The sequence below is a fragment of the Loxodonta africana genome, chromosome 11 (assembly GCF_030014295.1).
Source record: "Loxodonta africana isolate mLoxAfr1 chromosome 11, mLoxAfr1.hap2, whole genome shotgun sequence".
Classification (NCBI taxonomy): Eukaryota; Metazoa; Chordata; class Mammalia; order Proboscidea; family Elephantidae; genus Loxodonta; species Loxodonta africana.
This window is the reverse complement of record NC_087352.1, coordinates 71,769,512-72,021,765: the sequence shown is the minus strand read 5'-3', so window position 1 is coordinate 72,021,765 and position 252,254 is coordinate 71,769,512. Positions and strand designations below refer to the sequence as shown.

At 42.9% G+C, this 252,254-nt stretch overlaps 1 protein-coding gene across 1 annotated transcript; it reads left to right on the top strand.

Moving 5' to 3' along the window:
* The first annotated feature begins 12,192 nt into the window (after positions 1–12,192).
* On the top strand, positions 12,193–248,252 carry LOC135232859 (FH1/FH2 domain-containing protein 3-like). Its single transcript, XM_064294596.1, has 5 exons — positions 12,193–12,381; positions 86,158–86,264; positions 99,056–99,120; positions 237,505–237,572; positions 247,352–248,252. The coding sequence occupies exons 1-5, from the start codon at positions 12,217–12,219 to the stop codon at positions 247,466–247,468; spliced, it is 522 nt and encodes a 173-aa protein (XP_064150666.1). The 5' UTR covers positions 12,193–12,216; the 3' UTR covers positions 247,469–248,252.
* The last annotated feature ends 4,002 nt before the right edge of the window (positions 248,253–252,254 follow it).

Below are 252,254 nucleotides of genomic sequence, written 5' to 3'. Positions count from 1 at the left end.
GGATGGCTTTAACAAAGAGAAATTTATTTCCTCACAGTAAACGTAGGCTAAAAGTCCAAATTCAGGACATCGGCTCCAAGGGAAGGCTTTCTTTCTGTTGGCTATGGAGGAAGGTCTTTCTCATCAATCTTCCCCTGGACCAGGAGGTTCTCCACACAAGAACCCTGGGTCCAAAGGACACACTTTGCTCCTGGCACTCCTTTCTTGGTAGTTTGGGGCCCCCTCGTCTCTCAGCTCTCTTCTCTGTTTTGTATCCTAAAAGAAACCAGCTCAAGACACAATCCAATCCTACAGATTGAGTCCTGCCTCATGAACACAACTGCTGCCCATCCCTCCTCATTAACATCAAAGAGGCAGGATTTACAACACACAGGAAAATCACATCAGATGAGAAAAATGGTGGACAATCACAATGCTAGGAATCATGGCCCAGCCAAATTGATACACACATTTTTGGGGGACACAATTTAACCCATGACAGTAACCAATGTCATAAAACAATATGTGTACTAATTGTTTAATGAGAAGCTGATTTGTTCTGTAAACCTTCATCTAAAGTACAAATATATATATATATATATATATATGGGTTAAAAAACATAACAAAACAAAACAAAAAAAACAGACCTACTAGACTAAAAATATATATATATATATATATATATATTTTTTACTAGACTGGTTGAGACTGGAAGACTCCCCAAAAATATTCTTCAGACCTTGAACTGAAACTAACCCCTGAGGTCACCTTGTAGCTAAATAACAAATTGCCTCAAAAAATAATGAATATCACCCTTAAGTACTATGCTCCTTTAAAAAAATCACCTATATGAGACCAAAGAGTTAACAATTAAAACAAAGATAAGAATGTGAGGAATCAGGAAAACCAGATTAATGAAACAGAACAACCAGAATGGAAATAATAAGAATGTTCACACATCGTGAAGAATGTAACCAATGTCACTGAACAACTTGTGCAGAGATAGCTAAGTGGGAACCTAAACTGCCGTGTACACCTTCACTGAAAACACAATAAAATATTATTTTAAAAATTATGGGAATTGTTCAGTGACATATTTATGTTTTGCTAATTTATAGAGATTGATTAATGTTACATTCCATTATCATAGAATGCAGGTGCACAGCCCAGTTTGGGGAAGTTATTTATGACTTACTTCACATACTTCTACTACCCATCTCAAAGGTTAGAACAACTTTTTAATGACTTACAGTTAATGGTCGCAGAGTATCATAGAAATATAGATGTTTCTAAGTTCAGAAATTCTCTTTTTTTTAAGAAGCATTATAAAAATATCATGACAGTATAAAAAGGATCATAGATGCATACATAATAGTGAAGTAACTTGAAAACATCGCGAAAGCACATTTAATAGCACAATTGCTTATTTAAGAATTGCTTTGATTTTTTTATGAAGTCTAATTTATCTCTTTTTTTCTTCTGTTGCTCGTGCTTTTGTGGTCATATATAAGAATACATTACCAAGCCCAAAGTCATGAAGATTTACTCCAGTGTTCTTTTCTAAGAGTTTTACGGTTTTAACTTCTCTATTTAGGTCATCGATTCATTTTGAGTTAATTTTTGTATATGGTATGAGGTAGAGGTCCAATTTCATTTTTTTGCCTGTGGATATCCAGTTGCCCAAACAGCATTTGTTGCAGGACTGCTTTGCCTTCGATCCAAGTAAAAATGTTATAAAGTTAGCATGTCTAAGTCATTCATTCGTGGTCTACGTAGGCTGTTGTGTGCTTTGCATTACACTGGATAGTGATCATGAGAAAAAGAAAAGTCATGGTTGCTGTATTCAGTGAGCTTAGTGGCTCCAATCAGATGATCATAAGACCATGGCGATTTGAGAGAGGTACAGAGGCAGGGTTTGCCTGAGGTGGGGAGGAGAGGAAAAGCCCCACAAAGATGGTCAGAGCTGTGTCATCGCCTTTGGGTTCTAGACAGAAAGCTGTCCAAGCTGAAGTTGCCATGCCCACTCCCACCCACAACTCTCTCTGGCCTCCAGGTCTATGGCAGAGAAGGAGGTGAACAGCCTTTTTAGAACACGCCCCAACCCACCAGCTGGGGTGAGAGAAGCTGGGAACAGGAAGGCAGCTCCAGTAGTGGCATTTTCTCTTTAGGGGACCCTACCCTGATCAGGGGAAGCCATTGGGACCAGCTGTGCCCTATCTTTCTCAGCTTTCCTTTATCGGTAAGGAAGGTGGTGAGCTGCTGGGGAAAGCAGATCATGAAGATCCAGCGGATCCAGAGATCCAGTGCTGGAACTGAATGCTGACTAACAGTTAGGTATGTCCTGATACCAAGGGTTCACCAGGGACCCGGGCTGTAGCAGTATTCTGAGCACCCAGTATCTCTGAGAACAGCTGAGGCTTTTCTCAACAGGGAGAGAGTTCAGGGCAACCCAGGAGTGGAAGGAAAGCTAGGACCCATCTGGCAAACACTTCCAGCCTTTCTCCAATTTCCCCCTCTTGTGCTGGTAGAGCTAGCTGCTACACATCTCACCTTATAAACCCCAAAATCAGAATTGTGACAAACAAGATCCTATACGAGCAACCTACTGAAAATCTCTAAGCCTCCTCTGAAAAGTGAGGAAAATGATGGTACCTACCTTATAAAGTTGTTTAAAAATTAAACGAGACAATTCGTATTCAGTGTTATGCCTAAAAACAATGCCTGAATGGATAAGTGCTTGGCTGCTAACTGAAAGGTCAGCAGTTCAAACCCACCAGTGGCTCTGTAGGAGAAAAGACTTGGCAAGCTGCTCCCTTAAAGATTATCACCTAGAAAACCCTATTGGAAAGTTCTACTTTGTCTATAGAGTCACCGTAAGTCGGAATTGACTGGACAGCACCTAACAACAACAAGCCACATCTACCACCTGATGGCAGTATTAGGTAACTGCAGATTTTTTCCCTACTCGAGGAGCCAAAAACTTGTTCGAATTGGGCCAGCAAATCCTAAACAGAAGATAGCAAACATTATGGCTCCTCTGTCTCTCTGCCTGCCTTCTTTCATGGACCAGATTTGAGGAAAGTTTCATTACGATGTTGAAGTCTTTCACAAGTTAGTCTCTGAATTATCTCTTGGTCAGATTATTTTTCAACCTACATTGTAAAACCATTGTGGAAACCCTATGTTTCTTACCACCATCTATCTCATCTGTCAGTTTGTTGTACTATGATGACTTGTGCGTTGCTATGATGCTGGAAGCTATGCCACCAGTATTTCAAATACCATAGTAGACAGGTCTCGGCTGAGCTCTTAGACTAAGGCAGACTAAGAAGAAAGGACCAGTAATCTACTTCCAAAAATCAGCCAATGAAAACCTTATGGATCACAACAGAACACTGTCCAATTTGATTGCTTTGAACATGTCATCAGAGAGATCAACTGCTAGAGGACATCTTGTTTGGTAGAGGGCCAATGAGAGTGAAGGAGATCCTTGGTGAGATGGATTGGCACTGTAGGCATAAAAATGGACTTGAATGATGCAGGACAGGGCAACAGTTCCTTCTGTTGTATAGAGGTCACCATGAGTTGGAGTTAATTCAACAGCAGCTATCTGTCAATCTATGTGTCTTAGGATTTTGTTTTAAGGATGCAGCTTTGAACTGGCTCTTTTTGTCAGGAAGAAACAGAAGTAGAAACAGAAAGAGAGAGAGAGGATTAGTTTTAATATACAGTACCATTTTTCAGCAGCAGATCCAGGCTGTGTGAGCCTGATGATTGTACAATTTTAAATCCATTTTTAAGGAAAAGAATACATAATTACAAAATAGAAATTAGGTACAAAAATGAATGTTTATTTGCAATGGAAAAGAGGGGGCTATAGAAGGGATCTGTGCAAATGAGGGGCCCTAAGCTTTGTTAGTTTTGCAGTGAATCCACCTTTGCCTGATTTTCTTGCTGTTCTCCTTCCCTGATGCTTCTAAGCATGGCTCAACCTTTCATAGGATACTTTGTTCCTGCTTTTTGCAGTTTTACAGAATGAACTACTTTTGTTCACTTTCTAAAGTAAACATCCACATGAAGATCTGTTCTGGTCTTCTCTCTCCCACCTGTGGATGCAGCCTAATTGTTTCATCATCACTCTGAGATAGTAACTCACCTGGACAAGGCTTGCTGCAGTCAGGACAGAGTCCACCACTGACCTGGGGGTTTCCTTCCCACATGGGTGTCACAGTTCGCTGTGTAGTTATCCAAAATTCTTACTCTCTCATCTTCTCCAGGGGTACAAGGAAACATTATGACATTATGTTTATCCACAGTTTGGTAAATTATGGGTTTCTTTTAGCTAACTAGATCACTAGCTAAAGCTTTTGAAGTAGAAAAGGTGATGCCACCTCACGAAAATGATTGAAAAGTGGACACTCAAGACCCTTCTACCCCCACACAATGTCTTTCCAGAGGCTGAAGTCAATGTTCACTGAGTATTCTGTGTTTCACTCTATAAACATTTTGCATACTTCAACATGGTTTTCATGAATACACTTTAATGGATGCATAGTTGCATTTATTTTATATAAGTAATGAAAATATACTCGTATTGACAGACATACGCGTTCCTAGTTTTTCATTTTATAAGTAGCCCTGCAATAAGCTTTGTTATTTGTTTTTACTTTTGCTAAATTATTTCCTAAGACCATTAATGGGATTCTGGGATAATCATTGTGAAGATATTGCTAGGTATAGCCATAATGATTTCCAAAGAAATGTACCAATTTAAAACATGCAGTGTCTCAATAGCATGCAGACCCAGCCAAATCAGATTCCCTGGGTGGGCCTCCCAGGCATGGCATAAGGATAATTCACTCTTCCTCTGTGTAGCTATATCCGAGCCTTTTGAGCCTTTTGTGTTTATAGCACCTTTTTATTCCTGTGGAGCCCTGGTGGCTAAGTAGCTAAGAGCTCAGGTGGCTAATCAAAAGGTGGGCAGTTTGAATCCACCAGTCGCTCCTTGGAAACACTATGGGACTGTTCTATTCTGTCCTACAGGGTGGCTGTGAGTTGGAATCGACTCCACCGGCACACAACAACATTCCCATGGAGGCAGCTAAAAATAGCTTCAGGGTTTAGCGAAGGTAGAAGTGTGCAGAGTGAACAGAGCAACCCCACTCCTTTCTCCATCCAGTTCTAGAATGCTTGACTTAAGGCTAGGAGGCTGAAAGATACAGGCCACTGTGAGGTCCACGTGCCCTATGTCTATTGAAAACTGGAAAAATGGATACCTGTGTTATACAGTAGTAAAACTGGCAAGACAATTAACTGCAGTATCTTGAAAGATAGAAGTGTATCTAATGAAATTATAGACTTGGCTAAGGAGATCTCTAGATAGTATATTGAAAATATCAGTTGGGTGCTTCAAGCTGTATATAATAAGGTATCTGTTTGCAATCAGAATTTAGAGGAAATACAGAGGATCTAAGACTTGCTATGTTAGAAAACTGCCTCCAGTCTGTCCAGCCAACAAAGGATTATTGAAGTAAGAAACAACCTTGGTAAAGATAAATTTTAAAATATGGCAGTACCACACAAAAGCATCACAAGAATAAAAACTACAGACCAATATGTTTTATGAATATAGATGCAAAAATCTTCAACAAAATACTAGCAAACTCAATCCAACACCATATTATATAAAATTTTTCAAAAAATTGACAAGAAATTTGCTAGAGCTAATAAATGATTTCAGCAAAGTGACAGGGTACAAGACCAACACACAAGAATCAACATTTTTTTTTTTAAATCATTTGTGTTTCTATATACCATCGAAGAACAATTTGAAAAGGAAATCAAGAAAATAATTCTACTTACAACAGCACCGAAAAGAATAGCAATTTTCTTCCCACTTTTCCTAGGCTAGACCTGTTTTTTTTTACCTAGTGTTCTTAGGGCAGCAATTCAATAGGGTGAGAGCAGACACTGTAAGGCCTCTTGAGGCCTAGTTTCAGAAGCCACAGAATGTCATTTCCACCATATCTACTGGTCAAAGCCAGTCACAAATTAACCCCAATTCAAGGGGTAGGGGCATAGACTCCAACTTGTTTTTTTCTTTTTAATTTTGGTGTTGTTGTAGAGAATATACACAGCAAAACATACATCAATTCAACAGTTTCTACATGTACAATGCAGTGACATCTTCAAGTTGTGCAACTGTTCTCATCCTGATTTTCTGAGGTGTTCCTCCTCCATTAACATACACTCACCACCCCCTAAGGTTTGTATCTAATCTTTACTCCACCTTTTGATGGGAGGTTTGGCAAAGTCATAATGTAAAATCGTGGGAATACAAGAGATGGGAGGAACATTGTGGCCACCTTTGCCAACAAAAGTACCACACCAAGGCAAGTGTGAGGATAGAATAAAGATTCTTTAAACATTACTCGATGTCACTGGGTACTGGGTTAGACATTAAAGCTTTAAAAAAAATTACCCTTTCTCAGGAAGCTGCTGGGATATGTGCTTACAAAACTGAAGTGTAAACCAAGAAAGACAAGTGACCTGGGAACTAGAGGCTTCCAAAAAGAGAGAAGCTAAGGAAACTTCCAAGAGGATAAAGCTGAGAGAAACACATTCCAAATTGGAGCAAGAGGATGGAGAACTCCAAGAGAGATGTCTCTAGGAAGGATGTCTTGGGGAAAAATATAGAACTGATAGATTATTCAACAGTACTGAGGGGCATTTTCAGAGTTGTTGAAGGATATGAGAATATTTAGCCAGCTGTTCAAGAAAAATATAAGTAAATGAAAAAAATAAAAAGAGGCAAGTATGAACTCCAGGAAAAACAAAGAGCTATATAAGAAAGGCCATGTAATCATGTACACTACTTGGAATAATTTTTGAATCACTGAATAAGAATAATTAAAATTGTGATAAACTGTATTGGGAGGATGAAGAAAGAGAAGTAGAGTATAAAGATGCTAACATTCTTATGTAGCATGAAAGAAAGTTATTGTATTGATACATTGATTAAAATTTCATAGACCAAGGTATAGCTGTATACTCACATTATTTAGAAATGAGTGTCTCTGGGAAGTGGGGTTGCGGGGGTGGAGGTTGTAAAATAGGGACCTGGTTTTATGTTCAAACTTTTTATTACTCTCTGACCTTTTAAACTAAGAGAAAGTATTGCATTACAAAAAAAGAGTCACTTAAAAATAGATTGAGAAAAAAACATTGGCTGTTAATCAGAGGAAAAATTATTACTAACAGCAGTCTCAAAGGAGTTGTCAGGGCAAAAACCTTTATAAGATTGAACAATAGCCTATATAATTAAACATTTTAAAGGTTTCATTTTAGGTGCCAGTCATTGTTTGAAATTTTAAGATTAAAATTGAGTAAGACAAACTCCTGTCCTGAAAGTCTTTTGGTTTAGGGGGTTAGGCATATAGGTAGGTATATATTTACAATGCAATGTGAAAAGTGCTACAAAACAGGCATGTATAAATTTACTTGAGATCACAGAGGATAGACAGTCCTTGTCTGGGATGGAGTTGGAGATAGCTTTCCAGAAGAAGTGACCTTAGAAATGAGTGTTAAAGATAAGTGGGTTTAGTTGGCCAACTAGATAGCTGCCATTGAGTTGATTCCGACTCATGATGCCACATGTGTGTCAGAGCAGAACTGTGCTGCATAGGGTTTTCAGTGGCTGATTTTTCAGAATTAGACCAACAGGACTTTCCTCTGAGGCAACGCTGGGTGGACTCCAACCTCCAACCTTTCTGTTAGCAGTCAAGCACATTAACCGTTGGCACCACCCAGGACCTCTGGCCAGCTAGATAGGAAGGACAATCGAGGTTGAGGTGCCCACTGTGAAACAGCTTGACATGTTATGGGAAAGGTAAGAAGTTTAGTGTGGCTTGCAATAGGGTGTGACATGGGAAATGGCCAGTGATGGGTCTGAAGCAGTGGGCTGGAACAGGTCTTAGAGGGCCTTGTGAATCATGCTGAGGGGTTTGGTGTATAAGAATTTTACTTTATGGTACAACATGTCAAATTCACATTTTGGAAAGATCACGGGCTCTGGGGGAGCCAGGGGAAGATCACATTCAGAGCACAAGACTAGAGAAGGGAGACTCATTAGAAGACTAGCATTGGGTGTGAAGGCTAGAGAAGAGCAAAGAATTGAGGAATATTTCAGAGGCAGATTTTGTGGCCTGTCAGAGTGATCAGTTGCAAGATATAGGAGTCAAAGATGACTCCGATGTTCACTCATTCATCAGGCACTTACTATGTGCCTTCTCTGTGCTAGGTGCTCTGATAGCACTGGGGGTATGGAACTGAAAACCGCGTGGTTCCTGCCTGAAAGGAGCTTTCAGTTTAGTGGGAGCACAGAGAATCAATGAATAGTAAGTGACACTGTGATGTTCTATGCTCTGAGGGCTCTGACAGCATCGGAACCAGCAGGCTGGCAGGCAAAGCAGCCAGGCAGGTATCAGCCTTGCCGAGGAGGTTCTGGATAGGCAGCCTGTTTGGGTGTGGGGTTGAGGGTGTCATTTACTGTAGTGTGGTAACCAGGGTGAGGATGCTGTGAGTTGCCCAGTGAAAAACAGGGCCTCAAGGTGAGGACAGTGTATCTCTCTGTGGGTGTAGAGTTTAACACCATATGCAGGCAGGCTGGGGAGTATTGGATTCCTCAGGGGAATGGAAAGGAAACTGAAGAGGGCCAAAAGGAGAACAGAACCCACAAGGACTTGAGAAAAAGCTGCCAAAGAGAGAGAAGGAGAACCCAGAGTGGAAAGAGCTATTGTGGCTGGAGGGAAGAGAATTTGGGAAAAGAGTGGTCCAGGGTGACAGATGCTGCCATGAAAGTGGGTAGTGGGGTTGAGGTATTCCTTGGATGGGGTAGTTAGGATGGCACCAGATGCTGTGGAGCAAAGAGGCTGTGAGGATGCTGAGAAATGAACCTGGCTGTCTTTCAGAAGTTGATTAGGAAGTGAAGAAGAAATAAGTCAGTGAGCTGAGAGTGAGCAGTGGGTTTCATAAAGCATAGAGATAGAGCTTTCAGGATGGAAAGCACTTGAATAAATGTTTATTCTCATCCAGAGTGGCTATATAACTTGTGAGGCCCAGTATAAAATGAATATGAGGGGCCTCTTGTTAAAAAAGTATGAAGCATTTGCCAGTGGCAACAGCAGAGTGTGACACCAGCATGGGGCCCTTCTATGGGCAGGGCCCGGTGTGATGGCAGAGACGCATGGCCACGAAGCTGGAAGGGAGGAGGAAGGTAGCTGGGTGAGTGACAGAGCTCATCCCAGAGCAAGTGGCGAGGAAGAGACCCAGGGCCCAGGTGGAGGTAGAGCATTGAACAGGAGGACAAACAGGGCTTTGGTCATCCCCTGAGATGAAAGATGGTGCTGGTAGTGGAGTTCACACTGGAGAGATTATTTCTTTACTGAAGAATCTGTCGGTGGAGGAGAGTGGCAGAAGTTTGGGCAGCAGCATGAGGAGGCTGGGAGGCCACACTGAACAGTGCTGAGGGGCCCTGGAAATGGTGACTGAGTGGCCCCAAGACCTGCAGGGACTCACAGGGCACATGAAGCCTGGAGAGAGGTGTGGTGATAGACCAGGACCCAAGTTGGTGTGGTGGCCAGAAGGTCTGGAGGGCTCTCTCAGTGAGAAGGCGGTTGGGCAGTGAAGGCAGAAGGGTAGGAGGCCTAGGTGTCAAAGGAGTAGATTTTGCAGATTTAGTATTCTGGCCATGAGGAGCTGGTGGAGCTGGTATAAGGCGGGTCTAGAGAACTCATTCAAAGAATTAAGTAGTAAAAGTAAGGACAGCTGAAAGTTCTACTGGAATGAGCAGAAGTGTCACAAAATTATTTTAAGACTACATAAATGTACATGTATGTATCGCAGGGAAAAGGAGCGCTGGTGGCGCCATGGTTAGCTGCTCAGATGTTAACCCAAAAGGCTGGTGGTTCGAACCCATCCACTGGCTCTGTTGGTGAGCTGCTCTCATAAAGATTATAGCCTAGAAAACCCTATGGGGCAGTTGTACTGCGTCACATACGGTCACTATGGGTCACAAATCCACTCTATGGCTCCTAGCAATAACATGGCAGGGTAAGAGTCCATGGAGAGGAAGAGGTTAAAGATGCAGATGAAGTGGCTAAGTATGGGACAAGGTTTTCTTTTCCACTGACACCAGAGAAAATGGAAAGAGGTGGGTTATAGAGTTGCCTTGTAAAGATGAGGCTGTTGAGAGCCATTGTGAATTATCGGTGTGACCTATATGAGATATGAGGAATCTGGGACTTTCTGTGGCCTGGGAATGGAGAGGACTGAGAGTTTTTTTTTTAAATAACTTATTTTCCTTCTTGTTGTTAAAAACATACACAGCAGAACCTATACCAATTCAACAATTTGTACATGTAGAATTCAGTGACATTGATTACATTTTTCAAGATGTGCAACCATTCTCATTCCCTTTTTCGGAATTGTTCCTCCCCCATTAATATAAATTCACTGCCTCCCAAGTTTTCTATCTAACCGTTCATGTTGCTGTTGTCAGGTTGATCCTATACAGACAGTTCTTTAAAAGAGTACAATGCTCAAGGCAGACATCTTAACTAACCTAAACCATTGTTTGGTTTAAAGAAGACTTCAGGGGATATTTTTGGTTTAAGGTTTAAAAATTATCTCAGGGCAATAGTTTTAGAGGTTCATCCAGCCTCAATGGCCCCAGAAAGTCTGGATTCCATGAGGATTCTGAATTCTGTTCCACATTTTCCTCCCTTTTCATCGGGATTCTTCTATAGAATCTTTGATCAAAATATTCGGTTATGGTAGCCAGGTACCCTCAAGTTCTCCTGGTCTCATGCAAAGGAACCAGTTGTTCATAGAGGCAATTGGCCATGTATTCCATTTCCTCCTCCTACTCCTGACTCTCTTTCCTCCTCCCTTGCTCCAGGCAAATAGAGACCAATTATTGTACCCTGGATGGCCACTTGCAAGCTTTTAAGACTTCAGGTACTACACAATGAACTAGAAGGTAAAATATAAGCACCAAACACAATAAGGCCAATTAACCAGGGTGTCCCATTAAACCATGACCCTAAACTTCCAAACCAAAGAACCAAATCCCGTGAGGTGTTTGGTTGTACATAAACAGCCTCAGCAGCTGTTTTTTTTTTTGTAAAAATACACATCACACAACATTTGCCAATTAAACTTTTTACAGGTGTACAACTTACTGACATCAATTACATTAATTAGCTGAGCAACTATTACCCTTAATCAATGCTAATTTTCATCACCATAAACAAACTCAGTGCTCCAGAGGACCGTGAGTTCTTATTGCAAACAAACGGAGGGGGTCGCCCGTGAGCAGCCTGGAGAGGGGTGGGAGAGGCAGCGCCGACTCAGGCTCCGTCATGGCATTGGCCGGCCGGCTGCAAACCTTCCCTCTAAGACCCTTGGTTATGAGCCGAGGCCCCTGGCTTGCCGCTGCCCCTCTGCTATTCAGTGACCTCGCTAGAAGCGCCTCGGGGCCCCACAGGTTTAGCTGGGGCTTTTGGAGACCTAATTCTGGTGAGAGAAGCAATGCAGAGGTGCTGATTAGCATCCGCCGGGCGCCCCCAGGTTCTCTTGCTTGGCGCCCCTTAGGCTTGTCTTTTGAGAAAGAGCTGCCTAGGCCCTCGGCTCTCCCTTTTCCGTGGTCCCTGCCACACTCCTACTTGCTACCGGAGGCTGGCTCTCTCGTTTCCAGGTGCCCAGGTTTTCAGAATCTGAGCAGCACAAGTCCGGCCGCCACCGCCTTCATCTGGGGATTTCCACCTGGGTTAAGTCATTTCCCAGGTGGGGAAGAACTAGGAGGGGTGGCCTTGCCCTCCGTTAGCCAGTGCTCTGAGGGGCGCACGTGCAGCCAGCGTCCGCGGGGCTCAGGCTTGGCGCCTGGTGCCAGCGCCACGCGAACCCGGCTTTCTCTTCTGGGCAACCGGTCGCGGCGGTCAGGGCAGCAGCGCCAGGAGCGTGGGGGGCGGCGGAGGGGCGGAGCCGGAGGGAAGGAGGGAGCCCCGCCCCGCCCCGCCCCCCGCGGCCGGAGCAGTGGCTGCAGCCGGCGCGCCCAAGCTTTCCAGCCCGCAAGCCAGTGAGCGGCTGCCGCGGCCTCCCCCAGGCGCAGCACCACAGCGGCCCGGCCCGCGGCCCCGCTAACCCCGGGGCCCGCGCCCCCGCGGCAGGGATGCATCATGGCCACGTTGGCTTGCCGGGTGCAGTTCTTGGACGACACAGACCCTTTCAACAGCACCAACTTCCCCGAGCCCAGCCGGCCGCCGCTTTTCACGTTCCGGGAAGACCTCGCGCTCGGCACCCAGCTGGCCGGGGTCCACCGGCTGCTGCGGGCGCCACACAAGGTACGGCCCGAGGGGCGGGCGAGCCCCCTGGTCGCAGTCCCTGCCGCGGTGGGCGCTGGGGTGAGGGCACCGCAGGGCGCGGCCCCGGGAGAGGAGCGCAAGGGCAGATCCCCCCTCTCCCACTCGCTGGCGCGGGACCCTCCGGGCCGGCCGGGAGGACAACCCGCGCTCCGGCCCAGAACCGGGGGCGGGTGCCACCGAGCAGGTGCCGCGCCGGCCAGAGGCGGGATGGAGAAGGTTCCCCGGCGCCGCGCCGTTAGCTCGGCCGGGTGGGCGGGGTGGAGCTCGGACGCCGGTAGCCGGCTCGGGCGGGCGCTCAGCGGCGCGCGGAAAGAACCAGCTCCCTGTGGGACTGGAGACCCTCGGAGGAGACCCCCGAGCGGGGCCCGGGAGAAAGCCTCTCTCAGGCCTCTGGGGCCGCTGCGGTCGGGCGCGCGACCCTAGCGACAAAGCACGCTTCCCGGAGACACCTCCCTCCCTCCCCAGGGAGGAGGGAGCACCGCCGAGGACGCCTACCGCGCGCTACGCCGGCCCTTGGGGTAGCCCCTTTTTCTTCTAAGGAGAAGCAGGTGGCCTTGGGAACCTTGGAGGAACGGTCGCTGTGGGAGGAGGGGCGGGGGCGCGGAGGGGCGGCGCGCGCACAAAGCTTCAGCCTTGCAGCCCGAAATGAGAGTGCCCTGGGAAGAATGGCTTCTCAGTCCACTAGATTGAGAGGTTGAGTTCTTTTCTTCTTTTTTTAACCCTTTGCGGGAGGACAGGCATCTTGCAAAGTGTTTGTTGCAAGGAGCTGGGCATTGAAACCTAATCGTTTCGTTACCCAGGAGAACCTTTCCTCCCACTTAAACAGATTGTCTGCACCTTGAATAATTACCTCCCTGGTGCATTTTCTGCTTAGGGTGCATATCAGAGCTTTGAAGTGATTTATTCCTTGAGGATCAACATTGACAAATATTTGGAAAAGATAACCCTTGATGCCGAAAAGAACCAAACTGATTTTTAAAAATTCTTCAGATTTCTGTATGATGTACACCTGCCATGGAAGTAGAGGGACAGATTGTTAGAGGTTGTGGACTTTGGTAGTGGTGTTTTTCTCCTTTTATTAGTGTATCAGAGCTCTTTTTCTTTTCTACTTAATTGGTAGCTCGTCCTTAGGAATGAGGAATGGGGCAGTTCCATCTCCTTATGACTTTGTACTGGAACAAGATGGAGACTGTATGTGAAATCTCTTTGGCCATAACAAGTGTGTGGATTGGGCGATAGAGGGACAGAATGACCTGTTATGGATTGAGCTTATCAGAACCACTTTTATAAATTAATTTGGTTCTTCTCAATTGGTGGATTCAGTTCGAAGTTTTTGAAGGGCTTCCTCCACATCATTCCATTCATTATGGACTCTGATTACAGTGATCTTTTGTTGAAACCACTGAAGACTCCTAATTGTGGCCTTGTAGCTTTGAAGTGGTTTTCTTGGCTTTCAAGCCCTATAGACATGGGTTGACCTTTCAAGCTGGGAGCTAAAGTAGATTTTATAGTTCCATGGAATAGCCCAGTGGTCTTTCTGGGGTATCTCTGGTCTTCTGGGAGGAAGGCCTGAATCTCCAGTACTGCCCTGTGCCTACCCCCAACCAGAAACCACAGCACAGCAGTTGCACTGGCTCACAGAACTTTCTGAGATGTCCCCTGTGGCATAAACAGAACCAGAAGATGTCCCACAGAGACCTTGACCTCTAGCTCTAGCAACCAGCCACCCTCCGTCCCCGAGTCTTTCACCCACATACCCCTACAGTAATACTTGGATGTTTGGCAGTAGTTTTTCACATCTAGAGTCGAGTGAGTGGCTGATTGGATTAATGAGGGGTTTGTAAAGAGAGTTCAGGGCATGTATGGAGCCCTGGTGGTGCAGTGGCTGAGGGCTGGGCTGCTAACCAAAATGTCAGCAGTTCAAATTCACCAGCTGCTCCTTGGAAACCCTGTGGGCGGGGGGCAGTTCTACTCTGTCCTATAGGGTCCCTATGAGTAGGAATCAACTCGACAGCAATGGGTTTGGTTTTGGTATGTGCCTAGGTGCAGGAGCCTTGGTGGCATGGTGGTTAAGCGCTTGGCTGCTAACTGAGGGGTTGGCAGTTCAAACCCACCCAGCGGCTGGCTCCACAGGAGAAAGACCTGGTGATATGCTCCCATAAAGGTTGTAGCCAAGAAAACCTAATGGGGCAGTTCTTCTCTGACACAGGGGGCACTATGAGTTGGAATCCACTTGATGGCACCTAACAGCAACAACATGTGCCTAGGTGCACATTCATATTTTTAAAATGGCGGTTAATTTCCAGCAGGGAATCTCAGAATTGGACAACCCACCTGTGGTAGAAATAACTAGTGATTTTTGAGCACTTGGTATGTAGGGTGTGCTCTGTCAAGGCTCAGTGGGTTCCCTCATTTAATACTACACGGCTCCATGAGGTGGAGACTTTTTTCTTGGTATTCTTTTTAATTTTATTGTGGTAAATTGTATATAAAAAATTTTTGACATTTAAACCGTTGAAGTAGGCATTTAAGGAAACTGAGGCAGAGAGCAGTTAAATAACCTGATTTCTCAGCTAGTAGTAAGGAGCTGAGATTCAAACCGGCTTGTGGACCTCGAGACTCCAGTGCTATTCTCATTCCTTGAACCAGCTATGTGGCTGGGGCAGGCAGACGCTGTACCTCCTGGGGCTTCCTCCTGGAGTTTACCAGATCACCTTCTTGTGCCAGACACTTCTTGGCCTGGGGGCTGGTGAATGTTTCACGCATGAGTAAGGGCCTTGAGGCAGAATTCCGGGCCTGGTAGAGTTTGTAGTCAGAAGTGGGAACAGTTGCCAACCCTGCTGTGAGTTAGCTAACCGAGGTGTCCCCGACGAGCTGTTGCCTCAGGCCCCTGCCATGGGTGAAGTCTCTTGGGCCACAGGGAATGCTTCCCCATTGAGCTCAGCCTTAACAAGACAGAAAGTTCCTTGGAAGGGCACATGGAGACGCTCTCACTCAGTCCTCCTGCACATTCTAGGCCCTGGGGGAGTAAACTTTCGATTGAAGTAGACAACACATGCAGAAAAGTGTATGGGTCATCAGTGTGCTGCTGAACGAATTTCACTAAGTGAACACACCCATGTAGCCAGCCCCTAGAAGAACCCTTCAGAAGGTTCTAATTTTTAAAGTTCTCCTAGGGATACTCCTGTGCTGAGAGCCTGAGCTGGAAAATCTCTAAGGCCCTTCCTGGCCAAATGTGAATCTGTGCATCTTTTCTTCACCTAATTGGTGTACTAATTTTGTTCATATCTGCTGACTCTATTAGATGTTGTTCAGTGTTACGGATTGCATTGTGTCCCCCCAAAATATATGTTGGAAATCTTGATCTCTGTGCCTGTGGAGGAGCCCTGGTGGCACAGTGGTTAAGAGATTGGCTGCTAACCAAAAGTTTGGTAGTTCAAATCCACCAGCCACTCCTTGGAAAACCCTATGGGGCAGTTCTACTCTGTCCTAATGGGTAACTATGAGTCTGAATTGACTCCATGGCCTGTGGTTACAATCCCATTTGGGAATGGGTTGTCTTTGTTATGTTAATGAGACAGAATTAGTGTAGGGTATGTCTTGAGTCAATCTCTTTTGAAATATAAAAGAGGTTAAACAAGCATTTGAAAAGCAGCGATGGGGGAAGAGAGATGCCAAGCCACATGAAGATTGCCAGGAGCAGAAGCTCAGAAGAGACAAGAACCTTTCTCCAGAGCCAACAGAGAGAGAAAGCCTTCCCCTGGAGCTGGTGCCTGAGTTTGAACTTCTAGCCTACTGGACTGTGAGAGAATAAACTTCTGTTCATTAAAGCCATCCACTTGTGGTGTTTCTGTTATAGCACCACTAAGATGACTAAGACAGACTTCTAGCCTCCTAAACTGTGAGCAAATAAACTTCTGTTTGTTAAAGCCATCCTCTTGTGGTGTTTCCATTATAAAAAAAATCAGACCAAATCTGTTGCCTTTGAGTCAGTTACGACTCATAGTGACCCTACAGGACAGAGTAGAACTGCCTCATAGGGCTTCCAAGGAGCGTCTGGTGGATTTGAACTGCCGACCTTTTGGTTAGCAGCCAAATGCTTAACCACTGTGCCACCAGGGCCCCATTTCTGTTATAGCAGCACTAAATAATTAAGACAATCAGTTAACATAACTATTGTCTTGGACAAAAATGAATATACTGTGTTTATTTCTATTAACCACCTCCCCCCCCCAAAAAAACTAAATTGGTAGATTAAAAAACCAAAACACAGAACAGCTTGGTGGTTATATGTTTTGGCTGGACTAGGTGAGGCCTTGTTTTCAAATCCTTCGCAAGTAGGTGTTTGTTTCTGGTTTAATGTTTTACAAGAAAAACAGTCATTATAGGACTCTAATTTAGAAAAAACTTTACAGCAGAATTACTAGACTCAGAGAACTTTTAAAATTTAAAATGTGTTTGGATTAATTGATGGTAAAGGCATTTAAAGCTCAAAAGAGTCTTTTTTTTTGCCTTTGATAGACAAAACTGGAACTGTAGAACATTTAAAAAAACTAGCATACATGTCAAATGGCAATTATGACTTGGTAAATTTTTTTTTAATTTAGTTCAGGAAGTGTTTCAGTTCCCACTGTGAGCTAGACAGCTGTCGTTGGATGTCCTCAAGATGATTCCTACTCATAGCGACACCATGTGACAGAGCTGAACTGTCCCATAGGGTTTTCTAGGCTATAATCTTCATGGGAACAGATTGCCAAGACTTTCTCCTAGGGAGCCACTGACTGAGTTCAGACTGCCAAGGAGTTAACCACTGGGCCACCTGTAGACAGTACAGTAATAATTGCTACCATGTCCTAGGTGCTTGCCTGAGCTGAGTATTATCCTAGACAGGCATCACCTTATAAAGCCTACCCCCCATCTCCCCCAGTGATCCAGGTATGATACTGTTGACTCTTACAGTACAACAGACCAGAAGCTGAAGGAAGTCACCTGGTCACACAGGTGGGAAGCTCCAGACTTGGCATTTGATACCAGATGTGAGCTCTTAGCAACTCTTCTTTTTTTAAATAACTCATTATTGTTTCTTTAAATATTTTATCATCTCCACTTTTGTGTCTTAAATGTCCTCCTTCCGGGCAGCATGTCCACGTTCCAGCAGGTATCCTATCATTAGATCAGGCTCGGCCCCTCTTTAGCCCTGCCTGTGCTGCGCTCATTCCTTTCTCACTGCCTCTGAGGTTACCTGGTTGCCTCAGCTATCCCCCACCTGTTAAATAGCCAATTGGAGTGAGGATTAGAACCTTGCTACTCAAAGTGTGGGCCGTGGACCATCAGCATCCGCTGGCTCTTATGAGAAATGCACACTCTCCGGCCTGCTGACCAGAATGTGCGTTTTAGTGTGATACCTGGTGATTTGTGTGTACACTACAGCCTGAGCAGCATGGATTAGATGATCTGGGCCAGTCTCTCAGTACATGGGAGCTCTTAAACTGTCTCTGCCTGTTCGCAGATAACTTCCTTGAGGGTGAAGATCTGGCTGCCCAGTTCTTCAGTGTTCCCCTGAAGCTGAGGAGTGCTAGGATGAGTGTGCATTAAGTTCATTGATGGGTGTACATATAGAACACAAATCCACTGGTATTATTGCTCTAGTGAGTTTCCACATTAAGCCTTTTAAGGGATACATCTGTTTGTTACATTAATATTTTTAAAAGGTGAGCTCATTAGCAAAGTTGGTAGACGTATTGTGTCATAGCATCTTAGGACAACACTGTTAAGAATGTTGTATGAACTGGAGGGAGTAGTTGAATCTGCGAACAGTTGAATCTGATTCTACCATGATTAGCTCAGCTGGTTGGAGCTGCACTGTTGAGATCAGGATCATGGGATTGAACCCTGTATGGGTCAGTTGGCTTTGCTTCATGCATGGCCACAGATTGCATCAGTAACCCAGCCAGACATCCAGCAGGTGCTGCCGTGGCTGCCTGCAAGAATCCAGGTTGGAACAGACAGGCAGAAGTCTTTGGGGGGCAAGGGGCTAATATGTACTGAGCTTGTGCCAGGCACGGCACTGTAGGCTCCCATGCATAACCTCATTGTATCCTCACCACAACCCTAGCAGGCAAATAATGAGGTCCCTCAATTACAGATGAGGAAACTGAGGCACAGGGAGGTTAAGCAGATTGTCTGTGGCCACACTGCTTGTAAGTGGAGGAGCTGCAATTTAAGGTCAAGGTTTTCTTTTTTTTTTTTTTTTAACTCCAAAGCCTGTAGCCAACTGTGTCCCATTATTAGAAAACCAGCAGAGCACATGCTGTCTGGGGGCCGTGGGCGACTGCATTGCTTGTCACAGGGCTGTAACTTAAATGGTTGTGCTCTGCTAAGTTCCTTCCAGTGCTGACGCTCTGTGAGTCTGTCCTTTTGTCCTCGGAGTCCAACCCGCGTCCCTCTGGAAAACAACAGGACTGCCTTCGGCCTTCCCCTCTGGACTCTGAAATACTAGTTCTTAGGGTGGCAGATTTAAAACTGATTAACATGCTGAGTCCAACTAAGGAACACCCTTCCCCCAGCCCTCATTCTTTTTTTTTTTTTTTTATTGTTGTAAAAATATAGGTAAAAACATTTGCCAATTTAGCATTTTTTACATGTACAATTCCATGACACCAGTTACATCAATCATGTGTGCTACCATCACCAGCATCCATTGCCATATTTTCTATTCCTATAAACAGAACTCAGTGCTAACAAACATTCCCCTCTTTTCCCCTCCCTCCCGCCCCTGGTAACTACTGTTAAACTCTGATCTCTGCGTGTTTCTGGCCCTCATTTGTCTCCGTGGCTTATTTCTTTCTAATGTTTTGAACACTTGGGATCTTTTCTGTCCTCAGATGGAGGACAGTCACCAGCCTTGACCTCTGTGCTTCATCTCACAGTGATGTTCCTGTTGCCTGTGGCTGGCTTGGGAATGTCCCAGAAGCCTTTCAATTGGCTTTCTAATCAGCATAGCTGGTTCCACTTCTATAAGACAGCTTCAGTGATAGCATCTTGGGTTTGTCAGCATTCTGCTTCTTTGCAGAGACTACCAGGCTGTTTTTAGCTCTTTTATTGCAAAGTGTTTCTGAACCAAGTAAGACAGACTGGGGAAAATTAAGTTACAGTGAATGTTAAGCTTCACAGGAATGCAATCAGAAACAAAAAACAAAAAACCAAGTGCTGTCGAGTCGGTTCCGACTCATAGCGACCCTACAGGACAGAGTAGAACTGCCCCATAGAGTTTCCAAGGAGCGCCTGGCGGCCAATGTCTAAATTGTGGGAAATTACAGTTTCTCCAACAGTACCTTGCAAAGAAAAAAAAAAAAAAAAGATGAAAAGAAACCTTAAGTTAAAAGAGATTTAAGAGCTATACCAACCAATTGCTGTGTACAGCTTGAATACTGATTCAGACAAATAACTTTGCAAATAAGTATTTGAGATAATTGGGAAACTCAAGCAGTGACTAGTATAAAAAATTAATTTTAAAGTGTGATAATAGTATTGTGGCTACATTTAAATAAGAGTCTGTATCTTTCAGAGATACATACTAAAATATTTATAAATGAAATTACAGGATGTCTGGAATTTACTTCAAAATAATCCAGGGTGAGGGGCAAGTAGATAGGTGGGTGTATAGAAGGACCAAGATAGGCCATGAGTTTAAGCTGGTTTATGGGTCTGCGGGTTTTTTTTTTCCATACTACTCTCTACTTTTGCATATGTTGAAACATTTAATAAAAGAGCTTAAAAAATTGGGTTACAAATTACAGTGTTCCTTCTGTGATCAGAGTTCTTATTAAATGTCACTGTGTGTCCTGAGCATGTTTGCTATGGCTGAGGCAGCTGACCATTAACCATTTTTTTGTTGTGCCTGCATTGATATTTCTTTTCCCACCCTATAACTCATAGTGACCCTACAGGACAGAGTAGAACTGCCCCATAGGGTTTCCAAGGAGTGACTGGTGGATTCATACTTCTGGTTAGCAGACAGTCTCTTAACCACTGTTGCACCAGGGCTCCCTATGACTGTGTCCTCCCTAGGATCTTAGAAAAAAGAGTGTAGGACATCAGGTTTATGTTCAGAATTTCTTTCTAGACTCAGCCAGTTTTTATGATGAAGTCAGCAATGATCAGTACATAAAATGTTAGTTTAGTAAGGGAAATATTTGTTGATAGCTGCTGTTGAGTTGGCCCCTGACTCATGTTGACCTCATGTACAATGAAACAAAACTCTGCCCAGTCCTGCACCATCCCATGATCAGTTGCAGATTGTGCTGTGGTGATTCACAGGTTTATACTGACTGATTTTTAGAAGGAGATCACCAGGCCTTTCTTCCTAGTCTGTCTTAAGCTCCACTGAAACCTTTCGACATCATAACAACACAAGCCTCCATTGACAGATGGGTGGTGGCCGTGCATGAGATGTATTGGCTCAGAATCAAACCTGGATCTCCTGCACGGAAGGTGAGATATTCTATCACTGAACCACCAACGTAGGGAAATGCTGAGCTAGAGATATTATATGTGTGGCTTTAGTATATGCACCTAGGCTTTTAATCACTAAACTGAGATGTTGCTAAGGCTGGAATAAATGACACCAGTATAAAAGCACTCAGCTTCCCAATGGCCATTGCAGCCCATGACATAATGCAGGACCACACCACGGTCTTGCCTAATTCCTAGTGAGCCAGCTCTGCCTCCACCTTTGGTACACCTCAGGAGGGCATCTTGGAATGTAGTGAATGGTAGTGATGTTTTAATTATGAAAATATAAGTGGATTTCTAAGTGTATGAATTTGTAAGTGTAATTTATATGAAAATGTAAGTGGATATTACTTACTATTACAGTCAACATTTGATTTTGTATGGGCAGATTAACCTGTTTGTGGATTAACTATTGGACAGGAGAAGATAGCTCATTTCTTTAAAAAAAAAAAAAATTACTATGAATCAGCAAAAATATCTGTATACCAGAAGTTTGTCTGTTTTTAGAGCCATATAGTAACAAAAGAAATATACATTGTATCTATTTGCAGCTTGGGCACACACCTCCTTTTCACCAGTTAGATTTGTAACCTATACGTTAAAACGTTGGACTTTGTGGGAAAATGTTAGAAAAATCATCTTAAAATGATTGAACAAGTTGAAAAAAGGGAAAATGTTAAAGGACTTATAGTTCAGTATAGAACAGTACTCCTAGGATTGGCAAGAGGGAAATGGACAGTTTCTTGAGCACCTCATTGAATATTTTTAGCATTCTTGAAAAGAAAACCAAGAAGGCGGGTTCTTTGTTATTGATAAGGATACACTGGCACAATGTCTACTGGTTTTTTTTTTTTGGCAAGGGACGAAGTGCCAGTGTCTTAATAAGAGTGCACAGAACAAGCCAAAGATGTTTTTTGAAGTTCTTAGACTAGAAGAAAACTGAGGCACTTTCTGGCTGTTTTATCCAACTGAAAGAGTGGCTTGGGGTTTAAGGCAATGAATTGATGGATAAACACCTAGTGAGTGGCTAGATGCTGACATGTTTAAAGCAGGTTGGAGACTCTGAGCTGTGGGTCCTTGGAAAAGAGAATGAGGAAGGTTCTTCCGGCAAAAAACCGGGGTTACATAATATGCTGCAGCCGTTCGCTGTGGCTGCCTAGTACTGGCCACAATTTTGACTAAAGAAGTTTATAATAATTACATTCTGTACCACTTTAGCACCAGTTTTGTTTTATCTGTGATTTGAGGTCACCCTTCCTATCCCTCCCATAGTTGTAATTATTCATCCAGTGCTGATAGGAACATGCCACACACAGAGTGTCTCGTGTTGCTGGGGTTGAAACAACTGGTTTGAACGATGCTTTTTCCTTCCTATTTCTCTTTCGTTTTATTAAATGAAAGCATAATTATTTTCAAGGGTGCTGTCTTAGTCATCTAGTGCTGCTGTAACAGAAATACCACAGGTGGATGGCTTTAACAAACAGAAGTTTATTCTATCACAAAGTCCAAATACAGCGTGTGAGCTCCAGGAGAATGCTTTCTCTGTCAGCTCTGGAGGAAGGTTCTTGTCATCAATCTTCCCCTGGACTAGGAGCTTCTCAGTGTAGGAATTCCAGGTCCAAAGGACACACTCTGCTCCTGGTGCTGCTTTCTTGGTAATGTCAAGTCCTCTTGTCGCTTTGCTTGCTTCTTTTATACCTCAAGAGAGATTGGCTCAAGACACAATCCAATCTTGTAGATTGAGTTCTGTCTCATTAACGTAACTGGTATTTACCACACACGGGAAAATCACATCAGATGACAAAATGTTAGACAGTCACACAATACTGGGAATCATGGACTAGCCAAATTGATATACATATTTTTGGGGGACACAGTTCAGTCCATGACAAGTGCTTTGGCATGAAAGCCTTGTGAACAATCAAGAAGGAGCACGCTGCTGCAGCTCATACGCAGGGGCACTGAAGCCCTAGGGAAGGAGCAGGCTGAAGGACTGCAGCTGGAGGTAGGGTGTGTGTAGGGCTGGGAGCATGGTCTTTGGTTCTGTCTCTGACCTGCATCACTTCCACACCCAGGGTTGTATTTCTGGGCTTTCTGCTCCATTGTCTTTTTATATGTTCTTGTGCTAGCACTATGCTCTTAATCACTGTAGTTTTACAGTCAGCCTTGATGTCTGGTGGGGCGGATGTTCTCTCCTTGCCTTAGAACATAACCATTGATGGGGGGAGGAAGGTTAGAGAAGACCAAATATGGCGCATCCAGTGGATTTTAATGTGAAGGAGTAGCCTAGGAAACAGGACTTGAGTGATCAGCTAAAGAGGATCAGGTCCTGTCACTCCTCTGCTGAAAGCCTCCCTTGGCCCGCCCTGTCATTCTGAGTGAACTACGAAGTCCTTAAGTGGCCAGCCCACAGCTCCATGGGGGTGGGGTCTTTTTGTCTGTTTTGTTTACTGCTGTAGCCCCAGACTCTAGAACAGTGCCTGGCACATAATTGGGTTCACAGTATTTTTTGCATGAGTAAATTATCATAAAAGTTAGATTTGGAGAGGAGAAAGGATAGTCTCCTTGTCCAAGCCATGTCCTTCGAGAAGTCCTTTCTGTAAAGTATCAGTAAAGCACCTTCCAGCTGCTTCTCCACGTAACATAATGACCGGTTGCCCCCTATCTTCAGGGGCAGCTTTCCCAGTTTTGAACTTTAGAACCGTTAGAAGACCATTCCTCCCTAACTTTTACTTGGAGAGGAGAATCCTCATTTCCCCACAGATGCGGATGGCGGGGGGCCTGGATGGTTAGTAGGTTGGCTGGGCCCAAGAGGATGGAAATAGGGTGGTTGACAGTAGGTGGTGCCTAGAGGGGGTTTTTAGAGGTATGAAACCTGGGAAGTAACCTGTGGTGGTGGAAGTGAAAAGCCCATGTTTTCCTATGTTAAAGCTGAGTAATATGGACTGTTTTTGTCACTGAAATCGGTGTGTGTGTGTATATGTATGTCTCATACCCTAAAACATCTTCACACTGCAGTTCCTTTTAGCTGTAAACTAAAGCTGTGTTTGCGTCATCAGGGTGACATTGCTGTGAGGGGTTATCAGTGACAAAGCTAGACTCAATGAGGGAAAGACCAAGAGGCAATGATTCCTCCCTTAAATCACAGACAAAGCATCTGTTGTCATCACACAATGAGCGCGTGTATAAATTTCGAGATTGCAGAAAGCACCATGACCCCAGAATTTTGGTAAAAGGTGAAGAAAACAAATCACTTTTTTTCACTGCCTAAAGGGAGCCAGTCTTAACATCTTTTGTGTTGTACCAGAACTTTCTATGCATATTAAAATATAATATCTTGAATACTTTTCCAAGTCATTAAATATTCCTGGAACACACCCACCTTTAATGACTGTGTGGTAATCTTGTCTACGGCTGTATATAATCCATGTAACCATTGCTCCCTGTGCCAGGTTCTTCGCGAGAAAGGGCTGTGTTTTCTTCAGTGTTTATTTCCTCAGTGCATGGCACTTAAATTTTTTTTAAATGAATAGTGAATGCCTGTATGAATGAATGTTTAGTTTCCAATAAAAAAAAAAAATTGGTAATGCGGTTTTATATGTACTCGTAGAAAAAAAAATCTTTGTGCTCATCTCTGATTATTTCCTTAAAATTGAATTCCTATGTGTGTAATTTCTGAGTTGACTGGTAAAGGTTTCATTTTAGATGGGAGCAGTTTACCCCATTTTAAGCACTGGAGGTGGTTGGAAATCAGTGTTGGGTGAGTGAATTGCTGGGCCAGGTTATGAAGCCCAGCCCCAGCCTGATCCTTCTTTTGAATGCAGTTGGTATCCCAGTATCACTGCTGAGAGTGACATTTGAATTCTGAGAATGCCACTAGGTATTCAGAAATGATTGTTAAAACCCTGAACAAATTATGTGTAGGTATCTCCTTGCGTCCCCCACTTCTGAAGGATAAAATCATGATTCTGTTGTTATGCACTCAGCTACTAGTCGAAAGGTTGGCAGTTAGAACTCACCCACAGGTGCCTCAGACGACAGGCCTGGCAATCTGCTTCTGAAAGGTCACGGTCTTGAAAACTGTATGGAACAGTTTTTCTCTGCACATATGGGGTTGCCGTAAGTAGGAGTTAACTTGGAACTGACTTGAGGGCAGCTCACAACAACATTCTTTAAAAGTCAGTGTTTAAAGTTGAAACTATTATATTTCATGTATACAAGATTATACTGGTAAAAAGATACATCTCAATAGTTGTTAATGCTTTGTCAAGACACAGCTGCTTATATGCTCCAGATGAAGTCGTCAGTGATTCCACCTCTTTCTGAAGACCTTTGGCAATGCATACCAAGTCAAAAAAGGATTGAAACAAATTTTTTATTGTGATTTTGGTGAAAGTTTACATAGCAAATTAGGTTCCCATTCAACAATTTCTACACAGATTGTTCAGTGACATTGGTTATATTCTTCACAATGTGTCAGCATTCTCATTATTTCAGTTCTGGTCGTTCTGTTTCCAGTAGTCTACTTTCCCTATCTCCTTACCTTCTCATCTTTGCTTTAAAGCAATTGTTGACCACTTGATCTCATATAGATGATTTTTTAAAGGAGATAATACTCATGGGTGCTATTCTTTGTTTGGTGAGCTCATCTGTTATTTAGCTAAAAGGTAACCTCAGAGGCTAGCTTTGCCCAAGGTTTGAAGAGTATCTAAGGGCAGTAGTCTCGGGAGTCCTCTAGTCTTAAATGGTCCAGTAAGTCTGGACGTTTTAAGAGTCTGAGTTCTGTTCAATATTTTTCTCCCATTCTATCAAGATTCAGCTATTGTGGCCCTGATCAGAGCCATCTAGTTCTTCTGGTTTTAGGGTAGATGAGGCCATGACTTGTGTAGACAGTTCTGTAGACTGGTTTCTTCTTTGAATTTTGGGTTTTTTTTCTTTCTCTTTTGCTCTGGACAAGTAAAGATGAATAGTTGTATCAAAAACGGCTGCTTGCAAGCTTTTAAGACCCTAGACTGTACTCACCAAACTGGGATATGGAACGTAAACTTTATGAACTATATTATGCCAGTTGACCAAGTTGTCCCATGAGACTGTGGTTCTAAGCCTTCGCACCCAGAAAACCAGTCCTATGAGGTGTTTGATTGTATCTGTAATTGTGCCTCCTATGTGCTTTATTATCTATATGACATATGTGCAGGCATACACATATATACATATATAAGCATATATATCTATACGGGAAACTGGTGGCGTAGTAGTTAAGGGCTACGGTTGCTAACCGAGGGTTGGCAGTTTGAATCTGCCAGGTGCTTCTTGGAAGCTCTATGGGGCAGTTCTACTCGGTCTGATAGGGTCGCTATGAGTCGGAATCGACTCGATGGCACTGGGTTTTGGTTTTATACCTATATGTACATACATATATACCCACATATACATACCTATACACATACATGCATATATCTCCACACATATATTTTTTGGTTGTTGCAAAATTATATGTCATAGCATTTGCCAAAGTATCCTTTTTTCTTGTGTACATCTTAGTGACATGTTTTACCTTGGTCAGGCTGTGCTTCCCTCACCCATGTTTGGTGTTACTTTTCCCATCACCAAAAAGATCAAGTGTCTACTATCTAGAGAGTGATCCCTGCACACTTCCCACCCATCCTTGGTAACCAGCAATGAGTGCTGGACTCTGTATATATATCCATTCTTGTCTTATTATAAAAGTAAGATCATAAAATAGTTTTCCTTTTGTGATTGATTTATTTCGCTCAGGAGAATGTCCTCCAGACTCATCAACATTACGTTTCGAGCACCTGTCATTCTTTATGGCTGCATAGTATTCCACGCATGTACCACATTTTGTTTATCCATTCATTTGTTGATGGGCACTTAGATTGTTTTAATCTTTTTGTCATTGTGAATAGTGCTGCAGTGAACACAAGTGTGCATATGTCTGTTTGTGTCACTTTTATTAGGTCTCTAGGGTATATACCTAGAAGTGGAATTGCTGGATCATAAGGTAGTTCTATTTCTAGTTTTTTGAAAAGGTACCATACTGTTTTGCACAGTCTTAGTACCATTTTACAATCCCACCAGCAGTGGATAAGGGTTTTAATCTCCTCACATCCTTTCCAGCATTTGTTTTCTATTATAAAAATGATTTTTGATCTAGTGATTCCACTTAGAGTAATTTATTTGAAGAATTAAATCAAAATGATAAAACACTGTGTATATAAAGATGTTTGAGAATTATTTTAATAGTATAAAGCTGAAAAAACTCAGTGTCCAACAAAGAGAAATGTTAAGTATATTATATTTTAGTATGATAGAATGTAGGGTAGCTATTAAAATAATACATGTGAATCATAAAACATACACTGGAGATGAATATAAGAAATGTCAAAATGGAAGGCCATCTAGAAGGAATAATTTCCTTCTCCCAGACTTGCTCCCCATCCCCTCTTCTGCACCTTACTTATCGGAAACACCATGAGAACTGTGAGTCAGCCTTGACATCTTTTTTTTTTTTTTTTAACTTTTATTGAGCTTCAAGTGAACGTTTACAAATCAAGTCAGACTGTCACATATAAGTTTATATACACCTTACTCCGTACTCCCACTTGCTCTCCCCCTAATGAGTCAGCCCTTCCAGTCTCTCCTTTCGTGACAATTTTGCCAGCTTCCAGCTCTCTCTATCCTCCCATCCCCTCTCCAGACAGGAGATGCCAACACAGTCTCAAGTGACCACTTGATATAATTAGCTCACTCTTCATCAGCATCTCTCACCTACCCACTGTCCAGTCCATTTCATGTCTGATGAGTTGTCTTTGGGGATGGTTCCTGTCCTGTGCCAACAGAAGGTTTGGGGACCATGACCGCCGGGATTCCTCTAGTCTCAGTCAGACCATTAAGTATGGTCTTTTTATTTGAATTTGGGGTCTGCATCCCACTGATCTCCTGCTCCCTCAGGGATTCTCTGTTGTGCTCCCTGTCAGGGCAGTCCTCGATTGTGGCCGGGCACCAACTAGTTCTTCTGGTCTCAGGATGATGTAGGTCTCTGGTTCATGTGGCCCATTCTGTCTCTTGGGCTCTTAGTTGTCGTGTGACCTTGGTGTTCTTCATTCTCCTTTGCTCCAGGTGGGTTGAGACCAATTGATGCATCTTAGATGGCCGCTTGTTAGCATTTAAGACCCCAGACACCACATTTCAAAGTGGGATGCAGAATGTTTTCATAATAGAGTTAGTTTGCCAATTGACTTAGAAGTCCCCTTAAACCTTGGTCCCCAAACCCCCATCCTTGCTCCGCTGACCTTTGAAGCATTCATTTTATCCCGGAAACTTCTTTGCTTTTGGTCCAGTCCGCTTGAGCTGACCTTCCATGTATTGAGTATTGAGCCTTGACATCTTTTTACCCATTTAATTTTCAAACCCTGTGGAACTGACCTGGTTAATATGTTCATAGCTGTCTCCTTCCCAAGCTTCTCGGCTCTCGTTTGGTCTCCTTGCTCTAGATTATAGCCATTCGACCAGTCCCCCTCCCTGCTTGTTACTCACTGCTTTTCCTTTCTAAAAGTTGCTGTTAATTCCAACTCATAGCGACCCCATGTGTGCTCCACAGAATTTTCAGCAGATTGCCAGGTTTTTCTTCTGAGGCAGCTCTAGGAATAAAAGCCATTGCTGTTGAGTTGATTCTGACTCAGAGATCCTATAGGACAGAGTAGAACTGCTCCATAGAGTGTCCGAGGAGTGGCTAGTGAACTCAAACTACTGACCTTTTGGTTAGCAGCCAAGTGAGCTCTTAACCACTCTGAGTTGGAATAGACTTGACAGCAACAGATCCTCTGGAAATAACTATTTGAAAGATGTTAAGTGGAAAAAGTACAGTATATATATACATGATGATTGCAACAGTGGGAGAGTGCTGATGCGGTAGGCCCTTAGCCTTCAAGAGGTTATGTCTTCAGACCTTTGTCAGATCCCTCATCTGTAAACGTGATATGTATATTATAATTTCCCCCCACAAACTGTATGTGCGGGTGGTAGAACTGACTCTTCAGTGTATCAAAAACTTGTTTTCTGGCCTTCTCCACACTAAGTCTTTGATAGACCCTCAGGCAGGAAATATAGCTTGTAAGGAAGCTTCAGGTTGGCAAGAAAGGGTGCTCAGTCCTATTAGTGTCATTTCATTGAATTTGGGTGGGCATAGCCATGCCTAGGGGCTCTCCTGGATGGTGGATAGGGAGGTCTCCTCTGTTGAGGGAGACCCTGGACCAGACTTGAGGCCTGCTGCCCAAGCTAGGGAAGTAACACTTGTGAGCCAGTGCTCCTCACTTCCATTGTTTTTAAGAGCCTTCTGGATAGCCTCCTTTAGTGTTCCCAGCCATGCTCAGCCACGGAGAAGGAGGTAAGAGTTGTGGGAGTTTGTGTGAAGGGCAGAATTCCTGAGGCCAGGGCACCACAGCAGCTGTGATTAGTGGGAAATTCTGAGAGGAAAGTGGATCTGGGGAGACAAGAGCAATGGGTACAGTATCCAGCTGTCTCTTTCCACACGTGGAGATCTGCCAATCTTGCAGGCTCTGGGTAGGATTTTATTTCAGGTGATGGCACTCGCATTAGAGGTATGTATTCCTGCTCTGCCATATCAGATCACAGCTTCAGCCGCGAGAGTTCTCGGGCAGGCTCCTGATCGCAGCAGCTTCCGTAAATCACCAACCTCTGGCTTCCACAGGCCCCGGGGGCAGGAGATGGTATCCAGTCTTCTAGCAGTCCTTTATTCAAACTAAGCATTGCTCGCCATGTGGTGGATGAGGGAAGGGAAAGAAGAACTATCAGGCAGTCCTGTCCAAAACAATAGTCAGGGATACGAGTGGTTTTTTGTTCCCAGAACTGTGTGCATTTTTGTGGACAGTGAATCATCACTGAATATGCCAGTAATAGAACCACGGCATGTCTGTGCAGTTTACAAGGCACTGGGACAGAGGCTAGCCTGGCTGATGCTTGCACAACCCTGAAAGGCCCCTATGCCAAAGACGAGAAAACTGACATCAGGTTGGTTTCATCACTGGTGCAGGGGAAGAGACCCACGAAGGGTGGCGGAAGGGAACTCAGGCACACACCTTCTGACCTCTGTGCCCAGCCCTGTCCTGTGGTGGCTCAGTGTCTCTGTGAGAGATGAGTTTGAGGATTGTATGTGACACCAAGAGAAGTTGGTAGAGCAAATTGTTGTTAGATGCTGTTCAGCCGGCTCCGACTCATAGCAACCCTGCATATAACAATGAAGCATTGCCTGGTTCTATGCCATCCTCACAATAGTAGGTATGTGTGAGCCCATTGTTGCCGCAACTGTGTTGTTTCATCTTGTTGAGGGTCTTCCTCTTTTTCACTCATCCTCTACTTTACCACGCATGATGTCCTTTTTCAGGAATTGGTCACTCCTGATAACTTGTCCAAAGTAAATGAGATGAAGTCTTGCCATTCTTGCTTCTAAGGAGCATTCTGGCTGTACTTCTTCCAAGACAGATTTGTTCATTCTCTTGACAGTCCATGGTATATTAAACATTCTTTGCTGACACCATGATTCAGAGGCATCAATTCTTTGGTCTTTCTTATTCATTGTCCAGCTTTCACATGCATATGAGGTGATGGAAAACACCATGGCTTGAGTCAGGAGCACTTTAGTCATCAAAGTGACATCCTTGCTTAGAGTGAATACAATTGGAAAATTTTTAAACTGAGTTCATAATGACATTATATGTAACCCTTTGGTGATTATTTTTATAGGGCCTGGGGGGTAGATCATGGCTAAGTGGGGGCTTTACTTCCATCAGTGCCACTGATGTCAGGAATGTGGCATTACCTCATTTATTATTATTGGTTGGGGTAATAAGCCATAAACATAAAAAGTGAAATAACTGAAGGCAGCACCTGACTCATTCAAAGAATGACATGGACAACCAGGGTGAGGAAAATGGCAGAAACGGGAAAGATCGGTGAGGATTGCATGCGCAGAAAGCCGCCTGGAAGAAGACGGTGGGGTTCCAGTAGGTGAAAGGAAGAGTGAAGGGTATTCCTGCAGGCCAGAAGCAGAACAGGATATGAGAGTCAGGGAGGAGCTTGGAGGGCCCCAGGAGAGTGAGGCCCAGCCAGCCTGGAGGTGGGATACAAGGTAGTGGGGCTGGGCTGGTATGTGAGCTTGACCTGGGAGCTTGACTGTCTTCGCTGAACACAACACTGCTTAAAAAGTGACTTCCATTTCAAATAATAACTAAGGAAAAAGGAGAGAAAAACTGAAAGATGGGAAGGAAAGGATTACAAAGAAAAGGTGAGGGAAAGAGAAATGGGGAAAGAAAGGCGAGCTGGATGGACGGGCTGTTGCTGAAAAGCCAGGTATGAAGACGACGTCAGAGCAGGAAAAGAACCAGGGACAAGTACCAGCCTGGGCCCTGGCCTAGCAGGGAGGGCAGCATCCCCACTGTCCACGGGCCCTGCCACCCCTAATTCCTGGTGATCCGATTATTCAGGTATTAGCCAAAGAGGGCTTAAGATGTGACCCTTTCCATGTGCTTTGTCTCCTGCCACCCTTTTGCAGATGTTTAGGGGTGTCTGCTTAGTGTCACACTGTTAGGCCCAGAGCAGTAACAAAAATAAATGAGACTAAGGGTTGACGAAGTGCTGGTGGGCCCCGTTCAAACAGGCCTGGCTCCAGCTCGGCCCATGCACCCCACATTCATTCCCTCGCCTCAGATCTTTGCACACTAGCACCGACCTCATGGTGCTGTTGAGGACAAAACCTAGAAAGGATCCCACTGTTGGATGTCATGGGGATATGCCACCCCCAGCTGCCTGGGAGGCACCTGCAGGCTGTGTTCCTGTTTCCCAGCTGGCGTTGTCCTTCTCCAGAGCAGTAGTGTCAGCCCTCCTGTCTTCTGCCCACACCTCTGCTGCTGCCAGCAGTGTCCCTACCCCCACGGCAGGTCCTTGATGACAGAGACAAAGCAGAACCTTCGGTGCAACCCCTTCAATCTCTTAGCCTGCTCCCCTACCTGTTTACGGGCACCCATGTACCCTGATAGGTCAGCCCCCTTTCCACTGTATCTTCAACCTCTGCTTCCTCATGGGATCCTGCCTTTATCATTTAGATGGCTGCAGCCTCTTTATCCAGAAAACCCCTCCTCCCTTGCCCTAGGTTCCACCCTCTTTCCTCTGCCCTTCATCTCAGAGTGTTTAGACCTTGTATAAGCTGTTCTCTACTCTCCCAGCCTGGCTCTTGTTCCCACCATTGCAATGGAACTACTTTGCTAAGGCACTTGTCTTCAAATCCAGTAGACCCATTTCCATCTTTATCTTCTGTAATCTAATTTCTCTGCAGTACTTGATATTTCTTTTTCCTTTTTAGGGATGCTTGCTGTTCTAAGTTAGGTGTTGTGACACTCACCTTCCCTCTCTGTTTCTTCTTAGTCTCTTTTTGTCTCTTCCTGCCCTTTGAATGTTGGCCTTCCTCAGGGCTCTACCCAAGATAATGCCTCCTCACAGCTGATCTGCTCTTCCAGGGTGTGCTCACTATCTCCTAGTTTACATCTCTGGCCCAGGCCTCCCTGGGGGCCCTGAAGTCAAATATCCAGCTGCCCACTGGACAGCTCCTCTTAGATGTCTCACAAACATTGGATACTCATTGTATCTAGAGTGGATCTTGTTATCTTCCCTGTAGATCCAAGCTGCCTCAGTGAGCAGCATTACCCTCTAGCCAGTTGCCTAAACCAAGAACTTCTCTCTGGCCCTGACCCCCCATCCGTCAGCCACCATATTCTATTGACTCTCTGCCTCTTGTCCATTTCTTCCCTCATTCTGTGTCCAGCCTTTGGCATGTAGGAAGTTCTCTATAAATGTTTACTGAATGAATGAATGAAAAATAAAGCAGGATATTCATGAAAGTGCCAGTTATATGGAAATAGCTAAAGAAAAAAAAATGAGTATCTCTTGCTACATTAGTTATATGTAACTGTGAATGCATCACCCCAAAACTTAGTGGCTTGAAACAACAGTCATTTTTATTATCCCTCACAGTTTCCTTGGGCCACAAATTTGGGATCAGCTCACCAGGTGGTTCTGACTCGTGATCTCTCATGAGGTTGCAGTCACATCATGGCTGGAGCCAGCATCATCTCATAGGTACTTCACTCATATGGGTGGGGCCTGGGCTGGGCAGATGGAAACAGCTGAGAGCCCATTAGGCATCTCTCTTTATCTCTGTGTAGTCTCTCTTCAAGGTCTCTCTGGCATGGTGGCTTCTTACATGGCAACTCAGGACTCCAAAGGAGGGTGAGCCAGGTGGATGCTGTAGTAGCTTTTCAAACCCAGCCTTGGAAGTCACGTAGCACCCCTCCCCCCCCCCTTTTTTTTTTTACTGTACTTCAGATGAAGGTTTACAGAGCAAACTAGGTTCTCATTAAACAATATACTTACTGTTTTGTGACATTGGTTGCCAACCCCACGACCTATGAACACTATCTCCTTTTTGACCTTGGGTTCCCCATTACCAGCTTTCCTGTCCCCACTTGCCTTCTCATCCTTGCCCCTGGGCTGGTGTGTCCATTTAGTCTCATTTTTTTTTTTTTTATAATTTTTATTGTGCTTTAAGTGAAAGTTTACAAATCAACTCAGTCTCTCACGCAAAAACTTGTATACACCTTGCTACATACTCCCAATTACTCTCCCCATAATGAGACAGCCCGCTCTCTTCCTCCACTCTCTCCTTTCATGTCCATTTCACCAGCTTCTAACCCCCTCTGCTCTCTCACATCCCCTCCAGGCAGGAGATGCCAGCATAGTCTCAAGTGTCCACCTGATCCAAGAAGCTCACTCCTCACCAGCATCCCTCTCAACCCATTGTCTAGTCCAATCCATGTCTGAAGAGTTGGCTTTGGGAATGGTTCCTGTCCTGGGCCAACAGAAGGTCTGGGGGCCATGACCACCAGGGTCCATCTAGTCTCAGCCAGTCTTATAAGTCTGCTCTTATAAGAGTTTGGGGTCTGCATCCCACTACTCTCCTGCTCCCTCAGGGGTTCTCTGTTGTGTTCCCTGTCAGGGCAGTCATCAGTTGTAGCTGGGCACCGTCTAGTTCTTCTGGTCTCAGAATGATGTAGTCTCTGGTTCATGTGGTCCTTTCTGTCTCTTGGCCTCATAATTACCATGAGTCCTTGGTGTCCTTCATTCTGCTTTGATCCAGGTGGATTGAGACCAATTGATGGCTGCTTGCTAGCCTTTAAAACCCCAGACACCACTCTTCAAAGTGGGGTGCAGAATGTTTTCTTAATAGATTTTATTATGCTCATTGACTTAGATGTCCCTTGAAACCATGGTCCCCAAATCCCTGCCCCTGCTACACTGGCCTTCGAAGCATTCAGTTTATTCAGGAAACTTCCTTGCTTTTGGTTTAGTCCAATTGTGCTGACCTCCCCTGTATTGTGTGTTGTCTTTCCCTTCACCTAAATAGTTCTTGTCTACTAACTAGTGAATACCCCTCTCCTACCCACCCTCCCTCCCCCCTCTCATAACCACAAAAGAATGTTTTCTTCTCAGTTTAAACTATTTCTCAAGTTCTTATAATAGTGGTCTTATACAATATTTGTCCTTTTGCAACTGACTAATTTCGCTCAGCATAATGCCTTCCAGGTTCCTCCATGTTATGAAAGGTTTCACAGATTCCTCACTGTTCTTTATCGATGCATAGTGTTCCATTGTGTGAATATACCATAATTTATCCATTCATCCGTTGATGGGCACCTTGGTTGCTTCCATCTTTTTGCTATTGTAAACTGTGCTGCAGTAAACATGGGTGTGCATATATCTCTCCGTGTAAAGGCTCTTATTTTCTCTAGGATATATTCCGAGGAGTGGGATTGCTGGATCATTTGGTAGTTCTATTTCTATCTTCTTAAGGAAGCGCCAGATCTATTTCCAAAGTGGTTGTACCATTTTACATTCCCATCAGCAGTGTATAAGTGTTCCAATCTCTTCACAGCCTCTCCAACATTTATTATTTTCTGTTTTTTGGATTAATGCCAGCCTTGCTAGAGTGAGATCAAAAATCTCATTGTAGTTTTGATCTGCATTTCTCTAATGGCTAATGATCGTAAATATTTCCTCACGTATCTGTTAGCTACCTGAATGTCTCTTCTTTAGTGAAGTGTCTATTCATGTCTTTTGCCCATTTTTTAATTGGATTATTTGTCTTTTTGTAGTTGAGTTTTTGCAGTATCATGTAGATTTTAGAGATCAGGTGCTGATTGGAAATGTCATAGCTAAAAACTTTTTCCCAGTCTGTAGGTAATCTTTTTACTCTTTTGGTGAAGTCTTTGGATGAGCATAGATGTTTGATTTTTAGGAGCTACCAGTTATCTAATTTTTCTTCTACATTCTTAATGTTTTAACTGTTTATGCCATGTATTAGGGCTACTAACATTGTCCCTATTTTTTTTTCCACCATCTTTATCGTTTTAGATTTTATATTTAGGTCTTTGATCCATTTTGAGCTTGTTTTTGTGCATGGAGTGAGGTATGGGTCTTGTTTCATTTTTTTGCAGATGAATATCCAGTTATGCCAGCACCATTTGTTAAAAAGACTGTCTTTTCCCCATTTAACTGTTTTGGGGCCTTTGTCAAATACCAACTGCTCATATGTGGATGGATTTATGTCTGGATTCTTAGTTCTGTTCCATTGGTCCATGTATCTGTTGTTGTACCACTACCAGGCTGTTTTGAGTACTGTGGCGGTATAATAGGTTCTAAAATCAGGTAAAGTAAGGCCTCCCACTTTGTTCTCCTTTTTCAGTAATGCCTTATTTATCCGGGGCCTCTTTCCCTTCCATATGAAGTTGGTGATTTGTTTCTCCATCTCATTAAAGAATGTCATTGGGATTTGGATCGGAATTGCATTAAATGTATAGATCGCTTTTGGTAGAATAGACATTTTCATAATGTTAAGTCTTCCTATCCATGAGCAAGGTATGTTTCCCACTTACGTAAGTCTCTTTTGGCTTCTTGCGGAAGTGTACTGTAGTTTTCTTTGTATCAGTGTTTTACATCTCTGGTAAGAATTATTCCTAAGTATTTTATCTTCTTGGGGGCTACTGTAAATGGCATTGATTTGGTGATTTCTTCTTCAATGTTCTTTTTGTTGGTGTAGAGGAATCCAACTGTTTTTTGTATGTTTATCTCGTATCCCCATACTCTGGTGAACTCTTCTATTAGTTTCACCAGTTTTCTGGAGGATTCCTTAGGGTTTTCTGTGTATAACATCATGTCATCTGCAAAGAGAGATGCTTTTACTTCTTCCTTGCCAATCTGGATGCTCTTTATTTCTTTATCTAGCCTAATTGCTCTGGCTGGGACCTCCAACACAATGTTGAATAAGAGTGGTGATAAAGGGCATGCTTGTCTGGTTCCCGATCTCAATGGGAATGTTTTTAGGCTCTTTCCATTTAGGGTGATGTTGGCTGTTGGCTTTGTACAAATGCCCTTTATTATGTTGAGGGATTTTCCTTGTATTCCTATTTTGCTGAGGTTTTTTTTTTTTTTTTATATCATGAATGGTTGTTGAACTTTGTCAAATGCCTTTTCTGCATCAATTCATAAAATCATGTGATTCTTTTGTTTTATTTATGTGGTGGATTACATTAATTGCTTTTCTAATGTTGAACCATCCCTGCATACCTGGTATGAATCCCACTTGGTCATGGTGAATTATTTTTTTGATATGTTGTTGAATTCTATTGGCTAGAATTTTGTTGAGGAATTTTACATCTACATTCATGAGGGATATAGGTCTATAATTTTCTTGTGGTGTCTTTACCTGGTTTTGGCATCAGGGATATGGTGGATTCATAGAATGAGTTTGGTAGTATTCCGTCCTTTTCTGTGCTCTGAAATACCTTTAGTAGTAGTGGTAGTAACTATTCTCTGAAAGTTTGGTAGAACTCCGCTGTGAAGCGGCCTGCACCAGGGCTTTTTTTTTTGTTGGGAGTTTTTTGATTACCTTTTCAATCTCTTCTTTTATTATGGGTCTATTTAGTTGTTCTACCTCTGTTTGTGTTAGTTTAGGTAGGTAGGGTGTTTCTAGGAATTCATCCATTTCTTCTAGGTTTTCAAATTTGTTAGAGTACAATTTCTCGTAGTAATCTGATACGATTCTTTTAATTTCAGTTGGGTCTGTTGTAATATCGCCCATGTCATTTCTTATTTGGGTTATTTGCTTCCTCTCCTGTTTTTCTTTTGTCAGTTTGGCCAGTGGTTTGTCAATTTTGTTGATTAAAAAAAAAACCAGCTTTTGGTCTTGTCAATTCTTTCAATTGTTTTTCTGTTTTCTGTTTCTTTTAGTTCAGCTCTAATTTGTATTATTTGTTTTGTTCTGGTGCCTGTGGGTTTCTTTTGTTGCTCTTTCTGTTTGTTTAAGTTGTAGGGATAATTCTTTGATTTTGGCCCTTTCTTCTTTTTGTATGTGTGCATTTATCGATATAAATTGGCCTCTGAGCACCACTTTTGCTGTGTCCCAAAGGTTCTGATAAGAAGTGTTTTCATTCTCACTGGATTCTCTGAATTTCTTTATTCCATCCTTAATGTCTTCTATAATCCAGTCTTTTTTGAGCAGGGTATCGTTCAGTTTCCAAGTGTTTGATTTCTTTTTCTGTTATTGATTTCCACTTTTATGGCCTTTTGTCAGAGAAGATGCTTTGTAATATCTCATTGTTTTGCATTCTGCTAAGGCTTGCTTTATGACCTAATATGTGGTCTATTCTAGAGAGTGTTCCATGTGCACTAGAAAAGAAAGTATATTTGGTTGCTGTTGGGTGGAGTATTCTGTACATGTCTGTGAGGTCAAGTTGGCTGATTGTGGCATTGAGATCTTCCGTGTCTTTATTGGGCTTCTTTCTGGATGTCCTGTCCTTCACCTAAGTGGTGTGTTGAAGTCTAGTATTATTGTGGAGCTGTCTATCTCAGTTTTCAATGCTGATAGAGTTTGTTTTATGTATCTTGCAGCTCTGTCATTGGGTACATAAATATTTAATATGGTAATATCTTCTTGGTGTGTTGTCCGTTTAATCATTATACAGTGTCCTTCCATATCCTTTATGATGGATTTAACTTTAAAGTCTGTTTGGCCAGAAATTAATATTGCCACTCCTGCTCTTTTTTGATTGTTGTTTGCTTGATATATTTTTTCTATCCTTTGAGTTTTAGTTTGTGTCTCTAAGTCTAAGGTGTGTCTCTTGTAGGCAGCATATAGACGGATCTTGTTTTTTAATCCATTCTGCCACTCTCTGTCTCTTTATTGGTGCATTTACTCCATTTACATTCAGGGTAATTATGCATAGGTAAGAATTTAGTGCTATCATTTTGATGTCTTTTTTTTGTGTGTTGTTGACAGTTTCTTTTTCCCACTTAGTTTTATGTGCTGAGTAGGTTTTCTTTACATATTGTCCTTTCCTTTTATTTGTTGTTGTTGATTTTGTTTCTGCTGAGTCTCTATTTTTTTCTTGCATTTTATTTTGATGAGTAGGATAGTTTGTCTCCTTTGTGGTTACCTTATTATTTACCCCTATTTTTCTGAATATAATCCAGCTTTTATTTCTTTGTATCGCCGTATCTTCCTCTCCATATGGAAGGTGTATGATTACATTTCTTAGTCCCTCTTTATTATTTTAATGTTGTCTTCTTTTATATAATAACATTGCTGTTACCCTGTTTTGAGCTTTTTTTTTTTAAATAATCTTGCTTTGTTTTTTTGGGTTTCCCTGTCTGGGTTGTCTTCTGGTTGCTCTGCCCAGTGTTCTAGTCTTGGGTTGATATCTGATATTACTGATTTTCTAACCAAAGAATTTCCTTTAGTATTTCTTGTAGTTTTGGTTTGGTTTTTATGAATTCCCTAAACTTGTGTTTATCTGGAAATGTCTTAATTTCACCTTCATATTTAAGAGACAGTTTTGCTGAATATATGACTCTTGGCAGGCAATTTTTTTCCTTCAATTTTTTAAATATGTCATCCCATTGCCTTCTTGCCTGCATAGTTTCTGCCTAGTAGTCCGAGTTTATTCTTATTGGTTCTCCTTTGTAGGTGACTTTTTGTTTATCCCTCACTGCTCTTATAATTGTCTCTTTATCTTTGGTTTTGGCAAGTTAGATTATAATATGTCTTGGTGACTTTCTTTTAACATCTACCTTATGTGGAGTTCGATGAGCATCTTGGATAGATACCTTCTCTTTCACAATATCAGGGAAGTTTTTTGCCAACAAATCTTCAACAATTCTCTCTGTATTTTCTGTTATCCCTCCTTGTTCTTGTACTCCAGTCACTTGTAGGTTATTTCTCTTTATCGAGACCCACATGATTCTTAAGCTTTCTTCATTTTTTAAAATTCTTTTATCTGATTTTTCTTCAAATATGTTAGTGCCAAGTGATTTATCTTCGAGTTCAGAAATTCTAGCTTCTACTTGCTCAGTTCTGCTCCTCTGACTTTCTATTGAGTTGTCTACTTCGGTAATTTTATTGTTAACCTTCTGAATTTCTGATTGCTATCTGTCTGTGGATTTTTCCAGCTTATTAAACTTTTCATTATGTTCCTGAATAATCTTTCTAATTTATTTAGTTGCTTTATCTGTGTGTTCCTTGGCTTGTTCTGCATATTGCCTCATTTCCTTCCTGATGTCTTGAAGGTTTTGTATAGTAAACTTTTGTATTCTGTCTCTGGTAATTCCAGGAATGCACTTTCATCTAGAAGATCCCTGGATTCTTTGTTCTGAGAGCCTGTTGAGGTGATCATGGTCTGTTTCTTTATGTGACTTGGTATTGACTGTTGTCTCTGAGCCATCTCTAAGTTATTGTATTAATTTATGCTTGCTTACTGTGTCGTAGCTTCTTGCTTTGTTTTGTCTTGGTATACCCGTATGTGTTGTGTGAGTGAGCTAGCTTGTTTATTTTCACCTCTGGAGCTCTGATTTTCTGTCCCCAGATGGCTAGAGCTGTTATCAGGTATATCAGTCTAGGAGTCCATTCAGTTTTCTTGTATGAATTCAGCTCAGGTTTCCAGGTAACTGATCATCAAGTGTGTGGTACAGGCTCTGCCCTACACTCTTAGAGGGGCAGGGGTGGTTGGCGTATACCGGTATCTGACCGCAGCAGGGGGTCACACTCTGAACAAGGCAGGGGGCTGAGAACCGACCCCCATGAGTCTCTGAGGAAAGCATGTCCCTTGTCCCTAGAGCATGCTGGTGGGTGGGCTCTGCAGAGGGACCATGGGCACCCAAAGTTTTTGGTTGTAAGAACTAGGAGGTACCAGTTATCTTTGGATAACTGGATAACGTGGGTGCCTGGGTGATCTGAGTGGAACTACCAGCCCTTAGGTCCCTGATGTGGGTAGGTGAGGACCTTGTTTAATAGGCAAAGCATTGTCAAATATCAAACACCCACCTGTCCACCACACAGCTGAAATGGTTGGAGTCTGCCAACAAGGGCCTGTTCTCCCAAAATAGGCCCACACAGGTCCATGCTGAAGGGAAAGGTGCTTAAAGCCCATGGATGGTTTATGCCTGGACAGGAGCCGCTTCTGGGTTAGTGGATCTAGGAAATTATCTTTTCCCCCAGTTGCAAATTTTTTCCTTCCCCAAGGCTGGGAGGGTGGCCTCAGCAGTGCCTATCTCAGGCCCAGGGAATTCAGCTGCTGAAGCTGGCTTTGGGGGCGGGGGCGGGGGCGGGGAGGCATGGTAAAATATACGCAAGCGCTTAGCTTTTGCCGAGAGTGCTGTTCTTCTCAGGTTCTGGAGGTATGAGTAGGCAGTATGGCTGGCTGCTTCTCCCTGAGGAAACTGTGGCCAAACACTAGTACGAGCTCGCTATCACCACTCCGGTAATGGTGCCTGAGGGCTCCCCAGGATTCAGGTCTGGTAACTCCTCTCCGCTTCTGAACGGTCTCTTCTTCCACCTGCCCCGCAGTTCGTTTTCTAAGCTTACCTCTGAAGCTCAGGGCTCCCAGCTTGTCACAAATATACTCGTTTCACTTGTTTTTTCGGGTCTTTGTTGTAAAGAGGGCCCACCAGAAGCGTCTGTCTATTCCGTCATCTTGGCCCCGCCTCCCAGTCTCATTTTGTTTTATGGGTCTGTCTAATCTTCGATTGAAGGGTGAACCTCAGGAGTGACTTCATTACTGAGCTAAAAGGGTATCCGGAGGCCATACTCTCAGGGTTTCTACATAGCACCCTGTGGCTACACTGCTTATTAGATGCAAATCCCAAGGCTGGCCCATATCCGAGAGGAGGGGAATTGGACACCATTGTCTTATGGAAGGAGTGTCAAAGAGTTTGTGGAATTAAAAAATATTTATATATAGTAAAATTCACTTATTTCTGATATACAGTCCTATGAGTTTTAACACATGCTTAGATTCTTGTAGCCACTACCACCACTAACAGGATCCAGAATAATTCCAGCAACCCAAACACTTCCATAGAGCTATCCCTTTGTAGCCAGACCCTCCCCCTCCCCTAATGTCTGGAACAGAACCACTGTTATGTTTTCTGCCCTATAGTTTTCCTTTTTTCCAGCGTGTCATATAAATAGAATCATTTACTGTATAATGTCCTTGAGAGCCATCTAAGATGTTACATGTATTAATAGTTTGTATCTTTTTATTGGTGAGTGGTACAGTATTCCATTGTATGGCTCTACCCCAGTGTGTTTATTACTCATTGAAGGATATTTGGGTTGTTTCCAATTTTTGGTGTTAAGAATAATGCTACTATAGAAAAAGATACTGGTGAGGAGTGTGCTTCTTAGCTCAAGTAGACACATGAGACTATGCGGGTAGCTCCTGTCTGGATGTGAGATGAGAAGGCAGGGGTGACAGGAGCTGGTTGAGTGGACACAGGAAATACAGGGTGGAGAGAAGGAGTGTGCTGTTACATTGTAGGGAGAGCAACTAGGGTCACATAACAATGTATGTGTAAGTTTTTGTATGAGAAACTGACTTGAAATGTAAACTTTCACTTAAAGACAAAAAAAAAAAAAAAGAATAAAGCTACTATAAACATTTGTGTACAAGTTTTTCTTTCTCTAGCATCAGTACCTAAAAGTGGGGTTGCTTTTGGGTGGGGAATTACCTGGCTCCCTCCTTAGCTGGACTCTCAGGAGGTTTCTACTTATTAGGCAAAGTACACTTTGCCAGAGAATTTGTCATTGGCATCTTTGGGCTTTAGAGTCTGAGTACCTTTTAAAACACTGCCTGCAGAAAGGACCATTCATTTCAAAATGTCCTTTGTAGTTATTTGAGTGCTCTTTATTTGCAAGCTTTCTAGGGCCCCGCTGTGGCTGGCTTGCAAGGAGAAGCCCCCGCGAGGGGTCTCTCCTTGCCTGGTCACCCTGAGCACTGACGTCACCCAGCCCTCACTCTGTACTCTCATTCCACAGCTTTACAAAGGGACATTGCCTCTGTCAGAGCCATGCGGGAATCATTCTTCCAACCACACAGATCACAGATCACCAGACATTCTAAAAATCAATTGGCAGAATACCATAAATGAATGAAGCAGCACTGGAGAATGTTAGGAATGAAAAATGCACTTTGATCATTGATCATATAGATGAAGCAAGCATCAGTAGAGGTTTCTGTGGCTCAAAGGATTGGTTTCTCCTTCTGTCAAGGCAGAGAATCAATCTGAAATGAAGGAGGCAGTTGTGGGAACAATGGAGGGGTGAAATATTTAAGAAATTCAGACACTAGAATATTCAAGGTCTGAATTTTGAATGAGTTTCAACTTTTCTTAACTAAGCGGAAGCCAAGCATCCAAAAGGTTGCAAAGGCTTCAAGGTGGCCCCTGTGGAAGCCTTCTTTGTCAGGGCTTCCTGAATATTCCATTTGTTTTTGGATGAAGGTAACTCTCAGCCAGGGAACTTAACCTGAGATGCAAAACCAGAGCCCACATTTTAGCTCCGATTCTCTGCTGCACATGTATCTAGATATGCTTGCTTTCCTTAGGATATTATAGCACATAAATTAGGTTAAGGGCTCAACGACAAGGAGTGCAGTGCAGGTCCTCCAGATGCTTTTAAAAACTAAGGATATGGGCACATGCATCTCTAAGGATACAGGAAGTTAGGTGTGAGAGCATGCCTGACCTGACCAGGAGTCTTTCGTCTACTCTACGCACATTTGGGTTCTTACTCTTATGTCAGGTTGTCTGCAAGGCATTTGGAAATCCAAAGATGAGTAAAGCATGGGCCTTGCCACCAAGAACTCATAGGCTGTGATGGTGACAGGTCAGCCTGATATCCTACCCATAGGTATCACTTTATTTCTATGAAAAAATGCATTTAGAGTCCAAACTGTTAAGTCATAGCGAATTTTTGGCATGCCACCCATGTGTAGGTTGGGGACCGTGCTTATGCAGGAAATAGTTACTGGCTTATATTTACTTGAGTTTCATAAGAGCCTTTGTCTTTTTCAAGATGCTTAGGTCAGTGCCCCTTAGCTACCTCCCTGATAAGACTGTACCATTTCCTCTGTCTCTCTTTCTTGGCTGTTCCTGACCTTAGCCTACTTCTTCAGCTTTATATTCCGGATTCTGCTAATGTGACTGAGGTCTTTCTGATACCTCAACCTAACCCTGAGGCTCTTGGCTCTCTTGTTCACCCAGTGTGTAAAAGCTTTCACCAGGGTTCCCTTATAGATGAAAGTCAGGGGACACTCGCAGAGGGATGTGGGGGTTAAGGTAGGGCTAGGGGGACCCCAGACTTCCTGAGATTTTGAACTTTGCTTGTAAGTTTGTGAAGAATCCTTTGGTGAAGGGCCCGGCCTCATGTCAGCAGCAGGGAGGACGAAGATGAAAGCCCAGAACCTGTCTGTGCTACCACGTGCACCTCATTAGTTTTTCTCTACAGCCTAACCTGCACCCCAGCCTGGAGAGAGGCCCTGCCTGATCTGTGCTGTCCCGGTGAGCAACCACAGCACTCAGCCAGGCAAACCCATTCTTTCTGCCGTCAGCTCATACTTTTGAAAACATGATTTTGGTTTCTTGATTTGGGCTGTGTGTGTGTATCTCCCTGTCTCCTTTTTGGTGAGCTGCTCCCTGATGCTGTGATCCCCCAGGCCTTGAAATGGCAGCTCACTGCCTGCTGTTGCTGCTTATGCGTCCGTGGGTGAGACTGCCACCAGCAAGACAAGAGCTAATCCCAGGCTGAGGAGCTGGAAGGCAGTGGGAGGGGCTGCGCCCTTGGCCTGAGATCCCTTTGTGTCTCGGGGCTCTGCTATCTCTAAGCCTCTTTTCTTCCCCCACTCTATTGGAGAGCTGTGGCTCTCATTTCTAAAAAGTTCTTTTGGCCTGCCTGGACCCTAAAGCAGAACACGCCAGCTCCATTAAATTAACGTCTGCAGTTCTGCAAAGTCTAAACAGTTTAAATTTCATGATTCTGGGTAGTGTTTGTCTGGTGACTAGCATTTGCCAAGGCGGGAGGGGATCCACAAGGGGCAAAGAGAGGTTTTCCCCTCTGCACCCCAGGACTGTGTGCTTTGCTTCTGCCTTCCAGAGTGTGTAGGGAGAGAGCTCAGTTCCCCAAGAGGGGTTTCCTGTGTTTCAGTTTCTCACCAGCAAGAGTGGGGTTGCTCTAACTCTATTGCGTGAGTCCCTGGGGCCACAAATCTGTCAGGTGGGGAAAAGGATCAACTCTTTGGATGTGTGATGCAGTCTGTACATACTCAAGGTGTGTTTTGTTCACGTTGACCAGTCATTGTTGATTGAAGGGCCTTAGGTGTCATTAATCTTGTAATAAGTCCGGTCAGTGTATATACGGCTCAGAATGATAAGGCAAATTGCTCTTCCCTTTCCTGACCACCTATTAATCAGCGGCACTGTTTCTTTTAGGGTATAAGCTTGGCTTTTTAGGTTAACCAGTAAAACGAGCTGCCGCTGAGTCAGTTCCAACTCATGGCCACCCCCATGTGCATCACAGAAGGAACTGTATTTGATAGGGTTTTCAGTGGTTGATTTTTTTGGATATAGATTGCCAAGTCTTTCTTCGGAGGCATTTCTATGTGGACTTGAACAACCAACCTTTCAGTTAGCCGCTGAGTGTGTTAACCATTTGCACCACCAAGTTAGTCCTTTTTAAGTTATTAGTTTATCCTTCTGGAATCAATAATTGGAAATGTGTTGGGAAGCAGTAAAATGTCCTCAAGAACTTTGCTCATGAACCTGGGTAATTAGCTGTGTTACCGTTTATTCAGTCACTCAGCACATTTTTGTTGAGTGCCTGCTATGTTCCAGGCACTGTTCTATGCACTGGAGATCAACGGTGAACAAAACAAGCAAAAACCTTAGCCTTCATGGAGCTGATATTGTAGCGGGAGAGGTGCAGACGAGATAATAAAACAAACTAGCAAGTTATACTGGATGTTAGGTGATCTGTGCCAGTCTCCTCAAGCCTCAGTTTCTTCATCTGTAGAACGAGGAGAAGACCAGGCCATACCTTCAGTGTCCCTTCCCTCCAGCTCTTCTCTAGATTTCCTTCTGAAATTTTATACCACCTCCTTAGGAAATCTAGTAGTCTTTCTTATATGCAGATATTCTTAGTAAGAACAGAGAAGTGTTGTGGCTCTAGGTTGTCGTTCTTTTCCGTGAGTGGTGTATATGTCTCCAGGTAGACGGTGGATGTGGGTGTGACTCTAGTCTATGCAGAAAGAAGCCAGAACCTGTCCCTGCTGTGTGGGCTTTGCTGAGCCCAGCACTCCCTCATGCAGGCCACAGGTGGCAGTCAGGTAGGCATAGGAGTGGATGCCCTCCTCTCTGTGGTATGGTGTGTGTGGGGGGCAGGAGAGGCTGAGTGGGGACCGAGGGGCCCAGTTCTTGGGAAGCAGCTCAGCCTCCATAGCTTCTGGACAGTGGGACTGTGGAGTGATCACTTTGTCTTCCCCTCCTAGCTCATGGCTTTCTGAGGATGGAACTGCTGTTTACCTTCATTTTAATATATATTGCACTTTTGGAATATAGAGAGCTGTTGCTTTCTCCTCAGCTTAAATTAGACAGCTATGAGTGCCCACCACATGCCATTACTGGACCAGGTGTGGGGGACATGAGGGCAGGGGAGTGCTGGACACTCCTTTGGGGAAACTTGCAGGTGGCTGCTTGGGAGCACTCGCAGTCCACTCGTTGAGGGACACCTGGTGACCAGGAGAAGTGACCAGGGCGCTGTCGGCGATGTCTGCGGCAGCTGGAGAACCAGGCAGTGAATAGCAAGGAGGGGCAGCATCACAGCCGCAGAGCAAGGACTTGGCTCTTTCCTGAGTCAACTCTGCCATTTGCCCACGAGCCCTGAGGAGGGCCATGGAGCTGCAGGTGGTGCTGTGTGTTCTCTGTGCCTCTTCCAGTTGGAGTACCAGTGACACAGCGGAGCCTTGCTCTTTGTGACGACTGCCAGCGACAGCTCCTCCCACCTCTGTGACACTGTCTCTCCAGGACTTTTGAGTATGAACTTGTCAACTGTCTCGATGTGAGTTTGTGTGGTTGGTAGATGAGACTTAGTGGGAGTGTGGCTCATCCCACTTCCTTTTCTTGCTGAGAAATGGGGTGTTGGCAGTTGGGGGGGGCATGGAGGGGTGGGGCCTTCTAAGATGTCTGGAGAACTCTGAGTGGGGGGAAGGTTGTAAGCAGATGCCAGGATCCTGAGGTCAGGAGTGAGGAGGAACGGTGGCACAAGCCTCGAAGGTGAAAGAACAGTGGGTGGTCTGGACACTGCCTACTTCCCACCTTGGCCCTCTGGTGTGCCAGGCCAGGAGAACACGCTGTTTCCTCTTGAGAGGGTTTGATGGGAAGGACATGCTTGAGGAATCTCCAGGAGATCAGGAATATATAGAATTTTTTTCACTGCTGAATCCCAGGCAGGGCACTACCTGTAGCTGGATGGGGATGGATGAAGGTGTTGGAGCCGTGCTAGAGCCATGGACCCAAAAGGGAGAGTGAGTTTTATGGGGGAGCTGGTGGGTTCAGTGTTGGGCACCAACTGAGTTGGAGCTGAGGAGTCCAGCCACCACTCCCCTGATGCTGCTGTTCATCACCTACAGCCAGAAGCCTAAGCACCTTAAGGCATTGTCAGTCTTCTGTGACCTGGCCAGGTCCTGCCTTTTTGGTGTCGTCCCCTCCCATACTGCACATTTTATGCTTCAGCAACTCGATTGCCTTAGTTCCTCACATTCTTTGCTGCTGCTTGCTTTGGTGGTACAGTGGTTAAGAGCTTGGTGGCTAACCAAAAGGTCGACAGGTCGAATCTACCAGCTGCTGCTTGGAAACCCTGTGGGGCAGTTCTACTCTGTCCTGTAGGGTTGCTATGAGTCAGAATTGACTTGACAGCAACAGGTTTGGCTTTGTTTTTGTCCCCTCTGCCACCTCTCCTCTCCTTCCCCTGACTGGGTCATCCTCATCTTCTTAAAGCCAGATATGGCATTAACCCACTCAGTCATTCATTCCACAGACATTTTCTGCTGCCTGGTAAGTGGTAAACACTGTGCCTGGTGTGACTGCTGGGCACTGCCACCCCCCAGGCTGCTTGGGTGCCCCTCCTGGGTATTGCTTTGGCTTCTTGTTCAGTGGAGTCCCACGGCCATGCTTTCAGTCTCTCTGAGCTTCAATTTCTGCATCTGTAACATGGAAATAATAATGTCTTCCTCAAAGGGTGGTTGCAAATCTTAAACGAAATGACATCTGGAAAGCATTTAGCACAGTGCTTGGCCCATTCAGAACGGAAGGCGCCCTATTCTGCTTCTCATCCTGGGATTATCTCAGGGATTGGGATTCTCTGGGTTTCTCTTCCTGTGGGAGTCAGTCTGATGTTATCAGGGGTGGCTTTAAGAAGGAAGTAGAATTAGGCCAAGCCTTGAAATAAGAGGTGAGTTTAGATGGGTGGAAAAGGAGAGAGTAGGTTAGAGGCTTGGAGAAGGGGAGTGAGATGAGTTGAGGCCAGTGTTTGAAAGGTCTTGGGTACCAGGCCAAGGTGTTTGGCTTTTCTAACCAGGGTTTGGTCCACCCATAATAAGCCCTGGATTTACGATTAGTGGATCTGGGGCCAAGTTCCAGGGCTCTCAAGCAATTTTAGAAATGCATCCAATATATTTTTAGTGTCAAATGTGGACTAAATGTCCAGGGAGGTGTTAGACACAGCACTTGTCTGCCAGTTATTCACAATCTAGAAAGACAGTGAACCAGCGGTTAGGACCCTGTGTGATATAGGCTATGACTGAGGGGTAGAAGTGTGTGGGGAGAAATAACTTCAGCACCTGCAGAATGCTCCTCTGAGAGGGCTGCTGTGGGTCTCTCCTCATTCTGAAAGGATGCAGAAATAGGATGAAGGCAGAGGGTGGGGCAACCTTAGTGAAGCAGGTACTCAGGCTGGTGGTGTGAGCTGGGGCCAGGCGTTTTACTTCCTCTGGCTACAACGAAACTCCCGGGATGCCTGGAGGGGTGGCTAGAGGCTATGACCTCCAGACTGGCACTGCAGCATCCCAGAAAAGGTGTTTGCATTTTGTGAGAAAAACATGCTATTTCCAGTCTCTTCATTATCTATCTGCAATCTAGCCTCACAGATAATCCCATCCAGTAAAGCCTCTTAAAAAAGAAAAGTATCTACTGCCATGGTATTAAGTGAAGAAATTTGACAGGGTGGCCCATTTCTGGCCTTGGTGTCCCAAGCTTTCCTTATCATCTACTTCTGTTCCTGTTGCCACTCCCTGCCTTTTGTGGCCCGAAGCAGATTGTACCCATGAGGGAATTGTGTTGAGCTCAATTGAGAGAAGAAAGTGGTCTAGTTAGAAGAGCTTTACTTTACTTTGGACTCTGTAGCCAAAGGCCTGAGTAGGTGCCAAAACCCCAAAACCAATTCTGTTGCTATTGAGTCAATTATGACTCATAGAGATCCTATAGGACAGGGTAGAACTGTCCCATAGGGTTTCCAAGGCTGTAATCTTAAGGAAGCAGATTGCCACATCTTTTTCCCACAGAGCGGCTGGTGGGTTCAAACCATCAACCTTTCAGTTAGCAGCTGAGCTCTTAACCACTGCACCACCAGAGCTCTTTAAGCAGTGCCAGCCTCCTTAATTTGATAATCACGGCCCTCCACAACCAGAGTCCAGCCCGCCTTCCATTCCACTTTTCCTGGACACATTGATCCACTAGATGTTCTCTGAGTAAGCTGCATTCATTCTGTGCCCCAGCCCCACACGTTTACTCAGTTATTTCCCTTCCCTGAAATCCTCTCCATATTCAGGTCTGGCTCAGATACCATAGCTTCCATGAAGCCTGACCCTGGCCAGAAGTAGCCTTCCTTCTGCTCACCTTTCCAGTGATGCGTCTCTGCGTCCTCAGATTTTCCATCCCATTAGGTTGTGTGGCACAAGCAGTTAAGTGCTTGACTACTAACTGAAAGGTTGGTGGTTTGAACCCACCCAGAGGCACTCCAGAAGACAGGCCTGGTGATCTGCTTCCGAAAGGTCACAGCCTTGAAAATTGTGTGGAGTATAGTTTTACTATTCAACACATGGGATTGCCAGGAGCCAGAGTCGACTTGATGGCAACTGGTTTGGTTTGGTTTTTGCTTAGGTCCCAATAATATGTTTGGATTCCTTTTCTTCCAGGAGAGGAGGAATGCTTATTGCACAGGATTCTGCTCTCAGCCATCTTTATATCCCCTGGAGTGTTTGCCACTGCCCCCTCCATATTTTCTCAGCCATTTTCCTGTTCTTTGCTTCAGGTTGACAGTATTAAAATATTTTGATGAGTTCCTGTCCTTCTTCCAAGTTTCTAATGTGTGTTTTAGAAAGTGACCCAAAGATTAAAACCGTAAGTGACACAGCACAAATGTAATTAATTCTGCATATGGTATTGTCTAGTCTCTAAGGATTCCCGCCTCAAAAATCCTCCTCTCCAGTGCCCCTCTTTTCTATATCTAATTGTTCTATATGACACTATAAGGGGGGAGACCCCTGTCAGTAAACAGAGGGCGTCTATTCTGGGACATTATGTTCTAGTGTGTCTAAAGGAAGTTCAGGGATCCGTGAAGTTACTTGGTATCAGGAAGCTACACACACTCTCTCCAAGCAAACTTTGATTTATAGATACATATTATAGGGTGGATTTGCTAATTATAGAGAAGAGGTTGGCAGACTTTCTCTCTAACGGGCCAGGTAAATATTTGCAGCTCAGCTGCAACTACTCTGCTGTTGTAACGTGAAAGCAGCCATAGAGAATATGGAAACAAATGGGATTGGGCAGATTTGGCCAACCCCTGTTCTAGAGGATAACAACCTGAAGAATCTAACAAATAATCTTTCACACAACAAAGAAAATAGGGTAGAAAAATTTTCATTTGTCACTGAAAAGCAAAGATTTAAACATAATGGGACCTTTTGGGATGATGGAAATATTCTATACTATGATTGTGGTGGTGGTTACCTGGGTGTATACATTTGTCAAAATTTATCAAACTATATAGTTAAAAGCTGTTAATTTTTTTGAATATAAAATATACCTTGATAAAGTTGACAACAAAAGACTTCAGCTTGTCTGAAGTATTAGCTTATGGTAGACCAATACTCCACTGAAAACAACTAGAAAAAGCTGAGTAAACTATAAAAAACATGTAAGAAGGCATTGAAGCAGCCAGAATTTACAGAGTCAAGACCCTGAAAAGAAGAGGAAGGTTAATCTAGGTGACAACATTCTATGATTTTCCTTTTGAGGTATTTGTTGATTTGTAAGCAGTGCAGGCTGAGAGGCTGAAAGTGTGAGAAGAGCTATAAACAGTATCATGGCGCTAAGGAGATAAAAATTGGAGTTCAGGACTTGCAAAGATGGGGATATTCTGGTAAACACCCCCAAGATATCAACTGGGAATCCTGAAGGACTGGACTCTGGGATAAATGGCTTACTAGAAATATAGACCAACTTTATAAAGACAAAAATCCAATATCAAATTAGCTAACTGGAAACAGACCAAGTTTATGAAGACTGAAACTAAGCCTCGAGCAGCTCAACACCTGATTGGATTGAGATGATTTGTTTGTACTCTAGTTGCTTGCAATAAACTAAAGAAAATCAGAAAATCATCTAAATCCTTTGTTGTTTTTTAAAAAATTCATGCACATGATGTCCATCATTCAGTTAAAAAATACCAGCCATATGAAGAAACAGAATTAAGAGAAGAAAAAGACATTTAAAACAGACTCACAAGTGATACAGATACTACAATGATCAAATGTGGGATTTAAAATATTAAAGATTAATAGATTCAGGAAAGTAGACGATGAATTTCACCAGGGAACTGGAACCTATAAAAAAGATTGAAATTCTAGAACTGAAATAGAATCAATGACATTAAGTACACAGTAGATGGGTTTAACACCAGCTTACACACACAACTGAAGAGAGAGTTAGTGATGTGGTAAATAGGTCAGTAGAAAATGTTCTGCCCAAAACATGGAGAGAAAAAAAAATGAAAAATCTGGGAGCGGGGGGTGGGGGTGGGGAAGTACTGTAGACATATCGTAACAATGAAAAGGTCTAACACATGTATAATTGGAATCTTATCAAGAGAATGGGCAAAACAGTATTTCAAAAGATACTAACAGAGAAATTTTCTAAAATTGATGAAAGATATCAAGTCAAAGATTAAAGAAGTACTATAAAATCCCAAAAGGAGCCCTGGTGGCCCAGTGATTAACCACTCAGCTGCTAATCAAAAGATCAGTGGGTTTAAACCTACCATCTGCTCCACAGGAGAAAGATGTGGCAGTCGTCTTCTGTAAAGATTCAGCCTTGGACACCCTATGGAGCAGTTCTACCCTGTCCCATAGGGTTGCAGTGAGTTGGAATCTATAGTAATAGGTGTGTGGTTTGGTTTTATAAACCCCAAAAGGGATAAATGTAGACAAAAACACACTTGTAAAGAGAATGTAAGGGAAAACACATTTAGGCACATGCAAATAAAAGTATGAATACGAAGACTGAAAGAAAATCTTAAAACAGCTTAAGAAAAAGACTTTCTAAGAAGCAACAGTAAGACCTTAACGGCTGAGTTCTCAACTGAAATGGTGAGGCTTTGTATCATGTACTTTGAACATGCTATCTGGAGGGACTCCCTGGAGAAGGACATCATGCTTGGTAAAGTAGAGGATCAGCAAAAAAGAGGAAGACCCTCAATGAGATGGATTGACACAGTGGCTGAAAAAATGGGCTCAAACATAGCAAGGATTGTGAGAATGGCACAGGACTGGGCAGTGTTTTGTTCTGTTGTATGTAGGGTCACTATGAGTTGGAACTAATTTGATGGCACCTAACAACAGAGAATTTTACTTTGGGATTTATTTCTCTTCAACACTTTAAGGATGTATTTCATTATCTTGTGGCTTAACATCACTTCAGTTGAGAACTCAGCTACAAGTCTTACTGTTGCTTTTTTGAAGATAATATATCAACACAAAGTGTAAGGATTTGAAAGAAAGAAAGAAAACTGTCATTGCAGACATCGTGATTGCATACAAAGATTACTCAGAATAATCTATAGATAATTAGAAGTAACAAATGTAGTTAGTAAAACTACTAGATAAAAGATCAATATGCAAAAATCAATTTCATTTCCATATTATAGCAACAAAAATTAGAAAATAAAAATTATACAAAATGAGATATCTAGGAATACATTTATCTGAAGATATTTAAGACCTCTACATAGAAAATTATTGAGAGAAATTTAAAAGAAATTAAATGGAGGAATATACAATGTTCACGCATGTGGAGACTCAATAATGCAAAGATATTATTTGTTACCTCCTTTCTTTTTTTCGCTGACCCTCTACCAAGCATAATGTCCTCCAGAGACTGGTCCCTTCTGATAACATGTCCAAAGTGCGTGAGACAAAGTCTCACCATCCTTGCTTCTAAGGAGCATTCTGGTTATACTTCTTCAAGACAGATCTGTTTGTTCTTCTGGCAGTCCGTGGTGTATTCAATATTCTTCACCAATACCATAATTCAAAGGCATCAGTTCTTCAGTCTTATTCATTCTCTAGCTTTCGTGTGCATATGAGGTGATTGAAAATGCCCTGGTTTGTATCAGGTGCACCTTAGTCCTCAAAATGACATCTTTGTTTTTTAGCACTTTGAAGAGGCCTTTTGCAGCAGAGTTGCCCTATGCGATACATTGTTTGATTTCTTAACTGCTGCTTCCGTGGGTGTTGACTGAGAATCCAAGTAAAACAAAATCCTTGACAACTTCAATCTTTTCTCTGTTTATCATGATGTTGCTTATTGGTCCACTTGTTAGGATTTTTGTGTTCTTTATGTTGAGGTGTAATCCATACTGAAGGCTGTAGTCTTTAATCTTCATCAGTGAGTGCTTTAAGTCCTCTTCACTTCCAGCAAGCAAGGTTGTGTCATCTGCATGTTGCAGGTTGTTAATGAGTCTTCCTCCAATTCCTGATGCTGTGATCGTCTTCATATAGTCCAGCTTCTGGATTATTTGCTCAGCATACAGATTGAATAAGTATAATAAAAGGATACAACACTGATGCACACCTTTTCTGATTTTAAACCACTTAGTGTCCCCTTGTTCTATTCTCACTACTGCCTCTTGGTTTATGTACAGATTCCCCATGAGCACAATTAAGTGTTCTGGAATTCCCATTCTTTGCAGTGTTGGCCGTAATTTGTTATGATCCATACAGCACTGGAAATGAATGTATTGCTATATCCATGTAACAACATGGATGAATCTCACTGACATATGCATGAAAAGAAGCTAGACACAAGGGTACATAATGCACATTTATATCAAGTTCATGTACACGGAAAACTAATCTACGATTTTAAAAGTTAAGATAGTTACCTTTGGTGAGGGAGGTTGCAGTGACTGGCTGGGAGTGATGGGGGCCTTTGGGGAGGTGATAATGTACTACTTCCTTGTCTCAATGGTGGTTACATGGATGTGTTAAATGTGAAAATTGCTTTGTACGCTTTTTTAAATATGTTATATTTAAATAAAAAGAAGTTTACTTAAACCAGGATGGAAAAAGCTGGTATAGGATCCCTTGACTTTTACCATCTGGGAATTGGTTTTCTGGGAAAGGGGAGGTGATTAAAGTCCTAGAAGTTTTTCAGATACTCTAACTTCAAGATAGTACTGTGGCAGATTTCTCCCCATTCCAGATGGAATGACACTTTAGCACCGTGGTCTCTGATGGACCCTAGAACCAGGAAACTGTGAAGGAGCAGCTTCTGTGGCCTCTCTCTCCTCTGAGACACTAGCACTCCGTTATTTGCTTTATCCATAGTGAGTGATGCTGGTCGTGCTGTAGGTGGAAGGAAGGAAACCAAAGGCTTCTTTTCCTTTCTCTTCCTCCCTCTCCCTCCTCCTCCTCTTTTCTTACTCTGTTGCAAAGAGTTGGGATTCTTTCTATGGAGCCTGCACCCACAGATTAAAAAGACAGAAGAACACTATTAAAAGGGCAGATATAAATTCGCATTTTTTAAACTGAGATCACAAATGCTGAGGTTTCAGAATGTGAGACTGAGACTCAGTGGGCAGCCGAGAGGGCTTCTTTGAGCAGACAAGAATTCCGTGTTTGAAAGCTGAATGAAAAGATGTTTTGAAAACTTTGGATGTGTCTTTTTTCAGGGAAATAAAACTTGATTTGATTTAACGGCATCGAGTCCTGCGTGTCAGGGCATGGTTGCTTCCTGAGAGTATTTATCTGTGGAGGGGTATTGTCTGGATCACTCAGCAGAGTTCATCCTCTCATGGTGTCCAGTCAAGATAGAAAATGCCCTTCGTAATTACCATCTTGGTAATGGGATAGTCAAAGAAGGAAATGAGAAACACTTGAGTTTATGGGAACTGAAAGATTCAAAAAAGTACGTGTGACAGAGGCATACTTAGGTTGACTTCGAAGCAGGGCTTTGAATTGCTTCATTCTGATCTGACCCCCTGCTGAGAATTTTCATTTCCAGCCAGATATACTGAATCAGAGTCTACAGTTTAATAAGATCCCTAGATTATCACCTGGGTCAAAAAAAATTTTTTTTCTTGTTAAAAAATGGAGATTTTTTTACATAAGAATCACTTGGGGGATCTTGTTAAACTATAGATTCTGATTCAGTATATCTGGGATGGAAATGAAAATTCTCAGCAGGTGGTTGAACTGGAATGAACCAGTTCAAAGCCCTTCTTTGAAGTCAGATTTCCGTTTAAAGTTCTGCTTGTTTTTAATCTAACCAAATAAGTTAAAAGCCTTATTTATTCCTAAAAATAGTTGTCATAAAAATAATTTGCTCTTGGTTCTTAATTAGCGCTGCCTTTGAAGTATTAAGTCAGATCTGAAATTCTGTTCACCGACATCACAGACAATATGTTTAAATGGATAGAATTTTTTCCACATGTTTGCACGCTAATAAAGTAGTTCAAATTGCCACATTCTTGAGAAAACAATACTGAATTATTTGGTTTGTGGAAGAGTCAGAAGAATGTCACTGGCTTAGAAAGCAGGAACTTAGCTGAGAACAGGTGGTCAGCCAAGTCTGCTCTCCCTGTACTTCCTCAGCTCTGGCTTTTGGCATTTTTAATCCAGTGACTCAAGAGTTTTGCCCCTGCAGGGACCAGTTATCTTCCAACCAGCCAAAAATAGTCATAAAACCCGTTGCTTCTAGTGGTATCTCTGCAAAGTGTGTCACGAGGTTTCTTTGAATTCAGAGATTTTCCTGCTAATTTGGGAAGCAGCTGAACAGGCTGACTAGAGGTCCTGATGGCAGCTCATATGTTTCCCTGGTTATCCACGAGTCAATCCTTTCCCCCAAGAATGCTGAAACCATTGACTTTAATGCCTTCATTATGTTTTTAAGGAGCCCTGGTGGTACAGTGGTTAAGCTCTTGCCTGTTAACTGAAAGGTCGGTGGTTCTAACCCACCAGCTGCTCTGTTGGAGAGAGATGTGGCAGTCTGCTCCCCTAAAGATTAACCAATAAAACCAAATGCAGTGCTGTCGAGTTGATTTCGACTCGTAGCGACCCTATAGGACGGAGTAGAACTGCCCCATAGAGTTTCCAAGGAGCGCCTGGTGGGGCCAAACTGCCAACCCTTTGGTTAGCAGCCGTAGCTCTTAACCACTACGCCACCAGGGTTTCCCCCTCAAAGATTAACCAAAAAACCAAACACAGTGCTGTTGATTCGATTCTGACTCATGGCGACCCTATAGGACAGAGCAGAACTGCCCCATAGAGTTTCCAAGGAGCGCCTGGTGGATTCGAACTGCCGGCCCTTTGGTTAGCAGCTGTAGCACTTAACCACTGTGCCACCAGGATTTCCCCCTAAAGATTATAGCCTTGGAAATCCTATGGGGCAGTTCTGCTCTATCCTGTACAGTCGTTACGAGTTGAATCACTCGATGGCAATGGGTTTGTTTGTTTTTTGTATCATGTTTTTAAAAATTGTATTCATCAAAGGTAATTAAAATCCACTGGAGTTCTGGCACAACTCCATTAGAGTTTTTGTGAGGATTGTTGTTGTTAGCTGCCATCGAGTCAGACCCTGACTCATGGTGACTCCGTATACAACGGAATGGAACTCTGCTCGGTCCTATGCCAGTTGGCCCATTGTGATCCATAGGGTTTTCATTAGCTGGTTTTCAGAAGTAGATTGCCAGACCTTTCTTCCTAGTCTGACTTAGCCTGGAAGCTCTGCTGAAACCTGTTCAGCATCCTAGCAACACACAAATCTCCACTGATAATGGTGGCTGTGCATGAGGTACATTGGCTGGGAATTGAACCCAGGACTACTACATGGAAGGTGAGAATAGTATCACTGAATCACCAATGTCTCACTTGTGAGGATTAGAGGAGTTAATACATGTATAGGATCTAGATCATGCCTGGTATACAGTAAATTCTCAAAATATGGTTAGTTGTGTAGCTAGTTGTGAACTTTGCCTACAAAGTGTCAAATCCTCATAATATTCTGGAAGCCAGTTGGAGGTATTTTCATTTTACTGATAAGGAAGAAGAGCCTCAGAGAAGTTAAATAATTTGCTTAAGGTCACACAGCTGGTGAATGGCAGAGCTGGAGACTGAACCCAAGTCTTTCCTCTTTACCACCACCATATTCTGTTTCTCAAACTGGGGTCTTGAGACTACTGGAAGGTTTGTAGAAAAGTCTTTTGGGGAAAGGGGCCCAAAAATTTTATAGTTTGAGTAATACTGCTTAATGCCAGAGGTTGGCAAACATTTTCTCTAAAGGGCCAGATAGTATTTTAGTCTTTGTGGGCCGTACAGCCTATGTTGTCACTACTCTGCTCTGGTAGTGTAAAAGCACCATAGATAATACATAAATAAATGTATGTGTCTGTGTTTCAGTAAAACTTTATTTACAAAAACATGTGGTAGGCTGGATTTGGTCTGCGGGCCATAGTTTGCTCACCCCTCTTTCATCTGCGTTGCCTTCTGTTCTCTCCAAGCCCCCACCTTCTTTGGTGTTCCTGCTTCTCTGTTATTGGCATCACTGTCCTCTTGGAAGCCTCCCTTTATCTGTTCAGTTGCCAAAGTAACACATTCTGCTGATGTTTGAGTGGCTGTCTTGTGCTGCGCACTGGGGATGGGGAAGCGACTAGAACAAAGTTCCTGACCTCATGGAACTGACATTTCGAGTCAGGGAGACAGACAGGTGTGTACCAGGTGGTGAAGAGTAAGAATAGGGCAAGGAGCCAGGGAGGGGCAGGTTACTGTTTTATATGGGATCTATCACTTCTCTGAGGAGATGACATTATAGTGGAGACCTGTAGGGAGGGAGTAAATCATGTGGCTTTCTGGAAAAGTGTGTTCCAGGCAGAGAAAACAGCAAACGCAAAGGCCTGAGGCAGGAGCGTGCTTGGCATGTTTGAGAAACATCTAGGAATACCAGAGTGGCTGGCATGTAACAAGTGAGGGTAATAGTGGTGAGAGAGAGGTCAGCCAGACAAAAGGACAGGTCACATAGGGCTTTGTGGGTTACTGTAAGGACTTTACAGTGAGCAGCCACTGGGGGTTTTTGATCAACAGAGTGTCACGATCTGACTCAGTATGTAAAGGACCCCTTGGTCTGCTGGGTGGAGAGAGTCTGTGGGGTAAAGGGGGCTGGTGGTGCCAGTAGCCTCATTAGGAGGAAGGTAAATGGAGAGAAGCTTGAGGGATTTTGAATAGATTATAAAGTCAAAGCCACATGCTTTCCCAATGGATTGCAGTAGGATGTGAGAGGAAGAGAGGGGTCAAGGCTGACTTTTAGTTTTGGCCTGAGCAGCTCAAGGGACAGAATTGCCTTTTGCTGAGATGGCAAGTGTGTAGGAGAGCAGGTTTATGGGGAAGATGAAGAGCTCAGTTGTGGTTGTCAGTTGGACATGCAAGTGGAGATGTTGAACAGGCAGTGGATTTTCAAGTTAGGAGTTCTGATCGGGGCTCTGTAGTGGGACCTCGGCAAGATTTAGATGGCCTTTACAGCCAGGGGCTGGCTGGGATTGCCCAGGGAGTGAGTGCAGAGAAAGAGTGGACGAGGTTAGAGGCCGTTATCCCCTTCTAGCCCCCATTCTCCTGCTCCTGCTGATTTCAGGCCTCAGGTTCTTACCTGAACCACTTCAGTAGCTTCCTTTCCAGTCTTTTAGCCACAAAGCTACCAGGGAATCCTGGAACTCAGCACTAGCCATGCCCCTCCCTGGAACCTTTGCTGGGCCTGCATGGTCTGCAGACTCTATACATGATCTGCCCTGTCGGGTTTTCCAGCCACTCCGGTGTCCTACTGTTCACCTTCACTCTGCCTCTGATTGAAGCAAAATGAAGTTCTTTTGCCCTTTATATCTGCCCTGAGTTTCCATGGTTCTTTCCACCTGGAATCCACTCTCTTTCCTACCAGACATTGTAGCCACCATGTTAAAGACTTGAAAAGATTCTAGAGAGATATAAGTCATAGTAGTGTAAAGATGCATGTCTTTAAAAACTATTCTCTTAAGATGATGAAGAAAGTGTTAGAGCTGTGACCAGAGACACGCTGCAGCTTTTGCAGTCTGGAGGCTGCTGTGATGAGAAAATGTTCAGTAATGCAGGCTCACACTCAGGAGATGCAGAAAGAGGAAGCAAAGGAGGAGAACAGGACTGGAGAACCAATGAAGCTAGCTGGTATGGCAGCTCTGCCCAGTGGTGAGCAGGTTCGCAGCAGTGCTACACATGTCTTGGGAATATCTACATGGATGCAAGATCCCTGACTTCCCCACAGGAGAGGAAATACAGGGAAGAACTTAAGCAGGGTGCCCAGGGCACTGTTGGGGGGCACTCCCAGCAGCCTGATACTAAGAATGACAATAGCTTTCGCTTGCAAATGCCAACTAAAATCAACTGAGGATGCTTGTCTGGGGTGATGTGGGAGGTCAACTCTCTGGAGAAAGAATGTGATGATTGGTTCGTTATGTCTCTGAGAGTGTTGTGGGGACGAATATTTGCCAATCACAATCAGGAGGGTGTTTCTGAACTGACTTAGAGTCGTCTCCCAATGACAGGAATGCTTGTGAAGTTTTTCTATACACCGGTGGGGAATTGTGCTTTGTGAACCAGACATCCATGAACTTAGATTTGGCTTGAAATTAATCAAATTAACCAAATATATTAGTTTTTTCAAAATTGGTATAAAGCAAGGTCACAGATTTTCTCCTCATGCTTTGGAGATGATGACCTTTTCTGTTGTTGCCGTTAGTTGCCATGGAGTTGGTTCCAACTCATGGCGACCTTGTGTACAACAAAACGAAATGTTGCCGGGTCCTGTGCCATCTTCATGATCTTTCCAACCTAAGGGGTTCATCTTCCAGCGCTATATTGGACAATATTCTGTTGTGATCCAGAAGGTTTTCATTGGCTGATTTTTGGAAGTGGATCCCCAGTAGTCTGTCTTAGTCTGGAAGCTCTGCTGAAACCTGTCTACAATGGGTGACCCTACTGGTATTTGAAATACTGGTGGTATAACTTCTAGCTTCACAGCAACATGCAAGCCATCACACTAAGACAAACTGACAGACAGGTGGCTGGAGGTGACCCTTACATGTCCCATATTTTTTCATCACGGAGTGAATTACATAGGAGCCGCTAAAGAAGGGAAAAAAAACATCTGAGAGAAAGAAATATCCAAATGAGCAGATTGCTTCCACCAAAATGAAATACTGTTGGTGAAAGTATTTTGAAAGCTGTAGAGTACTATATAAATGTAAGTGCTTATTATTACTTATTACTTGAGGAAACACCAGCTCAGCTATAATGTTAACACTACAGAATAGACTCCTAATTCCTTTTCCTTTGAGGAGAACCTCTGAGAATGAGCTGTGCCTGAACTGGATAAAGTCTGAGCTGGTGAGGACTAGTGAGAGGCAGGGAGACGTGTCCTCACAGGGCAAATGAACGAGTGTTTGGATGGCCAGTTTATCCAGCAGGTGTATGGCTACCAAAAGTTCGCTATGGTCTCTTGCACATGTGTGAGTTGGCTTCCTATCAGGAGGGCGACGTGGGTAACTGAAAAGGTCTTTGCCTGCTGTTTATAGAGGATGTGGGCACATTTTCCTCCTAGCAGGGAGGCCTCCCTGGGAAACCACCTCCAGGTCAGGAGGGTCTTGGTGAGCCCTGCATCAGGGCAGACACCTCTTTCCATCTATGTTGATGGGATGCACAGTACCTGGCTGGTGAGCAAGTGAGGAGTGAATGTGGAATGGGAGCAGTGAGGTGGCACACAGGCAGAGCAGGACTGGGTAAGCTGGGGCATTGGCCTGCCCTGCCCTTGCCATGGGGAGAGGCAACTCTGTTGCCTCAGAGTTCCTCCCAGCAGCCCTTCCAGTTCTGTTCCATCCAGATCACAGCTGTTTCTGAATATTCATCTCTTCTTAGAGGTTTTATTTCTGATTTCCTCCAAAGAGGCGTGGTCTGTGTCCAAATATTTCGTATTTTCTTTTGTAAATAGATGAAAAATTATAAATAATAAGCCACAAATGATTTCCCTGCTAGTGTTTGACAGAAACAGACAATGAAATACTCATTGTTAGTCATCATTCAAAAAACTTTTGTATTGACTGATAATTTAAAAGTATTCAAGAGAAGGGTTTGAGTCACTGGTCTTGGCATCTCCATATACTCACTTGACAAAGGATTGGGACTGATCATCACAAATTACAGTAGAAGTTAGTCTTCTACTTTATGTGAGGCCTCTGAGCAGATTGATGTCAGCAGACAGTCAATGAAGGGTTAGCTGGCTTGGGTGCCCACCCCCTGTAACTCTTCGGCTGCTGTGGGGTGATGTCAGGGAGGGGCTGTTCTTCTGGAGAAGCAGTCTGGATCCAATTAGGAGACAGAACCCACACAGATTTGAACAGGGGAAGTTTAGTATAAAGAATTATGAAATGATGATAAAAGAAGGCATAAGAAAACTTTATATGGTACCCTAGAGCTGAGGAAAAGTACCAAGGAAGGGGACTCCTACCCAAAGCTGAGGTTCAGACGTCATTGGAGAAGGTATAATGGAACCCATTGGGTAATAGAGTAGTTCACTGGTTTGCTGTGCCTTGCAGGGCAAACAGGAAGCAACCCATTCAGAGCTCAGGCAGGGCAGGAAAGCCTTGGCTGGGGCTGGTAAATGGTTGTGCAGAGGGAGTGGGGACGCTGATGCAGGCAGGGGGCCTGAGGGCAGAGTGCCTCTCTCAGGAAGGCCGTGAGGTCAGGAGAACTGTGGGAGACAACCCAGGGTCGGGGGTGAGTGAGCAGAGGGATTTGGAGCCAGAGGGGGCAGGAAACCTGGAGTGTCAATGTCTGCATTGAGAGGGTTGCGGGAAGGGGAGCACCAGGCTGTGCAGGGGCTGACGGGTTGCTGAGAAGTAGCATGTTCTGGGTGCATGGCTGGGGCAGGGCCCCATGGGACATCCCTACTCATCACCACCGACCCCCATGCTGCAGCTCCTTCCTCCACCAACATCCCTCTAGCACCCTCACTGAGAAAACCTAACATCGTGCTCGCTGTAGAGGAGAAATGCTTGAAAGAGTTCTGTCTCTTGTTGCAGACCATGTGTTGAAGGGTGATATGCTGATAACTGGCAGACCTGGGTTGTCCTTTCCTGCAGCACCAGTGGCCCCAGGGTGCCTGTGAGGATGTAGGGTGCCACCTTCCTCCAGGCTGCCCTGAGAGCTTCTCCAGACTGGGCTGGCTGTCTTATAAGACCACAGTTTCTCCTAAGGCCGGAAGCCTAGACAGGGCCGTGGTCCTCTCACAGGTCAGTCACACAGTGTGAGGTGAGAGGATTTGTGTGTCAGGAACTGAGCTGGGGCAGGCCAGCACTCCCGCCAGAGATGTCTGCTTTATGAGTTTAACTGGAACCATTGTGGTTTAGGCAGCAGCAACTGTGACGGCTCCCATAGAGTGACTCTCTCTCTCACTCTCTTCAGCCCTACTGCAGGTGTGCAAAACACTAGAGGGACTTTTGTTTCTGCAGTCGTGGGCTACTGCCCAGGCCACAGCTCGGGGTATTCTTTTATCGGCTCACTTTTGGCATAAGGGTAGGTTCTGTGCCTGTTACTGTGAAGGTTGCACCCAGCTCTTCAACTCAGGTTGGTGTGCGTCGGCGTGTCTGTAGAGGTAGGTTCGGTGCCCAGTTTAGTTTTGGAAAGGCTTAGGAGTCCCTGGGTAGCACGAACGGCTAAGTGCTTGACTACTAGGCAAAAGGTTGGCAGTTTGAACACACCCTGGTGACCTGCTTCTGAAAGGTGACAGACTTGAAAACTCTGTGGAGAAGTTTTACTCTGTGCACATGCGGTTGCCACGAGTCGGAATCAACTTGATGGCAGCCACCACCACCAAGAATAAGGCTTTTAGTATCTCTCTGCCTGGGTCCCAGCCAGCATCAGGGGTTCTGATTTAATTGAACTAGTGGGACCTGAGCTAAATGTATGTTGCTTGGATGGTGAAAGTTATGCCACCAGTATTTCAAATACCAGCAGGGTCACCCATGGTGGACAGGCTTCAGCAGAACTTCCAGACTAAGACTGGCTAGGAAGAAGGGCCTGGTGATCTACTTCTGAAAATTAGCCAAAGAAAACCCCATGCATCACAACAGAAAATTGTCTGTTACAGTGTTGCAAGATGAGTCCCCTAGGCTGGAAGACACTCAAAATACACAGTGGTTGCAACAGTGGACTGGAGCATGCCAGTGATCTTGAAGATGGCACAGGGCTGGGCAGTGTTTCAGTCTGTTGCACACAGGGTCACCATGAGTTGTCGCCGACATGATGGCAACTAACAACAAGTGGGACTCTGGCATTGTAAGTCTTTAATAGCACCCGCCACCCTGCCACATGATCTTAAAGTATAGCCAAGGTTGAGAACTCTGGTTTGAGCCAACTGTCCCCTCAGCTGGACCGCCTCTTGGCTTGTGCTATCATGTGTTTACTTACTGTTCATGTGCCCCACTCTACTGCTGACTGAAATTTTGAAGGCAGAGATTGTTCTCATCCTCTTTGTGTATCTGTCCCTCACACAGTCCTTGGCAAACGGCAGCCTCCCCATCATCTGCGGTGCAGTGGCCAGCCCACCATGTTGTAGGAACCAGGGTCCCAGCGTCAGTGGAGCTGATGGTGCCCCTAGGTTTATCTCAGATCTGGCCTAAGAGTGTACTGTCTTCATCTGTGATATCTGACTTTCTAGGCTTTATCAGGGTCTGGTTTTTATTTGCTAAGGCAAGAAACAAGGAAAATTACTTTTAGAATGAGTGGCTGTGGCGTAAAGATACCTGCCACTGGCTAACTTTGTCCTGGAACATGTCACCTGCTGACAGGGTAGGGGTGGTTGTTTTATCACCTTGAATTCTTCTCTATTTTAGTTTTTCAAACTAAAAGAATTTCATGTAGTCATCACCTAATTCTGTGGAACGGATTCAAACCATTGCAGAGCTAATCCAAAGGAAAGTATGATTTTGCCCCTTTGGGTTTATAACTATTTTAACTTGGCAGGATCTAACGTAAGCTGTCATGGCCATTTCCAGATGTAAAGAGTTCATCTTGTTTAGACAATCCAGTTGTCTTTCCTAGAATTTAATGGGGCTGGAGTGGGCTGGGGTAGAGTCCTCTGTCTTTGACAAATCCTGCCCTAGCAGTTCTCAAAGCGTCGTCCCAGAACCAGCAGCTTCAGCATCACCTAGTTCAAAGTCAGTTTCAATCCTAATAGACCTTCATCAGTACCCTTGCCCGTCAGCACGTGGTCCCCTGCAGCAATATTACATCACTAGGTACTTATTAGAAATGCCCTGACCCACCTACTGAATCAGAAAATGCATTTAACAAACTCTGCAGGTGATTCCTTTTCACTCTAAAGGTTAGGAAGCATTGATCTAAACTACTGTTATTGCAGTGAAAGAAATCAGTTTTTAAACTGATTACATTATTAATAATATCTATTCATTAGAAAAAAAATTGAGAAATACAAAAAAGAAGCACAAGCACCCAAGGTAAGGAGAAGTAGCACATTCCTTTGATGCTGATGTGAGCAGGAAGTCTGGGAGTCCTTATTAATCTACCTGTCCCACCATTGTTCCAGAAGGAGGTATATTCAGATAACCTACTTTTGGGACAGAAGCCACGTCTTGCATAGAGCAGGTGTTCAATAAATAAGGACACAAAAGAGGGGATTTAGAAATTCTCTGCTACTATAAAGGGATTGTCTTCTTTCAGGAAGTTGGAGTCCTCAAAATATTAATGTGGCAGATCACTGTTGTTTTTGACTAAGCTTTTCATGGCTGCCAAATCTTAGTGAGGTGACCAAAGTGTCTCAGCCTGGAACCTCCATGGTTGGCTTTTCCTGAGGGATGGTGAAGCTTGGTGAAAAACTACTGCATGTTGCCTTTGCTCATGGCCAAGACTGTTCTCAACCAAGAAACCCACTTTCTGTGAAAGCTATAACTGGTAGCCTGATTTGTATGTTTCACTAGAATTCTCCAATGTGAATGGGAGGGGACTTGGGGAGTGAGGGACTCATCCAGCCTGCCACTCTGGCTCAGAGCCTGGGGACTAATTTAATTAATCTTGGGAGGAGCCTGGCAGCTCGTGAGAGACATTCTGAAGCATTCCAGAGTCCACCTTCAGCCCAGCATTCCTGGGTCTGTGCCTCTGTCTTTCAGCAAGTGTGCCTGAGGCATATCCCATGCCCCCCTTGGCTTCCAAAGCTGCAAGTCTCTGGGGCTTAGGCTTGGGCCCATGGATGTATATAGTGTCACCTAGTAGAAACAGCTGTGATCCTGGAATCATACAGTCAAGGTTCTTAACCTATCCAGGGTTTTTCAGCTGTGTCCCCTTCGTCCAGCTTTGCTAGAGCTGTTTTCTCATTGGTAAGAGCCAGTGAAGCTGGAAGTGCTCACTTGTCTATGCCAAGAAATTTGGAAGACAGCTACCTGGCCAACCAACCAGAAGAGGTCCCTATACATGCCCATTCCAAGGAAAAGTGATCCAACAGAATGTGGAAATTATTGAACAATATCGTCGTTAGTATCACATACAAGTAAAATTTGCTGAAGATAATTCAAAAACAGTTGCAGCGGTACATTGATGGGAACTGCCAGAAATTCAGGCCAGATTCAGAAGAGGACGTGGAACCAGGGATATCATTGCTGATATCAGATGGATGAAAGCAGAGAATACCAGAAAGATGTTTATTGGTTTTTTATTGACTATGCAATGGCATTTGACTGTGTAGATCGTAACAAATGATGGATAATATTGTGAAGAGTGGGAATTCCAAAACACTTAATTGTGCTCATGAGGAAGCTGTACGTAGACCAAGAGGCAGTTGTTTGAACAGAACAAGGGAATACTGTGTGATTTAAAATCAGAAAAGGTGTGTGTCATGGTTGTCGCCTTTCACCGTACTTATTCAATCTGTATGCTGAGGAAACAATCTGAGAAACTGGACTATATGAAAAAGAATGTGGCGTCAGGATTGGGACATTGTAGTCATGCACATGACTTTGTGGGCGTCTGCACAGGACGTAGGACCTGTTCATACACGAGGCACATCCGTGCTGCAACGTGGTTTCAGCTGGAGCATTTCTGTTAAACATCTGGGAATGATTACTCTGCCTAAGACCAAACCCCATGGCAGCCTTAAGAAACTCCACCTTTGGGCAAATTAAAGCAATAAGCAGGTAATTGTGCTCACATGAGCTCCTCCGTAAAGATGGCAGGTATGAATTCTTTTCCATAAACACTCCACATCCCTCACCACTGAGTGCCGAGCCAGAAAGGTGCCATTGCCTGCAATGGAAGCCACTTGAATCATTTCTGGAACCTGAAGTAGTTTGATTTTGACTCTTTTTTTTTTTTTTTTCAGCCAACATTATAATACGCTTTTTAGCTGTCAAGTATCTCCAGATCTCAATACGATGATGTCTGATGATGGAGCTGAACCTTACAGATGATAATCCATAAATTTAAAATTTCACAGTGGATTTTCTCTCACCAGAAAACGTACTATGCTTAAAATGTACCTTGATTCCAACAATTTGATCCTCCGTAATCTTAGATTGAAAGTTGTTTTGTATTAAAGGTCAAATCCTCCAGACTCTCAAATTAGCTAACTCAGAACATTCCTAGAGTCACGGATTGATCGTTTTATTTTTGGTCACAGAAACGCATGTCCTGCATGGTGAATGTGATCCCCAAATACTCTGGATGTGGTCACAGTGGTAGCCTTACTTGGGGCTGGTGGGTAACGTGAACAGCCCCAGAAGACGCATAGACTTTTTCTCTCCAAACATCTCTCGACACTAATTAAATATGACAATATGTTTGGGTTTTTTTTTTTTAGGGAATATTTATTTGGAGCATATGGCATTACAGATGTAAGTTGTTCACTTCTGCTTTTTCCCTGCATACGGCTCTTTGGAAGGGCCGGAGGTCCCAGAGAGATCTGAGAGACGTGTGGTCTGCTTGTGAGCAAGGGTGGGGTTTTTATTTTATTATTTTTTTCTTTCAATTAAAAACATACAAGTTGTAATTTAGAAATACATGGGTGCCTGTGGATTTTTAAATTGGGTTTAAAAAATTGTGGCAAGGAGTACAGGGACCAGTCTTTAATTACAACTCTAACCAGCCCTATATTTTGCCGTGCTGCATGGGTAGAGGCAACGCCACCTAACAGGCCTCTCGGAACCAGGGGCGTCAGGCATCTCATGATGACCTTCGTGTTTGCTGTGGATTTGGAGAGGAAGAGACAGAGTGAAGATGGTGGATGTGGACTCGGGTGCCTGGGACTGTAAGGATCTTAAAGGCAACACAGGCCTCATTGAGCTATGAAAGAATGGAGGCTTTTTGTTGTGGGATTTCAACTGATCACTCAACTAGGGCAGTCTGGTAATATATTTGATGAATTACTAAGGGACAGGAGTAGATTAAAACTCACAGCTGATTTTACACTGCTGATTTTTAGATTCTCTGGTTATTGAGGTGTTAGGCAGAGAACACTGCTGTTCTATGAGGTTGAAACTAAATAAAGAAATTGCACACTTAATCATAGAGTATTTGAGGGTAAAAGATCTTTGAGTTACCTGAGCCAGGGTCCACGCACCTGATGAAAATGTTCCAGGTGAGTAGGGGATCCCGAGGACCCAGAGAACACCCTGCCCCTGAAGATTGGGTGCTTGCTGTTCAGCCTGGCCTTTCTGGGCCCAGAGTTTGTGGGTTTCCCATTTTTGAAGAGAAGCTGGAAACCTGGATTTTGATATGAAGCCTTATTACTTTTAAATATTGGCAACTGGCCAATCTGAGCGTGGCCATGGGCTTCCAGTTTGCACCTGATGTCTGCCACCTCCATCATCCTACAGATGTGGTAATGGGCTGGCCCAGGGTTCTGCCATGCTGGAGCTGGAGTGCAAGACTCTCGTCTCTGAGGCTGATTTCTTTTCTTCCCCAATGGCTGTGTTCTGGGGAACCTCTGGAATGACAAGTGTGTGTGGGGTTTTCCTGGCGAGCAGGCAGCATCTCCTCTAACATCCTTGAGTGCTCTTCCTAGAAGTCTAAAGCACAGCCAGCTGGACTTCCCCTGAGGTGTGGCTTGTGCTCCTGGGCATTCATGCCATAGATGCTAGGAGGAGCTAGATTCTTGGCCTGTTTGTGTGTTTTCCAAGGATATCAGTGGATGTTCTCTGAGACGTCAGGTTAATACCCATACACGTGGACACTGAGATGGACTCAGTCAGCGTGAAGAGCACTGCACAGACAAATGCTCTGAGCAGGAAGGAAGAGCTGGGGACTAGGTGAAGAGGCAAATATTCTGAGAGATCGGGCCCCTAAGTTTCTGCCCTTGGTCCTCAGCCTCAGCCTGAGACTTATGCCCTCCAGCAGGGGAGCTGAGTGGTATCCCTGGCAATCTTTCTCAGAGTGGGGCTCTGTATCAGATCACCTGGGGATGGCAGGACATAAGTAGTGTCCTGGGCCCACCCACCTAGACCAGAGGAAATAGCCTTGGGCGTGACCCAGGAATCTCCATTTTAAACATGCCCTCAGGAGAGTATCGTGTGCAGACTGAAGTTTGAGAACCACTGGTCTAGGCATGGTAGAGGCAGTAGTCAATAATAGGGTCTTGTGATTCCAAGTCATGTTCCTTAGGCCCCAAGATGCAGGAATGCAAGCAGATCAGAGGAGCAGGTGGTCAGTTGGAGAGTTCTGGCTCATATCCCTGAAGCCAACAGGCAGTGTTAAGTGGTCGCCCCAGGGCTGGCTTCATCGGATGTGATCAGTGCTGTCTGCACAGGCCTCCACACTCAGAAGGGGACCCAGTTCTTGGGATTTAATACTCTGCAGTCACAGTCTTGAATTCCTAATAATTTTATCTTAAATTTGTGTTTGTTTAAAGTGAAGGCTGTTGGGATAATGCAGCATGTGCTGAGGGCTGGGAACCTCTGCCTCTGCTGGCTTCTGCCTCTTGCTCCCCTGCCCTGTGACTGCAACCACCCCTGCCTCTGTGGTGGGGTCAGACATGTCCCCCATGTCTGAGCCGTAGGATAGGGCTGTGGCTGCCCGTGAGGGTCTACACTTACCTGTTACCAAGGAAGCGCGACAGCAGTAGCAAATAAAAAAACACCTTGATGGGTAGAAGAGAGAGAGACTGAGGACAAAAGAGAAAGTTTTTTTTTTTTTGTATCTTTTGCATTTTGAACTTGGAGCTCCACATTTTCATTTTGCACTGGGACTCACAAATTATGTAGCTGGCCCTGGGGTTGGCCATATTCATAAATCTTATTCTTGATGGATCTGTCTTATTACTGGCTTATACTATGAAGATAACTTGCTGCTTTCTCCTAGATCTTGTCTTTGTCCTGATTTTACTGACTGTTCTGCTGATCATTTCCAAAGTCTTCCATATGTTTATAAGTTGCTTTATATTATACATCCCAGTAGTTTTCTTTGAATGAATGGTAATAGCAGAGATTTTGGAAGAAGAAAGCAATGGTATATGAAAAGTTGCATTTTTAAATTTTATGCAGGTGTTTTGAAGATTTTAAAGAGAATCAGTGAGAGCTATCATAGTTGTATGGCTTCTCCAATAATTAAATGTTCCATTTTAACAGCGTGAATTTGGTTTTCTAGTATATGTGTCTGGGAGTGTTTTGAGCTGCCTCACCATGGCAAGCAAAATAAGTAAGATATACTTGGAAGATAGTGTGTGCTCACTGAATGTTTACAGAAGGATGAAGAAGGACTGCAGAAGGACTGGCTGTGCCCTGTGTCTTGGAGAGGATTTTTAGTCTTATTGTTTGAAACAGGGCCTTGTACTGGTTCTGCCTGGTTCAGTCATGGCCGAGGAATCGTCGCCGGAACAGATCTGAATTTTAAAAACTTTGGTGATTTGCCATGGTACTTGGAGTGGAAAAAGTTATGAATTTAAACCCAGCTAGAAACTAAAAAAAAAAAAAAAAAAAAATTTTTTTTTAGAAACTTAATCTCTCTCTTAGAAAACAAGGGCAGCATATGTGTTGCATAGCAACAAAATCTCTTGGCCTCGATTTTGAGCAGATTTGGAAATAGTTTCGTCACACTCAAAGTTGGCGACACTCTGCTCAAAGATGGTGGTGCCGCATTCAAAGATGGTGGTTCCACATTCAAAGATGGCGGCTGACCACCTTCCAATAATCCAATCTCATGCATCAGGCTCCTGAAAGGGCTTACTATGCCTATTTCGAGTCCCCCATTCCAGGGCTTTGGCCTGTAATTTTTCCAGTTCCAGGTACTGTGGCAGATCACCCGAATTGTAGAACTTCGGGTCTGTTCCTGCATCATCGGCCATGACTGAACCGGTTTGAACCAATTTGAACCGATTTGAAGAGATGAGCAGCTGCTAATACCAGTCCAATTATTTTTTTCCAAATGAAAATTGTTATAGTTTGTGTCTCACTTTTTCCTCTCATCATTTGTCAGTTGATTGTATTCTTTTTGAAATACTCTTGTCCCTTGGATTTTTGTTGTTGTGGTACACATATATATATATGTAACAAATTATTTGCCTTTTCAACATTCTTCACATGTACAATTCAGTGACATTAGTTATGTTTACCATTTTGTTCAACCATTACCATTATCCATTTCCAAAATTTCCCATCACGCTTAACAGAAGCTCAGTGTCTCCTAAGCAATGATTGTCCCTTTTCCCTTCCCTCTCACCCATTCCTGATAACTACTAATAAACTTCTATCCTGGATATTTTGTATAGGTGGAATCATGCAATATTTGTCCCTTTGTGACTGACTCATTCCACTCAGCATAATGTTTTCGAGGTTCATCTGTGTTATAGCATGTATTAGGTCTTCCATTGGCTTTTATGACAACCTTCTTCTGGTTTTTCTCTTATCATTTTGGCTGTTCCTTCTCGGTCTCCTTTCTGTGATCCAGTCTCTAAATGTCAGACTTCCTGAGGGCTTACTCCTGTGTTTTTTTTTCTTCCTCATTCTGTAGTCTGTTTTGTGGTGGCTAACAACACAGTCTCAGGAGCCACATTGTCTGGGTTCGGTTGCCCTTAATTGTGGCAGTCTTGGGCAAGTTATTGGGAAGTTTACAGCATATGCTCCATAATTTTATATGAACTATAAGATGAGAATAACAATAGTACCTTCCTCATAAACTTGTGTGAGGACTAAATAATTCGTGTTAATCCATATCAAGTATTTAGCTTTTAAAAATTAGATGTTTGGGCTTCTACTTCTGGCTATAATGAACTAGCTTATAGCAGACAAATCTTTATACCCAGAACAACTAGAAAGCTAGACAAAGGATCAAAAGATTTGTTTGAAGGTATCAGTGAGCCACCAAGGCAGCCAAGACTTGAGAGGCCAAATTCCCAGGTAGAGAGAGGTGGCTCATTGAGGTTAAACTCATTAGTTCTGACATTGTAAGTTGTTTTTCACCTTGATACATTTACCAGTTCATTACTGGCAGGTGCGGAGATGATGAAGATGATCAAAAAGTGTGAGTAGGCTGAGAAGTTCAGCAGAGCTATCAGCAGTTTCATGGTGCTGGGGAGAAAAAGAAATGGAGATCAGGGATTGCCAGGGTAGATGAATTCTAATAAACACCCCAGGCGTTCAGCTGGGACCACCACAGGATTATGCTCTAGAAGTAAGGGCTAACTGAAAATAGGCTAGGCCTTACAAAGACTGAAGCCCAGTTTTGCAGAAGTTCAGTTCTTGATTGCATTAAGATGATCTGTACAGCTTGTCAGAAGCTAATGAAAATTCTTTCTGGAGGAAGATATGATCCAGAGCCTCTAAAATTTTTTGTAAATAATGATTGAATTCAATAAAAATTTACCTGGTCTATCCAGAGACATAACCAAGGAGGGAAAAACATCATAGAAACAGCCATAGGTGATCTAGATACTAGAATCATCAGACATGATCTGTAAAACAATTGTTATAAATACATTCAAGAAAATGGGAAAGATGGAGAATTTTAACAAAACAAAAAATAGATATATAGGATATAAATTTGCTGTTGTTAACAGAATGAAATGTTGCCCAATCCTGTGTCATCTTCATAATATAAAGTGGACATTGTAGAAATGAAAAAAAAAAAAAATTAGAGTAGATGGGTTCAACAGAAAATTAAAGATGATGAGAAAATTAATGATCTGGAAGACAGGTCCGTGGAAGATATTAAGACCAATGTATGGACAGCAAAATGCAGAAAAGAGTGTGAGAGGCATGTGGGACATGGGTCTAAAATATATGTACAGTGAAACTGTGTGAGCTGGAACTCAGTGGGACTGTCTTGTTTTTCCAGGTCTTGAAAGTTTTCCACCTTTGACAAGGTGCAGGGTACCAGTTATCACTCTCTATTAGTGAAAAATACTTGAGTTTTCCTTCTCTGACAGATTTCTGTCTTACATAGGTCCTAGCTTTCACAAGTTTTACTGTATTAGTCTCAGAATGGAAGAAGAAGCATAATGGGCATATGAAGAGCTAATGGTCAAGATATTCCAAAACCAATAAATGACATCAAGCCATAGGTTCAAGAAGTATTATAAAGCCCAAGCAGAATAATTCAAAGTAAATCACACATAAGAACACCATAGTGAAACTGATGAAACTCAAAGACAAAATATTAAAAGTGGCCAGAAAAAAATAGATCATCTTCAAATAAGCAACAATAAGACTGACAGCTGTTTAACTGAAATGATGTAAGCCAGAAGACAGTAGAATGACAGTTTTATAGTGCTTCAGGAAAATATGTGCCAATTTAGAATTCTGTATTTAGCAAAACTATTAAAAGGAAACTCTGGTGGCGTAGTGGTTAAGTGCTACAGCTGCTAACCAAAAGGTCGGCAGTTCAAATCCACCAGGTGCTCCTTGGAAACCCTATGGGGCAGTCCTACTCTGTCCTATAGGGTTGCTATGAGTCAGAACCAACTCGACGGCAAGGGTTTGGTTTGGTTTGGGATCCTTTAAAAGGGAAGGTGATAATGATGTCAAAAGCACAATCAACAGAAGAAAAAAGGTAATTGGACTTTATTAAGAGTAAAAACTTGTGTATTTCAAAGAACACCATTAAGAAAGTGAAAAGGCAACTCACAGAATGGGAGGAAATTTTTGGCAACTGTTTATCTGGTAGGGATTTGTGTCTAGAATAAAGAACTATTACAATTCAACAATTAGAAGACAAATCACCCAATTAAAAAATGGACAAAAGATCTGAATAGACATTTCTCCTAAGAAGATATACAAATGGCTGGCAAGCACATTAAAAGAAGCTAAAAATCATTAGCTGCTAGGCAAATGCAAATCAAAATCACAATGAGATACCACTTTACACCCACTAGGACGGATACAATAAAAAAGATAATAAGTGTGGATGAAGTTGTCAAGATACTTGAATCTTTATAAATTGATGATGGGAATGCAAAATGGTACAGCCACTGTGAAAGAGTCTAGCAGTTCCTCAAAGGTAAACATAGAGTTACCATATGATGCAGCAATTCCATTCCTAAGTATATACCCAAGAAATGGTTGTAACATATACCCACACAACATTCATAGCAGCATTATTCATAGTAGCCAAAAAGTGGAAACAACCTAAATGACCATCAACTGATGAATAAATAAAATGTCATATATCCATACAGTGTATTATTATTTAGCCATAAAAAGGAACAAAATACTGATACATACTATGACATGGATAAACTTTGAAAACATTATGCTAAGTGAAAGAAACCAGTCACAAAAGACCATGTATTATTCCATTTTTAAGAAATGTCCAGGTAGGCAAGTTTATAGAGACATAAAGTAGATTAATGGTAGCCTAGGGCTATAAAGGGTGATGGGACATGACTGCTAATGGTTTCTTTTTGGGGTAATGAAAGTTCTCACGTTGACTGGGGTGATGTACACGCAACTCTGAATATACTAATAACGAACTGTACACTTCAAATGGGTGAATTGTATGGAGTGTAAATTGTATCTCAATTAAGCTGTTACAAGAGATGAAGATGATTCTAGGAAGCAGAAACTGAAAAAATCTGTTGCCAAAGGATCCTTACTAAAGAGAATTCTCAGGCAGAAAGAAATTATCACAGATAGAAGCACAAGAAAGATGAAATGCAATAGAAAAGGTATAAGTGTGGGTAAATCTAAATTAATGTTAATTGCCCCAAATAACACTTTCTTATGGGGGTTTAAAATGTGGTAGGTAGGTTTTCCAGTGTCTCAAAAGGTGGTATTAAAGTAGCCTAATACCCTTAAATTGTCTAGGAAATGGTAACACTAATTTATAGTAGGCTCTGCTGAATCAAGAAGGCCTGTTATCTATAGGCCTTTCTTTTAGTAATTAATATAGGATTATTAATTAAAGAATGCATAACTAGGAAGGTAATAGAAGAGAAAATGGAATAATAAAGAATACTGGATTAACCCAAAAGATGTCAAGAAAGGAGGAAGAAGGAAAGTAGAACAGGTAGGTAATTACTAAACATGTAGATTTGAGCTCAACCATATCAGCGGTCACTTTAGGTTAATAGACTTTGATTAAATACTTTTATTGAAAGACTAAGGTTGTCAGACTGGATTAAAAAAACTGTATTTAAAAGATACATATCTTAAATATATAGATGCAAAATGTTATAAGTAAAAGGACAGAAGATAAACCATGAAACACTAACCTAAAGAAAGTGGCATAGCTATAATGATACCAGACGATACAGTCCTTAAGGCTAGAAACATTACTAGTGATAAGGAGGAAGTCTCATAGAGCTAAAAGAGTCAGTCAGCTGGGAAGATACAACAGTTCTTAAATTTGTGTGCATCTAATAACTGGAATAAATAAATAATGACAGAACTGAAAAGAAAAACCCACAGTTGTAGCGGGAGATTGATACACCTCTCTATAGGACAAACAGGTAAAAAGCAGGATACAGAAGGTGTGAGCATCACACTTAACAAAAACTGCAGCTGTTGAGTACATAGCCTTTCCACGTACTGGGCTATAAAATAAGCATCAAGGAATATCAAAGAATTGAAATTATGCAGATTATATTATTTTCTGACTTTAGTGAAATGAAGTTATAAACCTATCATAGAAAATATACTAATAAATTCCTAAATATTTGAAAATTATGTAATGTACTTCTAAATAACCTATGGGTTAAAGAAGAAATCCCGGTGAAATTTAGAAAATATTCTGAACCAAAGATAATGAAAATGTGGCATATCAAAACCTGTGGGCTATAACTAAACCTTACTTAGAAATTATAGTGTTAAATGTATACAATTAGAAAGAAAAAAACTAAAATTGTTAAGATTTTAGAACCCCCTCCCCCACTAGCATATTAAGCACAAAGAATGTGGAGGGAAGGAAATAGCAAAGAACAGAAATTAATGAGCTAGAAAACAAAGTTAAAATAGATGAAAAGCAATGCAAAGAAAAGCTGATTCTTTATGAAGACTAATAAAACTGATAAAGGATCTCTCCTAAACTGTTAGAGAAGAAAAATGAGAAAACACAAATTACCAATATCAGGAATGAAAAAGGGGATACCACTATAGAGCTTCAAGACACTAGAGTTACCTGTTATCTTTGGGCATGCTAATGTACTTCTGGGATTCCAACCACCACATTTTTAGTCAAGTTCAAGCCCAAATAGCCAGTTCTCTACTCTATATCTCTATTTGTCTTAGATAAGTAACATGCTTAAAATCAAAATCCCAATTTTTATCCTATCTTGCAGCCCCCAAATGGCTTTTTAGCTAATGTTTCCCATGTGGGTAATGGTACAGTACCACCATTTATTAACTTGCTCAAGCAAGAAGCCCAAGATTTATCTTTGATACCTCTCTCTGCTGAGTGTTGTGACATCTGATCACTCACCAACTCCAACTGGTTTTTCCTTCCTTCCCGCACCCCTTCTTTGCCTGCATGAACTTTCTCCCTTGCCGTCACGGCCCTCTATTTCCACCGCTCCCATCATTGTCCAATCACCTTCAAATTCAGATTCGCTTCAGATTCCTATACCAGCCTCTTTACTTGTCTTCCCCTTCCATCCTCAACGCTGCCAATCTAGTCCTGGCCTCATCTGTTCACACCATTTCACGGTTTCTCACAGCCCTAGAATCAAGTCTAAAATCTGCTGTGGCCAGGAAGGCTCCTCCTCCAGAGCCCGTGGTCTTCCTTCTTTGAGTGCTTTGACAACTCATGCTCCTTTGTGTCAGGGCTTTTGCACCGATCATGCTTCTTTTCCTTCCCAATGAAAACAGAAAACAGCAGAGGTGGCTGACTCATCATCCTCATCTATTCCCTGAGCTCCAGCTAGCTGTTTGGTGCTCAGTCTCCCTACAACCCTGCGTGTTCCTTCCGACCTGGTGTATCTTGCTCATGGTTGTCTCCCCAGGACACAGCCCAGTGGCTGGCCCAGAGGAGGAGCACAGGGAAGCATTATAATTTTTTTAAAAATAATTTTTATTGTGCTTTAAGTGAAAGTTTACAAGTCAAGTCAGTCTCTCACATAAAAACCCATATATACCTTTCTACACACTCTTTTTTTTTTTTTAATGAGACAGCCTGCTGTCTCCTTCCACTCTCTCTTTTCGTGTCCATAGGGAAGCATTATTAATCAGAATAAAGGAATAAATGAACAATAATCCATAATATTCCTGAAACATAGGGCTGATGATATTTTCAACTTCAGTGAAGTGAAAGAGAAAATGAAAAAAGTACCAGCAAACATAAGTAAATATATTCCAGCCTTTTCAGGAGAAATTAATGTATTTTTGGTTATTTAATGATAAGGTGTTTTAAAATAATTGAAATATGTTTAAATATTTACCAGATTATTCTGAACCAAATCTGTTGTTGTAGAGTCGATTCCAACTCATAGCGATCCTATAGGACAGAGTAGAACTGTCCCCATAGGGTTTCCAAGGAGCAGGTGGTGCATTCGAACTGCCAACCTGTTGGTTAGCTGCCGAGCTCTTAACCCCTGTGCCACCAGGACACCAGATTATTACTCCCACTAAATTTAAGCTCTTAGTGGGAGAATCCTTGCCTTTATCTTTCTTGTGGAAATGGGCAGAGGCTTTTGCCTTTGTTTGGTGAACTGTGCAATTTTGTTGACTTAAATAGAAATCTGGGGCTTGGTTTGGAAACTGCCTAAATCAGCTTTCAAGACGTTTGCTTCTTTTGCTGAGGTTGGTGGCCACAGATAAAATAACTTATTAAAGGTTTCTGGAGAAGTAAAATCCAACCACTTCCAAAGTAAATATATTCATATTATTTCATAACCCAGCATATAGCTGGATCTTCAAAAATGTCTTATGCTTCATCTTAAAGCATTTATTAAAGTACCTGGGATATTCTCGTTCTACCAAAGAGGCCAAGTGGGCCACTAAAGCGGTTGCCATCCAGTTGATTCTGACTCATAGTGATCATATAGGACAGAGTAGAATTGCCCCATAGGGTTTCCAAGGCTATAATCTTTATGGAAGCAGACTGCCACATGTTTCTCCCACGGAGCAGCTGGTGGGTTTGAACTGCCTACCTTTGGGTTAGCAGCGAAATGCTTAACCACTGTGGCACCAGGGCTCCAGAAATGCGCCACTAGGCACTAAAAAGTTTAAATAGAATATGCTGGGATTGTCCCGGGGTGTTGAAAATAGCTTACACTTGACTGCTAACCTAAAGATTGAAGGTTCAAACTCACCCAGTGATGCCATGGAAGAAGGGCCTGGTGGTCTGCTTCTATAAAGATTACAGCAAAGAAAACCCTATGGGGCAGCTCTACTCTGTAACGCATAGGGTTTCCATGAGTTGGAATAGACTTGATGGCAATTTTTTTTTTTTTTTTTTTATTCTGGAGTTAACCAGCAGGGCCTCTTTTCTTCTGATGTTATGTATATCAGTTCCATTTGATCTTTCCCTTAAGAAAACTGACCAAGTATTGCATTTTTTTTAATGTGTAAACTTAATTTATCTGTATATGCAACTAATCACTTTGGAGTATAAAATACATCATACAAACAAAAGAATGTACATGAGGGGTATGCATAGTTTGGAGAATAATGCGGTGACTAGCCATGTCCTCACCACCCAGCCTAGGATATGGCAGAGGACAACCATGGCATGTGTGCCCTCCACCCTGCCCCCTCTCAGGGATTGTGTGGATTATGGGGAGCCCTAGTCCACAGAAGTCGTTCAACAACTAAGCCAGGGTTTGTGTTGGTTTTATTAAGAATTGTGAAAGGGGCACATGGCACTGCTTTTTGGAAGGCTCTTTCCTAACATTTTTTGCTTGTCATCTAAGTCCAGTTTCTTGTCTCTGTGGCCTTTAGAAGGAACCTAGAGTTTGAGGAAGCCACAAGCTTGGTGGCTGCCTAGAAACAGAAGCAGCATTTGAGGGGGAAGCGAGCATAGCTGTTTAAGGATTGACCACCTGAGACATGCTGACTGCCTTTGTCTGAGAGCTGTGAAGAGCCTCTAGTGGACACTCAGAGCCCACAGCGAACCTGGCTCTGGGGAGAGACGGGGCCCACAGCAAGTCTTAATTTCTGAGCCGGGAACAGGGGTGGCTTCATGGGCGTATGACCACCGCGGTTGCATAGGTCTCTGTGCTCAGGGGGCTCTATGCTTGCAGCTGCTGTCTTGTAGTTCTTTATACTTTTCTTTGAATTTACGTTTTGTGAGTGAAATGTGATAGATTATGAAGTATGCGGTGGAACATGTACCAGGGCTTGGGAGTTTCGACTCATGTACACTTAGGTCCACCTTCTGCTGCCTCCTCACCTCCCTGGGAGGGTTCTTGACTGACTGCTTCCCATTCCCTGGCACCCCAGGCCGCCTCCTGCCTGCTCCCACCCAGCAAAGAGTTCAGGGATGGTTAGTGTCAGGGCCCAGTGTGTGTGTTTTGTGGTGGGGTGTGATGGTGGCTATCCTTGCCTTGAGCTGGTAATGTCATGGTGTGTTGTGGGGGTGCACCTCTCACCCACCACGAATCTAGACTCCAAGCTCTTCTGAGGGTGGAAGTTGTAGTCCTTGGAGGCTTGCTTGTCTGCTGTGGGTTGGAGAAGCTGGGTGTGGGAAGAGGACACCTAAAGCAACAACCATTTTATTGTTGCTCACAAGTCTCTGGGTCTAGTAGATGGCTCTGGTTTGGGCCAGTTTGACTGATTTCTGCTGGCCTCTCTCATGTGTCTGTTGTCAGCTGGCAGGTCATCTGGAGGCTCGATGATCTAGGTTGGCCTCACTCAGAGGTGGCAGTTGGCAGGCTATTGGCAGGGGCAGCAGGAACAACCAGGCCACGCGTCCCATCCTCCAGCAGGCTAGCCTGGGCTTCTTCACGTGGTGGTAGGGTTCTAAGAGCAGCAAGAGAGGACAACTCTGTGAACAAGTGCTTTTCAAGTCTCTGCTAGGTTACATTTGCTACTGTCGCATTGACCAAAGCAATACACAAGGCCAGCCCAGATCCCAGGAGGAGAGAAAGAACTCACCTCCTGGTGGGAGGCATTACAAAGTCACATGGTAAGGCTGTGGATGCAGGGACGGGAGGAATTTGTGGCCATTTTTGCAATTTATCTTGCCAATTAAAGGGCAAAAGCAGACAACACTTATTCTAGCTTTTCTTTTTTTTAACTCAGCATATATTTCCCCACTTCTGAAATATTACCAAAATTAGTTTAAAGCCTAGCCCTAGTATATATTTATAGAATGGTTGCATGCAAATCTATTTCAGGGTTACACAGAAATTTTATTGCTTAGACTAAGCATCACTGTGGACCTGCTACCAAAACCCAGATAATCATTAAACCACCCTGGTAACACACCACTTCACTGGATTAAGGAAAGAAAAGAATATATAAATCAAGAGACGTGACATCAGCCTTGTTTTAGATGTTTGGTTTAGTTTTTCAGGATGGTGAGAGATTTGATTTTTTCTTCGGATACACTTTCTCTTTGAATGGACTGTCTTTGTAGGGGGAGTTAAAAGAACCTCTGAGTGACATTGTGCAGCCTTCTTGCAAGGAGTGAAAGGCTCTTTCTCTGTCTCCAAAGAATGAGGGCCCATTTTAATGATTTGTTTAGACCTGGGATGGGCAGCAGGAAATCTCAGGGTACTTGGAAGCACCCTTCATGAGATCTTGCCTGACTTCCTCCCGAGCACCCTATTCCCTCCAGAATCCTGGCCATGGGTGTACAGCCTCCACTGTTGGAGCCTGCAACCTGATCCAAAGCCTTCCTGGTGCACGCTGTCCCGCCCCTACACTTCCCTAATCCATCGCACTTCTATAATAGCTCTGTAATGTTATCTGCCCACGTGGCTCCTGGCTTTGTCTTATGTCCTGAACTGCCCGCAGTGTCCTGGCTACCAAACCTAGAGCCAAGAAAGGAGTGCAGGGGCCAAGCTGCCAGGGAATCAGGGTTGACACGAAAATTGTTGGAGTCAGGAAATTCCAGGGCCCTTAAGTCAAATGGGAAGACGTTTGACATGAGAGGCCAAGGGAGGGATCAAGTTGCCTTGGTGTCAGTGTGTCCAGAACCGAGGTTCCCTGTTGGGGATGGGCTTGGCAGGGAGGTGTGTGGGTCCCTCACTCTGTAGGGAAGGCTTGGATATGTCTGTCTAAATCTTTATAGTAACCAAATTGGAATTAACTTCCTTTGCTGCCTATTCATATTTGTTTTTGCTTTCTTTTGGAACTGGATAACAGTTACTTAGCTTTCACTGACAAGATTGAAGAATTTATTTCATATACCTATCAATTAGTGTATAAAAATGATACACAGAGGTACAGAGGTGACCCATGTCCTCTGAAATGCTTAGAGGATTTTACTGTTTCAATGTGTCAAGCCAGCAAAGAAGCCCTTTATTCTTTCTCCTTGGCTCATGTGATGGTTTAAACATTAATCTCATGTGTCTCGGGTATAATGATGAGGCAGGGCTTGTGCTGTGGGATGGAGGTGCAGTATGTGTTGACCAGTTTGGCATGTTCACTGGCTGCCCGTTTTGTTAGGACCCCTGAGTACCCTGTCCTGTCTCCCTAAGGGTGGCTAATACCCGACTTTGCCCCATTCCATGGCCCTAGTGTGAATACTCCATGTAGTTCCTGAGGGATTTTGTTGTTGTTAGTTGCCATCAAGTTGATTCCGACTCATGGCAACCCCGTGTGAGCAGAATAGAACTGTTCCACAGGGCTTTCAAGGCTGTGACTTTTGGAAGCAGATCGCCAGACCTGTCTTCTGAGGATAGGTTGGAATCGCCAGTCTTTCTGTTAGGAGTCCAGCGCTTAACCATCTATTCCACCCAGGAACTCCTAGAGACATATTCTCTTTTCTGTTTTAGTTGAGGGACTTGCTAAAACAAATGGGGGAGAGGCTCGCTCAACCATTAATTAGGGGGAGGCAGAGTCAGGACACCTGGCTTAGGAAGTATTGGCAACTTTGAAAGGAGGACTTGGGCAGTTTTGTGAGGGCATGTAGGTCTCTGCAGCCTGTGACTGCTAATTCCTTTTACAGCAGAAGGGGTGTGTCTTAGGCTGGGTTCTCTGGAAAACGAAAACCAGTAAAGCATATAAATACGTATATATAGAGAGATTTATATCAAGGAAGTGCTTCACGCAATTGTAGACGCTGAAACGTCCCACGTCTGTGGGTCAGAATAGAGGCTTCTCCTGATGGTACTGGGACCGGAGAACCCAAGATTGGCAGGTTGGAGAGCAGGGCTCTTGCCCACAGGCTGTGAAGATCAACGAAGATTGGCAGGCAAGACCACAGGTAAGCTGCTAGCTCAAGTCCCAAGAACCAGAAATCAGATGAACAGGAGCCAGCTGCAGGATCCAAAACTAACAAAAGCCTACAAGCCTTGCCAGAATATCCCGTTACATTCGACTCAGGCAACACGCCCAAGGAAACTCCCTTTCAACTGATTGGCTACTCACAGCAGATCCTATCATGGAGGTGATCACATAATATCAAATCTCATCATGGAAGTGATCACATCATCACTCCAGAAAACGACTATCAAATCACTGAGAATCACAACCCAGCCAAGTTGACAACCTTAACCATCACAGGATGTAACTGAGGATAAACATCTACACCCTTTCACAGTTGGTTTAAAAGGTTTTTCATTGCATTCTATTCGTGTGTCATACTTAAAATGAAGATCTCTTGGAGGGAAGGAAGCTTGTTTGTGCTCCTTGTTGCCAAGCCTGCCTCTGACATATAATTTTGCTAAAATTAAGCTATGGAAATGGTAGCAGTTAACGAGGCCGTGAATGTGAGGAGAGGAATGGTGAGAACAGACTGTTAGGCTAAGGTTTTGAGATTCTGTTGTTAGAAGCTGGGGAGATTGTAGGGCTTCATGTTGTGATTTGGGGCTGGCCGGGAGAATGTTGAGGCAGATAGATGGCCAGCCAGGGTGAGTGTCCAGAAAAACAGGATATATGCTCCAGGCGGCTGGGGATAAAATTGGGAGGTGCAGGGCAGAGATGATGTGCAAAATAGCCAATTTGCCATTAAAGATAGGGCTACACCTGCCAACTACCAGTAGATCCCCACCTCTGCCCCTGACTAAGGAGTAGAGCATAGGGTTTCGGTGGGTATGGTGAGGGCTAAAAGCCCAAGACAGGATCTCCTAGCCTTCTCATCGACTTCCTGCTATCTCCACTTCAGATGCTTCAAATTAATGACCTAGAAGGGCCAGAAGAGTGTGTACTGGAGCTGCCCTGGGCGGTGCACAAAGGCCAATTGTTAAGGTCTCAGAAATTTTGTGTCAGTTGTTAAACAAAGCCATTACTAAAAATTAAATTATATAAATGTGCAATTAAACAAATTCTGTTAAATACAAAACACATCACTTCCTAGTTATTTTACTACATGTTACTGCTTCTTTGCTCTTCAGGTTATGTATATCTATTATATCTGCATGGTGTGTGTGTACACACACACAATATATGTTGTTGTTAGGTGCCATCGAGTCAATTTTTGATTTATAGGGTCCCAGCAGAACTGGCCCATAGGGCTTTCTAGGCTGTAATCTTGACAGAGGAGCCCTGCTGACACAGTGATTAAGAGCTTGGCTGTTAACCAGAGGGTTGGCAGTTTGAATCCATCAGTAGCTCCTTGGAAACCCTATGGGGGCAGTTCTGCTCTGTCCTGTAGTGTCGCTATGAGTCAGAATTGACTCAATGGCAATGGGTTTGGTTTTTGGTTAATCTTTAGAGGAGCAGATCGTCAGATCTTTCTCCTGTGGAGTCAACTGAGGGGGTTCGAACTGCCAACCTTTTGTTTAGTAGCTGAGTGCTTAACAGTTGTGCCGCCAAGGCTCCTTCATACTATATATATACTATAAGTGTGTGTGTGTGTGTATATATATATATATATATATGATGAAATACTATATACTGCTATCTATTGCATATCTCTTTCCAACTTTGTGCTCAGCGACTTCATGCTAGTAGCTTGCAGTCGGCTGTGGTGGGAGTGTTTATAACCCTCCCCCCAACACACATGTTCACATTTTGAGTGTGTCTCCGCAGCAGAGTGGCACTTTCTCTCCTACCCGTTTCTCTCCCTCTGGACTGAGCGTGGCCCACAGCCTCAATGACTCAAGCTCCGTTGAGTCGAAGCAGAAACCCTTTATCCTGAGCTCATACATTTCCAGGGGCTGAGGGAAAAAGAGTTTGTTTGGATTAAAGGGCTTCCATTATTTTCATCCTCTAGTCTGTTGATTATATGTGGAATTAAAAATAAGCAACAGCATTGATACTGTCAACAGAAGGCACTAAGTAAGCTTTATTAGTTAACAATGGCAGTGGAAGTTCAAAGCACGAGTGAGCTGGCATTGATTACAACTATACATGTGGTCCAGTGTACACGTTAGTAGATAGAGCTTCTAATGGAATTTTCCACCCAGTAACCATGGAGCCTGACTTCAGTCCACAGGAGACTCTTGGGCCAGGAGACACCTTCTGCAAGAAACTCTTCCCTAGGCTGGGGTAGGTGTGCCTCTGTGTGTTTCCACAACCCTGGGTACAGTGACTTTAGCCAATTTGATCCTTATATTGAAATGCAGTCTCAGATGAGATGATCCAATCTACAAGAAGTCATGCAAGAGCGCAGAAACTTACCAGCATGCCTTTAGTTAGTAGTCATAAGGAGCAGTTTTTATTAGAGAAATAAAACAGGTGAATCAAATAGGATTAACCCCTTCAAATGATTTAACTAGGTATTTTCTCTCAAATCATAAAGAACAAATTCCTTTCATTCTGTTGAGGATAACAAGAAACAGGGAACCCTGTGGGGTCTCTATAAGAATTAACAGCCTGTTATAGATGCCCATTCTAAACAAGATCACAGTCTACATTTTTTTTGTTGGGGATAATAAGCAAAGCTTTTCTATCAAAAGAGGCTAATTCCTTGTTTGATGTTGCACGTATAGGGTGAGGATTATCAGGCATTTACCTGGACGTTTTTAAGTAGCCACATATTTGTCTCCACGTTTCACAAATCTCCTGTAATTCTGTGATGAGAGCCTTAATCACCATGTAGATGAATAATACAGGTCACCCTTATAGCCTGAGAAACCGAACAGGAAGTTATAAATTTGGATTTTCTCATAATGTGAATCTCAGTCTTCTTTAGTAAAATTATCTTCCTGTGTTTCTAAATGTAATGGTAGCTGCTGTAACAACCTCAAAATCTCAGGGACTTAGCACTCACCCCAAACCCACTGCCATAGAGTCAGTTTTGACTCATAGTGACCCCATAGGGTTTCCAAGGCTGTAACATTTTTACAGAAGCAGAGTGCCACATCCTTCTCCCACAGAGCAGCTGGTGGGTTCAAACCACCCACTTTTGGTTAGTAGCCAAACACTTTAACCACTGCGCCACCAGGGCTCCTTAGGGACTTAGCAAAGCACTGGCTTATTTCTAGCTCATGTCATGGTGCAGGATGGGTCAGCGAAGGCTGGGCAGCAATATGTTCTCTTTCCACACAGTGATTCAGGAACCCAAATTCCTTCCACCTGGGCTCTGCTGTTTTCTAGGCTTCAGAGCCTCTGGCTTGTCTCCGTTTGGCTGTAGGCAAGGGACAAAAGGTGGAAAATTGCACAGGAGTTGTTATATCCAGGGCTACTGGGGGCCTGCTTCACTTTTACTCATAACCCACTGGATGGTACTCACTTATGTGGCTGTACTCCAACTAGAAGCATGCTGGGCTATGTGGTCTACATGCCCAGGAGGAGAAGGGAATGGATTGATGAGCAAGTGGCATTGCTGTAGCCATACCAGAACGCTTAGATGACACACCTGTGTTTGGCAAGCATGTTTTCAAGTCCTGTGTAGGCTGGGGCTATAGACAGGATACAGCGTGTAGTGATTGATAGCACAACCTAGAAACAACCTGCCAGCATCCAAATCCCAGCTCCACCATTCACCAGATGATGACATTGGGCAAGTAACTTTATTCTCTCTGTGCCTCAGTTCTGTGCCTCAGTTTCCCCATCTATAAAAGGGGGATAACAGTAGAACTTGTAGGGTTCTTGTGAGAATCGAAAGACAGAATGTGTAAGATGCATAGAGCAGTGCTGGGAACATGACACTGTGTGTTTGTTAAATAAATTAAAAAAAAAAGACTAATAACAGATTTAGTTTCCTCCTTGATATGTTGTAATTTGGATATGTTGCCATTCAGGTGGAGGATGTTTCCTTCAGCTCGGTTGTGAAACTGTTAATTGTAATGTGCCAGGTTATGATGGTAGAATCTACTGAAGCAAAGGAAATCACATATTTTCCCCACCAAGTTTGTCTTTAAATTCTAACTTTCAGCCTATGGGCACATCAGAATTGGGATCTCGGTTCCAGTTACCCAAATCTATGGTTTCTCCTGGGCTCCTCAGAGTGGGAAGTGTCACCCACGGGCTCCTTCTCTTCCCGATCCACTTCTGTTGGGCTCTGTTAATGCCACTTAACAGACATCATATCTGCCCCTCCGGAATGTGGCTTGCTCCTAATCTGCACTAACACGCTACCTTTTCCAGTTCTGATCCAAATTTCAGAATAATTCTTGATTTTAAGAAACATATGATGGTAACATGAATTGATTTCTCCATACAGAGTCCGTGTCTCAGGAGCTGGCTGGGCTAACCAGAGGCTCTTTCTCTTGCAGCTCGATGACTGTACACTGCAGCTCTCCCACAATGGCGCCTACCTGGATTTGGAAGCAACGCTGGCAGAACAGCGGGATGAGCTAGAAGGCTTCCAGGATGACGCTGGGTAAGAGCAGCAATCGTCCCCGCTGACTGGCCCCCACCTACCAGGAACTGGGCCTCTATGAGGCCTTAACATAGTACAGACAAACCACCATGGCTCTTACCTTCACTTTGCTCATAGTCACACAGAAAGAAGGGAGATGCCAATGACCCGCTAGTGGTGACTGCAAACCCTTTTCCATTTTGAGTAACTTCTCTTGGCAAGCCCACTCGGGTGTATCCTGCCCTGGGAAAATTTCTGGAATAGTTTAATCAAGCATATGGTATTTACATTCTAAGTTTTTTGTTTTTAAACGAGATATCACCATTAAATTGACATTTCCCAGATTTTAGTGATTGGCAACTATTTTAACGATTGTTTTCAATGATAATTTGCCAGATGTTTAGTTTTCTTGGCAGATGCCCTGGTATGTATAATCTTTTAAACTCATTACAGTGGAGAAAATAATTATTAATTATGTTAACAGCGTATTATTTTTAGTCTGTGTCCAGAATGACTTCGTACTTCTTTTTGCTGTTGAGTTTGAAGAAAGCAGTCCACATATAAAAAGTCAGAGATACATATAGACAGTAGAATCTCTATATGAATATATCCATGTGTAAATACACTTGGGGGCAGTGTCTGGCCTCCTCCAACCCCACAAAGTGGAAGGAGAACCAAGATCAGCAGCCCAAGGCTGATTCCTATGAGGCAGGGGTCAGACATGCCTCCTCTCTCTGCCATGTTTACCAGTTCTGACACCAGCTATCCCTCCCATAGCACTCTCTACTTCTCTGCTGGATTCAGTAATTTATTGCAGTGGCCACACAGGACTCACAGACCATACACACCATTATGGCGTTTATTAGGGAAGTAACAGTTACAATTCAGGCTCAGAAATACTCAGGATACAGCTTTTTCAATGGGACAGCCTCTTCCCAACCATGCTCACAGACACACTTCTCCCTGGCCCTAGGCTGATCCCCGAAGGTACTCAGCTTTCTCTCTGGGCCGTCTCCTGCTGCCAGGTCTCTCCTTTTCCTTGGTAGTGATGGGCTGCTCCCCTCTGCTCTGGAATTGGTTCTCTTTTAAGGCAAAACTGGCCATTCCTCTTGGTAGGCCACAATTGCCCTATCACACAATCAGCTGGGCGGGAGTTAAAACACTGTGGCTCGAAAGGCCACACACAAAAATAATTAATCACACCGCACCATGCCATCAGCCATTTCTAAATATTACTAGACTATTGAAACAGCCTTCTGTGGGACCCCTGCCTGTCTTTCTACTTCTTATCCTTCTTGAACCAAGCATATCTCTGATCTTATCACCCTCTTCCTTAGAAACCTTCAGAGGCTCCCTGTTGCTTTCCAGACAGTGCACAACTACTTTAATCTTGTGTTCAGGGAACCTCCTAGAAATTCTTTGAAACTGCCTTGACTGAGGGAAAAAAATACTACAGTCAGCTGAATACTATCTGAGAGTACTGAAATTTCATGAATGGCTCAAAGAATGGGGAAAAATTGGAACCTTCTTTTTTTTTTTTTTAGGGTTAGTTCCATGTAGCTCCCTAATTCCTGTGTGTTTCTGTAGGTTCCTAGGCTTCCCCTGTTTTACCACTGGTCACAATTTATGGTCATTGTTCTTATAATTGTCCCTTTCTACTGCTGCTGAAGCTCCAGTAGGTCTGAATGCCCAGTACCTAGTATTTTTTTTAGTACTTAGTGAAGATTGGTGGCCAGGTGAATGGCAGGATCCCAGAGTGGATTCCCGTATGGTGTGGCTGTGAGCACCGAGAAGACCCTTGGAAGCCACCCTAAGTGTATACGCGTGAGGGGGTGTCATTATTAGGTCAAATCAGATTCTGCTTATCATCTTTTTTTGTTTGTTTTTTTAATTAAAATTTTTAAACTGATAAACTTAGGGAAATGCCATTGCTGTTATTTTTACCAGGTATTTGACAATGACATAACTTCTATTCAAGATGTCAAAATGCAGGCTGGATGACAGTCTAATTGGATGACTTCATGGCTCATTGATCAGACAGACCCCAGGAGTAGATCATTGTCAACTTGAAAAATGTGTCCAGTGGTGTTATGGTTGAAGACCTTGTCCTGTCTGACTTTTTTCTTTCTTACAAAAACTTGGGTGATTTGGAGATGGCATCTTGGGGGTGGGGCGGGGGGGGAAGCTAATATGTTAGACAACAGTATTAAGAGTAAAAAATGGAGAAGAAAAAACATTTATGAAGCCCCTACTATGCCAAGCACAATACCAGGCACCTTATTCACAGTATCTTATTAGTTAATTCTCATAACAGTCATGTTATTGGATATTATTGTCTCCATTTTTTACTTGAGACAACTGAGGGTCAGGAGTTAATTATACATCCAGTAGGACAGAGCCAGTAAATGGGGGAACACAGGTGTGACTGATTCCCAAGCCTGCCTTCCTCCACTGTCCCAGCCACCTCCCAGGAGCTTCTGAGCAGAGGTACTTCTGGTTCTACTTAACATGTACCTTGGCACCTTTGGTGACTTGAGGTTGATTCATGCAAGGACATCAGTCGCAGGCTATAACACTGCTCCCAGTTGAAACAGCACCCAGCCATACTTCAGAGTGGCCCTAGGGAAGATGCCGTTACTGCCACCATTGCACTGATACTACAGCTTGCACTGGTAACATCAATGTCCAGACGCCAGAAGCTTCTTCACAGCTGTTCCTTAGAAGCCAGGGTATCCTGCTGCATACTCCCCAGAGTAGTTCTGCTGCTTACTTCATTACTTTGTTTCCTTCTGAGTCACCACGTTGCCATGGGTCCATCTGGTAGGTGGAGCTATGTCAGATTTCTGCATCCTAAGAGCAACAGATGCTGGGAAAATGAATTATGGCAACACTGAGAAGGTGGGGCTCAAGATGTGGAAAACGACAAACAGAGGAAGGCAGTCCAAAAGACGTTGGGTAGCTGCAAATTTGACTCTATGCCCCAGACTCACCTCAGAGTGGGATCTTATATCTTTGAAATAGGCTTGGTGAATGGTGACCCACCCCTTGTCCTTTGAAGTGCTACTAAGAATGATACCCTCTTCTTTATCCTGAAGAGTGAAAGAACCACCTTGACTGATCTCCTTGGTGGGAAGGTCTGTCTGCCTCTCATGGTCTGAATTTTAGAAGACATGCCAGGTTGGTGCTGTCATGGAACTGCCACGTCAACCCAGGTTTATCCCCAGTTTTACTTAAAACCACAGAAAGCATGTGGGCAAGTTACTTGGAACTGGTCTGTAGCCAGCCTTGAGGCTTAGGCTTCCCCCACACAGGTAGGGCTGTGTTCTGGGCACGTGTGCAGTGCTGTTTCACAGAGGGTACCTCCTAGCTTCCTTCCAAGTATGGCATTTGGCAAAGCCTGTGTGCCTGAGCACTCATGTCTCCCAAGAATGGGAGTTAAGGTATATATATTTTTTCTAGTTAAGAATTGCCCTTTTGAGACATGAAGAAGACAAATACCATTTTAAAATCTTTTCCCTAGATTTCTTTGTGTAAATGATAGTGAAATACCTGCTAATCTTATGGCTCTCCAGGGACGATGTATGGTCGGCTGTGTGAAAATACAGATTTTTTTGTGCAATGTATTCTGGGTGAGTTTTCCTGGCCAGAGGAGTTTGTTTCTTTGTTCTTGTCCATTACCCTTCCCCTTTATGCCAAGACTAAAGATTAACTCAACTCGTTGTTTGGAATTATCACTCAAGCTATGGCTAATCAGAGAAGAGGAGAAAGACCTTCAAAAGCGGAAGGACAAGGTAATTATTATGCTAGCAAGTTAGAGCCAGGTCTGTTCAAGGCTAGGGAAATCAGCAGCCACAGCATGGTGCTGGGGAAACAGAAGCCAGAAGCCTCTCTCTTACTGTCCCTGACCTTGCCATTGTTTGACCTTGGGCAAGCCACTTTACCTCTGGTAGGAATTGCATGTCTAAAATGAGGACAACATTGCCCATTCTCATTTCTCCCCAGGGGTTCTGACAGGGTCTGTCGCACCTGCAGAGAGCAGATAGGAAAGTGATTAGGACCATGGGCTTTCCGGTTAGGCCATGGCTGTGTGGGGGACAGAGAACTTGGTTTGACCCTTTGACTGATTTCTGAAAATAACTGGAGCAATCAAGATGCCTTTGTTTTCCAAAATAGCTGGGCAAGTAGGGGCTACATGGGCCCCACACCTGGACTAACTTCAGGAAGCAGGGGGCTAATGCAGTCATGTGTATTCATTGATTGGATCAATCATAACTATGCATTAAGGCCCAAGTCATGAATATTCATTGAGGTCCCAATGACTAGGGGACGTAGGATCTTGGAGTGCTCTCTTTGGGGCCTCTTATGTTGGTGAGAACATCTTTGCATGAGAGAAGAGGGAGCGTCGTGTCCCTGGGGACAATGGAGGCCCTGTACTGGGAGCCATTCCAGACCTTGTCTGATGTGTCTGTTTGTATCCTTTCTGGTTATGATAAATGGGTAACTGTAAGTATAAACCTTGGTGGCATAGTGGTTAAAAGCTATGGCTACTAACCAAAAGGTTGGCAGTTTGAATCTACCAGGCGCTCCCTGGAAGCCCTATGGGACAGTTCTACTCTGTCCTAAAGGGTCACTATGAGTTGGAATCGACTCGACGGCAACAGGTTTTTGTTTTTTGGCTTTTTTTTGGTAGGTATAGGCAGTAGTTTCTGTAAGTTCTGTAAGTCATTCTAGTGAGTTATCAGTGAGAACCAACAGAGAGGCTGGCATTTGCCTATTTGCAGGAGTCCGAAGGACAGAGTCCTAACTCGAGGAGACCCAACTCTAGGTGTTTAGGGTCAGAGAGAGAAAGTGCCACATGGGTGTCTGATGTCAGAATGATCAAGTGGGAAAATGGAGGTATCATCACAGTTTGGAAATTAGCCTTATGTCAGCTATTAATACATTGTGTTTTCATGGGGGATATTATTTCACCTCTCTGAACCTCAGTTTCCTGGTAAATGAGGATAATATAATTGTAATATTGCTTCTTAAGGGAGTCACTAGGTGGTGCAAACGGTTAATGTGCTTGGCCGCTAACTAAAAGGTTGGGGGCTTGAGTCCACTCAGAGGTGCCTTGAAAGAAAGGCCTGGTGATCTATTACTGAAAAAAGTCAGATATTGAAAACCCTGTGGAGCACAGTTCTACTCTGACACACAGAGGGTTGCTATGAGTCAGAATCAAGTCAACGGCAACCTGTTTAATGACTTCTTAGGGTTGTTGTGAGGTGAATGAGATGATGGGTCTAAAACATTTAGCTAGTCTCTGGCACATAATACACACCTAACATTAAAAGCCCTTACTATAATCATACTCAGAATTTGGTATGTTGACATGGGAATCACTGGATTTTAGTTCTGGAAGAGTCTATGCAGGTCTTCCACTCTGAGATCCCATTTTCCAGTTAAGAAAAGCAAGACGGGAGCCTTGTCTGCAGGGCAGAGCTGGATCCTGAACCCCCATCAGTTTTGCCCATCACTGCCCCCAACACCTCTGAAAGGAAACCAGTGCCAGCCAAGGTCCAGAGGGAGACTTCAGGTTACCTGTGAAGGGAAAATAGTGACTTGGAGAGGTAGAGGGGCTAGGAGGTAGAGGCATGGCTGGAGCCAGAGTGGGTCTGAGAAACCCAGTGTTTCAGGGATGCTGTGAGGACCAGTCTGGTTGTCGGACTGGATGTCGGCATCCCCAGGTGCTCTTTGTCTGAGTACCTTGGGGTACCCACATTTTCCTCAGCTGACTCCCCTCTGAAGATGGTGCTGATGCTGCTTACTAGAGGTGAGGCTATTCACCTTCTCTGTTTCCTCATCTTCCATAAAAAAATCATCTTCCATAAAAAAGGCTGGTAATTCCTGCTTCTGCCCCACAGGGTTGTCATGGTTGGATGGCAACGTGTGGGGGAGGTGGGCCTGAGAGTGCATGGCTTGTATAGTGGCCGTTCAGAAATGATGATCTGAGGCCTGGAAGGGCCATGAGGAAGACTGTCTGCTGGGGGAATAGGGGGGGAAGGGTTGGCCCAGCCAGCTTTGCAGTGGATGTGCTTGTAGGGACATGGACATTTGGAGACGGTTCTCGTTTGGCTCTTAGACACCCAACTTCTTAGCCCTGTGGTCCACGGGTGCCAAGGGCCTATAGTGGACTTGTGTGTGTGTGGGTGGGGGGGGGGGTTGTTCATGAACCCCTAAGGTATCTGGACAGTTTGTGGGAGCTTTTGTTGGGGTGAAGTTTCACAGCCTTCATCATATTCTCAGAGGAGTCTTTGTTTCCCATGACGTCAGATTTGCAGGAGTAAGAAGCAGTAGTTCCCCATTGTCCCATCTGATACAGAAGTTAACTTCATCCAGGCACGTCTCTGTCTGGGTTTCCTCTGTACCTAGAACTGGCAGAATGGGAAATCATCTGAAATATCCTTTGAACCTAAATCTAAAAACCTGCTGAACCTGAAAAACCAAACGACACCAACCCACAAAAAGCCCTAAACAAGTCAAAAGAGAGATTTTGGTTACGGTGCGGATAGAAAGAAATGAAAGCATTTTCTCCTCATTTCCTCTTAAGCCAGTGATTTTCAGTTAAGGGTTCAGGTGTGTTGTTGTCTGAGGCTTTTCTGGCAAATCAGTGAAGAAGTATTACGTGCCCCCTGTCTTCTCAGACTTAAAGTGCAGGCCACAAAGTCCTACCCATGGTCGTGGTGGGGAGAGAAAACTGGCCCATGACAGACAAAAGCAGCTGTTAGGGTGAGTTCAGTGCTGAGCTGAGTGGGGTAGCCCAGAGCTCCCTGCCCACCAGCGCGGAGCCAGGCTGGACCGGCCACTTCAGAAGACCGTGCGCCACTGGTGCTTAGAAATGCTGACTTCCAAGTTCCTGCTTCCGGAGATCTTGAGTTGGGCCTGGGAACTTAGCTTTTTAAAACGCTCCCCAGGTGATCAGATGGTAGCTTCTCAATCTTGGAGATTATTGGAACCACCTGAGGAATTGTAAAACCTCCCTTCCCACACCCTGCCCCGTACCAGTGAAATCAGAACTTGCAGGTGGGCCTGGGGCACAGTGATTTTTAAGGCCTCCCAGTTGTTTCCAGTGTGCAGTCAAGTTTGAGAACCACCCGTGAAGGAGATAGCATTCCTGCAAGTACTATAAATCAGAATGAATTAGCTCCTGTGCCAACTGGATAGTTGAATCTGAAAGGCTATAAATACTTTCAGATGCCACCAGATTGTGCAGCTGGACGGGATGGCATCAGGTGGGAGCACAGGCTTGAGCTGGGCTTTTGAGTTATGAGCAAATTAATCTTCATCTTTCTGGTTTACTAGCTTGTGACTAGTTCAGACCCTTCATCTTCTCTTTATCCCTAAGCCAGAGTACTGTGTTGAGTCTCAAAGTTCCAGAGGTTTACTAAGAGGAAATATTCCTGGGTGACTACCAAGGGGGCCCTAGTCTCCCGCTTCTGCTGCTTGTGTCCAAACAGATGTTTTTCACCCTTGAATGAAAATGATAGTTTAGTTTCGAGTCGAGGAATATTTGGGGAGGGGGGCTTAATTCTACTGTTGGTTGCAAGAAAAAGTCATCACGCTTTTGATTTTATAAACCAGTTGCTGTTGAGTCGATTCCAGCTCATGGTGAACCTGAAAAACCAAACCAACCCATAAAAAACCCTAAACAAGATAAAAGAGAGATTTTCAAATGTCACCAGAAATCCCATGTATGTCAGAGTAGAACTGTGCTCCATATGTTTTAAAATGACTTATTTTTCAGTAAGTAGATCTTCAGGACTTTCTTCTGAGGTGCCTCTGGGTGGACTTGAACCTGCAACCTTTTAGTTAGCAGCCAAGAATGTTAACCATTTGCACCATCCAGGGATTCCTTTTGGTTCTATACCTCTCAATAAAATAATGCAAACACTTGTTTTTATAGTCACAAAAGACCCTTATATATTAAATTCTTATAAAAATATTCTCTTGACAGGGACAGAGCTGAAACACATGGGTTTACCTGAGACTTTTATGTTTAAAGCGGGTTTTTCCCCAAGTGATAAATATTATTGTAGGGAAAATGTATATCCTCAGACAAACAGGAAGTTTTGGAAGGCTCCCTTAGCAGTGCCATCACACCCCTGGCACGTGTGCCTCGTTTAGTGTCACCTTGAACCGACTGTCTATTTTAGGTGGTTCCCTTATCATTAGGGTAGCACTGGCCTTGGGAGTGGGCAGCCGATTGGCTGTGGCTTCCAATTCGGAAGGGTGGCTGGACTCAGAAGCTGGTGATGTTTCCCTGGCAGTGGCTGTGCTGATAGGATTGGAATCTGACTCTCCCTGGAGACTTTGACGTCAGGCTGAACCACCTTTGCTTTTCTGGATCACCGGATTCGAGTACTTGATACATTCCCATATCACTCTGCTGCAAAAAGGTGGACTCAGGAGCAGCAGATACAAACCTGACAAAAAATGCCAGTACCAGGGTGGAAAGGATCATTAACATGCTGACGGTGAATTCACATTGAAGCCCACAGATACCATTTTTGGAACGTGGCAGCTCCATGAAGGCAGCTCCTCAGATGCTTTGTGCACCTCACATAGAACCAGGCACATAGTAGGCACCTTTAAGCACCACGTGTTGAGTGAGGGAATCAATGAGGGAACACCCACCTATGAGGCAGGTGTGGGGTCACACTGCCTGGGTTGAGTCGGAGCTATGTCACTTTCTGCCTATGTGACTTGAGCCATATTACTTAACCCTTCTGGGCCTCAGTTTCCTCAACTTTAAAATGGCTATAATGTCATCTACCTCATAGGAATATGGAAAAGATGAAGTGAGTGAATCTGTACAAAGTGCTCAGAACTTCACCTGTCACATAATAAACATTCCATAAATGTTAGTGTCTATTATTTCCAAACCAAAACTGACATAGTATCCCATGGGTGTGGGGGGAGATATACCCATGATTATTTAATTTTCCTTTGAAAGTTCTAGCAATGACACAGAAGAAAAAGGCATATGTAGGTAGGGAATAAAATGATTATTTCTTAAACACATGATGTGATTACTTCCGTGAAAGAAGCCCAAAGAATCAGTCAAAAGCCTCTTAGAATCAATAATAGCAGTGAAATGGCCAGATGTAAAAGAAATACTTAAAAATCAACTTCTCTGCAATATGCCAGCAGTAACCAATTAGGAAATACAGTGGTGGAGGGAAAAGCTACCAAATTTAAAAGGACCTTATGGTGGATGCCTTCTGTCCAAGTTATGTGATATATGTAATACTGGACTTCCTATTTTAAGGAATCCTTAGAATAAACCTTATTTGGCCTGTTATATTATTTTCACATATTACATAATTTGTTTTGCTAATATTTGCTTAGATTTTTGCATCTTAAGTTTCTTTGTTGTGTGTGTCCTTTCTGTTAGGTTTTAATGTTGAGGTTATACCAGTTTTGTAAAAAAGCCAGGACTCCTTGGATCTGTTGTAAGTCCTGGAGGAGGTTGTATAGTGAGGTAATTGTCCAGCAGAAGGCAGGATGGTGCAGGCGGCTATGGAGTTAGATACTTTGCTTTCAGCCCTGGGTCTGTCTCCACCAGCTATGTGACTGTGCAGATTACATCATTTCTCCATGCTTTGTGTTCCTTATCTGCAAAGTGGGTACAGTAATAGCATACACCTCCAAGGTGGGTAGGAGCAGGGATGAAAGGTGGTGGACACCCTTCTGCTGACCTGACCGAACCCTGGCCACTCTTGCTGCCCCCTTGCCTGCACCTTGGCCAGCCCTTTCCTTTGGCCTGAACACCTATGATCTGGGCCTTATCTCTGTCAGCCTGCTTCAACAGCCCTTGGCTCCCATTTCCACTCAGGTTTCCTTAATTGTAGGGTTTTGTATATAGAACCTGGCAGGAGGAAGGAAGAGGTAGAATGTTGAGGCAGAAGAATAATAAGTGATTAAATTAATAAAGAAAATAGGTTTACTGGGAACTCCCAAAACAAATGTCTAGAAATAATCTTTAAATCTTGAACTGAAACTATCCCATGAATCCATCGTTAAACTAAACAACAGTTTAGCCCAATTAATAAAGAATATCTGCCTTGAGTGTAGCTCTTATAAAGAATTATCTCTTTGAGCTTAATCTAACAACATTTAATCTAAAGCAAAGATGAGAACTTTAAGAGGCAGAGAGCTTAAATTAATAGTGATGAAACAATATGGGTAGAGGTAGTGAGAATGGTGACACTATAATTGTGTTATTGAACTATTCAGGTAGAAATTGTGAATGACTGTGTATTTGGTTGTGTGTATTGCAACCAAAATAAATAAAATATTAAAAAATAGGCTTACTAAATTACTGAAAAATTCAGTTTACCAAAAGATTCAAGAAAATTTAATATGTGAAGTCCAATATTATATATATGTCATGTAACAGAATACAAAGACACCTACCATATGGTTCCTTTTTGATTCTACGCCGACTTAAATTTCACGTGGGTTCAGTTTAACCAAACCAGTTGCGTAGTTGCTCAGAGCACAAGTGCAGAGAAGGTGAATCTGCAGATGACAGGCCTGTGTGGCTTCCTTGGGAAGACCAGCCTACTTCTCACACAGGTGTCTGGAATCCTGCACGCTCACTGCCTGTGGAACTAGAGCACTCTGGGAAAACAAGTGCTTACTCTGAATAAAACTTTGCAGTTGTTTGGAGATGATGGTAGGGGCTATGGAGGGGCTGTTTCTGCAATTCTCCAGAACTTGGGGTGTTCTGAAGACTTTTCCTGGTCATTTGTGTTTTCCTGCCCTGGGCAACTAAACCATGTACTTTGTCTACCATTCATTTGGCATTTGTCATTGACTCCTTATGGCTGGTAATGTGAGTTAGAGAACAGCCTCCAGATCTGGGGATTTAGGGTTTGCTGTTTCTAATAGTTAGGGGCTGGCACCATGAGAGGTTCACTGATTTTCTGCTCCTGGCTTGACCCCTGTCCAGCTCAGGGTGAGAACACACACCTCCTGAATGCTGCTGCCACCCGAAAACATCGTTCTTGGCAGATCAGACAGAAGACTGTTCAAGAAAGCTGCTCAGTAATTAAGTTCAGTGCACTTAATCGAAACTTTCTTCCTGGCATGACCCCAGGCGTTGAAGGTGCATCAACATCATGATTGTTGAAAGAGAAAAGGTTTTTCATCAGGAGCAAAGTTTTGAGGAAATTTGCGTTATAGAACTCCGGAATCTGTCTTTTGAAGATGAGTCAAGTGTTGCATGTTTGTTGTACACTCTTTGAGGCTAATGCCTTCCTCAAAACAAATGTAAAACAAAACAAAAATAAAATAGAAAAGAGAGGCTTATCGGGACTTGAATGGATTGTGAATGTAGATTCTCTACCTACAAGCAGCTGCTGGGATGGAGGCTACTTTAGGCTTTTGTAGGATATGCAACTGGTTTTCCATTCTCCTTTAAAAGAATACCAGAAAATCAAACCCACTGCCATTGAGTTGATTCTGACTCATAGCGACCCTATGGGACAGAGTAGAGCTGGAAACTGGGTTTCGAAGGCTATAAATCTTTATAGAAGCTAACAGCCACTTCTTTCTCCTGCAGAGCAGATGGTAGATTTGAACTGCTGACCTTTTGGTTAGCTGAGAGTTTAAATACTGCATCACCAGGGCTCCTTTTAAAACTATAAAAAATGATTAATTAATATGAACCACTCCTTGCCCTCTTATTTGGTCTTGCGAATTAAAAAATACAAGTGTTTCAGTCACTTCTGTAAATTCATACTCAGAATATCATCAGTATGCCCTGGTGAGATCTGTGCCCCGCCTTCTCCAACACAACCACAAAACCAGAAAGCAGGAAAGCACTGCCAGAATCTGTTATAAATGAGGCCCTGATGGCGAGAGATGAGAGCTGCCAAAAGGCCAGAAGAAAGGGGGGAGAGGAATCCAGCCAAAGATAGACCCAGCATGTTACCTGCTGCCATGTTGGTTGGCTGGCTGCGTTTCCGCCTTTCTTTACGGGCTTCTCCTTCTCTCCAGATCTCAAAGTCCAGGTTTTGTTACCCCAGGCAGCCAGGATTCAGATTTTCTCCTATTTACTGTCTTCTATCAACTTCTCTATGCTTTAGTCCTTCTCTGCATAAAGCAAGATGAGCGCTAGTTGGAGTAGAACTGGGAGAGGTCCACCCTTTTTTCTTCCTTAGGAGAAATGAAGTGAGAAGGAAATAGAAGTGAGACAAGGTGGGAGGTAAGTTGGTATTTCTGATAATAAGTATCATTTGGTGGACTTCTATCTTCCTATAAGAGTGAAGTTAAGAGAGAAAAGCCCTACCAGTCTTGAATTGATGCACAGCAAAATGGCTCTTTCTGATTACCCCGCAGCGTGTTCTCTTTTCCAGTTTTCTAAAACTGTAAAATTAGCCATGTCAATGATAAGCAGATTTGTGTTGTTACATTCCGGGGATTTCACTTCATGGGCACAAAATTAAAAAATTTCCCAACATGGTCAAACATGACTACGTGCAAACCCTGTGAATGGAATGAGTTGATGGAATTTGGCAATAAAATGTGTGTGCTATTCCAACAAAGTCAATCTTTAGTGTTTTATTTTTCTTAAAGCGCTGTGACATCACGTTATTCCAGGACAGATTCCTGTTCAGTTTAGCATTGCTGCTTATCCGGAGCATGTTTCAGGTGGTTATCTCAAAACCTTCAAGTTCAGGAAGAACACTTGATGGACAGCATTGGAGTGAGGTGTTCTCTTTGGCTGACTCCTCTGATGCCCACATTTTGTCTCCTGTCTCCTTTAGGAGGGTCAAGAAGCACAGCATCATCCTGAGGACACAGCTGTCAGTGAGGGTCCATGCTTGCATCGGTGAGTGACATCTGCAGAGGGGATGTTTGTCTTCTGTCCTCAGTGATTCAACACGTGTTGAGAAATGGCCACTTATGGGAATAAAGTAAAATATTTACGGTTATGCTGTCTCCTCGGGTTAACCCCATCATAGATTGTTTGAGTTTCTGGTGAAGCAATTTATAGCAGTAATTTTTGAAGCCCGGTTTCATTCTGATTTCCTTAGCTGTTTGGTTAGTGCATAAAGCTTGAGGTAAGATGGATTGTTGAATGAGGTTTTGTATGTGAGGTGAGGAGAGGTAAGCTGTGCCAGCATCAGCCACTAGCCCTAAGGGTGGGAGGCTGGGCTGCTTATGTCCTCTGAGCCCTCCCTAGAAGTGAAGTGAAGGTTTGAAGTGAGCCCCTTGCGTGCCTTCTGGTGGCTCCTGAAGCTTTCTTGTGGAGAAGTGGATGCAGAGGCTCCAGGCTGTGATCAGATGATTGAACGGGAAGCCTTGGGTCTGTGTGGGGGTAGAGGGCACACATAGTACAAAAACGTGTTCAGTGAGCAAAGATATTTGTGGTTCAGGGTGGTTTGCCCATGGCTGCTCAGGAACCCCACTGGGGCCATTCTTGTAGCCATTGATTTTCCTGGGCCTGTTGATCCCTCTGCCTATAGACATGGGTTGTGTGGCAGTGAAACCAATGATTTGTGCTAAGTAGACAGCCTCTATGTGAATAGCCTCTAAAGCTGTGGCCAGGTTTCCTTCTGGCTTTGGGCTCAGTCAAAGAAACTGTAATATCATAAAAGGAGAAAAAAAAAAGTAAATAAGATTCACTTTGTGCATGGAAGTTCCTTATATCTGTGTCATTTTGCTATTACTTAATATGCATCATAGCCCTGATTCAGGGCTGTAATTAGGAATAGCTATCATTTTTTTTTATCATAAAAATTAGAGTACAAATCATCCTGTTGCATCCCAGCCTGCAACCCTAGCGCGGTATTCGTTGGTGGGGTAGAAAGGATTGTTTCTAGCCTTTCCTCCTTCTCCCCGCTTCCCTGCTGGAGTTGGGGCTCAGGGGACAGGGGAGTGGCTGGACATGGAAGATAGTCTGTAATTTTACTTCATTTGGTGTTAAGTGTGGTTAGGCTGCAGGTGCCTCACAGTGACAGCCTTTGTCTGACTCTCACTAGAGAGGGATTGGGTGGCCGACTGGTACACCTCACAGGTGGCAGGTCAGGCACAGGAAGGGTTCATAATTTTGTGGGAAATGAATTAAGATTTTTCAGACCTTCAGCCATTATTGACCGTTCTGCTCCTCAACTGCCTGTAGCATGGAGTGACTGTGGAATATAACTGGGCACTGGATTATATTTAATCAGTTATGTTTTTATTACCTGCTTCACATCTTCCCAGTTATTTCATATGTGTAAATCATATCTACTTAAAGAAAAGGCCTGTAACCTGTGACTTTGACTATGCTTCTCCCAGCCCGCATCCTGGACCTAGATCAAATCCAGGCACATAGCATGTGCTGAATCCTGTGGAAGTTAAATATTGGTTGAAATAATAGAGGTAATGGTTGCACAACGTAATGAATGTAATTAATGTCACTAAATTGTACATGCAAAAAATGTTGAAATGGCAAATGTTTGTTTTATATGTATATATGTGCATAATTTTTTTTTTTACCACAATTAAAAGAAAAAAGTGATATAACTGGTAACCACTGGAGATGTGTGGCATGAATTGGTGTTTCTCAGGAATAGTAAGACAGTGAAAAGCAAACTTACACTAAAATGGATTAGATCAAAATGCGAATGAGAGTGTCCTTTTGAGAAAATCCACCCTTTTGAAGTGTGTGCTTAAGTATTTCAAGTACAGAAGTTTTTCTAACTTTGCTGTTACTGACTTGGTGCATTAATTTAGGTAGTAGTCAGCAGCCACCATGTAATACATGTAAAACACACCTCTTAGCCCCATGGCATGCTGAGCACTGATGGCCATTCAGCCCCACTCTACAAGGACACATCTTCCTGCTCCCAGTCACTGAACTGTGTGCTTACAAAGCGAGTGTGTTTCTTCCCAGACCTCCTTATGCCACTAACATTTGTTGGAATTGTATAATTGACTGGAAAAGTATGGAAATATTTTATAAACTGATTAAATAGGAGCATTAAAAGTCACTGCTTCTTTGAAAATATGTTGAATATTTTATGAAGATTCAAAGTTGGTCACTAAAAAAAGCATGCCTATCAAAGTAAGTTGTTGTGACAGCTGTACAAAGTGGGGGAAAATTATAAAAATCTAGGATTCTATGCTCAGGTTGCTTCACAAGTGTCTTCAATTCTTGCTTGATTTCAAAGAAACTGAAATTGGAGTCACAGACCACGTTATTGGAGTGGTTTATAAAAGTAGGTCCACATGGAATTCCAGTTAATAGACCCTTACTCAAAAATAGATTGTGGCCTGCAGTGGACTGAAGGCCAGTCTCCTTATACGCTGTAAGCTGGTGACCAACAGTCCTCATCTCAGGCAAACTGGGGTGATCGGTCACCAAACCTGTAAGTTAAAGCTTTAAGGCATGCATTTTTTTTTTTTTTTTTAAAGGCTTCTCTGCTTTAACTAGCTTTTATCGTTAATTGACTTAGGCCTGATTATGTTGGATGAGAGGGGCTTACTCTATAAATTAACTTCAGTACCCAAGAAGGCAAACTTTTTTCTTTTTATTGAGAACTCTCTCATTCCATTTCCTATTATTGGCAAGATCTGGAATAGATTTATTATAATAGCACTAAATATTATCCTTTGGTTATGTATATACAATGGAATGTATGCATCTATTTATGAAGTACCCCCCCCCCCATTGTGACATGTTCTTACTCTTTCCAAATGGCAATATTAAAAGGGTTTCTTTGGGATGGAAAAAAACCAAACCTGGAACAATCTCCAGTTAAAATGACAAAGGAGAAAATGACAAGGGAAAAAACAAACTTTTTCACATCAGTTGTTTAAGGCCTTGTTTCCTTTCAAGATCATTTTCCATCTTCTCCATGTAAGAAACAGATGAATGATTACAGGCGTTGGATGCAATGGCCACCATCTTAGACCTCATACCATATCCGACACCCCAAAGACCTTCCTTCCTACCCCAGGATTGGACTATAAGGACCCAGGATCAGCTTTTGTCTCATGGGTTTAAAACGCTTTCAAGTAAATTTCTATGAAATAATGTTTTCCTCACCCTAAATTCTCCCCCCTTCATTCCTGCTTTTATGAAGTATAGGAATGTTTAGAATCCAGGACTGTGTGTTGACGAATTGGAGGTGACATGTCTTTGGAATTCTCCAGTGTTAACTTTGGAACCCCTGCGCCTGTTGGGATGAGAGTGGAGTGGAGCCTTCATGGTTAGCAACAGAGCAAGCCTCATGAAAAATGAAGACCGAGGGGGCTCTGCTTTGATGCTCCCAGCAAGCAGCAGAGACAGGTCTTTTCTGATAGTCCAGCAATACTGAAGCATTTGGCAGGAGCTTGGAATGAGATTTTGGTACAGAGAAAGGCCCCAGGCTTTTTACCTCTATGCTCATCTCCACTGTAATTTTTATTTCTTTGCACATTTTTAATTTGACCACATGAGGTAACATATTGTAGCAAAACATTACATGACTTGCCTTCTTAATCTAACTTGGATCCCTCAGAGAAATAAAAATGTCTACGGTCATAATGTGGGCATGAATTTACAGACATAAATGAAAAAAAAAAATCCACAATAAGCATGAGAGCACTGCATTTTATGAGGTTAGCCAGAAAAAATAAAGTTTTGGGTCCCTGCAAATGATCCTATTTCCAGACACCAGAAAAAATGCTCAGAGGGCCAACTGGCTCTGATGATAAATCTCATCATAAAGAGAAAGGGAGCCGAAGAACTATGGGATAAGGAATGGGACCTAGACTTTAAAATATAGGGTTTGAAGTCATTCTGATCCTAAAGTTAATATGTGTTTTCTACTGGCTGACTTTTAAGGCTGGAGCCCTGGTGGCACGGTGGTTAAGCACTCTGGCTGCTGACTAAAAGGTCAGTTGTTTGAACTCACCAGCCGCTTCCTGGGAGAAAGATGTGGCCCCATGGCAGTCTGCTTCTGTAAAGATTTACAGCCTTGGAAACCATGTGGGACGGTTCTACTCTGCTCTATAGGGTCACTATGAGTCCGGGATCGACTCAGCAGCAATGGGTTTGGTTTTTGACTTTCGAGGCTTTTTGTTTGGTCTGAAACTTCTGCATTTTAGTTTTCTGGAGCAGACTCCATCTTCCCATTAAGGAAATAAACACTTTCAGTTAATTCTCTGGGACCCAGAAGGCCTACACTTTCAAATATCCAGCACTGGGTTAAGAAAAAGGCAAAAAATTGGCTGAAGATACCAAAGTGTCATTTATGCTTGTAGTTGTGAAAGCACAGTCAGGCACAGAGGGTCTTCAGAGACAGTCTTCCATAACGTACGAAATGCGGAGGTCAGCCCGTAGAGATGGTGATGGAGGACAAAGAGGCAGACACTGGCCAGGTGGCTGAAGTGCTGGACTCTGCCTGATGTTAATCTCATTGCTCATTAAAAGTCAAAGCACAGGATAGAGTCACAATGGCCAGTGTTGAAGGCAAAAAAAAAAAAAAAAAAAGAAAAAAAAAAGCATAGGAGAAGGCTGCTTCAGCTATTGATGCAGAAAAGCAGTCAACTTGCAGCAACAAAAACATCCACAAAACGAGGCATCGATACATCGTTTGCAAAGCATTTTCCTTTTGTGAGCTAAGTCGTGTGACTACGTGCTCTGCACTATACTGTTACCGTAAGGAGTGAATTATAAAATGGTGGCGACGTTATGCGAAGTGAAATAAGTCAGTCACAAAAGGACAAATATTGTATAGCACCTCTTACCTGAAGCATTTAAAGTAGGCAAGTGTATAGAGCCCAAGGTGTATTAGTGGCTAAGAGGCAGGCGGAGGGAGAGGGAAAGGGGAGTCATCAGTGCTTAGGGGATGCTGAGCTTCTGTTAAGGGTGATAGAAAAACTTGGTAACGGGCAGTGGTGATGTTTGAACGACACAGTGAACATAGTTGATATAATTGTACATGTGAAGCATATTGAAATGGTAAATGTTTTGTTACGTGTATATTTACCACAATAAAAAATGCAAAACATAAAAATGAATGAAGAAAAACAATGCGGTGCATTTCTTCAAGAAGCGCTTCTAGTGCAAGAATGACTAAGCGGTTTTTATCTCATGTGCCTGCCAGTTTTAGAGAAGGTGGCTCCCCAGGGCACAGTGTTGAGAAGGATCCTAAGGCCACATGCTGTCCTAATGGGAACGGGTCCTGGACCAGTGCTGGCTTTCATTGGTGGTGATGGAGGTGGGTGGTGTGTGTGTCTGTGTGGTGGCCGCTCAGGGCCTTGGGGTGAAGTAGAGACCCTGTTGAGTGCCTAAACCCCTTCTAGCTACAGTGTAGGGAGGTCTGGGCTTCTGTATTCAGAGGATGGGGAGCGGAGCTGTGGCCCATGACCTCGGCCCCCAAACACATACTTTGTTCTGCCTTTCATCTTAGCCTGTGAGTGTGAGCATGGGGTGCCTCTGTTCTCGCCCATCTTGTCTAGGTTGAGGGTACCAATTTCCCTGCCTCTCACTCTGAGGATCTTTTCCTTCTCTGATCAGTTTCAGCTGGTTTTGTGAGGCTGCGTCCTACTGCCTCTGCCTATTCTGATGTAATGCTCACCCTCTGTAGTGGGCTGCAGAGGGGCACTGACTTAGGCTCGTTATCCGGATTCTAATGTGGTCCTTAAAAACCCCAAAACCAAATCACTTGCCAGTGGAATGGATTCTAACTCCTGGCGGCTCCATGTGCGTCAGAGTAGAACTCTGCTCCCTGGAGTTTTCAATGACTGATATTTGGTTGTAGATTGCCAGGCCTTTCTTCTGAGGTACCTCTGGTGGACTTGAACTGATAAACTTTTGGTTAGCAGCCCAGTGCTTGGTGGTTTGTGCCACCCAGAGATGTCTGATGTGGTCCTTACCACCTCTCAACTCTATAGCCATTTGGAATTTCCATCTAAACTAGAGGTTTCCTACAGGAAACAGCCAAATGCCTTTTCAACACTCCTGGGCCTAACAGACCCTCAGTGAGGTACTGTTAGCACTGTGGGTGCTGAGACACATGAGGCCTGGGCAGTGACATGGTTAGCCTGTGTGCCTGTCCCCTCTGGGCTCTGTGGAGGCCCTCTGTTGTCCACTCGGTGGTGGACCCTACACGTCCACCCATGTGACTGCAGAAATCAAGAAAACAGGCTTTCTCCGGCCACATTTCCCAGGGCCATTCTTTCCCCTCTTGGCTCTGCTTTCTCTGATTCCAGGCCTTGAACCTGGACTTCTTGCTGACGGGAGGCTCCTCTGCTCCTGTTCTGCCTCTCCACTTCAGCCTCAGGCAGGGTAGGGGTGGGGAAAGATAGGGCTCTGCCCCCAGATGTCTCCATGGTCAGGCTCACAGTATCCAGCTATGCCCGTTCCTGATAGTGTGGGGTGCAGTGGGTCACACTTCTTATTTTCTGTGTCTTGAAGCCCAGGCCCAGGTTCTCCACCATGAAGCCCGTCTCCCCATCCATGAAAGGCTGTCTTCCTGAAGAGCCCCTTGGGTAGCTGGCTGCAGCCTCGGCATGGGCTGGGTTTGGATTTGAAATCCCCAATCTCCTATTTGTGGCAGGAGACTTTCAGTGCCTGTTTTTTTTTTCCTTTAAACCTCCACCCTGTTACACCCCATCAAGTCTGTGACCTGTTTTTGCCTGAAGTTTTGTTCTCTAGGCAAATACAAGCTCTGTGGGTTAATCAGATAAGCCCACTCTCATAATCTGTTTCCCATTAACCTGTCACAGCTCCCAGGTGGCAGACCCACAGAATGCCCATGTGTCTAGCAGGCCCTTGGGTTTGGACTGATGGAGGAGATTCTCAGGTCAGCCTGTTAGTTTCTGTTCAGTCTGTGTGGGTGGCTACCTCTAAGGTGCCTTATCGTGTAACAGTGATAGACAGATGCTCCCCTCCCCCCCCAAAAAGGAATGGGAGAAAGGATATGGGAAGGGTGTAAAATAGACTACCAGGTATGTTAAACTACATGAGAGTCTTGTTGTTAAATGCTGGTGACTGTTCACTTCTGTCATATCTTTCCACAAATGCCATAACCTTATGGAAGAAAGGACTGGCAATCTACTTCTGAAAAATCAGCATTGAAAACCTTTTGGAGCACAGTTCTACTCGGACACACGTGGGATGGCCATGAGTTGGAATCGACTTGATGGCAACTGGTTTGGTTTTGGTTTTATTACCTCTGTAGGACTTTGTTACCATTCATCTCTAAGTGTCTTGAGATGGTGGATATTGAAATTTGAGTATTGCCTTAGAACCATTTTCAGTGTATTTGCTTTGCTCTGTCTTAATGACTATTCACATCCTGGTCATTTAACAAAGAACATGAAATGCTGTCAAAAAATAAATTGATAATGGAGAATGTAGTCATATTGGTGGGGATACGTATGTTGTTGTTAGTTACCATTGAGTTGATTCTGACACTTGAACTGCTGTGTCAGACCCTGTGTGCGCAGACTAGAACTGTGCTCCATAGGGTTTTCAAGGCCGTGGCCTTTCGAAAGCAAATTGGTAGGCCTGTCTTCTGAGACATCTCTGGGTGGGTTTGAACCATCAATGTTTTGGCTAGTCGTCAGGCGCCTAACCATTTGTGCCACCCAGCCACTGTCATATTCATATATATATATGTATGTGTGTATATGTGTATATGTGTGTGTGTATACATACATATGTATAAAATAGGGATACATATATAGGAACAAATATAAGGATACCTAGGTGTGGAAACCCTGGTAGTGTAGTGGTTAAGTGCTGTGGCTGCTAACCAAGAGGTCAGCAGTTCAAATCCACCAGGTGGTCCTTGGAAACTCTATGGGGCAGTTCTACTCTGTCCCATAGGGTCACTATGGGTTGGAATTGACCCAATGGCAGTGGTTTTGGTTTATAGTAGGTGTCGTAAGTTTAAATCATATGCTGGCAGTTAGGCTTCAAAGTTGCTATCCAGTGAAACTTTAGTTAGTTATACCCAGAAAACAACGCTTGGTAAGGAAACCACATTGTTTTCGAATGATTCCTACCGGAATGTTGCTGCAAATGCTTCCCTCTTGCGGGTCTGACCTACCCATCAGGTATAATGTGAGCTCTAGGGACCAGCTTGCTGCACCCATGGCTGTCCTCATAAAGAAACAACTTTGTTTCCATCGCTGAACAATCAAAATGTATGTTGGGAAACAAAATGCTTTGTCTTATTACTAGAAAATTTGACATCCAGAGGGCATGGGAGCGGAAAAAGAGGATGGATGGCTCGCAAATGTCTTGCGAAATGAAGATTCTTTAGGAGTTAGGCCTCCATCAGTGTGTTTTACAAGGTCTCGCTGAGGCTCAGAGGAAACAGACTCAGAGGCTGTTCTTTGGGCATTTTACCAATTTCTGTTGTGTTGGAAATACCTAATAGGAGGTATTTTAACTTGAGGGAAAAAACTTCTGGAAAGCATTCATAGTTCAGGAAACATACAGTCAGTTAAAGATTTAATTTAAAGGAGGGAAAAAAAAAAGCATTTGGAGAATTTCTTATAAGAGCTGGGGTTTCAAGTTCATATACTAGAGTAACAGCAATAGAATCGCAAAGGAGAAAATTTAAAACATTTGATTATCTTCTTAGCATTGTTGAAAAAAAGAAAATGAATACTGTTGTTAATTGTACACAGAGGCGATGTGATTTATCTATAGTTCTAGCAACTGGATTGTGGCATGTGTGGGCAGGAAGAGGCACTGCCTCACAGGTATTTAGAAAAACTTTTGGACGACCAGGTATACTGCGTTGACTCCAGACAGTAGATACTCAAGTTATTTCTTAGCCTTTTGCAAAGTCCATGCTTTAGATTCAATGGTCAATTTAATAACCCATCTTAAAATTAGATGTTGTTTGTAAAAGTATTTCAGAAGTTGTAAAATGCTGCAAAGATTGTTAGTTTGAAAGGAACTCTGCTGAAAACTAACAAAGAAATGCCTATTGTTTGCCTCTACCATTTTTTTTTTTTTTTAAAGTAACATGAACCCAGTTCTCAGAGTGACTTACATTTGCAGTTTGGCCCCTTCACACCCACGGTTTCACTGACCCTCACAAACCGTCTGTTGTGTGGACAGGGCAGACACTCATGCCACAGGAGGCCAGAGGAAGGCGAGGTCATGCGACTGGAAGTGGAGGGATGGAGGCTGACCCTAGATCTCCTGACTCCCTGACCAGTGTTTCTTGCGTTGACCTGCTGCTTTTCTGTCTCTCTTTTTGGGGGGGTCTAGGGGAGAGAACAAAATAAAATATTATTTTATGCATTTATTTATTGACTAAAATAGCATTTCTGAAATCAGCTCCACAAGGCTGCATGAAAAAGTATTTTTGGCAAACATACCTAGAAATACTAACTGCAGGACCTTTAATGTAAACTCTACTAGGGGAGTTGACATTGATTATAGAAACTGTTAAAATCAACAGTAGTTTAAGATTTTTTTTTTTAATTCTCAGTTGGTTTTTATTTAAGTAATACTGAGTTTTTGGTGAAAGTTTACACATTAGGTTCTCATTTGACAATTTTCATGCAAATTATTCAGCGATGTTAGTTAATTTATCACAGCGTCTCAGTGTCAACATTCTCTTTAATTGTGTTCTGTTTGTTCTTTCCAGTACTCTAGTTTCCCTGCCCCCTTATCTTCTCATCTTTGCTTTTGAGAAATTGTTGACCTTTTGGTCTCATACCGATGGTTTTTAAGTAGGGCGCCGATCTTATGGGTGATATCCTTTATTTTGTGTGCCACTATGCTATTTTGCTATATGGGTAATATCCTTTATTTTGTGTGCCACTATGCTATTTTGCTAAAGGGTGATCTTGGAATAGGCTCGCTTTTAGGTTTGAAGAGTGTCTCAGGAAACTCTGGTGGTGTAGTGGTTTAGAGCTTCAGCTGCGAACCAAAAGGTCAGCAGTTAAATCCACCAGGCACTCCATGGAAACTCTGTGGGGCAGTTCTACTCTGTCCTATGGGGTCACTTTGAGTTGGAATAGACTCGATGGTGTTGGGTTTGGTTTTTTTTGGTTCAGGGCGATAATCTTAGGGGTCCTCTGTTCTCTGTTGCTCCAGTTTGTCTGGCTTTTTAAATAAATGAATTTGAGTTCTCCATCTTTTTCTCCCATTCTGTCCGGGACCAACTATTGTGGCCCCAGTCAGACCAGTCAGTGATGGTAGCTGGGTACCATCTAGTTCTTCTGGTCTTAGGGTGGATGAGGTTGTAGCTCGGGTAGACTTGTTTCTTCTCTGTGCTTTTTGTTACCTTCTCACTGCTCTATTCCTGGTGAGCTGAGGCTCATAGTTTTGTCTTAGATGGCTGCTCACAAACTTTTAAGACCCCACAGACTACTCACTTCACTAGGATGCAGGTTATGATTTTTGTGAGTTTGGTTATACCAGTTGACTGAGTTGTACCATGTGACTACGGTCCTGAGCCTTCAAACTCAGAAAAGCAAAGTTGGAAGGTATTTGGTTATGTCTGAGAAGTATCCGTATTTGTGTCTTCAATGACTACGTGTTCCTGCACCATGTATTTGTATTTACACATACATATAGATACTTTTGGAAACCCTGGTGGCGTAGTGGTTAAGAGCTACAGCTGCTAATCAAAAGGTTGGCAGTTCGAGTCCACCAGGTGCTCCTTGGAAACTCTGTGGGGCAGTTCTACTCTGACCTATGGGGTCTCTATGAGTCGGAATCAACTCGATGGCAATGGGTATGGTTACTTTCATCTGTTCTCACCTGTGTTTACCTACCTGTATACCAGTTTGCCTACATCCATCCATAAGTGCTCAGATGCTCATTATTTGGTTGTGCTGTATGCACTACATTGACAATTGGTGCCATTTTTCCCATCACCAAAAATAACTAGTCTCTACTGTATAAACTATACTTTCCCCTCCCCCTCCTCTTCCTGGTAACCACCAGTGAACATTGGTCTCTCTATATTTATCTATTCTTGTCTTCTTATAAAAGAGGGATCATATAATATTTGTCCTTATATGCTTATTTCACTTAGCATTATGTCCTCCAGGTACATCCATGTTTCATGGTCTCGTCATTGTTCTTTATGGTTGCGTAGTATTCTACTGTATGTGTGTACCAGTTTGCTAATCCGTTCATCCATTGATGGACACTTCAATTGTTTCCATTTATTTACTATTGTGAATAAAGCAGCAATGAACATAGGTGTGCATATGTCTGTTTGTGTCTTTATTTTTAGGTCTATAGGGTGTTTGTTTTAGGGTGTATCATTGCTGGTAGAAAGCAGAGAATACCAGGAAGATTTTTACCTGTGTTTTATTGGCATTCTACAGTCTGGATCCTACGAAATTATGGGTAACATTACAAAGAATGGGAATTCCAACTCACTTAATTGTGCTCAGGTGGAACCTGTGTGTAGACCAAGAGGCAGTCGTTCCAACAGAATAAGGGGGTATTGTGTGGTTAAAAATCAGGAAAGGTATGGATCAGGGTTGTATGCTTTCACTGGACTTATTCAATCTGTACGATGAGCAAATAATCCAAGAAGCTCGATTATTTAGAAGAACATGGCATCAGGAGCGGAGGGAGATTCATTAGCAATATGCAGTATGCAGATGGCACAACCTTGCTCGCTTTTCAGCAAAGGGGACCTGAAGCACTTGCTGATGAAGATCAAAACTACAGCCTTTAGTATGAATTATACCTCAATATAAAGAAAACAAAAATTCTCGCAACTGGACCAATAGGCAACATCATGATAAATGGAGAAAAGATTGAAGTTGTCAAGGATTTCATTTTACTTAGATCCACAATCAACGCCCATGGAAACAGCTGTCAAGAAATCAAGTGACGTATCGCATTGGGCAAATCTGCTGCAAAAGACCTCTTTTAAGTGTTGAAAAGCATAGATGTTGCTTTGAGGACTAAGATGTGCCTGACTCAAGCAATGCTATTTTCGGTTGCCTCATATGCATGCTAAAGCTGGACAATGAATAAGGAAGACCAAAGAAGAATTGATGCCTTTGAATTATGGTGTTGGCGAAGAATATGGAATATACTATGGACTTTCAGAATAAGTAATAAATCTGTCTTAGAAGAAGTACAGTCAGAATGTTCCTTAGAAGCAAGGATGGCAGGACTTAGGCTGACGTACTTTGGCCATTTTATCAGGAGGGACCAGTTCCTGGAGAAGGACATTATGCTTGGTGGCAGTAGTGGGTCAATGAAAGAGAAAGACCCTCAACAAGATGGATTGACACAGTGGCTGCGTGACTCAAACATAGCAACGATTGTAAGGATGGTGCCAGACTGGGCAGTGTTTTGTTCTGTTGTACATAGAGTCGCTATGTGTTGGAACTGACTTGATGGCACTTAAAAACAAGAACATACCTAGGCGTGGGATTGCTGGCTCATAGGGTAGTTCTACTTCTAGTTTTTTGAGAAAGTGCCATACCATTTTACGTAATGGTTGTACAATTTTATAGTCCCACCAGCAATGGATGAGGGTTCCAATCTCCCCACATCCTCACTAAGATTTGTTGTTTTCTGTTTTTTTCTTTTTAATTAGTGCCCTTTTAGCCAGGGTAAGATGGTATCTCATTGTAGTTTTGATTTGCAGCTGCTTCTGTTTTTAGGCAATTTTATATCATCTTCAGCCTTTTTCTAGATACGTGATTGGAGAGACCAATGCAACCCTTCTGGTTTGAAAAACCTGAGAAGTCCTGCCAAAACATTTAAATAAAAGTCTTTCAAAATGTTTTCTCTAAGTGAAGTTTCACCAGGCTTCAAAGGCCAACGTTCCGGCTGAGTTCTGGTGTGGTTCACAGATTGCCTTAGGGGGAAAGTAAATCAGCTGAGGAAAATGGATTTCTTCCTTAAAGAGCTGACTGTGTTTAGCAATGCAGTTCAAATTCCTTCTTCTGAGCCAGGTTACTGACTCTGGGTGATGGAGCCGGAGCTTTCCGACATCCCTCCGAGGCTTCCGTCCTGACACAGGGCTTCTCCTTTCAGGTTTCGAGTTGGGAAGTCCCTGAAACCTATGACTCTTAGCTGATTAGAACTACTCACTGTGGCCTCCTGGCTTTAGTTGCTGCCTGAAAGGAGCCAGGGAGTTCTAGGCTGGAGGCTGCAAGTCCTCCCCAGCCCCTAGCTTAGAGACTTGGTCCTTATTTGATGTGTGTGTGGTAAGACTTCTGTGCCAGGGAGTGGCATGCTCCTGAGCATTTGAAGGTGGACTGGTCGTGCCCTGCTCAGCACTGTATCTGGCCCACAGAAGAAGACTCCAACTCATTTATTGACTAAAGAGACCAGCTGAAAGGGTCCTGGTACCAACAAGTGTTTCTTAAGTTTAATTCATCTTTTTTAGTAATGAATTTCTTTGGTGTTTTCTCAGGAAGAACAATTAAGAGGCAGTAAATAGAAAGTAAAAAAGTTGTGAAAGTATATTGAATTTCATTTTAAAGAGTGTTTTAAGGAGGGCGTTGGTTCTGTGGGGTGTCACGTGAATCTGGAATGGCACTGCCGTGAGGGTTCATGGCAAGTGTGGTCTGTGTGTAAGGACGACCAGCCACCTTCCCCTCTGGTGGACCTGGGTCTCTAGGCCCTGAACCTGGGACCTCTCTGAGCTGTGAACATAAATCTTGGTCCCAAGGCTGCTGGTAAGATGGTGGCGGTTTGGGCTGATGCCCTGATATAAAACTACTTTGGGAAACTGCATCTGTAGCCTTTCGGTTTGAGGTGCCTACTTTGGTCTGTTGGGGAACAGGGTGAGATGCTATTGTCTCCAAATGTGGCATGTTGATGACAAACTTTGTTGACCCACTGAATGAAGTCGTGGGTGAATGCTTCATTAAGGCTGGTCTGTGGATTGTCCTGTAATTGTGTGTTTGACAGGGAGTTCTGTTTCTGATTGGTCACATAGTGGGTGTGTGGACAAAGCCTGGTGAGTGACTGATGCCCATGGCTGTTTCCTCACTGGTAAATGATGTCTTTTGAGAGCGCTTCTAGCCCTGTGTCCAGATCTTCAGCCGGCTTCCTCCTGGTGGGTGAGGCACGTGCCCTGGATGTCACTTAGGGATGGATGGATGAATGGAAGGAGCTCAGGGATTTAGGTCTGAGGATTATGTCGGAAAGCAGAGTTAGCATCATTACGAATCGTGACATTCTCTCTGCCATGGGCAGCTTATAGGACAGAGTAGAATTTCCACATAGGGTTTCCAAGGCTATAATCTTTACAGAAGCAGACTGCTACATCTTTCTCCTGCGGAGCAACTGGTAGGTTTGAACTGCTAACCTTTTGGTTAGCAGCCAAGCGCTTAACAACTCCGCCACCAGGGCTCCTCCTTAGGCTGGGTACGAGGACAAATCTTGGCTTCATCAGGAGGATTTCTTGGGGTGTTAATTTCTTTTTTTTTATGTTGTAGCCGAGTCATCTTCAGGCCCTGTCAGCCACCATGAGTGAGCACCTGCTATGTGCAAGGTGCTTAACAGGTTATTCCATGTACCCTTGCAATATGTATGTTATCCTTTCTTTACAGACGAAGAAAGCGAGATTCAGAATGTTTGGGAGCTCACCCAGGGACACATAGCTAACTGGCAGAGATGGGATTCAACCCATATCTGACTAACTGTTAATCAGAAAAGCCTTGTTTCGTTACTATAGGAAATTTGCTTTTTAAGAAGTTGTCCTTATAAAAGCAGAAAGGGAATTTCTGCTAAGCACTTAGTGCTTATCTGTCCTACCAGGTAATGGGCGAAGAACTCTGCAGATATTATCTTCTTCAGTCTTCACAACAACCTCTGAGTGGGAGTCAATGTTCCCGCTTAATAGATGAGGAAACTGAGGTACCCAGTGGTCTGATCATGTGAGGAATGTCCCATGGGGAGTATACGGTAGCGGTGAGATTCACACCCAGGTCTGCCTGACTCCAGGGAGATGTGTTCGACCTCTGTGCTCTGTTGTCCCCAAATAACATGAGCTGCCCTAGATGAGGAACTCACTGTGGCCCAGGCATCTGGCTGAGTCCCTTACTCACATAGTTTTGGGCTGATGAGAAAACACAGGCTCAACAATCTGAATCTGCCCCTAAGATGCTGTGTGACCTTAGACAAGTGACTTCACTTCTCTGAGCTTCAACATCCTCATTTGTCAAAAAAAAAAAAAAGGGGGGGGTGGTAATGTCTCCTCACTGCATTACTGTGAGGATTAAATAAATATAATTTGTGCTGGATCCAATTTTTAAAAAATAATAGGCTTATATTGCCCATTGGTTTATGGGCTGAAAAAATGGGCAGAATAGGGTAGTGTGTGCGTTAGAATCAGACAATCCGAGATTGGAATCCTAGCCCAGCCTCTGTGTGTCTATGAACACGTTATTCAGTCTTTTTAGGTCTCTCTGCTTATTTATGAAGGAGCCCTGGTGATGGAGTGGCTAAAGCACTTGGCTGTTAACCAAAACGTCAGTGGTTCAAATCCACCAGCCGCTCCGTGAGAGAAAGATGTGCAAGTCTGCTTCCGTAAAGACTATAGCCTTGGAAACCCTGTGGGGCAGTTCTACTCTGTCTTAAAGGGTCACTATGAGTCAGAATCATCTTGATGGCAATAGGTCAGCTTATTTATGATAGTGAAGATGAGGGGGTCCTGGTGTCTCCCTTCTGGTGGTGATATAAGCATTCAAGGAGATAATGTGTGTATAGGTCCAAGCACAGTGCCTGGCACATGCTAAGCCCTGGGTAAATGGTGGCAAATATTATCAACAAGAAGTTTTGTGTTTAATTGTTAGAGCAGAAATCGAAATGTAGTTTATCCAGTGATTCTCCAAGGAACATACCTTGAGAGTGTCAGATCTTGTCCCAGAGACAGACTTGACTTAGATGAAGTGTATGTCATGATCCAGTTGCCGAAGGAGTCTGCCTTCCTTATTCAGCACGGGATCACAGAATTGTATTGGATATCAAACTGGGGCAATAATTTGTGAAACTCTTAAATATGAAACCCAAGTAGTACATAGTTCATGTGTTTAAAGTATGTTTTAGTGGCAACCCTTTTCTGAGTGACAGATTTGAAACTATAGGTCAAGAAATTTCCATAAATATTTTATTTGATCTTAAAAAAAGGGAGTTGCCAACCCAAGGCCCGAAGGGCCATCTGGGCCCATGCTTCCTGCTTAGTGAGTAGCATTGGGGTCACTTTTGTGGTTCTCATCTTTTTTGATTACCCAATTTTGATACATTTGAGGATGTTCCTGTTTTGGCAAGTACCGAATAGTCAGCATCTTTTCTGAAATGCTCTCAACTTGAATTGAAATTAAGTGGGTTTTGTGACAGTATAGGCAGGCATCCTGTTACCGTTCTTTGTGCTCCCAGATCATGGCACCCCCAAGGGATGGTTGAAATGGAGGGTATTGCTCCAGAGCATGTGCACTCAGGCATTAAACCAGCTGGTTGAATGGGTGAAAGGGAATGAAAACATCATAAAATAACACCAAGTGTCAGTTAAATTTATAACGATTTTAAGTTGAAAAATTATACTCTAATTTACAGCAGTGACAAAAAAAAAAAAAAGCTGCTGAGCCTGCTTATGTACACCCAAACACCTCACGGGATTTGGTTCCTTGATTTGGAGGTTTAGGATCATAGTTTCATGGCACATCCCAGTTAATTGGCCTAATAAAGTGTTTAGTGCTTCCGTTCTACCTCCTTGTTTGTTGCATAGTGCCTGGGATCTTAAAAGCTTGCAAGGGGCCATCCAAGTACAGCAATTTATCTCTTTTTGTGTGGAGCAACAGAGGAAGGAGGAGAGTCAGGAGTAGGAGGAGGAAGTGGAATGTATGGCTGATTGCCTCCATAAACAACCGCATCCTCTGCCATGAGACCAGAAAAACTGGATAGTGCTGGGCTATAATTACTGAACATTTTGATCAAAGATTCTGTAAAGAATCTTGATCAAGTGGGGGAAAATGCAGAAAGGAATTTCAGAGTCTCATGGAGTCCAGATTTTCTGGAGCCATGGAGGCTGGAGGAACCCCCAAAGTTGTTGCCATAAGATAATCTTTAAACCTTTAACAAAAAAAAAACCCCTGAAGTCTTCTTAAAACCAAACAGTAGTTTAGCTTAACTGTAAAGAATGTCTGTCTGGAGCATTATGCCCTTTTAAAAATCTATCTATATGGGGTCAAACTGACAACAGCAACTCGAAAGATTAGATAGGAAACTGTGGGGCAGTAGGTATATGTTAATGGGGAGGAACAACTCAGAAAAGGGGGGTGAGGATGATAACGTAACTTGAAGAATGTAGTCAGTGTCACTGAATTGTACACGTAGAAACTTGAATTGGTGTATGTTTTGCTGTGTATATTCTCAACAACAAAAAAACTCAAGTTATAAAAAAATAAAAGTGTTCTAAGGACTTATAGAATTATTCAGAATATTCCATATCAGTTGACTTTTACAAAATACATAGATAAGCTGTTCATACCTAAAGAACAATCTGTGCATTTGTTTTGCCTAAAACAAATACACTAGTGATGGTAAACTTCCCCCATACACGTAATAGTAATTTTGTCAGCTGACTCAGTACCTGGAGAGTTTCTTTTATGACTTGTTTGGCCCAGGGTACCTTCAAAAGCTGTCCCATGAGGTCACGTGTTGGCCTCCCTCTGCTCCTCTCCCTGTAGTGAGCTGGTAGCTCAGCATAGCCTGGGTGCTGGTCACCGGCCCTGGGGCTGGTGAGGGTTGGCCAGGTACTTCTCCCCTTCACCAGGCGCTGGCTCCAAGGCCTCAGAGACTACCAGGAAGCAACAGAGAGTGCCACTGAGACCTTCACACTTTATCGGAAATCCATAAAAACAATTACCAGTCCATTGGAAAAGGAGTTTGACAAAGCTGTCCCAGCGAGGAATTCCCAAGGCCAGTGTGAGTCACTGCTTCATGCTCTGGAGTTTCTTTGATGGAAAGATAGTGAAATCTTGAAGAGAGGACATTCAGATAGATGTGTCCATTGAGGTGGCCTTGCAGAATGCCTGGGCTTCCCAAGGGCTGGACTGCTCGTGTGTGCCCACAACTGGTATCAGTCTTAGGATGGTGATTCCCAGAGGGCCCTCCAAAGTTTGGTGTTCAGTTATTTCTATCGTCAGATCCAGGCTAGTGGGTCTGGCTCAGGGGACCCTGGAGTTCTGAGTCTAGCACCTCACTAGTGGAGGGGGCGAGAGATCACTGACCTGGGCTTTTGGGTCAAGACCTTTGATGTCACTCCACATGAAGTTCTGACTAAAATTCAGGATTAAATACAATGCACCAGTTTTTTATAATGCTTTTTTGAGATTTCTTTATTTATTAATTTTTAAACAAACAGCTTGAGAGCCAAAAAATACGACTGCTCTGGCAGAGGTCCTGCTTAGGTCTGGGGCCCAGACTGATGGAGGGTATTCGTTCTTCTTCAGGAGTGTCCTACTCAAGGGGAGATGGTAGGCGAGGGAGGAGCAGCCGGGGGTGGGTTTCTAATTCTGGAGCCAGCATTGTCAGGCAGCTAGACCTGGGACACAGCACTGACTAATTCTAAAATGGGGAACCTTGTGCTTTCCTTACAAGCCACTGAAGGGACTGTGAGCTGTAAATGTGTCTTAGGTCAAGCACCTGGCATCTAGTAGCCCTGAAGGATTTCATTAGCATGAGCTTTGTTACTGGCATTGTCAAGGTTAAACAGGTTCTGGTAGGTACATGAAAACATCGCTGTCGTTTATGTTACTGTAATATGAAACATTTTCACAATTCCAATTGACTGAGAAAATAATTCATTAACATTTATTAAAATGCCTACTGTGCTCAAGGCAGTTGGAGGTTCGAGTTCACCCAGAGATGCCTCGGAAGAAAGACCTAGTGATCTACTTTGGAAAAATCAACCATTGAAAATCCTATGGAGTGCAGTTCTACTCTGCAGTTCTGACGCACATGGAGTCGCCATGAGTCGAAATTGACTTAATGATAGCTGGTTTAACTGGTGGTGTACAAGGCATATTTAAGTACTATAAAGGAAACAAAAAGGCATATAAGTAACTTCAGTACAAATAGGAAGTGGTTCCATCCACACCCATGAATTGAAGCTTCCCACTCTTCCTCAAGTTCTGGATCTGTTGTTGAAAAGTGTACTTTATTCACTGGATGTCTGACTGTTATCCACAGTCCGTCTTCCACTTTCTTCCCCTCTCTACCATACCCATTTCCCTAATGCTGTCTCCTCCATTGATGGTGAGTTCCTGAGGGCAGTGGCTCTGACCCACCCCTCCTCGTGTCCCCAGTGCTTTTTAGAACCATAAACTGACCATTTCCGTCTTACTTTTCCAGTTGTGCGATGCATCTGTGTCCTGTTTCCCAGTGAGACTATGTGACCCTAACGGCTGGGATGGAGCCTATTCTTTCAGAGGTGGAGAGACAGGGAGTCTTGAAGGAAGGAGGCTGGGGTTTCTAGGAGCCAATCATGGAACTGTCCTGAACCTTCACTTCCCAAGTTGAACTTTGGGACACAGTTTATTTTAAAATAGGAGAATTCAGTGTATACGTTTAAAACTATTATTGTTTTCCTCTTTAAAATTATAGTTACATTGGGTTTTTCTTTTAATCTTTGTTTTTTTTTTTCTCCAAGGACATCTACTCATAAGATATAAATTACATTCCTCATTTCTGTTTTGATTCTGTAGAGTGCCATGTTTTTATGACTTTGCCCCGATTCTTAAACCGAGCTAGATATAAGGACCAAGATAAACAGAAAAAAATATGAGCTTTCACATGCCTCTCCAGGTCTGGATGTCTGACTGTCATCCACAATGACAGTTTCTTAGGTATATACAGAAAATGGATGAAATGCTTCCTTGTGGCCATAGCTGAGCCCCATGAGAAGGCCAGGAAGTCAGAGTAGGACAGCAATTTTCCCTTTCTGCCTGTTTCTGCATTTCCCTCCTTATCTCTTAGGTCAACACTCCCATTCATAATAATATTTCTTAGTGAACATACTAAGACTCTGTGGTCATTATTTATTGTCCTTTCCTGGAGCACTGATTTTTTTTAAAAGCATGCTTATAATACAAGTAGACCCTAGGATGATGTGGCCTGGATTTTTATTTTTCTCTGATGTGGCTACATCTCAAGGGAACCCTTATGCCCCACTCCCCCTATTTCCAGAGAGAGCAGGGAATCCATCTAGGCTACCCAGGAGGACACTTTGGCCTCTCCCTGCTCCCCTTTGTGCATGCCCAAGGAAAGACTAGTGAATTTAGGAGAAGACAATGAGCAGGCAACTTAGCCTGTCACTCTTTTTGAGCATTCTGTTTTGAGGACCCTCCAGGTATCTTGCTTAGCCATGGGTAAGCTGCCTGTCCTGTGATGGGGCCAGTAGTCATTCCCTGAGCTGCCAGGAAACCCATCTGGCCACAGACGTTGGGCCAGTTCTCTCGTGGAGCTGTGTCAGCGGTAAGGTGATGTTTTGGTCTCCGTCATGCTGCCTGCCATACCTCTTCCCCATGTGGCTCTGAACTCAGGAAGGAAAACCACAGAGTTACCTACTGAACGCTCAAGCCCCTCAGAGAGGCTCTTGCAAGCTGGGCTCAGGGGTTGGGGATGTGGGCATTTTAGCTCTAGCCTTGCTCCTGGATGTATGGAGCTGACTTGCCAAGCAGCTTAGACAGATGAGCTGTCTACACAAATGAAAGGGGTGACGTGTTCAGAGTGGAGATGGCAGACAGCTGTTCTCACCCTTCTTCCCTCTGCAGTGATTCCAGATTGGAGCCAATGTGACTGTTCTGAGCTAAATTAAAACTGGAGGTGTCCTGAGCTTTGTTCTTTTGAGGGCTGGAGTATTTTAGGTTAAAGATAGTGAGTCTAAAACAAAATGTAACTGTTTGGGTGGTGTGCAACTAGTTAACACCTATGTTTTTTGGTGTGTGTTAAGTATATTTGAGGTAATATGTAACAAAACGTTTGTCGCTTCACCATTTTTTAAAATTATTATTATTGAGGTTAAAACAGAAGCATCAAAACATTTGCCAGCATAACTTCCACACTGACAATTCAATGACATTGATTACGTTTTTCGTGTTGTGCCACCATTACCGCTATTCTTTCCAAAATATTCCACCACTCATTAACATAAACTTAGTGCCTTCCCAAACAAACACTCTCCCTTTCTCCCTCCCTCCCACCTCTGATAACCATAAATATTTTTTATTATCTATATATTTGCTTATTTCATGCAAGTGAGATCACATTGTATCTATCCTTTTGTGATGGACATTTTATTTCACTCAGCATTTTTTCAAGGTTTATCCATGTTGTGATACGTCAACATTTTTTACATGTATAATTCAGTGACATTGATTATATTCATCATGTTGTGCAGCCGTTACCACTATTTCCAGATTATTCTTTCACCCTTAATAGAAGCTCAGTGGCCCCTAAGCAATGACTCCCTCCTTCTTCCTCCCTCCCATCTCTCCCACCTTGGTCTCTATACATTTGCCTCTTCCAGATATTTTATATAAATGAGATCATAGAGTATTTGTCTTTCTGTGATGGACTTAATTCACTAGCATGATGTCTTCAGGGCCCATCAATGTTGTAGCGTGTATCAGGACTCAGATGCCTTCTTTGTGCTTGCTGGGCTATAGAAGGAGATAGGGCCTTATTCCCTTATTCCAGGGCTGGGGTCCTGTATTGACATGAGCAATGGTCTGCCTGTTTTGATTTTCTGGGACACATTCTATACCTTGATATTTTTGGTAAAGACTTTCTTGGGTAAAGCACAAAAGCACTATAGGGCATCACACTCTAACCTTTGTGGCTCAGTGTATCAAGGTGTGAGCAAGAGAAGGTTTTGAGATGAGAATATTTGCAGAAAACTTGCTTTGAGAATACTCTCTACATGAATGACTGATCTAGCAGAGGATACAGACTTACCATGTGATGGTGGTTCTGTTACATCTGGTGTTATTCTCTATACTCTGGAGTATTCTGAGAGGGAAGTAGGAAGTTATTAAACTAGTAAACAATGGGACATAGAATAATCATGTAATAGGAATTTACAGAAGGAATGAATGAAAATGTGGGACTGCATGGATCAATAATGTGCAATTCATGAATAAAGCCAACTTGAAAAGGTCGAGGGTTAACCTGTATGGGACTGTCTTAGCTTTCTTTCCTGTTGCCCACGAATGACAGTCCATGAATATTCGCCAGAAACTGATTGTTGTCTCTGCAGTGGAAAGTTAGGAATTATAGGCGGAGATCCCAAGAACTCGAATTTCATTCGTCAGTCAAGCTTTCATTTCTGTTGTTGGAGCATCTTCCCGTTAGCACATGCCTGGGTCATGTGATGATGCCAACACCGCTGGGAGGGTGTTATGGATTGAATTGTGCCCCCCAAAAATGTGTGTCAGCTAAGCTAGGCCATGATTCCCAGTAGTGTGTGGTTGTCCACCATTTTGTCATCTGATGTGATTTTCCTATGTGTTATAAATCCTACCTCTATGATGTTAATGAGACAGGATTAGGGGTAGTTATGTTAATGAGGCAGGACTCTATCTACAGGATTAGGCTGTATCTTGAGTCAGTCTCTTTGGAGATATAAAAGAGAGAAGCATGCAGAGAGACGGGGACCTCATACCACCGAGAAAGCAGCGCCGGGAGCAGAGCATGTTTGGACCCAAGTTTCCTGCTCTGAGAAGCTCCTAGTCCGGGGGAAGATTGATGACAAGGACCTTCCCTCAGAGCTGACAGAGAGAGAGGGCCTTTCCCTGGAGCTGGCACCCTGAATTTGGACTTCTAGACACTTTTAGACTGTGAAAGAATATATCTCTCTTTGTTAAAGCCATCTGCTTGTATTTCTGTTACAGCAGCACTAGACGACTGCCTAAGACAGAGGGGCATGCTCCCCTGTCATCAATATGGACGTGCAGTGTGCCGAGGGTCGGATCCTTTACACTGAATAGGTTTTGAGGATGGAGAAACTGTGGAGGGTACTTGGTGCCTGGTGGAAAGGGGTTATGGAACATGTAGAGAGAAGCCATTTTTCTCCAATTTTGACCCTGTTTCTAGCACTAGGGTCCCTACACCTGAATAGATGCTTGAGGGTGCCTGGGTGGTATCTTGGCATCCAGATGGGGGTCCCTCAGACAGGTTGGGTAGGTCTGGCCCACGCAAGCCTCTTCACAGTGATAGGAATGTCCTATAGAGGATGCTGTGAATAATGGCAAATTAAGGGACTTAAAGCACAGGTAAATTCAAGGACTCAGCCACAAGAGAGTGCCTTTGTGGGTGACATGTCCTGGGTCTTAAGAAGGTCCTCAGAAACCTGTGCTTTGCAGACAGACATGCCCAGGTTGAGTCCTGGCTCTGCCACGCAGCAGCTTTGTGACCTCAGGTAGGTCACTGAACCTCCCCAGCCTCAGGTGCCTTCCTTGTGAAGGGGGTGGTTGGGGTGCTTGCCTCACAGGCTGGTTGGGAGGACTGGATAAGATGACCACACACCTCCTGCCTCATATCTTCACTCTGTTGAAGGACTGCTGGGAGCTTTCCAGACAGGCCATGTGGCCCCACGACTTTGCATTTGTACCATCCCTTTGTCCGTTGACTCCTACTCAGACTTTGAGGCTCTGCTCAAATATCCTGCCACATCTTAGTGAAATTGATATGTGGCCTCCGTGTACCCACAGATAAGACAAGGATGTCAAGCACTCATCATAGCGCCTGGTGAGTGGTGTGCTGGCAGAATGTGAGCTCCAGCCATTCTGCTGTACAGGTGCTGGTCCCGTGTGGGAGGGTAGACATTGGAGCTAGTCAGTCTGGTTCACTTCCTGGCTCCACCACTTACAGGCTGTGTGACCTTGAGCAAATTACTTAACTTCTCTCTGCCTCTGTTTTTTGCCTGTAAAATAAGAAAATCATAGGGATGTTGAAAGGTTAAGTGAGTTAATTCACATCAGGGGCTTAGAACAGAGTCTGGTACACACTAAGAACTATGCATGGGGTAGCTGTACAGGCTACCCTCACACATGGTGGGTTTTCATATATCGATGTGGTTAAAAAAGGAAGCTGAGTTTGAGATTATGGTGAGAGCCGAGGTGAAATATCAGACCATGGAGTCATCTTCCTTTTCTTCCAAAAACCCTCTCAGATTTCCCTGCAGTATTGATAGAAGTAGTGGCCAAAGCTGAACACAGTTCTCTAAAAAAACCCGTGAGCAGTAGACAGAGGGACTTCTTCCTGACCTCCCTGGCTCTGATTCTTGAGCCAGACTGATTCCGCCCCTTCCCTAGGGGCACAACAAGGCTGCTGGGAGTGGGGGAGTGGGGGGAGCAAATGAGATGCATCTCTTGTGCCCCCTTCATCTGGCCTTGTCTACGTTTCACGCTCAGGCAGCTGATTTGTACCTCACCACGGAGCTGATTCTTTCTCCTTTGGCCACTGTAATGGCGGGTGGGGAAGGGTGGTTTTAATGAATTTCTGTTTTCTTTTGGAGATTAAGCTTTCATTATAAATATAATTGCTAACACACAGCCTTCTGGTACTTACATATCATTTGCCAATTAGGATAATGGACAAAAAAGACCTTCGGAAAGTGATGAGGATGAAGTTAAACTCCAGCTTAGCTTGAGGTGCTGGTGAATGAAGTGCTTTGCCAACTGGAAGCAACATATATCAAGTCTGCCCACAATATGCTTGTGCTAAGAGGTCTGAAAATATTCATGACCTTTGAGAAAGGGAGATTAAAATTAGCAGGCAGAAGAGTTGTAGCCAAGCCCCAGTAGTTTGTGATGTGGTCATTCCAGAGTGTCTGCCATTCTGGCCACATGCTTCTGGGACGGCTACAGAGTAGAGGCTGTGCTGCTTAATTTTAGAGTTAAGCAATTAAACGTAATGCCAGAAGCATTTATGATGGATCTGAATTTCATGGCTAATGTCGTGATGTTTCCATCACTTCTTTTTTTTATTTTGTTGTTGAAATTATACACAGCAGAACACACACCAGTTCAAGTTTCTACATGCAGAGTTCAGTGACATTGATTACATTCTTTGGGTTATGCGACCATTCTCACCCTCGGTTTCTGAGTTATTCCTCCGCCATTAACATAAACTCACTGCCCCCTAAGGTTCCTGTCTAATCTTTCAAGTTACTGTTGTCTGTTTGATCCCATATAGATAGTTCTTAAAAGAGCTTAATGCTTAAGGCGGGCATTCTTTACTAGTTAAGCTAAATTATTGTTTGGTTTTAAGAAGACTTCAGGGAATATTTTTAGTTTAAGGTTTAAAGATTATCTCAGGGCAACAGTTTCAGGGGTTTGTCCAGCCTCCATGGCTCCAGAAGATCTGGATTCCATGAGAATTTGAAATTCTGTTCTGCAGCTTCCTTCTTTTGATCAAAGATTCTTCTATATAATCTTTGATCAAAATGTTCAGTAATGGTAGCCCAGCACCATCCAGTTCTTAATGTTCTCATGGCAGAGGAGGGAGTTAGCTGTTCATGGAGGCAATTAGCCATACATTTCATATCTTCCTCCTATTCCTGACTCTCTTTCTTCCTCTGTTGCTCCAGGCAAATAGAGACCAATCATTGTGCTTGTAGTGGCTACTTGCAAGCATTTAAGACCTCAGACACTGCACAATAAACAAGGAAGTAGAACAGAAGAACCAAACACATTTTTAGGCCAATTAACTGGGGTGTCCAATGAAACTATGACCCTAAAGCTCCAAACTGAGGAACCAAATTCCGTGAGCAGCCTCGGGAGCTACCTTTTTTTTTTTTTTTCTGTCATTGTAAATATATCTGTCACACACCTTTTCCCAGTTCAACTTTTTACAGGTATGCGACTCGTTGACAGCAATTACCATACTTGACTGTGTAACCTTGCCCTTAATCAATGTGATTTTTCTATCGCCATTAGCTACCCTTCCCCTCTTCTTCTCACCCCTGGTAACCAATAAAAACTTTGGTCTCTATACATTTGCCTTTTCTTATCTTTTTATATAAGTGAGGTCATACAGTATTTGTACTTTTGTGATTGACTTATTTTACTCGGCATAATGTCTTCCTGCTCCAGCCATATCATAGCATGTATCAAGACTTTGTTTCTTCTACTGGCTGAGTAGTATTCCATTGTATCCATTTACCACATTTTGTTTAACCGTTCATCTGTTGATGGGCATTTAGGTTGTTTCTACCTTTTGGCTATTGTGAGTAGTACTGCAAGTGAACACTGGTATATAAGTCTCTGGTTTCAAGTTTTGTGGGCATATACCTAGTAGTGGAATTTCTGAGTCATATGGTAGTTCTATTTTTAGTTTTTTTGAGGAACTGCAACACTATTTTCCACGACGACTGTACCATTTTACATTCCCACCGGCAATGGATAATCATACCAATTTCCCCACATACTTGCCAACGTTTGTTATTTTCTTTCTTTTTTTTTTTTTTAACCTTAGCCATCCTAGTGGGAGTGAAATGGTTTCTCATTGTGGTTTTGATTTGCATCTCTGTTATGGCTAATGACATTGAGCATCTTACCATGTGTTTGGTGGCCATTTGAACATCCCCTCTTTGGTGAGATACCTATTCAGGTCCTTTGCCCATTTTATGAATGGTTTGTCTTTTTGTTGTTAAGTTGTGGAAGTTTTATATATATATTTTAGTTATTAGATTCTTACCAGATATACGGTTTCCAAAGATATTCTCCCAGTCGGTAGCTTATATTTTCACTTTTTTGTGGAGTCTTTTGATGAACAGAAGTTTTTAATTTTTATGAGGTGTCATTTATTTATTTTGACTTTTCTTCTTTGTGATTTTGTTATTAGACAATAAATACATTGTTAAAAGCTAGGTCTGACTGTGTTGCCCCTGCTTTTTCTTCTAAGAATTTTATGGTTTTAGTTTGCACATTTAGGTCCTTAATCCATTTTCAATTTGTTTTTGTGTATGATGTGAGGCATGGATCCTACTTCATTTTTTTGCACGTGGAAACCTAGTTTTCTCAACACCATTTATTGAAGAGACTCTTCTTTCCCTGTTGAAGGGACTTAGCACCCTTGTCAAAAATCAGTTGACCATAGATGTAGGGGTTTATTTCTGGACTCTCAATTCTGTTTCATTGGTCTATGCATTTACTGTTACACTTCTACCAGGCTGTTTTGATTCTGTAGCTGTGTAATATGTTTTAAAATCAGGAAGTGTCAGTCTCCCTACTTTGTTCTCTTTCAACATTGCTTTAGTTATTCGGGGCTTCTTGCCATGCCATAAAGTTGAGCATTGGTTTTCCCATTTCTGTAAAGAAGTCTATTGGAATTTTGATTGGGATTGCATTGACTCTGTAGATTACTTTGAGTAGTATTGACATCTTAACAATATTAAGGCTTCCAATCCATGAACACCTTTCCATTTATTTGTCTTCTTTGATCTCTTTCAGCGGTGTTTTATGATTTTCATTGTATAAGTGCTTCACGTCCCTGGTTAGATTTATACCTAGGTTTATTCTTTGGAAACCCTGGTGGCATAGTGGCTAAGAGCTATGTCTGCTAACTGAAAGGTGGACAGTTCAAATCCACCAGGCACTCCTTGGAAGCTCTGTGGGCAGTTCTACTGTGACCTATAGGGTTGCTATGAGTCGATGAGTTGACTCAATGGCAATGGGGTTTTATTTTATTCTCTTAGATTCTGTTGTAAATGGAATTGTTTTCCTAATTTCCCTTTCAGATTTCTCATTACTGGCATACAGAAACCCAACTGATTTTGGTTTGTTGACCTGGTACCCTGCTACTTTGCCAGATTATTAGCTCTAGAAGTTTTATTACAGACTGTTTGGGATTTTTTATATATAGGTTCATATCATCTATGAATAGAGATAATTTTACTTCTTTTTTTCAAACCTGGGTATATTTCATTTCTTTGTCTTGTCTTATTGCTTTGGCTAGGACTTTTAATAAATATCAAATAGAAGTGGTGAGAGTGGACACCCTTGTCTTTTCCATATTTCAAAGGGAAAGCTCTGAGTCTTTCTCTATTAGGTATAATGTTGTCTGTTGGCTTTTCGCACGTCATACAGAGGAATTTCTCTAGTGTTTTCATCAAAAAAGGGTGTTAGATTTTATCAAATCCTTTTTCTGCATCCGTAGAGATGATCGTGTGTTTTTTTTCCTTTGTTCTATTGATGCCGTATATTATGTGGGTTGATTTTCTAATGTTGAACAACTCCTGCATGTCTGCCACTTCTTATAAAGGGGTCTAGGTCTTTTGGAGGCACTTCCTCTTTCCTTGTTTTGTTTCCTGTAGAGCATGGTTTCTTAACCTTATCACTATCGACATTTTGGGCTGGATAATTCTTTGTTGTGGAGATTGTTCTGTGCATTGTAGTATGTTTAGCAGCATCCCTGGTCTCTGTCCTAGATGCCAGTAACTATCCCTCCCCCTCAATTGTACCAACCAGACATACCTCCAGAAATTCTCAAATGTTCCACCAGGGCAAAACTGGCCCCAGCTGGGGACCACTGTTCTAAAGCTTCCCCTAAGAGAGTCTCAGAGAGACTGAGAAGCTGTAAAAATCCCCACAGCAGCACAGTGTGTTGGGAGAGTAGTCTGATGAGACTGATCTATGCAAAGGCAACTTATAATTAATTCACTCAGTAAACCAGTAATCTTAGAGTCCCAGCTGTGTGCCTGATACTGTGTTAGACCCTGAGAATACCAAAGTGAGAATGACCCAAGCTCTCTAAGCAGTTTAAGGAAATGAGTGTTTTCATTGGGTCCAGAGACTTACCCTTCAATTGTACTAATTGGCCCTACCTCCAGTGTTGTGTGGGGCGGGGTGTGGAGAGGAATTGGGGAGGCAGAGGTGAGAAATGCCATACCGACCACAGAAGACCTGGGTTTTCTGATTTGCAAACAAGATAATATCACTTTAAATGTTGGGCTACCCATGAAGGTTAGAATTATTAAGGTCTTCAGGTGGTCAGTCTTTACAAACAGGTAATAGTATTTTTACTTTATTTAATAGAAAATAAGGGGATCATTGAAACCAGATTTTGATCAAGGGAGTAGTATGGGAGTAGAATTTAAGGAAGAGTATTCTAGAAATGGAGGCAGTGGTGGTTCAGTGATAGAATTCTTGCCATGCAGGAGACCCAGATTCAGTTGCCACCCAGTGCACCCCATGCACAGCCACCACCTGTCTGTCATTGGAGGCTTGCGTGTTGCTTTGATGCTGTACAGGTTTCAGCAAAGCTTCTAGACTAAGACAACTAGGAGGAAAGGCCTAGGGATCTACTGAAAAATCAGCTAATGAAAACCCTATAGATCACAGTAGACTGATTCGCGAACGATCATGAGGATGGTGCAGGATTAGACAGTGTTTCATTCCTTTGTGCATGGGGTCGCTGTGAGCCGCGGGCTGACACAATGGCAGCTAACAACAACATTCCAGAACTGGTATATAGAATGAATTGAATGGGAAGAGTCAGAGGGAGGAGTGAGAGGTTGGAGTAGAGGAGAGGAGGCTGGCATAGCACCCCTTTCCAAGACTCAGAGGGGGTCATAGCTGTGGTGAGGGGCTCTAGGGTTGCATTTGTAAAACACCATCGGAGGACACATGCTTACTTCTCTCTGAAAGTAAACTTTAGCCTGATTTTTAGAATAATTGCTTCCTTGTGTTTCTTTATAGCTTTCATTATCCAAATGTGCATCACTAGATGCTAGTAGTTTAGTATTGCCCAATAAAAATTGTTCTGTTTAAATTTATAGCAGCTTTATTTACTTTTATTTATAGTTGCCAAAAATTGGGAGCAACCAAGGTATCCCGCAATAGGAGAATGAATAAATAAAATGTGGTACATCCATACAATGGAACGTTATTCACCAATAAAAAGAAGTTATCAAGCTACGAAAAGACTTGAAGGAGGAACCTTATGTGTATATTGCTAAATGAAAGAAGCTAGTCTAAAAAAGCTACATACTGTGTGATTCCAACTATATAATATTCTGGAAAAGGCTATAGAGTCGTAACAAAAAGGTCATTGTAGCCAGGGGCTAGGATGGGGAAGGGATGGATAGGTGGAACACATGTATGGGGGTTCCCTATCCATTTTTTTCCCCCTTGCAATTCTTCCACTGAAGAATCTGAGATGTTTGACCTGTAGAGTGTTCAGGTGCAGTTTAACAGTGCCTCAGTCCTTCTTGTTTTTTGCAAATTGGCCATTGGTTCCAGAGGCTTGATTAGACTCATATTGTATCCCTTTGGAAGGCTTGAGGGGGTTATATGTTCTTTCACCAGGGAACATCTAGCACCCGGTAGCCTCTCTTTTTGTGCTGTCAGCAGCTTGTTGATACTCAGTGCCTAGGCTCATTATTTCACTGATGTTACAAATTTCATATTCTAATCCTATGTATATATTTAATTTATTAGTGGGAATACTTTTATAAAAAGATGCTACTCAGTTTCTCTTTATTCATTGATTACCCAGTGGTGCAGTTTATACAGGAAAGACAGAATAAAGACTTGCTATTTCCCTTTTATTTACTAGTTTTCAAAAGATGATGAGTTGCTTCTCAACTTTATTGTGAACTTATGAATCTAAATGTATTTGACAGGTTTCAATCAGTTGTACTTATTGTATTTGAAGCTTGAATTGTTCCATCTTTGACTAGTGGAGCCCCTTCAAGATGGTTTCTGAGTCCCTAGTGGTCTTGATAGCTTCCTCCTTTAGTGGAATAACAGAATGTTCCAGGTCATCGCTATTTCTCCAGGAAGTCCTGGTTTTTGTTTGTGGAAAATGATACCTTAAGACCATGAGCACTGTGGACGCTCATTGGTACTTGATCGTCATAGTGTCTGAGCCTCTTTCATGGACAGAGCTCGGAGATGTATGTGTTGTGTATTGTGTGTATTAAGATAAAATACCTCGTGAGTGCATACCGATACCTCAAATTGAAGTTCTGCACTACATATTACCTCTTCCATATTACATCCGAATCTCCTGTCTTTTCACCCAAAGTATCTGGATTCTCAAGAACACAGGAGTAGTTAGAAGATCCTGTATTTACCCATTTACTTTATATCATTCTTACAGGTGTATCAGAATAACAACTAATGCTACATAATTACTGAGAACAGTTTTTTTTAATGTTTGTTCTCCTCAATTCTTATAATTCTATATATCGTCAGAATATGTAGCCATTACATACTATTTTCTCTTCATTTTAGCCCTCATTAGTCTCATTTCTACAAATATCTATATGTTTAAAGTTTACCAGTGATTCTTATGTTAATAGCTTTCTAGTCATTTTGAGTGTCTCAAGCTCATTCTCTAATTAGGGGTCCCTGAGGTCAAAACTGTTTTTGTAGTAATTCTGAAATGTTATTTATCTTTTTTCTTGTATTACAGTTTTTAATATTCTATTCCCTTGCTTTGGTTGTCTTCTTCAGGGACATTTATTATCTGCAGGTTAGATCTTTGTCTATCTGCAGTAATTCATTTTCTCTTTAATCATTTTTTTGAATCATGTTCCCTCTAGCTTAATCTTCATTTCTCAGGAGTGTACAGTGGAGTTTTCAAGAAGTTTTGTGACATGTGATATCACAACAGATTGAATGTATAAGCAGGTATGAGATTCTGGCTGTCTTTTGTTTTGACAGATATTACAGAGATTTACAAAAATTAGAACAATGCTGTTTGTTACTAATTTGTTTTTGCTTGGTAAAATACAGTTACTTTTTATAAAACATGTTATTTATGTTAACATGTAATGGGTTTATTTTTTGATTTAACTATTAAAATTTAATTTTTTTTCTGTTTTAATTTTGGGAGATAAATTATATTATCACTCATATAAACAAAAGCTGTTGGGAATCCTCAGTAAGTTTAAAAGTATAAGGAATCCCAAGATAAAAAATTTGAGGATCCTTTTTCTGGTATATTCTTGAGGAAGGACTCAAAGGAAAAATAGTCTCTGAGTTTTTGTGTATTGTTAACAGCTTATTGGTACTTTCTATATTTAAAAATTTTGCTACATGTAATTTCTTTAACTTACATTTTCTTTCCTTGCTGTTCCAATTTCTTCTGTATAAAGTGTTGCTTCTGAAAAGTCTAATAATAATCCATTTTCTTTTCTATATGAGTCACTTGCTTTTTTTGTTCAGATGCACAGAGAACGTTTTTATTTTTCTGGAAAGTGCAATAGACCGTCTTGGTGTGAATCATTATGGGTTGATTTTCTCAAGTACATAGTGTACTCTTTCAATATGCAGTTTCGAATATATATATTTATATATAAATAATATTAGGGAAATTTTCTTGTATTACGGTTTTAAATATTCTGTTCCCTTGCTTTTGTTGTCTTTTTCAGGGCCTCCTATTATAAAAAAAAAAAAAAAAACATTTTTTTCCTATTATCTGTATGTTAGATCTTCTTTGCCAGTCTGCAGTAATTCACTTTCTCTTGAATAATTTTCTTCATTTCTTTTTGATTAAAAAAAAAAAAAAGTCCCCCTTTTCCTTTATATATTTCTTAAGGCATTATCTGTGTGTTTATTTATTCTGTGTTCCTTCTAGTTTAATCTTTATTTCTGAAATGATTTTTTTCTTTTATTTCAGCTTCCTGAGTTGTCACTATATTTTTCAGTTTTCTTCTGATTTATGTTATTTCTTGTCTTGTATCTTTTAGCCTATTTTGTAATAGCAGGTTATAGGTTTAATTTGTTCTTTAGATATGTCTTTCTGGTGTGTTTTCATTACCTATAGTGATGTTATTTAGCTCCTTATTCTCTTATTCATTATAATAATTCCACGTGGGATTTGACCTTGATACTTTTTTGTGTTTCATTTTTATGCAAAACCAGTTTTCTTGAATTTTTAGAAGGAGGCTTGGTTCTAAGTTGTATTTCTTACTTCACAAAGCTCACTCATCTATTAGTGTAGTGTTCAGAAACATGGCTGATTGTGATTGGGGATTTCTAGGCTTTGTTCCCATCTCTCACTTTTGTTTGGACTGTATTTTTACTGTGTGGTTTGGTGAGGAAAGGTGTGCATTAGGGTCATATCCTTTCGCCATACTTATTCAGTTTGTATGCTGAGCAAATAATCCGAGAAGCTGGACTATACGATGAAGAATGCAGCATCAGGATTGGGGATATGTAGATGACACAATCTTGCTTGCTGAAAGTGAAGAAGAGTTGCAGAACTTACTAACGAAGTTCAAAGACTATAACTTTCAGTATGGATTACACCTCAACATAAAGAAAACAAAAATCCTTACAACTGGACCAGTAAGCAATATCATGATAAACGGAGAAAAGATTGAAATTGTCAAGGATTTCATTTTACTTGGATCCACTATCAACACCTATGGAAGCAGAAGTCAAGAAATCAAATGACGCATTGCATTGGGCAAATCTGCCGCAAAAGACCTTTTTAAAGTGTTTAAAAAGCAAAGACATCACTTTAAGGACTAAGGTATGCCTGACCCAAGCCATGGTGTTTTCAATCGCCTCATATGCATTTGAAAGCTGGACATTGAATAAGGAAGACCAAAGAAGAGCTGATGCTTTGAATTATGGTGTTGGTGAAGATTGAATGTAGTAGCATGGCCTGCCAAAAGGACGAACAAATCTGTGTTGGAAGAAATACAGCCAGAATGCTCCTTAGAAGCAAGGATGGTGAGACTTTATCTCACATATGTTGAACATGTTATCAGGAGGTATCGTTCGCTAGAGAAGGACATCATGCTAGAGGGCCAGTGAAAAAGAGGAAGACCGTCAACAAGATGGATTGACACAGTGGCTGCAACAGTAGGCTCAAGTACAGCAATGATCATGAGGATGGTGCAGGACTGGGAAGTATTTCATTCTGTTGTACGTAGGGTCACTATGACTCAATTGACTGGATGGCACCTAACAACAACATCTTTACTTTGTCTTATTGTTACTATTCTATTCAATTTTTATGCTACTCCTAGGTCCTATTTTATAAGGAAGTCCTGGTGGCCAGTTTTAAGAGTTCAGAGGAACCAAACTGCTCCAGATCTTTAGTCCAAACCATGGGCCCATTGACTCACCTGGTATTGGATTGGGTAGTACCCCTCACAGTTTCAGCTGCTGTTCTCAGATTGGCCTGCCACACTCTCCAGTGAATACTTGTTAGCTGTTTTGCATTCTCCTGTTTTCAGATCTTCTGGATGCCTTATTGCTTCCATCTAGTTTCTTTTGTACAGATGACAGTACAATGCTTGTCTTATAGTATTGGTGGTTTGGCCTTACCAACTTGTATTTTAGTGTTTGTAGAGTTTGTAATCACTCCTTTGTATTTTTACATTTGTCATTTTATTGTAATTTTTTTTTTTTTTTTTTTTACTGCTGTTCTTTTGCTATCTGGTTGCTCTTTTTTTTAAGATGACTTAAAAAACTAAAAAAGTACTTCGTGATCATTGTATATTCACATGCAGTTATAAGAAATAATATAGAGAGATATCAATATACTCTTCATCCCTTGGTTACTCTACTTATGGGTGGAATTTTGGAGATACTAAAAAAGTATTCCATTGCCATTGCCTCCATCTTCCTAGAATCCTCTCCTCATTGGTGGTCTTTAAAAGAATTTCTTTAAAATTATGTTACCTAGAATTAGGTTTACCTGTATATGACAAAACCCCTAAAACAATAGTGAACGGCTTAAAACAGAAGTTTTTTTTTCTGATCATGTAAAAGAAGTCTAGTGTATGCAATCCAGGGCTAATATGGCAGTTCTGAGGTTGTCAGGGACCTGACTCCTTTCTCTCTTGCTGCTCTGTCATTCTTAACATATCACCTTGCAGTCCAGGATGATTGCTTAGCTCTAGTCATTACATTTGTGTTCTAGAGAGAAGGGAGGGCTGAGGAAAGACTTGTCCATCCTTTGAAGAGACTTTCCAAAAGTGTTCCACAACACTTCTGCTTACGTATCATTGGCCAGGATTTAGTCATGTAAATGCTAAAGAGCCATGGAAATGAGTTTTTCTTTCTTTCTTTTTTTAAAAATAAAAAGCTGGCTTCATGGCCACCCTAAGTAAAAATGAGTTTTCTTTACTGAGAAAGAAGGAGAGAATGGATACTGGAGTAGGCAATCCAGAAATGAATGGGTTTTTCCTAGACACAAGCTAACAGAAAGTGAATAGACATGCAGGAAGTTGAAAAGACATTTTGAGTGTGATTTTAATCTTAACATATTTTTCTTATTAAAATTATGCTGTTATGCAAATAAAAACAATCCAGTACAATGAAGTGGACTTTTGCACATATCCTGGGACGCTGATGGCATCTCAGTGCAGATCCTTAATCTCTTGGTGATGGCGGTAGTGGTGGGGAGCGGGGAGAGGGCTCTCCTTTCTGCCTTTTCGGCTGTACTTCCTGAGATGATGTCTTTTAAATGTGGCAATGACACCGGACCCCTGAGTAACATTCACATTGTGATGAGTGAGGATTTAAAGAGTTCCTCAGCTTCTTAACCTTGTCCATTTAGATAGGTAACCATCCGCATAGCCTTCAAAACATACACACCTCAGTGGGGAGAAGTTGGGGGGGGTGGTTAAAGAGGGCTTTTTCATTTTCATACTGAGGCTGGAATATCTTCGTAGGTGTTTTTGCATTTCCTTGCTTTACTAGAGCCAAAGAATTTGTTAGTATCTGAGTCTGATGATGAGTTGGAAAAATTAGTAATGGACTCACTCTTAAGTATGAGGAGCCAGACGTGGTGTTGGATGCTGGGGCAACGAAAAGGTGCACCTGCTTTTTGCCATTGTATTTTCAAATCCTTACCTTTATTATCTTTAAATGGAGAAATCATAGGCCATTCTCTATGGGTTAAATGCGTATTTGGTTTTGGAGTATTACACGTTTTCAGGTGGTCCAGGTGCCGTCACCAGGGTTTAGAGAAGCATCCTTTGAATGCCTTGCTGTCCTTTGCTCTGCCCTTATGTTAAAATTATAACCTCACTGTAGTTGTGCTGTGGGCTCTGGAGCCATATACCTTTTTTTTTTTTTAAAGTACAGTGGCAAGATAGAAGCTAACGTAAATTACCTTTCTTTAAAATCTTCAGAAACACAGGGAAAACTTTTGGATTTTTTTTTTTAATGCAACGAATATCTTGTTATTATTTGTTTCAAATTATTTTTTGTGTTTTAAAGGGTTAAAAGTAAAAATTATGCTTAATTGGGAGAGATGCTAAGTGTTGAATGCTATAATTACCCATATCTGATTCTCCCCCAACTAAAGCTGTGATGTAACTAACGTCCTGCTTCATTTTAGCAGGAAGTGTTTGTTCAGGTCCATAAGTGACAACAGAAATTAAGTCCTTTATTCAGAAACACTCTGAATCTTCAAGAGAAAAGTGGTCGTTGTCTCCTAGGTAAACGACTTATCCCTAATAAAACAAGAGGTCCAGGCTCTCAGTTTCCCCATTATTCCTGCCATTTTGTTGTTTTCCCTGTTCCTTCCTGTGCTTTCACTTTGCTTGTTTAGAATCTTAACATTCTGAAATACATCCTCCTCCCCCCTCCCCGAAGCCACAGAACTTTTTCCACACTTGGCTTTTCATATTTTCAAGGATGTTTTTGACTGTTTCTTCCTTTTAACCACTGTTTTTAGAGAAGAAAAAATGCAGGCATCCGTATACTGATTCGGATTTCAGTTGCCCTAGGTGCTATGGAAGGAGCCCTGATGGCGCAGTGGTTAAACACTTGGCCATGAATTGAAAGGTCAGTGGTTCGAACCCATCAGCTGCTCCTCAGCAGAAAGATGTGGCAATTGGCTTCCATAAAGTTTACAGCCTTGGAAACCTTGTGGGGCAGTTCTACTCTGTCCTATAGGGATGGAGTCACCTTGTGTTTGGCCTGACCATGATCACAACTGGTCTAGAACTCACTCTCTTGCATGTCAATGTGGGGTTTTTGCCATCCAGGATTTGTTTGTCCAAAGCTGCCTATTTTCCAGGATTGCAGGAGGGCCTGAGGGCCTGCATTTAACACCAAGCAAACAGAAGGACTTCAACCCTCTGGGCAGACGGCATTGCTTTTCTGAAAACAGACCCAACACATTCTTTGGCTTTGATGCTCCAAATGACGGTAATGGAGCGCTGGAAAAGTGTAGGTCATGTGCTTCTTCCTCCCATGGCCCCAGATTTCCATCCTGGCCTAGTTTAGGTGTCCTTCTCACCTGTCCCGATGAGGGCAAGCATCAGTGCCAGGTTATGAGTCATCCTTTGGTTCTGTCCCAGGCCAGGCCAGGCCAGGCCAGGCCTCTCCCTGCCCAGCCTCACCTCCTTTTGGGTTGGGAGGTGTTTCCCTTAGATATAACTACATATACAGTTGAGTTTTCCAGTGTGGATTAATTGCACGTATCCAAATGGTTAAACGCTTGGCTGCTAATCGAAAGGTTGGTGGTTTGAACCCACCAGCCATTCTTGCTTTGTGGGAGAAAAGACCTGTTGGTCTGCTCCTGAAAGGTCACAGCTGAGGAAACCCTGTGGGGTGGTTCTACTCTGTCACATGGGGTTGCTATGAATCAGAATCAACTTGATGCCACACAACAACAACAAATATGGACTATTGTGTGTGTCTAGTTTCTTGTTGAGGCATCTGGAAGCTCTTTGGCTGCCTGTCTCGTGAAGGAACCATGATAAAAAGTCCTTTAGCCCCAACAGATATGTTGGAGACCACCATATAATAGTCAGTCTCTGGGGTCATGGCTGATCCCAGAGCTTCCTTCTCGGCTGGGTGACAGCTGGGGAGTGACTGCTGGAGGCTGTGTCTCCACCCCAGGCCGCCTTTGGGGCTCAGGGCATGCCTTTGGTGGCCGTGGCCAGCCCTGTAGTCAGGGGTGCTCCAGGCCCTCTAGCTCCCTGGTCAGCCTTGATGACCCTGTATGGGAGGCTTGCTCATGTTGAATCTGGGTCAGAATGTTGTGGAGAGCTGTTGCCGGAAATCCAGGATTGCCTCCCTATACTTGCCACCAGGAAGGTACCCTGGGCTCTCAATCTAGCCAGGGAGGGAGATCAGACAGATACACGATTAAACCACCATTTTGGGTTTGGAGGCAGGAGGCAGCTGATGGCACGACTGGGCAGCTCTTCCCTGAGGCTGGAGCAGAATTTGACTTGTTTCTTCTGAACTATAGAGCCCCTTTAGTCACCTCAAGAAATATGATGTGGATCGTTTCCATAAACTGGGGAGAAAGAGGGTATTAGATGCAGTCCCTAGCTGCAGGCATCGATTGCTTCTCGGCTGGCAATGCGTCATTCAGTGACCCAAAGTGTACTTCTCTAGCTCTGGTTCTAAAGCAGTAGGATGTATGGGTAATTTAAATTAACTTTCAAGGTTTATTTTTGTATGTTTATAAAAAATCCATTGCCGTCAAGTCGATTCTAACTCATGGTGACCTATAGGACAAAGTAAAACTGCCCCATCGGGTTTCCAAGGAGCACCTGGTGGATTTGAACTGCTGATCTTTTGGTTAGCAGCTGTAGCTCTTAACTGCTGTGCCACAGGGCCACTGCATGTTTATAGAGCCATGGAAAAAATGAGCTATAAATAAAACACACTTTTGAATAAATGACAATTTCATGTGCTAGAAGTGTTTAGTAGTTACGTTGGACTTTAAAAGCAATTACAGGTGAAAAAAGTAGTTACTCCAGGAAATTATTACCTTTTTGTGAAGAAAGAAGAAAAAGGGTAAGAGGGAGAAATAGAAGCAGTGCTTCTGCCCTCTCTCCTTCTAAGTGTGCAGGGCATTTTTTTTTTAATCTAGTTAAATCAATTTTTTTAAGCTTCCCACACAGGGTCACCAAGGCTGAATGGAGGGCTAGAGGGGCCTGGAGCAGCACTGAGCATAGGGTTGTCCCCCGCCCGGTGCAGCTCTTTAGTGGCTACCCACAGGCCAGAAATGGCATCAGAAATGCAGCAAGGCTGAGGCCTGGGGAAGGGAGGAGCAGAGTGGGAGGTACACTTCTCACTCAGCTTGTCCACCCAAGAGAAGACCAGGACCAGCCCTGGGGCATCGATGGTGCCTGAGGCACAGAGCACAGGTCTAACCAAATGAGACCAGGAAGGTGGTGCCAGCTGTCTCCTTTGAGATGGAATTCTTCTTTTCTCTCCATGAATAGAGGAGGAGAGGACCCAGCACAGAAGCAGAGTATGTGGTCAGAAAAGAAAGAGTACTATCCAGTTGGTAAAGATGCTTAACGTTGAGGAGTGTTGAGGGCCAGTGGCTTCAGTTCCAGGTCTCCTGTGTGAAGATGGGAGGTTGGCTGGGCTTATTCTGGAGGGCAGGTGTGTGTGCGTGTGCATGCGTGCGTGCGTATGCATGTGCTGGATCACCCTTGCATTCCAGAAATAAGACACCGAATATTACGGCAAAGTAGTAGTCTACTGAGGGTCTTAGGGGATGTGGGTGTATGGCCTATCATTGACAAGAAAGCCGAAGGAAGGGCTTGAGGAGAGCATTGAACCAGGAGACCTGAGGCCCAGGTTCTTGCTCTGTATAGCACCTCCTGCTAGTATGACTTTGGCTGGGCTGTTCCACGTCTCTGAGCCTTAATTTCCCCGTCTGTAAAATGGGCATAACAACACCCTGTTCTCTTTCAGCGTTTGTGAGGATCAGGTGTAAGAAGTGTAGCAGAAATGTTCTGAAATGTTAAGTGCTGGCAACTTGTGAGGAGATTGCTTAACCTGGCCCATGACTTCTATGTTTGAGGTGGCTGGTGTGGGAAATCTCACAGGCTTGTGGCACAGGGTGGCCAGATCGGCTAAACAAACCTAAACGCCCATTTTGCCAGTTCATTGATTTACGAGTAGAAATATGTGCATCACATCACGGGGGAGGAGGCTCATGTACATGTGGCCAACTCAGGCCTCTTTTCACAGGGCTGCTGGGTGGGAAGCTGAAGTGCAATTGGATGCGACTGGGAGGTTGGTTAGCTGCGTGACTCAGGTATTTGATGGTCTCAGACTGGGCCAGCCCAGTGTGGCTGCCTTTCTCTACCTCCAGAGTTGGAGGTGGATTTTCCCTCAGCTGTGCTGCCAGGAGAACCATGAAGATTTCACACCAGCATCCTACACATCTAGGTATGTACACTCGATTTTTAAAATAATAGCTTTATTGATGTGTAATTCACATACCATAAGATTTACTACCCCCCCCTTTTTTTTAATATTTAACCTGGGCTTTAGTATATTCACAGAGTTGTGCAGCCATCAGCACTATCTCCTTTAGGACATTTTTGTCACCCCCCAAAAAGAAACCTTGTACCCATTAATAGTCACTCCCCGTTACCCTCTCCAGGTTTCCAGCAATCACTAATTTACTTTCTGTCCCTATGGACTTGCCTGTTCTGGACATTTAATATAAGTGGAGCCATACACTGCTCTGACAGGGATCACAGTTAGAGGGTCCCAGACAGAGCTGGAGAAAAATGTAGAACAAAATTCTAACTCAAAAAGAAAGACCAGACTTGCTGGCCTGACAGAGACTGGAGAAACCCTGAGAGTATGGACCCCAGACACCCTTTTCAGCTCATTAAGGAGGCCACTCTTGAGGTTCACCCTTCAGCCAAAGATTGAACAGGCCCAGGGAACAAAACAAGACTAAAGGGGTGCACCAGCCCTGGGGTGGGGACTGGAAGGCAGGAGGGAACAGGAAAACTGGTAGTAATGAACTCAGGGTTGAGCAAGGAGAGTGCCGACATGTCCTGGGGTTGTTAACCGATGTCATAGAACAACGTGTGGTGTACTAACTGATGAGAAACTAGTTTGTTTGGTAAACCTTTACCTAAAGTACAATAAAAATAATAATAGAAAAAAGAATAAATGGAGTCATACAATATATGGCCTTTTGTGTCTTTCACTCCACATAATATTTTAGAGTTCATGTTGTAGCGTGTATCAGAACTTCATTCCTTCTTAAGACTAAATAATATGCCACTGCATGGATACACCGCATCTTGTTTATCTCTTGTTAGTTGGTGGGTGTTTGGGTTGTTTCTCCATTCTGGCTGTTATGGGTAATGCTGCTGTGAACATTCATGTACACATTTTTGTGTGGACATGTTTTCAGTTCTCTTGCATATACTCATATTTTAAAATTGCGCCAGTTTCTTTAGGCAGGAGTCTTTTAAACATGGTGCTTTTGAAGCTGCGATTGTTCAATGACAGCTCTGAGAACAGAAGCCAACAGGGAACAGTGGCATTTGGGGCCAGCAAGACGGAGAGAAGTACCGAGTCAGCTGGGCTTTGCCTTTTCATTTTTAAAAGCAGAATAGATGCTGAGGCTCCGAGGGGGAGGGAGGTCAGCCATCTCTTGCTCTTCCTTTCATCCTGGCAGCAAAGAGGCTTTCATGAGTGGGACCCACTCATTACAGATTGATAAACTCTGAGAACTGCAGAGAACCTGAGTGCTCATCTTGATCAATACCGTTTATCTACCTACGGGAAAATACCCCAGAGAGGAGAGGTGACTTGTCCAAGGTCACACAGCTAGCAACTGGCAAGACCAGCACTATCATCCAGTTTTCAGTGACCTTGTCCAGTCCTCTTTCCCTGATATCACACTGCTTCTCATTTGATAGGACACTGGGGTCCTCTTTGAGCCATGCCTTTCCTTTATGTCTAAAAAACAAGGTTTTGACGCAGTTCTTTCCAGGTTCGATACCCTGCTGAACATTTATTTGCATTTTTACCGTAGATATACTGATTGAGAATCTCCGTTTTAACTATACCCTCACTTGGGGATCTTGTTAAAATGTAAATTCTGACTCAGTGTATCTGGAGGTGGAAATGCAGAATCTCAGCATTTCAACATTCTTGGAAAAAACCGGTGCGAAGCCCTGCTAAGGAAATGGCTTTGTGCAGAGTGGGGTTTTATATCTTTCTGAATTTTGAGACCTTAACAAATATGTTCCAGTTTTTGGAGCATCTGAACTAGAACCACAGTGAGTTTCCATCATCTGAAGAAAACCAAACGTTTACACATAGCAGCATTTTTGTTTGACATCTGCTGAGGGGTGCGTTCGCCTGGGCTGAGCTGTGGCCAACAGTGACGCGAGTTAGAAACTCAAGCTGGCCAGGCCGTAGGAAAGCTCTCCTTGGTTAGACTTTGCTAAAGTCATGACAATGAAGCGAAACTCTTCAAGGACAGGTTTTTTTTTTTTTTTTTTTTTTAATTTCCTTATCTATTTTTTATAAAACAGCTTTGAGAAGGTAGAGCAGATATCATAGTATTACCTTACAGATGAATTAATTGAAGACAAGCTTTAAGTCCTCTGTGAGTAGAGGCAGAGCAAGTAAGTAGTGATCCTCCCAAAGCTCAAACTCAAACCGTCTACCTCCAAGTCCGGTCCTTTGTCACTGGTGCCCCATTACCTCTTCTGTTCAGAGCGCGAGGCCTGGGGTCAGGGCCTGGGACTCGGATGCCTCTGTTTAGGACTAGTAGAAAGTCAGCTGGAGGACCCCTAAGGCCCTTTGATTGAGCACATTCTGTTGTTTTCTACAGTCTTTTCTGTATGTTTTCAGAGCGTAGTCTAGAGTCCAGTGGCACTTGATGGAGAGGTCTTTAAGTTTTCATATCCAGGGATGACTTGAGCCTGGAATCTAAATAGTTGCCCAGCTCTGTGGAGAGCAGCTCTTCACATATAGGGCTTTTACTATTATATCTGTCATGGAGGTTAGAGAGGAATCAAATGAGATGCTTCAACAGATTCTGTAGCCAAATTTAAATAATTTGTGGGTGTTATTCTGACTTGCTTTGTCTTTAGTTTGCTTTCCTTAATGCGTATTTAACTACCTTCTCTCTGATATCTTGTATAAGCAAGAGAAGAAATGAGAATTGTTATCTCTCTAAATTTAGAACTTTTTAAAGAAGTTTTTATTATGCTTTAAGCGAAAGTTTACAAATCAAGTCAGTCCCTCATACAAAAATTTGCATAGTGGTTAAGTGCTATGGCTGCTAACCAGAAGGTCAGCAGTTCGAATCCGCCAGGCGCTCCTTGGAAACCCTGTGGGGCAGTTCTACTCTGTCCTGTAGGGTCGCTATGAGTCAGAATTGACTCTATGGCAGTGGGTATATATACTCCTAGTTGCTCTCCCCCAATGAGACAGCACGCTCCTTCTCTCCACCCTCTTTTTTCGTGTCCATTCAGCCAGCTTCTGAATCTGGAAGTTGTTCCAACATTAAGAGATTTTCCAGCATCTGTCAGTCAAAGACACTTCAGTTTGAGGTAAGAATGTTAGTAACTGCACTGGGATACCTGGGCAATTTTTCAAAAGAACTTGTGCCTGTCCCCATCTACTGCAGACCAGTGGAATCAAACTCTTGAAGGGGGCAGGTTCTGTGCATTTTGATTGGCATTAAACTTTCCCAGGTGATTCTAATAGGCAACCAGGGCCGCGCTAGCTCACCTCCAGTGCCCTCAGGCTAACTATAGCCCAGCCCTTGCTCTGTGCTCCACCTGTGCTAAGTGCTTTACATATGGGATCACATTTTTGCTTCATTAGCAGGTAGTTCTCACTCTCCCCTCTAGCCACATGCAGAAACTGAGCTTTGCCTGGTGAAGTAACTTAAAGTACTGTCTGTCCCCTACTGTTCCAGGAAAAGTTGGACAGTGCCAATCCCTAGCCTGGTCACCCTGATCTCCTGGGCTATCCTGCCTCCTGCTGTGCCCTTCTGCAGGTACCCTTTTTTTCAACAGGCCCTTCTGGATTAGGGCTGCCTGCTTGGGGTATTAGTTTCAGACCTCTGGTCTGACATTGGCTCACATTTGGACTTGGCCACATGCAGCTGTATGACCTCGCCTGACCCCTCCAGGTCTCCACCTCTTCATCTGTAAAATGAGGATTGTAGTGCCCACCTTATAGGGTTGATGGGGATTCAGTGAGATAAAAGTGTGAAGGACTTGGCACTGCGCTGGCACATAGAAAGGACGTGGTTGTTGTAGAGCAGTATCATGCATGCATGCGGTCCAGCCTCCCACCAGGTTCTAAATGCAGCTTCTCAGGTACGAATGTCATGCCTCTTCTGGGTCAGGTCAGAATGCAGACCCTGATTTGGTGGGCCTGGGGCAGGGCCTGATTGCCTGCATTTCTGACAAGCTCCTGGGTGGGCAACTCCTGGGGCTGTCTCATGCATCCAGTACAGTAGCTAGCAGTAAGACAAAGTCACAACCACTGGGCTAGGTGAGGAGTGGTTGCATGTTCACAATACTGTCCCTGTGTTTCTGGGTCTGAGGCTGTGGTGCCTTTATGGTGTGGAACTGTTAGTGCATCTAGCTTTCTAGTTTTCATTCTAGAATTTTTTTTTTCAATTTTTCTATATACCAGCTGAGTTCCTTGGGAGGTGCAAATGGTTAATGCGTTCAGCTGCTAACCGAAAGGTTCAAGTATATGCAGAGGCACCTCAGAAGAAAGGCCTGATGACCTACTTCTGAAAAATCAGCCATTGAAAACCCTGTGGTACACAGTTCAACTCTGACACACGTGAGGCTGCCACGCCGTACGCTGGAGTCAGCTCAATGGCAGCTAGTACTAGTTTACTTACCAGTCGGTAGAAGAAATGTAAATCCAATTACGTGTTTATACTTTGGTGTAAAATCAGCGGACCAGTAAATGAGAATACATCTAATGCTCTTTTTCATTTTCTGGCTTCTGTGAAGTCATTACTGTTTGTTTCTTATTTAGAAAACATCTGTTTCGATCAAGTAGAAGGAGAAATGGACACGGGGTTGGAATTTCCAGGTTTAATTCCTGATTCTACCATTTATTAGCTGTTTCACTTGACTTCACTAGCCCTCCATTTGTGCATCTGTGAAATGGGCCTAACAATACCCACGCCACTGGGTCGTTAAATAGAAACAATGAAGAATCTCTGATTCTACCATTTTGTCTAATTATATTTTAAGGAAAAAAAAGTTTTAGTTTGCAAAAGGATTCAGTTCAAAGATCAAAATCATATTTTTAAAGCTATAGAGATGTCCCTGTTTCTTGCTGCCTCTGCTTTCTTTGGTGGTGAGGGTGGGGGACCTGTCATGTTGTGAACCAAATTTAAAGACAAGAAATGCTTGCAGGATGTAATTTAAATTTTTAAGTTTTAATTTTTTTTTGCCTGGTTCATTTGATAGCTGTGTGACATCTTAATGTTCAAGCTCTCAAATATGTAAAAACTGAAAAAGGACCAAACCAATATTTACAAAACTCAGGAGGAACAAAGAATACATGCTTCATTAGGTTCCAGAAGAGCCAGCTGTGTGGACATTTTTATATGACTGTGAACATGGCAAAATATGGAACAGATGTGCTTCTTGTCTACATGGAGGAATAAGGCTTGTTTGTGGCTGTAAGGTTCATGTATACTAGGAATTGCATAATAATTTTCCCTTTTCTCCCTCTCTGTTGGTTAAATGAAGCGAGTCTCTGCTTCTATTTAAAATGTGGTATTTCAGGTTTGCCTGTGGGTTCCAGAAGTTGAATCAGCTGGGCAGGAGTCGGTGCCCAGCGGTGCTAAGTGCATAGTAGGTTCTTGATAGTGACTAGATGCTGAATTCACTGAAGGAGTGAGGACTTCGATGGCCTTTGATGTATCCTAAGTTCATGTTGTGGCCTTTTCTATTAAAACAAGATGGCCCCTGCAGACACTTTGAGAGGCTGTGGAAATAGGTCCTAACTTTCATGGAATGCTTGCTATGCCTGGTGCTGGGTCCCATGTCACTCCGTCTGCGGCATTTAACAGGCATTGCAGCTGCAAATGGACTTGCTGAAATGTGGCCTGTTACAGAGGTACAGAGTTAGGCACTCTGAGCCAGACAGTTCACAAGCTTACCTGTCCTTTTGCCTCTTACACCTTTCAGAGCTAAATGGTACAGCCTTTATAAGAGTTTTCCTTTCAGAGAGTTTCTGTGTGTGTCTGGAAATTCAGCCTTGGGCCTGTGTGAGAAGGTGGCACCTTTCTGTCAAGGTCCTCTGGTATAGGATAAGGAGTGGGCTGAGGGGTGAGGGATGCAAATACCTCTTACATGTGGTGCCCAGAGGAGGTGCATGGGATTAGCAGACTCCTCTTTTTGAATATCAGGTTCCTCCAGTCTATTGGTCATTCTCATCTTGGAATGAATGAATTTGTTGTCTTTTTTTTTTTTTTAAACCTGAGACGAGTTGCCCATTGAGTTGGGAGCTCTTATTTTTACACTGTTATTAGGGGATTTTGGAGTTAATGATGCTACATATTCTGACTGGCAGCTTGGGAGTCAAAACAGTTTAAAAACCACTTTCATGGGCTGGTAAAGAGGAAGGGCTGTTGGCAGGAGGTAGACCTCACAGGGGCACACTCAGTGGGTGTAATCAGACCTTGAATGGGTTCTTATCCTGGCTTATCACATTACCCATCCACTCCCCACAACACCCCTCCCATCAACCCACCCACCCACTAGTAAACATCTACTAAGCACACATGTTTCTGTGCCTGTTGAGGACTGAGGCCATGTGTGAGCCCAGTGCTTTGCACATATTAGGCCCTCAAGGTCCATTGGTATACAGCATAACAGCATAAGTGTGTGATTGGATCATACAGTGATAAGGATAGCCTGTCCTCCTCTGGTTCCCTCTAACCCCTACTCACATCTCATCTTCCTCTTCAAGGACCACTCTTGCTCTTCTTCCCAACTGCACGAGGAGTGTTGTCTGGAATCACCCTTGGAGCTCTTCAAAAAGGCAAATGCAGGGCCAGCTCAGGGGAGCTTATGCAAGATCACAGAGCTTTCTGGGTGATTCCAATGTACAGCCAAATTAAGAATTAACCAGAACCAAACCCATTGTCATCAAGTTGACTTAGACTCATTGGGCAACCCCAATAGTATAGAATAGAACTGCCCCACAGTGTTTCCAAGACTGTAAATCTTTACAGAAGCCAACTGCCTCATCTTTCTCCTGTGGGGCGGCTAGTGGGTTCGAACCACCGACCTTTTGGTTAGCAGCCAAAAACTTTAACCATTGTGCTGCCAGGGCTCCTTAAATTAAGAATTATGACTTTACAAATTCTCCTTTTGCTCCAGTCTTCACCAGTTCATTGATCATCCCCAGTTCTGCATCCCTGACCAGTGTTCTCCCTGTCGTTCATGCTCATGAGCAATAATGATGGAGTAACAGCTGATGCTTTCTCTGGCAGCACATCTTTAGCTCTGCACTGTTAGGAGATTCACACTTACTGTTTCAGTGTAAAGCACATAACGATCTTGCAAAATAGGTGTTGTCATGACCATTTTATAGATGAGAACACTGAGGCTTAAAGAGATTTATGGACACCAAAGACATGGTGTATAAATGGAAGAGCAAAAATTTGAATTGTAGTCTTACTCCAAAGCCATATCTTAGGGGTGTCACTAAATTCTGCTTTGGGCTCTGTTAGACACACTGCATTAATTCATCAACATAGTGTAGGACTCAGAGTATGGACTTTGGAGTCAGACTGCCTGGGTTTAAATCTAGATCTGCCACTCACTGGCTGGGACCCTAAGCATCCTACTTACATCCATTCATCAGAATCCTGAGCTGTAAAATGGAGAGAATAGTAATATTCATCTTTACAGGGTTGTTGTAAACTGAAGGGGGTTGGGAGGTGGATGATCAGTGATTGTCAAATATTTTCTAAGAAGCACAATCCTTCCTTCATATGATTTCTTATGGGGAAACAAAGATAAAAGGCAAATGGTGTTGGAACTGTTGGGTTGAGGCTGCAGATGTAGGGTGTGAGGCTTGGGCTCTCGACTTCCAGTGGATAGTGGGTCCCTATGCCCCTCAGACCACCTTGTGGAACACTTGAGGTTTCACTTGATGACAACCTTCCCCAATGGCCTCATTAATGCTAATCCTCTGTCTTACCCATTTAGCAACTTTTACAATCAATAACAAGGTATTTGCTTATTTGTTATTATGGTCAGCTGTGTGGGAAAGAAAAGAAAAAGCTGAATGGTATGCAAAAATTTGGGGGATATAAACGTGGCATCCCAGAGATGGCCTTGGCATTGACTGAGAGGGATACCCAAGGCAGACTCATCAATCTGATGAAACTCCATGTCAGGTGGCATGATGTACCTGCAGGTCCTGCATTGGTGGGCTGTCTCGCATGTCCGAGAGAGGTGTTTTAGAAGGTAAGGGGTTAACACCTCTAGGCTGGAGTGGTGTGGGTGGGGCTAACAGGTGTTACAGGGGCAATGGAGAGTTGCTGAAAGGGGGTGTGAAGGGCTTGGGGGGCATAGGGAGAGAAGCACTGAGGGCAGTGGAGTTGGAAGATGCCTTCCAGAGCCTTCTTGGCAGACAGAGATAGCACCATCACCAGGGAATGAAGCCAAAGACCAACATGCTGAGGTGGCTCACACCCAGGAGGTTATGCCAGGGGTTACTTGGAGTATAGGTTGGGTAGCCAGAGATGGGCACCAACATAGCCAAGGCGTAGGCATAAAGGAGCCAAGGGTAGAAATATTGAGATCTGGTCAGGGCTGGAGGTTGTCCATCATGAGGAAGGTTGAGGTACTTCCAGAGCCCAGGAACCAAGCCCAGAGTGTCTGGTGGATCTTCTCCATGGAGAGGGTGGACCTCATGGCTCTGCCATTGAAAGGATTTAAAAACAAGAAAGTGGCTGAGCGATGACTGAGGTAAATGGTCAGAATGAGGATTCATTGACCATGTCATGGGGTCATTAATTGCTATTGCTGGTTCCTGAGTCTTTGTTCACACTCCCCTGCCCTGAGACTTGTGACTGTGTTGAGGTGACACAACCAACTAGTGGTGAGGCAAAGACTTGAACTCAGGCCTTCAGATGCCTGGCCCAGCGCCTCTCACTGAGCCAAGCCTTGCAGCCTAGTGAGTTGCTTTCCCTCCCAGGAGGAGGTCACCAGAATCTCCACCCGCTGTTGACCGTGGGGTACCTTCCTGGGGGTGACTCCCTCTAGAGCGTGGGTGGAAAGTACATTAATATTTTTCAGCCTTGTTTTTTAAGTTACGGAACAGTAAGCTGCTAGCCCAAAGACTATAGACATGATATCCATAAACAGGAAAGAGTGGCTGTTCCAAGGGCCAGTGATAATGTAGGTTGGGAGTTCAAAGACTCTATAGAAGCTCTTCATCTGTACTGTTGGATGTCATGTCTGCTCTACTTTTATCAACCTTCCCCACTTTTCTCAAATGGAATAGAACTTTTCATTGTTCCACTCATACTTACTCCTCCAGAAAACCTCCTCCATTCAGTCAGTTTGATCTGGGTGTCTGTTTGGATGTTTGCAGGTGCCCTCATGTATAATTGCTGATACGCATTTACTGGGCTCAGAGTTCCTTGACCTTGTCTCTCATCTTTGTGCTCTCAGTGCCAGGCACTCTGTCCACTTCAGGGCCTGGTGTGCAGCAGATGCTCAATAAATGGTTATTGAGTGAGTGTGAGTGAATGAATAAAACAGATGTATTTTGCCGTGAATCTCCAGAATTGGCCTCTCCTTTCTTACTCATATGGTGCTAAATTAGACTTTGCCCTGGTGGCCCATCAGTAGGGTGACAAATGGATCACTGGAGTGGTGAGATGGGATTTGAGCCCCTCATATAAAGTATGCTCTGTGCTTGCCTAATTATAACCAAGACTGGCTCTCCTCCCTCCCCTACTCCTAGCAGGTGGCAAGGTGGGGCTATTAATAGTGCTCAGGGCCACTGCCTTAAGGGGCAGATGACAGGAGCGACAGAAAAGCTGCTCAAACTCAGTGCCTTTTCTCTCACACTTTTAAAACAAATATGATTAAGGTATCTATACAAATGCAAGGGCTTTCTATATGTATGTTCATATCTGCCTTTGGGGAGCAATTTGAGAAAAAGCTACTTACCAAGAAAACAAAAATACTTTAGTTCTAGTATCTGAAATTAAAAAATTTATAGAAATAAGTGAAAGTCAGCTTGATGGCAACTGGTGGCAGGGAGAAAGGGATGCTATTCTTTTTTTTTTTTTAAAATATTGTATTTTTGGAGAAAATTTACGTAGCAAATTAGGTTCTCATTTAACAATTTTCTATAGGTATTATTCAGGGACATAGATTATACTTTTCACGATGTGTCAGCATTCTCATTATTTCTATTTTGGTTGTACTGTTTTCTATTAATCTAGCTTCCTTGTCCCTCCTCACATTCTCATCTTTGGTCTAGGGTAAATGTCGACTGTTAGGTCTCATTTGGATGATTATTTAGAGGAGCACAGTACTCACAGGTGATAATTATTTTTTGAACCACTCTGTCTTTTGGCTGATAGGTGACCTCTGGGACTGGTTTGAATTCCAAGTTGAAGGGCAACCCAGGGTGATGGCCTCAGGGGTTCCTCTAGTCTCTACCAGTCCAGTAAGTCTGAACATTTTTTAGGGATTTGAATTTTGTTCTATATTTTTCTCCCATTCTATCTGGGACCATCTGTTGGTTGATGGTGGTGGCTGGGCACCATCTAGTTCTTGCGAGCAGCCATCTAAGATACAACTATTGGTCTCTACATGTGTGGAGCAAAAGAGAAAGGAAGCCAAAGACTCAAAGAAGAAACTAGTCTATAAGACTACTAGTCTTTATCAACCACGAGCTCATCTACATTGAGACCAGAAGAACTAGATGCTACTCACCAATCTAGTATGTAGAGCATTATGTTTATGAGCCCTGTTATGTCAGCTGACTGAGTTGCCCCATAAGACTATGATCCTAAGCCCTCAAACACAGTAAACCAATCCTGCAACGTATTTTGTTATGTCTAGGAAGTATCCATAACTGTGCCTCCTATGTGCTTTATTATGTATATGCATATATGCAGCACACATAAACATGTATATACATTTGCCTACAGAAAGACCTATACATGCATACTTGTATATTCATATCAGCTTACCTATACATATATAAGCATACATAGCTACCTGTATAACCACACACATATTTTTTTATTGTTATTAGTGTTGTTGCAAAATTGTATATGTTGTAGCTTTTACCAAAATTGTTCCTTATTCTTGTGTACTTTTACATTGGTCAAGTTGTGCTGACTTCACCTTTATTTGGTATTGCCTTACCTGTTACCCATTGCTGTCCATGCCTTATCTATCACCAAAACCTACAAGTGTCTACTATCTGGAAAGTGATTCCCCTTCCCTCTCTCTCCCATCACTGGTAACCACCAAAGAATGTTGCTTTCTGCATGTATACCTATTCTTGTCTTTTTATAATAGTGAGGTCATATAGTGATTTTCTTTTTTTTGATTGACTGATTTCACTCAGCATAATGTCCTCCAGATTCATACACATTATATTTTGAGAAATCATCATTATTTTTTATGGCTGCATAGTATTCCATTGTGTGTATGTACCACAGTTTGTTTATCCATTCATCTGTTGATGGGCAGTTAGGTTGTTTCCATCTTTTTGCTGTTGTGATTACTATTGCAGTGAACATAGGTGTACGTATGTCTGTTCCTGTTAGTAGCTTTAGTTCTCTAGAGTATATACCTAGGAGTGGACTTGCTGAATTATAGGGTATTTCTAGGTTTTTGAGGAAGCACCGTATCATTTTCCACAGTGGTTGAACCAATTTACAATCCCACCAGCAGTGGAGAAGGGTTCCTTCCAGTCTCCCCTCAACCGTGCCGGCATTTGTTGTTTTCTGTTTTTTAGATCAATGCCATTTTTGCAAGGGTGAGATGGTATCTCCTGGTAGTTTTGATTTGCATCTATCTGATGGCTAATGATCACCAGCATCTTTTCATGAGTTTGTTGGCCACTTGAATGTCCTCTTTGGTGAAATGTTTGTTCATGTCCTTTGCCCATTTTTTAATTGGGTTGTTTGCCTTTTTGTTGTTGGGTTGTTGATGTTTTTCTATATATTTTAGAGATTAGACCCTTATTAGATGTATTATTGCCAAAGATATTTTCTCAATCTATAGGTTCTCTTTTTACTCTTTGATTAAGCTTTTTGATAAGTAAAAGTATTTAACTTTTAGGAGGTCCTGATTATTTAACTTGTCTTCTGTTGCTCATGCATTTGTAGTTGTGTTTGGTAATCTCATTAGTGAAAAAAATTAGGTCCCAAAGTTTTGTCCCTGTATTATCTTCCAGGAACTCTGTAATTTTGGCTTTAACATTTAGGTCTTTGATCTATTTTGTGTCAGTTCTTGTGTATGGTGTTAGGTATGGATCCTGTTTGATTTTTATGCGATGGGTATCCAGTTTTGCCAGCACCATTTGTTAAATAGACTGTTTCTTCCTCAATAAATGGACTTTGTGACCCATTGTCAAAAGTCAGCTGCCCATAACCATAGATGGGTGGATTTATTTCTGGGTCCTCAATTCTATTCCATTGGTCTATGTGCCTTTCATTAAGCCAGTACCAAGCTGTTTTGATTACTGTGGCTGTATAGTTAATAGGTTTTGAGATTGAGAAGTGTGAGGCCTCTTACTGTGTTCTTCTTCAATATGTCTTGGGCTGTTTGGGGTCTCTTTCCTTTTCATATAAAGCTGGTGATATATTTTTCCCAGTTTGGTAAAGAATATTGTTGGAATTTGGATTGGTATCATGGTTTCAATTGTGTCCTCCAAAAATGTGTGTCAACTTGGCTAGTCCATGATTCCCAGTATTGTGTGATTGTCCACCATTTTGTTATCTGATATGATTTTCCTACATGTTATAAATCCTACTTCTATGTTATTAATACGGCAGGATTCGAGGCAGTTATGTTAATGAGGCAGGACTCTCTCTACAAGATTAGGTTTTGTCTTAAGTCAATCTCTTTTGAGATATAAAAGAGAGAAGTGAGCAGAGAGACGGGGATCTCATACCACCAAGAAAGTAGTGCCAGGAGCAGAGTATGTCCCTTGGACCCCTGGTCACTGCACTGACAAGCTCCTAGTCCAGGGGAAAGTTGATGGCAAGGACCTTCTTCCAGAGCTGACAGAGATAGAAAGCCTTCCTCTGGAGCTGACATCCTGAATTTGGATTTCTAGCCTACTGGACTGTGAGAGAATAAACTTCTGTTCGAGGCCATCCACTTGTGGTATTTCTGTTATAGCAGCACTAGATGATTAAGACAGTTGGGAGTGCATTATATCTGTAGGTCGATTCGGGTAGTATTGACATTTTCACAATGTTAAGTCTTCCAATTCATGAGTGTGAAATGTTTTTCCATTTATGAAGGTCACTTTTAGTTTCTTGCAATAGTGTTTTATAGCTTTTAAGTTTAGGCCTCTTATATCCGTGGTTAGGTTTATTCCTAGGTGTTTTGTCTTTTTGGGAGCTATTGCAAATGGTATTGTTTTCTAGATTTCCTTTTTGGAGTTCTCCTTATTAGTGTAAAAGAATCTAACTGTGTGTTGATCTTGTACCCTGCCACTTTGCTGAATCCTATTAGATCCAGTAGTTATCTTGTAGAATGTCTGGAATTTTCTATTTGAAAAATCATGTCTGTGACTAGAGAGAGCTTTACTTCTTCCTTTCCAATTTGGATACCCTTTATTTCCTTTTCTTGCCTTATTGCTCTGGCTAGGACTTTCAGTACAATATTCAATAAAAGTGGTGATAGCGGGTATCGTTGCTCTCAGCCTTTCTCCACTGAAAATAATGTTGGCTGTTGGTTTTGCATATATGCCCTTGATTATGTTGGAGAGTTTTCCTTCTATTTCTATTTTAGTGAGAGTTTTTATCAGGAAAGGGTGTTGGATTTTATCAAATGTCTTTTCTGTATCAATTGAGATGATCATGTGATTCTTTTCCTTTGTTTTATTTATGTGGTGAATTCCATGAATGGATTTTCTAATGCTGAAACATCCTTGCATGCCTGGTGTGAATCCCACCTGATCATGATGTATAATTTTTTTTGATATGCTGTTGAATTCTGTTGGCTGGAAGTTTGTTGAGAATTTTTACCTCTATATTCATGAAGAATATTGATCTGTAATTTTCTTTTTTTGTGGTGTTTTTACCTGGTTTTGGTATCAGGGTGATGCTGGCTTCATAGAATGTGTTGGGAGTAATCCTTTCTTTTCTATGTTTTGGAAGAGTTTGAGTAGAACTGATGTCAGCTCTTCTCTGAATGTTTGGTAAAATTTCCCAGGGAAGCCATCTGGGCTGGGACTTTTTTTTGTTATGAGTTTTTTGATGACATCTTCAACCTTTTCTTGTGTTATAGGGCTGTTTAGATTTTCCACCTCTATTTGTGTTAGTTTAGGTTAGGTAGTGTGTTTCTAGAAATTTGTCCATTTCTTCTAGGTTTTCAAATTTGTTGGAATACAGATTTTCATAGTATTCTGTTATGATCCTCTTTATCTCAGTTGGATCTGTCGTAATGCCTCCAATTTCATATTTTGGTAATTTGCATCCTCCCATTTTTTTCCTTTGTCAGTTTGACCAGTGGTTTGTATATTTTATTGATCCTTTCAAAGAACCAACTTCTAGTCTTGTTGATTCTTTCTATTTTTCTGTTTACTATTGCATTGATTTCCGCTCTGATCTTTATTATTTCCTTTCTTCTCACAGCTTTGGTCTTGTTTTGCTCCTCCTTTTCTGTTTGTTTGAGTTGTCAGGCTAATTTATTTAGTTTGGATCTTCTTTTTTAATGTTTGCATTTATTGCTATACATTGTCCTCTGAGCACTGCTTTTGCTATATTCCAAAGGTTTTGGTACGTTTTGTTTAATTCTAAGTAGTTTTTAATTTCACTTTTGATTTCTTCTATTACCCAAGAGCTTTTTTTTTTTTTTTAGTAATGTGGTATTTATTTCATTTCCATGTATTTGATTTATTTTCCTTGTTCTTCATGTTACTGATTTCTAGTTTCATACTACTATGGTTGGAGAAAATGCTTTGTATAGTTTCAGTCTTTTAAAATTTATTGAGGCTTGATTTATGGCCTAAAATATGATCTAGTCTGGAGAATGTTCAATGTGCATTGGAGAAGAATATGTATTGTTCTGCTTTTGGTGGCGTGTTCTATATGTGTCTGTGAGTTGCAGCTGGTTGATAGTGTTGTTTAGATCTTCTGTATCTTTGTTGATTTTCATTCCATTATCAAATGTGTGTTAAAATCTTTTATTATTGTAGATCTGTCTATTTCTCTCTTTAATTCTGTTAGAGATTGTTTTATAAATTTTGGAGCTCTGGCATTGGGTGAACAAATATTTATAATTGTTATATCTTCTTGGTGCATTGACCCTTTAGTCATGATATAGTGTCCTTCATTATCTTTTATAATGGATTTTGACTTAAAGTCTGTTTTGTCAGATATTAATATTGCCACTCCTGCTCTTTTGGATAATGTTTTTCTTGGTATATTTTTTCCCATCCTTTAATTTTTTATATAATTCTATTATGCTTTAGGTGAAAATTTACAGAGCAAATTAGTTTTTCATTAAACAATTAATACTCAAATTGTTTTGTGACATTGGTTGCCAACCCTGTGATGTGTCAACCCTATCCCCTTCTTGACCTCAGGCTCCCCATTTCCATTCTTGCAGTTTTCCTGTCCGTTCCTGCCTTCCTGTTTTTGCCCCTGGGCTGGTATGCCCATTTAGTCTCTTATGAATGGTTGAACTACGTGTGTTATTGTTTGTTTTATAGACCTGTCTGATCTTTGGCTAAAGAGTGAACTTAGGAGTGACTTCAGTACGAAGTTAAAGGATGTCCGGGGGCCATGCTCTTGGGATTTCTCTAGTTTCTGTCAGACCATTAAGTCTGGTCTTTTTTTGTGAGTTTAAATTTTGTTTTACATTTTTCTCCAGCTCCGTCAGGGACCCTCTATTATGATCTCTGTCAGAGCAGTTGGTGGTGGTAGGCAGGTACCATCTAGTTGTTTTGGACTCAGTCTGGTAGAGGCTGTGGTAGTTGTGGCCCATTTATCCTTTGGACTAATCTTTCCCTTGTGTCTTTGTTTTCCTCCATTCTTCTTTGCTCCAGACGGGGTGGTCCATCCTTTGATTTTTAACGTGTTTATGTCTGTGTCTAGACAACATATTGATGGATCTTTTTTTTTTTTTTTAATCTACTCTGCCACTCTCTGCCTCTTGATTGGTGCATTTAATCCATTTATAATTCGGTGTGATTATCAATAGGTATTGATTTAGTACTGCCATTTTGTTGCATTTTTTTGTGGCATTCCAGTTTTTTGTTCTTTACTTCTGTGATGAGTTTTTTATGTATGTGGTTTTTTTTTTCATTTAATTTGTTATTGTTGTTTTTGTGTTTCCTGAGTCTTTTTGATTTTCTTTTTCTTTGTTTTAATGTGTAAATTTATTACTTTTCTTTGTGGTTGTCCTGAAATTTGTATCTGTCACTCTACATTTAAAACAGCCTGTTATATCTTGAGATCTCCTTGACTTCCTTTCCGTATGGAAGTTCTGTAACTACACCGTTCATTCCCCTTTATTTTGAAGTTGTCATCACTTCTTTATATCTCTGATTCCCTTTAATCAATTTTGTAGCTTTCTTTTATTTTTTTGAAGTCTTTGCCTGGCTTGGTATCTGGATGATTCTGTTGCGTATCTTTATCTCAGGTTGTAGTCTGATGTCATTGGTTTTCTATCCAAAGAATTCCCTTTAATATTTTTTGTAGGTCTGGTCTGGTGATTACAAATTCTTTTAATTTCTGCTTATCTAGGAATGTCCTTACTTCACCCTCATTTTTGAAAGACAAATTTTGCTGTATATACAATTCTTGGTTCACAGTTTTTTACTTTCAGGCCTTTGTATATGTCATTCCATTGCCTACTTGCCTGTATGTTTTCTGACAAGAAATAGGCATTTAGTCTTATTGAGGCCTCTTTGTAGGTGATGTTTTGCTTTTCTCATGCTGCTCTCAAAATTCTTTCTTCATCTTTGGTTCTGGAAAGTTTGATTATGAATTTGATTATGATCTTGATGAATTTCTTTTGGGGTCTGTCCTGTATGGAGCTCATTAAGGTTCTTTGATGGAAATCTTCTCATCTTTCATACTATTTGGAAAGTTTTCTGCTATTATGTCTTCAAAGATTCTCTCTGTACTCTTTTGTCTTTCTTCCCTTTCTGAAATTCCTAATATTTGTATATTATTCCTCTTGATAGTATCCCACATAACAAAGGGATACTATTCTTTAAAAGTAATAATGTTGGTAAGTGTGCATAATTTAAAATCAGGGTGAATGACAAGGAATAAAATCAGATTTATTCTTGAACATCTGAGAAAGCTATTCATGTATCTTAGAAGGCTATCATGACATCTTCCCCATGAAAAAATAAATGGGGAGTTGCCCAGGTGATTTCATTCACCCCAAAGCAAGACTTGAGGTAGAAGAATTTGCTATTAAAGCAATTTTTAAGAGTTGAAATAGCCTTTGCCAAAATTATTTCTAATTTTCTGCTTTTACTAGAAGAAATTTGGTATTGAATAAAATGAAGGTTAATAAAATTGGTTAGGTCCAGAAGGCTAAGATTAAAAAGTGCCTAAAATGCCAATACGTAAAAATGAACAAATAATATGAGAATTTTCTGCCTGGCAGCACGTTGCCATGGAACATGTATCTAATTGCCTCTGCTGGTGAGGGTGTCCCTGGATCCTGGCCAAAGCCACTGCCCACCATGGGCACATGGTGAACCTTTGTTAAGTGGAAGTTGCAAAGAAGAGCCAGAGATGGGCCAGGGCCAGAGGATTGCACTTTTCCTAGAAACAAAATTGCATCATCTAGACATCTTGGTTTTCAGCAATACTCATCTAAAATTTTTCAGAGGGTTGACTGTTCAAGTTTTCCAACATGAGTAAAAATTTGGTGACAGGTTGTGTTTGGAAAAAGAGACCTTAAGAAAAGGTGTCTTGGTGATGGGTGCACAGCAGTGTCCAAACTACACAGAGGGAGGGGTGCCTCAGAAGAAAGGGCTGGAAGTTTCCAAAAGGCCTTGAAAACCCTGTGGAGTACAGTTCTACTCTAACAGACAGGGTCACCATGAGTTGGAATCAAAGCAATTAACTACAAAGGGTAAGAATTAATTAGGCTGTCAGATAGCATGAGGAAGGGGAAAAGAAGAAGACAGGAAGAAAATTGACTTTTTAAAAACTTAGCGTGTAAAAATTTAGTTATACATTGTTAAAATTTGAATTATATGATTCAGTCTGTCACTGGGGACAAATGGACCTTCTCCAGCTTTGCTTCATTTGAACTGTTTTATGCAGGCAATAAATACTTAATTGGTTGATGTTTTAAAGTTTAACCAGGCTGCAGTAAATCTATATTTGGCACAAACTCAAGTAATACTGCAAGTAATTTCCAGTAGGATTAAAATTATCAGCATGTTTGTAAAATCCTAAAAGAAATACCAACCTCTGGAGTACATTTAGTTTTTATATTCTTAATTTCGGATAAAACATCTGTAACTTGTTCCATCAACAAATGATTCTTTTTCCAAGACCACATAATAAGGGTGGTATGTCTCCTTTCCATGCCATAGCATCCACGCAAGAGAAAGAAAGGAATTTGGCCTCTTTGATGAAGCTTGATTATCCAGCCAAATAACTCTCTTTGCCTTCCATACCACCTTATTTGCCCATCAGCTGGAAATAAATTTGTTTCAAACCCTACATGGTAGTTTTTGAATGTCTGAGTATCACAGATACAGGCATCGTTTCTTAACTATCTGTCATGACACTGAAATATGAAAAGGTGATATTGGACATCATTTAGGAGGTATAATAAATCCTTAACCCCATCCTGGGTACCTTTGGTCACATCAGGGAGCTGGGGCCTGTGTCTCAGACACAGGTGACTGAGAGAGCATAGCCCACTTATCAGTATACCCCCCTTCACAACTATTTGGTTAATAGCACTTGTTTTGTTTGATCTCTAGTTTCTCCTTGTAAATAATATATCATTTTGATATGTAAAGGTTGTTCGCATGAGCCCTTTTTTCCATCCCAAATGCTACCATCTCAATCTGGGGCTCTTGGAACCTTTATTTCAGACTTTTGGCGTACTCTCCCTGTGGTCTCTCTTTTCCAGTGGAAGTCTCTGCCAGCCTTTCTTCCACACACTTCCTAGGCTGACCATCCTGAAATGCAGATGTGACGTGGACGTCCTGCTGCTTAAAACCTTTCATAGCTCCCCCTTCCACCTCGCCTTCAGGCCACCTCTGTGCCCTTGCACAGCGTATCAAGGCTTCCTCGTGCCAGCCCCACCTCCTGCCTTTACTACAAGCCTTCGTTTGTCTTTCAAGAAACAGTCCAAGACTGAAGAGTTTACTTCTTGATTCTATTCCATTTTTCCCCTCTGGGGTGAGGGGTTCTGGAAGAAACCTGGACATATATACATTAGCCTTTATTTCATGAGATGATATACCTCAAGCACCTCTTTCTGTAGTTGCACACCTTGTCTTTTGCATGCTGATCTCTCTTTCTGAGCCAGTGAGGGATTGCTAAGAAAGGAAAATGAGGGCAGACATGGAACTTTCAAATGACAGCCCCTCCCCAAATATTTGGAAAACAGTAAGCCACTCAGCAAATGAACTGCCTTAGAGAAGATTACAATAATGTTGACCTTAATTTCTTTTATTGACTTTCTGTTTCTTGGAAATGTGTCTAATCAGCTACTATTAACTGTCTTGGAAAATGTTTTGGTTTACAGAGATTTTTTTTTTTTTTTTTTTTTAAATTTATGGTCACCACAAATTCAAGAAGTTTATGCTGAGAAATGTTACTCTTAGTAAAAAGGAGAAGCCTTAGGCATATGGTAAGATGCAATCATATTCTTCAGTTTTCCCACCAAAAATGAGACTTGTCAGTTTTCACACCACTGATTTGCTGACAGTCTTGCTTGTTCAGATGGGTTGCTGTTGGAATATGGAAATACTGCAGCTTAAGCCCGTTTAGATGAAACTGCCCGTTTTTTAAATTAGGTTCAGAGCTTACCAGTTATCGTTGAGTTGATTTTGACTCATGGTGACCAACACCCCCCCCACCCCCTCACCCCCCCCCGGCCAACATGTATCAGAATAGAACTGTGCTAGGGTTTTCAGTGGCTGATTTTTCGGAAGTAAATTGCTAGGCCTTTCTTTCGAGGCACCTCTGGGTAGGCTCAAGCCTCTAACCTTTTGGTTAGACAAGCCCGTTAACTCAGAGACTTCTAGACTCAGAATGGTGGTGGCTACCTCAGAGTATAGACCTTCGAACAGCTTCACATTTTCATACATCCTGAAAAGGAATTTCATGTAGATTAGCGTTTAGAATGTCTAATTCCAAGGGAAGATTTTAGGGGTAGAAAATGTGAATTAAAATGCCTTATCCCCTGTTGCAGTGTTGTAGAAAGCACTTGTAGTTGCCCCTTCAAAAGCAGTTTAAAGATATTCCACATTCGTTTGGGTACTTGGTACTCAAGAATTAGACTGTTGAAGGTTTTGGAGGATTAGTGGGAAAACGAGGTACCGGAAGCTTGGTTTAAGGTGGTAAAAGAATGCATGAAAGGCATGTGGCAAAGTGTTGACTTTTGCTGCCCGGCTCTCACGGCATGACACGAGTCAGACCCTTTTGTCAGGATCTGCATTCTCTGGTCGAATGGGAATTTCATTTTTATAAATAGGACTGAAACAGTGGCCTAGGAGGGAATTCTCAGTGTTAAGGGGGCGGTGAAGATAGGAAAAAGTGTAAGGCCGTCTTCTGTTCATTAGGCTGTTGTCGTTAGGTGCCATTAAGTCAGTTCTGACTCATGTAGACCCCGTTTGTGCCGAGTAGAACTATGCTCCATAAGATTTTGAAGGCTGTGACCTTTCAGAAGCAGATCACCGTACCTGTCTTCCAAGGGTCCTCTGGGTGGGTTTGAACTGCCAACCTTTTGGCTAGTAGTTGAGCGCTTAACCGTTTGCGCCACCTGGGGACTCCTCTTTCGTTAGACTAAGGAACTTAATAATAATGTTAAAATTAAAGTTTACTACTTATATAATAGGCCTGGCTATAAACATATAAATTCTTATCTTGTATCAAATTCAAGAAGGATGTTGTGACATCGTACTGGGTGCAGTAAAATGAATTTTTAAGTCATTATAGCTTGCTGTCTTCTCTGTAGTCCAGGGCACTTCAGAATCTGCTTTCTGGATGTGCAGGCGTAAGGAACTGTTATCCTTTGCTCTAAATATTTTGCCTTGCTCTATTGTTGACCCTCCCCTTTTCGATTCAGGGGGAGGCCTCCTGGACAGCTGGTGGCGAGGGCAGCTGTGGTGACTCGACTCTAGTGGGCCCCTGTGGATGCAGCTCCCAATTTAGCTATTGGGTTTATGCACAAAATGCCAGAGCACAGCAATCTGAGCTCTTGCTTTCTGTCTAAATAAAAAGGCAGATGCCTCACACATGTTTTCATGAATTGACATAAACCAGGGAAGGAAAGAATGCTGATATTCAGTAGGAACCCTGTGCTTGTAATTTCTAGGTTTACTCTAAGAGTACATGCGGAAAGCCACCCTGCATCTGTGCTGACACTGGATTGGGAGGAACAGCTCTTTTAAGCGCCTGAGTAATGAGGCAGGTGGGGTGTCAGTATGTCTGATGGACCCCAGTGACAGGAGGGCTTTCCTGGGCCAGTGTTGCCTCATGTGGCCAGGGAGGACCATGGCCAAGAGGGAGAGGGTCATACCCTGAGTCACCTGTATTTCTGTATCAAGAAGAGCAGATGCTTGAGTCGTGGAATTAGCCTGCTGAGGAGCATTAGGTCTGGAGCACAGCCTACTGGGAGACCTAAAAATATGTCCGAGGAAGGGTTTGCCCCTTTTCTTGAGAAAGACATTGGCTTACATGACCTTTAAGAAGTGTCTGACAGCTCCCAACAAACTGTTGTTATAAATTACACTTGGTTAATTCTGTCTCTACTTGGGCTCAGCTATTTTTTGAAACTGAGTTTCTCTTTGAATGTAGAGGCTGGAAAGGGAGGGGGTGGGCCCTGGGCATTCCTTAGAAGTTGTGGTGGGCTTATATTGATCTGACAGTGAGTGCCATGCACGCGTCAGCGTTGAGTTAATGGATGGTGTGCATTTGTAAGCAGTTTGTGGCTGTCAGGTACAGTCCAACTGTCATGTGGGCTTAGACTTAAACAGCCTTGGATTCATCAGCCAGCTGCAAACACTTGGGAAATGACTGGTACCATGAAAGAGGATCTAGAATTGCATCTCTGGCTGGCTACCTGGCATGGCCACCGTCCTTTTGTATGATTTGAAGAACTTGTCAGTGCCTGCCTGCTCACACATGGCACAGTGTCTCTCTGTGTGTGCTGCCTTAGGTGGGAGATAGTGTGGGGCCTGAGGGTGAGGCCAGAGTAGGTCTGTTAAATAAGCTCCTAGTTAGTTTTACCTGTGGCTGGTCCTGGCTAGCTCAAGGCAGCTGGCTGGCTTCATAACAAGCCTTTAGATGACACCGGCTAGAACTTTGGTGTTCAATATTTTTCACCTCACACTTTCGAGCTTTTTAAAAGCAGTGTTTGCTTAGCATCAAAACTAGCTTATAGGAAAGAATCAGGAGCCCTCGTGTTCGGCTAGTGTCCTTTACCTTATCTTGTGATTAGCTTTGATGCTTGATAAATTTCTTTCTAGTTCCAGCAGGTTTGTGACCAGCAGGGCCTGCCTGCCTGGTGGTAGTTCAGGATAATAAGTAGAAAGTCTTACAATCTGGGTAGTATAAATAGCAAATGTAAACATGTCCCGCTAGTCTTCCATTTCAGCTGATGACGCCACAGTAGCTGCTGGATTGATGTGTATCACTGTCTCTTTCATCCCCACCCTTTTCTTACCCCAAAGACAAATGGTGAGGTTAAATATGGCCATGACTCAGCCAAGTGCTCAGCCGAAACCTAGTAGTGGCCATCAGGAAAATACAGTCACAGGACTTGTTAGAATTGGCATGCATCTCCTTCAGCTGTTCTTAGTTTTCACTGAAGTTTCATTAGCTTATTGCCAGAATTTACAAAGTATTCCTGGGCACATTTCAAAAACAAAAATATATTTTAAATGAAAGTATAGATTAGGTGTAAAGAATAGATTAGGTGCCGTGTGATTTTCATGTGTGAGGACATACAGTTGAACAAAGTCTAACCTTTATGTTTAGATAACAAGAAAAAGAGATGTTTTTGAATTTTCAAATACTTACTCAGGCAGTCACCGTGAAGCAAGTAGATTACTTCTTTTATAAGATGTTCCTCATTTTTATATAGTTAGTTGGCTCTTAAAAACTTCAGTTGGACCAAGAGTTTGTGGAGCTGGTATTTCAAGGATTCTAAATTTGAGGCAAGACTGAGATTATACACGATTAATTTTTAGTATAGGAGTTCCTGGGAAGCGCGAATGGTTAAACACTCGACTACTGAGCAAAGGATGATGACTGGAACCCACTCAAAGGTGCCTTGGAAGACAGGCCTGCATAGCTCTACTCTGACACACGTGGGGTTGCCATGAGTCAGAATCAACTTGATGGCCACTCACAACAACGATTTTTAGTAACGGTTAAATCTTAAAGTGAAAAATACAATTAGGGGTGAGTTGCTTAATGTTTTTCTACCCTGTAGAAAATGTTTCAGAGCAATAAAGGTGATATCTGTTGTTGTTAACATATAAACGTGACTCTGAGTCCAAGGAGGGTTGCTGGCAGATCTTTTGGAATAATTGTCCAGAATCAGCAGTCAGCGAGAAAACAACACTAACCTGCAACTGGGACATCGAGCCATGGCTGCCATGAATGCTTGTGGCGGTTTTGGATCACATGCCAGTTCTAGGGGATGGCAGGTCCTTGTCAGCTACTAGTGGCAGCACCTACATGGATAGGCAGTCTATACTGAGGGACAGAGGGTGCCACCTGAAGGCAGAGAACTATAAAGGAGTCAACACAGGAAGGGGTGGGGAGATTACCAGCCAGAAGAGAGACAGAAAGAGGCCTACAAGAGTCCCATGGATCCTAAACCCTCAAAAACCAAACCCGTTGCTGTCAAGTCAATTCCAACTCAGCGATCCCAGTAGACCCCACAGCCTTCCACCTAGATTGGTGTACAACCTTCACCGCTATAGGAGTGGGAATGCTGTTTCAATAAGGCATATAACTTTTATTCTGACTGTATTAGGTTATGTGATTAAATGCTATACTTAATTTTTTGAAAAGGTGGCACATTCACATGGCTGAAACTTTGAATATTATGGAAAGATTTCTAGTAAAATACCCCTCCTGCCTTGTTCCCCTTCTCCTCCCCAGTTTGTTCTGTTCCCTTCCCCAATGTTGTTATTCCCAGTGTTATTAATCCCGTTTTTAATATGTGTGTGTGTATATGTATTAGATATATATGTAGATATGTATACATGTATACACATATATATTTGTGTGCATATATATGTGTATATATACACACATATATAAATTTATCCCCTCGTTTTAAAATAAAAAGGTAACATACCATATACTATACACTGTCCTTTTTCACTTAATATTTCTTGAGGCGTTTTTCATATTAGTACATAGAGAACTTTCCATTTCTTTTTTAACAGCTGTATAATATTCTGTTGCATTGATATATGAATCTTTATTTAATCCTGTTGATGGATATTTAGTTTGTTGATAGATGTTTAGTTTGTGGTTAGTTCTTGAACATTGTAAATAATACTGCAGTGAATAACTTTGTATATATGCCATTGTCATGTGTGCAAGTTTATCTGTAGAATAAATTTCAAAAGGTGAAATTGTTGAGTTAAATGGTCTGTGCACTTACAATTTTGATGTTATTGCTCGCTGCCACTGAGTTGGCTCCCGACTCGTGACCCCTTGTATAATGATGCCACTGATCTTTACATTAGTAGCCAACTGCAGACTGTGCCACAAAGATCCCTAGGTGGTGCAAATGGTTTGCAGCTGGCTGCTAATCAAAAGGTTGTGATTCAGACCCACCTGGCAGCATGTCAGAAGAAAGGTCTGGAGGTCTGCTTCCGTAAAGATTACAACCAAGACAACCCTATGGAGTTCAATTCTATTCTGTAACACATGGGGTTGCCATGAGTTGGAATTGACTTGATGGCAATGCCTCTTTTTTTTAATTTTTAAATGTGGGTTAGCTAAGAGTAAATAAATCATCCAAGCCAACCCCAGATTGGAGATAATGTGGGCTGGTAGTTCTCGTTTTGGGGAATGGATTTGATAGAGACTGTTAAACAGTTGTAATATTTTTGTGCTCAGTGTTAGTATTGGTTAGATGAAATCACCGTTTGTTTAAAAACAAGTTTTTTTTTTTTTGAGCCATCGGAATGGAATGGGCAGACCGTAGGATGTCATAAGACGTTGTGTTTTCATTAAAAAAATCAGTGTCCTACAGCTGGAGGACATACTTCAAACAGATTTCAGGTGACACAAAACTGATAGAAATATCTAATATGTTCTGTGACAAAGTCGAGATCTCAGGAGGTTGAAATGAACTAAAAAGGTGAAACATAATTGAGATAAATGTCCTACCTCTTAAGGTAAAAGTTTTAATTATATGAGTATAGAAAAAGACCTGAAAAAACAATTTCTCTTAATAGACAACCTACTGTGTTTTAGTTGACTACATTTATGTTTATAAAGCTTTACAGCATGAGGTGGCCTATAAAGCTTTATGTTCTGGTAAGGAGACATAAAGTGCCCACGAGTGCAATAGTGTGTACACCACATCTTAAGAGAACCCCTAATGGTTTGAGGGTTTCCTGAGCAGGACATGGGAGGAGAGTTTGGTACATTCAGAGGGCTTGGGGAGCCCTGGCCTGGCAACTGGGCAGGGATATACCAAGCCTCTTTCTGACCTCTGTCTGCCCTGAGGAAGGAGTGGCTCCTGAACACAGCACAGTACCATGAACAAACTTGACTGAGGTTTGAGCAAGCTTGATGCCTGGTTGGGGATGTGTCTTCAGTGGGTGGAGAGTTGAATTTGGTGGCCTCTGAGGCCCCTTCCAAATCTCAGATTCTGCTGTACTGGACAGTCTACATTTTGTTTTAATTTTAGAGCTGCTAACATGTGGTTTAGAGATGAGTTTATCATTATAATTTAGGTTATATAATACAATAAAAGGAGGCTGTGCTATGACTGTCCTTTAAGTGGGAGGGCTAAAGGAGGTTTCCAGAGAAGCAAGAGAAACCATGACTGTTTTGCAGAGAGTGAGTTTTGTCGAATGTAATTGTGATGATAAAATAAACTGGTGACTTGAAAAGTGCACTGTGACTGAAGAAAGGGCAAAGGAGACATGCAGCATGTGGGAGCGGAGTCTCCATGAACAAGTCTTGCGTTTAGTTGGTAAAGATTGACTCCATTTGATAAAAACAAGGATTTAAAAAAAATTCTTTCCCCCTTTAGTGATCCTTTCTGAGCATTTCCGCTTTCCAGTAATCATAGCTTTGGATTTACCAAGAAGGTTCTGCCTGTCTCAGTGAACTGTGTTTTTCAGGGCAGTTATTACAGCTGGCATGGGCGGCTGAGAACCATCGGGACCACGGCTGTTCTGGAGGTTCTCTTCAGAAGGAGACCCTGATTGCTCTTTATTTTTGCTCTTGTTGTTTTACTCTGATCTGTAATTTAAAACCCATCGTACAAAGCGTCTACAGAATGCCAACTGGATGCTAGTTGAAAGACTTTCTTTTTCTTTCTCTCTCTTTTTAAATAGGACCGTCAATTTTGGTGTTTGCTCTTTAGAAGTTGGTGAGATGTGTCTTTTGGTTTCCTTAACTTCAGTGGACCAAAGAGGTTGAAAGCAGAATCACCAGTTTAAGATTTATGAGAAAGGTCTGTTTTCCTAGACGAGGAGCAGGAATACCTCAGGCAACTTAATCGTACATAGATGAGGGACGGACCAGCGGGTTTCTGGAGTCAGTTCTCTGTTTACAGCCCAGGAAGTTGTGACCTCAGGGGCCTTTGTGTGGATGCTGGGGGCCCAGTTGTGCGTGTCCCTCTGGGACATGTTAGACTCACACGTGGAAGGGGAGGCGGGTGGGACCAAGACAGTGCTTGAACTCAACTGACACCTTCTCTCTGTGAAAAGCAGTTGCTCACCTCCTATATCATTATGACTGTGTCTTGACTTTGCTCACTGTGCTGTGTCATATATTTGCCATTCTCCTTGTCCCTCTGTCTGCATTTCCCCATGGATGACATCGGTGATAGAACGTGCTTCCAGGTCACCAGCGACATCTTTATTGCCAAATACGGGGATGGGGGGGCTTTTTTCCTGGTGTGCCCTCCCCCTCTCTTAAGTACTGGAGGTCCTTCAGTACCTGTAGTGTTTTACTTCTTCTCCCCCTCTGGCTCCTCTGAGCATAGGCTCCCCTGCTTTCTCCCTCTCTCTTCCAGCTGAGTCTCCTTTTGCCTTTCTCTGCTCATGCCCTGCTGTGGCCCTTTATTCCAGTCTCCTCTGTCCACTCCCCTCCTACTTGCCCTCTGTCAACCCATGCATGTCATGTCCAGCAGGCCTTTCAAACTCATCATGTCCGCTGTGTAGTGTCACCTAACCCAGAGGTCTGGCTACCTCCCTTCCCAGCCTGTTCACTGAGTCTTGCTGGCCTGTGGCTGAGTCTGTCCTCTGAGTATCTTCCAGCCTTGTTTTCTGCCATCCGTTCATACTCTGCCTTGGCTCAGGTGCTCTTGCTGTCTCTCATCCACACCACTGTGAGATGCTCCTCCTGACTCCTGTCTCCAGCCTTAATCCTGTGGCTCATCCTGCACTTTGGCACCTGAATTTTCACTCTGAAAATCAGTTCTGATCCTGAACTGGCCACTCTGTGGTCTCAGGTTGAGCTCAGACCCTTCACAGCCTGGCCCAAGCAACGGGTCTCATCTTGACACCCTGAACTCCAGCAGTGTTAAATACAGTCAGGTGCTGACACAGGCCTTTTAGGATTGATGTTATCTGCAGCAAAACAAAATCAATGTGCCAGCAAGAGACGATATGAAAGTTTCTAGCCAGCAGAGAATGCTAAATGGAAAGAACAGGACAATACCTTAGTTATCAATAAGAGTTGTGTGAAAAGCCCTTGACTATTTTAATTAAGAGTACTTTTTAACTCCCTGGAGAAGGACATCATGCTTGGTAGAGTACGGGATCAGCGGAAAAGAGGAAGAACCTCAACCAGTTGGATTGACACAGTGGCTGTAGCAATGGGCTCAAGCATAACAATGATTGTAAGGATGGCGCAGGACCAGGCAGTGTTTCATTCTGTTGTATGTTCGACTTGATGGCACCTAACAACAACAACAACTTTTTTACTATGGTTAATGTATAGGTTTTCTAAAGACTTTTCATAGACACACCCCCAATTCGGACCCCCTAGCTGCGTTTTCAAAAGATCTGAAGTTTTTCAGCCATGGATTTTCTTTCCCTGGGGTTGCAGGGGACAACTGTATCTTGATCACCTGGCTCTCTTCCACAGGACCTTGTTGGTGTCTTGTTAAACCCTTGGATCTGCCTCAGAATTTAGCAGAGGGTCAGTGAATGCTAAGGGAATGAAAAAATGAATCCCCTCCTGTTCTAGGACTAAATCAGCGCTTCTTAAATCTCAGTGGGCGCGTGAATCTTCTGGATACCTCATTAAATGCAGATGATGCTTTAGTAAGTCTGGGCGGGACCAAGATGCTTTGTTGCTAACAAGCACCCAGGTGCTGCTGATGTTGTTGGTCTAGGAGCCGCACGTTGAATAGCTAAGGATGAAACTAGTAGCTAACCAGTTGCCATCGGGTCAAATCTGACTCATAATGACCCCATGTGTGTCAGAGTAGAACGTGCTCTATAGGGTCTTCAATGACTGATTTTCAGAAGTATGTTGCCAGGCCTTTTTTTTTTTGAGGCATCTCTGGGTAGAGGCCAACCTTTAAACTTTTACTTAGCAGCTGAGCTTGTTAACCATTTTTTACTACCCAGGGACTGCATTGAACCACTGACCTTTAAAAAAAAGTAGTGGAACGCTTGGGTTGAGCCACCATCCACTGAGGACCAGGCCTGCTGTCACCCTCTGCAGCGGGAGCAGGTGCTGGGGCATTCCAGAGAGAGAGCCTTCTCTTCCTCACAGTGGATGTGGTTGCCCCTCTGATCTCCATCCTCCCTTACTTATTCTAGGAGCTTCTTGAAAGGGCTGCGGGTGGAATGGAAAGGGCCTGAGCACTGTCCCCAGTGACTAGGCGACCCTGTGAGTGGAGACCCTCAGTCTCTGCATCTGTAAAATAAGGGGGCTCGACTGGATGGTCTCCTCAGCCCTCGTAGTGTGCATATTCTGCCACCATCTGCCGACACCTCTGACCACTAAGACCTGAGGACCCCCGTGGGGCCAGCCCTCAGAGTGTGAAGAGTATCCTGAGGCGGGGGTGGCTGAGGCTGAGTTTGAAATTTTTGTTAATGAACCCAAGCACCTTTGTGGTAGAAAATCCCCAATAAATAATAAACTCTATTAGTATCTTTCCACAGATCTACATAGTTCACATACTTGTCATTTTTAAATGGCTCAGTAGTTAAAAATTCCCTGGGTTGCCTGAGTAGGCTGTGTGCAGCCATTCTCCTGTGGCTGGGCACTGGGCTTCTCTTTAGGTTTTTTCTCCTTGTATTTGAAATGGTGGGACTGTGACTATCTGCTGAGATTATCTTCCTCCTCCCCCTGGATTGTTGCTTTGTAAGCTTTTAAAATTGGCAGCTCACATGATCAGATCATCCAGGTACATGGTTTTATAGTCTGCTAAATTTATTTTATAATAATGTCTTCCCCAATTGTAACTACACAATCATTTGCATGATTTAAAGTCTGTCTCTGCCACTAGATTCTCAGTTCCCTGAGGACAACCCTCTGGCCTGTCTCTGTCATTGCAGCATTCTCAACCCCTAGAGCACTGCCTGTCTCGATAAAATAGATTAGATGGTCAAATATGTGCTCCATAGCTGGACTGCATGAATGGTCAGGTTTGTCTCCATCAGAGTCCTGCCTGCCTGGCCACCTGTCCACCAACACATGTGAGCATCTACGTGGGCCAGACGTTGGGGAGGGACAGAAGGGAGGGCATGGGGCCTGTTTTCAGGTAGCTCAACTTCAGCAGGGGAGAGAAGGAAGGAAACAGCCAATTACTCTTCTTTGTGGTAAGTGCCAAATAATGTGGAAGCATAGGGTGCTGTGGGAACATAGAGGACAAGGGCCAGAAGGAGGCTAGGGCTCAGGAGGCAGTCCACCTGAAGGCTGGGAAGACTGAATTGGGCCTGGAAGGCTTTACATGCGTCCTGAAAGGCCTGCAGCAGGCTGCTGGGTGGCTCGATAGCCATTGTGGTGGCCACAGCCCTCTCTGGTGGAATTCTTCTCAGCTTTGTGTTTGCTAGTGGGCACCTTTATTTTTATTTTTAGGGTCATTGTAGAAACGAGCAGTTTGGTACTTTGTAAACCACATGTTACAGGGGAAGGAGGCATCACACAAACAGCTATGCTATGCAATTGCCTTTATGCTGTTAATTATAGACACCACAGTCAAGCACTGTCTCTCAATTTTAGATGCAGTGCCTGCCCTGTGGAGCCAAATGTACCTACTCATAGAATTGTGGACTCACTGGATTTGTTTTGTAGTGCTAGGAGGGACTTTACCTAGTGAAGGAAAACGAAAAACAAAGCAAAAACCCCAGAAAACAAAATGAGAAAGGCCAACTCTGGTTATGCTAAGTTAGCATTTCTAACTTAAGTTCATCAAAGTCAGAGAATAAGGCTGAGAGGAAAGAATAATAAATTACTGACTACAGAGTGTTTCCTCTATGAGTCATGATGTGCATGTCATTACTTTTCACAGTTTAGAAATGTCCTCACCAGCGACTGGAATACCCAGGAACTTCCCGACTAGGGTACTCCATGTGTTCTCGGAATACCCCTCCACTTCCATCCCTTCATATTCCCCTTCCCATTTGCTCTGCTTCATGAAATGTGTTTCTAAGACTGTAATTCAGGCATTCTTCTAGGTGGCATTCTTTGAGCTGAAAATAAGTTTATGGAGGCCAACAGATGATTTTTTTTTTCTTTCAAGGTAGATTCATGATAACATGTTTATCATACAGAGAATGTAAGGGATTTTCCACAGTTAGCTCAAAAGTAGTAGATTTATTCCTTATCTTTTCATAAACAGATGGAACTATTTTTCTCTGTTGCAATTTCTTTTCCCCAGATAATTTTCTTCTGTTTGCATTTGAACCTCTTAAATCGATATGCTTATGTTTTCATCCAGGCTGTTTCTTTGTCTCACCCTACGTGGTTGCACCAAGATGCCCTGGTGCTATAGTGGTTAGGCATTCAGCTGCTAACAGAAAGGTTGGTAGTTCTAACCCACTCAGTAGCTCCACATTAGAAAGACATGACGATCAGCTTCTATAAAGATGACAGCCTAGAAAACCTTATGGGCCTGTTGTACTTGGTCACATGGGATCACAATACTGTAAGTCGAAATGGACTTAATGGCATCTAACAACAACAACACCTGGTTGCACAGGAAAAATACAGACAACCTTTCTAAGCAATGAGAATTTGGTGGAATAATTTTGCTTTTCAATTTTATAAAAAATGTATTTTAACTTTTCATTTGAAACAATTGTAGATATCCCCCCCTAAAAAATGCAAACATAGTACATAGACTTTATGTCCTTCGCTCAGCTCCCCCAAATGCTAACATCTTATAAACCATAGTACAAGTATCAAAACCAGGAAATTAACATTGCTATAACATTATTAAAGGAGCCCTGGTGGCACCGTGTTTAAGTGCTTGGCTGCTGACTGATAGGTCTGCAGTTCAAACCCATCGGCTGCTTTTCGGGAGAAAGATGTGACCATCTGCTTCCGTAAAGACTATAGCCTTGGAAGCCCTATGGAGCAGTTATACTCTGTCCTGTCAGGTTGCTATGAGTTGGAATCGACTTTGACCGCAGTGGGTCTGGTTTGGTTTTGGTTATAACATTATTAACTATTTTATAGACTTTATTCAGATTTGCCAATTGTCCCACTATTTTTTTTTCTTCCTGGTCCAGAGTCCAATTCTGCATCCCCTCCTGGATCACACATTTTATTTTAGTTGCCATGTCTCCCTAGTCTCCTCGGTATGGGATTGCTTGTCAGCCTTTATCTTTCATGATCTTTACACTTTTAAAGTGTAGTGACCAGTTATTTTATAGAATGTCCCTTAAAATGGGTTTGTCTGCTGTTTCCTCATGATTGCATTGTAGTTACGTATTTTTGACAAGAATACCACAGAAATGTACTCTTCTCAGTTCACCGTACGGGGAGTGCCTTAGTTTCCTAGGGCTATTGTGCCACAAACTGAGTGACTTAAAACAACAGAAAGTTAATCTCTCACAGTTCTGGAGCCTAGAAGTCCAAAATCAAAGTGTCAGTAGGGCCATGCTCCATCTAACGGCTCTAGGGAAGAATCCTTCCTTGCCTCTCCCTAGCTTCTGGTGGCCCCTAGCAATCCAATCCTTACTTCTGTTTTTCCTGTGTGTGTCTCGGTGCATCCTCTCCTTTTCTTATAAGGACACTAGCCATTGGATTTTGGGCCCACGCTAACCTGGTATGATCTTAACTAATTTAAAACTGCAAAGACCCTATTTTCCAGACAGGGTCCCATTCCGAGGTTCCCGATGTACATGAGTTTTTGGGAATACTACTGAACTTAGTTTAAGGAGGGTACATGATGCCAGTATGTCTCATTACTACTCATGTTACGTTGATCACTTGGGTAAGGTCTTATCTGCAGGATTTCTCAACTGAAAAGTTAGTATCTGCCCAGTGGCGTCACTAGGGAGGTGTGGGGGGTACGGACTGCACCTGGTGACTGTCAGAGGGGGTGACACCAAAATGACTGTCTGTAAAACTTTTGTGCAGTGTTTCAGCAGAAATTTATTATTTTTTATAAAAATATCCCTGAAGTTATAACAACAACAACAACAAAATCTTGTAAGCCCAACTTGCACGTACCAATATACCTACAAGGCTAAAACTCTGTTAATGTACTTTTTGAACCTTCTAACGCACTCCAGTCAGAGCTGTCATTATTACTCAATTACAATGATGCTTCAAATCACGCGGTTTCACCTGCTTGTGCTACAAGCACACACTGTTATTTCCATTGCTGCTGGGGTTTTTATAGCCACTGAATTTGTCAAAATGTCTGGTACTTTAGCTACACTACTGTGCTAATCAGCATGGGGGTGGTGACACCATGAGTTACCACACTGGGTGACACCAACCCTGGTGATGCCAATGTGTTCTCCCCCCCTCTTAATGAATAAATGTGAGGAAATACTTTGAGGTTATGTAAATATTCTGCTTTTTATCATACTTTTATAATTCTTGCATGCATCAGTCATTACTCTTTGTGTGTGCCAAATAGTAATATTCTATTTCTATCATTCCTTCTGCATTTATCAGTTGAAATTTTACTATAAGGAAGAGCTATCCCTTCTCCATTAACACATTTATTTATTAATGTTAGTATGGACTCATGGATATTTCTTTTATTTTATAGGCTGTAATCCACTGCTATCATAATATATTTTTTGCTCAGATTATTCCAGATTTGGCCATGAGGAGATCTTTCAAGAACTCCTGTGTCTTTTAAACATCCCCTCATCGTTTCTGAGCACTTTCTTATTTTCTGGCACCTCAAGATGTTTCTTGGTCGTCTTGTACTTTCCCTGCTCAGCCCTGGAACCAGCCATTTCTCCAAGGAGCCCTGATACCCTTCAGTAGAGAATGGTATTTAGAAACCAAACTCTTGGGTGCTGGGTGTGCTCACTGATTAGGGTGTTGCTGGTTTTATACCTTCTCAGAGGACGGAGCTAGAAAATGTGTGTCTATATAAATATAGACATACATATTTAGCTATTACAAACTATTTGTACTGATAGGACTAATTTTAATCCAGCACTACAGGGATTATTGTAGTCTTCCCCCTTGTAACTCCTTTCTCTGTCAATGAGAAACCTGGCTCCCATTAGCCACAACGTGTTTACTTATTTGCCATATTAGCATAAACATGAAAATATTTTCAAAACTCTTATGTACCTGTGGGAAAAAACTTAATAACTAAGGTATAATATTTATTGTACGGTCCTTTTTGTAACTGAAAAAAAATATGTTTTCCAAAATAACTTAGGTTGGTTCTTTTTCTTCTCTACCCCTTTCAGTGTGGCTATATTACTCATTTACAATACAGTTAGAGTCATTTGTAATACAGTTAATTTCTTACTTTTTTGTACTCCATTTTGGATTCCTCTCACATGCTGGTTGGTTTTGCTTATTTTTTAAATATCTGAGGAACATAAGCATGGTTTAAAAATCAGAACCATACAGAAAGGCATACTCAGAGAAGTGTTGATTCCTTCTTATTCCTATACCCTACCCCTATTCCCCCATTATTTCCATCCTGTTTCTACCCACACCCTGTAGGTAACCGTCATGGATTGAATTGTGTCAGTATGTGTCAACTTGACTAGTCCATGATTCTGAATATTGTGATTGTCCACTATTTTTTCATCTGATGTGATTTTCCTATGTGTTGTAAATCCTACCCCTATGATGTTAATGAGGTGGGATTAGCGGAAGTTATGTTAACGAGGCAGGACTCAATATGCAAGACTAGATTGTGTTTTAAGCCAATCTCTTTTGAGATATAAAAGAGAGAAGGGAGCAGAGAGACAGGGGGACCTCATACCACCAAGAAAGCAACGTCAGGAGCAGAAGGAGTCCTTTGGACCCAAGGTTCCTGCACTGGAAGCTCCTAGACCAGAGGAAGATTGATGACAAGGACCTTCCTCCAGATCCAACAGAAAGAGAAAGCCTTTTCATGGAGCTGGCACCATAAATTTGGACTTCTAGCCTCTTAGACTGCGAGAGAATAAATTTCTCTTTGTTAAAGCCATCCATTTGTGGCCTTTCTATTATAGCAGTACTAGATGATTAAGACAGTAGCCAATCTTCTAGTTTCTGGTTTATCATTCTTTATCTCTTGTTGCACAAATGAGCAGATACGTGAATACTGTATCATCTCCTTCTTTCTTACATGAAGGGCTATATACTATAGCTGCTTTTTTTGTACTTTGATTGTTTCACTTACTCCAAATGTCCTGGAAGATCACTCCATATTTGTTCATAGAGAATTTTCTCATTCTATTTTTTTTCTTCTTTTCCTTGTGGTTCACAGTCTTCCTCATTCTTTTTATTTCCTTATCCTTTTTTAAAAATTGAGGTAAAATGTACATAAAAAATGAGACATTTTTAGGAATACAGTTCAGTGACTTTAATTATGTTTACTGTGTTTTGCAACCGTTACCTCTATCTGTTTCGGACATGCTCACCAGAAACTCTTAATTTTCCCTTAAGTGCCCCTTAAGCAATAACTCCTCTTTTCCTCTTCTCACCTGTCTCGGACAACCATGAATAAATTTTGGTTTCTATGCATTTGCCTATTCTAGATATATAAGTGGGATCATATGATATGCGTTCCTTTGTATCCGACCTATTTCACTCAGCATAATGTTTTCAAGAGTCATCTATGTCGTGGCATGTATTAGGACTTTTTCTCTTTATGGCTGAAATCTTATTCTTTTTTTTTTAATCACAGGATGGTACTCCATTGTGTGGATGCACCATAATTTATTCAACCACTTTCCTACATATGGACATTTAAGTTATTTTCAATATTTTGCAATTTCAAAAAATGATGTAATGAATAACCTCATGGATGTGTATTTTCCTATTGTTGGAGAATAAAGTTTCTAGAAGTCAAGAGAGAAGTGCATTATGGTTTAGATGCTGCCAAAGATTGTGATAGAATAATTTGAATAGAACAGGCTTAGCCAACTATTGCCATGTGACAAAGGCAGTGGGTACAATGACATTTAGTGATTTTTTAGACATGGGCCTGGGTAGTTCTTTTGAAGGGTAGGGACTTGAACCATTGCCCTTCTCCTTCTCGATCTTCTAGGACAACTGTACAATATAGTGGAAAGAGAATAGGCTATAAACTCAACCAGTTCCAGATTTAGATAAGTCAGGCTTTTCCAAGTTATCCAGGAGACATATGGGCTGCTGCTTGTGGTGGTGAGTGAAAAATGATCTCTTATTTTAGGAAAAGAGCGTGGGCTGTGGGTGAGGTGGGGGTGGGGTTAAAACCTTCTGATTTGGAGCCCTGCCTTGAGTTTTAGTAGTATGATTCCTAAGTAGGCGTTTTATTTAACCTCCTTGAAAAGTGAGACTAATAAACACTAACACATGGAGGTACCTTTCACAGGGTCTGGTGGGGTTGATATGGTTGGTCTGGGGAATAAATAAACCATAAATGGAATGGTACATAGTAAAAGTTATTTCTCTTCTTCATTCCCCCGTCCAGTTCAATTTATTTGAAGTAGGAAGAGGGATTGTAAACTATCCCATTGACTGTGAGGTTGTGTTTAAAATTCCTATAAAAATAAGCTTTGTATTGCCTCAGTATTTGACGGCCTGGCTAAGGGCCTGGTTATGAAGGTTTGAGGTTCTGCCTTATCTTGTTTTCCCTCTTTCCAACTGGAGATGCCCTCATGGATGAGCTCCTGATGGGGGCCTCCCGGCCTCACAGATGTTTCCAGTAGTTACCCAGACCTTTTCTGTTTAGCTGCAGCAGTCGTGACTGCAGTTCTCCTGGATCTTTAACCTTCAGTCCAGTTGAAACTGAAGTTGCAGTTTCTTCCTAGATCAATTAATGTAGAATTCTGAATTCTGTACAGTTTCTCCAGTGCTATTGTTGCATCCAAAGCAGCAAAGCCTTCCTCCAGACGTCAGGTGATGATGATCCAATACCCTGCTTCCTGTATTGGATTAAGTCACATGGACAGGAACTTGTTGCTGGGGCAGCAGAAATCAAAGGGTTTAGGATTGCCAAGGAGTTGTCCTAAATTAATCCTGCTGTGAACCCAGCACTGATCCACACGGAGCAAGAAAGGTGTTTGAAAACAGGCGTTAACATGTGTGGTCACCCAAGCCCAGCACTCTAGGTTCAGAGCATGGGAATCTAGTCTTTCTGCAGCCTGGAAAGGACCCTGCGGGGGTCAGGATGATGGATCATCATTTGTGACAGTCTGAAATCACCAGCAACATGAGAAGCCAGCAACAGAGTCAGACTGTCTTTTAACAGCTTTAAATCTGCGTATTGATTTCTCTTACTCAGCAGCAGAAACCTCTGTGGGCAATTTCCTTTTCCAACATCGCTGTCTCATCAGCATCAGAAACTTCTCCACCCGGGAGGATATGGGATAATTACTCATGGGCAAGTTTTGCCTCACTTTTAATCCACACGTCCCAAATTGAACCCTTTTTGAACGGAGAGGCTTTGCAAGTTAGTGAGGATCAGCAAGTAAGTAGAGAGAACTGAGAGAGGAACTGGAGTTGGGAAGGTCTTGGAATCACATCCTGACCAGGGCTGGCCCTGAAGGAAGTCTGCCTGGTTAGCCCTGGCCAGTTCATACACGAGCTCCACTCTCATTCTTGTTCCCTACCACTGCCCACCCCCCACCCCACATGCTGCTGTAGTGTAAGTTAGGGCTCTAATTGATGTTAAATACATTAGTCTGCCTCCACAAGAACATGAGTCATTGAAAGGTGAACTGTCCTTACTCATCTATTTACCTACTGCCTGTATGGCTTTTGGTTTTCCTTGATAAAGACTTATCAAATGAGTGAGTAATTTCAAAGAACTATCTATCTGGGATCAAATCGACAAGAACAACTCAAAAGGGTAGATAGGAAGCTTAGGGGGCAGTGAGTTTATGTTAATGGAGAGGAACAGTCCGGAAAAGGTGGGTTAGAATGGTTGCACAACTTGAATGTAATCAGTGCCACTGAAATGTACACGTAGATGTAACTGGTGTATATTCCACTGTGTGTATTTTCAACAAAAATAAAATAAATTATTTAAAAATAATTAAAAAACAAACAAAAAAACCCAGTGAGTGAGACACCAACTGCCTGGGTGGAGGTAGAGAGAGGAAACGCTGCCTGTGCTTCCCTTCTGAGCATGCAGCCAGAAAGCCCTGGCAGCTTTTCCTTGGACCTGCTGTGATCACTGAAAAGGTGTTTCCAGACAGTATCGGGGCAGCTCCTTCTCTTTTGTATTTGAGATGTGTTTCTGGCAACCACCAAGGCATCTTTAAGATCCAGAGGTCATCAGGATGAGGGAAGCATATGACAGCATTCCTCAAACCAGTGCTTGCCACAACCAAAATATTCTTGAAATCTTTTTTTTCTTAGTTATTTGGAAACTCATTTGGACTGTACCTTCCACTTTATATGAGATATCACAGCTACTAACCGAAAGGTTGGCTGTTCAAACCCACCCGGAGATACCTTGGAAAACAGGCCTGGAGATCTGCTTCCAAAAGGCTCAGCCTTGAAAACCCTATGGAGCAGTCTACCCTGCACACATGGGGTCTCCAGGAGTCAGAATTGACTCAACAGTAACTAACAACCACAGCAGCAACAATGATTAATATAACGGTATTGTATCATTCATTCCACAAACCTCAGAATAAAAATGATGCCGAGGATGGATATTAACCTGTGTCACTGTGAATCTTCAGGAGATGAGTACACATTTGAGAAGCCCAGGCCCGAGTGTCTCTCAAGATACCATCAGTCACACAACTTGGTGCTTGACCATGGGACTTCAGGTTTGATTGGGTGGTAACGGTGTGTTCTCACCATCTTGACGTTGGCTAATTTGTTGGGTTTTAGGCACTGTCTGACATTTCAGAGCCTGGATTGGAACCCAAGTCCATCTGACCCCAGAACTTTATCACTGTTTTTACCCTGTTTCCCTCATTTGTACTTGCATGTTCCACAGTTTTACCATAGGGGATAATTAAATACATTCTAAAAGAGCAAGATGTAAAGCCTAAATAAAACCTTTTAACATTTTATGCGAATTAATCCTGGAATTGAAAAAAAAAAAAAAGACGTTCCTTTCCAGTTGTTCTGATGTACATAATAATTAGTTCATTCAGTAAATTTTTCTTGATTTGTATGTTTTAAGATATGAATTATTTAGGGAAAAATGCTTTCCAAGTCCAACTTCATTATTAATTCATTATTGGCAGGCTACCTGCTATGGGTAAATAGATGGTATTTCATCTGATGATGATGATGAAAATGACCAATTGTGGTGTGGTTTTTTTTTTTTTGAATAGAGTCATATTTTAATTACAGTTTGGTGTAGAAAAGAGAATTTGACATTTGAGGAACAGCCAGTGATAAATGTAGGAGCAGACTTCATGTGAGAGAAAAAGTAGCCAGAGGTGCTCTGCGTGGGTTGGAGACACTTAGGGCTGCGGGGCTCTGAGGTAAGACTGTCCATGGTATTTAAAAAAAATTTTTTTTTACTGTACTTTAGATGAAGGTTTACAGAACAAACTAGTTGCTCATTAAACAGTGCACATACTGTTTTATGACGTTGGTTAACAACCCCGTGACATGTCAGCACTCTCCTTTCTCAACCTTTGGTTCCCTGTTACTACCTTTCCTGTTCCCTCCTGACTTCTAGTCCCTGACCCTGGGCTGGTACGCCCTTTTAGTGTCGTCTTGTTTTACGGGCCTGTCCAATCTTTAGGATGTCCATGGTATTTTGAGGTGAAGTAGTTAAGATAGGGGAGTGTTTGACCAATATCATTCACAACTAGTATTTTTTTTTAAAGAAAATTCGCATTTATTATCATTTTTTAAATGAATCTTCAGTATTTGAAGTAACTGCTAAGAGAGCAGTGAACCCAGGAGGGCTAAACCTAGGTTCCAGTCTGGGGTCTTATATAAGAGTAATTTATAATCACTTTCATTTATTTACTTGTCACTACTGTAACAGTCTTCCATTTAGTTTCTTTCTACAAGCTACACATGTCACATGTTTACATTGTTGATCTTCTTAGCAAACCATTTCTGCTTATTTCCTTACCACTAGAGGGGGAAAAAAACCCAAATCATTTGAAAAACAACACATTTATAATCCTGTGATGCCTGATCCCAAGTTAATCTCATGAACCCCTCATAGCCCCATGCTGGTGGTCATCACTTACGGGATTGAGATAAGTGCAGTAAAGAAAAACATATTTTATACCTAATGTTTAAAATACTCAATAAAATTCTCAGATTTCACAGTTGGTTAACTCCTGTGTTGGTGTAGCCTTGTGAAGCCAGCAGGCCCAGGCTTAGAGTGATACTACACTAAAGAAAGAATCCAGCAGCCTAAAGTAATTCCAAAAGAGCTCAAATTGGTTATTTGCTTTTTTCAAAGTATTTATAAATCCCCCTTTCTCTCCTGTCCATGTCTAACAGAACTCAAAGCTGCCTACGAGGAGAAATCCAAAAACTTGCCGCTCACCCCATGCCTTCCCCCATGGCATTTCCCTCCTCATCCTTTCTCCTCTTTCCTTCAGTACAGCAGGAAGTAGATCAATTTAGCCTTTCTTTCATCCCCTCCCCATGTCCTGGATTCTATACACTTGTATTGAGAAAGGTCACCTAGCTGGAGCAGAGCCATCCTCATGGGCAAAGACAGGGGAACCTTAGAAGAGCCAAGCCAGATTCTCTGTGGTGGGAGGAAGGAAAGCTGGAATGCTTCAATTACTAGCCAACAGTTTTTGTCCCATCATGCATGTCATGCCTGTTTGTCAGAGATGCCATGTGTACTGAATGAATTTGACCAGTTGGGAATGAAATCTGGACTCTGGAGGACAGCTCGGTTCTTGGCATAGACCTCAGCCGTCCCCTGGACTTGGTGTTGGTTCATTTTCAGCCTCAAACTACCCAGTTCTCTGAGTTCCTTTCTTTCGTGCCTGTGAGTCCTTCTCTCAGATTTGCCCCTGTAAGTGTCCCTTCTGCCTTTTCACCATCAGCAATCTCATTGCTTGGAAGCTCCTCATAGGCAGGTTTGGGGAGACTCACCCCTTGGAGTGACTGGCCACCATTAGAAGCTGAGATCGCATCTCATTGTCATTGGGAGTTATGAGGATTCTCAGGGTGCCTTTTGGCATTTTATGCGCCACAAATGCTGGGAACATTAAGACTTTTATCTTACAGGTATCTCATGAGCTGTTTCAGTACTTGCGCCACCTTTCCAGGGTTGTAGGATCTAAGAATAGTTTTCCTTGGAGAATTAATGAAGAATAGACCTGTAATGCAAGCCAGTCTAGCTTGGAATTATTTACCATTCATTGTTAGTGTGAGTCAAGGGAAGAAGCCAAATGAATTTGAGGTGCCGGAAGAAACCCAGAGGTAGCTATACCTGCGTCTTAACATTTACGGACTAAATACCTTCCACCAGAGTTCTTGGTCAAGCTTGATTCTAGTTTGGTGTGGTACTGACTACACATTCATTTTCCATTAGCTTTTTGCATCAGATCAGATGCCATGAAGGCATCAGGATAAACTGTGTGTATAAAAATACCCTTTGTTTGACAAAGGTTTTAATTTATGTGATAATTTTGATCCTTTGCTGTAAGGTGGGTCAGGCAAGAATTGACAAAAAGAGTCTCCAAGTGTCAGCCCTGAGGACACACAGCTGGTGGGAAAAGGAGGACCTGAATCTTCAGAATTGGTCCTGTGACTCCAAATCGAATTCTGTCTCCCATAACACTCTGCTGTGGCAGCAGGTGTATGCCCCTAAGTGTTCACCAGTTGGAGCCTTGAAAAGGGACCTCAGGCCCAGTTGTTGCTTTTGTGGAGTGTATACCCTGTGGGGAGATGAGTGTCACACACATCTGCTAACCACCCACAATCTGGAAGTGGGGGCCCAGAGTAGAGAGCATGCTCACGGGGCCCAGAATGGGCTACAGCTGGGTGCTCATGAGTGTCAGGATGTGAATGAGGCCAGAGAGCGAGAGTGAAGAAGATGGCATTGTAGAAGCCAAGGGTGGTTATGGGCATGGGGGAGGTATCCTAAGAGGCAAGGCTGGAGTTAAGGTTTAGTGTAGGTGAGTGGGAAAAGGATTGGATTTGGAATGTGGGTTTGTAGGTTGGGTTTTTGTTGTGTTTATGGAGGTTGGCTTCAAGCAATTCTTATAGTGCTAGTCTTATTCTTAGCTTTTATATGTCAAAGAAAAGGTTATCATTTACTAATCCGAAGATAAGGAGCCCTGGTGGCACAATGGTTAAGACACTCAGCTGCTAACTGAAAGGTCAGCAGTTTGAACCCACCAGTGGTCTGGGGCGGAAAAGACCTGGTGATCTGCTCCCATAAAAATCACAGCCTGGGAAACCATATAGACCTGTCCTTCTCTGTTCTGTAGGGCCACTATGAGTTAGAATCGACTCAGCAGCACACAATAACGAGAACAATGACAACAATCCCAAGATGGTGCTCTTTATTTTGTTTTATTCTTCCTCATGATATTTTAAAATCCAAATGTATTGTCTACATATGGATCATGAGCCTGGGCATAGTGTTTATAATGCTTTTGGCAAGCAGAGAACTCCAACTCTTGGTCTCAGGACTTTCTACGCCTGGACAGCAGAGAAGGCCAGGTCCTGGAGACAACCCTCACAGGGCCAGGGAAGAAATACAATGGGCAGAGGGAGGAAGGGAGGGAGTGACTGCCTCCGCCTTGACCCACTCCCTGGCCCCTGCAGACCCAAACCTTTATTTTGAAGGCAATTCCCAGTGCAGACTTTCCAGTTCACTACCCTTTTTCATGATTTGTTTTTTAAGGAGTCTATTAACAACATACAGTTTGTCATTTCCCACTCATGTTTTTAGGTGCAGAAAGTGGGAAAAGAAGCCTATAAACCTGGAGGGGGATTTCGAAGTGTGAGGTCAAAGGCTGGGAAGAAGCTTAATGGGGAAATCTGTAGATGGGTGGGGAGCTGAGGATGCTTTTTTACGAGCTTTGCCCTCTGAACTAAAATGGGACTTCACTGTTAGATGTTAGGAGAGTTTTCTTAGTCTCAAGACTCACACTTTGTGATTCAAATGAGAGCCATCCTTGTCCAGCTTCCTCCATTGAAACGTTTCTCTTAATTACAACAGGTAAACAAGACTTTAAGTTGCCCTGGTGGTGCAATAGTTTTGTGCTCAGCTGTTAGCCAAAAGGTAGGTGGTTCGAACCCACAGCCACTCCGAGGGAGAAAAGACCTGACAATCTGCTTCCGTAAAGATTACAACCCTATGGGGGCAGTTCTGCTCTGTCCTCTAGGGTCCCTATGAGTCAGAACCGACTCCATAGCACACAACAATGAACAAGACTTGCAGACGCTGTGTTAAAGGAGGCAACATAGAGAAAGGAAGTGGGGTCTAACATGCAATTCCTGTCCTTTCTCCTGAATGCTCACTATTTTAGCTCTTCCCTTTTTCCCTTTAAGGCAATGGTAATCAACCCTGGATATACCTGAAAATCACGTGGTCCCTCCCGTATAGAAGGGGCTCAGTTAGTGTTAGTAATTCTGTCCCTAGCTACAGCCTGTTACTCTTCTCTAATCTCTTAGTGCACTAAGTGAGGGGAAGAACAGATGGGAAGAATGTTGAGTCAGTACAGACAAAATCTTTTTATATAATCACCAAAACTCATACCATACTTGATTATAGTAATTGGCTTGGTTAAAATTAACAGAATAAAAAAAGTTGTAGAAAAAATTCCTCTCATTAAAAACATTTAAAAATATCTTTTAATCATAGCCTGTTTTGCATTTTTGTGGCCACTCCGTCATGTTTTTGCTCAATTTCTTATTTCTGACTTTAATGTATTTTTGCTAATACATTACCTAAAGCCATTAAAAAACAGCAGACCTTGTTCCCCCTGCCCTCCCTCCCCGCCCAAACACTCTCAGTTCCATTCCCTAGGGGCAGCCTCTTTCAAATCATTCATCTATTTCCCATGGCATTTATCTTCATATCTCTGGATAATTTGCCAACTGCTATATATATATATTTTTTATATGTTCATCTTTTGGTTTTAGACATTTTCTTTTGACTTCCTACAGTGCAAGGTGAGAATTTTGCTCTTCTTCATCACATTCCCCACCAAACACACACATAACGTACACACACAGGCCACTTCTCCCTCACCTCCCAATATATATTTACAGTGTCTTTTTTTTGTTGTTCATTAAATAAGCATTTAGCATTTACATTATTAGAATTATGTCAATATTGCTCATAGCCAAGCTACACAGTGTACTATGACAGCATTTTCTTTGGACGTAATAATTGCTTTATTTTTCATGTGTTTTACTTTTCTTACCTATTATGAATTTATCCCTGAATGCTGACAGAGCCAGAAAATCTTTCCTCAATTTGGGTACACTAGAAATTCCATCAGTTCAGTTTGTTTCTTGTTGAAATGAGGAGGAGGAAGCATTTTCAGTGTTCCACAGTAGATCTTCTTCTTTTTGTTTTGATCATATCTATGTAATGGTTGTATATCTATCACAATGCTTTTAGGGAAAAAAAACTTTTTACTATGGTTTTTTAAAAGAGATTTGTTTTTCGTTTAGACAAGTGCTGGCAATATACATATTTTTAAGCTGTCTGGGGAGCATAGGTTAAGAAATGCATTTCATATGGGAAAGAGCCAAAGAGTTCTTCAAAATAGACAACTATATAAACCATGCTGTGGGGCCTGCCTTCCTCAGACTCTGAGGTGAGTCAGCAGGTAGTGGGACACACATGTAAGCCTTTACCGTGCACACTTTAACCCTGGCTGGAGGGAAATGATACACACCAGATTGGGCTTCGGCCATCAGGACAATGGCAAAATCATCCTTTTCCATCTGAAATGTGGTTCTCCCCTCCCCTTTGAAGTAGTCTCTCTCCAACCACCATATTAATACCAGAACCTCCCACCCAGCATGAGAGAATCTCCTGGGAGCTGCCTGGTCATGAGAAGATTTTCCTGTAAATCCTGCCCAGTCCATGTGCATACACACGTGTGCACTGGCATTTGGATCCGCCATCCCCCAGGGCCTGTACTTTTCTGATGTTTGCCAGGCCCCTGCGGAGCTCATGGGGCTTCTGTTCCTGCTGGACTCCTTTTGTCTTGAGCAGTGAACAGTGACAGGTGAGGCCCACTGCCGGGCCCCTGGTGCAATGATAATGAACTGTGGGCCTCAAGCACATCCTCTTGCTATGCATAATTTTCCATTCTTGCCCCACCTTTGATGGTCTGTGACCAACCGACTTCTGACAGTGATTGGAAAGGAGCAGTTTTCCAACAAATAAAAAAGACCGCTCAGAAAATTGGGGTTCGAGGTGTAGATTTTATCAGTGGTACTAGCTCAGGAGTTTGTAGGTTATATGTGCCTATGGTTTCGTTCTCTTCTTGAGAGATGGAGGAAGAAAAGGCAGTTGGTTGTAATGCCTTACAAGGTATTTTGAAAAGAAATGATCATTTCTTGTAAAAACACACGTGTGTGCCAACGTCATCTGTAGTAATGGAATAGGACAGTATGGTCATAGAAATCATCCAGTCTGTGGTTTTCAGACTGCTCCTTGGGGACTGCTGGAAGGGGCAGGGAAGGGATTCCAGCTGAAGCAACTTGCCCCAAAGACGACAGTCAGTGATGGGGGTCAGAGAGGGGCTCACTTCTACTGCCTCTGTGCTGAGGTCTCTGGGCTGCCCCATGATTACTGGAAGAATCCTGCTGAAGTCCAGGCTCTGTGCACGCCCAGCTTTTGCCCACCCATATGAAGTAGGACCACAGAACTGGACTACCACCCTCCCTCTGTTGTGGTGTGATGAGTCACAATGCCACTTAGTGCTGGTTAATGTGAATTGGAGAAGGAAAACTTTGGTAGTAAATATTCACCTTAAAAGGGATATCCCTTTTAAGGGAGTGTCTTAGTTACCAAGTGCTGCTGTAACAGAAGTACCACAAATGGGTGGCTTTAACCAGTAAATCTATTTTCTCATAGTTTAGGAGGCTTGCTTGTTGTTGTTAGGTGCAGTTGAGTTGATTCCAACTCATAGTGACCCTGTGTACAACAGAACAAAACACTGCCCATCCTGAAAATAGTTTCTGTATTTGAGTCCATTGTCGAAGCCACTGTGTCAGACTGTTTCATTGAGGATCTTCCTTGTTTTTGCTGATCCTCTCATTAACAAGCATGATATCCTTCTCCAGGTACTGATCCCTTTCTGATAACACGTCCAAGGTATGTAAGACAAAGTCTCACCATCATTGCTTCTGAGGAGCATCCTGGCTGTACTTCTTCCAAGACAGATTTGTTCATTCTTCTGGCAGTCCATGGTATATTCAATATTCTTTGCCAACACCATAATTCAAAAGCGTCAGTTCTTCTTTGATCTTCCTTACTCATTGTCCATCTTTCACATGCATATGATGCGATTGAAAATACCATGGCTAGGCTCAGGCACGCATCAGCCCTCTTAGTTATCTAGTACTGTTATAACAGAAATATAACAAGTGCATGGCTTTAACAAAAATAAATTTATTGTCTCACAGTTTAGCAGGCTAGAAGTCCAAATTTAGGGCGCCAGGTCTAAGGGAACACTTTCTTTCTCTTTCGGCTCTGGGGGAAGGTCCTTGTCTCGTTTCTGCTTCTGTTCCTTGGCAATTTTCATATGGTGTGGCATCTGTTTTCCCCATCTCTGCTTCCTTCTCTGTGCCTAACCAAACCCAAACCAAACCCATTGATGTCGAGTCGATTCTGACTCATAGTGACCCTAGGGGACAAAGTAGAACAGAAGCAGACTACCACGTTTCTTTCTTCCACTCTCTGTACCAATCTGCTTTTTTTTATATCTCAGATGTGATTGACTTAAAATATACCCTACACTGATATGGTCTCATTAACTTAGCAAGAAAATCTTATTCCCAAGTGGCATTATATCTACAGGTATAGGGGTTTAGGATTTACAACACATATTTTGGGGGGACACAATTCAATCTGCAACAGGAGGATTCTGTGTTTGCCTATCTGGCTCCCGCACCTTTTGGTTTTGTGAGACAGTGAAGAAAAAAATTGGAAAAAGATGAGAAAGGGTAGATGGAACATAGAGGTACAGTTTAGCTATAGCTGGTGGGGGAGTGGGAGTGAGATGGAAGGGCCAGAATGTTTTGGGATGAGCAAGGTTTTAAGGGTGCAGCTGCGAAGATGCATGTGGCTGGGGGGAGAGAGACAGGTGGAGAAAACCTTGAGGAAGTTTTGCTGTGCCTGTTTGAGAGATTTCGATAAGGATTTAGAGAGCCTTTGAAGAATAATTGGACGTTGGACTTGCATTTTTTACGAATGCAATATGGTGCTGAGATGCAGCTGTGCAAGTTACTCAGCTTGATTAGGACCTTGTGATGGGTCATCACACAGACTTCCTGGTGAAGGCTGTCACCGTCAGCACTGGTAGATTGTCCACTGGGAAGAGGTTCTTCAGATATGGTAGAAAGCCCTGTAGTAAACATAAGCTTCTGTAAAGAACATCTGGTTTTTGCAAGAATTTTCGCTTAAATTCAAATACTAAGGGTGCCTGAATCCAGCAGAAAAAAGGCAGAGTCTTAAAAAAAAAAAAAAAAAAAAAAAGAGCAAGAAAGGAGCAGCTTTTGGGATTTACCTTTATTGGCAGAGCTAAAACGGATTCCAAAGAGTGTGACAGTTTTGCTTGTTAGCAGCAGAGCAGGTGAAGAGCGATGTGTCTGCTTTTGGATTTCTTTCTTTAATCTGCAAATCAATACTTAACTGTTTCTTGATTTCTTGGAGAGAGATTGCCAGGCTTTAGTGCAGGCGACTTAGCACAGGCGATCACAGCCTGGAAGTAGTATGAGACAGAATTTTGCTCCTGCTTAATCCTGTGTTTTGTGGCAGGAAAAGATATACGTGGATAGATTATAACCTCATAATCTATGTGAGATTTATTTCATCAGAGTTTTAACCTTAAATTTGAAGTTCCAACCTTAAAATCTGTATAGACCAAGAGGCAGTCATTTTAACAGAACAAGGGGATACTGAGTAGTTTAAAATCAGGAAAGGTGTGCGTCAGGGTTATATCCTTCACCAGTTATTCAGTCTGTATCCTGAGCAAATAATCAGAGAAAGTGGACTATATGAAGAAGAACACAGTATCAGGATTGGAGGAAGACTCATTAACAACCTGCAATATGCGGATGGCACAACCTTCCTTGCTGAAAGTGAAGAGGACTTGAAGCACTTACTGATGAAAATCAAAGACTACAGCTTTCAGTGTAGATTACACCGCAACATAAAGAAAACAAAAATTCTCACAACTGGACCAGTAAACAACAACATGATAAACGGAGAAAAGATTGAAGTTGTCTAGGATTTAATTTTACTTGGATCCACAATCAACGCCCACAGAAGCAGCGTCAAGAAATCAAATGACACATTACATTGGACAAATCTGCTGCAAAAGGCCTCTTTAAAGTGTTAAAAAAACAAAGATGTCACTGTTAAGATTAAGGTGCACCTGACCCAAGCCATGGTGTTTTCATTTGCCTCATATGCATGTGAATGCTGGACAATGAGTAAGAAAGACCAAAGAAGAATTGATGGCTTTGAATTATGGTGTTGGCAAAGCATATTGAATATACCGTGCACTGCCAGAAGAACAAACAAATCTGTCCTGGAAGAAGTACAGCTAGAATGTTTCTTAGAAGCAAGGATAACGAGACTTCATTTCACATGCTTTGGACATGTTATCAGGAGGGACCAGTACCTGAAGAAGGACATCATGCTTGGTAAAGTAGATGGTCATCGAAAAAGGGGAAGACCTTCAATGAGATGGATTGACACAGTGGCTGCAACAATTGGCTCAAGCATAGCAATGATTGTGAGAATGGTTCAGGACCAAGCAGTGTTTCCTTCTGTTGTGCATAGGTTTGCTATGAGCTGGGAGCGACTTGACAGCACCTAACAACAAGAAGTCTATGTGCTATTTATTTCATTAGAGATCTAACCTTAAATTTGGATGACAGCAAAAGCCCTATGCTATAACGAGGGGTAAGTTTTAGAAGTCCCTTGAAGGAGAAAAACACTTGAGAATCCATAACAAGATGGAGAAAAAGAGAAACAAGAGGAGTAGGTGACCTCCTCTACCTCTTCTGGTTCACCTTTTCTCACTTAGCTATATCAAAACGTTCTCCATCAGTGAAACTGGATTAAAACAATCACTAGTGTGGTGTGAATGATTAATAGATAAAATTCCCACTGGAGGTATTTGGAGGCTCAAAGAAAATTGTAAGCACCAGGGATTATTCTTCTGTTGGTGAAACAGGAAAGAGGAAGGACCTGGAAACCTACCAGTAATTAGATGAGCAGTGGACGTGAAAGGGGGGACCTGGGGTCCCTCTGGCTGCCTTTTCCAGGTGGCTGTTTATCCCCTTTCCTCCTTAAAGTCCTGTAAGGAGTAAAATATGAGATCTGAACAGTTTTTTAAAGACCTTTTGACCTTTTGCTGCATTAGGGGAGATGGGACAAGTCCCAAGTCTTTTAGCAAAATACATTCAGTATGTGTGTAAAATTCAAACTTTTTACCCGTGAAATGCCACAATGGCTCAGTTGAACCGTTTGGTTGACTTGGACAAGCTTGTTTTCATGAATTCCCTGTCACTTTCTTTTTTTTTGTTTGTGTTTTTACTCTTAATCTTCAAATATGTTTTAATACTTTCCAGCCCTAAAAAAAAAAAAAAAAATGTACGGAACTTGATCTGTTTTCGAGCTGCGTTTACTGTATCTGTGTGTATCACACAGTTTTCAGACACTTGTGAATTTTCCTGCAGTTTTTGATTCTTCTTGAATACGTTTTTTACCCTGAGCCCTACTTTCCCTAGGAGTGGCTTTTAGGACAGTATATCCCTGATCTGGCTAGGGTAATGATGGTTCAGTGGTAGAATTCTCGCCTTCTATGTGGGAGACCCTCATTCAATTCTGGCTAATGTACCTCAAGTGACGACATGACCCCTCTGTCACTGGAGGCTTGAGTATTGTTAAGATGGCCTGGAGATCTGCTTTCGAAATTCATAATGATTTGATGCTGTTGTGTGTGGGGTCTCATGAGTTGGGTGCCTACTTGATGGCAGCTGACAACAGCATTACTGATCAGCAGCTAGTGCTGATTTCTCAGAAGTAAATGTCCAGGCTTTTCTTCTGAGGCACCTGAGAGGACTTGGATGTCTAATTTTTTAGTTAGCAGTCAAGAGCATTTGAACTTTCGCACCACCCAGGGACTCCTTGTCACAGGTAATGACCAATGAATGATATGATACATTGTTATTAACTAAAGTCCATACTTTATTCAGGTATCCCTATTTTTTACCTGATGTCCTTTTTTGCTCCAGAATCCCACATTACATTTAGTTGTCCTAAGGCTCCTCTTGGCTGTGACGTTTTGTTTTTTTGATGCCCTTGGCAGTTGTGATAAGTACTGGTGAAATATTTTTGTAGAATGTTCCTCAGTTGGGTTTTGTCTCATGATTAGACTTAGGTAATATGTTTTTGGAAACCCTGGTGGCTTAGTGGTTAGATGCTATGGCTGCTAACCAAAGGGTTGGCAGTTTGAATCTGCCAGGCGCTCCTTGGAAACTCTATGAGGCAGTTCTACTCTGACCTATAGGGTCACTATGAGTCGGAATCAACTTGACAGTACTGGGATTTTTGGGAATATGTCTTTAGAGAAAGACCACAGAGGTAAAGTACGGTTTTTATCACATCATATCAAGGGTACATACTATCAACATGACTTACTGTTGATGTTGACCTTGATCACCTGGCCCAGATGGTGTTCGTCAGGTTTTTACACTGCAAAGTTACTCTTCTCTCCCCTTTGCATGCTGTACTCTTTGGAAGGAAGTCACTGTAGGGCAGCCTAAACTCAAGGAATGGAGAGCTATGTTCCCCCTTCTTGAGTGCAGGGTAGCTTTTATTTGGAATTCTTCTGAACGGGAGATTTTCCTATTTTCCCACTTGTATTTATTTGTATCAGTATGGACTCAGGGATATTCATTTTATATTTTGGTTTATTATCCAATACTACTTAGCAGTGGGGGCTTTGTAAATCACTATGGAAATGTGGGCCATTAATATAATCTCTATATTATATCCTAACCTGGAGGTCATTTTCCCACAGGGCAGTGGAGTCCAGCAGCTCCTAACCTTTATGTGACACAGTGCTTTATGGGAATGGGCATTCAGAATGCCAGCTGTTGGTGGGGCACATCTCCCACCTCTGCTGTGTGGTTACTCAGTTCTGGGTTCGAACTTTAGTTCTCCTTATTGTGTGCTGTACAGCCTGTGGAAGTCGCAAACCTCGTTGAACATCAGTTTTCAATTGGTAAAGTCAGGACATTAAGACCTTTGTGGGACGGTTTTTTTTTTTTTTTTTAAATTTTTATTGTGCTTTAAGTGAAAGTTTACAAATCAAGTCAGTCTTTCATACAAAAATTTGCATACACCTTGCTATATACTCCTAGTTGCTCTCCCCCTAATGAGACAGCACACTCCTTCTTTCCACCCTCTATTTCTTTGTCCATTCAGCCAGCTTCTATCCCCCTCTGCCTTTTCCTCTCCCCTCCAGACAGGAGCTGCCCACATAGTCTCATGTGTCTACTTTATCCAAGAAGCTCACTCCTACTACCCTGTCCCACCCCCTCAAGTGCTGATCAGGAAAAGTGCTGTCTCCCTGGATCTGAGGTGCTGATAATGACCCTCTGCTCAAGATGGGTGAAAGTTACCAGATGGTGGTAAAGTTGAGGGCTACAGGCTTGGGGTGGTGCATACAATGGGGATTGAGAGGGAGGGACCAAAGAACTGGTGGCAGGGGCTTCTTTGAGAGTAAAGGAGGCAGGGAGGGCTTGGAAGGTACTTTTCTGCAAGTCCTCAGATATTTCTCTGCTTCCATTCCATGATCCTGGGCCAACTGCCCCTTCCTTTTCCACTGACACCATCTTTTGCTTCTGAGGAAAGCCTCTTTCCTTCTGTGGGACAGCATCTTCTCACTACTCCTCTCTCTGCACTTGTTCCTGAAGGGAGACTAGCTATTTTGAGATTTTGTAAAGTTGATTTGTAGCCCACCAAACCAGTAAGCATGCACATGAAGAGTGAAAGGATTTCTTACATCTTATTATTTACTGAGTTCTCTTATAAAGTCTGTAAGTAGCTGCTAAGGTTGGATGAGCCTAAATTTGAACTCAGGCTAGTATGATCCCAAAGCTTTTGCATTTAGCTGTTTTGCCCTCGTGGTTTGACAATGCCTTGGCTTGTGAGTGAGCCCAGTACACTTGCCCGACACTGGAACCTCAATTAGAAGCATTTGAGGACTTAAAGGATCTCAGAGGACTCCAGGATTACCCACTTCTGCTTCTAATAGATGAAATTAGCTCTTGTGGGCTAACCTGGGAACTCATCCAGCATAGGCAACAATGATTTCAGGGGGAAATTTCTTTTTAATTTCAAGTAACTAACTTAGCAGTACGTTCTTGGAATGTAGGTGGTTAGTGTTGCAGAATTGGGGTTCTGCCTGTCTGTTGTGTAAGATTCAGCAGTATTTCAGCAAGGAAAGGGTGATGTAGTGGAAAGAATACTGAACTAGGAGTTGGAAGACCTCTGCTTTAGTCATGGATCTGTCACAAATTGCTGTGATCCTGAGCCAATCCCTTATAAGTTTGAGGTTTTCATTTCTTTTTTAATAAAATCAAATTGCACTAGAATACATTGAAGATCCCTTTCCGGTCTAAGAGCTTATGATCCACTGTAGGATAACATGCAAATGTGAAAACAGCTGTAATTTTTAGATGATTTCATACAAACCTGTTTTCATTGAAGTTGTTTTTATCATTTTTCCAGTAGAAAGTGCAGGGACTGGTAACTGAACAGCCAAGTACTACAGGACGAAGGAGATAGACCTCCTTGTGGCTGTGGTGGTGCCAGTTCAGGTGCGACAAATGGATTTCCCTCCAGCTGCCTTCTTTCAGTTCACAGACCTTTGACGTATAAGCTGGCTAAAAATAATTTATATCAAATTACTTAAGATTATCTATACTGACCCTAGAAGGTTCTTTGTGGTTTAAAGACAGCAACAAATAGTAATCTCTCTTCTGTTGCTTACCAACCCATTGCAACTCTGAGTTGTATGATTTCTGGATTTTTTTTTTTTTTCTTTAAAGATTGACAACTTTGTTTTTGGAAATCTTTATCTCCAGAGCATGAACTAATTGAGAGTTGAAAAATTTCAGGAAAAGCCAAATTAGTTAGGTGTTTGCCTTCTGTTTTTCATTATCTCTGTACAGTCAGAATTGGATACATGGGAATTCCTTTCTGATAGTCTTATGGCTATGACCAGCATTCAGTCCACGTGCCAATTTATTTGCAGAAAATATAAATATTCTTAGTGCTTTCTTGACGTTTGACTTCAGAGATATTGAAATCAGAAGAAATTAAAATTGAATCATTTTTTTATTGTGCTTTAAGTGAAAGCTTACAATTCAAGTCAGTTTCTCATACAAAAACTTATCCATACATTGTTATGTCACCTTGGTTGCTCTCCCTGCAATGTGACAGCACACTCCTCCTCTCCACCCTGTATTTCCTGTGTCCATTCAACCAGATCTTTTCCCCTTCTATCTTCTCATTTTGCCTCTGAACAGGAGCTGCCCGTTTAGTTTCATGTATCTATTTGAGCTAAGAAGCATAGTCTTCACCAGTATCATTTCATGTCTGATAGTCCAGTTTGATCTTTGTCTGGGGTCCCCCCAGTCTCAGTCAGACCATCAAGTCTGATCTTTTTACTAGAATTTGAGTTCTGCACGCTGCTTTTCTCCCACTCTGTCAGGGACTCTCTGCCAGAGCGGTCATTGGTGGCAGCCGGGCACCCTTTAGTTCTTCTGGTCTCAGGCTGATGGAGTCTCTGGTTTATGTGGCCGTTCCTGTCTCTTGGGCTCATATTTTCCTTATGTCTTTGGTGTTCTTCATTCTCCTTTGCTCCAGGTGGGTTGAGACTAATTGATGCATCTTAGGTAACCGCTCGCTAGATTTTAAGACCCCAGATGCCACTCACCAAAGTGGGATGCAGAACATTTTGTTAATAAACTTTGTTATGCCAATTGACCTAGATGTCCCCTGAAACCATGGTCCCCAGACCCCTGCCCCTGCTACTGTGTCCCTCAAAGTGTTTGGTTGTGTCCAGGAAACTTCTTAGCTTTTGGTTTAGTCCTTTTGTGCTGACTTCCCCCGTATTGTGTGTTGTCCTTCCCTTACCTAAGATGATTCTTGTCTACTATCTAGTTAGTGAATACCCCTCTCCACCCTCCTAACCATCAAAGACTGTTTTCTTCTGTGTTTAAACCTTCTCTTGAGTTTTTATAATAGTGGTCTCATATAATATTTGTCCTTTTGCCACTGACTTAATTTCACTCAGCATGATGCCTTCCAGATTCATCCATTTATGAGATGTTTCTTGGATTCACTGTTGTTCTTTATCATTGTGTAGTATTGCATTGTGTGAATATACCATAATTTGTTTATCCATTCATCCACTGATGGGCACCTAGGTTGTTTCCATCTTTTTGCTGTTGTGAACCGTGCTGCAGTGAACATGGGTGTGCATATACCTATTTGTGTGAGGGCTCTTGTTTCTCTAGGATACATTTCAAGGAGTAGGATTGATGGGTTGTATGGTAGTTCTATTTCTAGCTTTCTAGGGAAGCACCAAATCAATTTCCAAAGTGGTCGTACCATTTTACGTTCCCACCAGCAGTGTATAAGTGTTCAAGTCTCTCTACTACCTCTCCAACATTTATTATTTTGGTTTTTTGGATTAATGCTACTCTTGTTGGGGTGAGATGGTATCTCATTGTAGTTTTGATTTGCATTTCTCTAGTGGCTAATGATCATGAGCATTTCCTCACGTATCTATTAGCTGCCTGAATGTCTTCCTTGGTGAAGTGTCAGTTCATATCCTTTGTCCACTTTTTAGTTGGGTTATTTGTCTTTTTGTTGTTGAGGTTTTGCAGCATCTTGTATATTTTAGAGATTAGAGGCCGATCGGATTTGTCGTGCCAAAATTTTTTTCTCAGTCTGTAGGTTTTTTACTCTTTTGGTGAACTCTCTGGGTGAGCATAAGTATTTGATTTTTAGGAGCTCCCAGTTATCTAGTTTCTCTTCTGGTGTTTGTGCTTTGTTAGTGATGTTTTGTATTCATTTATGCCATGTATTTGGGCTCCTAGTATTATCCCTGTTTTTTCTTCCATGACCTTTATCATTTTAGATTTTATATTTAAGTCTTTGATCCATTTTGAGTTTGTTTTTGTGCATGGTGTGAGGTATGAGTCTTGTTTCATTTTTTTGCAGATGGATATCCAGTTATGCCAGCACCATCTGTTAAAGAGACTGTCTTTTCCCCAATTAATGGACTTTGGGGCTTTGTCAAATACCAGCTGCTCATAGGTGGCTGATTTTACGTCTAGCTTCTCAATTCTGTTCCGTTGGTCTAGGTATCTGTTGTACCAGTACTAGGCTGTTATGACTATCGTGGCGGTATAATAGGTTCTAAAATCAGGTAGTGTGAGGCCACCCACTTTGTTGTTCTTCTTCAGTAATGCTTTACTCATCCAGGGCCTCTTCCCTTTCCATATGAAGTTGGTGATTTGTTTCTCTATCTCATTAAAAAATACCATTGAGATTTGTATCAGCATTGCATTGTATCTATAGACTGCTTTGGTAGAATAGACATTTTCACAATGTTGAGTCTTCCCATCCATGAGCAAGGTATGTTTTTCCATACCTTTGTCTCTTTTGGTTTCTTGCAGTAGTGTCTTGTAGTTTTCCTTGTTTGGGTCTTTTACATCTCTGGTTAGATTTATTTCTAAGTATTTTATCTTCTTGGGGGCTATTGTAAATGGTATTGATTTGGTGATTTCCTCTCTGATGTTCTCTTTGTTAGTGTAAAGGAATCCAACTGATTTTTGTATGTTTATCTTGTATCCTGATACTTCGCTGAACTGTTCTATTAGTTCAGTAGTTTTCTTGTGGATTCTTTAAAATTTTCTGTGTATAAGATCATATTATCTGCAAATAGAGATACTTTTACTTCTTCCTTACCAATTTGGATGCCCTTTATTTCTTTTTCTAGCCTAATTGTTCTGGCTAGGACCTCCAGCCCAATGTTGAATGAGTGGTGATAAAGGGCATCCAAAGTTGAATCATTCTTGAAAGCGCTTCATAGGTGGATAGATTAACAGTACAATGCTTGTCTTTAACAGAATACTTTTTTTTTTTCTTATTTTTATGACTGTTTACTGATGAAATACTCAGAGATATAAAATCCTCTGGGAAAAGGTACTTAAGCTAAAAAGAACCCCCAAATATTGGTGAAAATATTCTCACTCAGTGGTGGTGCAGGTAGTTTTTACAGCATGATTAGATAGGAGAAAGCCACCATCTTTCGTTTTATTTAATCCAAAGAGCCTTATGCTTTCAATAACTGGTATTCAACTTGGGCCATATCTGTGGCCAGGTTGATAATTCTCATGGGAAACATGCTGCTGTACTTGAGTTTTCAGATGATTGTGTCAATATTGACGTGTTGAAGAAATGGACTGCGTGCTTCTCTGATAAAGGATATCTGGGGAAAGGATTAGAAAAGGACAAGTCATTTCCAGAGCAATGAACATTCCTTTCATTAATAATGTTAGAATGATTCCTGAGAGCCTTGGGCTGCACTTAAAATTCTTCCAGAAGAGGTTTTGGACAGTAGCAGCACACTTGCTGCTGTTTGAGATGCGCAGCGAGGCAGAGCCCTGGATACTGCTAGGGGCTAAGTGTGTGCTCTGCTGTGTGATGCTGCGGTGCAGCCTTGGCCCAGCCCCAGGACGATCAGGCAGGGCTGGCCTGGCTCCTGCTGAGTGAGTCAGGCCCAGCCAGGGAAACTTGGGTCAAGAAGATAAAATTCCATCAACTAGCAGTTAAGCGACATTGCAGTTCTTTTCCTTTGGAGACTGCCAGTGTGATAACTAGAAGAAGTGGAAAGGATCTGTGTCCATGTAGAGAAAGAGAGCAAGTGCCAGAGACACAGGGCCAGGGAGGGAGACCTGGGTGGCGTCCCCGGGGGGAAGGAGCAGGGATGAGGCAGAGAGGGGGAGGGAGGCCCCAAGGACTCCGGTGGTGGTGGTTTGGTTTCAATGGAAGCAACAACAAAGACCCTTTTCTCGATCTTGTCTTTGTCCCTTCCTTTGTCTCTCCTCCCATCTCCCCTTTCTTCTTTGTTATCATAAGGCGCCCCCAACACACAAGGGATAGCCACCCTTCTGTGTATGTGTGTGTGTGTCTGTATGTCTTTCTCTCTCTCTCTCACACACACAGTAGAATGTTTAAAACATCTTTAATAAAAGTAAAACACAAATACATAATAAAAGTAGTGTGACAATCTTAGGTAAAAAATAGACATGCACTTCAGTACCTTAGAGGACAGCCAGCAATGATATTTGTGGTTGCTTTCCTATAAACATAGATCCAGAAGTGACCTAGGCTAACCAGAAGTCTAGGCTGACTAGGGTGTCTCTGGTTGGTGCAGTTAACGCACTCAGCCGCTAACCAAAAGACTGGTGGTTTGAGTCCACCCAGGGGTGCCTCAGAAGAAAGGCCTGGCAGTCTTCTGAAAAATCAGCCACTGGAAAATTCTGTGGAGCACAGTTCTACTCTGACACACATGGGGTCACCATGAGTCAGAAGTGGCGCAACTGGTTTAGGCTGACCAAGGGGTGAGAATGTGGCCTGGGCCTGTGTCTGCAGAACACTGGGGTGGGAGCCAGGAGCCAGCACAGGAAGTGCTGTGCTTCCTTCAAGCCGTTGTGGAGGGTCCTTTTAGTCCACTGCTGTCTCTGACACTCCGATCCAGGACTGTAATGAAAGAGGCTTGGCTGATGTCTTCCTAAGGTTTCAAGGTTCATCAAACATCTGTCAGAGATTACTCATCCACATGTTGATTTAAACCGGGGATCCCAAGGAGGTTCATCTCAAGTGCTAGCATGTATTGATTAATCTTGGATTCGGGAATGCTGTGATAAGAATGACTCTGAGGCCATGTCTGGGCTTGGTGGGTTCTGTTAGTGGTACCTGCTATGAGGGCAGTAGGAGAGAGAGAGGTGTTTTTTCCCCTCTCTCTAATCTAAATCCTAGATCACACTAACCGTAGATTCTCCTCCTTCTCTCCTCAATGCATAGGTACATCTTGCCTACTCAGACTGTCTTGAGATCTGACCTCAATCCTTGAACCGTAAAATTAGAGCAAGCCCACAAAGTAGATACCACTTGTCAGTGCTTGGAGACAATCTGGCTTTCTCATCCACTTGTATCCCCTTTTCCCCTACCTCCTCCCCATCCCCCTAAGCATACAGATCTCAGGTAATCCTGACATTGCTGAAGAAATAAAGATGTGTTAACTCTGGATTCCTAATAACCTTCCTGCCGAGAGCTGCCCATACCCTGGGTCAATTATTTCAGTTCTGTTTCTCAGGTAGAGGGAGAATCCCTGGCCACCTGCAGGAACATGGTTCACTGTAAATGGATGTTTTTGCCTTCAGGCCTTGGAGGAGGCCTTTTCTGGGTTTGGACACCTGGGGTGGTTTTCCCAGGCCCTGACCACTCCTACTGACCAGCAAGGCTCTAGATCTTCAAAGTAGGTGGAGAAGACATTGTATTCCTTGGCAATGACCCTAGGAAAATAAAAGACCAGGTGTCCTTACTTCTCCTAGGGTGATCCCCACCCTTCAGCTTTGTCCTACTTGACTGAAGCATCCTTTTGGTTTCTTGTTTTGCTCCTCTGGTCGTCTCCTGGCAGTTCTGTCAGACTTCCAATACTCAGCAGAGTAAGTTTTCTTCTGGAGTAGTTAGAAACTCATTAGATGAAGACTTTCTTCAATGTCTAAAGCTAGAAGTTCATTTCCCTTTACCCTGTGTTCCTGAGAGAGCTGCCCACGCAGGTTGAAGGGGTGTTGCCACCACCCTGTGGCTGCCCCCAGAAACTCTCCGGCCCGGGGCACCTTTCTCCATCCAGGACAGGGTGACCAGGATTGACGTTGACTGACTTGTGGTAACTCCCAGAGGGAGGCTGGGAGCAAGGGGGTCAAGGGCAAAGTCTTGGGCTTGGCCTGCCTGGATCCTAATTCCGGCTTCTCAGCTTATAGCTGGGTGAAAAGCCGTGTGACCTTTCTGGCCCCCATCTATCCATTACAGACCAGAGAAAGCAACATTACCTACCCATAGACTGCTGTGAAGATTGATTAAGAGCCTGTGTAAAGTGCTGGGGATGGTGTCCAGCATCCTAGAAGCGTTCAGTGCCGGCCTTTGTGTTAGTGCATAGACGTCATTCCTGTGCTCCCCATCCTCAACCATGGGCGCCGTTTGCTTGATATTCAACTCTTACAAGATGGCTACTCACATCCTTTGGACAGGTGACCCCAGCCCTCATACAGGTAAGCGCTGCCTATGGCTTCCTTGGAAATGGAAACACTTGATGGAACAAATCCAAATGGCAAGAATCCCAGAAAGATTTGCATGGTCTGAAGGCAGAGAGCAGGTCTGTGCTCCCCAGCTGGACAGTTAGGGTTGGAGTAGCCCTCAGGCTCCCCCATACTCCCCCCTCCCACTCTTTGGGCAGCATGAAGTCCCGTACTCCTGGGTGAAGTTTCTGGGTGAGGTGGGGAAAACTGACAAAATGAGAACTAGAACACAGTGAACTTCAAATGTGGATTCAGTGGCAGCCATCCATGTCTGTCCGCTGCAGGGACCCAGTCTGAGCTGGATTGTCTCGAATGTCCCTTCCACCTTAAAGATCCAGCAATATTGAGGCCACATGCATAGTGAGCACGTTTGCCCTAGTCTGGTAATGCAGCGGGAGGCCCAGATGGGGAGCAGAAGGACAGGACCGTTAGGGAAAAATGTGGGACTAAGAATAGCCAGCTAGACATGGTGATAAGGGCCCAGATGGTCAGGGGCGTCAGTTGGGGACAGGGAGGGCGGAGGTGGTAGAGAAAGAACAGGTGATAAGATAGGGACCTGGCATAGGAATGTGCAGCTGAGGCTCTCAGGATGGGCTGTGGAAGCATGCTGCCTACCAGGTCCCCTCCAGAGCTGTGGGACAGGGAGTTGCCCAAGAACCACCTGGGTTGTCCTGTGGGTATGAGCCAGTGAAGAGGAAGGGCAGGCTGGCAGCTGAGCACATCACTGAATCCAGAGCCAGTGGGATTGTAGTGATTACACAGTGTAATCACTCCATCCGTAGCACTTTAACCAGTTGTAGTAGAGTCTGTTCTGACTCATAAAGATCCTATATGTATCAGGGTAGAACTGAACTCTGTAGGATTTTCAGTGGCAGATTTTTCAGAAGTAGATTGCCAAGTCTTTTGTCAGAGTCACCTCAGGGTGGACTTGAACCACCAACCTTTCTGGAAGCAGCTGACTGCGTTAACCATTTGCACTACCCAGGGACACCCCCAGAACTTGGGAGAAAAAGAAAACATTGCTGTTGAGTGGATTTTGACTTATAGTGACCCTATTGGACAGAGTAGAACCGCCCCATAGCGTTTCCAAGGCTGTAATCTTTACAGAGGCAGATTGCCACATCTTTCTCCCGTGGAGTGGCTGGTGGGTTTGAACTGCCAAGCTTTCAGTTAGCATCCAAGTACTTAACGACTGTGCCACCAGGGTTCCTTCCCAGCACTTCAGGCAGAAATCTGTAGCTCAGAGATGTGAAGCAACCTTTTCAAGGTTGGTGGCAGAGTTTGGTCTAACCCCAGGTCTTCCGGCTCCTCCCACTGAGCTCTGTCCACCCAACACTATGCCGTCCTGCAGCTGCTGCCACACTGGCTTCTGCCCCACCTCCAACGAAGACTAGGAAGGGTGCCAACAGTTGTTGAACACCCTTTAGGCAGTAGATCCCAGGCTTCTTGCTGGAGATAGAGTGGGAAATACAACAGACTAGGCCTGTACTTTCCTAGAGCTTGGGGAAGTAGGGAAGACTGACAATAAATGAGAAAACAAGCAAATGATTACATTACTTTCAGATTGTGTTAAGTGCTAGGAAGGAAACTAGGTAAGAAGGGGCTTGGAACTGTTCAAGCCTCAGGCTCTGATTGTGAATCAGTAAACCAGCAGCCGTCTCGTTGATACCAACTCATGATAGCCCCATGTGTGTCAGAGTAGAGCTGGGCTCCATAGAGTTTTCTTTTTTTTTTTTTCCCCCGATTTTTTTTTTTTTTAATTGAACTTTAGATGAAGGTTTACAGAACAAACTAGTTTCTCATCAAACAGTACACACTTTGTTCTATGACATTGGTTAACAACCCCACGATATGTCAACACTCTCCCTTCTCAACCTTAGGTTCCCTATTCCCAGCTTTCCTCTTCCATCCTACTTTCCAGTCCCCGCCCCAGCGCTGGTGTGCCCCTTTAGCCTTGTTTTGTTCCCTGGGCCTGTTCAATCTTTGGCCGAAGGGTAAACCTCAGGAGTGGCCTCATTACTGAGCTGAAAAGGATGGGGGCCATACCCTCAGTGTTTCTTCGGTCTCTGTTAGGCCAGCAAGTCTGGTCTTTCTTTTTGAGTTAGAATTTTGTTCTACATTTTTCTCCAGCTCTGTCCTGGACTCTATATTGTGATCCCTGTCGGAGCAGTCAGTGGTAGTAGGCAGGCACCATCTCGTTGTTCTGGACTCCGTCTAGTGGAGGCCGTGGTAGATGTAGTTCGTTAGTCCTTTGGACTAATCTTTCCCTTGTATGTTTAGTTTTCTTTATTATTCCCTGCTCCCGAAGGGTTGAGACCAGTGGAGTATCCTAGATGGCCGCTCACAGGCTTTTAAGACCCCAGACGCTACTCACCAAAGTAGGATGTAGAACATTTTCTTTATAAACTCTGTTATGCCAGTTGAGCTAGATGTTCCTTAAGACCATGATCCCCACAGTCCATAGGGTTTTTGAAGGCCGATTTTCCATAGCAGATCGCCAGACTTTTCTTCTGAGGTACCTCTGGGTGGACTAGAGCTTCCAACTTTTCAGTTAGCAGCTGAGTGCATTAACCTTTTGCACCAGCCAGGGACTCCTGCTGTTACTGTACTTGAAGGATTTCCCACTTAGAATTGTGACCACCCTGATGCTTCCTGAAGAATTGGAGTGACATTGTCTGTCTCTTTCACATATGTCCCAGTCTCCATCCCCAGCCCCCGCCTAGCACTAGGCACAGGACTGCACATAAAGAATATTGACTCTCTTGGGGTTGGATGATGACTGCTTACTGTGTCTTTATGAAGTTTAAGGAGACGTTTCCCCTGTGGTTCAGTTGTGTGGATTTGGGCACAGGGTAAAGGGCTTTTGCAAACCTCACAGAGGCCCCCAGGCCTAGCTCGCTGCCTCGATCCCTGAGCCCTTCCACTGCGTTGCGGCAATCATACTTCCTTTGCTGTGACTGAGAGACAGAGTTGAGGCTCTGAGCATTTGTCCCTTCCCCTGATCCCTTGCACCGTGCGCTGGCCGTGCTCCGCTCAAGTCATTCACTACCTTTCCCTCAGTAGTGGGAGCTTCCAAAGCTGCATGATTAGGACATGAAAACCAAACTGCTTCGTAAGCACGTAGAAATCAAACCCTCCATACTTTGCTATCGCTTGACCAAGAGGCAGCTGGTGCTGGCAGGAAAAGAACTTGGCGGGAACGTCAGGCTTGACAAGGGGTTGCAAGGCCTCCTTGTCCTTGGTCGGATCATAATATGAAACCAATTGGTGCTCTGACCAACTTTTAAGGGGGTTCAAGTTGTTCCAGAGTTGTGGGCTTTTGCCAGCCCTGAGGGAAGTTGTTGGAGGGTGAAACTGGTGGCAGGGGTCTGTGGGAGAAGTTGGAGTGGTCTGTGGCTAAGCCAGAATAAGCATTTTTATTTCCACAAATCAAGCCATTTTCATGCACGTTTCCCCTTGTGTCCTGATCTGTGTAATTATGGAATGCATATGTGTGGGAAGGAGTCTTTGGAAAACTAGTTCCTGTTCTTTGTCAAGAGCCTGACATAAAAGTTTAGGAAATTGGTTCATGAGGAAATTCCGTGGGGGAGAGCTGGCAGGAATTCCAGATGGTAGGAGAAAGGTAGGGAGCCCCGAGGCAGGGGGCTGGTCTGTACTGCCTTGTCCCTCTGGGGCCCAGCAGACGTCAACACAGAACGGGGTGCTCAATGAATAGGCGCTAACACAGGGCAGCAGTTAGCATGTCTTTTAATGTCAGGAGACTCTGATGGGGTTTCTGTTCTGCCATTGAGTCAGAAATGTGCCCTTTTGCTCACCAGCATCCTTTCAGTGCCTACCAAATGCCTGACAAACAGTAGGTGCTCAATAACTACAAGTGGCAGGAATGAATGCGCCACAATCTCCCGGCCTCACTTTCCCCAGGCATAATGTGAGGGAACCGGATTTGCTCAGAGACGGCAAAGGATGTTATCATTCATGTCTGTGACAACAGTTTTGTAGCAACTGTTAGGAGAGCTTTGTTGAGAGGTTTCAGAGGCACAGATTTGGCATGGGAATGGGGAAAGTGGTGAGGGGGTAGCAGAGGGTGCACCCCTAAGATCTTCCCCGCTGCCAACGGGACTTTCTCATGCCTTTGTGCTCTCAAACCTGTATGGTTCTATAATTAACCAGTAACCAGTTGTGTTGAGTAAATCCCAACTCTTGGCAACCCCATTTCAATGGCGGTTTTTTTGGAAGTAGCTCACCAGGCCTTTTTTCCAAGGTACATGTGAGTGAACTCAAATCTCCGACCTTTTGCTTAACAGCTGAGTGCGTTAACTGTTTGCACCATCCAGGGACCTTGGTTCTATAATTACAGATCACTAATACACTTAACATTTTATTGTTATTATTAAGAGGTTTAGCTGGGCTATGCTTGATGATCTGCATAGATACCGGATCCATTTAATGTCTCTGTGTATTTCTTGGTGAGCAAAATGAAAGAAACTCCTGCCTACATTGGGCAGTGAAGCAGACACAGTTAGCCAAAGGTAAGCTCAGATTTCTGCTTTACTTCTTAACTTTAGAATGCTGGGCTAGGTATTGAAGCCTTGTGGACCTTGATGTCCTCACCAGCAATAAGGGATAAAAATGCCAAGGTCATGGGTTTGGAAATGAAGTAACAAGTAGAGAGCCTGGGATGCGCATTTAGAGATGGTTCCTTAAGAGCTTGGAGTCTGAGGCAGCTTCATCCCTGAACTGATGGCATGTCCCCATGGAGTCTTTGCGCCCAGCCAGACAGAGAGGACATGGTATCTGGTGTGGGGGGTCTGTTTTGCCTCCCGAGAGCTTTCTTCGGTCATGGCTTTGAACATCCACGAATAACCACATGTGGCTTGAATACTGTGGCATCTCAGAGTTAACAGTGTTAATGCATTTCTGCCATGAAATAAAAGGGCAGAGGGTGTGCAGTTTTTTGAAGGGTGGATTTGGGAAGATAAGGATGCCACCTCAGCACTCTACCCATCCTCAAGGACACAAGCTGGTGAAGGCACACTGCCCCCGTCCACCAACACGCAGTCTCTCGCTGCTCTGCTGCTCATACCGCCTGGCCTGTGCTGGCTTTGTTATTTGTGGCCATTGAGTCAGCCAGACTTGACTCATGGCAACCCCATGTACAATGAAGTGAAACACTGCCCAGTCCTGTGCCAGCCTCATGATCAGTTGTGAATCTGACCGGTGCAGTCCATAAGGGTTTTCGCTGGCTGATTTTTGGATGTAGATCTCCAGGCCTTTCTTCCTAGTCTGTCTTAGTCTGGAAGCTCCACTGAAGCCTATTCAGCAAGACACAAGCCTCCACAGAAGATGGGTGGTGGCTGCACAGGAGGTGCATCGGCTGGGAATCAAACCCAGGCCTACATGAAGGGCGAAAATTCTACCACTAAATCACCTCTGTCTCATTGTACGCCCTGCTTTATGATGTACTTTCTCGAGATTTCGTGTGGTTACACCATCGTCCTGAGGGCTGCAAGGTTGCTGTAGGTGAAAACCACCCCTGATGCTTCCCTTGGTCACCCTGTGTCACAGCGTGGTTGAGCAGCCACCCCTGCATTAGTGGCCCCTGGGCTCCTCCTGAGCCCTGCCTCACTTAGAACAAAGAGCAGTCCACTGCAATTAGGAGCAGAACAATGGGCTATTCAGCACTTCTCCAAGTAAAGATTCCTTTTGTCCAGATTGCTGACTTTGGAAAGTTCTTCTTGAGGTTTCCATGTAGGAAATTGGAATCACCAAGGCAGACAGTAAAAGAGAACTTCCCCATGGGAAAATGATCTCATTTAAAGGTAGCTGGTTTCTACTACTCCCACAATTGCTTGTCTTTCTATCCGTGTTGTAAGTAATATTTTCTTTGCAGCACACAAAAAAGGGTATTTGTTTTAGGAACATAGCTTTCCAGAGTGCAAGCTATGTTTGTTCCCATCCCAGGGAACTTTACATAAACTAGATGTGAGTAATGATTTTTGTAGCTTTTGTGGGTAGTAACAAAATACCTGTGAAAGAATCCAAACCAGGTGGAAAACCAATTGCTGTTATTAATCATTTTAGTACCGGGGCTTCCCAGAACCTCAGCAAATACTGGTGCAGAGGATAAAACCCTCAAACTAGAATAATGATGTTACTTACAAAAATTAACACATTTCATCCTTGGCTAAAAAAAAAAAAATTTTTTTTTTAGCCAAGGATGAAGTGTGTTAATTGCAAATTCTGCTTCCATCGAGTGTACATGTTGTCATAATCTTAAATATATAAATTATTTGACCTATATCACTACCATTAGAGATGCAACTTTTATGAACTGTCAGCTACGAATAAGTATCTGGTAGTATTTTCAACTGATGCTTCTGAAGGCTTTGTATGAAGAAGCTCATGATTGGTGGTGTTAATATAATGGCAGCTGTCTTAGTTATCTAGTGGTGGCATAACAGAAATATCACAAGCGGATGGTTTTAGCAAGCAGAAATTTATTCTCTCACAGTTTTGGAGGCTAGAAGTCCGATATCAGGGCACTGGCTCTGGGGGAAGATCTTTATCTGTTTTCAACAACTGGACCCGGCTTTCCTTGGAAATCTCCATGTGTCCTGGCATCAATCTTCCCCTGGGCCTAGAGGGTTCTCAGTGCAGGGACCCTGGGTCCAAAGGATGCACTCCACTCCTGGCCCTTCTGTCTTGTTGGTAGTGAGGTCCCTCTTCTCTGCTCACTGCTTCTCTTTTATCTCTTATAAGATAAAAGGCGTGACTCAAGCAAGGGTGGTACATCCCACACTAACCCTCATTAACATAACCTAATCATGCCTCATTAACGTAACAGGCAACTCACTCCCAAATGGAACCATAATCACAGGCATAGAGGCTAGAATTTACAACACGTAATTACATCAGATCACAAAATGGAGGACAATCATATAAATACTGGGAATCATGGCCTTGCCAAGTTGACAGGAATTTTGGGGCGGGGGGACACAATTCAATCCATGACAGCACCTGACCTCACAACAATCCCATGCAAGTTACTCTTACAACCTTCCCATTTTATGGTTGAGGGGAAAAAAAAAAAAAAGCTAACTAGTCCAAGGTCACATACTTAGTAAGTGAAGGAGTTAGGAGGTTTTTAACAGCTTTGTTGAAATATAATTTATATACCATGAAATTCACAGTGGCTTTTAGCTTATTTACAGAGTTGTGCAACCATTATCTGGTTTTTGAACATTTCCAGTACCCCCATAAAAACCTCATACCCATTAACAATCATGCTTCATTTCCAGTATCACCCTCCCCAGTCTTCTTCTTGTTAGATGTCACCAAGTCAATTTCGACTCATAGCAACGCCTATTGGGGCTTTCTTGGCTGCAATTTTTGTTGTTTTTGTTGAGAATATGCACAGCAAAACATACACCAATTCAACAGTTTCTACACATAGCATTTAGTGACACTGATTACATTCTTCAAGTTGTGCAACCATTCTCACTGTCCTTTTCTGTGAGTTGTTTGTCTTCCATGAACGTAAATTCACTGCTCTCTAAGGTTCCTATCTAATCTTCCGATTCGCTGTTGTCAATTTGGTCCCATACAGATAGTTCCTAAAAGAACGTAATTCTCAAGGCAGACATTTTTACTCGTTAAGATAAGCTATTTGGCTGGGTGCAATCTTTATGGAAGTAGATCACCAAGTCTTTCTTCTGCAGAGTGTAGCTGGGTGGTTTTGAACCACCAACCTTTTGGTTAATAGCCAAGCACTTAACTGTTTTTATCATCAGGGCTCGTTTCCACAGTCTTAACCAAAATCAAACCAGTCGCCATCGAGTCGATTCCAACTCATAGTGACCCTATAGAACAGAGTAGAACTGCCCCATAGGGCTTCCAAGGAGCAGCTGGTGGATTCGAACTGCCGACTTTTGGTTAGCCACCAAACTCTTAACCACTGTGCCATCAGGGCTCCTCCCTCAGTCTTAGCGACTGTTAATCTACTTCTCCTTTCTCTCTGTATGTATTTACCTATCCTGGAAAATTTGTATAAATAGTATCACATAATAAGTGGTCTTTTGTGACTGTCTTCTTTCACTTTGCATAAGATTTTTGAGCTTGATCCATGTTGTAACATGTGTCGATACTTCATTCTTGTTTATTGCTGAATAATACTTCATCCTATAGTTGTACCACATTTTGTTTATCTGTTCATCAGTTGATGGACATTTGAATTGTTTCTACTTTTTGGCTTTTATAAATAGTGCTACTCTGAACATCTGTGTACAAGGTTTTATGTAGACATAAAGAGCCAGAATTTGAACCCACTGTAGCTACTCTTCTGTGTGTGGGTGTCACTGACACTTTGCATATACTCCAGAGAAAGGTCAGTTGTTACCACAGGCATGATCAGATCCAATCCCAAGCCTCCTTCCTTTGAAGACAAGACACAAACTCAGTGAAGTGAAATGAGGTACTCTAATCTTGGCTACTCAGAGTGTAGACCAGCATCACCAGCATCACCTGGAGCTCATCTGAGACACAGAATCTCAGATCCCACCCAGACCTGCTGAATCAGAATCTGCATTTTAACAAGATCCTTGGGTGACGCTTGTACTAATTAAAATTTGAGAAGCAGTGCTGAGTCACACAGCTAGGGCTAGAGCCCTGATTTCAGATTTCTAGTCTAGGGGTATTTTTACCCCTCCATCTGGGACATTTTCGGGATGGATTGTGGTTGTCTAAAATATTAATAATTTCACTGCATCTAAGAATGAGACATGGAGAAACCAATAGTCTTTCTACATTGACTCAATGGGGGAGGTGAAACTTTAAGGAAGATACTTTAGTATCATCCCCCTCATTCTCAGAGTGTACTGCTAATTCCTTATGGTCTTCTATGCCAGCTATGTCTAACCTATTTCTGCAAAATTTCCATTCCATGGGAGCATCCTCAGGTATTAGTATCACTTGGAACCCATTTGAGGGAGCAAATCTGATCTTAATATTACCAACCCCAAATCCCATCTGTCCTGGATTGAATTGTGTCCCCCCAAAATATCTGTTAACTTGGCTAGTCCATGATTTCCAATATTCTGTGATTGTCCACCGTCTTGTCATCTGATGTCATTTACCTATGTGTTGTAAATCCTACCTCTCTGATATTAATGAGATGGGATTAGTGGCAGTTATGTTAATGAGGCAGGACTCAATCTACAAGATTAGGTTGTGTCTTGAGTCAGTCTTTTTTGAGATATAAAAGAGAAAAGCAAGCAGAGAGACATGGGGACTTCATACTACCAAGAAACAAGAGCCAGGAGAGTAGTGCACCCTTTGGACCCAGGGTCCTGCACTGAGAAGCTCCTCGACCAGGGAAGATTGATGAAAAGGACCTTCACCCAGAGCCAACAGAGAAAGAAAGCCTTCCCTTGGAGCTGGCACTGTGAATTTGGATTTTTAGCCTCCTGAAGTGTGAGAGAATAAACTTCTGTTTGTTAAAGCCATCCACTGGTGGTATTTATGTTGTAGCAGCACTAGATGAACTAAGCACCCATGCTTTTAAAGTTCTGTGATACGCTCATATGGCAGTGGCAACTTCTCTAAGTATTTGGTTCTTTTACTTCTGATTATCTTCTTCCACTGACTGAGCAGTTAAAGATGGACTTTAGGAAACAGCATCCCCCCTGCCCCAATATGATATGCACGATGCAACAATAAAAAAATCCCTAAAGAATCATCTTGATTTTTGGTTGATCATATAAGAGAGGAACAATTATACTCTAAAAGATTTACCTATTTATTTTACCGACTACTACTGTGTTCAGGAGTACATGGCTCCTTCTGTTTTGTCTCATAAGCTAGTTCAGCACCTACAGGAAGGATGTATTGATGGCAGTGGGAATGTGGAATGGAGAGTTAGGATTTATAACTTGGTGTTACTTCAGTCAGTTTTGGCAAATACCCTAGAGTCAATTATTGTCCTATCTGGACCACCGTTTGAGCTGTGTCCTTACATTTGAGATGCTGAGCTTTCAAAGTAGGAGGCAAACTCAGAACTGTATCTTTTTAGAGCTTGGCAGTCCTTGCAAGACACGGAGGGCTCAGGAGGAAGGCCGGTGTCCCAGGGGATCAGAGAATGGAGCTGGGGTAGGGACAAGCCCTGGAAACCCTGGGAAAGAATCCTGGAGTTAGCTGGTCTGTCTGGTCAGCAATCCCTTAGCCTGAGCCTCTGGGGTGAAAGAAGGCTCACAGAACCAGGAGCCTCGATGTTCCTTGGCCTTGGCCCAGGCTCAGAGTGGGTTCCTGACACCTGTGGTTCTCTGGCAGGGTTGGGCCCTCTGGACTCTTGAAGGTTTGGCTAGCTTCCCTTTAAGCTGCACCTGAAGCTGCCAGGCTCTATAGGCTGTTTTTGGCTGGTTTTGAGCTCAGCTTAGTCTTCGGGGCGTTTTGAGGAGGTGTAAATGTCCTGAACTCTAAGGAGGGTAGGGTTGGTTCTGGAGTATTCAAGGGATGGAGGTCTTCTGGGCATCAGGTCATCTGCATTTTGTGAAATACCAGGGTTGACTCTTAATGTGCTCAGGCCACTAATAATAAAAAAATATATATGGGTGTGTGTGGGAGGGAGTTTGCTGGACAGAAACTATTCATAAAAAATAAAGCTTGCATAGAGTTACCATATGACCCAACAATTCCAATCCCTGGTATATACACGAGAAAAACAAAAAACAAAAACCCATTGCCATCAAGCCGATTCCAACTCATAGTGACCTATAGGACAGAGCAGAGCTGCCCCATAGAGTTTCCAAGGAGCGCTTGGTGGATTCGAACTGCTGACCTTTTGGTTAGCAGCTGTGGCACCTAACCACTACGTCACCAGGGTTTCCAATATATACACAAGAAAAATGAAAATATGTGTGTAAAAATTTGTACACGAATGTTCATAGCAACGTTATTTGTAATAGTCAAAAAGTGCAAACAACTCAAATGTCCATCATCTGGTGAATAGATGAATAAAATATGATATATCTATGCAACAGAATATTATTTAGCCATAAAAAGATTTAAATACTGATTCATGCTACAACATAGGTGAACCTTGAGAACATTAGGCTAAGTGAAAGAAGCCAGACACAAATTGCACAATTCCATTTATATGGATTATTCAGAAGAGGCAAATGCATTGAGACAGAAAGTAGATTAGTGGTTGCCAGAACCTGGGGAGAAGAGGGGAAGGGGAGTGACTGCTAATGGGAATGGAGTTTCTTTTTGGGGTAATGGAAACGTTTATAATTAGTGGTGATGGTTGCACAACTTTATGAATGTACAAAAAACCACTTAATTATGTACCTTAAAAGTGTAAATTTTATGGTATGTGAATGATATCAAAACAACAAAGTAAAAAAAAGATTTATGCCTTCTACTTGGTGAACAAAAGAAGGACTAAAGGATTATTTCATCTGTAAAGTGTTTTTCCTTACGGAATTGGGTGGGAGATTCTGCCTTTGTTGGCAGTGCCCCTTGCCCCATCCTGCGGCCCCCAGTGGCTCAGCTCTTCCCCCGTTTCTTGATGGACGAGATGGTCACTTGTGCTTGGAGCCCTTTGTAGCTTGGCGGTGTTCCTGGGGCTAAGCCACACATGGCGATGGTGCCTGCCTACAGGACCCTGGCGGCTAGGCTGGCTGGCATTCTCAGCCATCCTGTGGTCTTTGTGGAGCCCCAGCCACGAGGTGGTGAGTGTTCTGGCTGTTGCTCCTCATTGGCTGCCATGGAGGACTCTTTAAACAGGCAAGATAAGCAATTCAGATCTCAGAGAGGGCAGAAGAAACAGGGTGGGTTGAGAATTCTAACGGTAAGAACCTGCTATCAAAATAAAGACCAATAAAACAATTTATACAAAACTTTTCCTAACAAACTTAGATACAGAAACTGTTATTCACTTTGCTTAGCTTACATGTATATATGATGTTAATTTCTCATTTAACAAATATGGAAGAGTATATACCAAAATCTGTAAGGGTGGGATTATGGTAGTTTTTCTTTGTATATTTAAAAAAAAAAAAAAGTTGCTGTAGTGTTGGTTCCGACTCATGGCGACCCCATGTGTGTCGGACTAGAAATGCACTCTATAGGCTTTTCAAGGCTGTAACCTTTTGGAAGCAGATTGTCAGGTTTTTCTTGAGGCACCTCCGGTTGGGTTCGAACAGCCAGTCTTTCAGTTAGTAGTCAAATGCTTAACCTTTTGTGCCGCTATGTATATGCTATAGCTCCATCTTTATTTTTATCTCTATACTTTATATATATATTATATATATACGTAATCATAGTATTTTATAATTTTTACCCATAATTGCAGCATTTTTTTTTTTACAGTGGGAATGTGTTACTTTTGTAGTCAAAGAAAAGATACACATTTAAAAAATAATACTGGCTTAGATAACGTTATCTAAAACCTAGGAGTTGAAAAAAATGTTGAAAAGACCTACAGTTCAAAGATATAGTAGGAAAAATATGACGAAAAGATTGGTCAACGGAAATTTATTTTTAAAAGTAGTTCAGTAATACGGTGATTTGCAGTTTACAAAGTTTATTTGTTCATTCACTCATTCAGTCTGTCCATCAATCCACCAGTTCTTTGTTGAGTCCATTGTCAAGCTCTGTGTCGCTGAGCATGTCCTGAGGATGCTGAGGTGCTCTGGCCATGGTGCCTAGCCTTCCTGAGTTCATGGTTTTGCTGACCGCAGTAGCCTCATTTCTACTGGGTACTACCCCTAAGGAACGGGCTTTCGAGAGGCCCCATGCCTTCTTCACTAGGGGTGTAAAAGGCGATGCCATCAGGTGGGTAGGAAGGGGCCTGTCTCTTCAGTGCATGGATGGCTTGGAAGGCCACAGGGTTCAGGACTATGGGATGGAGCCCATTTTGCCACACTGGTGGGCTTCTTGTACCCCCATTTCAACACTCACAGAGAGCCCGCAGGACAGCAGCACTGAGAGAGTGACGGGGTGGCTTGTACCGTGGCTTCCCTCACTGGCAAACTGGGCCCAGCTCTGTGTAGAGCAAGGAGCACCCAAGAGACTAGAGTCATCCAAGAAAGTCTCCTAAGAAAGGGTTCCCTTCTCCCGGGCAGGGTGGGGAGTGCCCAGGCATGGTGAGATCGGTGATAGCTTTCAGCTTCTGCTCCTATGTCCACTCCCAGTGTGTCTCTTCCTGGTTCTCCTTTCTTTCCATTGAATCTCCCCTTTTCTCCTCTTCTCTTGTCCCTGGTTGTCATCATATTGAAGTGAGTCATGTTCTATTTGCCGTATTTACTGAATAACTTGAAGCCTCCTATTCTTAATTTAAAACACAGATGTGTTGCATGCTTTCTCTTTTTTCCTCTGAAAAATCCCTCATTACAGGAAAGAAATTAAATTTTTCTTTACCAGAGTGTTTGTTGTTATGGATTAATGACCTTTAAGTGAAAAATGACTCATAAGGACTTTGGGACCAGATAAAGTGATCTGATTATAATGTGGTTAAATTTCTAAATTCCCTGGATGTTCTGATCAGGGTTGTATGGCTTATCTCCTGACTGGAAGCCTGCAGGAACAAGCCATATTCTGTCCAGATGACTCTCAGAACTAATGAGGTGAAAGGCGTGATGTTTTCATTCATCACTGATAGACAAAACTTGGTGGACGCCAAGTCACTGAAAAGGCTGCCCCAGAGATCTTTCCCACAGCCCTGAAAGCTGTGTGTATATGGGAAGGGGAAGTGAACTTGGACTCTGGGCTACCTGCCTAGAGCGATGACAGAGAGGTCACAGAAACAGCAGTTTCTCAAAGACAGCAGAATAGTATTTTGTTTCTTGAATGCTATTTTCTCAAAGCCCCTGACACTAAAGATGAAAGGGTCAGGGCACTCATCAACGAAGATGTTGCTCAAACAAATTCTCAGTTTTTTGGCCCATTGGAGCCAGGAAGGGGTTGTAGGATACTTGGTGCTTGTTATGTGTAAGGCAGATCTTTAGCCAGTTTGGGTCATGGAATCCTCACAAAGGCAGCGGATTCACATTTACTAGCCACTTCTTGTTTTTTTTTTCAAAGCAAGTTATGGGAAAATTAGGAATTGGGAATCAAATTATTTTTCTTTGATATATAATTCAATCTACTGACCCTTCTTCCTCCCCCAAATTAACTGTTCTCAAGTGTGAAAATTCAAACTGCATACAGCCAGTTCCATGTGGGTGATGGGAGGTCAGGTAAACCAGAGGACTCATTGAACACCTTCTTTACCAAGCAGTGTTCTTGGAGTTGCCAGAATATGGAAGAAACATAAAATGAGGGTTTTGTCAGAAAAGTAGTTATTGGAAAAGTGGAAATAACCTGAGGAAAGAGATATTAAAGGAAGTTAGGCTGGTATTGAGTACTCATCACTTTTCATGGAACCTTAGAGCCACAGATGACCAAAGACATCATTAAGGTGACAGCCCTTTATTTATAGAGGAGAGGAACTGAGATCCAAGGAATTGAGTAATTTTTTCCTGTGACATGGAAATAATAAAAATGCACATTACCAGCTAGTATATGTGTGTGTGTGTGTGTGTATCAAATACCAGGAATATACTAGGCTCTTTCTATGCCAGGTAATAGGGGAGGGACAAAAGTCCAAGTCACAAATCACTAAGAACCTGAAGAAGCTCACAGTCCAATAAAGAGGTATAAATGTGTGAAGAGCCAGCAAGACACCTAGAGATGATGAGTGCACATGGCAGGATGTGGTTCTAGGCACAGGAAATGAGGGCAAAGATGGGAGAATTACTAAACTGCAATGGTCTGGGAAGACTTAGAACCATTGAATGCCAGAGCTGAAAGAAATGCAGAGATACTCTGGCTCAACCCACTGTCTTCATTCATGTTGACATTTGGGCTGGGTTTAGATGGTGTGAGGTAGAACAGAGGGCTCTGAGAAGGGAGTGGGAGACCACAGGAGACAAAGTATGGCACAGGAAAACACAAAATCCATTCACGTGGCTGTGAATGGGTGGGGGTTGTTTGAGCAGAGGGTTCTGGAAGGTGTGCAGTACCTGGCCACCTGTAATTCTGGTGCGTTAATGAAAGATTTAAAGGTTTTAATGTTGTTCTTCTTGGTTTGCCTGTCACCTATAATGCTGGCAAAATATCCTACCCCAAGCCATTCCCGTTGCCATCAAGTCAATTCTGACTCATAGTGACCCTATAGAACAGAGTAGAACTGTCCCATAGGGTTTCCAAGGCTGTAATCATTACGGAAGCAGATTGCCAGATCTCTCTCCTGTGGAGTGGCTGGTGAGTTGGAACCACCCACCTTTGTTAGCAGCCAAGTGCTTAACCATTGCTCCACCAGGGCTCCTTCTCCAAGCCGTTATCACGTCTCCCTCCTTCCTACTGTCCACTCAACAAGAAAAAGTACCTTGGGTTCTTCCAAATGCTTTTCCACACTGAACGTAGTCAGAGTGACCATTTAATACACACATTGGGTTTCTCTCTTGGGTAGTGCCTCACTTCTTTACTCAAAACTCCTTGGTGGATTTCTGTTATGTGTCTCTTCTGCTTCATTCTCCTTAACACCATCCATTAGTCATGCTGTGTTTCCCGATAAACCTCCCCGCTCTTAACTCCTGCTACCCATCCTCCTCTTCCTCCTTCAAACTGTTGAAAATAACGTTGCCACTCTAGTCTTCTAGACTAAAACTTCAGCTGTTATTTTACATTTTGTTTTTTTCCCAAGTAGAAATTAAGAGTGGATTCTAAATACAGCTTGTATTGCATATATAAAATCAGATTTCATGAAATTATATCAACTTCAGAGAGTCAATCACTCTCAAATAATAAGCATGCTGGATTCTCTGTTCACTTCCTGCAGCTCACCTTTCAGGTGGCAATTCCGGTGTGTTTTCATTGTGTTAAGTTGCTCAGATGTATCACAGACATGGTGGGCCTACATAATAGTATTTTCAAGAAAATTGAGAATTACCCCTTTAACAAAATTCTAAAGAAGCTTGTCTGGTTTTGGTGTAAATCTTTTTAACAGGTATTATACACTTGCTCTCTTATGCTTTTTCTTGTTGTTGCTGTTAGACAGAGGACAGTGAAACTACTCGTAATTTAACCCTTTCTGTGTCATCATAATGAACCCTGGTTATGAGCTGCAATATCATGGAGCTCTGGTCCTTCTTGGCTAGTGATCAGTTTTCCAGATTTGCTTAGTTTCCTTAATATTGACAATGTTTATAGCCACTTGTACTTGTGTTGGTACTCTAATAAAATTTACAGCTTTTGAAGATTTCTGCCACATTTTAGTCAACCTGCATTTGTCCTAATAGCAGAATTTTAAAGTCAGGTCATAGAGGTCATTCTAGGAATATATAATTTTTGGAATATATTTGATGAATATGAATACTCATTCTTAGACATGTATTCTTAAGAACTTCTTGACTGTATTGAATGAATATGTTAGATATATGTCTTTATTTGGAAAAAGTTTACGCCAGGAGGGAACGTGTATCATCAAAGGAATAGATACATAAATGTGTGAAATGGGCTGACTCCTGTCAACCCTGCCTTCTTGCCAGCCATCTACCCAGATGGGCTGGTGCTCTGACACTCCCCTCTATATTTCCCCAGCAAAGCGTTTCTCTTCCTGCTGAAAACTTCATAAACAGTGAAGAAAAACAGGTAAAGTCAGCAAATTGGGTTTGGCAAATTGACTTTCTGCAAATTGGCTTCCTTCTACAGAGTGGCACCCAATGGAAAATGGCTTATCCCTCACCCTTGACTGGTTTCAAGGGCCAGTGGCCAGATTCCTTTTCCTTCTCTCAGAGCTGCCCTAGGTAACTGTTATGGATTGAATTGTGTTCTCCCAAAATGTGTGTCAACTTGGCTAGTCTGTGATTCCCAGTGTTGTGTGATTGTCCACTGTTTTGTCATCTGATATGACTTTTCTGTGTGTTGTAAATCTTATCTCTATGATGTTAATGAGTTAGGATTAGAGGTAGTTATGTTAATGAGGCAGGATTCAATCTATAAGACTGGGTTGTGTTTTAAGCCAATCTCTTTTGAGATATAAAAGACAGAAGACAGCAGAGAGACAGGGAGACCTCATACCACCAAGAAATAAGCCAGGAGAATAGCACATCCTTTGGACTTGGGGTCCTTGCTCTAAGGAGCTCCTTGACTGGGGAAGATTGATGACAAGGACCTTCCCCTGGCAGTCTGAATTCAGACTTCTAGCCTCCTAAACTGTGAGAGAATAAATTTCTCTTTGTTAAAGCCATCCGCTTGTGGTATATCTGTTACAGCAGCACTGAACAACCAAGACAATAACCAACTTTCCCACCCCACACCTTGCCTCAGGTACTGCTTCTATTTTGCTGTATTTCAACACTAGGTCACCAACCACATTACAACCATGGACAAATTTGATTTAGTTCTGTAGAGAAATAGAATAATACCTGTGAAAGCCAGAACCTGTGTAAGGCAAGGAAACTCAAATATTTTCCACTAAAATGAGTGATAGAAAAGCGGTTAAGACTGTATGTACCTTATCAAAGGCAGAAAACTTGTGAGACCCAGAAAAACAAGGCAGTCCCATCAAATTCTGGTTCTCACAGATTTCCCTGTATTTGCACACATGCACAGAAATATCAATTGTCCAGTGCTCATCATTGGTGTCCATAGTGGAAAATTAGGGGTAACTGAAATGCCCACCCAGAAGAGGGAATGCTAATTGCTAATTGCATTGTGTCCTTCCAGCCTAGGAACGTGCAGCACTAGGCTGCGCATGAGGACCTTGCCAATGGCTTAAAGGACAGTACCATATTTTTCACAAATAACACATCCATGTGTATAACGCACCCACATGTAATAATGCATGGAAATAATGAAATTAAGTAAAAACAATTCTGGCATAGCACACTCATTCGTATACCGTGCATGTCTCGTGACATTTCCAGAAGTGAATTTCAGCCTCATTCACCTGCCCTCCCATAATCCCATATTACAGGTAAATCATATTGTTCTGTTCCTTTTCTTTAGTCTCCTGCTTATGTGTATAAAAGTGGTTCAAAAATGTTACTTTTGATAATTATACAATAAAAGTGTAAGCCATGGTCAGGAAGTCATTGACTGAGTTTGATAGTCCCCCAGTAATCGGGAAATAAACAATTGAAATCGTGAGTTTGTTTCTATTAATTTGATAATTATAATGCATTAGCTCAAGAGTTGAATGAGAAAACGTAATCAGATCGTCAGTTCAGAAGTCACAGAAGAGTGTCTACAGGCAGCTTCAATGATGGTAGTGATGAGGGACCTGACTTTGAAAGCTTCCAGGGGTCAGATGATGATGATAATAAATGAATAAACTAAAATGGCCTGTTTTAAGATGAAAACGCAAGTTCTTCTGGAGGCTTTTGTTTGTTGAACTCAAAGACTGATTATCCAAAATTTTGTTTCAGTTTAGATTTATGAAAGCAATAAAATATAAACAACATACTGTTCTTTTAGTTTTAGGCCTAAGATCATTTCTTACTAATTTGTAGTTCTTCATGCATTTATGTTCTTTGGTTTCGACATGGCGTCCCACTGCTCCATTCACGAGAATGATGATATTTTATCAGGAAATTACAAAAGTATCACTTTTGATCTACCACTAAATATTTTTTGCTTAAATTTCAAGGAATATAAAACCAATACGTACCTTAAGTGAAGTTTCCATGTGATCAGAAAGAGAAATTGAAGTCAGCACCATGTTAAAAAAAAAAAAAATTGGCGTAGCGAGCTTATGAAAATAACGTGTGAGGTTGACAAAAAGTATAATGCATGTTATTTGGGTAAATATGGTATCTTTGTTGACAGATATTTCAGTTATTTAAAGACCTTTCCCACTTATTGACAGGTTTTTAACTTTATTCTGGAGGCTTAAAGTTTCTGTCTCTAAAAATGTAGGGAAGTAACTTTAGTCTTCTTGCTCACCATAGTGGCCAGATTTCACATGCAAAACAAATTGTACTAAAGAAACAGCATTTGGTCCTTAATTTATGTCTTTGCAGCAGCCTGGTTCAATAGAACAGACCGACCTCAATATTAGTGATTAATTTGCATATAAAATGCAAAGCATATAAAATGCATGTGCATAAGCAGACATTAGTCACAAGCTCGAAGTTCACCACCACATCATGAATTGCCTCCATTTACCCTCTCTGCTTTTTTTGTCTCTTGAGTTGAGATTCTAGTAGTTTTACTCTCCTATCTTGAGCCCTTCGTTCCTCCTGGCATTAGAAAAACATTCAGACTTCTTTCTGGAAATTCAAGCCATTTCCAGGGAAAGCTGGGCTGGGCTGGAGGTACTCAGAGTCTTTGTGCTTTTGAAGGGTATAACTCCTTTTTTTTTTAGGCTTTTAAGGCATTCTCTAGCTGGTGCTCGAAATAAACCTCAATTTCCTGGAGCTTTTGTCTTTCACTGAAGGAGAAAAGCAACATGACTGAGGGAAGGAGAGGGGTGGTGGAAAATCATTGTGCTTTCTGTGTGCCTTCTGCATCTCTTTTCTTAGTAAATTGCCTGACGAATTCCTGCAGTCAGCTGTAAACCACCCTTGAAAGGCCTCCTCCTGGACCCAGCTCTTCAGTGAGCCAAAACTTCCCTAAGGTTGTGGGGTATGGAAGAAGACAATGAAGAGAAAGGGAGTATTAACATGAGGTCCTCCGGCTGAAATTGCTAAATTTCCTTACATTGTTGTAACTTGACTGGGGAAAAGGTGGAAGACTCTGCTTTTGGGGCGCCGCATCCACCACCCTCCCTCCCTCCCTCCTTCTCTCTCCTCTCCTTCTTCATCTACTTTCCCACCCAGCTTGGTTGTAACATGGAGATTTTTTTACATGGCTCCCAAAACGGGGGTATCTGAGTTCCACTGGTACCATGGACAGATACCAAGCAAACATTTTTGTCTCCTGACATTTTGAAATAGCATCTTACCTCAAAATACACACAAAATGTAAATTAATAAAAAATTGACTTTCATCATTGCATCCCAAGTTAATTCAATATGGAAATTAATGTTGGAAATAGTTTAAACACAATTTTTATATAAGCCACCAGACACAAGGGTATTTTTATCTGATGGTTGGCATTTTAAAAGGCATTCCTTCCCTCCTACCCACTGAATAAAAAGTCCTTACTCTGCCAAATCAGAAGCAGTCTTTCTGAACCAGTTACTCTGCCATTCATGTTGTTGAAAGTGAGCACAGATTAGTTCATTTTTTCTTAATTCCAATGGGGACTGAGGCAAAGGATGCTTGCTTACGATTTTATGCCAGGATATGGGTCGAAGTTTAAGGAATTAGCGGAAGGTGGGTGTGCCTGACACTTTGTATGTCTTAAAAATCCTGAGTGTTGTTCCCAGCTCTTGGAAATTATAAAAAAGAAAGGATGAAAACAGACTTCAAACATCTTGTTCATAAGATAAGAGGAAAAGGAAGCAGGATACCGATTCTTTCATTCACCTAACAAAAATTTATTCTGTGCCTATTACATATCAGTCACTGTTTCAGGTCCTGGGAGTATAACAATACCTAAAGCAGACAAAAATCCCTGCCCTGTGGAGATTACTTTTCAGTGGGAGAGACATATAATAAACAAGATAAATAAGTAAAAGCCATAGTGTGATAATGATAACTGCTCTCAGAGAAAAAGGGAAGTGGTTTTAAATGTATGTATTTGAGTGCATGTCAGAGATTTTAAATAGGGTAGCCAGGGATGCCATCACCCAGAAGGGGGTGGTTGGGTAAGGGGCTGGGGATGTGAGCCACATGGGGATAAGGGCAGAAGCAGGACAACAAGCCAGGAGACCACTGCAAGGCCCAGGCAAGGGATGATTGCTTAGATGGGGAGAAAACCAAAAAAACCCAACCCCATTGCCATCAAGCCGATTCTGACTCATAGTGACCCAACAGGACAGAGTAGAACTGGCCCATAGAGTTTCCAAGGAGCACCTGGTAGATTCGAACTGCCAGCCTATTGGTTAGCAGCCATAGCACTTAACCACTATGCCACCAGGGTTTCCTCGATGGGGAGAGGGAGGTGTATAGCAGGGGAGTGGCAAGAAATGGCTGGATGTAGGATTCCTTGCCACAGGGAGGCTGTGGTGTAGGAGAGACTAGACAGCTGCCCACAGGTGTTCTAGCCCGAGCTCTGGCCTTGGTCCTCCTGTGGACACCAAAGCAATTGCTAGCACGCCAGTTTACAAGCTCCCTTAGGGCAAGCTTACTGCCTTTTTTTTTTTTTTTTTAACCTTTTCCCCCCACACCTCATAAAATGTTTGTTGGCTTGAACTGAATTGACTCTATTCCAAGGTCAGCACTTAAGAAACACAGAACACTGTAGAAGACCCACAGGTTTAGAACACATGGCTCAAGTGCAGTAAAAAAGCAATCGCCAAGGGTCACAATGCAGCCTTCTCTGAGGCACTGATGCCTCAGAGATACTTGAGCTCAGAACCAGGAAGAGAGTTGGAGCCTCAATTTCAGTGCAGCTCCCCGGCTCCCCAAGCTGCCCAGAGGACTGTGCTTTTGTTTGGTCAGTAAAAGCCATGGAAAGCCAGCAGGGCAGTGTAGCGGGTGGAGAGGCAGGTATGGTTTTGGCTGGCACTGGCCGACAAACCACAAAGTCCTAGGGCTGAGTCGAGATCAGAAATACTCTCTGGGGCCAGTCAACACAACCCAGGTCTCTGACCTGAGGAAGGAAAGGAGAGTGATAATAAGTCCACACCCATGTTCCTTTTGAAACCCATCCTCTTTTTGTGTTTTGCTGTAGATAAAATCTATTTGCTGGGTATTGTCAAGAGCACATGAGTGGTAGAGGACTCCACATCTCTGACTCTCGCTTTTCCTTATTCTCAGGTGAAACAAGTCATAATTGGTGCTAGTAAAGTACATTACCAAGTGTCTTCACACGGGCAGGGCAGCTTTTGTATTACCCCCGGTTTTTAGGTGAAGGCCTGACTGGGAGGTTAGCTATAGTTAATGGGTGGAGGTGCCCATATGCTCTTCCTAGCTAATGACCTACCTTGAATACCATCCATTTCGCCACTGGAAGAATACTTTATCACCTCCGATGCTGGCTAAGGAGCCCTCTGGCGCAGGTTTAGAGAGCAGTATTGGAAGTGTTTGTAGTAGCTACCCCTGATAGGATTCCTTCAAGTTCTAACTGGCCACCGTGGTGGGTAGGCCTCTGCTACAAGTGCTTCAGGTGTTAACTAAATGCCCTGAGGGCAGTGGTCCTCAGACCGTCCATCAGCCACACAGGCACCATCTGTTTCACCAGGCTCTCAGATTCTGCTGGATATGAATCTTCACATGACAAGACCTCCCCAGCTCTCCCTCCAGTGATTGCTGGGTGCATTCAAGTGTGAGAAGCACTGCCCGAGGGAGAAGGTGAAAATAACACACGCATCAGCTATTAATGCTGGACTGTTGAAAAATAAATCACAGGCAGGTGACCATCCTAGTGTGGGTAACTCTTAGTTTGGAGAGGCCTGTCACGTAGACAGCCCCCTCCTCTCATTGCTTCCCTTTTGTTGCTGGTTTCTTGAAACCTCTTGCTCTTTACTTGCCCAGTTCCTTTGATATATGTCACAGAAATATATAGCTCAAGTTTCTGATGATCTTCTTTGCAACTGAAGGTAGGGTGTGCCTGGACCCCTTGTGTGCGCCTCACATGCCTCATCTGGGGATGGACAGGGAGGAGTTGCTCTCTAGAGTCTTAATTTGATTCATGGAAATGCTAAAGGTGTTCCCTTGTTTTAAGGTAGATTTTGTTTAAATAGCCTCTAAATACAGGCAATAACTGGTGAAATAAGGCTAAAAATCTGATAGCCTTAGGTCTCAATGAGAATATAAAAACAGGCTTCTTTGTAATTTTCAGTCTAGGGGGAAAAAAAGCCCTGAACACTCTGCTTCTTTGCAGGCAAAGTAACAGTTTGGGTGCTATGGTTTCATTTTAATGGCACCTCTATCTCCAGTCCATGTTTGAGGGAGCCTTAAAGTGTTGTATAATGATGGGTGTTTATGTCTCTTCCTGAGGCCATATGTGGACACAGGAAAAAGCTCCAGCCTCGTGGGGCTGTGGTCAAGCCTGGGGCCCTGCTGTCCGACCACAAAGATTACTGAGGACTTTTTCCTTGTCTATGGCTCTGGTCTGTGTGGAGGAAGGGCAAAGGCTCAGGGGTAATGCACTGGAGGCGGCAAAGAGCCATCCTTTCCAGCATCCCTTTCCTGATTCTGTAGGTGTAAATGCCACCCATCCTCATAGCCATGCATCTGGAATTGCCAGCAGGATAATGGTTCTCACAGAGGGTATGGTGGAGCCAGCCTCACACTCTTATATCACTGGCTTGCCTTTCTACCCTCGTAACACGTCTGTCCTTGGAAAAGAATGGCAGCTGCTTTCTCAGGCATGGGGGGTTTGGGGGGTAGGGTTGGTGAGGGGTGTGAGTGTATGGAGCTGGGGCATTTGGGGGTGTGTGGGTGGTAGGGCACCACAAGCCATCACTTCATCTCTTTGCAAATGTATTTTAAGCACCCTCTTCCCACCCACATGTCCTGGCTGTTATCATGTACCAGTCAGAAGTTTATTGACTTTCTCTGCCTGAAGATAATTCGACCAGTGATGGGCCTGCCCTGATTCATGGGTGATTTGATGACTACATTGTGGTGGTAGAAAAGTGTGCCCATTTGCTTGTCTTTTCCTGTCAGTGGCTTGTGGTTGAGACTCTTTCTTTCAAAGACCCACTGAACTCAGACCCTAGTGTAAATGATGGCAGAGCCACTTTGAGAGAGAGAGCGAAAGGAGAAAAGGAGTATGTGTGAGTGAATGAGAGCAAATAAGTGAGCCTGTGGAGCCCATATGTGGTCCAAAGCCTGTGGGTGATCCACACTTCAGTGCTCCGAGCCCTTGGAAATCCAGGGGCTGCCCCAGCAGTTTCTTCTTTGAGCTGAGTCAGGTGAAGCAGTTGGACTCCAATGTGAAGCTGAAGCTCAGACCCTGGAGTAGAGAGGAAGCCAGACTCAGCCTGGTCCCAGAAGTACACAGGTATAGAGAGGTGTTGTGGTAGTGCTTTATTTTGACAACAAATGGCAAGACACCATCCATACCTCAGGGAGCCTGAAACTTAGCATGGAGCATGGGACATAATGGACAGCTTAGTGTTGGGTGAGTAAATATCAGAAAAGCATTGCTCAGCCAGCCTACTATGAGCATGACTGATCACTATCCCAGGAAAGACCCTGTGTCTAGTCCTGAGAAGTATAATGATGCTGCCCATCCAGGGCTCCTCTCATTGATGGGGACCACAAAGACCCCCAGCTGCACCAGGATGGCTCACTCCTTCTTGCCCATTACATTCTGTTCCCTCAGCCTAGAAAGCCTTCCCTGCCTTTATTCACCTTTGATTCATTTTCCTAGAATTTGCTCAGGGGGCTTCTGTTCTGTAAACCTCTCTGAAACCCAAGATGGCTGAGGACCACTTCCCTGGGTGCTAGGACTCATCTGTTTTGTTGTTTGGTGCGTTATAACTGAACGGTTCTGTTGGAGGGCTTGTCTCTCCTATTAGACTCTTAAGTTCCTTAAGGGAGAGACCATGTTTGCTGATCTTTGTATACCAAAACCTGGTAGTGAGCAGAGTACAACTTCCTTCATTTCTCCATCTTCCTGGTGACCATTATCAAGGCTTCCTCTGGATGGTGGAGACCACCCTTGCTTTAGCCCAGCCTGACTCCTCCTCTCTCACCCACGACCCGTGTGGTCAGCACTTGCAGCTCAGCCTTTGCATTACCACTTATGCTATCTGCACTTTCTCTGTCTTCATGATCAGTAATAATTTTTGTGTTCATTTATTATATCCATAGGATGTTTTATAGTGATGCCTTTTTAAGTTTTCATAACATCTTATGCATGGTGTTATAGAGAAAGGAAACAAGTTACTTGAGGTAAATAAATCTGTTAAGAGTTAGAACTAAGAATTGTAGGCCATGTAGGATCAACCCCCCTTTTATAAACTGAGGAATAATTTACATGAAATAAATGCACATATTTTAAATATACAGTTTAATGACATTTGACAACTGTATATATCATCACAGTCAAGATATAGAACATTTTCCCAAAAGTTCCTTTGTGCAGCTTCCCAGTCAGCCCTCCCCACCCCCAAGCCAGGCAAGCGCTGATCTGCTTTCTATCAGTGTAGATTATATTTGCCTTTTGTAAAACTTCACTTAAATGGAATCATACAGTATGTACTCTTTTGTATCTGGCTTCTTTCACTCAGCATAGCGTTTTTGAAATTTATCCATGTTTCATGTATCAACAATTTGTTTTAATTGCTAATTAGCGTTCTGTTGTACAGATGTACCACCATTTGTTTACCTATTCACTGGTTTCCAATAGTTTTTTTTTTTTTTTGCCATTGTGAATGAAGAGGCTATGAATCTTGGTGAGATAGCTTTATGTATGTAAGTGTTCATTTTCCTTGTGGAAAGCCCTAGAAGTGGGTAGGTGCATGTTTAAGTTTATAGGAAACTATTAAACCAGTTTACATAGTGGTTGCCCTATTTTACATTCTACCTGCAGAGTATGGGGAGTTCCAGTTGCTCCACGTTCTCACTAGCACTTGGTATGGTCAGACTGAATTTTAGTCACTCTAACGGAATAATGTTAACCTTTTCTTTTGACAGATGGAAAAAAATGAGGCCCAGAGATATTAAGGGTTTTGTCTAAAGACACGTAGATAGTCAGTGACAGAGCTGTGGTGAGACCCCTACACCCCTGACCCTGGAGCCAGTGCTCCTCCTGCTGGACTCTTCTGCCAGGGCTGCAGCACCTCTGCTTCAATCCATGCAGGTGGTTTTCCACTTAATATCCTTTGGGATGACCTAAAAGACTCTATGGTGTCCTTCAGTGCTAGGGTGCAATGCTTCTGGGGCTCCTTTCCCTTCAAGTAACTGCTTGCAGGAAGTTCAGAATGTCAAGCCTCCGCTCCCTATATGATGTCACTCAGTAACTTTGTTACTCGGTGGGACAGTTATAGTTAGGCAAATAGCTGATTTTGTTAGGAAATATTGATTAAGTATTGGGTTAGGAAATACTCATTTCATTGAGGCACCTAACCCTAAGTAGGCCTTTTCTCTTCTCTGTAATTTGAAGCCACATCCAAATTGTTTCCTAATCTTGGACTCACCTAGCTGTTACCACAGAGAGGATGAAAAGCTATGCTCAGGTCATTTTGCATTTTCACTGTGACAGCTTGCCTCGCTGTAGGATGTGGCTCTCGACTGAGTCTTCCTTGGCACAGGACCTACACAGCCTGGAAATGAATGCAGAGAGAAAGTAGCATGAAGTCTGAGAGAATCTGTATGCAGCTTTTCACCTTCATGTGTGTAACCCTTCAGTTCAGCTATGAATTTGTTCCATGACAAAATCAATATTTAGGGGTTGCTGCACTTAATTGTAAAAATAGTATATTCTTATACTGTGTCTGCCCCCCCCCCCCCACCATGAATTGGTCAATGAATAAACTCTAGTCAAAACAGTTGTTTTAAAAACCCAATCTTTTCTCTGGTTTAATTTTGCTTGTGTTATATAATACTCGCCATAGATTAATGACTGTTTCCATCTTGAAAAATACTTAAAGGAAGAGCCCTGGCCCCATGGGGTAGGTCAGGTGAACTACTGAATTCTGCCATCTCTGCTTGGTGACATGATTGATGCCAAATTGTTCCCTTTTGACCCCAGCTAATGATCCTTATCTTCTCTCCAAGGATTAGACGGATACTTCTTTTTCTCAAAGTGTTTAGAGCAGGGATGGTGAACATTTTCCCTGTCAAGAGCCATTGACCCCAGGAAGGAAGAGGCCCTCTCTTTGAGGGTGTGATTGTGCCATGGAGAGGCTCCCCAGTGCCCAGCCAGGGCTGTCTGAGTTCAGTTGACCTTCTCCTCAGACAGTTAGGAGAACCGGATGGATGATGGAGTGTGTACTCCCTTAGCCTCAGTGCGGTGCCCATGGGAAGGCCTCACTGATTCCCTATACACAGGAGCATAGGCATTTTCAAGAAATACCACTGGAGCCTTTGAGGTTGGAGAGAGAAGGGGAAGTCATCTTTTTGAGCACCTAAGATGTGCCTGGTGCTTTACTCACATTATTGTGTTGATTATCACATCCCTTCAGAATGTCTGTGAATGTGTGTTTTTAACCCAGTTTTACTGGTAAGAAAACAGACACAGAGAGGAGTCTCTTCTGAAATGCAAACCTTGATTTAGGAGTCTGGAGGGTGGTATTGTCCAGGGCAGAGTACCTGGCGCAGGGTGAGGGCTGTGCCAGCAAGGAGTCCAGGAAAACGCAAGCGAGGAGAAGAAAAAACCCTAAAGGGTGGGCAGAAGAGGAGGGTAGGGCCGAGGGTGGCAGGTGCTGTGAGCTGAGCCTGGTGGGAATGGAGTGGTTGGCAGAGGCCACAGTAGGTCAGCCGCAGCTGCAGTCGTTGCTGGTGAGAGCACTGAGTAGTTGTCCATGTGCATCCTCAGCAGATGGAGGGGTGAGTTTGTGGTTTTGGGCCTTTGCTCATGAGCCTCCTCGTGCTGGAATGGCCTCATTTGCCTAGATTTTCTCCCACCAGAGTAAAGCAGAGTCGTGCTTCACACCCAACTGAGAGGGATGGGTCTCCTGTGGATACCACCAGGGACTCTGGATGTTTCCAGAAGCATGAGAGAGAATGGGCTTATTGAGGAAAACTCCTTCCGTTTGGGCACTGCCAGAGGGTGAGAAGGGCCTCGACTGCCATTGTACTGTGGGCGCCTCAGGAGAAAAACACCGCACTGTGCTAAACCAACTGGGCCTTGAGGCTTGTTGTTTTAGAAAGACAACTAGAAAGAGAAATATATGTAATCTCAAAAGGTTACACAAATTTAAACATTTAAACGTAACTTTAAGATTAAGAAAGGGAATTATACACGTCCAGAAATAAAATAAGAATTTTAAAGTTCTCCAGATTCCTCATTAGAGGAAGAGAGAACAAAGGAAGAAGGAAATGTAGAAAGAGAGAGGGAGAAACTAAAGGGCTGGGGAGAAGGCAGTAGGGTGGTGGCCAGGCCACTGACAGGAGTAAGAGAGGCGGTGACAGAGAGGGGGGAGTGAGCCCTCAAGTGAAGGAGGCCTATAGTGAACTGTCCTCATCACCTGGTTTTTGGTTTTCACTTGGTTGCGTCAGTGTTTTCCCTGTCTTTCAGATGCTAATGATCTAATTATCCTGGGTCAGCAGCTTTTTTTAAAGGAGTGGTGTTGAGGTGCTGACCCCTCTTGGCAAATGCGTATGGGTTTGCCTCGGATCGGGCAGGCTCTTTAACTTCTTCGCAGACGGAAACAGTAGGACTGCATGGTCTCTGGGGACCCTTCCCTCTCTCTCTAACAGTCTTTGATCCTGGGAAAAAAGAAGACATCTTTTAAACAGAATCTCAGTTTATTACATGGTGTGCTGTAGCTGACTGCAGCCTATTTACCCCTGAGAAGGGATAATTTTGGAAAAGCAAAGATGGGAGCAGGCGAAAGTACACTTTGCTGGGATCCCAAAGCTAACCAACTCCCTTAAATTCAGGGGGAAAAATAATTTCCTACAAACTAGTTCAGAGCTGGAGGTGAATCCCTCCGCCTAGGCTGTCTCCCTGGGTGACAAAGAATGAGGGCCAGGGAAGTGGCTCCCAAGATAACAAGCCAAAAATTGTGTAGAGCTGGGTGGGAGGGACTCAGAGGGATGTTAACGGCAGACAAACAGCTTTGCACATAATTGCATGATTTAAAGTCTTTTTCGGCCAGTTGGTCATCAGCTACTTGGAGGCAGCCTGCCGTCCCGCCCCAAGGGGGCTCCTGTATCTGGCACCTCGCTCTGCTCCTCCTCAGCACTGTGCCCGCCATTCTGGGCTGTCCTCTCTCCTGGCTGCTGACTGTGAGCTTCCTGAAACCTGGGTCATGCCTCTTGTGTCTTTTTACTCCCCTGCCTGGTATGGCCCTTGGAACATATTAAGAGGTCAGTGATTACTTGAAGGAAGGAAAGAAGGAAAAAGTGTGAACTGCCTGCTACAGGCTACAAAGGAGCATCCTGGCATGTTCAGGATCCTTAAAGTTCTCTTTGCCCTGCCCTTTGGTATTGCAGAGCAGGCTACAAACCTGCGCAAGGCACATGCATAGACATACCTGGAACTTTTGAAGGCCAGCTGAACAGATCTCTGGCTTTCAACAGTATAACATGTACATCCGCCCATGTTTACAGTGCACCAGCCCTGTGCCAGACACTGCCAGGGACTGGAGGGAAGACAGCCTGGATGGAGATGGCTCTGGGGAAATCACAAAAGAGTGCATGAAAAGAGGACTAGTGGAAATGCCACGTGTGCAGAAGGGGTTGTAAAGAGCAGGGAGCCTTTAATAATCTCCAGGCTCTCGGCATCTCACTTCCTGTGAGGCCTACCTTTGGGTATAATTTTCAGGTCTTCTTTGGCAATGTGGCCAGAGGGACTTGGAAGAATGGGGCCATGTCTTTGTGGGGCTGGGCCCACTCATAGAAACGAAGACTCCAGAATATTCTTACAAAAACCTGTTGCCAATTCTGACGTATAGTGATACCATAGGGTTTCCAAAGAGTGGCTGGTGGATTCAAATTGCTGACCTTTTGGTTAGCAGCCGAGTTCTTTAGCCACTGTGCCACCAAGGATTTGCTAAATCATAAAGTTGTGACTGGGCCAGATGTTGTACGCGTTGGGAACCTATATTGTATGGGTTCTCTCCAGCCCTCACAGTCAACTTGACCCATTAGTTAATGAATCGTTTTTTGAGGTATTAGGTACTGGGAATATAAACTCCATCAAGGGGCTAACAGTTTAGTGAGGTGGTAGAGTTGCAAAAGAATCATTACACGTAGAGGGTATTTGATGAATACTGACTCTATGACAAAAACGAGGACAATGGATGACTGTAGGACTAAAAAAGAGACAACTCAAGTACTAGACAACAATCATCAAAACTGTTGCCACAGTTGTAACACTTGCGTACAGCAGGGGCAGCCCTTTGTGGCAAGTGTTACAATACAGGCGAATACCATGAATTTACAGAGAAGGGTTTGGGAAGGTGAAGAGGGCTTCTCCAGGAAGAGCTGACCTGGCATTCAGGGAGTGGTGAGGTAGAGGAAGCAGGAAAACAACTACTGCAGGCTGAGGCATGAAGGGCCAAGAGCAGGGCCTCTTCTGACCCCAGATGGGCACCCAGAGAATCAAGGACAGTGTTCAGCTGTCTTACGAGTGGGTCCATTTGGGGCAGTGGCAGTGGCAGTGCTTGCTGGCAGAGATTGCGTGTGTTCATCTGTGTCCCGTTTCTCAGGGAGTGGCCTCCCTATCTACAAATCCAGTTGCCCAAGCTGGAGGTCTGGGACTCCTTCACTCCCCATGTTCCATTGGTTCTGTCTCCTGAATATCTCTCAAGTCAGCCTTCCTTGCTATCCCCACTCTTCAAGTCCAGGCTCACCACCCCTTGCCCAGGCTAGTCCAAAGTTTCCTAACTGGTTTCTGCTTCTAGCCACTCCCCCACTCTAATCTATCTGCCCCAGCTGGCCGTGCTGGCAGTGAGCTTGATAAAGCTCTGTCTCCTCAGATTCCTTCTTTGTTTAAAATCCCTCTGGGGCCCTCTGTCATTGCCTGTGAGGCATAAAGTTGAAACTGCACAGCATTGCATCATGGGGCCCTCCCAGCATGGGCTGTCCCTGCATCTCCAGCATGATCACCCTACCGTTACACTCCTGCTGATGTACCAGACCCTCTAAAGTGGCCATCTTCTTTGATCACCCTGCTTCCCTTTCCAGCTGTCTAGGTTCTTCTCTACCTCTGGTTCCCCTTTTTCACAGCACTTTCACCATAGTTAATTTTTATTTAGCCTTCAAAGCCTCTTCAATGTCACTTCCCCTGAAGCTCTATTCTCCAGCCCCAGATTCACAGGTGGTGCCACTCCTTCCTCTGTGGTCCCTTAGTACGGCCATTCTCACATGGCATTGCCATTATTTGTGGATATATCTGTGTCCCCACTAAGCCTTAAACTATTTTGATGGCTGAAACTGTCTTCACTTACCTCTGTGACCCTAGTGCTCAGCATAGTACCTATTTAGTATATAATCGATTAAGGATTACTATAAGGATTGTGTTACTCATAAGTATTAAAAGTATGAGTCTACTCCAAAGGAATTTGGGTTAAATAAGGTCTCCTTAATCAGTCTTCTGTCTCTTCGGGTCTGTCGTGGATTGAATTGTATTCCCTAAAAATATGTATTGAAATCTGGTACTTGTAAGTATGACCCTGTTTGGAAATAGGGATTTTCTTTTGTTGTGTTAAAGAGGTTATACCAGAGTAGGGTGGCTCCTAACTTAATCACTGCTGAGTTATAAAAACAGCAGAATACACACAGAGACACACGAGGGGAAGATAGATGCCAAAGAACACTGAGGAATGCCAAGGAACTCACTGGGCTGCAGACAAGGAAGGATGTCCCTTTAGAGTCATGCCCTGATTTGGACTTCCAGCCCCTGAACTGTGAGAAAATAAATTTCTGTTCTTTAAAGCCACCTACTTGTGGTATTTCTGCTATGGCAGCCCTAGGTAACTAGGACAAGGTCTCACGACCTTGTCCTGGGTCACGTTTAACCTCTTCATCCTTGAGCTAAATGGTCTGTCTCACCACTAATTAGGGATTACCCTTGCTCATCCCCTATTCTCCATCCCCATGGGCCGAAGTGGTGAGTCAGGTTCTCATGGAAACCCCCTCCCCAGGACAAAAGCTCTTACCTTTGTACGTGTGTGTGTTTCTGTCTGAATTTACATGGTGACATGAATGTCATGATTAGAGGGTGAGCAAGTTTGAGTGGCTCAGTTGTTTACCACATTTTTATTTTATGAATAGAACGTATGGTCAATTCCACTTCCATTAGCCATTTTCACTTATTTTTCCCCTCATCCCAATCCTCCAATCCCAGCACTGGGGCCAGTAACTACGTGACATGGGCTGGTTATTTCATTTCTGTGGCCTTAGTTTCTTCACCTGTAAAGTAAAGATGTTGGATTAGATTAGGGATTCTTACCCCATGGCCCATAGAATCCCCCAAAGGTCCACACAAAGCTTCTGAGTACCTGTACCCTCTGGAACTGGGTGCAACATTTTATGTGTCTGAACGCTTTCCTACAACTTTGATCTGACTTTCAAATGAGCCCATGGCTCCAAAAAGCTTAAAAATTCATTGGGAAGAATGATTTCTGAAGTCTGACCAAACAGATTTTTTCACTGAAAAATAAAGTTTTTACCATGCCACTTTTTTCTCTAAAATATCAGTACGTAATAATGAAGCAATAGAGGGAGGGTGAAATGGGCTGTATTTCCTGGTCACCAGGGGATTGTGCGGCACATTTGAATCCATAGGAAGAATTTCTGGGGTGGAATTCTTTTCAGCTCACCCAGTGCTAACAGTTACTTGGGTTGCATGCTTTCTGGCTCGGAAAAATAGCACAAACCAGGCTTGGCCACCGATTTCTGCAAGCTATCTTTGTCCTGTTTCACAGAGTTTTTGTTCCTCACCGAAGCTCTCTGATTGGTGAGTCTGAGAGCAACTGTCACACAGCTAAACACCTGGCAAATGAGAGGCCCATTTATCATTGCTGCACCCGAGAAATTCTGAGGGCAATATTCTCTGTAGGTAGTGCAAACAGATTTTTGAGTGTAGGCTTGGGCATTTTGCTAGGAATACGTCTCTCAAAATGTGGTATATTTTGCAGCAGCCTAAAAGGAAGGTAATTGTCTCACCTGTACAGAGGGGAGCCTTCTGGGTGCTTGGTTCAGGTGCTCCCATGGAGTGCTTGGCTGATGTGTTCACCACTTGGTGAGAGAAGGATGTACCGTGATAATTAGTCTTAACATCAGTGACTTCTGTGAGCCTGGAAGCCGGATGTTGTAGATAGACCTTTCACTCTCCTCTTATCCTTGAAATTCCCAAAGGTGGTTTTGACTTCTTGCCTCCACATTCTTTCACCGATGTAAATTTCCTTCCGTTTTCTCACCAGTTGCTTCTAGTGCTTTGGTCTTTCTTTCTCCACGTACTGAGGTTTTCTTCATTGCTCTCTTGGCTGAGCAGGAAGCACAGCACCCCTTTGGCTGTGCCTTTAAGCACTGGTATTTGTGGGCCACAGGGGGGTCTCTCAGCGACTAAGCAGGAATGGTCCCCAATGGCCTTTAATTAATTTGCTCTCTAGTCCTTGCTATTATAAGCTAGTTTAGAGTGTAACACATTAATTGAATCTCTTAAAGGAACAAATTTCATTTTTAAAGGCAAGAAATATGGAGTGAAAAGGTGCGGTGAGGGCAGTCAGAAGAACTTTAACAGATAACATTCTGATTACAACTCCTCCTTCTCCCCACCACTGTAGGCTCCTCATTGCCATTAACTCAAAGGCTAATGTATACAAATGGTGGCACCCTGTGCAGATTGAACTTGGCATGGGGCAGGAGAAGAAATGCACACGTTCCTTCTTTCATTAATTGGCCAAGTATGGGCTGTGCTGAGGCTAAAAATAATGGATGTAGCATCACCTCTCTCCCACGCACACACACATCTCCCCGATGCGGGAACTGGCACCGCATCTTCCAGGCGATCTTGAACAACCGAAACTCTCATGAACTGCTAGCTCTCCCTTGGGGCTGTGCTCAGGTGGTCCTCTTGGCACACCTTCCACCTGGCAATCCCAAAGTATTAGGAGAATGGCAAACCTGTGGTCTTCAACCTGATCCCAGCCCCTCATTTTACAGATGAGGCTCTTGCTTTGAGTTTTACTGTTGTGCTGTTTTGATATTTACCAGGAAGGGACCCACATTCATTTTTATTCATTCAGACACCCTGTCCTTAGTACTCTGACTTAGAGCTCTTGAGCTGAGTCTGGGGCTGCAGGGACCATCTCCTTCCTTATACTCTTCCCTATTAGCTGTGTTTCCAGCTGAGGTGGACAAAGAGGAAAAGGGAGAACCTCTATGAAGTCATGGAATAAGTTGGCATACCTCACAGACGAAGCTTCTGGAGCTGCTCTCTTGCTGGCTTAGGGTGGGCTCCAGGCCCCTCCTCCTGCTCCCATAGGGAGTCTGCGTTCTTTTCCATTGCCTGTTGAATACACTGGGGATTGCCTTCCTTGAGGCCCATTAGGGTAGTCTTCACAGTGTACAGGCATGCACTGCTCCAACCATCCACAGGCTGAAGTCATCTGTGCACACACATACGTGCAAGAACAGACCCAGCCAGAGACTGATGGCAGGACAAGAGTACAGCAAGGTTACCAGTCATCCCGTGTCTGAGAAGTTTTGCACATACCCACACAGCCCAGGACTGAGAATCACACCTGAATTCTGCATGGATAGGCTGGTTCTAAAGAAGGGGAGGGATCCAAGTTCAGTAGAAAACAGATCCAAGACTGAGGTCAAGCATCCTCTTGGGAAGCTGGCAGGCTGGACACTGTGCCTTGGTGAGCCTTTCATACTCTAGCCTAAGCTGAAGGGGCCTGCAGAGACATGGTGAGTCAGACTTTCTGTATGGAGAGGCCTGGATGCAACACAAATGCAATGCTCGGTTTCTTGAACTCAGAGTAGCCACTATCCAGATCAGCCTCCCATGGCATCATTAGCTGTGCAGCAAGGAAGCCAGGATCTGGGTCGTGGGAAGGAGGGCTTCTCCTCTGGCCTGTGCAGGCCTCTCTTGAGCCACATCCAAGGGCTATCAGCAGTTGTTGGTTTGGACGTGATGTCTCATCTTCCACCAGCAGGAATGGTACGTTTCATAAAGTGACAAAATATATGTCATTTACAAGCATCCTTGATCCTTCCTAAGCTCCTAGGTATACTGTGGTGTCTCATAAAATGTGTGTTAGGAATGAACAGAACAAGTCAGACTGGGCATAGAGGCTTTTTGATACCACTATCTTTCTAAAAACAAATGGCAATTTTGAGTTTTAATTAAGCACTGTGATTTCATTTTGTATAATGGCGTTGGTTCTTAGTAGAGAGAGAATATCTTGTTGAGTTGTCTTTTTCAAAAAACAGTGCTTTAGAGTTGTGTCCCTTCGAATGAATATTTGGTCATTTTTATATCAAACATGATGGCATGACATTTGTTAAAATGTTGATTACACAGAAAAATAAAAAATTGGCAGTATTTGGGAGAGGCTATCTTTGTTCACAAAAATGCAGCTTTGCTTCCAGTCATTTGTATGAAGGGTAAAAGAAGCTACAACTTAACAGATGACAGATGGTGGGATTTCTGATACAGATCTTGCTTAGTGCTTTAACAGTGTATGGAATCTAAAAGCAAAATGTTTTAAATGACTTGTCAGCCAAAATATGTAATGTCCTTAGCTGATGTTTTGAGCTTTGATATTAAAAAAACTAAACTACATTTGAAGTTTGTGACACTCCCTCTAAGACTACAGTGATAACTCTCTTGTATGAAAAAGAATTATTATCTAGGAAAAGTAGTATTTTATTATCCAGCTTTATTTGGAATAAGTAAGTAAAGACAATAGGAATGGAAGCCCTCCAATATAAATTCTACTTTGTTTTAATTGAAAGGCATTTGCCAGAAAAAGGAAGGGGAGAATTTTTTGGTACCAAAGATAGCTTTGGCATTTGTACAAGGGTGTTTCTTATCTAAGGGTGGGGAGCACCATCAGAACCTCCCTGAGGTCTTCTGGTGCCACCAAGGAGTCAGTTGTGATGTCCTATATGTTAAAAATACAGTGAATACATATCAATTAAGAGACAGAAGTTGTCAGATTGGATAAACTAAATGCTGTCTACAATAAACCCACTTTAAATATAAAAACATATATATATGTTTTGTATGACTGCTGTGAGGTGTGCAATCCCATTGCCATAAACAATGTGGCCTTTGGTCCTAGTTGTTGTTAGTTGCCATTGAGTCAGTTCCGACTCATGGAACATTGCCAGGGATAAAGAATGACATTACATAATGATAAAAGATCACCTCACCAGAAAGCCAAGGCAATCCCAAATGTGGATGCATCTAACAACAAAGCTTATGAGTATCTAAAGCAAAAACTCATAGAATTGAAAGGAAAAATAGATAAATCCACTCTTAAGAGGTGGAGACTTCTACACTCCTCTATTATTAATTGACAGAATAAGTAGACATAAAATCAGGGAGAACATAAAATACACTCAAAAAACCCCACTATCACCCAACTTGATACAATGGATATTTTTAGAACGGTTCACCCAATAACAGCAGAATATGCATTCTTTTGAAGCGTGCATGAGACATTCACCAAGATAGACCATTCTGGGCCATAAAACAAATCTTAATATAGTTAAAAGAATTGATATCATACAAAATATTGTGTCTGACCATAAAAGAACTAAAGTGAAGTCAATAATATTTGGAAATTATTACCCAGAAAGTTCCACTGAGTCTCCATCTTCCAAGGCTTTTATTGGCCTCATCACGTGGCCACGATAGGTTTCATCATGCCTTCTGGGGCTTAGCCAGCGTCGGGCTCCCAGGTGGTCCCTCTTGATCTGCCCAGGCTCCACTCACTGGCCTCAGGTGTGGTCTGGCTCTCAGGAACTGGGAGTAAAGGCCAAATTGTTTACTGAAGGGGGGTTCCATGCCTCACAGCAATCATTTGTAGCTATAATATTTTCCTTTTAAAACATAGTCTTGATTATTTTTACAATAGCTCTAAGTAGTAAAGCCTTAACAAACAGAACCCAACTAATCATGGTCTTCATTAGATAAATGAGAAGCCATGAAAGAATTACTGCTAACTAAAGGAGATTGTAACCATGATATTGTGAGTCCACTTATGACATGATTCTGCTTGTCATCCAGTAGCATTTAAGCAAGACATTCTAACCAAAGCCTTGTGAAGAGGTACCTAGAATTGACCGTTTCTTCCACCAGTGTTCCTCCTGGATTAGGTAAATCTGGTCCTCCTCTTCAGGGTATACGTAGCCCCCTACTGTCATATGATAGCTTTATTCTTATTTGTTACAAGTGATGTTGTTAGGTGTTAGAAATAACAGTGGGAAAAATTAAATTCGTTTCTCCAGGATTTGAGGATTCTAAGATGCTAGCTGTGGAAGCTGGAAGGAGAAGCATTCACCAGGGATGGGGGTTTTTCTCCAGGTGTGACACAGTGGTGATACTCTTCTAGATCTGTGTAATCCAAGCCTTCCACCCAAGTCCATACCACTTACACAAGGGTGGAGCATGGCTCTGCCACCCCACCCAAAGTGGCAGCCACCAGCATGACAATACTTTGAAATCTTGTGTTCTATCTAAACATTTTATATAAATTTTGCATTTCATTCCATTATATCAGTGCTTGATTTAACATAAACTTTTTTTCTCTAAATACATTGTTGTCTGTTCCCATTTTCAGTGTCTCATCCCATTTTGCTTAGAGAGGGAAAGTACTTTGCCCAAGGTCACACAGTTGGTTCCAGGTCTAGAACTCAGGCAGTCAGAATACCTAGCCTATGTTCTTACTAATTCCGCTGTTCACTACTGTACTTCTAGTGCCTAGGACAGTGCCCGGCAGGTACTCAGTAAATATGTGTTGAATAATTTATATTGGAAAGAACTGACATCCAATGCCAGGAATCCAACCTTTGGCACCTGAGCTGCCTGAGTCAGGGCCAAGCATGGGTTCTGGGGAGGTAGCAGAATCCAGGCTTCCAGGTGCCCTACATGCACCCGAAGAGCTGGCCTCTCCCTTTCTCCTGTGTACCTTTTGCACATTGCAACGCCATCCCACTGGCTAACTAGTAAACGCTGTATGCTTACTGGCTCTTCTGCTATATGGGGACCTCTGGAGGGCCGGTCCTGTGTTAAGCTTAGTTCCTTGTTCACAAAGGCTGAATGAGTTGTTGTTCAAATGGTTGTTGTTGTTGCAACATGCACATATTGTTAAATGTGACTGAGGGAGCAATGGTGTTATAGAAGTTGGCCTGAATCTCAAGCCAGAGAGCACTAAGGTAGGACTTCTCACGTCTGCCTTGTCCAGGGCCAGGACATGACCTTGAATGTGACTGAGAACCAACACCACAGGCCGAGCTAAGGGTGTGTTACTACCTCCAGGGTCATTGCTGAGGCAGATGGTCAGTTCCTAGAGCCACCGTGCTGCCCTTGGGTTTCTTGTGCTGCCTGGGGAGGCCCTGGGCCCACAGGAGTATTCGAGACAACCCTCAGACCCCAGCAAAATGGAGGCACCACAAGCTTTCTGAGTCCAGACACAAACAGCATGGTGGTCCAGGGCCTGTAAGGCAACGAAGGAACCCTAATTGAGGTGGAAGGGTGAGTTTTGTTTTGCCAATGTTAATTTTCTGGGTTTAGTTGGTTATCAAGTAGAAATTATCTCTAAACATCAAAAAATAGAAATCTGGGGAGAGGGTGGGTGGTGCTGAGGATGCAAATCTGGGCACCATTGTCCACAATTCACTCACCGCCTCTCCCTCCTACCTGTAACAGCTCAGGTATGTGTATGAAACATTCTTGATACTATTGTAGGTGAGGTCTGTATGCTAAACAAAATGGATACGTTTTAGTCACCTTTACGGTGGAAGTTCTAAAACGTTCATGTCAGTGTCTGTTTTTTCCATCCATTGCTTCTGTTCAATTAACTTTATTTGTTGTATTCTTTATTTCAGAAAAACTGTACAACTCCAGCGGACGAGATTTAAGAAGGGCCCTTTTCTCTCTGAAGCAGATATTTCAGGTAAAAAGCAAAAAAAAAAAGAACACCCTTAGACCCTGTTTTTGCATTACTTACGAAATTAGATACAGACAAGCTTATTATACCTTTTAATCATTACAAAGAGAAAAATCTCTTTAGATTATCATATAAATTAGGTCAGAATATCAGTTGAGTATTTTTTTTTTTAACCATATCAATTATTTCAAACATAATAAAAAGTAAAGACAACTTTTATCAAATCCTAGTCGCTATGAGTCGGAATCGACTTGACAGCACTGGTAGCATTTTCCATATTTATTTTAGATTTTTTAAAAAGAAAATTATTTTACAGATATAATTGAAGTCCTGTGTTCTGCTCTGCAACATCCACCACCCTAATTGCCCCACCCCCATCCCTCGGCCCCCTCTCTGCTGAATGCTGAATTTGGTGTTTATCACGTGCATGCAAGTTTCTGTACTAATGGTAAATATTCACCAACAATATGTGATATTGTGTGGCATTAGCTTTATATCTATGTTTTTATGTTACTTAATGAGAATGGAACAGATGTAGCCTTGACCAACGTAGCTCTGGTCAAGCATTCCACTGTATGGCTAAACAACAAGTTGTTTTATTCATTCTACTGGCAGACAATTTGGCTGATTTCCAGTGTTTTGCTATCATAAACCTTGCTGCCCCGTGTGCACACGTGGAAGTCTCTCTTTTGAGTCTCGCCTTATCTGTCTCTCCTCAGCTAGGACAGGTGTGCAGCCAAGCTCCAAGACTGTCACCCATGTGATACCTCAGAGGAGAGAGACAAAGAGCTAGGGGAAGAGGAGGAGGCCACTCTGCTTGGGCAGGCTCAGGAGGTAGATTCTTGGATAAGATGACATTTGTATGAGTTCATGTCTGTCTAGGGTCACTGTTGCTTTCTGTTATGATTTTGAACTCTAGACTATATTCCCTGTCTCCTCAGTTCTTGTCTTATCCACATCCTTAAAAGATTTGCTTTGTTGGTGATAGTTGTAGCCAGAGTGGCTTTACCCCTTATGAGTTTCTGCCTGTCTGAGGGGCAGTGGGGAAAAAGACAGACCAAAAACCATCCCATCTGCATGTTCTCATCCTGTTCTTCCTTAAACTTGCTCAGTCACACCCTCATCTTTTTCCCAGAGCAGATTCCCTTCTCAGTGCCCGCATTTTTGGAGATGAGTCCTTTCTTTCTCTTCTTCTGACAGCTCCAGGTTGGAGTCTGGCTGTCATTGCTGCCTCATGGTGCATATCTCAGAAATGCCTTGGGGTTATTGAATGGGAATCTAATTTGCTCTGTAAACATTCACCTAATGTACAATTGAAAAAAAAGGAGATTCTTTTTAAAGTGTTTACGATAATGCCTCAATAAATATTAGTTGATTTAAAAAAAAAAAAAAGAAATGCCTTGGGGTTTAGAGCTCTTCTATAGTTCAGACCTTTTCTTATCTCACCTGGAAAATTACCACAGCTGTCCATGGGCAGTATCTGGGTTTAGTCCTCCCCATCTCAGTCTGTTCTTCAGCTTCCTAACAGAGGGATTTGAGGAAGTCGTTCTCTTCTGGTTCCATGTTGCCTTCTGGGTTACATCTGAATTTCACAGTATAGCATTGAAGCCCTTCTTGACCTGGCCTCTGCTGGCTACCTTTCTGTGTTTGGTAACATCCTAAGTTCTACCTGCAATTGAATTCCTAGAGAAGCCATGCCTGTTCTCTTTTGCACCATTGGCTCTGGACCTATTGCTTCTTCCCCAGAATGCTTTGCCACCCCACATCCACTCTCCATGTCTCCCAGTTTTGATCCTGGTATCTCCTCTTCCTGCCAGGAACTCTTCCCCTAAATGACTCCTTCACCCCAGTCAGGGTCCTCCACATGCCCCTAACATACCCTGTGCTTACCTCTAGTATAGAACTTAAGCTACAACAGGGTAGTTGTCCAAGTCCAGTAGTCTGCCAGCTCGCTGGATTTTTATTACTGGATTGTTGGTACCCAGCACAGTGTCTGGTACCACATTCTAGCAGATGTCAACGTCTTCAGTTTTTCCTGCCTCTAGTAAATGCAATGGTGACTAAATAATTGTCCAACTGTTCCATTTCCAATGTATCCACCTGTGTCTCCCTGTTACTTAGCTGAACAAAGCAAAACTATCCCCTCTCCATTATGTCATTCTCCTAACTAAGGGCCCTGACTACTGTTGGGCTGGACTCTTACTGTGCCACCAGAGGGCCACACTTCATGACACTCCCCACTCTGACTCTTCTAGTTCCTCAGCCCACCTTTTGTCTATGTTGTAAGCTTTGACTTCTTTCAAAACCTGTGTTCACCTATCTGAGTCTCCAGTTGGTGGCAGAGCCACACAGAGAGGAATTATTCCAAGTGACTTTAAAACCCTGTAATTTGTACGCCCTTAATACCCGAAGAACAAAAAGAACTGCAAAAAAATTGTCAGTGGCTTACAGTCATTATGGTGAAATGAGTTTCTTTATGTGGCCTTTTGCCTGGATTCTGTGAAAAAGAGAGAAAAAACAGCTAGGGAGATTTTTCCCTGGGCCCTGAGGACTTGTTACAGTTGCCTTTGTTACAGTTAGGGATTAGCTGGTCCCTGCCACAGAAAATGTCATTTATTTTGCAAATAGATGGAGCCACTTGCAAGGGGGTTGGTCAGCTTAGCCCAGCTAGGGAATTGGTAGGTTACTATGCAAACAAGGTGCATAAAATCCAGCCAATAGAATTGAGCCACTTGCCTATATAAGGAGCCAACCCCACAGAGATAGTGAAGAGGGAAGGAGAAGAGGCCAAGAGAAGAGAGAAGAAGCAGAGAGAGAGGGAGAGTGAGAGCTGAGCACCTTTGGGCAGAAGACTTCCCAGCAGAGCTAAGAGTGCTGTAATACGGTCAAGGACTGTAACACTAAAAATGGTCAGAGGCCCAGGAGAGAGAGACTGACAGAGAGAGAGAGAGAGAGAGAGCGAGCGCGACCGGTTCCACACTGAAAAGGGAAGCCTTCCAGACCTTACCTTTGTGCTTCCAGACATTGACCCTGTTCCTATTACTTCCAATTTAATCCTGATTCCATGTTACTTCTGTTATTGATTGAATTACCAAAAACCCAAATCCAGTTCCGTCGAGTTGACTCTGACTCATAGCAACCCTATAGGACAGAGTAGAACTGCCCCATAGAGTTTCCAAGGAGCACCTGGTGGATTCGAACTGCCAACCCTTTGGTTAGCAGCCATAGCACTTAACCACCATGCCACGAGGGTTTCCATATTGATTATGTCCCCAAAATTATATGTTGTAAATCTCTATATCTGTGGTTACTGGACGGCACTGGGCAAACCCATTTGAGAAAGGATTTTTGTTATGTTAAGGATTAGTGTAGAGTGTATCTTGAGTCAGTCTCTTTTGAGACACAAAAGAGATTAAGCAAGCAAGTAAAAGAAAGAGAGATGGTGGAAGAGAGATGCCAAGCCACATGAAGATCACCAAGGAGCAGAAGCTCAGAAGAGACAATGACCTTCCTCCAGAGCCAACAGAGAGAAAGAAAGCCTTCCCCTAGAGCTGGCATGCTGAGTTCAGACTTGTAGCCTCCTAAACTGTGAGAAAATAAACTTCTGTTTGTTAAAGCCACCCACTTGTGGTATTTCTGTTATAGCAGCACTAGATAACTAAGACAGAATTTGGTACTAGAAGAATGAGGTGCTGCTCTAGCAGATAACTAAAATGTGGAAGTGGTTTTGGAATTGGGTAATGGATAGAGGCCCAGGAGAGTTTTAAGGTGCCTAATAGTAAAAGCCTAGGTTGCTTTAAAGAGACTATTGGTGGAATTATGGATGTCAAAGGCAGTTCTGGTGAGGGCTTAGAGGGAAGTGAGGAGAGCTATAAAGTCTCTGCTGTCTTAGAGAATACATATGGTGCCAGCAACAGAATGTTGCTAGAAATGTGGATATTAAATGTGCTTCTGGTGAGGCTTTAAAAGAAAATGATGATCATATGATTAAACAGTGGAAGGAAGGGCAATGCTTTTATTCAGTGGCAAAGAACTTGTCTGAATTATGTTCAAATATTTGGTGAAAGGTAGAACTTGTAAGTGATGAACTTGGATAACTGATGAGATTTCTAAGCAAGACCTTAAAGGGGCTGCATAGTTTCTCTTTGCTGCTTATAGTAAAATGGGAGAGGAAAGAGATGGACTTAAAAATGAACTGTGCAAAATGAAAACAGAACTTAAAGATGTAGAAATTTCTGTTGTACAAACTAAGGACACATGTCCTAGAATGTTCACCAAGGACCTGGCTACACGATCATTTGTTAAAGAGATTAAACCTGTGACTGATGGATCTAACCAACTACCACAGCAGAAAACCCGTTAGATTAGATTGAAGGGGACAGAAAAAGAACAAAAGGAAAGAGTGCTGTCTGCATCTTGGAATTCTACAGGCAGGAAACAGGCCAAAGGAGCTACATCTCTTGTCCTTCAAGAAAAGAAAAAGACCATCCCTGGAGCAGCTCATAGATCAGCAGAACTGTTGGAAGGTATGGGAAGCAGGGCCTTCTCTGTTTCAATGATTTGGATCTTAGCCAACTTGGTTTAAGAGTATGGGGCTTCTGTTAACATGTACCAATGGAATGGGGCTGCCACCCAAAGCCGAGGGGCCAGGGCTGCCGCATCCAAGGGGAAGAACAGGACCTGCTGGGGTTGAGGGGGTGGGGTGGCCACTCAGAATGGGGCTGTCTAAAGGTGAGGGAGCAGAGTTGCCATCCCAGAGAGCCTGGAAGGTGGAGCTGAAGAGAGCAGCACCAGGAGCAGAGCGTGTGCTTTGGACCCAGGATTTCTGCACTGAGATGCTCCTAGACTTGTGGAAGATTGATGACAAAGGACCTTCCCTCAGAACCGACAAGAGAACCTTCACCTGGAACTGGCACCCTGAATTCGGACTTCCAGCCCCCTAGGCTGTGAAAGAATACATTTCGTTTTGTTAAAGCCATCCACTTGTGGTATTTCTGTTATAGCAGCATTAGATAACTAGGTCATCATATTGGTGGTGATAGTGTTGATATTGCTATTCTGAGACTGGTGTGTGTGTGATTTTAATTCTGCCATTTCTAGGATTCTTAAGAATTAAGATTCTCGGTATGTGAGAGGAAGAAGATAGAAAAGTAGAGGAGTTTAAGTTATAAATTCTGTATCTCTGAGTTTAACTGGAAATATCAGAATGAAACCATGGTGCATTTTATCTTAACAAACAAGCAAACAATGTTTCTAGCTCTGTCTAAGGACTAACAACAATGATCAATCCATTAGCACAGAGCACCCATTATCACTGAGATTTTTATCTTAAAGTAACAAAAGGAACCAGGGCTCCTTGAAGAAATGGTTGATTCCAGGTCTGGAGTAGGAAATGTATAAAGTAAACTTGGAGCAGCTTATCATACAGAAAGCAGGGACGATATCACTGTTAGGAGTGTCAATGCCAGTAGAACTCAGGAGCAAGTCGAAGGGTCTCCTACTGACTGGTTAAAGATGGGACAATATAACATCAATAAGGATGTTAATTGCAGTAGATTGAAACACATTGGGTAAGTTTTAATAGATGAACTCATAATGATACTAAAAATAATAATAGATTAGTCACCACTGGTAAGGTACTAGTGAAGCAGCTAATTTTGAAACCTGGTAAATAAAAGAATCTCACATTTTATCTTACTTTTTTTCCTCTTCAAACTTTAGAATAATCGTACTGTGGTTGATTTTGTTTGTGAGATTTGTTTAAATACTTTAGCTAATAAGTAAGAAGAAATAATAGAATATCACCATTTTGCAATCCTAATAAATTAATGCATCTAGGTATTGGAAACCCTGGTGGAGTAGTGGTTAAGTGCTGCGGCTGCTAATCAAAGGGATGGCAGTTCGAATCCACCAGGCGCTCCTTGGAAACTCTATGGGGAAGTTCTACTCTGTCCTATAGGGTCACTATGAGTTGGAATCGACTCGATGGGACTGGGTTTGGTGTGGTTTGGTTTTTTAGGTATTGAGCAGAACCCCTGGTGGCACAGTGATTAAGTGCTGTGGCTGCTCACCAAAAGGTCAGCAGTTCGAATCCACCAGGTGCTCCTTGGAAACCCTACAGGGCAGTTCTACTCTGTCCTGTAGGGTCACTACAAGTCGGAATGGACTTGACTGCGCTGGATTTTAACGGTTTAGGTATTAATTGAGCATCAGGAGCTTCTGACATAACGAAAATGAGATACAACCAGACACTATGTGCCTTCTGAAGGAAATACACACCACCACTGATGTTGGCCAAGGTCAAGCCCACAAAATTAATCGTGGATTTGATCCTACCTTTGTATGCAATGATTCTTTTATCAGTTATCTAGGAGAGAGGCCCATGTTAAACTATACCACAGGGATGTAATCCATACTGTGGGCCACTCTACAGGACAAATGACCTACTTTCTTCCATACGTAAATTTCTAGGAAAAAAAAAGAGTTGGAGAAAACTTATTAATTGAAAGATATTTAAGAGTCATAACAGCTTATTGCCACATGCGGATCTTATTTGGATCCTAATGCAAACTGTAAAAAACAATATGACATTTATGAGACAGTTGGAAATTTGATCACTTACTGGATATTAGAAAATATTAAGAAAGGTATTAATTTTATATTTAGGTATTATAAATATATATTTAAAAAAGAGTTTCTATATTTTGGGGTTACGTATTGGAATATTTATGGATTAAATGATGCAATGTTTGGGTTTGCTTTAAAATAATATAGTGGGAGGGGGGTGGGATTATAGTTGAAACAGAATTAGATGGATTTGCTTGGCACATGAGGTTCCCTATTCTGCCTTCTTTTGTATATGTTTAAAGTTTTCCTTGATATAAAGCTAAAAAAAATAAAAATTAGGCTCCTGTTGCACATCCCCTTACTATGTGCCCTCCTTAGCGTTTGTTCTCTGAATTCTCAGTGGAGTTGTTTCTATTTTTTTATCCATTAGACAAGTAGATTTGAGCAGCCTTTTGTCAGAATGATGTAGGCAAGGAGAGGGACTTAAAAGAAATGTAAGAAAGTGCTTGCTAACCAGAAGTTTATCATCTGTTTTTGGAAGACCACACACATGTGCACGAAACAGCGCTAAACCACAGGAGAGCAATGCACCTGACACTGAGTGGCTTACCCAGGCAGCAAGCCGTCTGGTGGTGGACCCACCTTCCCCACGTCCAGGAGTTAGCACCTTCATCACCTCTGTGTTCTCCAGGTGTAAAGGTTCTTTTTGAAACTAGACTGAAAGGGCCTGTAAACAGGGTCATTGTTCATATGGATTGAGTTGACTATTCCTTGATTAAGAGGAGGCCTTAAAAAAAATTGATCACGTGGCTATTATAGAAAATGTTGAAATGTACCAATAATCACTTATTAGCTAGTGCTAACATTCTGATTTCATTTTGTTTGAAACCAATGTTTTAAAGATCATTCCTTAATGCTATAGTTTTAGGATATGTATTAAAAATCTAGTACACAGTGAATTTGGAAGATGTTTATTATTCATAAATTTATATTTTCTAACTGCCTTATCTACATATGTGCATAATTTTTAGTGAAGGTTCTGAATTATTTTTATAAACACTGTCTCGCCAGTCCGGTTTTTTCCCCCAATCCCTTTGCCAGACAGTAAATTCTCTGCTATATTAATATTAGTGATTAACCTGAGTGGTTTCTTGAGAGCTCGTTCTCACTTTTTCACCATGAAGTCATGTGTGAATCTAGTTTTAGTTAAAGTAATAAACATTTGTTACATGCTCGGAAAAACTTTCTGACGAGACATGAGCTCATCTAAATGTTCACTTTTCGCATATGCTGGTGGAAAAGGATATGGAGGGAGAGAGAATTATTTTTTATTCCCTTTTTACATAGGAGTGTAAAGTAATTTTCCAAAAAGTCATGATATTGTCCCATTTTCTCTTTTTTCCAAAGCCATGATTATCTTAAACGTCTGAGTTAACACAGCTGTCTTTCATTATCCCCTCCCCCACGGGTCCCCTCAGAACGTACACAACCCTTTCTTGGTTCAAAGGGGGCCTGTGCCCTGCCTGCCCACATTTCCTTCAAGTCCCCCATCCATATAATTGGAAAATGCCATAAAATCAAAATAAGGGGCTGATTTCATGTAGGGACAGGAGAAAGATGCCAGTGTGTCTAAACTATTTCTTTTCTTTTGGAGATAAACCCTGGCCACTGACTACTACTATAATAATAACCTTTCATTATTCCATTAAACTTTCTACTGTTTACATCATTGAGGTTTTTTTTTTTTTTATTTTTGCTTTGTTGTTATAATTTAAGATGACTGTTCCAACCTTATTCTGGATGCGTTTGAGACAAGGGCCTTGTCCAATGGAGGAAATCTCCTGATACAGCAGTGAAAAATAATCCCTGTTCATAGAACTCCACAGAACTTGGTACTACAGAGAGTACTGGGCTTGAGGTCAGAAGGCCTGGGGACTGGCTCGATGCGGTTATGTGATCTTGGCCAATTTTTTTTTTTTTTTTGCCGTGCTTGAGTTTTGATGTCTTTATCTGCGAAGAGAAGGTAGGATTAGATGGAGTGGTTCTCAAACTGGCTGCCCTTTGGAATTACCTGGGGGTTTTAGTAGCAAAACTTGTGACATTCTGATTCAATCAATCTGGGTGGGGCCCTGCTTCCTATTTGTTTTAAATGCTCTCCAGGGATTCTAAGCCTGGTGCAGGATCAGGCAGCGTTTCGTTCTGTGGTACTTTGGGTGGCTATGAGTCGGAAGCCACTCAAGGGCACCTAACAACAACACCAGGGATTGTAATGTGCAGGAGGCAGGGCTGAGAACCACCTGAGCCCCTCAGAATCACTTTGAGGGTTTGCCTGATACAGACCTCAGATCTCACTGGGCCCACACTGTTGAGTTTCCTACTCATTAGGTTTGGAGTGAGGCCGGAAAATTTGCATTTCTGACAGATTCCTGGGTGATGCTGATGCTGCCCATCTGGAGACCTCACTTTGAGGACCACGGGATTAGATGCCCGGATTAGATATTTCTGAGGTTCTTTCCCTGTCCTGCCTTCTGTGACCAGGTCTGTCACTCACAGAGGCAGCTCTTTGAGGAACGGTGTGGCCGCTCCAGCTGAAGGGCCCACCCTGTGCCCTGCCTCCTCACCGGTTCTAAAAGCAGAAGCATGCGGAATGTTGGAGAGACTGCTTGCTTATGTCCTCAGAGACATTTGTACAACCCTTATAACCAGGATCTTTGCCAGTTGCTGTCGAGTCCATTCCTACTCATACTCTAACCGTTTGGTTAGCAGCCAAGCACATTAATGGTAACTAGTCCTTAAGGACATCTTTTAGGACATTCGAATGGCTTTAAATCCCTCACTTGAGTGTCTGTTTTGCAATCAAATATTTCCTGCAGTTAAAACCCAGCAAGATTCATGTGGTCAGTCCATAGGGACCTGTGAGGGCGCAGAGCCTAGTAATTTTTGAAGAATGAAAAACAAAGCGCTATAAATATTCCTGCCCTCAGGGGGTTCATTTGCCTTATCTTTATTAGACTGCCCAGAAGGCAACAATTGGTCTTTGGTGAACAACAATGTGAAGACTAGTTGTAAGACTTCTTGGGCAACAGTTAGGATGCCTCATTTGAATACAGTGGAATCGTCATTAGGGGGTACAGTTCCGGACAGATTAAACAACACAGCTGGGGTGGAGAGGGACAGGGACAGTATTTGAAGTCTTCTTTTTTTTCCTTTCCCACTAGGATGACAAGGACTTGGTGCATGAATTCGTAATGGCTGAAGGTCTGACATGTTTGATTAAAGTGGGAGCCGAGGCCGATCAAAACTATCAGAACTACATCTTGAGGGGTAAGTCATGACTCGGGGGCGTGCCTTCGCCAGCCCCTGGAGGGAGGTCTTGTTTCCCTTCAGGGATTTGAATACTGTGAGTTTAAAAAGACTTGGATTTAGGAGTAAGGTGGTAAAGATACCCTGTAGCGAGAGACACCTTCATTAGGTTTTGTCAATTCAGAGCTAGTTTTATTGACTTTCTGCTGGATTCTCTTCTGGGTTATTAAGAAGAAGAGCCTACTAACTTGGTTCTTTAGAATCTTTCTTACTTGGTGAAGAAAGGGACACAATAAGTGGGCTTGCATTTTAGCAGTTGTTGCTAGCAGCATTGAGTTGGCCCTGACTGATGGCGACCCCGTGCACAACGGAATGAAATGCTGCCCACTCCTGAGCCATTCCCGTGATAAGTTCTGGATCAGACTGTTGTGATCCATGGGGTTTTTACTGGATGATTTTCATAGTAGGTTGCCAGGCCTTTCTTCCTAGCCCACCTCAGTCTGGAAGTGCTGCTGAAACCTGTTCAGCATCGTAGCAACGCGTAAGCCTCCACTGACTGATGGGTGGTGGCTGCATATGAGGTGCATTGGCTGGGAATTGAACCCTGGTCTCCTGCCTGGAAAGTGAGAATATCAGTACTGAACCACCAGTGCCTCCATATTTCAGCAGTAAAACTACCCCAGACCCAAGAGACCCATTTATTTCTTGAGAAAAAAAAAATTTTTTTCTCTTTTAACTTGAGTTTGTCACCTGGGGCGCTTGTCCGAAGTGCACGTTCCTTTTGGTTGTGACTTAGTAGGTCTGCGGGAGGCCTGTTGTTGCTGTCGTTGTGTGCCTTAGAGTCGATTCTGACTCATAGCAACCCTGTGGGACTGAGTAGAACTGCTCCATAGGGTTTCCTAGGCTGCAGTCTTTACAGGAACAGATCGCTGGGTCTTTTCTCCCATGGAGTGACTGGTGAGTTCAAACGCCGACCTTTCAGTTAGCAACAAAACACTTCAGCATTACACCACACGGTCTTCTTGGGCATGTAATAGATCCTCAGTTAGAGATTGTCAGTAGAGATGCTTTATGTGGAAACTGTTCTTATGGTATTGTAATAGATTGAATTCTCTCCCCCCAAAATATGTGTCAACTTGGTTGTGATTTTCCTATGTGTTTTAAGTCATAATCTCTGCCTGTTGTTAAAAGGATAAGGGTGGGATGTAACACTCTTGCTCAGGCCACCTCCCTGATCCAATGTAAAGGGAGTTTCCCTGGGGTGTGGCCTGCACCACCTTTTATCTCTCAAGAGATAAAAGGAAAGGGAAGCAAGTAGCGAGTTGGGGCCCTCATACCACCAAGAAAGCAGTGCCAGGAGCAGAGCGTGTCCTTTGGACCCGAGGTTCCTGCGCTGCGATGCTCCCAGACCAAGGAAAGACTGATTGATCACAAGGACCTTCCTCCAGAGTCGACAGAGAGAGAAAGTGTTCTCCTGGAGCTGATGCCCTGAATTTGGACTTGTAGCCTACTTGGCTGTGAGAGAATAAATTTCTCTTTGTTAAAGCTATCCACTTTGGTATTTCTGTTATAGCAGCATTAGATGACTAAGACAGGTATGTGCAGAAAAATTAACCATAAACTATTTATCCTGCTGTGTTAAGTCCAAACACTGCTGTCTGCTTTGTCTGAAGAGACAGGGCCAGGCCTTGATTTTCATCCTCATTTTTTTATTTCCACTTAAACTGGTCTCACACCTAGAATAGCGGAAGGCACAGAAAGAAGGGTAGGGGAGCTTCCTCTTGTTCTTTTCCCTATCATTGGGACATTCATAAGTTGAACCACATAGAAGGAAAAGACCTAAAACAGCCTAATTCTGAATAATGAATCCAAACAAAAAGCAGTATGTTTTTTGTTACTGTTTAAATACATCATTTGAACTTGACAAAAAAAGAAGTCACCCCCAATGCACCCACATGCCCCCTCAAGAACTAAAATCATTGTAACTATCTACATGTATGTTCTTCCGAGAGTTATCTAGGAGCATGTGTGTTTTTATTGAGTGGACATCAGTGTAAGCATCTACACTCAAGGATGCGGGGAGCGGGGGGCTACTGTGCCAGATGTGGTCAGCCACCTTTTATCAGAAGGGCGAAACTTTGTCAGAAGCACCCAGGAGACCTCACACTGGGTCTCGTGACCACCTGTAGCTCTAAGGGAGGCTGGGAGAGTGAGTATATTTGGCTTCCTGAACCCCACACGGGAGACATTTATCAGTACCTGTGAAACAGAGAGAGTTGGAACTATCAGTACAACAAAAGAAAAACCTTTCTAGTTGAGCAGCAGTGCAGTGGCCTGTTCAGGAAGAGTGAGTGCCTCATCACTGACTGCAGTGTGCCTGTGAGGGAATTGTTGTGTGGGGGAAGATTAAGCTCAATGGCTGCACAAGTTCCCAAATGGTGTGTCCTGTGAATTGTACTTCCTGCCAGTGAAAGAGGGTGTTGGTGTAGTATACTTTAGCTGGGCTCTCTACCTTAGTGAATGCTTTTTGTAAGCTTGCAGGGTCTGTTAATTGACAGCATTCTCATCTGCATCAGAAAGGTGCCAAAGGCAATTACCAAATGATTAAGAATCAGGAGGCCCCAGCATGATCAGGGACAGCCCTGTGTCAACCACCTGCTGCGTCTTCATCCTTGCAGAAAAGGCCCTCAGTACAGATAGCTCTTCTCAAAATGGGGGAGGCCCCACATTTCCATGTCACCACCAGGGCCTTGTCTTTATAGGTTGCTTTTCAAATAATGTCCGTTCACTGGAGATCAGAAAAAGCTCACCATGTGTTGTCTGGAGAATGAGCAGATGCTCACTCCCGTTCAGGTTTCTCCGAGACGCCCTGCTTTCCACAGAGCTGAGGTGATCTTGCATGCGTGCCCCACATCCGCCAAGTCTCAGAAGGCTCTTGGTAATCAGGGCGCTGTGCGCAAACGTCAGCACATCTGAGCAGAACCTGGGCCAGGAAAGCACGTTCTGAGGGATGTAGATGACAGATTTCCTGGTGTGTGACTTTGGTGTTTTTATACAAGGAAAGCATCATTTTTACTAGCCCACAGGTTATTCCCTTTCGTGATTCCAAAGAGCTTCTCACGTCAGCCTTTTCAGGTTGCAGTCAGCAGACGGCAGCCCCTTGACATCTGCTATCAAGTGAATGCCTCTGAGTCGCGTCTTTATTTGTCCCACCGTGAGGTGAGCTGATGGTCAGAGTGCTCTGGAGAAGCTGCCCATCGTAAAGTTACCTCAGGTGTCGTATTGTAACCTCGTGTGAGTTCCACAAACCCACAGAAAATAGGAGCATTTGGAGAAGCTAGTATGTTCCTCCCTGTGCTTTTATGTTTATTTTTATACTCGGCCTTCTGTCAGCTGCCTTTTTTAAGGCCCACAGATCGGCTGCTTTTTCTTTAGGATGTATCTGCTGGGAGGTAAAGATAAGTTTTGAGTTACAGTGTAGCCAAGTACACTCCAAAAATGTGAGTCGGCTGCTGGGAAGAGATCTTAAATGCATGACATGTAAAAATAATATTTATCTGACTTATTATTCTTGGATGGTTAAACCTAATGATCTAAAGTTTTTTTGTGATAGCCAGTATTTAATGTAAATCTACTGTGGAATCTTGTACTTCACAATTATTCTCATTGAAGTAGGGCCTACAGTAGTATATTGCTGGGAACTTGAACTTTGCACACACATCACAGAGCCTGTGCTGTGTGCAGTGCCCCAGGTCAGGCACTGGGGATGCAGCAATGGAACCGAGGTCCAGCCCTGCTGTGGACAAGCTCCCTTGAGGTACTGGGCATGGCACATTGGACACGTTGTGTCGCATATGACTTACATGTTTAGAACTTGTATATAGGTGATAATGAGGCAGTGGTGGTTCAGTGGTAGAGTTCTCAGCTTCCGTGCGGGAGACCCAGGTTCGATTTCTAGCCAGTGTACCTTCATGTGCAGCCACTTCTCATCTCTCAGCAGGGGCTTGTGTGTTGCTGTGATGCTGAAATGTTTCAGCAAAGCTTTCAGACGAAGATGGACTAGGAAGAAAGGCCTGGTGATCTGCTTCTGAAAATCAGCCGGTGAAAATCCCATGGATCACAATGGTCTGATCTGGACTGATCACGGGGATGGTGCAGGACCAGACAGTGTTTCATTCTGTCACGCGTGGGGCTGCCAGGAGTCAGGGTCTGGCTCAGCGGCAGCTAACAATGACAACTACACAGAGAAAATATGCTTTGGGGAGAAAAAAGAAAGATAAGTAGAAACAGTAATATCAGCTACTCTTTCTGGCTGTATATCAAGGGAAGCTGCATTTTAAGGGCTAGTTTTACATGGAGAAATTTGACTTGATTATTTCACCTAAAGTGAAAGTACCAATTAATCATAAAACACCTCGGTCTATATCAGAGTTTTTAAAGCTGGGTGAGGTCTGACAGTGCACTTTGCTCAACATTTTAGAAGAAAACTGCAGATATTTTGCTTGCCCACACAATATGTTTTTAGACAATTTTAAAAATGGTTGTCAACATTTAAAAATTATGGGAGTTTACATTAAAAAATCCAGATTTCAGCCTTCCTCAGGAAAAACTGGGAGCAGAAAATTTTAGTGTCTTGCCAAATATTACTCAAAAATAACACTATAAGGAAAAGAATACCACACATATCAGAGGATCTCTTAATGAGGATCAGGACTTCCGGTTGGATGTTTTTTTTTCTACATCCACATAACTAGAAATCAAAATACTGTAGACAGCAAAGGAAGAGATTTTAAAATGTTAGAGAATATTGGTACAGAA

Bases quoted from the DNA above. Each gene is read 5' to 3' on its own strand.
- LOC135232859 (XM_064294596.1), top strand. From the start codon at position 12,217: ATGGCCACGTTGGCTTGCCGGGTGCAGTTCTTGGACGACACAGACCCT. The intron at 86,265-99,055 runs GTAAGAGCAGCA...TGTCTCCTTTAG, and splicing joins GGCTTCCAGGATGACGCTGG to GAGGGTCAAGAAGCACAGCA. The intron at 237,573-247,351 runs GTAAAAAGCAAA...CTTTCCCACTAG, and splicing joins CTCTGAAGCAGATATTTCAG to GATGACAAGGACTTGGTGCA.